At 37.5% G+C, this 288,358-nt stretch overlaps 1 protein-coding gene across 1 annotated transcript; it reads right to left on the bottom strand.

The window, feature by feature from the left end:
* Positions 1–12,582: 12,582 nt before the first annotated feature.
* Positions 12,583–217,381, bottom strand: SPON1 (spondin 1). Its single transcript, XM_075048177.1, has 16 exons — positions 216,968–217,381; positions 209,092–209,198; positions 175,278–175,411; positions 151,109–151,182; positions 150,348–150,470; positions 145,230–145,378; positions 49,225–49,289; positions 23,285–23,486; positions 22,086–22,226; positions 21,665–21,740; positions 21,056–21,238; positions 20,547–20,717; positions 20,270–20,437; positions 19,222–19,386; positions 17,234–17,497; positions 12,583–16,371 (listed from the first exon to the last, which is right to left on the bottom strand). Exons 1-16 carry the CDS (start codon positions 217,188–217,190, stop codon positions 16,208–16,210), a joined length of 2,409 nt encoding a protein of 802 aa, XP_074904278.1. The 5' UTR covers positions 217,191–217,381; the 3' UTR covers positions 12,583–16,207.
* Positions 217,382–288,358: the final 70,977 nt, after the last annotated feature.

A 288,358-nucleotide genomic window follows, 5' to 3' on the forward strand; every position in this document is an offset into this window, starting at 1 on the left:
GATTCAACAAATACTTATTAATAAATATAATGCTTATTGATGTGTTTTCCTGTGAACCTGCCTACTGTAGTAACACAGAGCTAGTGCTAAGCATCACAAGGCTGTTAGTTTTTCAGCTGTTACATAAAATAATGAGCCTAGGAAAGACAAGTAGCATTAATAATATGTACAGAAATAATAATGACCCCTTGGGATAGAAAGAGGAATAGACCAACCCCTCTTATATTTGCATGGAATATTATTGGCTTCCATGTCCTCCAGCCACCATTTGTTGAAGGGGTTTCCAAATGCCTATTAACATAGGTCCCTTGAATGGGACCTAATTCTGCCCCCCCCCCCCCCCCCCCCCCCCTTCTTTTTTGTAGCCACTAAAACCACTCATGGTATACAAGCGGTTTATAGTAAATCATACTGTTGCCGTTAAAACTGTTAGGTCTCTGTAAGATCAGCAAGGCTCGACACTTCTGTTTTTCTGTTTGTGTGTAAAGTTAAACCATCGCTGTATGAAGTGTGTACCCAACGTAACGAAACAAAGGATCTCTAGAAAAATAAAATCAAGTCAGATTTGTGAGTAACAGCTTGGGTTTTAAAAACTTTTGAAAATATCTGATTCATCCTTGGTTTTGCCTGTCAAATTACTGGCACATGGGGGATGTTAATGATTATATTTATTATGCATTTGCTCTATTTTCTCCAGCTGTTTAATTTGTTTTGTCACTTCTTTGGCTTTTGTTACATTTTATCTCCTTTATTGTTTCTTTCCAACTTTGTGGCCAACGAAAACATTAGATTATTACTGTGGAGATCTAGCACAGATGGTTCAAATCCTGGGCTCAGCACAGGGCTGGAAGGCATGTAGAGAGGGCTGAGCTGAGGAAGTCTCGCTCTTGGGCGACAGAGCATTTGCTGAGCCGCTCCGTGGAAGGTTTGTCCTCCCTCCATCTGGTCTTATGTCGTCCCAGCCCTTTTCCTCAGTCCTGGGGAGAGCAGGATGGGAAGCTGAGCCTCCTCGACTGTGTTTTTCTCTTCTGGGATATGCTGTCTCTTCGCTTTTGCCAGGACAATGTGCAATGTCTCTCACACCCTTCTACAAGGGAACTTCACTGGTTCTGATGAGAAGAACTGCTTAATGTCAGGGGAAGGGATGGGGACTGTATTTCTGTATCTCTTACTACTATTAAATGCTTGCAGGTTCAGCCTTCTGGCAGGGGAAGATACCTGTGCCTTTAGATACCACCTTTTCTAGCACATACGAGGCAAGGTGTCCATTCAAGGCTGCAAGGAGAACTGTACACAGGGCACTTGCATTTCATAAAAAAACATTTGTGTTTTATGATGTGGACTTAAAAAAAAACCAACCAACCCTCACATACCTTAGTTTGAAATCACAGGATTCATACTGCTTTTTGTGCTGGGAAGGTTGTTTATTTTGTGAAGCAAGCCACTGAAATAGAGTCATGGTGAGCAGGGGAGGAAAGATGTTTGCTTTTTTGCTGCAATTTTGCCTGCTGTTCTCGGTTATTATCTGCAAAGTTGTGAAATTCAGTTAAATCATTTTAGTCATCTCTTGGCTGCAGGAAATGTGTAACTAGGAGATATAAAGAATTAGGAATCTCTTGAGGAGTTAAGTATCAGCCATGTGAATGTTATGTTTTTATACAATTTCTGCTGGCTTTATTGCAGCCAGAGATGCACTCAGTTTTATAGGCCTCCCAGAGAGATCGATTAATATTTCTTTAAATATTAAATCAAAGAATGCAAGAGGGTACTGAGGAGTTTCTAAAAGAGCAAAAAAGCTCCAAGAAATGCTGTTCAAATTATTTCCTCTTTGACACACTGAAATCTTGTTGAAATCACTGGGTTGTTTGTCTTCTATAGACTCATGCAGGAAATGTACTGAACTAGGTTCTGAACATATTCCCAAGTTTTGCCTGAGAAAACACCAAAATTAGCTTGAAAGCACCCACCCATTATTTTTCTTGGTAAGATTTTTGGAGGAAATATTTTTCCAGTTCTGAACAGACAAGTTCTTTATTTTAAAAGGGGTTTTTTGGAGGGCGGGGTAGGTGTAGGCTCTTCTGCTCACCACATGGCCGAGCTAGCCGCAGTTATAAAATGCCAATACGTGGCACCGTCTTTTGCCAGTAAGCTGTTTGGAAAAAATTAACAGGAAATATTCTCTGTCAGGAAAAACAAATGAAGCAAAATGCAGCTGTGTAAAACATTATAATGCCTCAGAATTTGAATATGAGGTAAAAATCCTGCTCCTGTCCTTGCATTGTTCAAATGGTATTGTTATTACAGATGCCGGAGTAAATGAAGCAAACAGCTATGGGTGTTTGTTAGTATGTAAGCTATATTTGGTATTTATGTAATTCTTATTTGGCCTCTTGGGTGCTCTCTATCATGTGTCTGTTGAAGACGTAACAAAGTGTCCCGTGACAATGTCAGTCTAAGGCTATTTTTACTGCCTGCAGTTTGTCTCTGTCCCAGTGCAGTAGCATGCAGCCCCTCAGTTTCTGCTTTCCTTTTAAGCCAAGGTGGTACCCTGAGCACAGTTCAGTCCCACAAATAGTTGTACTGGCACAACTGGGGGTGTGGACCAGTAGTTAGTCCAAGACAAGCAGGGAGGAAGGCACTTTTCACTTTTTTTCAGCCATTAAGCCTTTTTTGCTACCCAGCATTTCATGGTATGAAACAACCACCCGAGGAAACTATAATCGTGTTAATCATTAATGATATTCACAGTTGCATTTAATCCAAAATGAAGTCCATGCCATGTATAAATCCCACTTGAAGGGCAGACATAGATCTTGAGCAGCTCAGAGCCTTTTGCTGGCCTCCCGTGTCTAGATGAACTGCAGCACTGGCAGCAGCCAAAAGAGATGGTTCGCATACGGCAGTAAATCAGTCAGCAATGATTCAGTCAATAACCTTTTGAGAAAATACTGCAGGACAAAAATATGTAGTTTCAGTAAATGGCATCACACAAATATCCACTATCCATATATTACACAGGTTTACCAGCTGGTATTTAGAGGACTGCAGCTGAATTTAGTCTGACCTGTAGACAATAAATTCTATTCTTTTAGTGGGTTGGATAATAGTACAACAGGGAAAATCTCCTTTAATGGTAAGTGTATGTTCAGTCTCGTACATGTAAAAAGTATTGTATACATCTGGAAAGCATTAAATCAGAAGTACTCTGAAAGTATATGGTTGTCAAAGAGTAAGACTGAAATGTGAACTTCCAGCAACTTTTTCTTAAATACTGAGAACATTTTTCCTCTTTTGTTCTTCTTTCCCTTTTGGTGATTTTTAATGCTTCCATGAATTTCAGATGAAGTCTGCTTAAGTGGTGGACAGGTGTAACTTATCAGGGGACAAATGGGGAATAGCACAATCATTAATCACAAAGCAGAAGCCCTGGGCATGGAGTCAAAGTGCATTGTCTGCCAAACAGTTTTCTACAGATTACTTGATAACGATATTAAGATTGATCACACACTACTGATCTTTTAGGTGATGTGAGCTGACCTACTTTTAAAGGGGGTTAATTTGTAATTTCGCTGTAGCAAATAGAGATGTTGGCTTGAGTAATGTAATTTACTAATAGGATTCAAAACAGGCACAACCTTAACCCTATTTTAGGAAGAAAGTATGATCAATTCACTTTGTCAGTCCTTTTTTCTACAGGGAAGAATCGTTTTTGCAGAGATCAGGTTTTCAGACATTATTATTACTCCACTGAAGAAATATATAGTGAACGAGAAAGGTGTAAGGACCCATTACACTAAACAACATACAATAAAACAATGTCTGATCTAACCCACTCCCCAATCTAAATAGGCGAAAAAGTTGGAGAAGAAATTGTTATCAGTCCTTCTATACAAATGAAGCGTGGAGGTATAGAGAGCTAGTCCCACAGACTAGTTTCGGCTCTGCAGCCCAACTTTTGCCTGGCCTCCCAGAATGCGTGGGGAGAGCTGGGCGCTGTAGTTAGAAGTAAGTGACTCTGTGGGACACACTGCACCGGCAACAGCCCTGTGGTGGCATCGCGTTCGTCAGCTAGAGCCTGTTGGTGTACACTGAGGTTCGTTATAAAACTGCCTAGTTTATCCATATGTGGTTCTTTGGGAAGATGGAAAGATGAGCATCTTCCTCTCTCTCACTAACAATAAGAAGACATCCTCCTTGCCAAATCATAAGTCCCTGCTACAATACATGGTGGGCTGTAAAAATTAACTGTGGGCAAAGCACTACATGTTCTCTTAAATGAATTCTTGAAATATCTGAACAATTTTAGCATACATTAAATCAGAAACATATATGGAAAATTTTAGATTAAGATTCAAAGTATGTTATATGATTAAACCCTAGATTTTTAAGAAAGACAGTGTTAAGGAGAAGATGTTGATGTTAATTTATAGTAGTCATAGCAACCTAGTTCTTGCTTTTGTAACATTCTGGTCTTTGGGGATTTGAGGGGAGGGAAGAGGGAACAGGTTTTGTTGTATCACAAGCAAAGTTTGCTCTGCTGAGATTGTGCTTTGTTCCAGCTGCTCTGTAGTCATATCACCCAGTATCCAGTTACGTTAACATAATCACTTCATGCCAGCAGGAGTAGCTCAGGGAAGACAATAGACCTAAAGGAGCAGTTTGAAAATGGGGGGTTGAGCAATCATTTCCCTGCTGTTATTTATGGGATCAATTCTGAGGGGCCTGGCTCTTCCAAAACATTCAGTGAGAGATTTCAGATGCCTAAATTATTGTATGTTCTGTGGGCCACGTACCTCAAGCTTAAGCATGACAACGTTGATGATTTGAACAGAGTTCTTTTTTGGATCTACGCCGAAGTGATTTTGCTCCAAAGTACTGTCTTAATGAAAAGAGAAATCTCGCTTTCAAGAGATGGTGATATTTTAGAGCGTGTAAGGAGTGTGTTCTGAGTTGGAGCTATGTTCAGTAGGTGCCTGAAGAACTGACGTGACGTCCTAGAGCCCCTTCAGATTGCAGCAGCCCGTCCTCTTTTACAGGCGTAGTCTGACCCACTCGCCGTTGTCTGTTGGTGCTTGGCGGGTCTGGATTTGTGCGGGTGAGCCAGATAGCATTTTGCAGCAGCCCGTCTAGCTTCATAGCTCTCTCGAGTCGAAAGCGCTCTGCTGATTTACGGGAAGCTCTGCTTGCTCCTGTTCATCACCCTGCTCCCTCGCCCAGCTCTGTGCCGGAGCTGCTTGCTGGGGCTCGGGTGGCTTGGGAAGAGCAAAGCCACCGTGTTTGATACCCGTTCTGCACCGTGCCGCCTGCCGACACGCTGGAGGGGTCTCGGATGGAGACTCCAGCCTGGTCTGGATGTGGAGGTTACAGGTTTTCTTTCTGCACGTTTCTTTCTTTTGGAAATAGCTTCAAGTGATTAATTGAAGGAACTCAAGAAATTAATTGAAATTAATTTTCCTGGAATTAATGAAACACAAAAATAAACACCCTTTGCCTCAGTTAGAGGTGTGTTCTGTACAATCAGCTCTGTTTTCTTTTTTTTGTAATTTTTCTTTTTAACTACAAATAGAAAACAAAGATCACTGCAGCAGGACAGAAATAACTGAATTGTCCCCAGTTAGAGAAGCTAGTCTGGCTTTGGTCACCATAGAAATGCAAAGCTCTAAAAAATGCATCTGAGAGCAAACTATTTCAGGAAAGCAAACTATTAATTGCGAATGTATTTAAACATATTAAACGGATATACAGAAGATAGGCATACCAAGCCCCAGACGTAATTTTCTATACTACTTTAGAAAAAATGCTGCACTTCAGCGTCTAGCAATACAAAAAAGGGCAAAACCCGTTCCCCACCTGTCCTGTTAGCCCTGTGGTCGAAGAAGACTGCGTGGAAGTACAGCTCTGCTCATGAATTACTCCTCCAACAACTTTTCCCTTCTTGAAATGTTGCAGGCAGGATGCTCTGTATGCTAGTGCATACCATAAATTTTCACCTAATGGTCCAAATATAAACAGAAAAGAGAAACCTCAGTAAGAAATCCAATACTTTAAAGGAATATTAAGTTGGCTGGTAGTTACATTTTACATTTAAATTCTAAATTGAGTAAATAAGCTCTTTTTATCATTCATATAATAAAAAATGTTAGGAGTATTCTTTGTGTATTATGTATTCTAATCACCAATATAATATTTGTACCTTAATTAGTAGAGCAGCGCCTACTGTAAATGAGAATTAATTTGGTAACTTTTACTTGGAATAATATGCATATGTGTATTTCTTATTGATAATTGAAACTTTTATTTTTTTTTCCTAATTGGCAAAAATAGAAAAAATAACATTTAATAATTTATTTTTTTTATAAAGAATTTTAAATGTTCTGCTTTTTTAGGTGACTCACGCTAAAAACATTTTCCAAATTACATCAAAATAGACAAGGAAGGCCACTGTTTTCTTGACTTATAAGACTGTTTTAATTTTAGAATGTACTTTAATGTGAAAAAGGATAAAAAGCTGTTTTGAAACAGTTAGCTCATGTGAAACTAAACAATACATTTAAAATATTTAACTTCAACTGCAGTGAAAATGTTCCTAAATTGGTACTTGTATGTGAAGTTTTTAAAGTTATGTTTAATCCCCAAAAGATTAATTTTTCAGGTTTGTTTTCCCTTTTCCGATTCTGAGTCAAAAAACTTTATGTATTATACCCAACTAGTGGCATAAGCTAACATTTTAGTTTGTTTTTCCAAGAAAGACATAAAGCATTTTGAACCTGGGCCTCCTTGTTCCTGACACCCAAAATCTGAAAGGCGTATTTCCGTCATCGACGTCTTTTAGATGACCCAGCAAATGGCTTTACGTGATCTGACTTTGAAGAAAAAAAGGGCAAACCTAGCGCTGTCCCTACCTTGGTACATTTGTCCTGCTGCTCCCGCCCGAGCCGGCCAGCCCTCCGGCTGTGACACCGTGCCGGTGGGCGCCCGCCGTACCCTTTCTGCTCCCGGCTCGTCATGAGCGCGGTCGACGTTTCTCCAGGTTTCTCGCCAGGAGAGCAGTGTGGGACTGAAAAGGTCTGGGGGTTGTGTACCGAGTGGTACCTGGCAGCATGAAGCTGGACTTAAAACTTGTACAAAATAAGTATTACTGATTTTCTTTTTTTTTTTTGCATTATTTATGTTAAATGGTAAGGAGTACTTTGCCGTTTGTTAATGGTGTGTGGGTTGTTGTACATGACACAGTAATTCTTGGATGGCTTTTCACAAAGACAATGCTTTCTAAATGCTTTTTGAGAAGAGAAAAGCTTTCCAGTCCTGTAAGCTATGCTTTATAGGAGCACAGAAGAGATTTTATGTAGGTAGGAGTACTATGTGGTGTAGCTGCCCATTGCACGCAAATCAACTAGGTGAAGGCTGCGGCTGCTTTTCTGTGCACAGGCTGTGAAAGTCATTCAGACTTCTTAACGGTTCTAAACCATTTTCACCCCAAAAGTGCTTATCTTTACACAATAGTGGTGAATAAAATAATGCCACCACAACAGGCGCTTTACTGTCTTGAGTACAGAAAACCTTACCCAAGAAGAACCTCGGCACCAAAATGACTCTTGAGTCACATCAGCCTCAAAACCCGATGCCTGGTTCTAACTCTGGCTTCAGCCAACATGTTTTCCTCCGTGCCAGCCCTGTGGGCGCCTCGGGAAGCCCGGCTACAGCCCCGGGCTCAGCTCGGTCGCCAGCCCCTGTGCCCCAGCGGGAGCACTCGGGGAGGTTGGCTTTAAACCTCGAATCCTTTGCCCTCCTCCGCAGGACTGTCTGAAGCCCTAGGCCTCCTGCCTCCTAGCCCAGTGGTTTATTGCCTGGACTGTAGGATTTCTGCAGGGTAACTGCTTCTGAAGATTCAAAAAAATGCTTTTTCGCTGGGGGAAGGTATGGGTGCCTCACTGGAAGAGCAGTCCACAGGGGTCTGTGTCTTCATGGGTGGAAAATAGATTGTTAGCTCATTTCACTACCTCCCTCTCGCCCCCTTCCCATACAATTTGCATCCACTAGCATTTCTGCAGCTAATTAAAGACGGTTAGGACAAGATTCATGCCTCCCTGAGAGGTACCTGGCACGTCTGCAGTGGTAAGGCTGTCGGTGTCAGCAGTCGTGAGCTGGCAGATACAGAGAGAAAAATGCTGACTTACACCCTGTGCGGATCCTTGCGATCAGTGGCACTGTGCATGTAGACTCTATTGCTTAGCTGGGGTTTTAGCATTTTGTTTTTTAAACTCGCAGCTGTCTGTGTTGGCTTCCAGTGCCATCTAGTGGGCTGTGATTTTATTTTTTGGTAGGGTTCCAATAAAGACATTTCAAGCCTGTGTATGTACATACATTGAGATCAATATTCCTTTCTGTACACCGCTGTGTACTTCAGGAATGATCTATTTACAGATATTTATGCTCATTCCCGATATTTACGGTAGATATAAACTAGAAGTTGAAACATGTCAAAGAAAAGGAAGCAGAACTATATGTTTGCAAGTACACAGTATGACAAATACTTGCCTCTTCCTTTGATGGAGACTTCTGGGATAGAGCGTAAATGTTTTAACCTTTCTAAATAATATAGCTGCTTGTTTGCACTTGTACAAATACAGGAATAGTACTTCTGTCTTGTTCTCCACATCTTTTTTTTTTATGTAAGTGGTATAAAAATTGTATTCTCCTATTCATAACACTATGCATTTTGAACTCATTATATAGACACTTTCACATTTTAAAATTATAATCTAGACCCCTTCTTTTCTTTTCTAGACATTGGTTTGGTTCCCTCAAGTGGGCTAAAGGATTCTGTAAGTAAAAACCTCCTTTTTTGTCGTTGTTAAGTTCTGACTTATGTTGATAAAGTATTCTGGGAAAATAATATGTAATATCTCAAGGTTTATGGGTGAAGTGTGGGATCTATTATCTACATTTTTTTCAGCTGTTGGCCCAGGTCTCTTGGCTCAGTGCTTATATTGAAACACAAAAGTATAAATCCTAACCCTAACCTTGTTAGTCCTGTCTGGGGGCGGTTACTTAAGGAGACTTTGTGGATACACCACTGGCTACTCTTATGTGTTGTCTTCACTCTACCTCTCCAGGAGCTGGATGATGCTTTTGGCACCCCTCATTCTGCTGGCCCGAGCATTAAGCTATTCAGATGCAGGGATGAGCCACTGGCTCTCCCCATGTGGTGCTCATCACCTCCCCAAAGCTGGACGCTGCTGCAAGTCAGCCAGCTCTGGGACTTCTTTATTCTTCTAACTCTAGCTCTAGTCCTGTCCAATCTAGTTTTACAGGCAGTATTGGCAGAGCAACTGTGACAGAGGTAGTGGTGCTTTCTGTATAGACTCAATCATACCTCCTTCTCTGTGCTAGCCCCAGCCGCTACAGGCACAGGGAGGGGACGGCTTTTTTCAGCATCATCCAGCTCTTGGGGTGGAAGAGAGGGCATTGCTTGGAAAGATTCTGTGATTTAGTCATGTGTCCTGTTTCTTTTTCTTTATATGCATGTGCACTCGCTATCTTTTTACAGATAAAAGGCAGTTTAGGTAAAGGTGGTTTGGTACACACCATAATGCTCTGGAGTCCTTTCTGCATTTGGGCCTTGGGTAGGCGAGTGTTTACGGCCCTTGGTTACTCCCAGCGTGAATGGGTGAGCACCAAGAGTGTGATCGTTCCCCACATCTGGGGATTCACAGTGTGCCTAAACCTGCCTGGTGTGCCTAAACCCAGAACTTCTGATACGCCCTAAAATGCAGGTGTTGTACTGTGCCCTCGGCCTTTCCCTGTGGAGCGTTGTCTCTTGGCATGTCCAAGCTCCATGGAGAGGCTGTTGAGTTGGCGCTGTCTTGACTGTGGTGATTGGGACAGCTTTTAGGCTGAGCCCACGAAGTACACTGAGGTGGTGGCTGGCACAATGGAGGCGACATGCAGGGGTTTTTGGCCTTTCAAAGACGGCGGGCAATTTTCCAAATGCTGCTACAGAATCGTGATAGAGTCCCTAAGAGACGTCTGTCCGAGTCACACTTAGGCCTTTGCTTGCAATGCCACTGCTGGTTCAAACAGTGCAGTGAGAGGGGTGGTGGGAAATGCTTACTGTGTTTGGAAGCAACCTCTGATCTCTCTTTGAAACTTACATCACATGTATATTTTTAAGACCTATTTCAAAGTACCCTGCCATTTGCTGATGAAAAGGAAGCAAATTGGGAGTTCTGAGAGGCTTCATTTCTTCCACTTGTGGAAATGTGATAAGTAAGCAGAAAGGGAGGACTTCCCTGTCTCAGCGTTTGCAAGTTTATTACTGATGGTGGAGTAAATGATGTCCCCTAGGACTTTTATGAAGAAGATGAGAAGAATGTAGAGCTCCAAGTGTTAGCATTTTAGATGCATTAAGGCCACATGTGAAAAATGTCATTGCCTACTGAGCAGTTAATGTGCCCATCAGTTATGGCACAAACTGTTCTGTCTTTTGGAAACCAGAGGATACAGAACTCAATATCATTCAGGTGGCCTGTAATTGCTTTGTTTTGCACAACACTGCATGAAGTGACTGAGTCCTAAAGTTTAAAGCGTTGCAATAAAGATCTTAAATGGGTTTGCATGTGGAGCAAAGAACACCAAGTGCCTGAAACTTGGTACCAAGAGATGTTTAAGCACATTTCAATTTACTGGTAAAGGTTGGGTTTTTTTTCCCCTAGTAGTTAGTATGCTGCTTCCTAAGTGGAAATAAAACATGAAAAAATTGTGTATGTATGCACTGTATACCATATATATATTTATACACACACGCACGTGCACACGTATACACTATAGTTTGCTTTGCAGTTAAGAGCGTAGCCATGTGACAATCTGTTGTGGCATTAATAATTATATCAGAAATGGAAATGATAGTTGTTAAATAGTCTGCAGTGATAGGCTTCAGATTTTAGCTGAGCTGTGCATAATTTCAGTTTTGCTAGTTTTTTTCCCACCCCAGAAACTCAGTATCTGTGGCCCTGAGAATGGCAGATACCTCTAGAAGGAGAGTTAATTGATTTACTCATATTACAAATCATGGTTGAGGACCTGCGCTACCCATCATCTTTCTGCTATGCTGGTGATGGCTTAGGTGTGTCGTTCATGCAAAGGAGAGCATCCTAAGTTAGGGCAGGCGTACTGTCAAGTAGGTCCCAAGCAGTCACTTGGATGGCTAGCATTTAAAGAGGCCGTATGTTCACTGCTGACTTAGGCGCTCTGTGACCCCTTCCGAGGAAAAGCTGGTCTGATACAACTTTATGGGCCATAAGATCATGATTGCTGTTCCAGATGTCTCGCCATTCACTGCGCCAGAACATTTAATTGCTCCATAAATTCACTTAGCTTCTCATTGTCAGTGGAGAAAGAGTTGGGTCACTTGGATACTGTAAAGTGTCCTTCAGAAAAGTCTGTCTCCGTTGGTTATACGTGATGTGACGGTGCCCAGCTGACTTGTCCTGCTAAGCCAGGCTGCTGTGACTCTGGCACTGCAATGGCTACTCTGCTCAAGCTAGGCAGGGTCAGTGCTGTTGGTCTTATTTGAAGACAAAAGGATTAGCAATTTTTGCTGAAACTCCCCTATTTGCCAACAAACACAAGGAGGGAGGTGAGTTAATCTGCCTTTGTGCTTTGAAAAACGGCATGATGCTACGGCAGAGTATCTGAAGAGAGGGGCTTGGCAGCAGAGACGTGGTCCCTCCGAGCCGCCCAGCGCCGCTGGAGCAGAGATGCTCTGTCAGTAGACAGCTCTTTGCAGGCGAGCAGCACTGCTGGGGTGCCTCATGCTGCTGTTGTACACACTGACAAACCTGCCTCCAGACAGCTGCTTGGAAACACCGAGCATTTTTCTAGTGAGAGCAAACAGCTAAACGCCAGGGGAGTTTTAATGGACAAGACGCTGCCCTCAGTTCTCAGTAAGCAGCTCCTAGCTTGTCATCTCCAGGCATCCACCCCTAGGTCCACCTCAGCTTTGTTACGCTTTAGTTTTAGAGTTTTTTCACGACCACACTGGTCACTTTAGCTGGCTGCAGGGTGTTACTTATAGTTGCATTTCTACAGCAGCAGCTTTGCTGAGCGGCTCCCCCAAAGTCCTGTACTTTTCTGTGTAATTACCAGTGCTGTACTCATGCTCACAGCATACCTAAATCATCTAGTCGCACAAAATGTGAGTTGAAAGTTTCACAAAATCTCAGACTTTTTCAAAGTTCCCTTAATAATTTTTCCATTCACCAGGCTTTAAAATGTGTTCTTTTAAATAGTTTCTCTTTTATTAAAAACCAACAACAGCAACAAAACCTACATGAGAGTAATACAGGGTAATTTGAGCAACGATCCTAAGTTAGCCTGTGACTTCTAAAGAAAAAGAAACTATCTGACAAAAACCTCGGTGTAAATGACTTCTGATTGGAAAGAATGACTGGCTCTAGTAAAATCCAGCTCACTCCAGATATCCTGTTAGCTTGAACAGAAGTGAAATGTAAATAAGAGCACAACTTGACTCCTTATATTGATAAGTGCGTGGGTTGAACAGAATCTCATACAAGTGTAAAATTCATAGTAAAGATGTCTTTATTCCAAAATAATAATAATAATAATGTGTTAGCCAGACAGCTACAAAACATCTACACAAGACTTTGGTAAGAAATATTTATGGTAGCTTTTTCATAATTCCACAGCAAACAAAAACAACGAAGGAATTCTAAAAATGCAATCAAATAAAATTTTGTTTAAATTGTATGCTGCACACACAGAGTCCTACTGTACATTTGTTAAGCCCCTAGCTTTTCTTTTTTATTATGTGTAAAGCTTCTACAGTTTGTATGTTAGGAAAAAAACCATACACACAATGCTAAAATCTGATAGTTGAGCTCTACAAAACTGGAGTGATATCTGTGCTTTGAGTTTAGCAGTATTATTCAGGAGATAAGTGAGATAACAGGTCTCATTTTTATTGACTGATAATCAGTGGCTATTACACTACTAGAAAGTTTACAGTAACAATGCAATACTTCTACATATTGTGTATCAGAGCTTTTTTTTCTGAATAGAAAATCAACCTCATTTTTTCTTCATTTGTTTTTGTTTGTGTTTTTTTTTTTTTACAAAATGTAACAAGCTTAAATATTTTTTTTTTTGTATCAAGTTAGAAGAAAGACAAGTGACTTGTAAAATGTTTCAACAGAAAAAGTGTGAAAAAGCTGAACCTAGGCAGGAATGATCACGTGCTTCTGACCCAGTGCAATCTATGTTGTCATTGCATGTATTAACAAGGTGGGGGGAAAAAATATTCCAACGTTCATAACTTTAATGAGCCTAAGAGAAATGACTGGAAATCACACCGAACAGCCTCCTAGGAGGAAAAAAAAAAGTGTATGGAGAATCAAATTAGTAAGAACCACAGTGAAAGGAATGCCAGATTATTTTAATGGACAATTTTGTGGGCACATTCAGAAATATGTTATGTATTTCCTACATACCTAAAGGTGTATTTGGACTATGTAGCCTTTGGCAAAAGGAGTAATTAAAAGACAAAATGGCTTGATTAACTGGAACAAACATGAAATTGTAAATAACATTGTTTTTAATTGATTATTTGCAGAAACAGGCAGAGTTTTGCAAGATTAGCTTGAACAAGTGGTAAGGGTTGATGAGATAAAATACAGTCCACAAACTCACAGCATTTATTTTCCCATTCAGGAAAAACTTTCTTCTGCTGCTCCCTCTGCTCCAAGCTCCCATGGATCCAAGCCTGCAAAAACTACTCTGTCACACATTTCTTAGTCAAAGGTTATTTTTTTGAATGATTAGCCTCAGCTGGGATAGCCTCTGGTCAGGCTTAGCAAAGCAGCTCACAAAGGTAGGTGGTGTGTGAGTCTTGATTGCATATGAAGCTCTGCCCTGGCTGAGTGCCTGGCATTAATCTCTGTAGCCCTTCCCTGCAGCCATCTGTCTCTTCACCTGAAATATGCTCAGTTGGTAACGCCTCCAGTATCTATACCATTCCACTGTTTTTTAGTTGGTTTGGTTTTTTGGGGTTTTTTTTGGTCATAAAAGGGTAATATGCAAGGTAACATCATAAATACATTACTTAGGGACAGTCTTGCTGCTACACTGTAATGACAGTGCTATAGAGACCTAAACTGCAGAATTTTTCAACAGGCACAAGGAGGCAAACTATCTGAATTAATATTATTAAATGAGCCAAGCTGTGCAAAATGTAACATGTTTGGTTCTAGCATTAAACCTTGTTGTATTCTTTTTTCTCCTGGTTTGGTTCACTATGGGCTTGCACCCATTTCATGTAGCAGTGGCAGGAGAGGCTTAACATTGCGGTTGGTTCCATTATTTCCCTGGCCCTCCCTTCATTCCAGATCTAAAAAAAGTAGTAAAATGCCTTGAGGGGGTGGGATGCAACCGCTGTGGAAGTCCTGAGCAGCCCTTGCAGTGTTCAGTGGAGAAATGATGATGAAAAGCCCTACAGTGTAATGCAACCAGCCCGTCCAGCCCGTTCAGGTACACGGAGGTAACAAGAGGATTCATTCCCAGGGTAACGATGGGGCAGTTGAACAACTTCAGTGGGTTGTGGTTCACTTCAAATGCAGACACTTAAAACCTGGGTGTCAGGTTCTCAGGATTGTGACCGAGTATTAAGGAAGTGAGTAAATTACTTAAGGCTGGTTTAAAGAGACTATAAAATAAATTTTTCTCCATTCATTTCTCTCAAGCTTGTTTTAAGTCAGCATCAACAGTCTTTATTTTCAGTGCATTGTTATTACTTATGTAGAGACATAGCTGTATGCTGCCTTTCCTAGACCAAAAGACAACCCATCACCTTCACCTCTCATCTTTAATGTTATATTGTTAAACTTATGGGACAGAATTATATTCCAATAGCAAGTGAAGCCCAAGTTCTTGCTGGTCCTACACCTGATTTTGTGTAGGGATGAGAGCTAAACGCTGCAGGAGACTGTGTAAAATAGCAATTAGAATGGTGAGGAGCTATCTTCTAATCTCTGGCAGTCTGTTGATCACTCAAGAGGTCAGGGAAGATATTTATCCTGGCTAATATATCTACAAATGAGTAATTCTCTCAAATCTAGTAACTCTTAGATCCTCCTATACTCTGAGTAAAAACACATCAGTGACACTGTTGTAAATCTATTCTTGTGTCAATCTGTAATTAATATTTTAAGAGGCTGTCATTGTTTCATTTCAGAGGCTCAGTTCCCTTTGTTTGTTACAAGGGATGCATGAGAACCTGGCCCACCTTTTCTCTACCATTTTTATTATATTATAAACCTCTTTCTCTCTTTGCCTGTGATTAACATCCTCACGAAACTGAATCTAATTTTTTTAGTGTCTCTCATGTGGAAGTCTTTCCATGACACAGCTGTTGTGACTCTGTGTTTGGACCAATTTCTGTTAGTTATGTATCCTTTTTGAGAGACAGTGGATACACCCAATATATGAATATGGCATCTAGATATAGCATGCCATTCACGTGTTTTCTTTGTGTGCTGTTTTGACTGTGACTATGTAGTGGGCAGACATCACTATTGAGCTGCAAAAATTATTTCCTTTTTAAGTTTTAAAGAAACAAAGATCATTTTGCATGGACCATAGCATCCATGTGAGGAGAAGTATATAGGATAATTATTATAACTATCAGCTTAACCCAATAGTGTAAAAATATAAACATGCACCTTTAATATTATTGAACCAGCATTACTGAAATTACTCCTTGGCATAGTTGTGTAATCACATAGGCACTGCTTTGGATTTTCAAAATCAAATCGAGAGAGAAATCCTCCCACATATGAAACATGTTACTTTAACTTAGTTATGTTAATATGCATGCATCCCATGTCTTTACAAGTAGTATTTCTATATGGCTATTCCATGTCCACAGATATATCTGTATTTTAGTTAAATGACTCATAATGACTTTCTATTTTTATGCATTAAGGGCTGGCTGGAGTACCAAAGATTTACTCTCAGCATAAATCTGTGAGGAAATATTTATAAAATATATTTCTTGCACCAGCAAGACTAAAAAGCAAACCACACTGCAAAAATGAAAACTAATATACACTTTATATTTTTTTGTTTTAAAAACCAAACCAAGGTTGACTTTCCATTTAGCTCAGAGTGCATCACTTGGAAACCTTGTGTTTTGTTAACAAGGATGAACATTACATGCTCTTAGCTCCTTTTTGTCTTTGCAACTAGTAAACTGGGTACTTTTGGACCTCTTCTTTACCATCATGTAGCGTTCCTGAATTCCACCTCCACAGAGTGTAGAACATTCTGTCCAAGCAGTCCATGGTTTCAGCCTACAAGCTGAAAAAATAAGAAATTTGATTAAGTTTTTAGTATTTCAGTCTAGCCTACATATCTCAATATGTATACCACTATGCAAGTGTGCACACTTGCATCTTTTGAATCTAAGAAAGCATATTGCCTGGTTTATTTCAGCAGGAATTAAGAAACCCCAGTTAAGTATAATTAAGGTGCATTCATCAAACACTGGAAAAAATGTATCAAAGAAGAAATTTACTGTCTACATTATAAAAGACAGATAAAATTAAGAAACTGTTTAATGTTGTACAAGCGTGAACCACAACTTAGCAGTAATTCATATCCAGATAACGTAAACTATACCACAAGTTGTTATGTTTTATTGATTTGAGGCATCAGTGCTTGGTAATACTGTCCCTGATTGAAAAAGCAGTCTGAGCAGATCTCTTAGAGCAGTCTGAGTCTGAATCAGATTATTGAGGTGGAAATCAATTCAGTTTTGAAATTTAGCATTGGATCCAGGAACAAATATTTTCAAAGTTCAAAGGTAGCTGAATGCAAAGATTATCACCCAGGTCTGCAGAAATTGCAATCAGTCCTTTGCTAGGTCTAAATTCTAGATTTTTTTCACATTCCACATTTTGTAGTGAAGCAGCTAAAATATTTTCAGCGATAGAACATGGACAGATGTGAGCCTTTCTCCATTGTGCCCTAAACTTAGGTCATGCGTTTTTGGTGACAGGCAAACATCAAAAGTGGGTATGCTTTACTTTATTGCTAAAACTTTCCCTAGACTGAAGTGCTGAAAATGTTCTTGCAGCATGAAGTGGAGCTGTGCACCAACTCCTGATATGCAGAAAAGACAGAGAGACATGAGCATACTAAAAAATGGTTTCATGCTCACCTGGATATTGCTCACTATCTACATTTTTTTTTGCTTGTTCACTTCTCCTTTTCTCCCGGGCCTCTTTCCAGCGCCTTTTTTCCATACCTGGGCCTCTCAGGCATTTCCTTACTCGACATTTTGTACGTTGGACAGTTTCTGGGCATGCTGTTCCTCCAAACTGTGGTTCTATTTTAATCATTCTTGTTCTGATCATATGGCCCTTTCCACATGAGGTATTGCATTCGGACCACTGAGACCACTCTGTTAGTTCACAGTCAATGGCTGCAAAGAATGAGAAATATTACATGAAAGCCACGAGATCTAAACATAAGGTTGAGAAGAAACACACAGATGTGCCTAATGAGTTTTTACACCCTAAATACATGAACACAACTTAAGCCTCCAGTCTTTTCAGCAAATGTGAGGCTACACATCAATTTTCTGAGTCCATTTCTAGCAGAAATATTATTTGACACTTTCCTCAATTTCTTTTTCAAGACTGGTACTCGCAGATCACTAAAATTACAAAGAACATATAAATAATTCTCCTGTGCCTTCTTCAATTTTCCCACCCATATGTGTGTTTTATAATGAAAAGCTGTTAAAAATTGAGTTATATTTATAAAGCATCTGATATGTCTGAGATCTAAGCCTTGCTTTACTGGTAATGTTATGTGATAAGCAAAATTCACTAAAAGAATCATAGAATGGTTTGGGTTGGAAGGGACCTTAAAGACCATCTAGTTCCACCCCCCTGCCATGGGCAGGGACACCTTCCACTAGACCAGGTTGCTCAAAGCCCCATCCAACCTGGCCTTGAACACTGCCAGGGATGGGGCATCCACAACCTCTCTGGGCAACCTGCTCCAGTGCCTCACCACCCTCACAGTCAAGAATTTCTTCCTTACATCTCATCTAAATCTACCCTCTTTCAGTTTAAAGCCATTGCCCCTTGTCCTATCACTACATGCCCTTGTAAAAAGTCCTTCTCTGGCTTTCTTGGAAGCCCCCTTTATGTACTGAAAGGCTGCAGTAAGGTCTCCCTGGAGCCTTCTCTTCTCCAGACTGAACAACCCCAACTCTCTCAGCCTGTCTTCATAGGAGAGGTGTGTTAAGACGCAATACCATTATGTCCTAAAAGTTTTCATCTTCCAACACTGCTTAAAACTTACAACCCCAGTGAATAATAATCAAAATGATATTTCATGTTATTTAAGAAAAGCTGAATTAGCAAATTACAGTGTAAAAGCCTTTTTAACCAATAATTTATGTGAAAAATAATGTAATTAGTTATAAAGCCTCATAAACTAGCTGGCAACAGGAAACTAAAAGCAATCATATCTTATTCATTCAGCAGCACCTTAGGCTATCACATTTCACAAAGACTGCAAAGCAAGTAGAAATTTGCACCACCCAAGAAAGAGGGGATTTTGGTGGAGTAAGGTAAAAAATCAATGAAGCTTTCTCCACGCCATCTGCTGGCTTATATGATACTCCAGGTTGAAAAGGGATGTAGATCAGTAAAAAGTCTACAGTACAGTTCAGAGATGTATCAAAAATGGAGCGAGCCTCATCTGTGCTCTTTCTGTGAGCTAAAAAAAATCACACGGGTGACTTTAATCTTTCCTTCCTTCCTTCCTAGCACACATTCTGTATTGGAGTAAAAAATAGGTTTTATAATTCTGACTTATTTGCTACTGGGAAGTGCACAAATGGTTGCCTGAAGTTGTAGTGTGTTAAATATGCAGAAACTGTATACCCAAAGCAATACTGGTCTTCAGTGTAGGGTTAAGTAAGGCAAGCTGAAATTAAGACATGGTCATATTCCAGCTCTCAATAGCTGAAAGTGCACAATAATAATAATAATATAAAAAATTTAAAAAAAAATCCATAGTTGATATCACTCCTATCTAAGAAGTGATGCTAAAAACCCATGAGGAGTTTTGACCCATAGACTGTGACACTCATAATTAGCCTCCTCTTTCCAGAGAGTTTCCCACACTTACGGCATTCAGGCAGCATGCATTTTTCTGCTTGTTCCAGCTCTTCATTGCAGTCCCCAAGCTCAGCAGCAGATTTCAGCATCCTTTGCCGGGTTCGCATTCCTTTCCCACATGTTACACTGCAGTCACTCCATTCAGACCAAGGAGAGAGTAGACAGGGGATGGTATCTAATACAAAAATAAAAAGGTAACGAATTCTTGTTATACATAAATTATGAAGGTATAAATTTTGAAAATAATACAGGTGGAAAATGTACTATGTTTTATATGTCATCAACCAGTTATACTTTGTTGTCACTTTGGACAAAACGAATCACAAGCTGAATGATGTTGCTGAAGAAGCTCAGAAAACACTATATTAAATGGAAAGGTTTGCTTGGTTTTAATACCTTTTCTTTGCTATTTTTCCCTATAGCTTGTTCATATCTGCAGAGTCCCAGTGATTCCAGGGAATAAATAGTTTAAGAAGGTATGTTCAATCATAACTCCTGTAAAAAACCTGGATTGTTGCAGTGGACAGAACTGGAAGTCAAATTGATATAGTCTAAAATGTGATACTTCCACATTTTATCTACCAAAAATCTCTTTAAACTTAATTCTTTCTGTCTTTGATGAAAATCTTAACAGTTCTTGAGAAATTAAAAACAATAGTCACAGTAAGGGTGAGACTGGCTGACTGCACAAAAGGAACACCTCAATTTCTGAACTGTTCATGGGCTAAAAGGAGAGGGCACTGTTTTATTCTAGCCTTACAATTAAATAAATATACCTCATATTCCATAAATTAGAGTTGCTTAGGTACAGCTTGCTAATATACACATCACTGTATGGGTAATACAGTAATTGGATAGCACTGAATATTTTTTACTGATACTCTCATCCTGATGGTGAATGTGGTACTTAATGCACATTCCCTAAGGGATCTAATTTTAAGGAGAACAAGAAAAAGCAGGATTGCTTCTGATTTAGCTATATTCTTTGTGTGATGGAGCAATGGGTGAGAAATTATGCCTCTCTCTATAGCAGAGAAGTTAAACTCAGGGACACTTACGGCATTCAGGCATCATGCATTTCTCTGCCTCTGTAGTTTCTGCCTTGCACATGGATCCATCAGCAGGAGTCATCTTGATCATTCTGTGTCGTCTCTTCATCCCTGTGCCGCAGCTGGCACTGCATTCATCCCACTCTCCCCATTCAGTGACAAGGCAGCTGCTAGGGGCTATTCAAAATGGACAGAGAAAATCATTCACTAGTAGAGCTCAGAAAAAAATGGTTTGGGCAGTGCTGCTGCTATTGGCTGGATTTACAAAGCTAAATAAAATACTTACAACACTCCTCATTTACAATACATTTCTCAGTCTCTTCAGTAGGCACTTTGCACATAGAGCCGTCTTCAGGGAATTGTTTTACGTATCTTTCTCTAGAGCGTGTTCCCATTCCACAGGAAACACTACAGGGGGACCATGTAATCCAGTCAGACATCATGCAAGTGGAACCATCTAAAACACAGAGAGCCATTTTAATTGCTAATATTAACAGAGTTGCTGACAAATCTGTAGCTGCCCATTTGTGTGTAGTACCACTTTTATGCCGCCTTTTACGTTCTGACCTCTCCACTATTGCTTACTTTACTCCTTTCCTTTATACTTCTGTGTACTTCATGCACCGACTCAGATGAACTGCAGAATTGACCAGAGACAGCTTCAATTTGTATTCTTCAGCAACTATTCCTGTTTGCCATAACCCAAATCACACTACAGCAACCAACAGCTTTAAGAACTTTAAAGGAAGAGTAAACCCTACAAGGTTTTCTTCTCCACCCTTTCCTCTTGATTACCTTCATCGCTGCAGCCTGGACCCATGCATGGCTGAAAATCTTGGGTATCTGGACAGGGTACACTGAGGTCCAGCTGAGCTTTAAGCATTCTCTGCCTCATCCTCTTGCCCTTTTCACAGGTAGAAGAGCTGCAGGCTGACCATGGGGACCAGTTTGAATATATGCAGGTCTCAGGGGTATCATCTAAAAAGCAAGAAAAGGCAGTGAATGTTAAAAATAGTCTTCCGTTTGCTTCTCTTTGGTGGTTACTTTAGATGCTAATAGGATACATTCTTTCCTCCTGCATTCTATCTTCTAAGTTATAACCCAAAAGAAAAAAAAAAAGACCAATTGCCAACTTTCATTTAAAAAAAAAATAAAATTTGAACCCCAAAAGGCTTCTCTTTTTTATTGCTTGTATTGTTATTGTCATCTTCCAGGTATACATGCAATTTCTTTGCTGTATAAGGGAAGGCTAATAGTAGATACCAGAAAAGATGAAACCCTAAATCACTTTTTGTCACTGAGTGGGACTTTTGCTCCTAAGTCAGTTTTGTACTTATCTAGAAATAACAGTGGAGAAGTGAACAAAATATAAATTAGTACAGCACAAACTGATTCAAAATGTACCTTCTTCTTTTTCCTCTGGTGCTAGATCTGCCACAATATCATCTATGTTATCAGGTACGATATTGCATTGCTCCCCCTGCAAAGAAATTATTGTGGAGATTGGATACAGGAAACTCATACGTGTATGCAGCGAGAGGGGCTAAAACAGTATACTGTGAGGCACTATTGCATCTGCAGCACTTTTTTCTCTTCTAATTCCTATGCATACTTAAAAACAAACCCCAATTAAGCAGATACAGTAATTACCAGAAGTAGGAGAAATAATACCTCCAAGACAGTTTTAGTTCTTTTCTGTTCTTATCTTTGTTGTGGGTAGGTTAAGGAGTGTGGATTTGAGGGGAGGGGAAAGGAAGGATTGTTTTTTTGGTTTATGAAGTGGGTTGTTTTGCTTGCTTGACAATTTTAGATATATATATTATACCTTGCGTGCAATTCTCTCAATGACAACTCTGGCTACCAGCTTGATAGATCCTCCTTCTGGATCATAAAATGGACTTTGAGGATGATCTAAGCTTGTAAGTGGTCTGATCTTCTCCTGAGGCACTGTAGGTTTGTTAGGAGACTGCAATCAAAAAGAAAAAAAAAGTTAAAAAAAGAAACTAATGATTATTATTAATAATACAAATAATCTGCAGAAATTAAAACTTCTCCAAAATGCTAAATGGGGAAATTCCAATATAAGATGAACTCAGTACATTCACACTTAATGGTAAGGTGGTGTTTTGGGTTTCTTTGGCAGGAAGCACTTCACTAACACTTTGGGATTCAACCCTGAAGCTGGGTTCACAATAAGATGTATGCCTTGTTGTGTGGTTAGATAACTACATTAATAAAAAACATTATTCAGTATGCCTCCAGAGCTGCATTATAACTGGAGAAATTCCTTAGGTTCTAAAGAGACCAGGTCTGAAAGAAGAAAACAACCATCTTCTGTCATCTGAAAAAGGAATATGCGTGGTATTTGAGGATGTGACTAATCTTGTCTAATTTCAGCTGTCTATACTGTCTGTATAGACACATGGTGTAGGTATGCTTGTCACCTATGGAAACCTAACTAGTTCATTAACTTGACATAACTCATTTGGTCAAAACCAGGACTTTACCTGAGGATGATGTGAATCTCTTCCTAGACTGAGAGAGTGATGGAGACAGAGAAAATGGATGATTTTAGAGTCTCATGGTGATGACAAGTCCAGAGTTTCACTCCCTGCTATAAGGAATAGTTAAGTTTTCTGTGCCAAGCAGAATACTTGGCATTGGGTTGAACCAGTAGAAAACCCAAGTTGGTGTGGCTGCTGATGGCACACAGATCTGTATCAAAGGGGTTGGACACCTTAATGCTTAGTTTTGAGCAAACTAAGTCCTCTGTTTATATTTAATAATACCCCAGGCGAATGTAATATTATCCCATTAATAATAATCCTCAGGGAATTCAGACACAATGACTGACAGTAACTGTAGCTAGCATCTGTCTAAATGACTTTTAATTCATTATAAGCAAAATTTTTAGTAGAGTAGTGTGAAGGCATATATGGCATTACCATGGATCAAACAGCTTTCATTCTTCACTGCTTTAAGGTAAACTTTATGTTTTGAAGATATTACAAATAGTCCACATACTTCATAGGTAACGCCACTGTCTGTGCCAGCATCCCAGGGTATTAAATCCTGAACGACTTTCTGAACCCAGCCGCAGTCCTTGGTACAGAGGTCTTCGGCAGACAGACCCACGTTCCAGTCCGGGCTGGGGCCCAGCATGGTGAGGAAGGACATCAGGTGCCGGTGCCGATCGACAGAAAATTCAGCAGAGGGAGCAGCTCTCCTGCAAATTAGCCATAGGAAGACTATTAACAACTAAATTCAAGTTTGCTGCTAGAGGGAAATGAAACTGGTGCTTCAAACTGGGAAATACTGACCACTGGTATGGCACTGTGTCTGGTATGTCGAGACAGAGAAGTAGGACAGGGAGAGGACTGCTGCTCAGCACTCTCTAGTTTTAGTCTCCGTGTACCATCTGAGAAACAGCTTTGGCATCGTTCAAGGAGATTTAGAGTTTAATGGGGGAGAGATATGCAGCAATAACGAGCTGCATCGGCATGCTTATGTCTGTTGTATAATAATAATAGTAAAAAAATCTGTCACGACACTTACAAAAATTTGAAGTAAAATAGCAGAGAAATAACCTGATGTTTTGATTGCTGGGATACTTTTCACCCCCCAAAAGAGAATAAAAATACTAATGCCAAAAGTGCTTGGAAGTGCTACTGTGTTTATGTGCGCAGAAAAGCGCTCATTAATAGAGTTTTAGTGCTCACGTAAGTGAGAGATTAATGGCTATTGCCAGCCCTAGAGAGTTCAGCCAAGACTCTTGCAGGTTTCTGCCAGTGTATGTGAAAACGCCTCTATTCATCCAGCCTTTGTCAGCCAGTCCCTTAGGAAGAAATTGTGCTGAATCATGCAGTGCTCTGCGATGCTGACGAGCAACTATCACATTCCTATGCAAATGGAGAATAAAATCAGGCCTGAACTGGAGGTTTCTGTTCACAGATGAAAAGCTGGACCTCTTCATGGCATCTTTCTTAGGAGCAACAAGAAATACAGAGTTATTTAAAATACGACTTTGGCAATTCTGCTCTACCAAATACTGGTCTGATATCAATCCAAGTTTTCTTTGGTTACAGGACTTGGGTCAATACAGAGTCAAGCTGGTGTTTTTTTTTTCAATTTTTATGCAAAACCACACTGCTTTATGAGCATCTAAAGTCCATGTTTATTTTTAATGTAAGTTTTTTTACAGTGTTATTCATCTTCCCTTTTTGAGTCAGGTAGCTGTGTATATATATATATAATGCACATACACTGTTCCCTAGTCACAAGGAGTTTATTCTTCCCACAAATGCTTGCATCCCTGTAAAAATGTGGCATTTCATTTGTGTATTTTTTCTGGCTCAAAGCACTCTCAGTACGTTAGAAAAAACAGAACAGCCCAAAGACAATGTTTTTGCATAGTTATCACACAGTTTCAAATGTAAGATGTCTAAAAGTTAGCGTAGCTAGTTCCCCTTCAAAAGGCAACTTGCAGAAGTAGGCATTTGTTAATAGGTAAAATGTTCTGGCCACTTCTGTTAGAAGTTGTTTCTCTACTGTGTAAATTATCTTACATTGACTCTGAGTAGAAGAGTTTCTAAGTGTTTGATTACATTAATCCTGCCTTTCCCAGAAAGAGATGAAAATGACTTTTTTTTTTTTTTATGACAGATAGAACACTCTGATTTCAATGGAACAATTTGTCTAATGTAAAGTAATAAAATAATGAATGACGGTATCAACGTTGCTCTGTGAATACAGTATCCTGATATATTTGTCAAGCAGTGATTAGTCTTAAAAAGCCTGCTGACTGACTTCAATTAACTAAAGGATTTACTGCATTATAGGGATTTCTAAGAATTCCCTAAAGGAATTTTATATTTAAAAAACAGTACACAGCAGAAGTCTAAATGGTACACAGTAAAGATAACAGAGAGAGATGTGTGTTTGTATACCTGATCTTTACATTAAGGATATGTCTAATATGGACATTGCAGGACAGAGACGCATGTCAGCTCTTGCAGGGGAAAAGCAAGGGCAGTGTGGAGACGCTCCCTACGGCATCTGGCACCTGAGCTGATACGAAGTGAGTTGGTATGTATTGCATGATATTACATGTCAATGTTCTGTGCACACATGCTCTCAGAAAAGACAAGAAAGGCAGACAGTCATAGAATCATAGAATCATTTAGGTTGGAAAAGACCTTTAAGATCATTGGGTCCAACCATCAACCATGCCCACTAAACCATGTTCTGGAGTGCCATGTCTACACGCTTTTTGAATACCTCCAGGGGTGGTGACTCAACCACTTCCCCGGGCAGCCTGTTCCAATGCTTGACAGCCCTTTCAGTAAAGAAATTTTTCCTAATATCCAATCTAAACCTCCCCTGCAGCAACTTGAGGCCGTTTACTCTCATCCTATCTCCAGCCACCTGACAGAAGAGACCAGCACCTGCCTCACTACAACCTCCTTTCAGGTAGTTGTAGAGAGGGATAAGGTCTCCCCTCAGCCTCCTTTTCTCCAGGCAAAACAACTCCAGTTCCCTCAGCTGCTCCTCATAAGACTTGTGCTCCAGCCCCCTCACCAACTTGGTTGCCCTTCTCTGGATACGCTCCAGCACCTCCATGTCTTTCCTGTAGTGAGACGCCCAAAACTGAACACAGGACTCGAGGTGCGGCCTCACCAGGGCCGAGTACAGGGGAACAACCACCTCCCTGCTCCTGCTGGCCACACTGTTTCTGATACAGGCCAGGATGCCGTTGGCCTTCTTGGCCACCTGGGCACACTGCTGGCTCATATTCAGCCGGCTGTCGACCAGCACCCCCAGGTCTTTCTCTGCCGGGCAGCTTTCCAGCCACTCTTCCCCAAGCCTGTAGCGCTGCGTGGGGTTGTTGTGACCCAGGTGCAGGACCTGGCACTTGCCCTTGCTGAACCTCGTAAAATTGGCCTCAGCCTGTCCAGATCCCTCTGCAGACCCTTCCTACCCTCCAGCAGATCAACCCTCCCTCCTAACTTGTGTCGTCTGCGAACTTGCTGAGGACGCACTCGATCTGCTCATCCAGATCATTGATATAGATATTAAACAGAACTGGCCCCAATACTGAGCCCTGGGGAACACCACTTGTGACCCGCTGCCAACTGGATTTAACTCCATTCACCACAACCCTCTGGGCTCGTCCATCCAGCCAGTTTTTTTACTCAGCGAAGAGTACACTTGTCCAAGCCATGAGCTGCCAGCTTCTCAAGGAATATGCCATGAGAGACAGTGTCAAAGGCCTTGCTGAAGTCCAGGTAGACAACATCCACAGCCTTTCCCTCATCCACTAGGCGGTCACCTGGTCATAGAAGTAGATCAGGTTGGTCAAGCAGGACCTGCCTTTCATAAACCCATGCTAGCTGGGCCTGATCCCCTGGTTGTCCTGCACATGCCTTGTGAGCACACTCAGGATGAACTGGTCCATGATCTTCCCCAGTACCAGGTCAGGCTGACAGGCCTGTAGTTCCCCAGATCCTCCCTCTGACCCTTCTTCTAAAGGAGCGTGACATTGGCAAGCAATAATCATAACATTTAAAGGCAGAGGATTGGAAATCACTTGATTAATTTAGACACATAGTAATGGGAAACTTTTGTCACCTGTTATTCTTGTGATAGGCATGTACAATTAAGGCTTTGAATGCTCTTTTAGAAAAGTAAATATTAATCATGTTATTAATATAAATCAGAATAAATTGTGTATTTAAATTATAGCTATATCAATATTGAAACTGTATAAAGGAACACTTCAGTAGGAGATACTCTTTGCCTACAAGCCTTTGCATGTGCTAAATTGTATCAGTAAACCTGAGCCTCCTATAATTTTCCAATTTCAGAGCACTTTGCAAAAAATTACCTATATCTTCTGCTCTTTCTTTAAGACAGATAGCTAGTTTCATGGCCATTGTACTGTATTTTATCCCATAACTGTTTAACACAGAAATGTGAAGATTAATAAATGACAAATGGAGGTAGGTTCTTCTCCTCTCTCTGCCTCCACTCTTGTACAGATGTACACAATGCACACACGCTTTGCAGTGCAGCACACCGTGCTAGGTTGGACATTTAAAAATTTTTTATATGCAGTGTTTAAGAAAGACTGATGTATTTAAAATATATATTATCATAAAATACATTTGTTGCACTTGCTATTTTTTATTCTATTAATTAATTTCTGTGTGGATACTTGTAAGCAGTATGAATATAAATTTGAACGAGTTGTATAATGTTGCCCAACATTCAGAGTTGCTGTAATTAAGGAGGATAAATGGGCTGAGCTAAGGCACAGTTGATGATTGATTGATAAGTACTACCTAGGTGTAAGGATAGGTATTGATTGGGCTTATACAATAGAGATCTTTGGTGGGTTTTGGGTTTGTTGTTTTTTTTTTTTTTTAATAAAATGACAAATTTCAAGTCTTCCCTGTATCCACATGAATGATGGATTTATGGAGTTGGCAGGAACCTAAATCCTTCCACGCCTATCTCAACAACACGTCTGGTTCAGTGTTCTAAGATTGGCCTATGAATCTCCCTGAAGGAAACCAGTGTAAAAATGTACTCAAGTGCGCCCTAAACCCCATCTCTTTTCAGTTTTGTATTGTCAATACACCTGATAAAATAGGAATGTAGATCATCTTTATATCTGCTTTCAATACAAGTATATATTGCCATTTTAAGGCTTTTAAATTTTAAGCAAGTGTTCTTCTGCAACAGGTTGAGCGTGTTTGGTAATGCCCACAGGAAAAGCCTAAAGTTTGTAACTAATTGAGGTGAATTTGCTGTGAGAAAGAGACAAATACTTCTCTTTTCCTTCCCCTACACGTGTATATGCATAAAACCAGTGGCAAATAAGAATTGCAAACCAAATCCCAAACATGAGGAAAGTTCCAGGTGACACCCTTGAGAGCCCCACAGGGTTGGGGAATCCTGCTGTCGCTGGCTGAAGCAGACAGTACTTTTCTGCCGTAAGCCTGATCAGCCTGCTGACAATTCCTGTCACACAGGACAGAGTGAAGCAAAGTACTAGATAGTGTCTTGCATCCTAATGTTTTCCCTTTTCTTTATTTTTGTTCTATTTTCTTTTTGTTAGCATGATTTGGATCTTTAGCTGTAGGGAATGCCATATACTGAGCAGCATAAGAAAATGCTTCCCCCCCCCTTTTTTTTTTTTCGTGTGTGTGGTTAGTGGGAGGTTTTTTGTTTGTGTGTGTTTGGGGTTTTTTTTTTTTTTAGGCTAAAAGAGCACAAACATGATTTTGCTTTACAAGTTTTTTTCCCTAAGTGACAATCTAGTTGCTATCACTGCTGGGGGCGGGGGGTTTAAGAAAGCCTTTGACAAAGCAACAGAAACCTTGGCTTGCTGCAAGATGTATTTTTGAGAGTTGAATCAATACCGTTGTCTTCTGCTGATATCCCCGTAAAAGGTAATAGAGCACACATGAGTTAAGGTAGTTGAGGGGAGTTACTGGATAGACACAGTGAAAATAATATTTTGCAGTCTAAAACTTCGAGGTTACTTTTGGTTTAATATTTGATTAGTATGCAAGTAAAAGAAGTAGAAAAAGGCAGCCTGAGCATATACTCTCTGTCTTTATGATACTAACTAGCTCAACAAATAAGACTATTTATAGGGTTGAGCTTGTACCGTTGGAATCAGTGTGAATTTTACTGCTGGATGCTATGTGTACTATATTTGTATAAGAAAGCCATTTGCCTCACCCATGCATAAAGAATTTTCCAGCAACACAAAAACCTATTGTATAAGGACAGATTTGAACATGAAGAGCATCAGAACTTCCACTGCAAAGTGCAGCGTAGTGCAGAGAATCTCTTTCTAGCTCTTAAACTCACCAGGTTGGCTACTAGAAGTGATTCTACTTTTAGCAGCACAAATGCAAATAATTTTTTCAAATAAATTAAAACCATGTATTAGATGCTTGTTATGCAGCAGTGGAGGAAAAGCCAGCAGCCTGAAACATCTTCAGAAATACTGAATTTGTGCAGTGCTTCACGGTTATCCAAGTTCTGACTTCAGTTGTGGATAAAAAATAATGTGATTAAGTGAGCATGTTAAAGAGAACAGGAGAGCATAAAATACTAATTGTTATGACAGCTGTTTGAAATAAAATTCTAATTCAGGTAGTCTTACATATTTTATGCTGGGGAAAAAAAGCTGATTAATTCCATGGATTTAATAACTATATAGAGCGTATGGTAGTTTGAAATAGCTTATACCTCTCCAAGTTTCTTCACAGAGCTGTATTAAGGTACCCTCGCCATAAGCCTAGTATTAGAATGTGGATACGAGATTCATTTGAGCATACTGGGATCTGATCTTGCTTGTGCTAAGGATAAAGCAACAGCCTTTTCACACAGGAAGAAAAAAGTGTAAACAAACACAAGAGAAGCCAGTCTAAGTCTGATGGCTGTCGGAGGTGGTAGGTAGTTGAGAGCACCGTGGACCACATTGCTACTGGTTTAGTGTCAGTTCTAGATGGTGCTGATGATGTGAAAACACTATTTTTTAAAGCCGGGAGTTTAGCTGATTACATAGACCATGAAAACTGTGTATTTTAGGTAAATAGTAAATGAATTGCCTATTAAACCTCTAGTCAGCAAAAGTGACATCATTCTTTTTTAGAGGCTTATACTACATCACATAAACACTTTCTAGGAGGAATACTCTGATTTATTAATCTTTAGAACTATTTGCTATTGATACAAATAACATTATAAGCATGAAACGTATTTTACAGCCTTGAACTTCCAACTCTGCACCTCCTGCCTACCAACAGCACCTATGCAACATCCAGTTTATTGAATAAACTTTAAAATCATAACATCCTGAAAAGTGGACTACCTTCAAAGAAAAGAAATGAAGAAAATTAAGATTTAAAGTTGAATGGAAAGTACTACTCTCTTAGAAGTCTGCAACTAACAGAACAAATTAGATGGCATATTTAGATTACATATATTATTAAGAAAACCATTTATGAAGTGATGCAAAAGCATTAGGACCATTACATGGACAACAAAGTTTTATGTGCAGGTATCAACACCTGAACATAAAAACAGAATTTCAGAGTTGTGCAGAAGGAGGGGGAGAATCCTTCTTAAGTTCTGCTTAAATGCAGGGCAGGTAAGCATTTAACCTAATTAATAATTTAAATATGTGCATGTCCCCCCAAAAAACAGGGAAAAGAAAACTACAACAAAATGAACACTGAGTCAGTGAAATTTGACTGACATCCATATAAAAAGTTGAACGGCACTTTAATGCCAAGCTGGTTTTGTCTCTGAGCACCAAATCAGAGGAGGTGACAGTAAGAGTTTGGCTATTTTATTTCTTAACAAAAGAATAAAGCAAGCCATATTTATATCATAACAAAAGAATAAAAAATTCTTATACATTTACCTTTTGGAGTACAAAAAAGGCCTGCATAACCACCTCTTACTTTGCTGTATGTAAGCTCTTAAAGTGGGAAAGTTGCCTATAACCAGCAAAAAGAGATGGATATGTAATTGCATACATAGCTAAGGGATTACATCATTACCACTGACATTAAAACCACTACTCAGAACAAATGCTGTTCTAAAATATCATTAAGCTAAGTATTTTTAAAAAGCATTACAAAAGGAAGGGACTTTGTGCAGCACATCTTTCAGATGTTTTCATATTGTCATCTAAACATACCTGGATTGCTACGTCAGATAATAATGATATATCATTCATTAATATACCAGCTATTTGATTTAATACCTTCAGAATGGGTATACCTTAATGATATGATTAACAAATGTGAACAGGCTTTCCTAACTGAAAAAATTCTCAGTTATCTCAAGTTAGGATTGCAGTTTCTGAAAACTGCTGATTTGTGTGCGTGTTCTTTGCAGGCTGTCACAAACCAGTTAGGTGTGGTTATCTGACATCGTGCTAGCAACATTTGCTCCTGTTTGTTTAGAATAACTTCATGTCACTTCTTAGACCACTTACTGTGCATTTACAATCAAACCATGTTTCAGGAATCTTTTTGCAATATATGGCATTACTGGGTTTTATCCAGGCCAGGCTGACTACAAAGCCAAAGGACTAACTGTACTAATTCAGGAAACTTTTGTCTTCTTCACTTCCTAGGAGCTTTGGGGCTGCAAATTGTCCGCCCAGAGTAATTACAGCTATATTGACAAAGGAAAGCCTATGGGAAGTTGTAAGAGCACTGTTGCTTTGCACCTCCTTTACACCTGGCTAATCTACAAAGCCCTGACTGTGCCCTGTTTGTCCTGGTTTGCTATGAATTTAATTTATTCTGAGAATTATATTGCAGCAAATATCTCCTTTTAACAAAAATTACTCTGAGGCTATTTATTGGAATATCTACAAAATGTAGATACTCCCTCAAATTCTTTTCAACGATTTTAAAACAGTGTTGTCATGCATTTCAAAACCATTTATTTCACAAGTGTCAAAAGCTTGGCATTGCATTTTACATTTCCCCAGTCCCAGTGTAATCTATGAAGATGTCCAACATCTCACTACTTTTATTAATAAAACACACGTGCCATTTCATTCAGCATCTATGTCCATCAAACCTATATATGCCTTTTGGTGTCTGGATATGTGAATTAGAGTAAATGTTTAATTATCATTACATTCATAACAATGCAAAAAGATAACAATTGAAAGTCTGAAATTTTGCATATAGAAATTTAAATAGCAAATCATTCCAGTTAGTGAGTATTTACACAAGAAAGAGGAGTTAGGTTTAGTAAGTAGACATATAATTGCATGAAAATAATGCATACATGATTACTCACAAAATTATAAAGGGAAATTATTTTGCCTCAAAGAAAGACAGCAGATGGTTGGGAAATAATCATAAAACAGTAACTACCAATGGGAGGAACATGTAAAGAAAACAAAAGGAAGGATAGAATGGGATGAGTAAGTTTGTTTTAATTGGATGGCCATTAATTTCCATGAACAATTAGTATAAAGTTCTTGCAGTGATTGTTCTTAGTTAAAGCTTTTCTATGTTTTAATACCCAACTTTTTTCCTTGCCTAGTGACATTTGAATTTTAAATAGAAAGTAAATGGGAAGAGATAGAAAATGGAACTGCCATATGTGCTTGCTCTGACAAAAAAAATGATCGACACTTTTTTTTTTCTTTTCCAACAAACACATATGTTCTTCCTTACTTTTTTTTGAGATTGAATTATGAATTTCTTAATGTGGGTGTCAGACCATCTGTCAAACAATGAAGTTTCCGTAAGTCTCAATAATACACATAACACTTAAGACATTAATTCTTTTTATAAGCATGATGTAGTTTTGTGATTAGGTTTTTTTAGTTGACACTTAATAAATGTATATAACTATAAATACAAATTCGCAGGTAAACACAGTACTTTACAATTGCATGTGACTTCATTTCTAAGGTAGAAATTTGCAGCCTTGTGCTGCTAGTATACAACCCAGCATTATTTAGTGCTGTTTTCTGTGAAAAATAAGAGACTATGTTCTTTTCTCATTTAAATGGAGCTCTGTAGAGCCATTAAAATAGAGTAACCAAGGTGTGAGGGCAGTGGATGGTGTTGGGTTTAGTCATTCTTATTAAGTTCCTAAAATATTAATAAAATGGAAATTCATATGATTAAAGCTTTTATTTTATATTGATTATGAACTCAATCACACCCAATCTCAAATTTAGATGAATTATAAAAATGATAAAAATGCCAGTTGTTTTATATGGCTTTTTAAAATTTGTTTTGTCTGAGTTTTACTTCAAGTAGTTCTTTTGATTTTGGTGAAACAAATATTTATGCTTTTTGGATAAAATTTAGAATTTATATTTAAAAAATCTAAAAACACTAGGAAGATTTTCTGTTTTCAATGTGAAACCATAAATTTACCATTTAGATCCAATTCTCATGTGAAAGCTTTCATTTTGAAGTAAAAGCCTTTTAACAAAAGTGTTTTGATTAGCTCTGCTGATGCATAAACTGCTCATTCAACATAAATTACTCCTGCATACAGCTGTCAGGAGTTTACTGATGCTTCTATGAAACTTCCAAAGCACTTCAAGTCATACAAGCGGGGATGACCTCATGGTTTAGGGAAAATGGTCATCCTTAAGATGGCACATCAACAGTGTGGAGGAATGATATACCGCAGGAAGGAAGGATATACCACAGGAAGGAAGGATATACCACAGGAAGTTTTCTGATCTAAAATATAGTTTAACCATTAGCCAAATGCAAAGCTGGAGCACTCAGAATTGCTTTGCAGCTCCAGAGAGATTTATGTGTTTGTCTTCATGTTATCAAAAGTCACAACTGACATTTTTCCCTATATATTTTTTTGTATATCAGATTGTCCTTTACGCATTACTTTTTCTGTTTAGATCAGGAGTTAGAATTCTTCTATTTTTGACAATATTAAACTTCACTGGATTAATCCCAGCTATCTATAAAATCCTAGAATCATAGAATGGTTTGGTACACAAAATCTCCAAACTTTGAAAATATTTCGTAGTACTATACTGTCATTTTGTGGAAGGAAACTTCATTTACATCTGGATTGACAGATACTGGCTTTCACCCCATTTTAGGATAGACAGCACAGTGTGATAGTGGGAGATAACAAGAGAGGTAAGGATTTGTGGGGAAAAAAAATCCTCCAGAGATTTGCAGAAATAAAAAGTCAAGACACACATGCTGTAGTGGCACTATTGAAATAAAATGCTTCCATGCAAGAATAAAAATATATACTTTATAGAACACTATATCTGGGGGTGGGGGCAAGCAACAGAAATCATCAGGCTATCATCATATTCTATTCCTGGGATGCATGTCATCAAACTACTTAAGTTAATATGATTTTTAACTGTAAGGCTCAAATAGTACATCCACGCTAGTAAAAGAAAGATTACACTTAAAAAAGCACAGAGCTACCAGAACATGGTATTTTCATTTCTTTTTATGGCTATATCTCTTTGCAGTAGTAGATACCGTAGAATGCCTAGAAAGTTCTACAAGAATTTATCGTAACCACCACAGCTTATGACTAACTAGATTTTTTAAAAGTCTAAACCCAGAAATGTTAATTATTAAAATTACACTCCTGTTCCCTTGTGAGCAGTTGACCATGGAACCTGAGTTTTTTAAAGACAAAGCATTTTCATCGTCACCACATAACAAATAATCTGCAAGAAAGCAAGAGATCTCATCCAAAAATTTGAGTACATAAATCTGAACGAGATACTTACTTTAATTGACGTGCTTGCATTTCTTATACAGGTATTTTCTAAGGTATTTTCTTATACAGGTAATTTCTAAGAAAATATATTGGAATTTGGCCATTTCTTAGTTTTAGGACTTAAAGATAATTTTTTTACTTGTAATTAATGTAAGGAAAATATCACTTATTGTGGAATCTCTAAAGAATGAGCATTTTACATTTACATCTGTCTGTGTTATATAAATTCAGGTCCTGATTACTTCTTGCAAGAGTAATACTGTTGGCCATGATATAGTGTGCAAATGCCAATTCATATGTGCTGCTTTCCTCCACTTCTTCCTGCAGTTTCACCAAAATGTCTCACTCTTAACTATTAGAAATTGTTTTGCATTCCAAAAGGCTTCAATCCAAAAATGTTCCCACCACCAGTCGGAGCTCTGCATTCTGATTTTGTTCTCACTGCATTTCACTGCTTCCACCATGGCTTTCACAAAATTTTTGTTCATCCTTTTATGCTTTACATGGCATCTCAAGTAAGGTCAGTTTCTGAAGAAATAATGAGCTACCAGATGTTAACAAGTGATCATAGGAATACTGAGATCTCTGTACATTCATTAAACTTGGTCAGATGTGGATGAGTTTTTCAACTCATTGATTATCAAGTCATTTTTCCAAAAGATGGCAATACAAGACCTTCATAGTTAAACAGCTATTATAACATTCTAACCACAAGTAAAACATTGCATGAAAATCTCAATCTGAATACTTAGCATGCAGTGAAATTAACCCAATTGAAAACAAGGTATTGTAATCAGTATCCTGCAAGGTGAACTGTAATCGATACGTAACATTTCCCCCATTTTGCACTTGTTAAAAAAATGAATCCATTGATCAAATTCACGCAGACAAGAAAATGATTGAGCATGCTGCTTCCCTCTGTTCAGGCAAATCCTGAAATCACGTTCTACTATTCTATGCCAGCAAATAATTGTAACGTGTGATGACACTGTGCAGCATCCCCTAAGAGCACAGAAGGACACGTATATACGGGTGTTTTAGTTGAGACCAGCGGTGCACTTCTGAGCTGGATTTCCCATTGTGCTTTGGTTCATATCCCGGAGCAATCTCCAAGCGCAGACCTGATTTCTTTCTGATCAGTCTAGCCTGGAGCTTTTTCCCTGCAGTCCCGCTGCTGGCAGGCAGCCACGCTCCATGCGACCAGCGTGATGGCCACCCAAAGCAATCTTCCATCCCCAAAATTTGTCACTTCCTCAGCACTGTTTCATTCTACAGATCTGCTCCTGTTGCAGCATATTTCTTACAGATGTAGATAGCTTAGGTAGCTATCATTATGAAGAGTGTTTGTGGATATAAATACATAGTCTATAGAGACTGTAATGCCTTCACCATAGAATTAAAATAGGGTTTTAAATTTAGACAAGACATACCTCACAGAAAATCTTCTTAAAATACTCCCAGAGTGCCTATTTAAGGCAAAATATGGGCCATACAATACAACATTACAACTTTTATTCTTATAAAAGTACATCTGTAGTTGTTGAGAGCCACTTAGGGATTTAAAAAATACTTTCAAGCATCTCAAAATTTAAATCAACTCATCTGTCAGGAGAAAAGCACATCATAATTCTTCAGAAAAAAACTCATATATTTTCTTTTAGGATAACATAGATCCAGTGAGATGGCAAATATAACCACATTTCACTCATCCCACTTCATTACAATGGCAAGTCACTGAGAATAAATTTGTAACTCAGACAGTTCATCAGCCTATTCCTTGGTTCAATTCTTCATGCTTTAGCTACTGGCAATTTTATATCCTTTTATTTTCAGTTGTTCATGATGACCTGTTATCAATGAGACAGGCTTGTATGAACTTAATTATTTCTTTGCTGGAAGTTTTATTTTCCTGGATGCAGCTGTTATTGACTGAAATCATGTTATTGTGAAGTCAGTGTACTTCAGGTACAGTGAGGTTGCTGTTGTAATGGCAATGACTAGTTTGGTTTTTATGGTCGACTTCCCAACCATGTGTTAGCCAAGTAATGTTCACACTACTGTGGTCAAAGATATGTTGATATTGTAAGGTATTAAATACAGTTAACAACATAACATAAGCTATTTCCGCCCCCACCAAGAATCCCTAAAATGGTCTTTAAGGTTTGCTTCAGGCAACATTTGACACTTAGTTATTTAAGCTTCGTTTTTAATCAGTTTTTCTTTTTGAACTCTTTGTGCTATCCACTTTACTGTATGGAGAGAGGCTGTACTCTCACAAGTCCTATTTATGTAACTACTTACATGAGGAAAGTCAAATGTATGAAATTGTCCCATATGCTAAATGAATAGTTACACACCAATGAAATTATTTTCACCTTAGCTTTGGAGTAAATCAACTAACATTAATGGCATTACCGTGCACACTGACAGAAGAATTTATCTGTACTATAGATATTAATTGATTTTTTTTTTTTTTAAGAAAACACTCTAAAATTGAAGGAATATTGAACTTTGTGAGTAAAGATCATGTCTCCATGGAGCCTTACAGTACTGTTTTGCTGCTTCTGTGTTAGTACTGCTATTAATTTTATAATGCATTCTATATAATGATTCAATATGTAATATATTCTGCAGGGGCCATACTATTCACAGTTCTGCTACTGTATTAAAGGAGAGAAAATGTCTTTCAAAAATCTATTTTAACATCAAAACATTATTGGTGTCCAAAATAGCATGGGTTTTTTTAGAACAGGGCTGTGAGCTGCTCTGTGTGTGCCTTTCACACCTCAGCTCCCTAAACGCAGAGCCACCGAAGTTCCACTCTCACAAACGCTCTGAAGTCACCAGAGTTACACCCACAGTATAACAAATAGTTGCTCATGTGACCTACATTACATTATTTTCTTTTCATTAAAGTAATGTCCCAGTCTTTCAGATGTCTTCACCCTTTCCTCACTAAGAGATTGAACAGCTTCTTGGCTTTATAGTACACTTTTCTTTTATAAGAAGAGAGTTAACTACACTCACTTTTCTCTGTTAAAAGAAACTTAAAGGTAATGCAACCACATGCACGTCATAAGGGGTTCAATGGGTTAAAGGCAGCTATGGAAGGATACATAAACTTATAAAGCAAGAAAATATCTGAACCTTACTTTCTTAAAAGTACAGAGGAAGTGGAAGATAAATGCAGCATTCAACCAATTAGGAGAAAATGTCTAACAAGTATGCAAGAAAAATGAGCATTGTAAGGAATACAAGGAGTAGCAATAAATAATAGGCTTCCTTATTTCTATATAACCCTCTGCTGACTCTTAGTCACACTAGGTGAAATTATACATGCATGATTTATTTTTCAAATCATTAGGTGGAACTGTGTTTATAAGCAATTTGTATAATCAAATGTTAATGATATACAGTGGATAGATGATTAAAGGACTATGATATGAGGTTTTCTTATCACTTTGGAGAAAACAACAAATAAAATCTAAACTATGCCCATTACAGCTGGTTAATTGCAGTTAATGGCAGTATTTTGCCATTCAGAATGCCAGTTAAACCCAAATACAAGTATGCGTGCAAACATCTTTTTTTAATTCTCAGCTGGGTAGTCTGAGGACTTGATTAATTAAGCAATGGAATAATTTACTCATTTCTAATGTATATTTTTATAAATTACATTCTGATAGCAATATCAGCTATTTATGGGCAGTGCATTGCATAGCAGGACAGGAAATCATTTCAGCATTCTTAATGGGATGGCAAAAGAGTTACATCAACTGAAAATGGGCAACTAATCTCAAGATTTACTCACCTAGACATCACACAAAACAAAACTTTTGTGATTACATAATATTTTAAAAGAACTACAGGTACAATTTCATTGCATATGAAATATTTTAAGTGGCTGGATAGGAACTGGAATGACGGCAAAATTCAAAACCCCATCTTCTTTACTGAAGTTGATTAAAGAAAGTTAGTACGTACTTTTCAATGAACTTTAGTTTGTATGCTATGAGGAGTTTGGTGTGGTACTTGTGACTAATTCTATCAACCCTTAATAAGATGCTCTAGGAAGACTAATTCACAGAATTAACTTACAGATGTTGTCAGGTCTCTAGTCTCCAGGGCTCTGGGCATTTAATTATTTTTTATCTAAAGCCTCTCTGTTATCAAAGCTGAAAGGTGCATTGATTTGAATCTTCCCCTCTCAATGCTGATTAATATAGATTTAGTAGAGAACAGCATTTGGCACTGCCATTGGCATTCTGAGTTAGACACAGCAAACGCCTGGCTCCAGGGGAAAACAGAAAGCGAGGATTTCTGTTCGGGTTTGGTGCATCGGTGGCTCCACGCTGACCCAGGTGATGGCAGCAAGTTAACGAGACACGTGGCACATCCTCTTGCTGGCACAGAGCAGCCTGGGAGAACGGCTGTGCAAACAGGTGAGATAATTTCATAATGACATGACTAAATGGACCATATTTTCCTTACGTGGATTTCCTAAACAGTTAAACAAACACAACCAGCTCTGAACAAGTCATGTACTTTCTGGCCCTACAAAAAGTGTAGCATTCCCTACAGAATTAAAAATAATAATAAAAAAAAAGCATTTCTGTAGGAAGGTCATTTAAGGTGCAATTATAGCATGTAGGTGGTTGAGGTGGTTTTATTTTGGTGCATTCAAGCAGCAGCTGATGCAAGATTTGGCAGCAAAGGTGTTGGTGTGAGTTTGTGCCAGGGACTGAACGCATGTCGGGGGGTAGCCTTGTCTGAAGGCTGCACAGCTGCACATTCTCTGCTCTTTTTGTTCTCGCTGGCTCAGACCTGTGCTGCTGTCACACGTGATTTCAGCACATACCAACCCTATCTATCTGAAATGCCTGAAAAATGTAGCTGGCATAAACTGCTTCATTACTTTAACCTTAATATTTACAATAATTAACTGCAGTGAACCATCTCAAAATTAAAGCATGACATAAGGGAATAAGCAAGTTGTTGACACTAGCTTGGTTTTACCAAAATCAGAGGCAACAAGTAAACAGGGAGAAACAAAAATCTTTTTTTTCCTCTAGTAAGATCACTGATCGAGGCCATGAAGCTACTCTGCACATCTGTTTCTTTTTCCATCAACAGTCTCCACATTAAGCTCTCCAAAACAAATTACTCCAAATGTAGGTAGCACAACAAGGTACTGATTTTGAATATAGCCTATAAATATTTTGTAATATAGGTCTTTCTTATTAAAGGAAAAATGCCAGCTTTAGTTGTGGCACATGTCCACATATGCAGTTTAGAATAGATTAGATAATTCAAATAGATGAATAGGTAAATTAATTTCTCAAACTCTCCAAATAGATAGGCATAAAGATCAATTACATAAATCCTAAAAAAGATTACTTCTGAAAGACTTTCAGAAAATCTTAGATTCCTCAAATAACATATTTATTTTATAGGAAAACACAAAAGGAAATGTCTACTTGAAGTCTTCATTCTAAAACACTACTCCTTTTATTATGAATGTAATGCAAATGTATGTAATTTTGTCCTATTTCTAGCACAGAGAAACTTAGCAAGTAATGGAAAATCAATTTCAAGTAGACCTAAGCAAATTATCATTTACTTTTAAAATGCATTTTGGGGTGAACAGAAACATTGTTTCTTAAGTTGAATTCAGTAAATATCAGTCAATAAAGAAGACAAATCTAAGTGTTTAATTTTCAAAAATCACCTAATTCATGCATCCTATTTTAGGTAATGTGAAGGTGTTTTAAAAAAAAAAAAAAAAAGGCTAAAAACCTGGAAATAGAACAAAATATTTTTGTTGGCCAGGAACAGTTTCTCTTCCAAGGCAGCCAGGGAACTGAAAAAGCTATTGTCATTGCATAGGTGCCACAAAGTAGTGTCAGAGTGATTTCTGACTAATGAGAGCATGCAACTGATGTGTACTTATTCCACACTTACCCCTTCCCCATCTTCCAAAGCTGGTTAACTCAGTCTTTACCAAACATTTTAGAGATTAATCTCTTTCAGAGAACTCTTCTGTCTCTCCTCCCTTTTCTGGAGGGAAAAATCCTAGTGATTGCTTTCTTTCTCTGGTCAATAAATATTTAATTATTCCATGCAAAATATCAAGGCTTGAGCTAGAAGAACATGATATGTGACAGTAAAGGGCTCTCACTGTGTAGATTGCTGGTTTGAATTTTACATTCAGAGGTAGGCGTTACCATTCAAATCTCGTCAGGAGGAAAAGAGAATTAAACCTAGATCTTCCAAGTACCAGGAAAGTCTTCTCCACCTTTATTTTGCTGACCACATGGGTGTGTGGCTGACTTACTTAAAAGTTTTACATGAAGATCAGTCCCTTACTGATAAAACAGGCAGGGCAACAACTAAATTATGGAAGTTAATATGGTTTAGTTGTGATCTGTTGCCTAATAGAGGTCCTCTTACCCTTGTGAAAATGTAGTGAGCTTTGGGAACTCTGAACTTTGGTTGTATTTTTATGCAATTAGTAATGTTACTAATAGCTATTTAAGTATGTAAACACTTCGGGAACAGAAGGTTTGAGAATTAGGTGTTTACAGCAAATGGTTGCCTAAATGCCTTTCAATGTCCTTTTGCAAATTAGCCTCTCTGTGAAGTTCACAAAAGTTGCAACATGTGAGAATGTCAACAGAGAGGTTCAGCAACACATCATGTTTACATGGATAATGCTTATGTTTCAGCTCTCTGCCATCGGATGGAACTGATTAGATAATATTGGTAACATTAATGTAGTTACAAATTGTTATTAAAGCTGTTTTCACTGCTGAAGACTTCTTTTAAGTATACAACTGTATACATAACCTTTTACACAAGGTTGTTTATCAGTGAGACACCACCACATTAAGGCTGTGTGAGCTGTAAAGAGTAGAATATCGGACACAATAAATTAAAGTCTTTCCCAGTGAAGCATAAGATGAGGAGAGGGAGTTATTTTATTACATTTCAGAAGACAGTGAAGAGTTCCATTTCTGACTTAAGTGGTTGTCCATCTAACAACATCTAAGTAATCATTCAATGATCTAAGTATAGAGGCTACTTTAAGGAAGAGAAGTTTTGTGGGCACAAGAATAGCAGAAGATTACAGGAAAGTAAAAAAACCCAAAAAGTAAAAAATGTAAGTAAAAAAGAAGTAAAATGAAAACCAAACAAACACTGAAACACCAAACAGATGAAACTCCCTACTCCTCTGTGGCTTGGCTTTCAATTCCCAAATGCTGTAATGAAGACTCATTAATCATAGCAAATTCACTGCAGGATCAAAACATTCAACAAACATTTTTTGCTCAAATTGTGGCAAAAGAATTCTGGAAGAAAGCAAAGATTGAAAGAGCTTTCACTCAAGAATAAAGGAAGGAAAATGCAAAAGAGTATGTCAGCATTTTTTTCTCCAGCTAGTATGATCCATCAACTCAGACGTATTTTGGATCAGAGCATTTTTCATTTCCCATCACCTTTCTATAGAATCCTCTTCGTCTGATTTCTGGAACAGTCTACTTTGTTGCCCAGTTTAGTCATTTTATCTGTCTCAATGCTGAAAACCATACTTGGGAACATCCTGTTGCATTTTATGATATCCCCCTTGCAAGCCAGGAAAACCAGCCCTAATATCTTTGTAGTCAGAGAAAAGATATCAAAGATACGTAAAACTTGAAATGGACAGGTATTGATGGGATAATTTGTAGGGGATGATGAGGTAACCATACTAACTTACAAACTGTTTGGACTAAATTGTTCTGTTCATCTGAAGTATAAAAGAATAGGCCTCCTTTTCTGCTAAGCTTCACTTTCGAGTGCTTACTGGAGTGTTTTCAGGTAATCTCCAAATAAATGGGGAAGAGCTGCTTAAGTGGATGAGGAAAAGACTAAGCTCTGCACACAGTCAAGAGGCACAGCAAAACCACAGGACCATGACTACTCGCACAAACAACATGGAGAAATGAAATGGAAACAGGAGAGACATAAGGAGAGGATAATTTTCCAAACTTCAAATAGTTCAGAATTATAATTAAAAAAATGTTTATCACTTCAATGTGCACTGGTTGTAACTGAGAATGGACTGAGGAGGTAAAAAGGTTGGAAAGCAGTGGTGTTTTTGCATAAAAGAAAAAAACAAATGAGAGAGGAGTATGAAAAGTAACGCCGGTGAATATTTCAGAAAATAACTAACCTTTGAATGTCAGGTACTCTGACTATGCTATTTTCCTAGGTAAAATATCTTCAATTTTTGCATTGAAATACATTGCCTATAGGTTGACCTACTAATCTAAGATAATTCAAAAAACTGAAAAAAATAATAATTAGAAAACACATGAGGTTCTTAGTAATAATTACAATCATACTGCTGGAGACCCCTATCCAAACATATTCTTTCTCCTAACTAGGGCTGCAGACTGAAACTTTGGCAGGAAAGGAATGGGAAATAAGCAGCTAATTTATGCAGGGAGGTGACGTCATCTTACCAGTTTTTTAGAATCTGAAAGGTTTTAGGACAGAAAGTTAAAGATACTTTTTCAATGTTTGGGTTTTTTGGGTTTTTTTTTGGATTGTGGTTGGTTTTTTTTTTTTCCAAATTAAGATTGCCTTTTTATGTATCAGGAAAAGCCAGAATGAACACATGAAAATACCTGGAAAGGCACACTATCTGTACCAGTATTTAATAATCTATAAGGTCTGAGTGTTTAATAATGGAATACATGACATACTGCAGAATAATTTCCATCCTACATCTGATCCATGTTTGCATTTATCAGTGTTAAGCTATATGTACATGTAAGTCCATATTCTGCACTATTGCATAGGGCTGAATGCCTTCCTGGTTTACAGGAACTACAAAAAATTGATTAGACAAAACAATGACCATTCAAATACTCCTCCCTTTGCTGATATTAAGAAAGAACCATATACTTATACAGGACATGTTTTTGAAATGTCAGAAACGACCCAGAGAGATATCTATTAATGTGTGACTCCTGTCCAACTATCCATTTTCAATTCCATTCTTTTTTTTCAGAGAGCTGAGAACTATATGGTGAAATGATATTCCTTGTTCTGATGTGGTATCTCGGCTTGGAGGTCCTGCCATTTTGGAAAATCAGAGATCCACCTGAAGAATTTGCTTTCTCCTACTCCCCAACCATCACCCCAACCATACTGTTATATAAAAGAAAGTTACATGTATGATAATGCCTTTCCCTGATGGTAAGGAATCACAGAGGACATAGTGACCATGAAAAAACAGCCAGTGCCCTGACAACACTACATGGCTTGGATTTCAGCACATTAAAGACAATCCGGCTCATGCCAAGATGTGGAACTGACAGCTTCTCCTGTGGCCGACAACTGACTCTCCCCCACACCTCCCCAAAGGGTCCCATTTTTCTTCTGGTAACTGACTCTGTAACTCACATTACGGAGTGGGACTAAGTGATCAGGATTTGTGCTTATTTTTTTCTGGTGGATTATCCCGGGAAGCTCTTATTTAGATTAAAGTGCTTGTTGAGTGAAAAAGTGGGATATCACAATAAAGGTGTCGGGATTAGAAATAAAGGGATAATGAATACAGACCTCCCCTTCCCCCCCTCCAACCCATATATTTTAGGGAAGAGAATTCAAGGCAAGGTTTTTAAAGGTATTAGTTCCTGTGGAACTTGGTGCATACTATTTTTAAAAGTCTTGCCTTCTTTCTCCCCAAATTATTCTGTCATGGCTTGATTATTTTACAAGTGCCAGATATGCAGATTTGGATACCAGTTGTACTATCTGTATTTGCTGTATTTTATCCTCCATACTGCCAAAGGCCACTGATTTGCAGCTGAGTATGAAAGTAAAATTTGATTCTGCCTGAAACACGGCTGAGAGGAAGGGAGCAATGAGCTGTGCTCTTGTTTATAGAAGTAAGGTAAGAAAAACTACTTTCATTTGACAGCATGCTGTATACTGATATCATTACGCTCAAGGAAGAAAATTCCCTGCGAGTACTTTAAAGTCAGAATTTCAGACATGCAACTTGGTAATACAAGCATAAGCAACAGCAAAATGTTTTATTACTTGGTCTGGCACCCCTTCTCATGCTACCAATATTGTGCTCTTGGTTAGGCAACCATAGAACTAGTTCACAAAGATCACCCAAAACTGTCACCTGCACGCAACAACTCAGGAGAGTTTTTTGCATGCCGGTGCCATGGATAAGAAACTGATTGGAGGATAATGAATATGAGTGATATGAAAGGGAAAAAAAAAAAAAAAAAGACAGACAGTGACAAAGAGCAGGCACATATAGGAACTGAGGAGAGGGATGATCTTGAAGGTCTTTTCCAACCTAAACAATTCTATGATTCTATTCTATGATTCTATAATAAAAAACAGACAGTGAAGTATGGCAGGATATAGTTTCCACAGCATTATATTGTTCTGGTAGATGACAGTATGTTAAAGTATATTAGCGTTAAATGTAATTAACAGAAAGCGTTTCAGAAAATTACTTAGTGTCGTTGTATCCTTCCCTGCTCAGGGCTAGCAGCTTGTCTCTGCCCCTACTCTAACTTATTGTATCTGAACTTATGGCTGAAACCAAAGAACTCTCCCTGGGGAGGCACTTTGTGCCCACTGGATCTGTACTGAGAAGTCTCTATTTTCTTCTCCCTAAGCAGAAGAAAAGCTCCCAGTTATATTTCCCGTCTTATCTCTGGTGTCATGAACCAAAGGCTTTTGGCATCACCGTCAGATTTAGAGACAGACTTACACACTTCATGCCCTCAGTCTACACAGAGCTTGAAACATTACTTAATGAGGTACGACTGGCCTCAGGAGTCACAGCCTCATTGACCAGCACTGACAGAGTAGAAGAAAAGCCATTTAACTCCATGATGAATCCACGAGAGGTGCCCGGCCAAGACCATCCTCCCACTCGTTACTAGGGGTGACGAGAGTGGAAACGCAAGGGCTCAAGATGTGGGCAAGAATTAGCAGCTTGCCTTGCTGCGGCCTTTGTAAGGAGAGGAGATGCTGCAATCTCCCTCGCTGTTTTGGAAAGACGGGAGAGGACCCGGCAGCCACGGGGGCAGGCACAGCGCCCACCCTGGCTGGTGCTTGCCCTGCGTGGGCAGCGGGGCTGGTGCCTGGGGCTGCGCTGAGCCTCGCTGCAGGCTCCCATCTGGTTTCTTTTCTCTCGGGTTTCCCCTGAAAGGGGTGAGTCTGACTGAGCTGGTGCCTGCGATGAGCAAATACCGAGCCTGTAAGTCTCCCCTCCGTGACAGCGTCTGCCACCACCTATGTGAATGTCCCTTGCACTCCATCCAGCCCCATTAACTGTGCGTCGTTACTCTCAGATACCACACTGACCTGGGTAGCAGCCTGGTGTCCGTGGTGCCTCATCCTGGCTTCTCCACAACAGCTTGAAAATCGATTAATACTCTTACAGCCCTCTCACAAGTTTTGGAGGTAAATGTTCTCCTGCTCCCTCTGATTTTAAGTGTAATCGCTGTAACTAACTTGGTACTGTAACTTGGATAGGGTTAGCAATAAAAATCACTATATGGAATGGGGAGGTAAACTTTGAAGTGAGAACAGGCTGAATTTGCCAACTTTTGACACTTCAGGCCTCCAAAGATCGGCTCACTAGTATTATGCATTTTATAATTGTTGTAAAACACATTTAGGAAGGTTTTTAGGCTGTGCTTATTGTGACACATTGTAATGCCACTTTGGCACCACTATCACACCGTATTATACATTAGATATATAACTAATGATTATGCAAAAGAAGATTATTCATGACTTTTAGTCAATTCTTGATTAGTAAGATTGCTATGTTATGCATAATAATAGATCAAATGTTTATCTTGAGGAGTCATTATCCAGTACTTGCACAATTCTAATCTAAATTCCAAGGAGGACCATCCATAACAGCAAATGGGAAATTAACACCAGAAGTTAATAGCTGTTGAAAATTTTGTCTTCCTTTGAAACTTAGCTCATATTTCTAAATGGAATAAAAAAGAAGGACATCACGGCAAAATATAATAAAAAATTATTTAAGAAGCCAAAAATCTAACACTACCCGTAAAGTGAAGGAACACAAAATCATAGAATCATAGAATGGGTTGGGTTGGAAGGGAAATTAAAGACCATCTAGTTCCACCGCCCTGCCATGGGCGGGGACACCTTCCACTAGACCAGGTTGCTCAAAGCCCCATCCAACCTGGCCTTGAACACTGCCGGGGATGGGGCATCCACAACCTCTCTGGGCAACCTGCTCCAGTGCCTCACCACCCTCACAGTCAAGAATTTCTTCCTTACATCTCATCTAAATCTACCCTCTTTCAGTTTAAAGCCATTACCCCTTGTCCTATCACTACATGCCCTTGTAAAAAGTCCTTCTCTGGCTTTCTTGGAAGCCCCCTTTATGTACTGAAAGGCTGCAGTAAGGTCTCCCTGGAGCCTTCTCTTCTCCAGGCTGAACAACCCCAACTCTCTCAGCCTGTCCTCATAGGAGAGGTGCTCCAGCCCTCTGATCGTCTTCGTGGCCCTCCTCTGGACTTGCTCCAGCGTTTGTTAGGGGAACCCTTGCAAGGCATTTGAAAGCACAGATACCAAGATTTATTCCTTTTGATGTTACTGAAAGGTGAGAATTACCATATAGAAAAGGTAAGAATTGACTGGAAGAACATCTGGAGGATGTTGCAAAAGCATTTGCAGGCATGTATGTGAAAGAATATGCCTAGAAAGTATCTGAAGTTGTTCACTCTCAACTTTTTTGTGAAGTTTCTCAGTGCTGTATTAAACTAGCTATCATGACCAGGGGCAACATAGTTTAATTAGCTTTGATTTTTGTCATGTAATATATTCAGTGTATTTGAAAGACAATGGATTGAGACTCTGGAGCAGGAGATCCTCTCTCCATCTTTCTGTGAACAAAGTACAAACCCGCTCTCCTATCAATGCCAAAGCCTTCCAAGCACCCAGAGCAGTCAATTCCCAGTAAAATTGTTCACTTTGATATAGAAACATCATACACAAATGTTGCTTTAGGAAAGTAACTGAAATTGGAATGAAAAAATAAATGCCTTGTTTCAGAGACCTCACTGTAGTAGAACAGAGAAGTGGACAAAAGTGTCCATTTTGAAGTGTTAATTTGGAGTGAATAGAAAGAAGATAGCAAGGAAAAAACGCTATCCACAACTACTACATAGCAAACACTACCAAATCCAAACACTGAAAATTCCAAGGGAATAAGACCATAAATAAAGAATTCCATTACTGTCACCGTGACTGACCGCTTGCATAACACCAGCCAAAAAAAGCCAAACCCACAATTCCTGTGCAGAGCCTACAACTCTGTCTCAGGGTTAAAATATATTCAAGTGATGGAAAATCCATCTCATGTTCAGATAAGCTGCTCTGAAGGTTAGTCACACTGTTAAAGCCTTTTCCCATACTTTAGTGAGAATTTCCATGTCACAAATTTCCTTAGCTTCCATGCTACGAGGGATTTCATAGGGTGTTTTTTTTCTAGATTAAAGAGGGATCAGCTATCAGAAATCTTTTCACTATTTAAGCTGTGCTCACCTCCTAACCTTTTTTTTTTTTTTTTTTTTTGTGGGGCAGGGGAAGGGATAAACTGAACAGCTTATGTCCTAAGCTGCTTAAGAGTTTCTAAGCCTCTTATGGTAGGGGATGTTTTCTGAAAACGGAACTCTTCTGCAGCTTTTTTCTGACTAACATCCAAATTTTCACATACTTTCAGAAATACCGACGACAAAACCAGACGCAGTGTTCCACCAACTGCTTCCCTTATGCTTTTTACAGACAAAACAGCACTACCTGGTCCCTACGATCTTGCAGTAGGCTGATTGCCCAGCTTCTCCGAGGACTTAATTTGACTCGCAGCTAACGGGGTGGCACCTTATACGGGGTTCTCATCTTTAGTCAATTCTTGTAAGTCTCACTCATTTGGGCTTGGATAATTAGTATGAACTTTGGGCCAAGCACAGGTAAGTTATGCAGGAACCCCCCCTCTCCACTCCCCTCAAAAGGCAACCAGTAAATTCAAGAGTATCCTGAAAGAAGAGTTTGGTCCTGTTTTCTGCTGAGTGCCAGAGAGCCCAGAGTTAGGATCCTGGGAAGCGAGCTTGCTATCTCACTTGGTAATCAACCATGATTATACTACCATCAGGATCACTATCATAGAGTGTTTCAGGCAAGTATTTTAAAGAATTAGTCCTTTAAGAGTTTTTTTGTTGGTGGATTGAGGATTTGATGTATTGACACAGTGCGTGACACAGGATGCTAAAAAATACTACATGTAGAATAGTACAACATATATTTGAGCAGGCATTGAATAAACATCATTGTTCAGTGAAGGCACAAACTCCATGGGATAATCCTTCTGCTGTAACAGTTAGTGAACCAAAGCATGTGAAAAATGAAGAGATGCTAAAGAGGAAAGAAAGAGAGAAGCAGTTGAGCAGTTGTTAGGAAAAAAAAAGAAAAAAAAAGATGAAAAACTCATCTATCAAAATATTTTTAGATTATTTCTTTACAAGAGTGAATGATTATATGAGACAATGAGTTTAGAGCGGCCCATTAGCCAACACTCAACACAAGGCTATTGAGACATAGTATTCCCTACTTACACATTTAGAGGTTGCCAGGCAGGCCACTGTGCTTTTGCCTTGATGACTGTTAAAACCTCATCGCTCTGTGAAAAGAGACAAAAGAAGAAAGTGATTGGGACAATTTTGCAATGAGAGTAATATGATTTACAGCAAAAAAGTAAGAGGTACCAGATAAAACTGTGCCTCCAAATTCAATGAGAAATATGCTTTGTCGTCTTTGTTATCTGGGCACCTCGTGTCCTCAGCTGCACAGGGTTCATCAAGGAGCCTTTATGAATGCAGGAGGCAAGAGTAGCAAAGGCAGTCAGACCTTGGGCACAGTCTCTTTTCTTCTGCAGGAACTGAAGTGAGCTTAAAACACCACCAGCAGTTTGCAGACTAGGTTATTTTTTGCATCTTGAGCTAAAGGCGAAACTTTCAGAGTGATGCACAGTGATGACAGGTATAAATAAGGTGAAGAATTTTGCATTGGGGAAATACCCCAAAACAATATGACTAAACTGAGTTTGTTCTGGTAACACTATCACAGAAAGATAACTGTGCTGTATCCTGGGCTGTTAGTCCACACATAGTAGTTTATTGGCAAAAAGTCTATCCTGGGCTGTTGATTTTGTGACTCTGACAATCCTTGTGACCAGAGGAATTTACCAGGTTAAAAAAAGCAAGAACAGAAAAATTGCTCTTAATAGGTTACAGATCTACGGGCCAATAGGCAGACAAAAAATAGAGGCTGCTGCTCTAGGCAATCTAACACACCCTGTGAGCACGTATGATATATTATTTATTATCCTCATATATGTAAGGATGTAAAGAGTCCATGGTGGATGCATTGCAATCTCCTCCAAGTAGAGCCATTGACAGCACTTTCTCTTTGCTCTCCATTTACGCATGTGAAAATTATAGGGTGAAATATAGCAGCCACCTGTGGAAGCCCACAGTGCGGCAAAGCACTGTACAAAGACTATTTCTTAAAGTCTGTAAGAATTCCTGCATCAGCAGTTTTAAAATTTATATGGGTACAATAAACTGAGGACAAAGGCAAGAGACCGTTAACAAGGCTCTGATGCCCAGAAGACATCTATCACACTTTTTTAGAAGCGTTTTCCCCATCTCCCTTAGGAATCCACCCCAGTAATTCACCTAGAGGAACACAAAGTTCACAACTCACTCACATGATTTCTGCTGTCTTTTAAAAATATTTCCCAATTAGACTAAGAAACCCACCTCATACGTTACCAGTAATTGGCACTTCCAACAGAGCTGACCTTTCAGTTTAGTGATAATAGTGCCATTTCCTGCTTGATAGCAATAGCTCTGATACCCCAAACTAGCTCTAGTCCATACACACCCTTGTTTACAGAAAACAATTTTCACTGGTTGTTTCTACCACTCTCAGTATTTTCTGACTCCCTCTTTTTGCCAAAGGAAGGTAATTACAGCGCTGAGGGGCCCTCTCTGCAACACACGAGGTCTTCCGTCTCAGGAATACAGATGTGACATGACCTCTCCCTCAACCTGAGTGGATGGATAAGCCATTTCTTGAAAATCCTTTTTATAAATACAGATGCTTGGCCAACGGCTATACTACATTAAATGTCCTGAGCTAAGATAGCTGGAAGTCTGACTCTAGAAAGGCAAGTAAGTATGTAAAGATTTAATCAAACTCCCATACTGCTAATATAGTTGGAATAAAGAGAACTTTATGATGAAAGGGAGCAGTCAAACAGCCCGCAGCAGAGCTATGTGGATTCGCTGGGGCAGGCACTGGGTGAGTAGCAGCAGGCTGAGCCACCAGCCCAGCCCTCGCCCAGCATCCCTGCTGGGCTGGGCTGGGCTGGGCCGAACCGAACCGAGCAAAGGTACGCTCCATGCAGGAGAGAGGCATCACATCCAGGTTCATCTATGGCAACCTTCTTCTCACCTCCATGCCTTCAAAAGTGGAAGAGACAGCTTTCCCCTCAAAGTGATTTAAAAGGAAACTGATTAAATGAATGAAATTAAAAGTCTGAAGTTAAAAGACATTTCTTGCCTTTCTCTGTCAATGGAATTTGCCCTAATTTTTACTTTTCCTTATTTCAACCTCCTGAGATTCTCCAGTCAGGCGTATCTTCATTTACTTGCCTTGAGAACACATTTGCATTCAAAATTATTAACTGCGTATTGTACATCCCAAATAAAGTCTGTTATGAGCATAGATGGTTGTGTTTATTAAAATAATACACTGCTTATCTAATAGAAGCCAGTAATTATGTCAGTAACATCCAAATCAGTCACGTCTGAAAACATTTTAACGTGTGCTATTCAATTAAAAATGCATACTAAGACTGGATGAACTATGATTAATAGCTTAGTAGTAAGTGCAGAGGGAAGGAAATAAGGAACAGAGCATGGTGCATTCAGACTTCCCCAAACTTTTAAGGGAGGTGAAAATTCAGATGCAAGAGCTGAATTCATGGCCACTCCCTGAGCAGTAACCAAAATCAAAAGATGCAGAATCCAGCATTCTGTTGTGCCTGGAACGAAAATACACATTTTTGGTACCTAGAGCTTCTTGACAATTACACAGGATTAAGCTGCAACTTGAATTAAATCATTGTTATTCCAGTCTGATATTCTAATTATGCAGTCATCTCTATCATGCAGATTTGTAATATTTCTAATTTAAAAAAAAAAATTTAAAATGTAACACCTACGCTGTTATTAATGCCGGTGTATATTTACTTCTACATGCACTGATAGACAGACAGATACCCGAGTAGATATTTTGTACACTAAAGAGTTTTCCTTGGTTGAGTGTTTATGTCAAGAAGATGAAATCCTGGAAGACAGTAGAGTAAATTCTGCTTGCTGCCTTCTTGGGTCTGTGAGGCTGCCGCCATGCGAGGTCTGGCTGCCAGGCACCGTGTCAGCCTGGGGAACCCAGCTCCACTCGCCACTCGTGGTGCCACCAGCCTGTGTCTCTCCAACCTCCTGCAGGGAGCAGGCTCGGGGAGTTCCTCTGGAAAAGCAGTGACCTTCCTCTGCCTCCAGCCTCTCCAGCTGACCACCGCATATTTAAGGGGATGTGATAAACTTAAGCAGCCCAGGCAAAGAGACGTTATCCACCACACAAGTTCACAGCCTTGTGAACAATCTATAGATAGGGACAAGCTATAGAAAAGATACCGTGCTTTGATTTGTGGGCCAGTCTCTTTAGCTATAATTTATTGGCAGATGGTGGAAACTGAGAGGATATGAAATGCTTGAAGAGAAACCCACAAATTAATAATATACAACTAGTTGATATAACCCAACTGCCTTGAATAACCCAATTGCACAGACTTTACAATAGAGGCATAAAACACCACATAAGTTTTAGAAATTTTAGCTACCATTTTCTTAGGGCTTGCTGTATTACATTTGTACCCATTTTTCTCTCCTCTTCATATTCCCAAAGTTTTGCTTTGATTTTTGAAGTAAACAAACTCTCAAATTCACGTCAAAATATGGCAAAAAGAACTAGGATGTTTCACTGTTGTATGTTGCAAGTTGTCTTGTCATCATTTATGTACTTGGCTGGGAAGCAAGGATTCCCACATAATGAAACTCTTAGGTTTTGAAAAAGAAAACTAAATCATTTGCAAAATGATGGAGTGTCAAAACATTACAATGTCAGAACAAGTTAATGGAAAGGGCACCAACGCTCTTGCTTGGAGCTGCTGAAAATCCTTTTGGTAAAGTCTGATACACACCTCTTCCAACAAAAAAAAGGAAAAGGGGGGGGGCAGGAGAAATTTGTCAAGCTATACTATGCCTCTGTGCATGTGGAAGTTGTCAAGAAGCGAATTTGGGATTACCTGTCGGTTTTTACAGAGATATACAGGAGGGAAGCTGCTACCCTCTTTCCTCTTCCCATTTAAGGAGGTTTCCTCCTTGAGTATAAATCATGGAACTGATACTTGGGAATTTGTGATAGAGTTTTTGCTCAGCTTCTTTTGGGCATACCAGTGTGACGCAATGGAGTACAGGTATGAAATTCTCGCGTGAGGGGAGTGAGGGCGGGCGGCACCACGCGGCACCGTGCTGCACCGCTGCTCAGCCCCGGCACACCGCAGTCGCGCGTGGGCAGTTCTCACGGGATCAACGCGCCCTGTTCCTCGGCAGCTTGCCTGCACGGCCGCGTCTGTGCCTCTGTTTGCTGTGAGAACGTGCTACCACTGATGCAGCTTCTCTGCTACTCCTATAAGTAGGAAGTCACGATTTAATAATTAAATTAGTATAGGCTTTCAGGAGTCTTCATGGTAAATCACTCTGAAAAGTGTGTTTAGGCATAATCACTTACAAAACTTAGTATAAAATCTTTGTAGAGCCTACTGAAACCTCTTCTCCAACTTCAGTTATTAATTCAATGATATGATTCTAGTTTCCAGTTGAAATAGAATGATCCCTTCTCTACATGCTTAAAGCTTGCTCAAAAAGCCCAGTGGAGCTAAAGTAGTTTCTAGATTGACTTCAATATATTTTGGATTGTGGCCTAAATTAAAACATGCAAAAATAGCAAACAATTATCCTTTTCTCCAGATCCATGTTCTACATTTGTGTTTCAAGCTGGGCGTGGGTGGTTGACTCAATAGCGGTTCCCTATGAAAGTGCTGTCTTCCAAAAAGCCCTAATGGCATGATTTGAAAAAGTTGATAATGTCATTCTAATACAGACAACCTTACTGACAATCTGAAGTTGGTAAAAATTAATAATTTACTTTATATCCATTTGTCCCTGCAATGTACAAATGAACACGCACGCAGAATAAAGTCATTAAATGGCAACAAATAGAACCCTGTGGTATGAAACCACTGCTAAATTAGATCGTTCAGCTGTGCATTTTACAAAAGATTAAAAACATTTCCTCATCTTCAAGAACAGAAAGTGGGACAAAGCTCAAAAAAGCAGCATGGAAGATAGAATTTGATATAAAGTCTTTCTCAACCAAGGGGATTTAAACCACCTTGGTTAAAGGGTAACATCCATTAAAATGTAATGAAAGCTTTCAGCAAAAGTGTTAAGTACCATCTGAATACCTTTAGAATAAAAGAGATTAGTAGGATCTGGAAAGCCATGTAAACTATTTCATGTGCTCCTGCTGCTTTTTGGTAACCGACGTGATTAGTATCTTTTCTGTACTGGAAGTTATTTTTATGAGTAATTTTTATTACTCTTTTTATGTGTGCCAAATAACATCAGAAAATGTTACTGTGCTGATCACTTAGCACTTCGTAATAATGATTTGATTTGGTTCAGCTAAACAAATGACAGTATGTTATCTGACATCAAAATCAGAGTCAGATTGAATGAACTGTGGGAATGAAAAACACCTGTTTTGAGCCAGAGCTTAATTTCACCCATTTCACACCACCACCGCTTGGCATTCATTCGATTGTTTTAGAACAGAGAACATTTAATTCCTTTCACAACACATCCTCATAATATGTGAATGCCTTTCTATCCACAGTGGACTCATTTTCACAAGTTTCTTAGAAAGCAGAAAAAGCAACATTATCCTCAATTCACAGATGATGAATCAAATGTCTTCTGGAAACAAACCTGCATATCTGAGTTTTAAGATAGCATCTCCACTGCAGGATCATCCTTTCCCTCAAAAATTAATTTGTTATAGAAGGAGCAAGAGATAAGGTGAGAATGAAAAAGTATAGTATAATGCACAGTATGTCTTCCGTGGGAAATCAAATGCTATGAAAATGAGAATAATATAGTGCTTTAGAGGGATAGTTGGCTGCTCTTAAAAGCCAATCAGTCTTCTATGATTAGTATAAATTGACCTTATTCCACCTCCACCATGTGCAGGCACACAGAAATCACTTCAGGATGTGAAAAGTGTGTGTTTATTATCCCTGAGACTTCTTCAGTACATGAAAATAGTTTCAGGCTAACAGAAGTCTTCAAAACCTCAAATTTTGGCTCCTTGTTGCTACATACCCTGAAGAGTTAGATGTCTTGTTACACAGTGGCGTTAGAAGGAGATATTTAAGAGATGATATGAGCATCTGCTTGCACGCTCTGAGCAGCCAGGTAGTCTACAAGGAAGCCTGAAGACTCAGCACTGAAGACAAAAGGATGCTATAGCTATTCCTCTTGTGGGCTTAGGGACCTCACTCATTGCTGAAAGGACCTGTTTACTTGGGACTGACAGCATGAAGATCCCTTCTGGAAGCAGACACCCTTCTTCTAAACTAGGAATGGTGATAGTGTTTGCTATAATGCTTTACTAGTGTTTATACAGGTAGAATTTTCTATCGAGGGGTTTACAACGGTCTTGCAGCTGTCCCCGCTGCTGAGTGAAAGACTACCTAGATGACATTGCTATCTAGCCTACTGATGAAACTACCACAGCCTGAAAAAAGGTTTCAGTTCTGGGGCTGGAGCGCAGGACTCATGATTAGGCTGCTTGCTGGAGAAGGAAGAGTTCTGAGCTCTGGACTATGACTTTTTATCTAATAACCACTTAATGCTAGAAAGATGTTATCAGATAAGAGGGAAGTGACTGTAATTTTAAGTACATGTACTAAATTCTACTTAAGAGTGAGGTGTACCTTCTTTGATGTTATAGAATTGTTATGATTCAATACCATAGCTTTCAGTAGAAGTTGAATTGCATGATATTCATTTATGAAGAATTCCGCTGCAGCGATAGATGTGCCAGAAGGTACATTACAAGACCGCAGAAAAAGGAAAAAGGTACTATTTTACCCCAATGCACACTTTCTTTCCAGGTTGAGAGAAAAATAGAGACCAATCTTGTCTTTAAAGTATTAACTAACATAAAATACCTGGTTAATTAATGCTCAACACATTATGGATCTCCATGGATATTAGTTAAAATAAATATGGCATGTTTTGTCTTGGTTGACATCTTGCCTACTTCAGTTTTACAGATGTATTTGAATAAAAAGGGGACACTGATGTAGGCACATTACTGAAATTTGTAAAAACTTTAAAAGAAAAGGGAAGTAGTTGTCTGCTCTGTGGCAATAAAATATTTCTGGGATAAAAGCAGCTACATACAGCTTTATTTGCTCTGGAGTTCATCTTCACGTAAATATACACATTGGCTTTCTAGTAACTGTGAATGTGATCTCCTGTAATGCACTCTGAATGAGCATGTTTTATTAACTCCATAAGCAATCAGCCTGCTTTGAGTCTGCCCAGGTTTCTGAGGATTTTTTGTTTATGTGGAAGTTTCTCATAGCTATTAGCATAGTCATTACAAAATCTTACTTGCAAGGCTACTATTGTGAGCTGGCAATACACCACCCAATGCATCTATTTTCCTGTGGGTGCGGGCAAGGATGTTGCTGAAGTTGACCGAAGCCTCAGTGCTGAGATGCAGTTCTTTTTAACATGCAGAGATTTTTTATGAAAAAATGTGCAGAAGCTGTTTTTTTCCAGTTCATAAAAAAGACCATTTTTGTAAATATTAAGCTTTTAGTCACAAATTACTTCATTTGGAAGGAAAAAAAAAATCCCATCATTAAAGTAAAAGACTTATTTCTACCATTTGATGACAACTAAATTCTGTTTAATTCTATGACTGACTTAGATTCAAGCAGATTATACTTAAAGCCAGTAGCACAGATTTGGAGTTACTTTAAGCAACAGCAAAAATACATTTCAGTCAGTGGAATTATACCAGGATTGTGTTTGTCCATTTTACTTTGACTTCCCTATGTTTATGATAGCTATTTTGTGGCAGCTGAGAAAACCACACATATTATAAGATATATAAACATGCCTGAATGGAATTCATTAGCTGATCATAGTACCTACAAATTCAATATTTCCCTGTACAAATAGCTATTCTTTAATTAAAGAATCTTATTACTTTTCTTCAAAAATTAGGTAATGACATTTCAGGGAATATAAAATCTGTTTTTCAGTTCACCAAATATGAAAGTCTGAGGGAATTTCCAGGCTTTTAATAATATCCACTCAATTACAAAAGCACAGTTTTGGGGCTGAGATAGATAAAGAAATACTATTGGGGTGCAACTGAAGAAAAATGGAAGGAAAGATGAGCGTTTAAATCCAATCCTGAATTGTTACGGTCGGAATAGGTCTCATTTCAGGAGAGCAGGTAACCCAGCACTTCAGACAGTCCCAGCTTAACTGCTGCTCTGCAAAGGAAAGCTTTCCTTAATTGGATACTTAGCAATTTTGTATTCACTTTTACACAGAAAAAGCTCTCTGTTAGATAATCAGGCTGAGAATTTTCCCAACATGTGGATATTGTCCATATTTTCCAGCAAATATGGAAATATGCATTAAAGCTACAATTTCAGGATAGTGACTGCACAGATGCTAGCTGAAAATGCACATTTAAAAAAAAGCTTTTAAGAGGGAATTATAGGAAATATAATTCCTGATTGTGTTAAAAATTACTAGGATGGGATGCAAAAAGAATTATGTTCATTGTTACTCTTAGTATACATCCCAAAAGCACTGATTCACTTTGCATTAACAACCTTCTGCATTACCTGTCCCACAGGGTTTTCTTTCAATGAAGTGGTTGTTTCAGGAGGGGAATGTAGGCTGAAATTAATAACAGAACTGTTGCTAATGGCAACACTGAAAATCATATGCTCTATTTTATTTCCATTAAGGTGCAGTTACATAATCTAGGGTCTCCCAATAAAGCAATACTTTATTTTTTGCATAGTATACAGCTTAGCAGTGTGTGTTAATGAGCCCTAGGTATGCTCTGAGTAGCTAAGCTCTCATTTTCTGTGGCTGAGCAGATTCTGTAGAAAAAGGGCCTCCCTTGTGAATCCACTTCTTGATTGCACACTGATTTTCTACTGCACGTTTTGCTTCACTCTACCTACATAGAATGCTTTGCTGTCTTTAGGACTACAGAAACATTTTGGGATCCTAAATGACTTTGCCAAAACCAAGGGAAGATCTTTTTACTACACTTAGGAATGGCTACTTTTTAAAGTAGGGAATTAAACTAGATTTTGAAGCTGACCGTTAAGAGGTGTAACTCCCATGCCCTGCTTAATAGGTTTATCCAATACATACCCTTTTGTCCTCCTTCTGTCTTAACTTTCCCAATTTCATCAGTCCTTTAGACTAGACTAGCCTTTAAACCTACATCTAAGTGCTATAAAGCTACTGTTATTTTAAACTCACAAATGATTTGGAAATGGTGAGCACACCAGAAAAGAAACAGGGGGAAAAAAACCCGAAACAAAACCTATCCAACATGCCAAGGCATTCTGTGTACAATAAAGCAGATGTATCCAACTGAATGGCAACCTGCAAACAGCAAGACAAAACCTGCATTCACCGGAGATAATCATAAAAGTGTTTTAAAGCACTAGGCTCACTGATCAGTTTCATATTCGGGTAACTACAGTATTTTTTTCTGAGACTCCTTCAAATAGTTTCAAAACAGTCCAGGATGAAATCATTGAGACAGGTTCTTGGGCATGCTCTGAATAAGTGAGTTTCAATTGCCTAGATATCAGCAGGAAACCTCAGGAGAAGGCTGGATCTGCTCTGAGAAACAGCCCAGAGAACAGGGACAGAGAACGATTTTGTCTTCTGGTAAATGCTGGCAGTGAGACTCCAGGTATCACAATTATTCATCCTGCTGCTTCTCAGACATTAGCCAAATGTAGTAGCTTGAACAGAGGAGATATAATTATTTGGATAATAGCAAGTGATTTTTAGATAAGACTAGCAAATTAGCTCAGGAGGTGAGCTTTCCTGACCCTTGATAGCATTTTAACAAATCAATGTGGTTGGTTTTTCTTCATTCAGAATATACAATATAAATATTCTAAATGTGCTTTAACTGCTGTACAGAGGCAATCACAACAGCTTAATGTCCCTTCAGTAAAGATGTTGTGTCTAAGCCACCCTTTACCATTCCTTCCTTCCAAAAAAAACCCACCACAAAAACAAACACCAAAAAACCCAATCAAAAATGTAGCCTTCAAACAAGTTAAGGAATTGAGGGTCCCATCATGAATTATATTTTCTGTGATGTGGAAAGGAGTATTCTTTTAGAGAAATCAATTTCACATCTCTTCCTCCTCCCATACGCTTTCAGCTATTGCTGTGACAAACAGGTTGCTGCCCTTGTGGGCCGTTTCTCTGGCACTGTGTAGTCCCGTGGTTTATGCTTTGACATTAACCTGTCTCAGAATTTAATGACCAAAACACATTTGTCTCAGATTTTGAATAAAGTCGTCTCAATCTCTGACAGGACTTACAAGAGCAGAGTTTTGAGAGGAATGTCAGAGATTTCTCCAAGGAGTGGAGATGTTGCCATTTTTCCCATCAGGAGCTGCCTTTACCACCCTCTTTCCTTGCAACTCTCTCCCCCTCGGAAACCAACTCAGTCTACACTGTGTGACTCAAAGGACTATCTACATAGTTCTCCACAGATAGCGGCTCCAGTCTGATATCCCTGATTCTGCTTGTGTACTTTAATTTTGCCTCATCTTTGCTTCTGTGCTCCTGTAAATAAGTCAGGACAGACAGACAGACAGAGAAGGAAACTGCCTGCACTACCCATCCTGAGGGCAGGATTAGCTTTTACAGGAGTGGATAGCTTTTGTTTTTCTCAGACAAGGAACTCTCCTGTCCTGTTCCCCAGTGTGGATTTGAATACATTGAGAAAGATCTTGTTCAGGTAGGTGTTACATGGAGGCAAATCCAGAAACTGAGACTGTCTCAGAAAAGTTTCCTTCCTACTCAGAAATTTCAGGGGCCTGAGCTAGGTAACATTGTCTCCCATCTCTGATGGTTCGCTCTGGCTCTCCAGCAGTTAGACAGCTGGGAAATAGTATTATAATATATTTTTTTGTAAGCTATTTAGCACTAACTGCTCCCTCAGAACCTCAGATGAAGGTTATCTCCGTACCTAGTGCCCACATTACTTGTCGCTTAAAGAGCTTCAGGTATCTTTAGATCAGTTAATACAGCTGTAGTTTACATGTGCCGTTGAGCAGAATTAATATTAGAAGAGGAATTATATAAGACTTACAGCTTTAAAAACAGTAGGAGCTGCTATTAGAGTGACATCTGCAATTAATGTAATTAACATACTAGGGAAGAGCTATTAATTCCACTGTAGAAAGTACTGTTGCTTACTTAGAACAGCAAAGACAGAACAGAAAAATAAGAACTAAACCCTGTAGCCACAATGCTGTATGTCATCTTAGAGTAATCAGAGATAAATGGGTGATACTGTCTCTGTAATAAGCCAGACATGAAGAAACGTGTTTTTCTTAAGGAACGTCTCTAAAGTACTCTGGAATATCCCTCGGACATCAAATTGCTGAGTGTAGCATTCACACAGTTATTTTATGATCAGAATAGCTCTAAATTAAGGAACATAAACAGAGGCTTGCACTCTAAAAGAAGGTATTCACCATATTGCACTGTACTCGCATGCCACAATATTAATTCTAAAAATAAGAAAATAGTGAGAAACAATCACTGCAGTGAGGTCAGGATAAATGTAAGTATTTTCATTTTAGCTGTAAAATACCACTAACTGGTAGGGACACACCTTAAGGCTGTGTACCTAAGTGTACCGCCAAAAATGCTTATTGTGATGTACATCCCTTGCCATTTCCCATCCCTGTTTTGAAGTTCTATGTACGCTGACGTATTTATAAGCTTATCTCTAAAGCTCATGTGAAGTTAGATTTAAATTTCAGAGTTTAGCTGTTAGTCATGTTATCATGAAATGACACAATGCATTATTATGCCATGAAACAGGCGTTTTGAATATTCCATGACATGTTCAGAGCCAAAAAAAGCACACTTCTCATTCCAGTAGTTAAGCACATATTTCTGTTGTGATCATCTCATTTGTATTCCTTTAGGCATCTAATAAAGTCTGTCTTTTCTAGTAACTCTGTAATCAGAATTGTATGGTATTCTCATTTCTTTTAAATCACGGATACTGTGTACAGATATTTATTTTCCTTCATCCTTTTTTTTCCTCTCCCATCTCATACCAGACTCCTGCTGGGAGATTTCCAGAAGAACACTGAACACAAACATGATTCCCTTCTTTATTTGTACAAAAGCAGCAGGCCAGACTGGTCTGCACCTATTTCCAGGTGTTAAGACACTATATTAAAATCATTTACTACCCCTTAAAATAAAATTAGGTTGTTTTCTTTTTACTAATCTCTAAAGAGATCAGAACTGCTCTGTTATTGCAGGGCAAACTTCCAAAGTGGTTAATAATCAGAGCAGCAAAGCATGGCAAATGCCACGTCTCATTATGAAGCCAGTGCTTAGACTCTATTCACTGGAGTAACTTTAAAGATATGTCATCCTTTGGGTAATCAGGATGAATGTTTTTAGCGTTCATGTTTCTAATGCAAAAGCATGCCAAATTCACAGGGTTGTTCCATCTTGTCTTCTCCCGGCACTGCAATTGTACACTGAAAGAAACTGATGGAAATGTTTGCTTACAACAGAATTGCCAAGTTGTTGCACCACAGTAACTACTGAAAGACTATTAAATATGCAATTACTGTGGCATTCTGTAAAGTCTGATGAGCCAATTAATAGCACTTTGTATTTTCATGGCACCTTGCCTCAAGGAATTTAAAGATGCTTTTAAACAATAATTAAGTTCTAGAGCTCTCCTGTAAATCATTTGCACCATTGTACAGACACAGAAACTACAGCAGACCATATAAACCCCTTGCAGTTCAGAAAGTTTTTTTCCAAGCATGTTTACTGACTTCCAGCACTATGATGATACAACAACATGCCTTGCAAGAAATAAGACTGACAATCATACTGCCACTGGTCATTTCTATAACTCTGAAGAAGTGACACCTGCTAATCCACAAGCAAAGGTGGGGACACCAAGGTTTCTCTACGATAGTGAATGACTCGATCCACCTTCTGATAGTCTAAGTAATTACACACAAACATGGCACCATCTACAGTCTGGACTGTCAAGTTGATTTTGTGGTTAAAACATCAATTAATCCAGTAAGCATGATCAAGCTGTCTGTGAAATACATTAACTACATTAACTTTGTATTAACTAACAAACAGATAAAGGTAATTTATGGCTCAAACAACATGTTTCACAAAACCAAAACCCATGTAAAAGCAACCTAAAAGGCATGCTATAAACCAGGCCCTTAGTGGGCATGCAATTGGCTTTGAAGAACAAATGTGTGTCTTTCCAATATGCACCTAACTATAATGGGCTTATAAAGGAGGACACTTGTCTAAGGAAGATAGAAGAGAATGTTGAACAATTCCTTTCCCCAATATCACCCACACAGCTGGAAGCTTCTTATATTTCATCCTATTCTAGAATCATTGCACTATAATCTAAGCTTGAAAAAAAAAAATGTCACCCCTCAAAAAAATTCTCTCAAACTACTAATTTGGCCTCATCCGTCTCTACCCCAGCCAGAAAACAAATGACCTTTTGCCACTGCATCCAGTCTTGACAATTTTAATATCAAAACTAAGTTTTCTGTGCACCAACAGACTTTGTACAGTGCTACTTGCTGTGCCAAAAATCAAACAAAATCATAACATTTCATAGGAACTATGCAAATTAAATAAAAAATAAAATATATTATGCCCTAGAAGGAAATCACACAGTCAAGAAAAAGCGAAATCCAATCTCTGGGAAGATGCATTCTGATGGTCAGGAAAACCTACAAAATATTTTTAAAGCCTGGGAACTCAGATCCAGTACCCTCTGCTTATGAACAGTTCCTGCTGTCTTACATGCTCTTTCTCCTCCCCACCACCCGCCTGACTACTTAATTAAACATAGTCAATGTTCAAACTTTAGAATTACCTTAAATTTTGAGCATTACCTCTTCCTGTAAACTTTCCTCCTGTCAGACAAACATTTGTGAAAACTCTGGGAACAAAAGCCAGTACTACTGAGCCACGGTTTAACCACCCAGCTTCAATTTCTCCAAATGTTCTGCTCATTTTACAGATGGAAACAAACCTCTTTCTCATACTAAGATCTGAAAAGATCCCAATTGCTCATAGGCTTACACCTTACCAATTATTCATTTTCTGAGTCAGATTTGCTCTATACAACAGGCAAGAACATTTGCAAGTGCGGATATTATTCACAAGTAATGTTAGTTTAGTTCTCAAATAACAGAATTATACAAAAGTGAGGACTGTTTCTGAAGGAAGGTACTACTTACTATAACCGTGGCCAGGTGTATCTGAATTTAACACTTTATAAGATATGATCAGACTACTGAAGTAATTAGGATATTTTTTTTCTTTCCACCTGTTTTACATATAGTTCTTTGTACCTTTCTCAGATAGAGGGATTTCTGAACTGCTCTGAATACCTCTCTCTTCCTGATCAGGAATACAGTCCTGATTGTATCAGCCCTTTTCAAAGACTGTTCTCTTAATCACTACTTCCTACGGCTCCACAAGAACTTACAAAAAGCCTTAAACATTCACAGTTTCTTTTTTCTGCTTTCAGGTCCACGTTTCTACTGATTTGTTCTGCACATTTCTTCTACAATAAATCATCCAGCATTATTGGTCCCATGTGGCTGCATGCCTTTCATTTTTGTGAACTAAAATCCAACCATCTTATGACTGCAGCTGCTTTTAAATACACTTTGGTGTCAGCAGTGATTTACTTTTTAATTACATTATTTTATTTTCGATGAGTGGTCCTATTGTTTTCTTAACAGCTGCTTTAAAGGCAGTGCTCAAATAAATGAAACCTCACCATCTGAGCAAGGAAAACAAGTCAATTCACAATTCCTTAACAAAAGAATTTCCTACGATAACATTCTTGATGAAAATATCGTGACACTTCCCAAATCTTTTACATTTTAATGTGATGATTAAGGGGGTCATTTCCTTGGAGTATGTACTAGCTGAGCATTCTTGGGACATTCTTGCTAAGAAGACCAGCAGGGACAGTACAAAGATAAGATTATTTCTGTCTCCTCCAAAAGCCTGAGACACTGTTTTACCAGTTTTCTATTTCTGCTGCAAAGACAAGTTCTGAATCCAATGCTCACCAAAATTAAAGACTAGGGATTTGATCTTAGTAGAAGGTCCATTTTTGTCCTCTGATATGTGTATGTAATTTCTTTTTTCTGCAGGTGATAGCATATTTCCATACATTCTGTATGATATGTCTAAATATTTTGATGGTTTTAATATTTTGTACCAGCTGTGGAAACTGTTTTGCTGCTAGGTGACTGTAAAAGTGAGAATTGGTAAATAATTATCAGAAATCTTATACTAACACTATGATTGAAACAATAGACAAAAGTAGAGCCAAGCAATTAGCTAGTAGAGGTAATTACTCATAAGTTTTGCAGTTCTTTGCTCTTATGACTAGATGTTCCTGTACGCTAGATGAGAACAATGTTGAGACTGACCACATGTGATTGAAGCTGCGTTAAGCTTCAAGATCAAAGAACAAGGACAAGAATAAAGACTTCAAGAACAGCCGACAAGAACTTCAAATGGGTCGGTGGTCACAAAAGCAGCCCTTCGACTCAAATGGATCCTTCATTGCACATGATCGGATGTAGGCAGTACTAAGATAGTTGCAATTATTTTTATGTATATGTATACTAATCTGATTAATATGCAATTAGTTATTCTATATAACCTGTTAGTGCTAAAGCTGTGGCATGCATGCTAGGTGGAACTATCCCCCGTGCATCCAGCACTGCAACAAAGAATGCCTGCTTTCTAAAACTCCAGAATGAGTCTTAGAGAGTTTCTTCAACCGGCTTTTCGGTATCACAGGAGCACATTTATGCTGTGTCTGGGGCAAAATTGAGCATATAGGTAAGCTGGTATTGTTCCAGGGAGAGATTATAATCAGTAAAAACAAAAACATCCCAATCCATTGCAAAAATGTACTCTCTGCAATGGAAACGCGAAGCAAGAAAACATTTGTGAATGTGGAAGGTACAAGTTTATCCATGTTCTGTTGAGCTGATTTTAACCAATATTTCTTGAAAAAATGTTCTGGGAATGCACTGTATATTGGGTTTTTTTGACACATGCATGAAGTATCAGATATTAAAAAAATTTATGTAGTCTTCTCAAATATTTGATGCACTTTCATTACACTGAAACATTATGACCAAAAATGGTAAACGTTCACTGGTTTCAGATCAGGTAATTGCTTTCGATTTCTACACCGCTGGCAACTGTTAATTTGGTCACTATTAATCTGGCTGAATGAAGGACAGGGAATTGTACATTTTTGTAGCAATATTTTTGTATAGGATATGAAGAATTGAAAAGTAGCCAAAATAACATGTGGCCCACAATTCCTTCCGATTCTATGTATCTGCCAAGAAACGCCCAGTGCAGTGCAAGGGTAACTTTATAGTGGGGTGTGATTTTTTTCCTATTTTTTTCTAGTTACCTTTATCCCTCTGAAGGTCTTTTTCTGTTCCTTGCAGCAATCATCTTCAAAAGAACAGAGAGGAGGGGAGAAAGGGAAGTAGCAGATGTTTTAGGCTAATGAGCAAATAACAACAAAGTAGTTGCCGTGGGGGTCTTAACATTGCTTTGAATCTGGGCCTTGTTTATTCAGTACTAGAAATGTGTTTGGTTGCTGAAAAATATGGAATAATTTTTCAAGGAGCGGTTTGCAACCCTTGTCCTCCCACGCCACTGAACTCTGAAGGAGCAGGTCCAGGAAGAAGCCAAAGTGGGAAGCCCTGTGAGAGCACCCCCAGAAAGCATTAACCAGAGACAACTCCAGTTGAAACTGAGTTGTGCCAGTCATCTCCTGACTCTTCTGGAGATGTTCGAACTGTAGGTGCCCTCCTGCTCTCCCTGTAGCCACGTTCAGAACAGCAATGATCTGGTTTTAAATGTTTTCTGACCGCTTTCAAAGGGCACACTTACACCAAAAGTAGAAAAAAAGCCACAGATAAATGCTAAACATGTGGTCAATTCAGTTTTGGGTCTAAACTCTTCCTTTCGGATATAAATATTTATCTGCTAAAACTGAAAGCTTTACAAGCATTTCTGAGGATAGAATCTAACTTTTGTTATTAAAACCAAGAGGTTAAACATTTGTTCCTACTGCGAACTCTTGCTAGTGTTAGAGCAGGGAGCTCTTACAGTATTCATTAGCTCTGCGTGTTTTGTTTTTTCGTCTGTTTGCTTAACTGGGCAAAGAAGGGAAGATATATTTAGGAGCTCCATCATTCTGCAGCCCACTGAAGGCTTCATGAATACACAATGCCAACATTTCAGAATCTATACCCTCTATATACCACTTAATTCCATTACCTTTACTGCAACATAAGCTCTGATGTGTCACAGAAGTCTCTAGGGCCTAGAAACGACTTAGGAATTAATTGCCCAAAGCATAATCATTAAGAAAATAAATTTAAACATAATGATTTCACATTCTGTTTCATTAATGTTCTAGGACAAAAAAAGGAACATTCAGCAAGTTTTCATGTCCATGTGCACCGATTTTTATGCCAGAACAACACACTGAAGGTGAAAAAAGAGCTTTGTGGGGATTTCGGTGAATACTGAATTTCAGTCACATGGATTTCTGTTGGGCACCATAGTACCTGGTTCTATGAAGTGAGACAAACTCACAAAGAAAATGTTACGGAATTTTTGTTAGTAATGACACAAAGTCAAAGACAGGAGCCGTCTCTGTGTTTGGAGAGCACTTGGAGTAGTTTGGCCTCTAAGCCTAATAAAAGAAAATGGATGCGTTCAGCAGCTCAGGGTGTTTGCAGCTTTTGAGTCTTTAGATGGTCAGATGCCACATGATAGTTACTCACATATTTGAAGTGCAAAGAACTACCTGGCCAGATGCATGAAATTTAGTTATATTTGCAATCATCATGGTTAGAAGAACTATGACAGATTCTTCAAGATTGTATCCTCTTCTCCCGTTTATTATGCTACATCTGGATGTACTGAACCACTTCTAAAACTATTTTGCCTTGATTCATTTGGAGACAAAAAGAAGAAAAAGGAAACAAGATTCAGAGAAGTATTACAGTTATTGCTGGCATCTGTCTCAGATATCATCATTTACCTCAAAGTGAAACCTGTGAAATATATTGCTAAGGGCTTCCATGAGTCAAAGACGACCATTCTAGAGAGAGATTGGGAAAAAGGCATAATAATCTTCAGCCTCACAACTGGAGAGCCAGTTGCAGTGGGACTTGCTGTCAGTTTGTACCAAAGATGGAGAAACCTATTAGTTTAACTTCCAGGTCTCAAAGACATGGAAATTCCCAGAAGAGACATCTAATAGGAATCACTTAGAACACACTGTTATATCTGTTTAGAAATTTATGTTTGTTTGTATTCTAACGTAAGGCCCCTTGGATGAATCTGCACTCTCTTGAGAAGGAACTTGGGCTTTTATTCCAGGCTGTGAAACTAAAAAGCTTTACAAGGAATTTAGCCTTGGAAAATCTAGTTCTTAAAATCACCACAAGCTATTGTTATTATTAAGGTGTGATTGAAGAAAGCCCAAGAAAGTCCAGTTATTAGCTTGCAATGCTGGAAGATGGGATTTTCCATTTTAGGTGGAGATAGCTTTCCTTAAAATAACTTAAGTGAAAATAATCAATTGCTTATTCACCTTTGAAGCATAATTTCTTCTGGAATAGAGTATAACTTAAGGACTTATTGTTAAACAAATGCCTGAAATAATTCCCCTACCACATTCATTATACTGATTTTGGTCTGTATCATCAGGCAGCTGATGTCTGGGTGTCTGTAGAACAATCTCTTCTCAACACTGTCAACTGATCAATTAGCATGAAACCGGTCAACACTTTTTCCAGTCTTATCCATGCATTTCTTTTTTAATAACTGTCTGAGAGGTGATCTGTATTTTATCTCATGGTGGTAGAGGACTTATTCTCATCAATGTATGTAGGATTGGAGAACTAAAATTCAGCTTCATAAGAGCTTCTGTATCAAAATGTTTGATATTTCTAGGCTGTTTTGTAAGTGAGGGTCCCACTATAATAAGAAATATAATATTGTTATCTGGTAGGAATTATTCATTTATTCATTATACATCTGTATTTATAGGCAAAGTTCTTGTCATAAAGTTCTCATTGTCTGATGAATGGAGAACTGACTCTTGAATTAGAGCTAATCTTGTGCAGACTAATGTAGAATATAGTATTTATAATACATTGCCTTAAAAAGAAAATAATCATGCCAATAGCTTGACAAATTATTTTACAAGAACCAGACCTCTATTTATTGAAATAATATAGTGCTATCCATTAACAGTATTTAAAAGTTGGCATTAGTGTTACAATTCTGCTAATTTATATAAAACATAAAATCAGCTTTTCAATAATACGTTTCAGCTTGCAGCTAAAGTGCTGTAATTTCTTACATACATCCAGCCAATATACTGTATACCTTAAATGCTTAAGTTTATGGCACAGCAATTACAGCACATGTCAGAACTTTTATTATTTTGTTTGTATAAATAGGATTCTGAAACCCTCTGATTACACATAAATGGTGGTATTTTAAACAATAATGAATGGGAAATTATTGGTCTCTTTTCTACCGTACCTCACATGAGTGCAGTATAAATGTCTTCATTCAAGTATTTGCCTTTCTTATTCAATGTAGTAAGTTTTTGTTACAAACTGAACTTTAGTAAGTGATGGCTCCTTTTACCATGGGAATGTGGAAGACAAAGATTTGGACACAGCATGCATGAAAACTGGAAGATCTAGTCAATGTGGGGTAGGTTTGATTTTTAAAGAAATAGAAAGATATTAATTCAATGAACACATTAATTCAGTGAACATCAAAATTATTTGCTGATATAAGCTATAAAGATGGAGCTTGCATATATACACTTAAAATCTGCAGGTTCTAATCTAGTTTCTAACATATCCTAAATCCACAGATAACCTGTGCATGAAAGAGAACGCAAAGTTATATTCAAACTAGGCACAAGACTGCTAACTGACGCTTAAAACCAGACTCTTATCTCTCTTGATAGCATTTTTCTGGGTTGACAGTCTAAGACTGCAGTGATTCAACCCACTGATTGTCTTGACCCATCTATGGTTGCACTGCCATGATGCCCAGGCTCAGATACCTTCCCAGTGCTCCCAGTAAAGGCCAGTGTCACTGACTGAGCTGTGAAAACATTACAAGAAAAAGGAAGACAAAGAAGAAACATTAATATGGAATTATATTAATTAAATAAATAAGAAGCAAAGATTAAAATCAATATTCCAGTGCTCTAAGGCAGAATAAGAACGGAAGTTTACAGGATGCAGATTTCTTTCTATTGCTGATCACAGACAATTGAAACATGGATTTCCAGGAGAAGTGGATTTGACCCAGGAGGCTTGTATAAGCATGAGACCTGTAGTGGTTATCAAAACATTAATTGTTAGCTGAAATTAACCCTGCTAAATTACACTACCTTCATCTGTGGAGCCTCATTTCAAGCAGTCATGTCAGCAGTGCTTTCAGCTTTGAATATGTGCTGTGATGCAGAATAAAATGTGACTTGCTTTTTGTTTTAGATACTTTCAATAGCATTAAAAATGCTATGTCTGCTACCTTGCCTCAGCTAATTAATATCACAAAACATGATGAAAGCACACCAGTGTTGATTCACTAACAAGATGGTATTTGGTGGGTCTATAGTGACCTGTTGTATGCCTGTTGCACGAACAAGCAAGTCTTTTGTTAATGAACACGTTCACATCATAAGCACTAAAATCACTGCTTTATCCTATAATGCTGCAGTGATTAATATTAATTAATTTTCATACATGGTATAGGAGAAACAGTAATGCAACTTCATCTTCCTGTTTCAGTGTTACTTCTTCTGGTCTACTGCTTCATGTGCAGTTTCAGCGATCTTGCTAGTCTCCTTTTCTCCCCATATATTTTTAACATTCTCTTGTCTTTTGACTTGATAGCTGCCTAGGGCATGGATTATCTCTATCCCACATACCTATAAAAATATAACACATCTATGCCTAGAGGCATTGGTCAGGTCTTTAAGGCACTGCTGCAGCAGCAAAAATCAATAATACTTGGTATAGCAGAAATGAATGAAGGTTGTTATACGTGAAACCATTTAGGAATTAATAGCTTTGTAGGTATGGCAACAGAGTTCCTTCCCAGTTCCCTCCCCTTGTCCTTGTTGATTGTCCAAAAGGGGGACACTGAGGGATGGGTGATGGTTTCTCGCTGAAGGGTAAATTTGTGCAGATCTCTTTGTTGCCATAGCTAGGCTAGTTTAAAGCTAATTCAAGTATTTCTGCACTACGTTACAATCACTGACCATGGGGTAGACACACATAGGTTTGCTTCATAGTACTTGTCTTTGGAGGGTACTTAGTCCCTGTCTATCTGGTTAAACTCCTGTTGGCTTGGAGTCATCTTAGGTCATTGCAGGCTGATCACAGTGTGCCCAAAGCCACTACGCTTTCAGAGGAAGCATCCCGAGTGCCTTATTCCCACACATTCCTTACAGTTACTGGTCAGCACTACGATACGTGGTTAGAAGGACTTTGCCTGTCTAATCCATCAAAGCTGCTTTTGTGCTGTTAAAGACCAGAAGTTGCAACTAGCAGGAAGGACAAGTAATTTGCACAAGAAACACAAGATTTTGCCATCTCATCTAAAGCCACAACCATATGCTGCTGTCAAGAAGTAACAAGTTCTTATCCCAGGATGACACACATGGAGAGAAAGAGGAGGAGAAAGATAGAGGAGGGGGAAGAAGAGATGGTATTTTGATTAAGGCAATACGTTAAAGCACAAAATTAAGGCAATATGTTGTATGTTACCCTCTTGTTAGGGCAACCTATTATACCTTCTTAAGTGGTATTCACTGCAGAACAGGAAGGTTGTTCTGAAATGTGCAAGACTATGTAAATCAAGAGTTAATATTATTACAGCTGGATGACAATTTTTCAGTGAAACAACGCTAATTTGCTGAGGTAGAAAGAGACTGTACAAATACATATTTGTTTTGATGAATTCCTTCAAAGTTTGGGCAGCTTTCTGCTGGAAATACACTTGGTTTCCTATCTAGCAAGCTGCTTGGGAGCCTGGGATCTCATTTAGCTTGCTCATGACCGGTACTTAAAAGTCTCACAGATCCAGGAGCACACTGGGTATGTTTCTAAAGGGGACTCGGCTCTTTGCTCAAGCCATGACTTTTAGGTTTTTTTGGCTCCCTGCCATGGAGTTGAAATGAGGCTGATTCTCCTTGCTGCACCTCTGGGTTTCCAAACTGCTTGCTATGTGTGCTGCCTGTTGGCCGCGGCAGCTGCCCAGATGAGCGAGCTGGGCAATCATAGGCTTCTTGCAATGCTGGGAGCCTTGCCTGAATTTAAGGCTCTTCCATAACGCTGGCCAATTTTCTGAGTTGAAGACAGCCAGTACTGTCTCACTTTTGGAAAACAAACATACAAACAAAAAACCCCAACACAAAACAGCCAAACAGAACTAGAAAAAATATTCCAGTTCACTGGAAAAGCAAATATTGTGCTACTGAACAGCTATGAACAGCTTAGGTAGCTGTCTTAGGCTGCATGTTTATTTTAGACCACTCTTTGGGTTCAGTTGCTATTCCGATCACCCACGGACGTCAAAGTGAGTCGGACTTTTTGACTGGATGAACTGAAATACTTGAGATGCTGGAAGAACATCTTAAAATGCTTCATACTTGTTATAAAATCATGTATGAGTACTTAGGAATGTCCCTTTTAAAAACACTACCATGTCTCTATATTTCCATAGCCTATTACTGTTGATTAGGAGATAAACATGCAGAAAGAAATTTTATCAAGAAGAAAAAGTAGTTCTGTTCCATCCTTAAGCAAATTAGCATCCTAAACTGGATTTCTAAGTATATTTTAAAGAGCAACAGCTGTTATTAAGTCACTAGATATTTTGGCTTAAAATGGACAAAAAAAGTAGGCAATAGACTCATTTAAACAGGATGCAAAAATGATGTGGGAGGCAGGATTATTATCTACATTATGCGTGTCTGAGAAGTAAGCTCCAATTCTGCCTCCTTGCACATCTAAACTCCATCCTGTGGAGAGGCACTGTCAGAAAGAGGTGCAAGAAGAATGTGTGAGAGTGGTCTGGGTTTGGATCCTCTGTGGGCTTTTTGAGCAGAATGTGGGTCTATCTCGCATGAAGAGTGCATCCTGCCAACAAACCCCCCAGCAAAACTTCACGTGTAAAGATCTAAGTGACACCAACTTACTTGAGCCAACCACTTTTCTGACTGAAGTTTTTGAGAATCCCCTACTTGTCAAAAGGAGTTCAATTGTTCTTGTCTTCTGCTGGTGTAAAATAATACTTTCAGTACTTAAACCCACATATTTAATTTTCTTAATGTAAGTTTGCAGTTGTGGGGATTTTAGGTACATCTAAATAATATTATTTGTATGGTCAGCTTATATATACACATATGGAAGTCTATCTGAGAATCTGGCCTTCAGAGTATGTACTAGCTAAATAAAAAGATATGTGCACTGCACTTGGGAACACAGATTTCCTATGAGTAAAAAATTACTGTAAATGATAGTTCACAATTTTCATTTTGGAAAAGATTGCAATGCATCGCTCTTCTGTGAATGAATAAGGCATTTTTACCCTGTCGGCCCAAACACTATGGTTTGTCACGTTTAGGCACAAAACTATCTCAAGAGTAAAAATCAGGTTGAATGCTGAACAGCAAATGAGTTACATTTATAGATTCTAACAAGTGTATACATGCTTAGAGATGTGTTTTGCTGGCAGTCCTTAAATATTTAATTCCCTCATTTGACCCAAAATCATTCTGCTCTCTGAAGAAAGAGAAAAATCTTAGCTTGCAACTCTCTCAGTCTGAGGAAGAAAAATTGAACTCTCCAGCTCAATACTCCCTTACTTTGACCTTTTGTAAATCCACTGAAAACTCAATTTTTCACAGTGGTCATTCACTGAGTAACATAACACAACCTCCTCTTTGTTCTGCACTGTGACTTATTAGATTGTACACTGCTCATGAAAATGAACATTGATTATTGCTGTGCACTTTGCTTATGAACATGCTTTTACTGCTAAGCTTACTGTACCTATCATCCGTGTGTATACTAATTTATAACGTTGCAAATGGATTCAGTGAAGATGTGACTGTAAATGGGTAAATGTGAGTGCTACTCGTACATGGAGATATTCACAAATGAGATGCATGTGCTTGAACCGAACTGTCAATTAAAATATCTTGGATGCTTTTCCCTTGGCAAAGAGCTATACACAGTAACGTGTTTATAAACAGATTTACATAGCTTTTAATATTCTATTTTTCCCGGATGATGCAGTAAACATTAAAATACATTAGTGATGAGCCATACATATAAACAAAATAAAATCACAATTAAAAAAAAGTAGAAAAACAAACATAAAAAAACAATTGAGTGGAAAAAATAAACCATCAGCCATATGCTGACTTAGAATATATCAGATTCACTGGCAGCTTCTGTGACTTTGTACAAGTCATCTGACCGTAACTCAGTGGAGGGGCATTTATGCCACCAGCTTGAGCCCTGGCAGATCTGAGACTGCACAAGTGCAAATATCCCCCAAAGTCCCCTTTCTAACATTTATTGTCATTTTTGTGTTGAATGTGCTTTGCCTACATATTCAGAACAAGCCCTAAAACAAAATACTGACGGAGTAGGAAGGTTTTGAGGTTGATTTGAATTTTATTTAACCTTAAATAGGTTTTAAGGAGTTTTTTAGATTATTTTAGTGACCTTCTTCACTTCTGGACATTTTTCTTCACAATTGCCAATGACCCCAAAATTCAGTTATTGCTAGGTTTAATTGCATTAGCCACTTAGCCATAATGATGATTATTATAGTGTTTATTAGATTGTTACATTATGTTATATTAGATTGTTATATTACAGTCCCTTAACATTTGTTATAGCATTTACAAAACACCACAATGAACTAAGGTTCCTCTTCAACAGTGAAAGTACTGAAGGAAGATGCTGTGCATTAATATGTAGCTATACTGGAATAAGATACCACTTACAGACAACACTTTGTGAAAAACTTATGAATTGAAGTGATGGCAAAGATTTTGGTAGCCTTTGTAGAAAAGCTGACTGATGTAAGAGGTTTTTCTGTTATTCTGTTCTGCAGGCGGCACCATGTTATTTGTTAAAATCTAGGGATTGCTATATTCTCATAAGCCCCCGCATGGCTCTTTCCATTCTAAGGGTGCCAGAGCTTTTTAAGCAACTTCAAGAAGTGAACAGGTTTGACAGTTTTTGCCTGAAGTTATTCCTTATCTCTCAGGTCTTTGTCAGTAACAAACACTTCCATTAATTCACCTCAGAAATGTTCATCTCTTCAATGCTGAAGAGATGGGGTAATTGGGCTTCAGGGATTTTGATGGCTTTTTTTTTTTTTAATTGTACTGACCTATAGAGTATATTCTAGCTACAACAAGATGAGCACAATATTTTCAAGGAGCAGATGGGTCAAAGCTCGCTTTTATCTCATATAATGACATAACAGGAGTGCACAAAGCTTCTATGTGCAGTTGTATACAACACAGCTATTTACAGGTGGAGGAGCTTTTTAATGGACCCCTTCTGAAATCAGCTGCTGAATATATCTATTGAAAGTGCCCTCCCTGGTTCCTTAAGCCAGAAAAGAACACGAGTCAGTTTGAAATAGCTTTTTTATAAATGCAGGCTATGCTCATGTATGACCACCCTCTCTCTTTCCAGGAAATAAGGAGTATTTTCCTTTATAAATGCAATCACGTTTGTGTGTCTCTCTTCTTGGAATGCACCATAAACAAGAATATTCTCTTTTTGATACTCTGGAGAGTGTGAGATGAAAATGGAAGAATAAAAACAAATCAAAAAGTACCCCCTCTACTACAAGGAATTCAAAATCTCTCACCTGATATGCTTTCAGTCTGATAAGTGCTTTCATGTGTCTAAATACAAATATTTTGCATGGCTTTTGAGTTCTGAGGTACTAGCAATCTAAGACATTATGAAAAATAGGGCAGTCAAGACTAAAGCTATGACATCTTAGTGAAGGAAGATGTAGTTGAGAGTTAATTCTGAAACTGAGCTATAGAATTCAGTTCCTTGCCAGAACATCCCTTTGCTCAAACTATAGCAGTATTTATAAAGGTATTTAGATGCTTTACTCCCATCACAACTAGTTTCTAAGAAGTAAGGATAATCCTTTTCTATCTTGTAGAAATCTTTTGTATGCAAGTACTGTAAGGATATTACGTGCTTGGAAAATATAATTCTGAGAGATGTATGAGTGAATGGCACATTCCTGCTCTTACACAGTTGGCAGGACTGGGCGGTACACCACATGGGTGTGCTGCCATTCAGAGGGTCCTTGGCAGGCTGGAGAAATGGGCCAACAGGAACTTTATGAAGTTCAACAAAGGGAAATACAAAGTCCTGCACCTGAGGAGAAACAATCCCATGTACCAGAACAGACTGTGTGGGCTGCCTGGCTGAAAAGGTGTTTTGCGGAAAAGGCCCCAAGGGTCCTGGTGGACACCAAGTTCACCGTGACCTAGAAACATGCTCTTGTGGCAAAGACAGCCAACAGCCTCCAGGCCTGCACGAGGCAGAGTACTGCCAGCAGGTCGAAGGAGGTGATTCTTCCCCTCTCCTCATCACTGGTCAGGCACTTTTGGGGTTGTGAGTCGAGCCTTGCCTCCCCAGTACAAGAGAGATATGGACACAGCTGAGTGGGTCCAGCGAGGGTCACGAAGATGACTAAGGGACTGGAGCATCTGTCATGCGAGGAGAGGCTGAGAGAGCTGGGACTGTTCAGCCTGGAGAAGAGAAGGCTCAGAGGGGTTAAAGATGGAGCCAGGCTCTTCTCAGTGGTGCCCAGTGACAGGAAGAGAGGTAATGAGCACAAATATGAAATTCCATCTAAAAATATGAAAGGTTGAGGGGGGACTTTTTGTTTGCTTCTTTTGGTTTCCTGCGAGGGTGGTCAAACACTGACACCACTTGCTCAGAGACATTGTGGAGTCTCTGTCTTTGGAGACGCTCCAAACCTGACTGGACAAGTCCCCGAGCAATCTGCTTTGATTGACCCTGCTTTGAGTGGGGGGCATGGGGGGGTAGATGATCCCCAAGGTCCCTTCCAATCTCAACAGCGTTGTGATTCTGCCAGGACTCTCACAGAAGAGCCCTCTCTGCACTTGTATTTCAAACCCTGTAGGTGACCTGTTTCTGTTTACTGACACAGGAGAAATAATGGAAAACATTTCTCAGAAGTCTAGCAAATCTCATCCAGTTTCATTCAAAAGTTGAATATGAAGTTGTGCTGATGAAAACCAGAGGACACTCAAAGGCTTTAAATTCAGTCTTCAGCAACACAATTCATTTTCTCATCAAAGATGGAAAAAGTGGTATCAACCCAGCTGAAAAAAGGTTTTAGACAGAGTTGTTGTCTTATGCTCATAATTAAATATTTCATTTACAGGTATTATCAAATGTCAACTAGACTATGTTTCTGTCAGCCTTCTCTAGGATTCCATTTAGTACACAAAACTTGTCATCTAAAAATCTATCGCCGTTCCATTGAAGATAATATTTTGCCTCATATATAACTGAAAGTAATTCTCCTGGTACATTTAGATCTAATGTTTCTCAATTTCTTTTTCCCACACCACATGGATATGCAGAATTAATACAAAGCACAAGTAGCCTGACTATTATTATTTATGGTATGGTTACAATAAGGCAACTTTATACTTCTGTGACAGTACAAAGAGATCTTTATTTGATCTCAGTAATGATGCATTGAGGAACTTGCACACAACAAACTATATTAACTTCTATTAAAAGTTAAGAATATTTTCAATATATTGAACATCTGCAAACAAACTGTATTCCCCTGCTTCTTCAGACTACTGAAATACAACAGCTGGCTGGAAAAATCAGTCAAGTGTAACTCATTTCTTACATATTTTTAACCAGAATTCACTGTTTTTCTAACTACAGGTAAAAGTTTGCATGGAAAAAGGTATGTCTTTTTAACACGGAAAACTTAAAACCCACAGTGGTTTTTACTGGTATGAATTCCAGAAGATTCAAGAATGACTGTTGTCAACTGGCTCTTATCTGATTTTATTTACCTTGAGAAAACTTAAGGATCAAATATTTCTAGCCAACTAAAGTAAATTATATAGCAATTTGTTGTTTTGTGGCTCTATGAATGAAACATGAATTGTAGGTACCCCAGGACAGCTGTTTCAATTCATCTAAATTTAACACAAATATACAGGCTTTGTTTCATAATGAGGCTTTTTGAGGTGACATTTTATTGCAGTTACTTAAGAGTTTTTATTTCAATTAAATATATATTTGGGCTTATATACAAATTATAAGTAGAAGAGTATTAATTATGCCTAACAAATTACATGTCTAATAGGCCAGAAAACTCATCGAAATGAAACTAGAACTGAATAGACCTGAGCCCAGGTCAATAAAATATTTGGCATTTTTCATTTTACTTCAGTAAAATCTCTGTTATAACTCCACATAAAACTCTGCTTGAAATGTAAAGTTTGATGTGAAGGACTACCCAAAATATATGTCTCAGAAAAGCCTTATCTTAGATTCCAAAATCAAAGAGCTATAAAGTACAATTCTGTACTGATACAGAGTAACATAAAAAAATGTACTTCCAAACTGGAGCACAGCTGCAGTACCATAAAGAAATGTATACATATGTGAAATTCATAATTAGTTTTCATGTAGCCAGATACATTTAAAGGCCACCATCAGAATCTCTTGTACATTTAAAGGTCTGTTATTAAAGTGGAGACAGTCAAGGTAACATATGCTTAAAGTCTAGCTCAGATTTTGAATCTCCAGATAATGGAACATTATTTGAATCTCACATGGGCTCATCCAAAAAAATTCTAGTACTGCATTCATCCTTTAGAGAATATCCTGTGTGGATGAAAAACTACTGACAATAGTGAGGTACTGAGTAGAGACATGGTGTAGGTGTTCCTCCGTGACAGGAAATCCTAAAACAGAATCTAGAGAGTTGTTTTGAGTATGTTGCCCAAAATATCTTAGCACACCTAGCAGATTTCTTCTGAGAAATGTTAACTATCCTGTTAAAATTCCTATTAGTTTGTTTTCATGTGCTTTTATCACTGCTGTTAGAAAGTAGATAATTCTAAAAAATATAGCAAATGGGAAGCCACTTTCAGGCATTTCACCAGAGTGATACTAATAAACTTCCTAAGTATGAACATATTGTTTGTATTCATTATTCTTTGTGCCAGATGGTAGTTTTTAGGTAGGTTATTGCACAGCACAATGGTTATAGAGTACCAATAATTAATACATATTTTTACTCTAATTTTTTTTTTCCCCCAACACGCAGCCATGTTCTCTACAGGCTTTGCAATGTTTCCTTAGATAAGGTACGTAGGTATTCTCCATTCTTCCATTACAGAAGACCTGAGAAGATATCACAGAAGATATTTGGTTGTCAAAGGAAAATGACAAGTTTTTACAACTGACCACTCATGCTATGATTAGCTGTTGTGGATTCTGCTCACAGTTTAAAAACTTCCCCTAGAAAAAATTCATATTGACAAATATACTGCTGACATAAATCAAAATAATTTTGTTGGCTGAAAAGAAACTATAAAAGCTCAGAAATTAGTGTAATCTGTGGGGTTTTTTTGTGTTGGTTGCTTTGTTTTGTCCTACTAGTCTATATTCAATCTTTACCTCCTCCTTAACAATGAAGTGTTGATACGCATGGGCAATAAAAAATAAAAATCAGTGCTATCAATTTACCTGCAGACAGAATATATTTCTCACAAATGTTCTGCCAGTAGGTGACTATAAGACAACAATAAGGAGATAAAAAAGATTTTTCTTTTCTTAAACTTTTGTTAGTGAACTCCATCTCCACTGTAGGCTGATGGTCACAGGCACTGAGTTTTTCTAAGCCATCAACAAGCTGGAGAACATGAAAAGGCAGCATCATTTTCTAGTACTCTCTACATCATCAGCCTGGTCCTGGCAGCCCCATTCAGAGCAAAGGAGTAATTCATTCCCCAATGCCAAGGTAGTCTTTGCAGTCCCAGAAAGCTGAACAGAAAAGACAAGAGATTTTGTGTTGTGCATACTTGACTATTTAAAAATGGGTTGACATCAACAGCTCATTTTAGCCCAACTTGTGAATAGTTACAGTTCCTGATAGTTGCCCATTTGGCTTCTGTTGCGTTGGGACCCGTGAGCTTCAGTATTCTGAGGACAGGACTAACCTCAGTAACCTTACTTCCTCTCAGTTACTAACAATTATATATATTTATAGAGAGTCATGGGCTTAAACTTGAAAAGAAGAAGATATGACGAACTAGTGAGAACCTTGATCTTGGCCCTTGACTTTCTGTTTATTTTCTTGATAAAGTGTGTTTCTTTCAACAAATATAAGTTCACACAGCTTTGCCTGTTTTATATCGCCATTGTGCCAGGAATTGGTAAAAGGGTAAATTTGTACTGTTCGTCACCCAGCATCTTCAGCTGTTCACTCGGAGCTCATATGTAGGCTGAAGAGACTGACATACTACAGAAACACTACATTCATGGGACAGGTCAGCGGGTCACGGTCAGGGTGGAGGCTGTTAATGGACAGGTTGACTCTATACTTAATGTTTAGAAGTACCAAGCAGTTGCAGCTCCCATTCAAGTCAAAGGCAGATATTTTTATTAAAAAATTAATGAGGCAAAAGTTCAATTAATGTTGTAATTATCTCTCTCCTGTTTTCTCAGAATGTGCGTATGTGTCTTAATGATTTAACAGCAGAAACAGCACAGGTGGCCACGGGGCAGGGGAAAGGGGTGACTGTGACTGTTACTCCAGAGAAATCAGAGTTGTAAGAGAAAGAAATGTGTGCTTAGGAAAAAAAGAGAGAGAATCTGGAAAGCCAGTGGGGCAAAAGGGATATAAAGCCTCTTTCCAACTGAATTGGCAGAAAGTCAAGGCCTGTCAAAGCAATAACTGCAGTAAAACTGAAATTGTCAGGCACTGTTAGTCACTGTGTTCATATGCTAGTGCTACTGGAAGCATTTAAAGGAGGTGCCAACCACTGCTATTTAAAAATATAACCCCTGCTCTACCCACCCTCAGCCCACTCCAACCACAACATGACTTTTAAAAAAATAATCATGCTACCCTATTTGCACTTTCGTCCTGTGGCTGTCAAGCAGGGTTAGGAGGGAGATGGCTCAGGTTGTCTTTTGTGAAAGAGATGCAGAACGATGATCCTATGGCATGATTACATACACACTGGAGATGGCAGTACTAAAGAAAAGAATTATTTAAAGTCTACACAGGAATTTATCCATTATTTTGGAGGTGGATATCTAAAACATTTTTTTGATCATTCTTATTTTCTAGCCTTTCTGATACTGGATAATTTATTTCTAAGTTACAGTATTCTTCCCAAACACCCCATGACCTCACTGATAGAGACACCTCTGAAATATGTATGGGAAAACAAAAAGAGTTTTGAGATGCCACCCATGCCTGGAGCTACCACTTATTAAGGATCACATGCTACCACCTCTACTTCAGTGGCAGTACAAAACATGTGCTATGTGCCACCACTGAAATATTTACCTAGCTAATAAAGTAGGGATAATGGTACTTTCCTAATAACAAAAGACTATGGCAATTCATTAAAAAATTGATGTGAGAGATACTTGAATACTATAATGATAAGCACTTTAGAAGATTATAAATAATATGTAGTGTCTTTGATCACACAATTATTAAAATTCATAAATAAAAATTATGTATTCTCAAACTCAATACTATGAAAGAATGTAGATTTGCCTACTCAGATAGCATGCTCTGTTCCGCAGATTTCCTCCTTCTCACAGAAATTTCAAAACATAACAGGAAATCATCAACTGTGGAGTCCTATTTTGAGGGTACCACAAGAATGTGTCTTCAGCACACAGCTATGTATAACCCTAGCAGTAATTTGGAAAAAAATATATGGAACCCTTGCTAACAATATTTCATAAGATGCAAAATCTGGCAACGTGTTGCAGAAAGTTAAGAACAGGTCAACTGTACTGCACAGATCACTTGGTAAGTTAGATTAATTCACTGCATAGGTTTATAAATACATTAAATATAATACCTGAAGTTTAGGAACAAAGCATATAGAATATATAATCAAAGGAACAGGTTCTTACAAAACTAATTCTGTAAATGGCCTAGGAAACTGTGGCTAATCAAGTAAGATGAACCATGAAGAATATTAATTCAGATTTTTATGTATAATCAGGTAAATAACAAGAAGGAGATGGTAAGTTACAGTATTTGTCACCACATTATGTGGACGAATACTAGTACTGGCTTCCACACAGAGAAAAATAAATCAAAACAAACAAAAAAATGAGGGAGGGAGAAAAGTTATTTTCAAAATACAGAAATATCCAGATACAGAAAGAGACACTTAGGACATTTGATCTATTAAACTTCTTTACAGAACTGTTAAGGAATGACTTGATTCCTGTCTTTTACACCTTCACTGTGAAAATACTTCAGATAGTACCTAGTTCTCAAATCTGGTATGCAAAAAAATTCAAATGGATCCAAATGGCTTGTTAGAAAACCCAAACATTATCCTTGCCGTTCTGAAACAACCTCTCTGCCTCTACCCTTTGTAAATAAATTAGAAATGTAACTTTCTCATTTGCACTCCTTTAGATTAGGAATAGCCTTATGAATCAACCAAGGAACTTCTCAGTTAAGTTATGACAAAAAGTAAGAGGATATTTCAGGGAATGCCAGAAACATTGATGAATTTGTCATCAATTTTTTAATTAGGCACTAAGGCATGATGGTGCATGAATTATTATGACATACATCTCATTTGGGAGCAGTTACTTACAAATAAAAAAGCATGATAGAATGGTTTTTTGGTAATGATAAAGTATGAAAGATAAATATTAGCACATGGTTTGCTTACAGGATTATATTTAAAACAGCTGCAAAGGACGAGATGGTCTCTGCTGTGTACCTTTCAGCAGAGTAAATTAAAAAAAAGGTGTGTGGAAATCTATGAGAGAGGCCATGTAAATGTTTAAAAGTATGGAGGTGAGAGCTCCTTTAAGACAGTAACTTTTCCAAAGAAATGGCTACCAAAGCTGACACTGGTTCAGCCTTTGTTACTGCCTTTTGGCAAAAAAGTCATCTCATTCAATCAACAGGATTTATAATATACTCAAAGGTAAAGCACAGTTTTCAGGAACAGAAGCAATGCAACACACATGTACAGGAACTGAATGCTAGAATGTAGAAAGGACATAGAAAAATAGTCTTTTAAAGCCTCTGTAGGGATGTGTAAGCAGCTACTTAGGTCTAAGTGGGCAGTCTGCAAGTTTCTGACCTGACCTTTTGGTCTGTAAAGTCAATAAACCATTTGACCGGATATTCTGTGTCGCCCCCCCCCAAACTGACCAGATGCCCTTGTGAGTCAGAGATGCCTGTATCCTTTTCACAAAACTGCTTTTCAGAGTTCAATGCCATTTGTTATTTTAAACACTTTAGGCATTTGAGTATGCTTCTTTTCCAAATCACTTAATTTTACATCCCACTGTGTCTACTTACATGACTAATGTGAGTAAAGTTTAGAGCACAGAATTGTTGAGAGTCTGACATGAATTTAGGCATGTTGATTAGCAGAGGAAAATAAACTAATACTCTTTAAACAGAAGCAAGTAAACCGGGAGAATCCCCCTCCAAACCACCATCCTGTAAGGCTTGCGGGAAACATGGACATAAAGTTTCATGGGAGCAGATTAGTGCAGCAGTCATATACTAAGCCCGTTAACTCTGGTCAGTGGAGGGAAATCATCTTCTCTAAGAATTAAGGGTCATAAACCAAAGCTCAGGGTGTTCAGATTCAAAACTGACAGAAAGAAGTGATGTGTCACCTGAAGGACATTAAAAATGTGTGGCTAGTGTCACAGGACATCACAGGACCCGCTAGATCGTTCAAGGGGAGAGGACAAGTTTATGGAGATGTAATTAATGGGGGACAACTAACTAATGAGAAACCATACGTAGCTTGGGAAGTCATTGAGCTGAAAATACTTGGAGGCTGGGAGAGTATCAGAAGGAGGAATCCCAGCTGTACCCAGTTGTCCTGCGGCACTGGGAGTCACTATTTGTGACTGTTCCTCTCCACGCAGGCCAAGCCTATTGCTGGAGAGGGGACAGTGGGGACACTGCCACAGGTGGACCTTTCGTCTCCCCCAGTGTAGCTGTCTTGGGGTGCTCGGAGCCCACTGGCTGTGGCCCGTCACTGTCACCACCCTCAAATCAACTTGTCCACTATTCTGTGGAAATGCAACGACTATTCTGGATGTTAAGACTCCAAGAATGGTCCTTCACCAAGCATTGCTAAACGCGAGCTTTTCAGTAGAAATAATGTGATGAAACCTGCATATTTTGCAAGTAAATAGAGTGCGGGTTTTTCAGGGGCAGCTTTAGCACACACATTATGGCACAGGCAATGCGTGGGCAAAAATACAAACACAGAAAGTTCCCAAACACCTTGTGCATCACTAAAATATCAGCGAACTCTACTTGGTATGTGGAAAGCAAGGCAGAATGCTTTTTAATGAGGTATCCTGCACATAATCCTCCATGCTTCATCCTAAAACTATCTCTTGGAAAGGCTGAACTAAACTTTTCTTTCACCCAAGGTTTTGCATACACTTGAATGAGAGCAGGAATTGTATCTTTTTCTGGTTTTAGTTATATGCCTGCTCAGTGTCCAACGTTTATGCCTGATTCTTACACACATTAGGTATTCAGCAATGTTGCAATAAGGCATGTTTTAAAAGACATACGTATTTTGATTTTCAAAACAAAGGAATAACTGCAGTTGCTCTTGACTGATGGTGTACCTTATCTAACAGCATCTTTGAAAGTGATGACCATCCAATTGCTCTGCTCTCTCCCTGTGCAAGTTACACTGTACGTTGTTTTTCTGGGGGCCAAATGCAAAAATTGGCCTCTCCAGTGAAATAGATATGTTCTCTGAATCCTTTTAAAAGACAATACCTATCTGAAAAAATCATGTAACCAAGAGGAGTACAGTGAAATGAAAGCAGCTGGCTATACTACTACACTGTTTTTTTTCTTGGACAACTGTTAACAGAATTAATTACCTTGCTGCTGAGTTAATTAGGTAATATTAGTACATAAATACCCCAATTAATTATCCTAAGCTAATAAAAAGACAACTGCCATCAAACGTGTTTGACACAACCATATATGTTGAATGTAAATTTCCCCTTTCCTTCCCAATCCGATTTTAATTAAAACATTATAAATATAAGTCATTCTCATAAATGAGTTTTATAGCATCACAAGCTAATCACTCCAGAAAAATAAATGAAGATACAATAATCCCTTGCATAATTATACTGCCAGTTAGAAAGCGTCTTTAATAAATAGCTCATCAATTTCAGAATTTTAAAGTAAAATGTTCCCAACCAAATGAATGTACCTGCGGCCTAATTGCCTGAAAATGAGCCCAAGATATGAAGAAAATATATTTTTTCATTGGTCTTGTAATTCCCCAGTTCAGCAACTTTGCTGTTTTCCCAGGAACCATTTCTATAGCATTAGTTATTAATGAAGACAAATGTTATTAATGAAGCCGAATCTTGATTGCTGTCATCTCTTTCTGAGCTCCTCGATACTGTCTAGTATTTTAGTTTATTGTTTTAAAAGTGAAGACTCAGTTTTATTAGTATCAAGTGTTGTTGTTTAATAACAGTGTGATTTATAAGAGGAAAATCAACAGGTTTAGGCCAATACTGGTCAATATTCAGGAGTAAATATACCAGCTAAAAGCTTAGAAAATGGATAAGAGCTGATAACAAAAGCTTGATAAAAATTCATAAAGTGGTTTTTAATGCTTTATAGGGGTTTTCTGACAGTCATAAGTTCATAGCCAAGGGCATTAAAAACTCTTCTTTCTTTTTGGAAAATATTTTGGAAGTTTGCAAACAGAACAAGGTAATTTTTCTTTTATTAAGATCTTAAGTCTATTTCAAAGGCCAGACACATTCTCTGGTTGCCACTGATATCAACAAAAATAGGATTTAATTTTTTTGCCAGTATCGCTGTACTTTTCAACTTGTGACCTACTCCAGCAGTTCTCGTACAATCAAATCATTACAGAAATAATTCTGGGCTATGCAAACCTAAGTCACCAGAACACAAATTCCTAAATTTCACACTCCTCTTTCGATCTAAGTTTGGCCTGAAAGTTTTATTCAGCTTTTAAAGAATGTGGCCCTGTTAGCAGGTTGCAATACATCCCTTCTTCTCAGATCCCCAATTGTTCGAAACCTTATCACAAGCCCATCTTCATGTGCATTTTAAGCAAGTATATTATTTGCATGTTAAGAATCTGAAGATGGGCAAATATGCCTTTGTGCCATGCTATCTTCTATAGCAGGGGGTCAGGCAGACTACTGATGATGGCAATACCTTTAACTAAGACAGCAAGTTTTAACTGTAAAACATTACACTCGCATTAGTACACCAAAAACAATAAATAAGGGAGATTACATGTCTCAGAGTCTACTCATGTTGGAGTCATGCCTATTTATTGTCCTATGGAGACAAGGAAGTGTCCCACTTACTACTTATGTACTAAACAAGGCAAGTTGTATGTCATCTCTTGATTAAGCCAAAAACATCCCAAATTTTGGTTATATGTTGTAAAGAATTATCCACAAAGCTGCCACTTGACCCAATTTTATTTGAAAAGTGCGCAAATAATATATCTTCTCAAGAAGTATGCCTTTTTTTACTTTCTTCATTAATTTGCTTGAAGATAGCATCTGAACAAGTAACTTTTTGAAAGTAACTTGAAAGTAACTTCTAAGCAAACAGATGACAAGCAGACCAAAATCAGTATGTCCCAGTCTTTGCAGTGACTATCTTTCAAATCCCCAAAATATTATCTGACATGAAGACCTGTGTTTGAGTTTTACAGAGAGATGCCTGACCAGTGACATTGTAGGATTTTGGAACATGAGTTCTTGTCTTTTTCCAGTTATTAAAGGGCTAAGAACAAAGAATTATCTCCTCCAAATTTTCCTTATAAATGCTGGTTTATCACCCCAAGTATTTTTAACTCTCCAAAGGGGCTTTTGCTCCTTCTATCTCTTCAAAAAAGGGAGAGAACAAAAAAGAGAAAAGGAAGGAATGGAAGGAGAGGAGGAAAGAAAAGCTGTTGCCCTTGCAGAAAGAGTGTTTCAAAAAGAGATAGGTGTTCATCATTTCTAGGTCTCCAGAGAAAAGAATAAGATTAAGACTCAAATGAATACCACACTCACATGACTTGGTTAAGGATCATTTTTCCTTGTCAAACAGAAGCTAAGAAAGGAGAACAAAAATCCCAAAGCTTCCTACCTAGGTGGAAGGAAAATGTCAGCTGCTGCTTTCAAAGATTCAGAGATCCATAACCACATGGATTCACCTAAGTACAGGGCTCCAGGCATGCACCTGTGGTAGGACTTATCTGTCTCTTCTGCTTCTCAGTCATGTCTCTGGGGAGCAGGGAGGACACTCTTGTAGAGGAGATTACCTCTTCAAAATAACGTAACAGGGAAGTTGTGGGTGGCCTTCGTACAGCAGGGGACAAGCCCATTTCTCCCTATCTGGACTTTACTGCACAGAAGTCAGGCATGACCTTGCTCCAAGTTACATGGATAAACTTGTTCAAGAAAGTCAAAATGGTTATTCACCCTGTGACATTTTCTGCGGAAGTATTTCTTTCTAGTAACAGATTTCTAATTCTCAGGCTTTTTCCCCCCATAACCTTACTCCTTCGCTGTTTTTCGACATTCACTTTAGTTTAACTTCATGTAAACCTGTTTAGACCCGTAATATATTAAGCTGGACATGCAAGTACCCTGAATACTGAACCTCATAGCAGGGATGGGAAAGTAGAGGGAATAAAAAGTTTATGTTTATTTATCAGTTTTTAAGCACAACCAAATGTACTGTATCACATCATTATTCTGATAATAGGATTTGCCACAGACCACTGCCATATTTCTTTATGAAACATGATAGTAACTGAGAAATATAGACTGTTTTCAAACTGTTGCAGACAGTGTGCTCCTCATATTATTCCGAGTTTACAGCAGTAAAAAAATGTAGCAGGAGATAAAGGTCCCCAGTGTGTGGCAGTACCAGACTTAATGGCATGTCACTACCACTCACTTTCACTATGATTATCTCAAACAGGCAGAGATGGGGAGCCAAACTGGGAATCCGTTTTCACTGAGCAGATATCAGTACAACATCTGCCCCATCATGTATTTATGAAAATCTCCCTGCTGTTCCAGGAATCACTTGAGCATGAAATAGCTGAGTTCCGATAAGTTAGAATTTCTGGCATAACTGATGCTACAGTAAAACACTTCTGCAGAAACTTGGTAAAGATTATTCTAGCATAGAGGAAGTGAGCAAAATCAGTAGCTTTCTTTTTGTGCTACTTCTCACATAGCTTAAATGTGCCCAGGAGTATATCTGAGAAATCCATAAACTATTTCTTAAATGATTTTATGTTTTCTAGATACACACAAGTCCTGAATATATTTTTCTAAAAATCTTGCACTTTCACTTAGGTAATTCAAAGTCTAAATCAAGACTGCTGCCCTATTTAATCACTGGCATGAAAGAAAAGAAGGACCTAAAATACTTTTCCTTGCTAGATTGCCTAAAGTTGATATCACCTTGAAACTCAATTCTGATAGTTTATATATCACCTTATTTACCAGGCAGCAAGAATGCATGGGGCACTTCTAACTGAAGAGATTCAATTAGTAGGGCCTACAAAGTATACTTTTTGTCTTAATGCATGGTTTTATACAACTAATACAAACTAAAATATTAGTCGGTTTTCTATACTACATCTGTTCAGTAGTACCAAGTAGAAAACACTATTTTCTCATTAGCATTCTTCTTTCTAAATACATGAGGTCTACAGGGATTCAAATTGAGCTTTTTCTTTGAGAATGATAACTTTCCACAGAAAACTCATTTATTTATTTTTTGAGCTAAAAATAATCTTCTGAACTTGATAACACTGGATGTAATAGTTTGATTGTCCTAATCCTCCAAGAAATTCAGATCAAATACAAGCGTGCTAAATAGTTTTGACCAGAAAATGGAAAGGAGGAGCAGAGGGTCCCATTCTCAGCTGTTTCCAGCAGCCAAAAGTCCAACAGGACTGCGGCCACCTGCAGTCCCAGCGACACCCTGCCTCCTCCCTTGACCCTCCTGGAGCAGCTCAGGAATGGCTGAGATCCAGCACCAGCAAAGACCTGCTTTCCTCTCTCGCAGGTTTTTCTGCCAAACCCTGAACAAGTCACTGCCCTTCTGGCTCATTCACCTGCATGATGTTGGCCTTGATACCTCTGTCCCCACCAAGACACGTTACCTCTTCGACAAGAGAGATATTTGAAAAATTTGAGGAGGAACTGGAAACTATAAGCCCTTACCACCAACAGAGACAGGATTGGCAGGAGTCCTCTTCTTTATGCAAGAAGTGTGTTTGGGCACATTTGGGTCTGTGCCAAGAAACAAATCCTGTCTTTCTGGCAGAGGCGATTCCTGTTTTTATAACAGCACTGGTACGCCTGTTCCCAGCAGATGCCTAAGCACAAAGCCTCTGGAGTCACCCTCAGGCTCTTGTCTGATTCAATAAAAGGAGCAGCACTGCAGCAGGAGATCGCTGGAGACCTCCAATACTTTATACATTCCTGACAAATGGAACAGTTTCCTCAGAAGTGGAAGTGATTAGTTTAACGTATCTGAATCGCACAGATAGTGGGTTTGTGGACACGCAAAAAAGTCCAAAAACGTTGCTTATCCAATCTGGCAAGGAAAGCCCTAAGAATATCCGATCTCTGAAAGCTGTTGTTGGAGAAATCCAACTCTGAATTAAGATGCAAATTTCTAGCAGGAAGGCTATTAAACATGAGAATTTCTCTTATCTGGCAGTTTTATTGGGACTTGAAGTATTTAGGGTTAGATTATGTATAGTTCAAAAAAGGTACATTTAACATTGAGGGTTTGGTAAAATTCTATGGGCTGTGCAGACAGATATCAAATTGGAAAATAGTTTTGCTCCTTTCTGGTCATAGCCTCTGAATGAATATCAAATGTTGCATTATTTAGTCTAGTTATTTGGTATGGTAGAAACCGTGCCATGAAGGGCTTCTGGTGAGATAAGAACAACAGATGTGGAACTAGAGCCTCCTACTCCACTGTTAGATTATTTCAGCTGTATTTATTCCATGTATTTAGAACTCCCTTGCATCAAACCTTCTGTTGTCATCCATGTGCCAAAAAGCTCTAAGCCTTTTGCTCTACTGAGCTTTGGAAAAAACAGAGGCAGAATTCTGGCTCCAGAAACTGTTCACTATACAGATCCAATTTACTGACATTTCTAGACCTAAATATAAAACACATTCAACAGCTATTATATTATATTATTATATTTATTATATTATATTAGTTTTTCGCATGTGAAAGATGGGGACTTTCCAGTCCTAAAATTTGATTCTCGCTGTTCCTCTGCCACTAAATTCATTCTCAGAGGATGGCCAGCTGAGCTAGGGATTCTTTGTTTCTCGTATGCAATCCAGCTTTTCCATCTTAAATTTTAAGTAGCGGGATCACTTTTTACAAAGGAGAGAATAGTGTATCACCAGCATCTTTACAAACACTGGCATCTTTTCTGAAGTGCTACCACAGGCATTAGTTGTAAAGCTGTGGAGATGACTTAGGAATTTGAGGATGCAAAACTTGTTTCTCAAATAGCTATCATCTCCCATTTGATGATGTACCATTTCCCAGCACTGCTGCCTTGGCTGAATTCCAGCTGGAACTATGCCTATCAGTAGTGTTTTCTGTTTTATTCCAGTCTCCTGAGATATCCATCACCCTAATAACAGATTTGTCATTTAATTAGAGGTCACATGTTGCAGTATTTTGTGTAACTTCTGTATGCTTTACACATGTTATTTATATACTCTTTATGGAAATAAAATTTTATGGCAAAACAGTTCATTAAGATAATTTAATACAGACAAATCTAAAAATTCTATAGAAAGTAAATCTCCCTACAGGATAACTTGCAAATATTTGCATTGCCATCTCACCACAAATAGGCAGCGAAGGCTTGGCATGCAGGCAGGAAATATCTACCTCATTTCCATTTCTATACCTTATTCTGCAATGGCAATGGTGTTTCTCTACTTTGCAAATAAGAACACAAACATGTAGAACATCTGGATGTTTAATGGGATGAAAGAGACAGTGGTTTGAAATTGTTCACTAAGTGAATGTTATTCCATATGCCACAAATAATATGACAGGTCCCCTTGAAACATAATTTCAATTATATATGCCTCTGCTTTCAAAAACTACACTGTAAACATTAGACAGCTTCACTCAGTGGGCCTGGTTCCCTGTGGTGCGTATAGCCCAATTTTCTGATTGAAGAATTAAGAATGCATTTTGCTCATCATTTCTGTTATTTCAGTTAAAGTGATCTGAGGAGACTTGTGTATATTTGTTTCTTATTAACAGGAATGTTCACAAATTTCTTGTTAGATACTGAGTGCAGCCAAACCAACAAGGGGTTTAGACCGATAAAATCAGGGCCATAATTTAGAAAAAATCAGATTGCTTGGTGTCAGGGGTAGTCTTATTAATACAGGAGAATATAGGTGTTTAAGACCTGTGAGATTGCATGCAAACTACAGGTAGAGCAAATGGAAACAAGGACCTTTTGTCTACAGTCAACACATACTAAATACAGAAACCACCGAATGAGAATGAGTCCAGAACTCCACAAGCCTGCATTTCAGAACATGACTGCATTTTAAAGGAAATTTCTTTTATAAAACCTTGCATAGCGGATAGGTGGCAAACTCAAAAGACTGAAAACTACCAATATATCTGTGAAAACTACTTGCTATAGCCATATATTATGCGAACTATGAATTTCTGATACTTCTCTATACCTTAACTATCTTTTAAGAGAAGTTTTCTTATCTAGATACATTTCCTATATTTACTGCTCTCATAGAAGCTTTGGTTCCTGAGTATGGCATGCTATTTCTAAACTCCCTTTCCTCGTGCTTTAGAACGTTTCTGAGGTCCGTTGAAATTTTCCACTGATATCCATTGAAATTTTCTCACAACTTACACTGCAAATGAAGTATATAGGGCTTTATAAAGGCTGCTTTCAGAATACATGAAGAATGAATTCACTTGCAAGAGATATGGTTAAGACTTACACAAGAAAAACAGAAATCTTCAGCAGTGAACCTTTCTCCAAAGGCTGAAACAGCTTCTTTAAGGAATAGGTTAGCACAAGCACTCTTCAGGTAAGGAACTCTGCTGACTAAGTACAGTGAAAATATTCATTATAGCACAATTGTCTAAAAATGAATAGAAATAATACTAGGTACAATCATTCCCTGAGGCGGTTTTGGCTGTGCACTGAAATTGGCCCAGCATTAGGTCATTTAGATCACATAGTTTAGGACCTAAAAACTGTGGTGGGGAGGGCGGGGGGATGGAATGAAGCCAATTCAGCAGACATTTCTTCCTAACCTAGCTTTTGTTCCTGTCGTCAAGAAGAGGTCGTTTGAGTCCTAGTCTGTTTACTCAGCAGTGAGGCAGGTTGCTTAGTGCTGCTTGCTACAAAATGCAATTCAATGCTCTACATTTCTGGCATTGGGACCACGCTCCTCCTTCATTCCACCCAGAGCTACATTAAAAATGTATAGTAAGTTCAAGATTGCCATTGCCCCTGCAGTTAAGCATAGGTGTCAGGTAGAAAACTATCACTTACAGTTCAGCAGCCCAAACGGTATTGGATGAGTCCTGAGAGGTGCTTCCCAGAACCGGTGGAAGAGGCTTGCGCTGTGCTGGTGGCTTTTTGCTCAGCTTGGAGAACGGGGACATAACAGCAGTCTCTGCCCTTGGCTCCCCGTGGGCTCGCAGGGTGCAGGATCCCTGGGGCTGAGGGTGCTGCTTTTCCCCATGCCTCCCGCCAGTGCCTGAGCAGATCTCCTTCAAATGGCTCTCAGCTCTCCTCTGCCTCCTCTCAGCTTGTATATGGGGTGAATTAACTTTAGTTAGAGGGAGAATTAGTTTCCCTAGATCAGGAGGTCTCTGCGTGCCTGGAGACCTTAGTGTTTCAACTGTTTGAACCAGAAGGAAATTAAAGCTCAAAACCAGACTCCAGGTCAGGCTTCATGCGTCATACAAACACACCAAATTGTGATGTTACAAGTTTAAAAGAACAACTCTTGACATCTTTACTCAGTTTTCAAATGACTCTTTAGTCCACCAAATCTTCCAGAAGTTTGCTTAATAAGGACAGGATGGGTGAGGGTCCTAGGTCAATGACCTTCCTCCTAACTGTTTTTCTCACTAGCTTTATTAGAAACATAAATTTCTTGTCTGTAACAGCTATGCAAATTTGGTAGCACTGCAGGACAGACAGTTCATGACACACCCGGAGACAAAGCTGCTTTTAGATTTCATGGCTCTAGCTTATTTTTACATGCAATAGGTGACACAAAAAGCAAAGAGAAAGTGCCTTTTGTATCAGCATCCTCAAGCATCATGGACGCAAAGTTGTAGACTCCCTAGAAATGCCTGAAAAGGCCAGTATGGACTACGTGCTTATGTAGATCTGGTGATATGACATTGGAGCTGTGATGATATAGACTATCCAAAGAAAAGCTTGTTTACAGAGCCACTGTGCTGAGACCGTACACTCAATTCACAGCAACAGGGAACAACTCATGTGGCTCTAGTAGTTCTCGTACATGTTTGTCACGAAATAACAAGTCCCAGATTAATAAGCCACAAATACGGTTACGGAAAGTTTTGTCAGGAGGTCCTAATGGAACATTTGCAAATGAACAGTAAATTCTGTGAATTAGTAATGGAACCATAATGCAGTCTTCTTCTCAGGGGTGTTATGGTGGTGTATGTTTTATCTTCTACCCATGCATATTTGATCAAGGTGCAAATACAGGCATTTTTAGTCTACATACAAGATATCGCCATGCTCTATAACGGCCGTAAGCACAACAGCATCCTTCTGACACCTGTGAATCATTTTTTGGTACCCTCCTTCCGCTGCACACAAGTGCTCTGCCAGTGTTTCTTGGTTTTGAGTTTCCCTCACCCCTGTTCTGCTTCCTTTTGGACCACTCCTTAGTAAAGGCATCTGTTCTGTTGCTGCTAAAAACTTGGAGAGGAGAACTGTCAAGGTTTCATTTTTCCTCCTCCTTGGTACTATTTTTACCCTTCCTGTATGTGCAACCTGCGGAAGGGAAGCTGGGCTCTTCCCTCTGACTCTCCTTACTAGCTCCATTACATCCTCCTCTGCCACAAAAGACAACATGTATTGTTTGTCATCTATTAAGCTGCCTTGCAAAGTAGAAGTGGGAAGCACGAAGGCTGTACTACACACATGCATTTTTCTGGCAGAGAATGGTCTTTATCCTCCTTCTATCAGAGTCTCAAAGTTGAAGTGTTATCTCTTGCCTTCCCTCTCTATAATCAGTGCATTATTTATGGACAGGTGTAGCTTCTTACAGGAAGTAAAAAAGCTGAAAAAAAATCCCAAATTTTTGCACTAGCCATTTTTGAGGGCTGCCTATAATTACACCCACACATATTTTTCCATAGAAACAATCCTGTAGCTGCTAAAAGAAGTTATGCAATCATAAATATAGGGGAAATGACATGTGGGCTCAGAGACAAGTGGAAAGGGGTTTATAAATTCAGGCAGAACGGCAGAGATAAGTCATAAACCAGCCTTTTTTGTGGTCCCCCTTCCACTTAAGATGAAGTCCATGAAATGGATAAGACTGCTTATGGATTGGCTGCTAATGGATTGCTACGGATCTAGAGAAATTAATAAGGAAAACCTTCCCATGTAAAATGAAGAACATATATATAAGACCAACCACTTGTGTGAGTTAATTACCAATGTAATACTGTTAATTGGTACCAAGGTACCAATTCTTTTATAGCACAGCCATAAAACCAAAATGCTATTTTTACATGTAGAGAATCTACCAACTGTCCTCTTTCTACCTCGTGAAAGGTACACACAGCTTACTGAAAATCACTTGAAGGAATTTAAAAGCAGAATAATAACAAAACTGCTAGAGGGAAGAACAGGAGAAAGTCTGCTGTAAACATAAGAATATAATGAAAAGAGAGCATAAGAAATAATGTAAAACTACTTTCACCTGGTTCTTTGAAAATTCATGCATGGCCTAAAGCTAGTAATGGTAGCAACAGGAAGAAAAAAATTAATCCTTTGTCATCTTTCATTATGACAGAGAAAAAACATTTGTTTTTCCTGCTATTAGAGAAGGCTTATCTATGTGTGCGCAAAGCATCATTTCAAATTGCTGTACTTCAGCAAGCAACCAAAAAGCTATTTGCAGGGTCTGTTTGTTGCTGTTATGTCTCAGCACTGTAGGAATGCTCTTTGAGTTGTAACTCAGAGGCAAGTAGGTCGGTTTTAAATACCAACCTGAGCAAAACAAGAAAATTAGATATTTGGGAATCACAAGACTGTTTTTGAGGAAATCATTGGAGAAGCCAAAGTAAACATGTTGTGATATTCACTAGTTACTGCACACCAATACTTGGAAGTTAAACAACCAGGTTGTTGAGTATAGTTACTCCACTTCATAACACAGAAAGTAAATGTCCAGATTCTCCATCCACTTTGCCAGTTTGGCTCTCACAGTCTCCCAGAATCCGTTCTTGGGCAAATAAGATTTCTAGCTCCATTTTTTTTCTCACACTGTCCTATCTCTTTCAAAGACAGGCTTAAAGAGTTACAATAACTCAGGAGTATCTTCTTTAGAGATGTTGCAGAAAAAGGGGAGAAGAGAATGGATAAGTTGCTGAATTGATACTTTCCCTCCTGCATACTTTTGGGGTTGTGGGACAGAAAGGCCAAAGAAGTTTTACAGGCTTGCTTATAGTTCTTTCTTTCTGTTGCTATTGGAAGCAAACTTCACTCTCATTCCCTGACCCTCTGCCAGAAACAACCTCATACTACCAGGAATGCCACATGAATACTGTCAGCCAGGTACGTGCTGAGGACTCAGATGCAGGTATGACTGAGGTGAAGCTCTGCCCTACCACTGAGAAAGGGTCTGGTTCCCCAGACCATGTAAATTTATTGGGAACAAACAACACAACGGAGCAGGTACATTAGGGAGAAGTCAGGGAATCATACTAGACCCAGAAGTTATATATTTCCACAATTTCTGTAACTTGTTTGAATTCCCTATCTAAATTTTATGAAGTAATTTGGCTGCTATCTTTTGTCTAATTAGAACTAAATGTAGACTGTACTTTAACTCTACTAATTCCCTTAATGTCATTATCTCGAGTTTGCAGAGGTATTCAGTAATGTCTACCCTGGTGCCCTTTACATAAGGTTCACTCCTTTCCCAAGTAATAACACAGGCTGAGGATTCAAGGGGTGATTTAGTTAGAGCTAAATAAGAATGACGTGAATTGAAAGAGAGGGAAGAGACTTCTTAATTTGCACTGTAATTTTTTTTTTTCTTTTGTGTTATCATTGCTTTTCCATCTCTCCTTTAATAAGATGTCTCTCCCTCCTCCCTGGTATCTGTCTACTTGCAAGGACCTTTGCATCTATCTTTTTCTTGTCGTCCTATTTTTAGTGCACATCTGTTCCTGTTTTGACCTCAATTCTCTCTCATCTGGGGCTTCATTTTTCTGTGTCTCCCTACTGCCAGATCTTCTCACAGCTGTCAGATCCCTTCTCTCTAGCAGATCCATAATCTTTCTGTTGGTGGTCAATGCCTGGACTCCGTCCCTTGACATGCTGCCTGCTAGGAGAAAGGGAAGGAGCAGCTCTCCGGGAAGTCCCTGCTCAGCTGTGCCACCTCCTGCACCCAACTCCTTACTTCCAAATACAGCCAGTGTGCGCAAGTTACAAAGGTTGTAACTTGCTCTCTGTTTTCTCCCTGCACTTCTTTTATATTTTTCTAATACCTTAACATTTTCCCAACAACTGCGAATTAAACTTGTTGGCCTTTACAAGCATGGCAATAAATGCTACTTTCGTTTGTTTCATAGGCCGTATTTCAATTTTCTTTAGATCAGTAATTATGAAATTTGTTTTGTTCCACCTCATTTCTTCCCTCTGGTGTCACATCTTCATTCACTGGTACGGTTATTATTTTCATTACTGCATTCTCTCTTTTGCTAGGTTTTCCTTTTCTCCCTTTCAGGTTTCTTTGTGCGCGCGTGCGCAGTTAACAGTTTTGCTATCCCTCAACGTCCTGCCACCGTCTTCTCTGGAGACCTCAGTCTGAGAGGTCAGATTAAATGGGGGGCATTAAAGAGCTGTTGCTTTCAAGGTGGCCTCTGGATCTGGGAAGCGGCTGGCTGCTCTGGCTGACTGCTTAGCTCTCCCTGAGGCATCGGGGACGGATATGCTCCAGGCAGTGCCTGGGTCGGACTCCACATCCAAACCCCACCTGGCAGTGGCATTAGGAGCATGAACAAGGAGATGGATGAGGGTCTTTACTGCTTTACTCTCAGCCACAGGAATATGTCTGTAGCAAAAGAGTTTGTCCTCTGCTCAGGTGCACCTACTAGCACCCAAGTGCTGCTCTAAATCACAGGAGTGCCAACATAAGCATTGGTGGATGCTGGCAGGCAATGATGCCTCCTGGCACTTAGCCCTACCAGCACGCTCCAGTGACTGTGAGTAAAGCAAACAAAGCCCTTTGCCTCCTCTCGTTGTCATTACCGAGATCCCTAATGCTGTTACCCTCTTCGTAAAAAAAGATCTAAAAAAAAAGCGCGTCATGGTTGTGCGAACAAGGATCAGCTAACATAAATATTTTCCCTGTTTAGCTGATGTGTGCTATACTTTTGTTCCAGTCAAGTATCTGTGTAGTTTCAGTGTTATAAAACAGTGTTGTGGTAATAGAATATATTAACATTTAAAGAAGACACTCAGGATAATATTTTTTAAAATTTAATTTTAAAAAATTACTCTGTACCAGATGCATATTATCCAAAGGCCACATATACCTTTAGCAAATTCAGATTAGATAGTGAACATGTCAATGCTAGAAATTTCTACTTCTAATTGCACGTAATATTGTAGGAAAGAGATATGTGCACTGCAAACAGTGCTCGACTGAAACGTAAAAAATTATCCCTTCTGCTTTTCCTCCCTCTTAGAGCACAAAGAGAATCTAATTAACATGCTTAGTGTCTCTCCAAAATTCAATTCAAACACAAAGTATGCTATCAAAGGCTTGAACATCAGACAGAAAAGTAATTTGGGATGACGGAGCTATCTCTACAAATACATTAATTTTAACTCTAATGGGTCCATATGAAAATTGATACTGAATGCAGTTAAAAGGACTTTACCTGCTTTTAAGAGAGAATAATAAAGTTGTTATTATTATTTCTTTAAGCTTAAAGCTGTCCTGCAATTGTTGAGTATGATTGTGTAACTTGATAAAGGCAGCAAATCACACAGTACCTTGTGAGTAGACTTGCACGTGACATTTTTCTCTTCAGTGATCTTTTCTCAGTGAAGAGAGTTTCCTCTCTTACAGAGACAGAATCTTTCAGGATCTGCAATTTCTCAGGTTCCCTCAAATTTCACACAAGGGTGTCATTTACAGGCTTTGCATTCTTTTATCCTTTTTTTTTTTCCCCCAGAAATTGCTATACATTAGATTTCAAGCTACGCTGATAGCATTTCACATCCAAGTCATTTTTCTGCTGCAGTATTCTGCATCTGTATGTTGCAGATGATAAACCAGGTTTCAGTATTGTTTATCATGTGCCAGAGCCGGTATGTCATTTCAGTAAATGCAGAATGGTAATCAGCTAAATCATAAAGAAGAAGAAAAGAAACATAAATAGCTGTTTCTTTCAAAATCTCTTTATGGATTGGAATAAAGCAGACCCTCCAATATTCAACACAGTAAATTAATAGCTCACTATCACCCATCAACTTTTCTGTTTTTCTATAGATGCACTATTCTGAGCACATTAAAGCAATGTTGATAAGAGAAAAATGGTTTATTTTTTTAGGTTAGATTTCAAAGAAATGTTCTTAAGAAGGAAGGTATGTCTAAGGAGCAGTGCCTTATCACAGCACTCTTATTAGCATTTCTTCAAAGATGCCTTCTACTTGGTCCCAGCTACAAAGACAAAATCTGCATTTGAATACAAATATTCAAAATGAAGTTGAAAATTGTCAGTCTTATGGAAAAGATGGACATAAGCCATAAAACTGAATTGTAGCAAAAGGAAAAAGATAGTAAGTGTGCACAGATAAGCAGCTCTTGTTTGTTAGATAAGGCGTCAGAAAAAGAAAAAACTGGCTACATTTCAGAAGCTTCATGCTGATTACAAAAAATCAAATGCAAATTTCAGTCGTTTGACTTGTCACCAATTACCACTAGTGCTAATGACAAAATGGTCCCTTACTTTGAGAAACTATGAAGTCTTTCAGTGTCTCGAAGCAATTACTGCCAAGATCATTGAAATATAGGTTCAAATATATCCAGACATGTGTGCTGAGATCCTGTTCCTTCACAAAAATATGTAACAAACCCAGGAAGGATAATTATACAGTCTCTATGAGATGATTTTTCTTCATAAACCCAGTCAATTAGGGTTCAAATCTCAGTATCCTTATTTTATTCTATACAGTTTAGTTGTGCCAAATGTGTATATAAAAATAAATATTAATCACACCTTTTGAAATAATTGTTTATAATAAGACTTAGAAAGGGTCATAACAATGAATTCCATAGCCAAAACTACACTGAATAAACACTACTTCCTACGCATTTTGTATTTTAAGACTTTTAATTTAATCCATTATTCATATATTCTGAGAAAAAAGTAAGTAGGAACTCATGAATAACATTTATACACTATTCTTTATTTTATATTCCCCACAGAAAAAACATTTAAGAGGCGTTTAAGGTCAAAAGACCCTAACAGTAGCTGAAGGCTAAAAAAGGACTATAAGAAACTAACTACTGCCAAAATAGATTATAAAAATATTAGGACCTTCAGTGCTACAGTTAAATTTAAAAGAAATTGAAGTTTTGCCAGAGATCTGGTTTTCCTTTTAGCCACATGAAGGTATAATATAGTGAAGTTGAATTATTTTTTTGACCTTATTCAGACCAAAGCACCAAGATGTTTTACTTGGTGCCTATAGTTTGTACAGAAAGCAAACTCATTCATTCACTCCTGAAAGACTTTTAAAAATTGTACTTTACTGATTTTTTTTTTCACAGTATGTGGATGTGTAACTGCCTTAGGTTTTTTTGAACAGACACCCAAATTAATGAAGTGAGTTTTGTTTAATATGACATTCTGATATTATGAGTATTATTATCCACCCTACAAAATAGTAGAATGTATCTTAATATCTTAGCCCTCTCTTTTGACTATCTGTAATTTCATGGATCTGTATACAACTCAAATGCTTTCTTATGTGTTTCCTATGAATTTGAAGCCATAAAATTTTCATCAGTAGTTCAAGTTTCCTCTCTTACTGTTACCTCTCAGATTTTTATAGGGCATGTATCGTGAAACTTTGCCTGAAACAGAAAACCTCTGACTATGATCTGTCTATCTCTCATAGTGCTGATGCTTCTGTGTTACAATCTGAATTGGGTTTTCACTGCAAAAATATGATGTTTGCATAAGCCCCATGACTTATTTTTAACATTTCTTGGAGGCTTCCCTAGATATTACTTATTAACATATTAACTACTCAAATTAACAAAAAAAAAAAAAAAAGTGTTATGTTATGTATAAATGTGACCATTTCAGTGTTTATCTTCCAGAAAGATAACTGATTTCAATGACAGCTCATACCATTCTGTTAGCATCCTTGTGACTTCATTCATAACCTTCCTCAGTTATAAATGACTATAATCAGGAATGATAACTTATTGTAATTTAGACGTATCAATCAGCCTAATCTCTCCAGGACATGATACTTAATATATCGAGGTTCCACTTAAAATACTTGCAAAGAATACACATCAGATAGCTATTTTCATCTTGCCTGTAGTGAAAACCAATGAAGAAATTTGGTTCCCTTACTGTTTAGCTGTCTAGTAATATTCAGAGGTTTCTTTTACAGAAACATATATTTACCTTTTATTTTTCCCCCACAGTGCTTTACTTGTTCGTAAAATTCCCTTGTTAGTCCCCCTAATTTGTTGCACATTTCATTTGCCTCAGTTAATGTTTCCACGGACAGCCATTTCTTTTTTCTTTTTGTTTTTCTTTTTTAAAGATTTCATTTTGGTTCACTTAAACTCTTTAAGAACTGCATGTCATTATTTAACCAAACTTGTCTTCCTGGCCTTTTTTTTCCTTTCTGCCAAGGGTAAACTTAGTTCATGTTGAAAGAAAACATTAGAGTTCAAACATATGTTTTCAAAATGACTTTGGAAAAAAACCTTTCAGATAGACTATGAAAAAATTAGATGTTACAACCAAATGTTCCAAATTTAATCTGTTGAAATATTAGCAGGAATTTAGTGGAGAATTCTAAATAGCTTTAAATAAAATCTGACACTGTAAGTTAAAGTATCATTTATGTCTGATCTTGAAACTATAACTGAGCATGTTCATGACTTATCAGGTCTGATTTACTAATACTGTCAAGCATTGCAGTGTTTTTAGGTGTAGTTCTTTCAGGAGTCTTGGAGAAACCTGCTCACATTTCTAAAAGTCTATCAGTGATTAATCACTAAAGCAACCTACCAAGGAACAGAGTGGGTTCTCCATGCCTTGTCTCCAAGTTAAGCCTGGACTTCTTCCCAGAAGGTCAGACTTTGTCAGAGAGATTATGTTTTAGTCAAGCAGAAGTTACTGATCTCAGTGTAAAAGTTGGTGAATGTAGTGACTCATACAGTGGAAGGATCTATTGATCCCACAAGTCTCAACCCTACCATGAATCTGTTATGGAATATGGACAGGCATTTTCCCCTTTTTATTGGTCACTTCTTTATAGGTGAACCCATTTTCATTCTATGTTTATCACTCAAAATTGTCATATAATTGGCAGTTTAGTCATGTAAGATTTGCATAACATGGTCCTTGTTAGTACGCAGCTGCTACAGAAGACATACTTTTCCTGAATCTTCCTATAAACAATCAAATCTTTAAAGATACCTCCCTTGGAATAAGCCAATAAGGAATAAAACAAACCCTACCCTTTTTTAAAAAAAAAAAAAAACAAAAAAAAAGTGTATACTTATTTAACAGATGGTAGCTGCTCACTACCTAAGTACCTGGTTAGTTTCTAATTACAATGCTGATGGAAGTCTCACACATCATTACACATCACTCAGTGTAAAAAAAAAAAAAAAAGTCTTCATAAAAGACAGCCCAACATCCATACCGAATTCAGGCTTTAGTCTGCAACAGTTAAATATGAATGGGTCAGTTTTAATTGGAATAGCACAGAATTGCACATCAGTTAAGAAATGGAGACCAGAAATTCAATGACTGAGATAAAGATATGTTGTTCTAATAAACATGGCAGGAATTATCTTTGTCATATACCACCAGCTTACACTTTCTTCTTTTAAGCAGGTTGGGTTTGCTCACAGAGATCTTAATTCAAAATATGTAACTCTGAACATGCTCAGGAGGTAACAGGCTTCATCACAAATAAAGGAAACAAATGTAGTGAGGTTTTATTATATAGGGAGTATAATATTAAAATACGTCCAGTCAGAGAAACAGCATCACTAGTAAAGTTCTCAGCCTCTACATAGTCCTGCATGAGCCAAACCATTGGTCTGCTTATTGCAAGTCATTAACATTATCTTAATATTTGTATTATGGCTTTTTATGAGCTGCAGGGACAAATGATAAAACTGCACTAATACAAAAGATTTTTCACAACAAACTGTAACTGTCATCACTTCTTCGTCCTTATATGCTAAGAATTACTAACTCCATCAAACTTTGTACAACGTCTGCTCTACGCAATTACAGAAAAACAAGAATAAAGAACAGAGGGAAAAGCCACAATTTATCTCATGACTTTTCCTTTTGTGGCTTAATATGATGGTTACCATGCTACCTTGTCAAGCTGGAGATAAATGGAACGGTTGGAACGTAAGCCTAAAACAGTTTCAAGCCTAGCTGTGCTTATACATTAAGAGATGACTGGAAGCAGCCACAGCTCAAGGAGAACAGAGTGCTTTGAGAAAGGTGATTATTCCAGAAAAACAGTACACTCTTCAGCTATTCTTTCTTTCTTTTCTTTTTTTTTTCTCCTGTTGTTGCTGAAATATTAGAATCAGTTTGTACCCTTCCTGCTCCCCATCTGCCAACATTTCAGTAAAACACTGACCATTCTGACGAGAAAGGTGAATAAAACCATCACGTTCAAACAGAAAGTTGTGTAAAAGTTCATGTGTGATTCAGTATCCTGCAGGTCTTTTTAGTCTATTGCATAAGCCTCTACAGCTCAAATGTAATAGAGAGAAAAATAGTGCAGGAAAATGAGTCCTAAAACTTTAAAGACCACATTTTACCCTTGTTATTCACACAGAGCAGTACCTAACCCGCTGCCTTCAATATGAATAAAAACCACCTATTTTCAAAATAAGCAACAGGGAAAACTTGAGTACTTTATGAATACAAGTATTTTTAATATGTATGATGGCTGGCAATATTATAACTTTGACACCAAAGTTTTTCATCTCCTATATGTTACAATTCTAAATGTAGAAGAATTGAATATACTTATACTTGGGTTTATAAGAGAATGGCCACCCAGCTCAACTCTCAAACTTACAATTCTGACTGCAGTGCTGCCAGACCAGCCCAGGCATCGAGCAGACTTCATCTGGGCATTTCTGCAGTGGATCAAGGTACCTTCTCCACAACAGGTCAGGAAAGACCTCTTCAGTTCAGTGCAGAAGGGGCTCCAACCTGTAGCACCTTGTCCCAAATCCAAGACCCTAATGGTCTCTGTGCCACTCACAGCCTTTCTCCGCCCCTCTCTTGCTGAGCGGGTTGACATAACCCCGCAGGCAGCATTGCTGTCACAGCCCAAGAGGTGGAAAACAGCTTGTTTGAGGATGCTGGAGGGCTGAAGAACACTTTGAGCCTATGTTCCTGATCAGAAACTGGCATAGGTTCCAATCTTGCAAAAGGATGACTGCTCCAACTAAATGGAAAATAAAATTTGCAATCTCAATTCCTCTTTGTATGTAAACTTAAGACAAAAATCCCAAAGCAAAAAAACCCAACAAATTTTAAATTGGGAAAAAACTAAAACCAGAATATTTTAGAAACAAAAGGCATCACAATCAGAAATGGCTCGAAATTGTCTGATTTTCAGTGACAAGTTTGCTGAAATATTGTCTTTGCTCAGCAAGTACTTTGCAGCTCTCCCACTTAACATCCTATGTCTATTAATGCAATATATTTACAAATTTTTAATATTTTTTAATGATTTCCAGAAGAACTGGGGCAGTATGTGTTAACATTGATCCAAAAGTTTTAATCATAAATGGGTGACAGCAGAAAGGAATGAAGAGAACTGATTTTCTTTTGTGTGGAAACTAGCAGCTGGTAGGTAACTTGGAGCTGGCTAGTAAGGCAATTTATTTAAAAAAAAAAAAAGTTTGCAGAACAGTAGCAGATTCTCAATTTTCTTTTATTTTCAGGCAATAAAAGCCTTTACTATGCCATCTTTGGCTACTGGAAACTGCAGAATTGTTTTAAAACCAAATAAAAGCTAACTGGTGAGCTTTTTTGGCATCTGTCCTGCTAAGTATCAAACTGCAATATTAAATGTTTATATAGGTGTTTGCATGTGTGTTGGGTGGCTATATAGCTAACCTATGCAGAAAAGTAAAAAAAGAACATTAAAAGGTCTAAGAAAGAAGGCACAACATTTTTCTTCTCAGCTGACACAAGACAATTTAATACCTTAAGAGCTTTCCTCACAGAAAAGCCATAGTCCTCCATTTTTCATGATGTGTCTTGTACTTTCTTATGAAGAAAGAAAAACATTCTAACTGTAAATTTCCTCAGTCTGTCATTTCCCCTTTAAAATATTAATTAATCCTGTGGAGATGCCTGTTATCTAATGGTATTGTACAGGGCATCAGAAATGTCTCTCCAACCTTAGGTGTCTTAGCAATGTGCTTAAAATTGGGCAGAAATAATATGGACCCAATTAAGAAAAATTTATTGATTATGTCCTTCAGAAGTCCGAGAGCCTTAAAAAATCCTCTCTCACTCTTAACGTTTCCCCTCTACAGTCTGAAGAAATGCATTAAACAGAAATGAAGCCACTTTTCTGAGCTGCACTAAGAGTATTTAAAGCTTATTTTCAAGTTACATGAAATGTCTTCCTGCTTGCAGTCTACAATACATTTTGGTTTTTTCCAAACCACAATGAATGTTCTTAAAACCAGAGGTTAATGCTAAACTAGCATAGTACGGCTAGTTGCTATACAAGATAGCTCCACACCGCTGCTCTAGTTGTTTCCAGTATCAGCCCTGAATAGAGGCTGCCAATCTGGTCAAAAGGCAGCTGGTTTGATAACTCCTCAAGGCTAAGACCACTTCAGGTTTGAACGAGATTTTGGGCTTGTGGCTCTGGAGGGAAAAGTTCAATGAAATATTACACAAATAGCTACCGCAGTGGGAGCTACTCTCGAGTAAAGATACTTGGTTCTCCAGTTTTGACTGTGGTAAAGCAAGGCACATGTCTGCAGAGGACCTTTAGGCCTCTTCTGAACTCCTGTATACTGTCAACATTTAAGTCAATTAATTAAAACACCTCAAAAAGAAAAAAAAAATCTTTTAAGTTATTTCTACATAGCATACTTACACGTGCAAAACCTGCTGCTTGCCTGAATGTATACAATTTCAGAAAAAGGGAAGATACGCAACGCTACTTGCAGTTGTATGTAAAATAAGAGAAAAACAAAAAGAAAAAATACTCTTGTAAAGACTCTACGAATGGCTGCCTCCACTGGGTAGCAGTTTGGTTATGAAGAACTACTTTAAGCTGTTAGTATTTGATCAATAGCTTATCTCCTTAGAACAGTCGCACGTGTTTTGGAGTGAGTATCAAGGGCTGGTGCATTGCCAGAGATGCTCACTCTGTTTTCAGATGTGTAAACTGACTTCCACTCCAGGTGCATGAGAAGAGTACACGCAGTTAGTGTGAAGGCACCTGGCAGAGGAAAATTCCACCCAAGAAGAGGTGCTGGACATTAACTTATGTGGACAAGCTCCTTAGTTCTGCAAAAGAGCGATTTTGTAGTCCCACCTCATTGACAGGTATCGCAGGCGCTCACACATTTCATGCAACACTAATTAAAGGATTCCTTTCTCTGGTTCGCCAGTATTTTACTTCTGTGCTGCTGAGCATCCCCATGTTGAGAGTTTATTTCTCTGACTAATTTTAAGCACGCGGGCAACTTTTCCTGTAATTAGGCAAGAAACATATGGCTGTTAGACTGTACCTGTCACAAGTTGCCATGTTGATTTTGAAAAGATATCACATGAATTCTGCAGGGAACATTCAGTGGATCTCCTGCAGCGCTTGTGCTTATTGTTTAATTGCCACGCGACCGAGGACATGTGCGCAGCGTGTCAGATCACATTAACAGCCTGCTGTCCATCCACCTCCCAGCAGACCCACGCCTGACTCCGTCTGGTGAGAACCGGCCGCCGCTCACTGCGGTACGGAGCGATACAGCGGTGTGCGCTCTCCCAGGCCCCAGCAGCTGGCGGCACAGACTTTTTTCCCTATCTAAACCAAAAGCCGGGCTTAAAACTGCCCACCTCCTGTTTGCTCCAGACCTGACCCTAGTTTCACACAGTTTCAGAATGGAAAAGTTGAAACTGGATAGAGGCCAGAAGGTCTGAAATGCCCACCCTATTCCCCCACTCCCCTTTTAATTCCTTGGTCCCAATCCAGAACGGATTGGAAATTCAAAAAGACATATCTAGCATGAAAGAATCCAAGGGATAACATTAGTATTTCTGTAGATAATCTCAGATAAATCATAGCATCTGCTACTTATCTGAGATTTGCTTGATGGATCTAATAGGACAATTTTTACTCTTAATGCGTATCTGTTTCTAGACAGGCAATGTGATTACCCAACGTTGGATTTCCACTGTAAAATTAAACTTGCTTTCCCATATGGCAGTAATTGCAGTACAGGATCTCAGTAGGCGTATAAAACAGAGAGTACAAGAAAGATATATAGCAGAAGCAAACTATGCCAATTCTGAAAACATTTTTATGCAAATTGAAAGCTAAACCCAGCATTTTTAACTAAACAGCGTAAGTGTATTTTCAGGTTTGGGAATCAAAATAGATTTAGGTATTTAGTTTAGGTCTATAGGTATATAGACCAATTATTTCATTGTTTATTTTAAGAGAATGACATGTAACACAGATTTAAAATAAAGCAAGCTTATGCAAATCTTAATAAATGTTAAAGGAAACACCCCTAACTCTGTGAAGACATTTGATATTCCAATAGGTTTTTTTTCATTCCTTAATTTGAATCTTTGTCACTAACAGTGAATCAGTAAAGTAGGACTCAAAGAATACTTGAAAGATTTAAACAAGTAGGAAAAAAAAAAGATTACTGCAGTAGATTTTCCTCTTTTGAAGCCTTTATGTCAAGAAATAGAAGAGCAGTTGAGAGGGTACTTATTGACTCTAGAATGATCAAAAAGTTAAGGTTTTACTAGGAAACACTAAGGGCTACATGAGCCAATATAACTTTTTTATGTGTAGTTATGATGAGAATTTTTTTATCTATATAAAAGAGGCCCATTTTTCATTTGCAGTTCTACTGGGTGTGTTCAGAGAGGTATTTGTGCAATAAACTACTTTTTATTGCTTCTCCTTGCTGTTAAGACTGCAAAGCTACTTTAGAAAATGAGATTTTACTTTATCTCACATATCAATACAATTTTTAGTAAAGTCCACTATTGCTGCCATTTTGCACATGATGACACTAAGTGATGATATTAACAGTCTGAATAGGCCTCAGCTGATTTTTTGGGCTTCGAGTTTTCAAAGAAGTTTAAAAAACTGTGTGTGTGCATGTGTTTCTAGGTGGATGTATATGTATTTGCTAATAAAAGAAGTGTGCCCGCTATACAACCCACTTAGTTTTTCATCCAGTTTCATTACCAGGTATTTAATTCTTCAAAGGTAAAGACAAGATTTTAGAATTCTATTTTGATAATATTTTCCATAGTGTTTCTATATATCATATTCCATAAATCTCTGAAAAATAATTTTGCATCCAAAATTATAGTCATAAACCATGGAAAAAAAAAACACCATACATTTTTTCCTCTAAATCTTGTTGTAAAAAGATTTAGTACTCCTTTAACTCAGCCTCTTATCTACCACAGGAAGTTCTTGGTTTATTCCAAAATACTTTCAAAACCTTACTAAATCACTATTAGGTTTGCTCACTAGAGACTGATGTTTCCTCTATCAACTGCAACATGCAACATGGAAAGTCTGCCAGACATGAGATACTGCTCAGAAATGAGATACTGTTGCTTAAATGAGTAAAACTGATCCACAAGTAGATTCCAACTTTCAATTCATGAACATAATTTCTTAGTAAACACTGTATTACTTTCTATTTCCCCTTAAAGATGGTTGGGATAGAGATTTATTACCTAAATAACATAATTTAAGTTTAAAAAAAAAAAGCTTTGTTTTATAAGATCAAAACCTATTTTCTCTAACCCTAAAAATATAGCTGTAGGGAAAGCCTAATTTAAAGGAGCATACTTCTGAATTAAAAAGAAATAAAAGATTATTACAATTTTTTTCCTGCTTATTTCAAACTTTCCAATATTGGAAAAAATGATCAGTAAAGCACTACATTTTTAGTTCTTTACAGTATAAACTAGTTCAGCTGTTCCATCAAACTCGTTGCTAAGAGCTAGGAGTTCTCCATCCAAACATTATATAAATACAACTTAGTGTGCTATGAAGTAAGAAAGTAGTAAATCACAGTGTCTCCACATTTGTAATTAGGAAGCCATAAATTCCAACCAAATGAGAGGTTATTTGCTTCTCATATATGTATGTGTATATGCATGTTCATATAGATGCAGACCTGTTTCTACTGTGCTGTAAGAAAATCCTGCAGCATAGTGAAATCTGCCTCCATGGGGGAGCTACGATGGGCTGTTTGTTGTAACAGACTTTGTTTATTTAGGGACCACAGAAATTCTTCTCTGGCTCCGAGAGAACTGTCTGGTTACAGTAAGCTCATTTTATATTGGCACTGTTAAACTCGTTTATTGAAATAGCTCCAGGCTCAACATGCAGAACCCCTCCCTGATCCCCGCCCCCCCAAACATAACCTAAATAACTACAAGTGCACAGCAAGGATAAGATGTGCTTGGAAATAATAGCTCGTTAGGCAAGCAACTATTTAAAATATTAGCAAATCAGCATGTGGCCATGACAAGACAAGACAAGACATGTAAATTCTCTCCCCTTCTCCTCCTCGTTTTTTATTGTTCTTTCAGAGGAATGAAGCAAACTGAGTCAATCACAGCATTTGTTTAGGAATAGGTAAAGGCCTTAGTTTAACTGAGAGCTTGGGGAAATCTCAAGCACAGGACAGATCACTCGCGAATTTGGTTGGACGCAAGAAAAAGCTAAATTTATCAATCTGGCACCTTCTGGAGAAGCCTTTTTTTTTTTTTTAAGCAATAAATGTAAACAAGCTTGCAAAGTGAATTCTGAAATCTCAAGAAACCCCATTATGACTTGATACATTCCTATAAAAGATGTCATATTTCCATCTTCCTAATAAGTTTATGTACAATACTTTAGGCAATGCACACACCACACATAAATTGTTTATACTGTTCTGCAAATCATTTAAGGAGTTACATATAGTAAAAGAGTAATATACATCCAATTAGATTGTAAAAGGCAAAGCACATATAGGATAAATAGAACAGCAATGCAGAAAAATAAGCCTATTAGTACTGTACTCCCATTTACAAGTACTTTAATTAACACTAGTCCTTGAATGCTTGTGGTAACTGAAACAAAGGAACCGATTATTAAGAGGTGCCAATGTTTTTCACCCTAATAATCCCTCCCATGATTATTTATAATGTTTTAATTGTCTGTGAGGAGAAATCACTGCTTTTGATTTTACTACACCCTTAATTTGTTCATGCCTTTCCAAATATTATTTCAACAGCAATGCTGGTAACGGTCCAGCCTTGAGAAAAGCACAACTACTAAGGCTAGCTTAGCAGAACTGAGTGCTGTACCAGCCAGAGTAGGTGATGATCAGCAGTCAGATATGAAATAGAGCCAGGCTGCACAAAACATCCCGAGGGCAAAAGATCAGACAGAAAAATTCTCCCTGGCTTCTTCCTTCAAAAAGAATGCTTTTATACTCTGTGCTGAAGTAATTAAGAAACATTTTTTTTTACTAATAGCTTTTTCCATCTCTTTGTGACTGATACTCTGTGTAGTAACTCCTAACAACATAAATTTCTTCAAATCTCTCATGGTCCTATTTCCTAAACATGGCTCTACAATCAAGTTAGCAACAAGCTTTCTTCGCAGTAAATAGAAAATCTATTTTGATAACTGAGTGTTGTGCATCAGTTTAATTTTTACACTGCATGTACAAATACTCATTTCCAACACAGGCCCTGCACATTACATCATACTTCCTCCATAGTAAAGTTTACATAGATGTCTACACATTTGCATCTCTCATAAGCCAAGCTCTAGCACTAAGTAGCAATTTAAGCAGAAAATGCATAATTCAACAGCTCCCCAAACTTCCTTATTCACAGCCACATTACATATGTTTCTGCTTCAATTCAACACCACAAGGATCTTTGATAGACAAGCGTGTTACTCCTGCAAACTTACACATACATACAGATCTTTTAGACATTTTCAGCACTCACTTTTCTTAGGATGTTGGTATTTGCATGATCTGTTCTTACCACTCGCAGTTCTGAACTCCCAGCTACTCTTACACTGAATCAATATTGAAACAAGCTGGTCTTTCCCCAGTACCAGAAGCTGTGTTATGTGAAAGAAGGATCTGCCTGAACAACTTGGTTCTCCTAAAATGTACCCTCACTTCTATCCCTGGAGGGAAAGCTCAAAATTCCATCTGCGGTTACTGTTGATGTACCTAGAAGAAACTGGTTAGTGCAGAGAAGTAGCGGAGGAGAAGCAGGCAGAAGGGACAGCAAGCTCCTTTAGTCCATGGCTGCTGGGACCCATTTTTCCCACCGTGTTCCCTCCCAAATAATGCACATCATGGGGGAACAGGAAAGGAAAAATTCCTACGATTCCCTCTGAAGGGCATCAGTGTCGATTCCAGCTCTCAACACCACCTCTCTTCTAGTTTCTACACTCCTGGTCTTTTCCCAAGTTTGCGTCCCCACTCGGCACCCGGGTGTTTCCGCCCGTGTTGCAGCCACCAGCTCTGCAGAAGGTCGCTCTCCACGAGCCACTCTGCAAGGCGGCTCCTTTTCCTCTCCGAGAGCTGCCTGGAGACAGGATTTCTGGGCAGCATCCCAGTGTTAGGCGGGCAGCAGGTATATTGCACTTTGTCACATTGACTGGAGGTTTTGAGTTGGTGGATAGAGTTAAAGAAACAGTAGATAATTCTCTTAAGTTGAAAAGAGAAAATGGGAAACAAGGGAAACTCTTCTGAGTCTCAGTGAAAACTCGGACCTGAGGGAAGTTGTCTTGATTCTTTCACATGCCCAGCTTATCAGCATGTCAGAGATAGTGCGGTAATGCAACTCAAATTTTTGAAACAAGATCAGCAACTGGAATAAACACCAGGTCTAAGAAATGGGAGCCATGCCCTGAGGATTTCCTCTGTTTAACAGAATGGTCACAACTACTCTTCTACATGGGGCATTTCTTATTAAATACCAAGTGGAACAGTATTCAGTGCATCCAATTCTGCTGAGCCACCCAGACAAAACTCAGACTATTTCTGTGAGATCACAGGTCAAGTCTATAATATTTTTCTTTTATTCTTTTCAGGAGACAGAGATTACATAAAATCCATCTATTCTGTTAGCACTGTCAGACCTCTGCAATACGCAGGTGCTTGATGTATGGTATTAGCTTTCCAGATGTTTTGATACCCTGTCATTCCAATAAGCTATTGAGATTGAAAAGTGAATTGAGAAGAGAGAAGGAAAATGCCTCGACTCCTCTGACAGCCAAGAAGAATTTCACAAATGCTCTATTCCCCCCGAGGTATCACCAGATAAGCACGAGCTCTATTCCCATTCAGCTGGAACTTGCTCTGTAATACTGCTGGCTGTCACAGGAATGAAGACATGCTACCTTCTAAAGAACAACACAAGAAAATGTGACAAATCATAAAGGGTCATCAAGAAAATCTGCATTAACCTCTGTGACTGTAAAACTCTCCGCTTCTGCAGCTGGTGGTAAGAGCCACAAGGTAGTGCAAAAAAATGGCTTTGGACAGAGCTATAGCAGCATGTAGCACTTTCAAAGAGTTTCAGATCTGGGCATTTGGGCTCAGTAATTATACCTAGTGGACTAGACGTCATTGGGAAACTTTGTTCCCTTGCAAACCTGTGCTGTTTTGTTTGAATGTTTTACATGGTTTGCTTATATAAAGTTGTACAGAACTGTTCCGCAAGATTGCCCTATTAAAAAGAATGAGCAAATATATACTTGCAAAGCTCATTAGAAGATGGATGCATCAATGGGTCATCTCTAACTGCAGTTACCAAGCAAGAGCTTTGGGTGGGCAGATCCACACACAAAACACACACAGAAGAAAGCCCAATGGGCCTCTGAGAAGAGGGAGCTTTGCAGTACGGCTCGCTGAAGTGTCTTCAGTGCCATCTGCAACCTGGCATAGGGTACCTCAAATTAACACTGCCTTCTGAAATGAGCAGAGCTCAAAGAACCTGTCACACAGAAACATCAGATTTTCTTTCTTTCTTGTGATTCCTGGTTAACTTATGTCCTCAAGGTTTGGGCTTGAGCAGAAATCCATCATGACAGAATAAAACCACTAGATTTTTTCCACCCACAAGGATAAAATATAAGATTTTGCTTTATACTCTTTTTTTTTTTGATGCAAGAGGAGGAGAGGAAAGGCAGCAATAGGCAATGTTCCCTGGATCCATTCTACACAGGATCTCAAGGTGGAACATTTTACTGTGCGTCCACCCATTCTCCTCCACAGTTTTCAACTCCTCTAGATATGGATGAAACTCCACCCACTCGCTCATCCACATTCCCCTGTGCTCCTTGTGAGAGCTGCTGTATGCCACTCGCAAAGCTCTCCTAAAATCTCCTAAAATAAATCACAAGGGGTTTTTTATTTCGGGTAGGGAAAGGGAAATCTGTGTGCTCCCTATGTGAGCTAATTTCAGAGACCAATCACCAGAAAAAATTACTTGTGGAGGAAAAGGTGAAGAAGAGTGGACATAATTTTAGGTTACATGAAGCTGCAGGGCAGGTCAAACCACGCATGGGCAGGATGACCCAGCACTCATACCTCTGCTCAGAGTCCTTCTGAATCAACCTTCTCTTTTTGTAAATGGTGAATTCGCTTTGCTATTCAACTCTACTGATTTTCCCTTACTCCTTGTAGGTGCACACTTGGGGTTACATCTACCCAAGCAATTGCTATTTTATACCATTTTGGTCCCATTTGTCCTCTTTCCTTATGTTCCCTCTGCGGTAATCCTCATTAGGCAGACGTGCCAGATCTGCCTCCCTCCTAACCCCGAGTGGAACATTAGCAATCTCCTCGCTGAGCTGTGGTAGGAAGAGAGGTGGTGTGCTCAAAAGTAGATAGGAGGATTACCGGGAATGAAAATTAATTGCTAAGATTTTGGGATGCAGAATTGACTGAGATGAGAACGGACTAGGGAAGAGGTATGGGAATCTCACGGAATGAGCTATCAGACTCTAGGCAGTGCAGAAGCCCCCAAACTGCTATATAGGGATACCATATTTTCATTATTATGCAGGGTTTAAAATGTCTTTGTTCTGTCAAAATGTGTTAGGCGCATTTGGGCTGCTCCATGCCACTGCTGCCATTTTTCTTCATGGAAATTCAGAGAAGCTTCCTTGGTGCTAATACACAATAATAGGATACAGTAGAAAAATAACTGTTCTGTTAAGATTTCTCTGATGGCATAAAGCTCTTCAACTAAGCTTCCTGCACTCAGGCTAAAGAAAAATCTTCTTTACCTCAAGGATTAGAGCTATCATTCACCGAAAGGAAGCTGTTGAAGAATCAGACATTGTTGAACAATTCATAAAACTCTCCCTGTTACGAGCTGAAAATGTACTTTTCGCCTAGTTATGAACAGACCTATTGGTCACTGGGCTGGTTTTTGCTTTTAAAAATATGAAACCGTACTTTTATTAAAACTCAAAGACTAAGTAATTCTTTGAATAAAACAGTAAAATTAAAGGGGTTTGTCCTTCTTATGAGCATGTCTCTGATACGTTATAGTAAGTATGTACATTTGCTTTGATGTGTTTTTAATAATTTAAAAATTTCAATTGCATAGTAAGATGAAATGGACTAGAATGTCAGATCTACCACTGCAAGATTCTTCTCTCAAACTCATCAGATTTTCATTTTTCCTTTTCATTAAACTCTTCATGATATTTAAAAATATTAGATTCAATTTGAAGAATAATGAAAATGTGTCCCTCAGTTATTTTTGCTTCAGCCCTAAAATAATTTGTCACTGATACTAACATAATAAAACACCAGCTTTACAACATATTGCACATAGAGGACTAAGCAGCTCTGCTATTAGAAATTCGGTTGCTCATTATATTACACATAGGGTTCATCTTATGCTTGTAAAATTTTACCAGGATTTCCTTCTTTATAATATATAAAGAAATCAATTTCTAGGTTGCCTAGTATATTCCCTGACAGATGCTATAAAATGTTATTAATTCCATGTTTATTGTTTGGTAATAACAGCACAGTTAAGTCTCTGAGTTGTAAAAATGTAATTAATTCTAGTTTATTCAATGGTTTTAAATTCTTCTAAATTACCACACCAAATATTTGACATCTTCAAGTTTTTCCACTTACATATATTAATTCTTTTATCAGAAAGCCTGATTTATCAGTAGCATCCAACTATATTATTTTCCTAATATTTGGTTAAGGATATTTTACACACAGTATTTTTTCTGATCAATGGATTCTCCAGCCTGTAATAGGTATCCCCAAACCAGAATTATTAGCAGCTTTTTCCTCCCAGCTTATTGCAATTAAAGCTTTATATTTTATTCAGCTGGAGAGCTCTATGGACTCATGTTTTTAGAAATATAATTTGGTTCAGCCTTAATAGAGTTTTGGCTTTTTTTTTTCCCCCTACAATTATTTAATTGACTAGATTGATTAATGAAAAATGAAGAAACACAAGACTGCATGGTTGGATTCAATCTTAAAGGTTTTTTTCCAACCTAAATGATTCTATGATTGTATGATCCTACATGCAGCATGACAATTTTTCATGCTACATTTGCAATAGAAAGAAGAAATCCTACAAAAATTCTTACTATGCCTAATTTATGACATTGCAACTTCTACACTGGTTTGACTATATCTTGCCATGAAAATAAGAACTCCTATGGCTGCAATAATACCATATATGACTTCATTAAGATCTTCAATGACTTAATCTGCATGATTTCTATGGTCACCAGCTTACAGCATGGAATCAATCCAGGGAACTAAATTATTTGGCCACAACATAAAGTAGAGAAAGTAAACTTGGGTTTCTAACTTAGTACTGGTCTCCCACGTACTCTTCCACACCCCCAGTGTGTCAGCTCATCCTTGTCTTTTTAGATCCACTGTTCAGACCTGCTTGAAAGAAACTGAGAAAGAAAGGCAGGCTACAAATATTTATTTTCATAAGTAGTTTTGCAGGAAGCCTGAATAAAACTGTGTAGTATGCTCAATGCACTGAACATCAGTCTTGCAGTCCACAGCACCCAAAGCAAAAGACAAGTAATTTTTGGCATTCAGGTGAATCCTATTAGGGTCATTCAAATAAAAAAATAATTAGACTAGGATACAAAAAGTACGGATATTACATAAGTGTTATGGAAAGGTATAAATACACGTATCAACTGCAAGGCAAAGCAGAATTTAAAGGTAGCTGATAATTTTATGACATGAAGACTGTGCTCTCTTTTCTAGAGAAATATGATGACTCCCACTTTCAGTAAAGCATTTATAGAAAAAACACCTTTATTCTGGTAGATAAGGCAGCATGTATTTATAGTCTTAGATAAAATTAAGCATGGTATTATTGCCATATGTAGATATAGATCATGGGATGTATGCCAAAAGAAGAATTATGAACAGTACTACACAATACAACTTTTGTCAATTACTTCATAAAGAATTAAAGCTTCAGTGCAATATAGAACAAAATAGAACAATTTGTATAAAGCACAATAGATAAAAACAGGAACAAGATAGTTAATATTCCTATTAACACTGGGGTAGGTAAAAGAATGAAGAAGAAAACAATATTTGTGAAAGGACAGAATGTGAAAATAAATAGGATTGATAGAGACCTTATCGATATTAAACACTGCACTGGGAAATCTGATGTTTGAATGTGTCATGGACTCTCTAGGGGATGACTAGGCTATGAAATAACTATTTTAAAACAGTGTTTTAAAGCCTGTACAAGGTGATAATGCTAGGAAAATAAAATATTTTATACATATTCTCAAATAATTCCTGCTTCAAATGATGGCAATAAGGATAGGAAGGTAAGATTGATCATACATGAAGAGGAAAAGACCCAATACCAGGAGTGACATAACTTTAGACATGCTTAGCATACAGAATAGAACACAGTAGTGAACCTGAGGATCTACGTTAACTTTAACGACAAAGAAAGAAAAATTAAGAAAGCTGAGAATATGAAATTATAATACATACAGAAATTAAAAGGCCTAATTTTATCTACCATCAAAATTTTAAGTTTAAGCACCGAAGCAAATCCTGAGCTGGTTTAAATCAGCATTACTTCAGAAACTCACTGTAGTTATACTTTTGTACTGACTGAAAATATGACTCAACCATCTAGAGGACAAACACAATAGAGCCGCTGGAGGAACTTAAATCTTGACAAATAATACTGATGTATCTGAGAATTATAAGATGACCTGAACATGCCAACTAAAGAAATTGAAAGCTCTTACCTGAAGCACAAGAAACATACTAAAATGCTGAGCTATGAAATGAACATCCAGCCTCTGTAATTTTGCCATTCTGCATTGTTGGAGATAAATAGCAATGTTCTGTAATTCTTCAGAAGGTGCAAGGAAAATAGGAAAACTTTTGTTGGTGTCCAAACTGATGCGTGGACAATTAATGAGATCAGATGCTCACTGATCTGCCTTATTGGTTTTGAGGCAGTTGACAAATCCATATGTCAATCTAACAGGCTATCTGCCATAAACCTGACAATACTTGTTTGGTGAGATGGTAATATCATCTGAAGCAGGCCTGCCCTTCAATAAAGTTTAAGTATTTTCTGTTAAGAGATTCAGGTTTTCTTACCTGAATAAAAGCCTGAGACCCCTTCAGTTAAGTTGGGAGATGAATTTATTTTAGCTCAGTCACACTTCCCAAAACCACCGATTGCATGATGGGGATTCATCCCAAGCTCGCAGACCTCTGACTGCTCTCCAACCCAGAGTACACCACCATGGACACCCTGCGAGGACACCGTTGCACCCCCTACGTTGGTGAAAGCTACAGTCGGAGACAGTCTCAGGAGAAGGTACTGTTAAACTGCCGTATTCTCACAGCGTTCACAGCCCGGGGCAAGGGAAGCTGTGCAGGAAGGACGGCGGTAATGCCGTTTCTGTATTTTAGCAAAGGTCAAAATGAGATCCTACCTTCATTTTGTACAGCAAATTGAGAGCGGTGGAAGATGCTCACATTGCTCAAGCTCCACCTAGACGTGTGAGGTGAAAAAGCAGGAATCTTTCATTGGCACTTCAGGGAAGTTTTTTACTTTGGTCTGATGGGAAATATTAACCTAGTAAGTGTCTGAGGATGACTACAGGAAGAAGGCAAGTCTGAAGTTTGCTTAGTTGCTCTGCACTAAGCACAGAGATCCTGAAAGGGAGCATCCGCCTGCATCGTGCCTGCCCGCCCTTCTCTCAGAGGAAGATATTCATCTGCATCTTTCCTCTCTAACCTCCTGACAATTTTCCCTAATTATCTTCTAACACAAATTCATTTTCAGCTTCTACCCTTTGTTCAGGTTTGCTCAGTAGTTTTCAGATCTATAGCTGACAGATGAACAGCACAATCGCATAAACTTCGGTTTCTTAGGAAACCAACCTAAAAAATGAATTTCTATGCTTTTCATATATTTTAACCACAAAGTTACAGTTCAAGATCCACGTTAAAGAAGCATGTGACTAAAAGAAAAGCAAGCACTTAAGTCCTTTGAGAAGCTGAGGTCTCATTTACGTTCACACGCCCTAGCTTCTATGACTTATATATGCAAAACACAGTAGTATACACGCTGCAGGGAATATAAAATTGAACAAATATAAGGAAGGGACCACAGTGCACTGAAGGCAGCCAGCAGGAGGCAAGCTGCTTTCTACTCATATTTTACCCTAAAATACTTTGTGATGAACACAGGCATTAGTCTTGGTTTTAGAGACTCATTTAGAGAGTAAAGAAGGGTGTAAAGTATGGACAGATGGAAGGTTATATGCAGTTGAAAATCTTGCCGTTTTATCAAAACTATTACAACATTCAAGGTTTTACTTAAAACCTCAAGAAGTCTGGTGACTTTTAAAATTTTCTTTTTTTAAAACAATTCCAGTTCTTGTAGTTGTAGCATAATAATTGGAAATATAACCAAAAAAGAGCATATAAATCACTTACAGAAAGAAGATTCCAGTTCTTCTAAATCTCATTTTTCCCAGTTCTCATAAATTGATTTTAAAACCACTTTCATTAAACTGAGTGTTTTAATCATGGTATTGGAACATCTTAGCCTGGTAATACGGAGAAGTAAAATGGTATTCAAAATGATCTTTTAATCTCATGCCTGGGTTCTTAAAATTGGAAGGTCAACTCTGATCTGAGCAGAGAGCACTCCAGAGGAAGACCTCATGGGGAAGCAGCATCCCAGCAGGAGGAGAGCTGGAATCACAGTGCCCACCACTGCATATCATTTGCCTTTCTCTTCTGTTTTATGATGGTACACACGGACTCTCTTAGAGGGAAAGCCATCAAAAGTGCAGGACCAGCTTCACGATCACTCTTGCAGCTCTGTGCCTCCCCAGAGGCCAGGCACAACACAACCCCTGCCTTAATGCCCAGGTAATCTCCACTGGGGAGCTCCCAGTCTGAACTGCCCAAGGAGGAAAGGTGATCCAGCTAGCACCAGATCTGACCCCACACCAAGGAGAATTTAACACCACCAATGAGCTGCTGGAAGTTGTCGGTGCAGGTGCTAATTCAGTACCAAGCGGCAGGATTTTGTGGAAGCAAAAATCAGCAGTGACTGTAGCATTTCTGTACGTTCAAAGCACAGCAAAGTCTGTAAATACTAAGTGCCAGCAACAATAGATAGCATTTTTCTCACAAAAACACACTCATGCTCAGCACTTTCTGTAACATAGCACCTGGCCAGGGACATATATTTACTAATCTTCACAGAAAAGTGGCTCTTAAAATTAAAACTTTTTAAGTTGAAAATCTCATTGGTTTTGGTTTTTTTCTTCTTCTTTTTTTCCTCCAGCTAAAACCATATTATCCTATTAAAACTGTATATTTAAGGGAAAATACTAGTTTGTTTTGAAGTATACAAAGTAATAAATAAGTTTGGAAGTTAGTCAAATGATGAAAATAGAGTTAAGGCATTTGACAACCATAATGAAAAATCTATTTATTCCAAACATTTCTATTCCAAACCATTATCATTATTCCTGTTATACATGATCAGATAAAAAGAGATACAAAATCCTACAAGGATTAAAGATAATAAAAGAATTACAATAAAGGTGTCATATTTCTAAATTGCATGGTGCATTGAAATTCCACGACTGGTGACTTTTCATTGTTTCTCTACAAATTACTCTGAAGAAGTATTTTAAGTTTAAAATTTAAAAAGTGTGAAGGTTTCTAAAGAAAAAGCAACATGATTATACATGCAAATATATTTTTCAAATTGTATGGAAACTGCACACTATTTATATATTCACATTAGGTAGCCAACGATTTCCACAATTAACAAGCTACCTCACCTGTATTCAAATATCTTTGTTTTACATGCGATCCTAAGACTTGCCTGCTAAATATCTGGATATGAATTTTATACTCCCATTAGAAAATCAAGTTAGATATAAGAAACATCTGATTATAAATTATTTAACTGAAATAGATTTTTTTTAATTTACTTTTCACAATAAACCATTATTTTACACTTGTCTGTAAAAAACACTTGTAAAATAAAAGTGATTTTTTTTTTTTAATGAGATGTACTCCAACATGAGCGCTCATGTTTCACGTCATAGTCAACGTTAATGGCTATGTTGCGATTTTCTGAAACACAGGGTCACTGATAGAAAAACAAACAACATTAATTCTATCTGTAACAGCAAAAAAAAAAAAAGGATAATGTAAAAAAACCTGAGAACTACTTCTGAAATACAAGACGCAGCTCTTGAGAAAAATATAAGGCAAGAGGCATTTCCCTGAATAGTGCTGATAATACTCCCATTCAAGCTACAATATGTGAATTTCAAGTGCTATCAAGCAGCAGATTCCTATAGCTACTTTTCTTTTAAACTATCTTAATGGATTTAAATGGATTTTGATAAATCAGGAAGAACTACTTATAACAGTTTTATTATACTGTGCTAGGTTTTTCTTGTAATTGCCACTTTTTTCACTTTTTCATAAAACTAATAAATATCAAGGTTTACCTAAGACATTATTTCAATCTTGCTACAATTACTATAATCTGTTAATACAGAAAGAAGCATAACATGACAAGAATATAATTTCTTGATAGTTATTCACTCTCAGTCAATTTTACAATTGTCTCTGGCAAATTATTGCATTTACTGCACTTCCCACCATTCAAACATGAAATCAGTGCAAAAGCTGATATACACCAATAGGTCCCATTTGGAAAACCAGTGTGGCCCTTAACATGTGCAAATGCCTTAAGTCAGTCTCACGCATTTCAAATTCATCCATACATGATCCTGACACACCCAAAGCTCTATAAGACCTACCTATTACTCTCTCTTATTTAGCTATTTTAGCCATGAAACAGAAGTTATGCTGAATATTAGTAATACAAAACGCTGCATTTCTGCACAAACAATATACCTCCACTGCTGCATCAAGGCATGCTTTATTTTGAGATAATGTGGGAGTTCAGAAGAAATGGGTGATTAAACTTCAGTCTAATTGATCATTATTTTTACATTCAAAATAATAATTGTTTCAAAAAGAAGATGGCTAAAGCAAAGTCTAAAGAAAAGTCCGGAGTTATAGACAGTATAAATACATTAGCTTCGCAATTATAGTATTTTTATGGCTCAGACTTTTTATGGTTCAGACTGTTTCCTGGGAAACACATTTGGAAAAATATTCAACAACAATTAGGTCCACACATTTATGTACATCTAGAATTTTCCTGTCAAGTGGGAAGATAAGGTATTTGGAGTACTGATAGGTTCTAGCAGCCAGACAGAATGGGGACTGATAAAGGCACAAAAATTTGCTGAAGCCTTTTAAAATTTAGTAATTCCTCACACAGTCCTATTAAAGTCATACTGCTGCTAGTCTGCTGTGTCAGCAAACACCTTAATGACTCAGAAGGTCACAGACAATCTACTTTAACTCTAAAGGTACCATTAAACCTATTAAATTTATTCCCACTTTACTGATACAATTTTGCATTTGAAAGCAGGTACCAATGACATTAAACCACTCACATGTTATTAACTTTTAAACAAAAGTCTAGTTTCACAGGAAACCAGAGCTTCTGAGGGTCAAAATCAGTGCCACTATGGAGGCCTATACACACTAATAACTCTTCCATGGAAAAATAAAATACTCTTCTGGCCACAATATGAGATGATACAGGTCTAAAACCAGGCTGACACGTTGCACTTACAGCTCTATATGCTTAGATCCCTGTAGTGATCCGAGCTGTACAGGCTGTGAGGCAGCAGTCAGCCAAGGATGTATCTGCATAACTATTATACACGTTTTCCTCTGATGCCAAGAAAAGCAGGGCGCAGCACTGGCCTCACCTGTTTGGTTGACAATGGGTGGCAGGAGTGGCACAATTACAAGGTCAACATAAAAGCTAAAAAAAATGATGATGGGGGCAAAAACATGTACAGAAAAATTCACTGTGCAAAAATTACAGCTAAGCACAGTAATATTCTTTCAACCCAAGAAATAATAATAATAATAATTAAAAAACCCTATATAAATGTAAGAATTTTATTTTTTTTACTGGCTCAAAATTGGCAAAGAACATCAGGTCTGAAACACTCTCATGGGAGATTTGAACAAAAATCAATTGATATTTTCAAAGATCTTAGTCTAAAATTGTGTCTGGCACTGTAGAAGTTGTTTCTTTTCTGAAACAAAAGAAAAGCATTTGACTAACCAAGTTTCTCTTTGTTTATGAGACTTTTTGCTCTGTTTTCTCCTGGGTTTCAAACTGTGATTTGGAAAGAATGTGTGCACTGGAAGAAGAAGGGACGAAGGGCTTCCAAGGTAAGAGAGAAATGATCTTCTATTAAGCTTTGATTTGGGAGCATCAGCGCTGTTGGCAGAGGCTGTGATTCAGGATATTGCTTGGGGGAATCCTGCCTATCAAGACTCAAAATGAGTTCCCTCTGCAAAGATGGGAAATATGCTGTTTGCCAGTATAATTTTGTTTTTCATTAATATGACATGATTCTAGTAGTATGCTTCTTCAGCAGAAACAGACTTGTCCTTAACTGTCTTCCCTCATCTGTCAGAGGGAGTTCTTCTTCCTCAATATAGATTTTGTTCTAGTAGCTAAATTGTTTTTGTTCCTCTTCTATCTCATATTAACTGTTTGGATTCCCAATGTTGGTTATAAAGGGTGGGCATGACATTTTTCATTCATATTCCTTCTGTTGGTCATTTCAATGTAGGAAATAGATTTTCTAGTCCCATTGCAATAAAAATGTTGGCTTAGCCAAAAATTTAGGAAGAAAATAAGAACCTTTTTGAATTGTATTTCAAATTTTTAAAATAAAATATTTATGTTCTTAATTTGAGGTGGGTTTTTTGTTTGTTTGAAGTGACTGACTGTATATATTACTTCATCACATAGGAGTCATGCTACATTTTCAGATGCTCCTTTGATAACCATACAATATAATGTATTACAATATAATACAATGTAACAGAAAAAAAAAAAACTTTAAAAAACACACAAAAAAGCAACATATTTTACCAAAATGAAATCTTCTGAATACCCTAAGACAAGTCAGCTTAAGAATTTTTCTGCACATAAAATTGCAGAATTTTAAGATTTTGCTCAAATTCATTAAAATCACAGATTATTTTTTTCTTTTAACAAAACTGCTTGCTTTGCACTGCAAATCTCCACAGAAAGTACCAGAAAGAAGTTATGACACAATATTGGCTTTGTGAATCTAAACTCAAGAGATGAAAAAACAATACTGCAGGATGCACACATTTCTAATTTCTTCAAATTAAATAGCACCATATTTGCATAACTCCAGCAGGGCAGGAATAGCTCAATTCAACTATATTCTTTTAAATGTTTTCTTTCCAGAACACAAAGACATTCTAAAAGAAGGAAGGAAAAAAGTAATTGACATCTGTGTACAAGGAAGAGGGGAAAATAAAAACAAGAAAAAAAAGGTAGTAAAAAAAAAAACCCAAATCAATGAGATATAAAAAAAAAACAAGGGAAATTTACTCCTCCGGAGGGAGTCAAGAAGGAGAAAAAGAAGAGACAAATAAGGTAGAGATGGAGTTACAACTGCACAGGGCAGGAACTAAGGCCTCCAGCCAAGGAGTCTGGGCTTTTACTGCCTTTTACACTGCACATTCAAATTCTCAAAGGTAGCCTTAGATAGCAAGCAATGGAGTCATTTTCTGTTCCACCAAAGACTTCCCACATGGCCTTTCAGTAAACCACCTTATCTGTGCCCAATTCTTCTTATATACACTGGGGATAAAAGCAAGTCCTAGCCTTCAAGATATGTCGTAAGATAAAAGAGGTTGTAAGCCAAGTCTTCAGATAACAGCAGTAGCAGTGGTCATCAAATAAATCCTGCAGGTAATATATGGATATTAAAAGAAACTAAGCAATTAAGGAGACAGGCTTGAATTCCTCTCTCCTGTGCCCAAGTCCTAAGTAATTACAATGGGAGAGCAGAACCATATCAAAGAGCTATGGTGTGCTGTGACGCAAATATAACAATTAGGAATCAAGGAATTAATAAAGACTTCATTTGTGTCAGATCTGAAATATCTAACCAATATAACTGGCTTTAATTTGGCATTCCTTTCCAGGGCATATGACAGAATTTTAATTAAATCAATATATTTCTCCTCAATGTTAACTATTCCTTTTTTTTTTCATATCTATACTTGCTTCTTGACCATTATTAAACTCAGTAACTCAAGTCAAGTAAATGTGAAAACTTAAAGGAAATGCCTATGATAAGTAGCCAGTTATGTACAAAGGAATTTTTTTTCTTTTTTTTAAATAGTATTTTTATTTCAGAGGAGAAAACTTTAATAGCTCCAACTTCTAGAGCTATACATTAAGAAGAAGGATATTCAGGAATAAATAATTCTGGAAGTAACCTACAAATGGATGACTAATTCATCGAAAGTTTTCTGAGAAATACTTTGTCATGTTTGCAAAATTTACAGGTACAATTTGTGAAGATGTGTATAAGACCTGAACTGCTACCAGGTGAAGGTTTTGATAGACATATTAGAAACTTTCTCTGAATTTTGGACAGCAATTATAATCCTACATGACTATGAAAGTGTTTCTTTGTGGGAAAATGTCTCTTAAAACAGTTATTTTTTGATAAATACCCTTGAAGAGAGAAAGTCTTTAATTTAGTACTGAGAGGACTAGCATACTCTTTTTTGGTTCTGCGGACTCAGTGAAAGCGTACTTGAGAGTCAACACTCAAATAGCCACATCTGCAAAAGTCACAGCAATGCACCATGATTCTCATTCTAAGATCTTGCTCTGTATAAGCTGAACCCCTAGAAAAGGGAAAAGAAAGGGAACAACAGCTGTACTCCTTACTCAGAAGAGAAAGAAACAAGATGGGCTCCTTATTGCTACACTAGGGGAAAGTATAAAATCTCATTGGAAAGGGAAACAAAAGCTGGAGTACTAAACTTCCACCCTCACAAGTACAAAACTGAATGTATGGATGCAAAAGCAGGAGGTTCCCTTCTACCAGCAACCAAACCAGCTGTAGACAAGTTTATGATCAGTGTTTTTATCAGACAGAATGTTGGATTAAGTTCTTGTAAGACCACGGTATTCTTGAGTTTGGGGATATTGCCTTTTTCTAACCATTTTATCTCTAAATTCATTTTAATTCTACAACCAGCTTGTAAGAATCTCCCACAGGTATTAGTCTATGCTTTAATGTGAAAAGGCTCAACCTACCTATTCCTTAGCAACCAGTTTACTGTGTGTATAAAGCGGCACTATTTCTAGCATCAAAACTGATTGCAGTGATCTATGTTGTTCCTGATGAGAACTTAAGATTTTTCTTGTCATTTGCAAAATAACTTTTTGCCAGCTTTGCATTTCCCAAGTGCAGCATAAAGAAGAATGCTTTTTTTCCCTGTGTATTTCTACCCAGTCCCATCAGCCTTTTTGCTTAGAAAGAGATTTTTTTTTTTCATTTGCTATTGAATCCTAAAACAAGCTAAAACAAGTATAAAAGGCATTCTTGAAAAAACAGTCTTCTGCATTCTTCACTAATTTAAATAGGTCAGTTGAACCAAGCCATCTCAATAAGAACAAGATTAAGAGAATAGCCAGGCTGAATTATGCTTTTAAGTTTAAAAGTGATCATTGTGTTTACCTCCAGAGAGCATTCTGAGATAAATGGCTGCTATTAAAGTGATGATCTCATCAACACATGGCAGCTTTTCTCTTCTCATACACTGTGAAGAAAATAGAATTATCCCACTGCTTGGAACCCATCTTATTTTCTCATGCCTCACAAACTGAGAGAAATGAAGGCAGTATCATCAAGTCCTAGCTATCATACAAAGAACAGGTCAAATTCCTTCCATCCACCCTTGCAGAAGGGCAAAATTGTTAAAAGGATTCTAATTCCTACAGAATCTCCTATTCCTCCTCAAATGATGATCAGATGATTTATCTTTTACCTTAGAAACATTCAAATGATCCAGTCCTTCCCATGTCTCCTTCACTGTCAGCCTCCTCCTGCATGGGGTTGTGGTATTAAGAGTAATGGCACAAATGTTCCCTTTCTTGAAAATCAAAAGCACTTCACAATATTTTACAAGTGCTTTACAAAAGCATGTACAATATTAACTGTTACAACATATACATGTTCTGCCTAACATTACAGTCAATTCACAGACTGACTGTCTGTCAGAGGAATCAATAGATAGGCTGAAGTGCCCAGTATTCTGGGATGCAATAGCACTACCAGAGCCAAGGAATCCCAACTGCTAGTTTTCTGCTTTAGACAGTCATCAAGCCACTTTTTTGTGACCTAATAAAAAAAGGTAACAAATTATATTCTACATTACCCATCCTATCTGACTAGTTAATACTCACACTAACTCTTAAGCATCAAGTTCCTGTGCAAATTAAGATTTGAATACAGCTCTTTCAGCATCACCTCCTAATTAAAGAGTTTAGTTTGAAACAACCCTGAAAGTCATACACAGTCACAATCACTATTCAAAGGCACTGGCCAAAGAAAAGACCCTTTGACTTAGCTTTTGTTCTGAACTGGAACACAGTCTTCCTCTTTCACAATTCAGTCTAGAGATAACACACAGCGGAGGGACATCAGCATAAAAATACTTACTAATGGAGATTATGAAGAATTTCTACATAGCAACCAGGAAAAGCTTTACAAATATATTTGTTCTTAAAATCGGTCCAAAAGTTAAATCCCAGTTTAGTCACTGATTTATAACATATGCAAGGCACTTAACCACTCTACACTGATAAAAAACTCTTTATCCAACTTGTCTGAGTATTAGGAAGTTTCTTTTATTAAATATTTTTAAAGTGCTCTGAAACCATTAGATGAACCTTCTGTGAACTGAAAATATTACTGGACATCACTGTGGCAAAAGAATTCTTGTCTTAATGACGACATTGAGGAATTAGTTAAGTAAAATGTATAAATGTATAAAAACAAAATTGTAAGCCAGTCCCTCCCCTGCATTTTTATACGCTTCACCAACATGTACTAAAAGAATATATTTTAATTTATTCTCCTAACACCATAATGAGAAAAAACAGTACCAATAACCTCTTTTTTCCAAAAGGTATATAAGATTCAGTGGACATAAGTGACTATCCCAAGGAAAAAGCAATGTCAAGCGCAGTGGTGACTCACTCAGGTGCAAGCATAGTGCCTTATCCCAAACTGGTCGTCATTCTTTTCTCTTTATTTTTCTATATTTTTAGCTCTTTTTCTAAATCCTTTAAAGCAATTTGGGTCTACACTAGGTCTAATGGAAAAGTAGCAAGCTCCTCTAAGAGGAAAACAACAGGTAGCAATCAGGCCTACCATCTAGCTCACATAACCACAAGAATTTATGTTATTACATGCCAGTAACAGAAGGTTAGAAAACCAAAAAGATCTTCAGCTATAAACATTCAGATTAGAAGGCTATTTCTCCTCTCAATCATCCATATTCCAGAGATTTCTCTCTTAGGTTGAAGTCTGACTGTGGGTGCTTCAAGCACAAAGGGAGCCCTGTATTAGGTGGACAAGGCCCAACCTCTTCTGCTACTAAAAATTAAAGTTTTACAGGATCACAAAGCTCTAATGTTTTCTGTAAAGGGCAAGATATTTTTCCTGCTTTATCAAACAGATAACAGATCTATGGCATACAGATATGAAAAGCAATTCATTTAACTCTTATTTGTTGGGGTTTTTTGTATTGCTATTTTTGTTTCTCTTTAAAGTCATTTAAAGGAATGGAAAGGTTAGGAGGTTTTTGTTAATACCTGGACAGTCAAAACACGTTAGGTGTATATAGGAATTTGTATGATTTACTTGTAAATTTAACAATACTTCACAGTAGGGTTTTTTTAGCATATACTGGCCAAAACAATACTGGAACTGAAACAAATCCTGGTCTTCCTGAAACAGATGTTAAGACGACATGAAGGCAGAAATAAAAACTGACAAGGGAGTTACAGGCTAGTTTATCATACTTTCCACAGAAAAAAAAAGAGGGTGAAAAATTTTCTCACGTAACATTATGGATGAATAAATGGCCTGCAACCAAATTCCTTCACTTAATTTGAACAGCTATTTAAGGAAAAGAATATATACCCTATAAACTCTGGAAAGCCCTAAAATTAAGTACAGAAGAATTGACCAAATAATGGCATACAATCTGGGAGAGGGTGAAACATAGGTGTTCTTTAAGAGAAGCCTGGAAAACAACTTCAGAAAAAATTGATATACATTTACTAAAATGCTTTTCAGTGCAATTACAGGAAGATTAGAAGGAAAGACGAGATGCAAAGCAAAGGCAAGACCGAACATGTAAGGAACTAATTTCCTCTACTTTGCACAACAAATACATTAGAAACAGCACTGCTATTGTGCTGAGTATAGGCTGGCAGAAAACACTTACAGATGAGTGTCAAAGGATTGAGTTATCTTGATTATTTATTGCTAATTTAAGCCAAGCCCTTGTCTGCAGTGAGCTCCACTGAGGCGATCAAGGGTACTCACTGCAGCTCCGTCAGAGCCTTTGGTTAGGAGGGGAGGCAGGGGCACAGACGCAGGCTTAGGTCAGGTAGATGTAATTGTCCAACACCATAAATGACAGTGGGACCCACTCAAGGAGTCCAGCAGAGAGTGAGAAGAAGGGCTTCCAGGATACGGAAAGTGGCACTGGAGGAGCATCTTCCGAGTAACCTGCCTTCTTCTGAAGATTCTTCTACAACATTGCGAGAGTGACACATATCCAATCATGCTGCTAAGTGAAGCACAAGTAATCAGCTAATTACCTGCTTTACATAATGAGTGAGGGACGTGTCAGTAAGAATGTTTTCACCCAAGGAAAACCGATAAAAAGAAGAAATAACATTTCCTATAAGCATCACAGGGGCTGTGTTCCCAGTCAAATGACAAGGCACACCAAACTTCAGAGAGATTTGTCAAAACAGCGAGTCAAGTAGAAAAGAGCTCCTTCCTTCCTTCCCAGCCGGGGAGAAGGCAGCAGTGCTGAGATCAGATCAGCACCTGAACTGAACTGCTAGTGTGGGCGGCTGCCCCAGCCCCGGAGATCAGGGGCACTCAGGAAGGTATCTGCAGCTAACAAAGCTAAAGCACTGCTGAAAGGAAGTGGTGGCTTTGATGCCAAAGAATTGTTACCTTAAAGGCTAAGTTTCTGACTTAAAAAAATGAAAGCCTTAATCTAACTAACCAAACACAAACTTGGTATTAAAATAAGGTATCTTACAATATCTGCTGACTATAATTTCAGTTTATAAAACCAAAATGACCATTTTCTTTAATCTTTCTATGAACTGTTTACTAAAAACTAGCTCTTTTTAAAAATGGATGAAATATCATGTCATTTTGCTAATTCCTGTAAATATAAAATCATAGAACGCCATTATAGCACATCAGACTTTGTGCGAAAAAAGGCTTTTCCCTTGGAAGACCTTAAGTGTTCCAGAAATTAGAAACTTCATTTAAAAAAACTAGTAAAATAAACATAAGCTAGAATATCCCAAAGCTTATCATTACAATTCTGAATGATAGCCAAATCTTAAACGGTTTCAGTAATATCAGGGCAGACAGAAAAATGCCCCTGAACCAAGCACTGATGGAGAGGTCTCACTGTCAGTAACAACCAAAACTACTGAATATTGATACTTCTCTGGTTGTCTGTCAACACTGTGACTTTGGAGCCATGACAGCATTTATAAAGAACTAATCAATAAAATACATCTGACTACAATTGCTCCTGATAAAATTGATCAGTCATTAATACCATATTTCTTTTGCAAAGTTTATCTAGTTTGTTGGATAGTAAACATGACCATTACTGGCAAGAACAGCTTTGTGCAGTTATGCTGCTGTATATATTTTACGTATTTTATATCTGTTAATACTCAATCATAAAATAGACTAGAAGGGTCCCCTGTGTTCTCTGATACCTTTTGAAAATTACTTTCAAGATTTGAAACATTCTGTTCTTCTCCCTTAGAAGAAAAGAACAGTGGAGAAAAGTAATGAGGGACTATAGTGAAGAAGCAAAACACACACTACTCTGCAAGTCTAAATTTCTAAGAATAAAATTTTGGGTTTCTTTCATGATTGACCACCTGCCTGCAAATGCAATTTAGGCTTGCACACTGAAAATCGGATTATTTCATATCTTTACAAACTCACATCCTCCACTGTTATTTGAACAAGAAATATATACAGAATATGATCTTTGACACTTTAATTAAAACCCATTAAAAAGTCTATAGTAAGTAATGAAGTACAAATTGTCTCCCTAATTTTAACCTGTATTGCAACTGTGTCATGAATTCAGATAACCATGGATAAAAATCTTTCACAGCTAAGAGCATGAGCTGAGCAAAAAATTCTGGGGTTGACACCTAATTAAGATATACTTCCCCCCAATGAAGAAAGTTCTTCATCTATTACTGTGTGTTAGTGGTTCAGGGCTATATTTAAAAGGCCATTAAAAACGTACCTGAAGGCAAAGTTAATCTTTATATTTGACAGATAATAGCAGCTTTTTTCAGTAAGTAGTGAAGTGAATGTTTTATTTCTTTATGATCTAATGACCATTCTGTTTAATCTTAATGGAGTAAAGACGAACAAGAAAATACGCTTAGGGGATATACTAATACATCAATTATGGAGAGTGGGAAAGTACTTTAAAAAAGTAGCAGTAATCTATAGTAAATGAACATCTCAATAAGCACTCCTAGCCACAGGGAGAGCTAAAAAAGATGCATTAAAAATCTATTCAGATTCTGCTCATTATAGATATGTTCTTCTCAGCTCTTAAGTAATACAGCAATCACGTAATTAACTTTTGAAAAGGGAAGCATTTAAAACAACCATGTAACTATGGAAGGCTTTCTCCTTGTTTTGTTTAGTGAAAATGATTTTTTCCATCTACCTTCCTTAATATTGTTGCAGAAGTGCTGAGACTGAGTGGCATTTCTTCTGAAGGTATTGCAAAAGTATAAATGCGATTCCACAAGCAAAATAGACACTGATTTTTGGTCAAAGGAACAAGAGAAGTAAAGGAAGACATATAAACTCTGCTCCTGCTTAACTACAAACACATTATCTACCCCATATAAAAGCAGGCCCTTGTTTCCCCTGGAATTCCACTCTGAAATGCAGATCTGCGTTTTTCATAGGAAGGTTTTTTCTTTTTAAATAATTTTTATTTTGATTTAGACCTCTGTCCTGTGAGGTCACATGAGATGACGCACCTCAAGAGATCTGTATGCCCCAAACCCACACATCAACTCCAAGAAGAAAGTGTACAGAATTTCCCTAGTGAAATCACTGGGACTACAACCAAGAACTCCAGCTGTGAGGATGTGAAGTCCCATTAAAGTAATGAGGAGACTTTCAATTGAATCTCATGAACATTGATACTATATGCAGTAATTTCAAGGAAAGATGTCTCTACTCAATATCTCTCAGGACAGGACACTCTGGATTCTTACCTTCTCATAGATATGCCCTTGTAACTTTGAATTTGCCTATAAAAGCCTCAACGAGCTACTGTAGAACACATCACCTATGAGGACTGTTACTCTGCGCTAAGATTCTTTTGTGCAGTTTTCTTCCTTTGTTTAGCTGTCTTTCAGTGTGTTGGAACATTAGTAAGCTAAAATGCAAGAAAGCCACCCCTCCAGAACAAGTCTCCACCTGGGGAGTTAACACAGCATACCTATTGTCTGTTAAACTCAAACCATTCCTTACATCCAGAAGCTGACCGAGGCAGATGAGTCCCAAGTGTGCAAAAATGCACTGACTTTCACATAGGCAGGATTCTGGCTGAATTAAGAAACATCAATATTTTTGATATTATAAGAATAATCAAGGAGTAACCTGTCTTTCACATTCTTAACATTGCTAAACTGATGTAAAATTCAGAACAAACTGAGTATATTTACCTACAAGACACTCATGTGCACACATAGAAAATATAAGAAGTAACCTGTAAAAAAGCCCACTTCAAAAGGACGCCTACAAAAACTCAGGTCTTGGGTTTTCTGCACTCATTGCATTGCTTGTGTCTGATCAAAACCATTCTGAACATCATATACAGCTTTGGGGCAACACCGCTGCTACTGGCAGCAAAAGCGCTGAAGCTCTGTTGGTGACAGAGCTATCTAAAACCAGGAGGGAATACAGGGCTGACAATGACAACACACCGGCAAATGCACATCACATATTGATGCAGTGAAAGAGAGCCTTCTACATTGCAAGTTATGTAAATTAAATCAATTAAAGATGCTTGGGTAAATGCTGTTAGATGATAATCTAGTATTTAACACTTCTGTAATAAAAGCGATGAAGGCTGTCTGTACTTTCCTGAGTCCCTCTTCCTCCTTCATCTATAAGCATATATGAAAAGGACAGAGCAAAAGAGAGGAAGGGAGAAAAAAGACAGCACAATTGTGTGTGTACCAATTCTACCCAATCTTTTGTGTAAAAAACCCCAAACCAAACAAAAAAAAAACAACCAAACCAGGAAATATCCAAAGTGACAGTTGACAGATAATTTACCGACAGCTTTTGTATCTTAGGTGTCTGCTGTGGGTATTTCTTTGCCTAAATAACTCAAATGAAACATTTTTATTTGACTAATGACATAGCAAATTTTTAAACCTTAATTTTAGGAGGTGATTATTAAAGTGAATTTACATGGGTTGTAGAAAAATGGCATTTCTGTTTGCAAAATGAAAAGAAAAACTTCTGTACCACATTTCTAAGAAGGTCTCTGTGTGAGATTCAAACTCCTATGCTTAAAAAGAAATGCATTTTCAATTTGCCATCAACACAAGTTGTTTTGTGAGTATTACAGCACATATTCTTGTCATATAGTTTAAATAACCAAGAGATTTCATTTATTTGCAGTATTTTAGCTTTTTGAAGCCAAGGAGAAATGAAGAGATAGCAACAGACTTTGGCTGCAAATTATTTCTAAGAACTTCTGGATGCCTTTCTTAATCTAAAGATTGGGGAGATGCATGCATCTTGTGTTTTAAGAAAACAGAATGTTATTATTTGTGGCTATATATTAGTCAATGACAACTTAGCCCCTTGATAAAATGTCTCAAGAGGAAAAGCTAGTGATGCTCAAGCAGATTTTAGACAGTGGATATATCTCTTGTTACATATGCATGGCTAGCTACAGACTTTTGAAGTAGTTTACACGGATAAGAAAATTATTATCAACAGCCTTCTCGTATCTAAACATTAAACTATATATATGTCTTTGTATATTATACACATTTTTATACACACACAGGTTCCTCTTTGTATATATTGCTTTAAAACTAATGATGACCAAGATCTATTTATTCATTTGGGTTTTATTTCAAAAAAAAAGAAAAGTCACATAGTGAAGTTTTCAGCAGAATGCACCACGCAGTTACGGAAAACTGCTTTTCGAGGCCCATTCTCAGCTGTAAGAGGAATGCAAGCAAAAAATCATACATGTAACAAACTATGTTCTGAAAATTATTGTGAGAAATTGAAGCTGTGAGCATGGAATAACAGGGATGATTCAGCTGAGTATTTGAACTGACCCAATTGGTTTGGAAGAACACTAAAAGCAAATGCTACATTTTGATGTTTTGGAGCATGAATATAGAGAACAAGCCCACTGAAAAGAGTCCATAGTTATTTTAATTAGTATTGTATTAGGTTCATATGTGACTAGCTATATATACAAAAGTTTAGATAGAATGTACATTGCTCATGTTAGTGTCTTTAACCTCCTGCACAGCCCCAAAACACAACTTCTTCCTCTTAGCAACCTGAACACAAGTAATAAACCATCATTTTGTAGACCCCACCTCCATGACTACAAAGCCAAATGAAGATTACATTCACTATAAATAAAAAAAATGAACAATTATAACTTCTTCCTCTCTGGGCAAAACCACTGGCTCTTCATTTCCCCTCTCTTCGTTCCGCTTACTCTCATATTAAGAATCCTCTCTCAAACTTAAAAAAAGTAGGTGCAGTTAATAGATTAATAAGCATATTTGAAAAGTTGCAGTTCTGATTTACGTATGCTGAAAACGCTAGTCTTCAAGAAATAATACATCCTCTTCCGGTATCACTCCACTGTCAACTAATATAGCAATTTATATCCAAATAGGAGCAATAAATCCCATCTCATATCGTGCAATTTAAAATGACATAAAACACAAATGCACTCACACTTACTTAATCCTTGCTTGGTTTATAGGCTGTCCTGGTTTTGGCTGGGATAGAGTTAATTTTCTTCCTAGTAGCTGGTACAGTGCTGTGGTTTGGATTTAGTGTGAGAACAATGTTGATAAGGCACTGATGTTTTAGTTGTTGCTAAGTAGCTCTTCTCCTAAGTCAAGGATTTTTCAGTTTCCCATGCTCTGCCAGCAAGCAGGTGTACAAGAAGCTGGGAGGGAGCACAGCCAGGACGGCTGACCCGACCTAGCCAAGGGGATATCCCATACCATAGAATGTCAAGCTCAGTATGTAAACTGGGGCAGTTGGCCAGGAGGGGCAGATCACTGCTCGGGCATCGGTCAGCGGGTGGAGAGAAACTGCATTGTGCATCACTTGTCTTTTCTTGGGTTTTATTTCTCTCTTCTTTTTGTTATCTTCCTTTTCATTACTATTGTTATAATATTATTATTATATTTTAATTTTTATTTCAATTATTAAACTGTTCTTATCTCAACCCATGAGTTTTACTTGTTTTCAATTCTCCTCCCCATCCCACTGGGGGTGGGGAGGAGTGAGTGAGTGGCTACATGATGCTAGTTGCTGGCTGGGGTTAAACCACAACATAGGCATGTCTGTCTGTCAGATATTCAATAACCAATCCCCAAACCTGCAACTAATATCAATAATTTGTCTGGTTTGTGTAGCAAAATAACTTCATGAACTATGTAGTCCAAGTGTATTTTCAGTCTATAATAAAAACATGCTTAATAAACTCTTTCTCCTTTCCATATTTTAATGAAATTTAAAAATAGAGGCTATTTTAGAGTTCCGTTTTCTATGTTGATATTTATTCTTAAGTAAGATACTTTTAAAGTATTGCCTGTACTAAAAGTATTCAAAAAGTCAGTTGTAAAAGAACGGGAGAGGGGCAAAAATCACTGCATCCTCAACATCTAAATTAGTATTACCAACTTATAATGAACATACCACAGATAATAATTTTAAGATGCATTCCATTTCTGTAAATAAAATAACTTATCTAGCCACTTAGCTCATTTTTTTCCTTTCCCAAGAGTGACTAGTATTGTATAAACCAAAATATGATAAGAGGAATAAACTCCAAATTAGATGACTTACAATATAGGTAAGGTATACAGTATTTAAGCACCTCATAGACCACTCCAGGTACATTTCTGGCCTCTTTTTACCCATAAAGAAGAAAATAAGTATTTGAGGTACTCAAGTGTTTATCCTGGCAAAGCATTGACTTACATGTTGTGATACAGGTTACTATCTCACATAAATTTCCAAATTATTATTTGAAAACACATTTTCTATAGAATATTTTTAATCATCAATATACCTACTTTTGAGCCCAATATTTTATATCATATTCTACAACATTGTCATCAAATATTGGTGAATGTCAATGAAGGTAACAAGTATTCCACTCTACTCTTGATTGTCCCCTTACCAATAACTTCTGTACAGCTTTTTTCCACAGAATGTTCTTGGAATAGCAGAATATGGCCCATGATATAAGTAATAATACTTATCTGAAGATATTACTGACTGAAGAAAGAATATAATGAATGAGTTGAGCTATGGTTAAAGGAAAGAACTTTCTCTTTTGGCAGAGAATCCAATAACATCTTTTTAAAAAGAATCCAGAGAGTTTGTAACCAGAAATTAATGACAGTAACAGACATTTTCATCTGCGCCCTGTGTTAACTCTTGAATCTGTTTCAGGTCACAGCATATGTTACAGTTCCTAAATTCATTCATGTATTATTTTATGTCAGTGTTTGACTGGTGAACTTCAAAGAAACGTACAATCTGCAAAAGCATGTCATTCTTTCCTGAGCTGAAGACGAGTCAACAGCATTAACTTTCCCCCACTTAAAAATAAGTAGTTCTGCTTTTGTTTTTGACTGAAGTAAAATACAACACACTAGAGTCCTTTCAGATTCAGACTGGAAAAGCAATCTTAGAAAACAAAGTTAAAAGTCGAAATAAAGCCTGATGAATTACCTCCCTTTTCAGTGTCTTGGGCCAGTTGATTCATTATATATTAACGCATATGTAACATAATACCTGAATATGCCTATTCATTGTGCATAAAATGCAATAAGTAGATTCTGAAATCAGTATCTGTGATCTAGATATTTAATGGAGACGAGCTGTCTTAGAAAATGACACAGGCCGAGTAACATTCATGTATTTGCATCTATATTTGTTTTTGAAATATGTACGATATTTGTATGTGGTATTTTTCTGAGTGTTCTGCTAGAATTTAGGTGGAAATAAGCATTTGATATAATCACAGTAACAGAGTTCTGAACTGAAGTTCCTAAACAAACACATTCCCCCCCCCCCAAAAGCTAATGCCAGAATAATGAACTTGATATTGGGGGGGGGGGGGGAGAGATGGGGGGGGTGTCCTTAGTTTTTAAGTTGAAAATTTATCTGAATAATTAAGAATTTGCAAGTCAAATGAGCTAGTAGGACTCTTCAGCTTCAGCTGTTATATCATGCTGTTCCTTTGAACAATATTTACAATGCAACAAGAGAGAAAACAAGGGAAGATCCTGTGGTTCCTGACAAATACTGCTAATGAGAGTTCAGGCATTTCTTTAACGTTTGCAGCACCTCCTTAATAGGCAGCTGAATGCCACTGGCTATGCAGCCACTGCATTTTAATCACAGGTTAAGCCACTGCAGATGAAAGTATTCAGAGAGAAGTAAACTATTCCCTAATTTAATTTTTAGTGGTACTCTGACCCTTAAAAAACAGACTTTGCTAAAGTCAACAGGAGTTTAGGCAGTGTCTCCCAGGGGAGGAGGAGCCTAAGCATCTGCTGTACACGCCTGTCAAACACTTTGACATTATTGGTGTTAGCTCTTCTACAGTTTACATTACTTAACATTCTGCTTGTGCTGCTGTAAGACAGTTCCTGAGTGCCCTAGAGTCGCTCCTCAAATGAATCTGTTGTGCCTTGTTAGGATTTAGAGCTGTCATTCCAAAACAGAGCATTTGCAAATCCTGATCAGATTGATTTCTCTGACCAAAGTGTGGTGTTATGAGTGCTGAACTTCTATCAGATGGAGTTTGTCCCTCAGTATTAGCAGCACAGGAAGAATCCATGCATCTGAAATGTCCATATTTTAGAAATACTACAGTGGTAGACTGAAAGAAAATAATTTGAAAGTCATTTCATCGCATCTTTCCAGTGGGTGAATCTGCTACAAGGTAGTAGTAATTTTGTGACAGCAGAACAGTATGATAAAATCTCACTGCAGGAAATGAAAAGGCAAGACATTTTAGAAGACTTTAAAATTAGCAAATAATGTCTAGCAATCCAATTGTATTGTCTTGAATAGACGACATTTCCTAGTGACTTTTATGTCCATGTACTGGAGAGCTGAAATTATTGCATACTGTCCCAATGAACAAATCTACCAGAAGCAACAGTTTCCCTCCTCTAGCATTGCTTCACTGCAATCCAGGCAATTATCAAAGAGGCAGAGAAAACCTTTATAAGCTTTGATGGGCCTCTCAACTATTACAGACATTAAAAAAGGGTGGGAATTTTTGTTGGTCCAATTTCTGCAAGATTTAGCATCAGAATTCACTGAGGAAAGACTAGTCTTTGAGTTAAACCTAATTTTTTTTCTTGAAGGGTCTGTTTTCTGCAAAAAGAATTCTACCTTGTTTGAAGGTTTTTTATCAAATTGAAGCCAGTTACTGGCTTTTACTGAAAAGTTGTATTTCTTCCTGTTTTATATTAGAAATGGAGGGTCTGTAATAATTGGAAGAAAATAAGCATCAAGGCAAATTAAGGTAAATGAAAGGGAAACTAACTGCTGAACTAACTGATAAAACCGTAAGTCATTGTTTGGTTATGCAAACTGTTTCATTACAATAACTGAGTAATTATTCAGACAGCAAAACTTCAAAGACTGGAATACAAGTTAGAGGTGTGAAACCTCTGGAATTGATTAAACAAGATGAGAACTCACAACCTGGGATTTTAAAAATCAAGCTGCCTTATTTATTATCAAATAGTGACTGCTGTTAAAAGCCCCAAAAATAAAAAGAATTATGAAGATTACCCCCCCCCATATCATCTCTACTTGTCTATTACCAAAACAAACAGCAGTCCTTAGCTGACAAGGTATGAGGGAAGATAGGAGATTGTGAGTAACTTCTGAGGAAAGGGGTTAAGAAAGAAGGCTTTAGCCAACAACGTCCTGCAGCTTCTCCCAGAGGCAGGCAGAGAGATGCCCGGCTCTCCTTATAACAGCCATTGACTCCTGGGAATGCTGAGAAGGGTACCAGTGTCCTTGACATTGACAGAATATCGCTCCTTAAAATTAGTTGGTGTTTTAGAATGGAAACGTTGGACTGAAGGCCAGTTTAACCAGGGGGAGAAATTCCACGTTTCTGAGCAGACTGGAGATCAGGTCATGGACAGAGCACAGCCCAGGTGTTCAATGTCGGGAGGGAGAAGAGCTTTTGATGCTACATTTGCATAGCGCAGCTACGTGCAGTGTGCGCAAGTCAACATGAGGTTATTGTGTATGAAAACAATGTCCTAACAGGAGGCTGGTCAGTGCTGACAAGTTTGAAAAACATTTTCTAATTTTAAGTAGATGAAGAAATTTCCTGCAATGCATCATACACCCCAGTATATTGAGACAGACCTTTCGAAACAATAGCACAAGCCTGGTGTCTTCTCTGTGGTATGACTGCACCAGTCACGTTAAATCGCAAAGGCTGTTTCTCCCAAGGGAAACATCCATCCATCACAGAACAAAACTACAGTGGTTTAACAGTTTCTAGATCACGAGTGCAAAAGTTCTCCGTCTGATTTTCACAGATCTTTAACAGCAGAAAGGACCTTCATTTCTCTATGACAATAAGGCACCTGGCCTAGCTCTGCACATAACTAATACAAGGGGATTAAAGATGTACCACAAATCCAAATGAGCAATAGTAACCAGAATGTTGCACTAAGATTTACGACTCAACTGACAGAATGAGTTTCCAGTAATTTTACAGCATTTTCCTGTTCTTGTTGCTAAACCTGGCAAAAAGCAACTTGGAAGAACTTGAAACAGCACTGTTAACCAAACCACTATTTTGCTGAAGTTTTGACCCAAGGCTAAATACAATTTCAAAACGATATTTTGCCTGGTGTTCTAAACCAGGGAGATGACCACAATCATAAAAAGAACGTTTTGCACAAAATGCGTTCAATATCTGCGAGCTCTCACAATCCTCCAAATAGAAGAACCACACATGCAGTAACTGTGGCATAAGGACTGTGCTCTAATGATTAAGAGCTCATCCATAGCACAATGATATATTCAGAGTACTCAAATAACCACAAATCTTCCTATTCATTTTTATTGGCTGACTGCATGAACTATTAAAAGTATGTTGAATCTTTCATGTTTGGGCCCAGGAAATAATACACCACTTAATATTTATTCATCAGAGCTTGATTTTGTAAAAGAGTGATTAGCTTCAGTAGCTTTGAGACTAACTGGAGGTGCTTTGTACTATTCAGAATTAGTAAAAATGATACATATTTTCCAGCATTTACAGGGACTACTTTCACCAACAAAACAATAGTTTTTCTGACTGAAATGGAAGTGAAGCTTTTACTAAAAAAAGGCATGACTTTTTTTTTTTATGTTCATAGCTGAACATTTCTTTTCTTTTTGGTATCTCAAAGTGAACATTCCACATGTTTAGTTATTTTAAAAGCCAAAACGTGTTTACTTAACAGTTGCACAAACAATCAAAACTTATGCAAAGTAATTCCAGTTAGAGACTATAGTAACTAATGAAACAAAATACTAGCTTACTGATGGGAACATACAGTGACTATGTTGTTTATATAAGCCTACAAAAATAAAACTCAGTGAAGAAATTTAAATTTGGAGTTTTCCACACTTTCTTCAGAAGAATAGGGATTTGTAGAAACACTATTTATTTATTACTATGTCAGAAAAAGTTGATTTTCTCTTTCTGGCTTTGCTTTTAAAGTAAGTGACCTCTAAGTATCTGCCTTGTAAGACACTAGTAAGATATAAAAGAACATTAAATATTATTTTTAAACAGGTTTTTTTGTATTCCAATAGTTGTCAGAAAAAAAAGGCACCTTTTAAACATGTGTCTTTTCAAAATGAATGCTGTACTTTGACCTATGTTAGTATCATTCTTACAGCAATTAATCATATGGCCACAAAGAGCAAAATAGCACAGCATTCAACATCAGCTTTATTTCTTATTAGAGAAGCATGTCTTTATTATTATCAAGTACTAAAAAAAGAATGCAATTGTGATGAACAGTTTTTGTTTGTTTTTTAAATACAGTTTCCAACAGAAGTTCATTAAAAGATGAAAGCCATCCTAGAAGAGGTGTTCTGAACTGTGTTGCATGAATTATTCACTGGTAGATAAAGCTTCCCTTTATGACATAAATAGACAATTTCTTTTTGGCAGAAATTTAGCATAGTAAACAGGCATTTCAAAACTTCTAATTACCAACATGTCAGAGATTTTGAAATATTATATAAGGTGTATCTTCCAAAAGGAAAGGATGGAAAATCTACCACTTAACATTTTCAAAAGGCATAAAAAGTACCACAATTCACAACAGAGATGTATGCACAGAGCGATAGAGGAGTCTAACCGAGCAAACAAAAGCCTAGATACAAATTTACAATCAAGCAGCTCGATCTGTCCAGAATTAGATCAGAGACAGTATTAAAAACATGCAGTCAAGCTGTAACTAAAGTAGAAATTATGCTGGGACAGAGTTTACTATTTCACTGGTAGGCCAAGTCCAAAAATCTACTGAAATTTTCTGTGGGCTTTACACAGAAACCTAGAGAGCTTTTGGACTATTTGTAAGAACAGTGACTGTACTTTTCATATTAGACTTTATGGCCATACTAATATTTCCTAAGTGTTCCTGTCTTTTCAACAGAGAGAGGCTGGTGCCTCTGAAAACTGGCTGGGAACTCAAATCCCCTCCCGGGGACTGAGGAGAAAGGGGACCCTGAGGGTATGTTGATGCCATTCACTGAAGGTTTGGTTAAGCAAAGGTAGACATCCCAGTTGGCCAATTTCTTCCATTTTCCATGAATAACAATAGTAGCAGAAATATCAATAGTAATACATGGCAAAATAATCTAAGATCCTGTGCATGTTTTAATCTCCACCTGAAACACAGGCCAAGCCATCATGTTTTCACTGATTTTTTTTTTTAGCTACTTTAAACAAGCACAGACTAAACTACTTCTGCAGCAATCATAGCTTTCAAGTGCAAAGCAGTCTTATTCTCAAACATTTTGAGGGCTATCATGGTCTCTGAAGCTTAAGTGTTCAGGGAGAAATTTTAGCTGTTCTGTTAAGCACAAGTGCAACTCAGTTGAACCACCCTGGTTGGTTAGCTAATTTTTACTTCTATAAGTACACAATAACAGATAATTCAAAAAGCAAAATTTTGAGCCTGTTTCAGTAAACACGGTAATAATTTGCCTAGCACTATAACAAAAAGTAATCAATATACTGCAGATTCCTCTTTGTAATTCAGGTGATTTACCAGCTTCAGTCAGAAAAATCTAATGACCTCATTTTTCTATGGAAGAACATAGTGCTGTGTTACAAAACAGGTGATGAAATGGTAACCATTCAACTGAAATACTGAAATTACATTTCTCAAAAATATCAATCAATCAGGATCATTCCAACAATGAAATTACTTTAACCTTGACTCCCTTTTCTTTTTTTGTTATTACATGGATATATTTTAAAAAATCCAAACCAGAATTATTTTGTAAAAATAAACATTTGGATAGAGTCATAACAATTACATATTTCATTCTGTAGAAAGTTTTGCATATTTCAGGTTTCATCTTCAATTAATAAATTGTCTTCACAGAACTTAAATTATCATGTGTCAAAAAATTTACATGCATCTTACTGGAAAGCAGAACTTGCTCTTCTCAAAGATCTGGAGGTACAGTCAGCTCTAATGTGAGGCCACTGAAGACCATGTAAAAAGTCATCCTACTTATTTACATTTCAGAGAGCATTAAGCCAAAACTGTAAGAATGTCATCTATGTGTCCATAGGGAATAAGCAGAGAGTACAAACTGCATTTCCCAGAGATAGTGGCAAGGTACAGAATATTACTTATCCTGGTTTTAAAAAAAATTGGTGGCAAAATTACTTAGTATTTATCCTAAAATAATTAGGCAAAACCCAATGAGTTCTCTTAAGGTGTGAGACATTTAAATCAAAGAGGAATGACCATGTCTCTATTTTAATCTTGTTTCATCTGCCTAGGATATGACATTTAGCATTACACTTTATTCTTTTTGATTCATGTTTTAACCATCTTGTTTGTTTGTTTGTTTAAACAGAGCAATCACAATATTCAGATTTCCCCTGTCAAATTCTGTATCTGTTTCTGTCCAGGCAGTTTATCAAATAACAGATTCCGGACACCTCAGACTTTCTGAAAACAGAGTGAAAGAGTGAATATATTTCAGAGATACATGAGGTCAGTGAACATTCTTTTTCTCACATAATTCCTTTTCCATCCTTTGTTTGTTCATTTATAACCCCTGAAGTGTAACGCATGAGTTATCCTATTGTACGCATCGACCACTTGACAGATTGTTTTAGTAAAACTCTTATGTGCTGTGGCTTTCCTTCCAGGCTGCCAGGAAAAGTTTAACAAAAATGCTGATTAGTTCCTTTAAGTCCTCTGAGATAAACAAACTACAAAGGAAATTTACAGTACCCAAGACCATCCATGCAAAAATATCACACAGGCTCTTTACAGTAACAACACAGAGCATTGGAAGGTGCTCAGTCAAGAAGAAAAGCTGCTGATGATTCAGCAGTCTGTCAAATGGGGAGCAGAAATGTTCACGCTTGAGAATCTTTAGCTAACGACATATAATTGTTAGGACACTTCTTAATAAAGCCGTGTTTAAAGAAAGCCTTTTTTTCTTCATTTCATACATGGATGGTAAATTTTTAATAATTCATAAAAATCCTTAGGTAGATTTTTCTTTTTCTTAATAAGACCTTAGATAATGTCAATGACACAGATGCCAGCTACATAAATATATGTCTATGTATTCACCTAAGAAACTGCACACAAAACACAGCAGACACACACAGCAGATTTCCAAATCCAGGTCTGGCCTTGTAAGAAGTGCATTACCCGCTGTGGGCATGCTGCAGGCGAGGGCTGCAGAGGCCTGGGAACAGGAACTGTCCTGCTTTTAGTTTTGTTAACTTCATATTCAGAAGTATGAAATATAGGAAAGATCCACACAAAGGTAGCAAAAACGATTGTAAGTACGGAGGGTTTCTTGCATGTGCTCAAAATTAAGGAATAGAATATTTTCCCTGAAAAACATATAATTAAGGAAAGCAAGCTTATGATACATAAAAAATAATTAATAGGGAAAGATATTTTTGTTCATTACTGAAATGTAAAGTATTATTTTCCAGTCTCACAATATTTACTTTGATTTTATTGCTAAAATTTGTGCCTTATAAGAAGTATGGGCATTGAATGATTGAAACACAAATAATTCTATAAAATTCCAGCTGTTTTGAAATCTTTAATTCTCAGTACATTTGGCAGAAGCAGAAAGTGTCCCAGGAATACATTAAAAATATTGCATATCAATTAAATACTAAGTCACGCCTCTTACGGCATGCTAAAAGCTGGCATAGCAAAGCCAGCACGTGAAATTCCCCAAAAAGCCCTTTGGCTCCCATTTTGCTGTCCCCTGCAGTGTGTCCCACTACCCCACCTGACTATGCTACCTCGGACTAGACCTCCTCTTCACTTGTATCGCTTCATCAATTTGGGGGGAAAGTCAGGAAAGCAGAATCTGACAGCGACTCCAGTAAACCAGATCTGTCTAACTTTTCTGCCTTTAAGTGTTCTTACTGAATGCTGTTTCCCTTCTGCTCCTGTCTTGTCTGTACAAGGTGATAAGCTGTTGGGGCAATTTCTGCCTTCTCTCACATGTGGAACAATCAGAACTATATATTATTTATGCACTTACCCACACACATATATCTACATAAAATTGTATGTATTGCTGTACTGTATGTAATATTTACATTCTTTCTGTCTTATAACAGAGCTCGGTTTTCAGTGAGTCCTTAAATTTCGTGGAGGTAGACATCCAAATAATACTCATCACTGTGTCCTGGTATATTTTATTTGGTTGCTTGTTACTTGATGTAACAAAATGAAAATCATCTATAAACTATTTGAAAGAATGATTTCTGTTCTGCTCAATCAGTCGCCTGTAAGATGATACACTATAAAGGCTCTTTTGCCCTGAAACCATAATCCTGATTAATCAAATTTTATTAGCACAATTATGTAAAGTTTTCCTGCTCAGCAACAAAAATCACCTCACTCTCCTGTAAGAGCATTTCTAACTTGAATGAATCTGCAGAAAATTGGAAATAAGGTGCGTAGAGAAAAAGAAATAAATACTACAATATACTATAAACCAAAAATGACCACTTCAATACAGAATAAGGCATACTGCTTGCCGTCTTCATGGTATTCCTTCAACAAACTCTTAGTGTCTTCATGATTAAGCCCCGAAAGATGAATTTTGCTTTTCTACCTCTGATTTATGCCTTGCACGACACATAGATTTTTCTAAGTTCAGAATACTGCAACTTACTTGTCCTCTCACAGACAAAAACTTTTGCCAGAGTAAGAACGAGTCTAGAAAGACGGGCAGATCTCCTAATCTGCTTAACTGAAAATTAGCCAGCAAAAGGACATTCACAGACATTGTCAATGACAAATCATTCACAGGCCAAGGTAGGACGCATTTTTTAAAGTATGGACTAAATTACACCTACTTGCTGTCGAATTTCTTCTTCCATCTTTACTGGGGACCCCAACTCTGCGACTTGTTTGACACCTTCGCTAGCATATCCTCCATACTCCCAAAGGATGTAGTTCTTTGAGTGAGAACTACCAATGATCGCGGACCAGTGGTTGGTGCGTCCTTTCATGGGGGAAAAAACAAAACAAAACAAAACAACCACCATCAAGACAGCCTCAAAGCATAGTTCCTAATTTTTTATTCAAGTGAAAGGTTTGAAGTGCCCAGTCTTCACCAGTACCAAGCTTTTGCATGTGTTGCATGCTGTCAGTTCTCACTACATCGATACACCATATCTTTAGAGTAATAAGAACAAGCCAGTGAACTACAGAAATATAGCATAAAGTGTCAGTAATTATTGGATATAACAACACAGGCAGAAAAGGTGAGAAAGATAGTATTCTGGCTAATCAAGCATCCCCTCCGAACAGATAGGCTTAGTATATATTTTTCTTCACTGAAAACCACTTCTTCAGGGAGTTCAAGAATCCTTTAATTTTAGGTTTCCATGTAAAATATTTTTGAGGATGAAACCTGAAAGGGATGACTTTGGTGGTCACTCGAAGATTTAACAGCAAGTAATTTCCTTACTGAGAGATACTGGTTTCTAACAGTCTACTAGATTTGTGTTTGAGTGGTGACAGCAAATTGCCAGCAAAAGGTGTACGTATAAGTGTGATTACACTATCATTAAATGTTATAGATTTTTCTTTATACCTTTGTGCCCAAACATTATCAGGCACAGAGCTATAAAGGGCTTACAGCCAGAAACCTTCCCGAGCAGCTTGCTGCTGAAACAGAGGCAAAACATTCGCTTTCTATGGGCAAATGATGTCCAACACTTCTTCCAGAAAACTTCTGAAATACTGGTAAAGAACTGCTGTTATTGGCACCGACATAGCTGTTTTTTCTGCTTCTGCACACTTAAATTATAAATGTACCATGTTTCCTCCCCCACCCTCACCCCAACCATTATTAGGGGTTCCCTTTCATTTAGGAAGGGAGCAAAGAAGTGAATTTTAGTGCTTCTACATTCACTGAGTTTGCTTGCTGAAATTTCTCATAGTTTAAGAGTTGTAGAGCTAGGCAAAAGGATTCCTCTTCTTGTTTCTTGTCTTGTTGAACAGAAAAAGAAAAAAATGTAGAAGTTTAAAGAGAAAATGTTAGAGAAGTCTGATGGAATTGAAAAGAGAATCGAGCAGAAATAAGGAGTCATAGAAGTCCCACAGTACTGGAAATAAAAATGAATTCACTTAAGTCAAATAACACTCTGCAAAAATATGGGCTTAAAGGAAAAGGATGAGAAAATGAACTGCTCACATAAGCAGTCTGGTAACAATGCAAAGACTGTAGGAGATAATGGAGGCAGAATGATGGAGTGAGACAATACTTAACATTTTTCTTTGCAATGCAAAAGGTAGAGAGCAGCAGTAAAAACAGCTGAAAACCAGAATAAAAGAAATGAAAAATGAATAATGAAGTAAACAAAAGGAATGCAAATTTAAGATGTGAAAGGTAGGACAATGAAATTGAAAAAGACAGTTTAGAGAATTGAATAAAGTCAGATGCAGGAACGTAATCACAGGAGAAGACAAAATAGAATAGAAATAAAAAAATGAACACCAATGGTAGGGGGAAAAAAAGCTAGAAAACCATAGCAAGCAGAATAGATGAGGGAGATGGCCTAGCAACACAGCAAACAGTACCTCCACAGTTTCCTTAACGCTAAACTTGGACTAATGATATCTGAATTGTAGCAGGCTTGATGTTTTCAGAATTGATTAAAGCTAATCAGTAATTGAGCCCCAAATGAAGAAGAAACAAAACTAAACCTCCCCTCCCCCAGAGGTAATAGCTGAAGAGACTACAGTGTCAGAACATGGTTTCTTGATCTAAGATCTAGTAATTGGTCCTTAAATATACACTGGCACCTTGTCAAACCACAGAGATACTGTCATTCAGCTCCAGCAATGGGACCACCAGTTTTGCCCATTCTTTCTTCCTAGCACACAGGTCTAACTATCTCACAAGTAGATAGCAGATTTCCCTGAAACAGAGTATGTGACACTTAGTGAAACTTATTGAAAGAGAAGGTTCCACATAGTCCCCTACAAAAGAAAAATGTATCACTATAGAGAGGAACCAGCGTGCCTTTAAGTTTTTAGTAAAATGGATAATTAATTGTTCCATGTGCTGCAAAGCTTCTCACACTCCCTATCCTAAACAGGACAAGAACATCTAATGTCTTTGTAATCAGAGTGCCCTAAAGATACTGGCTCTGCAGAGAAAGCACCTGGCCTACCTACTTGCCCAAATGAGCTGTTCAAAGTATACCACATCTACTCTCAACTTTTCACAAAACCTGTGCAACATTTGCAAATATTTCACTTCTCACCTTGAGCCTCCCATTTTTTATGAGAACAAAGAGGCAACTCAATATTTCTTATGCCTTTTCCTCTAAACAAAAGAAACTTCTCTACATGAAACAGTCTGAGCAGTACAAGGCCAGAGCTATTTTGCATCACCAGTCCAATGTCACTATCCAATTCTTAAGACAGCAAACAGAATACAGACAGCTTTCCAATGGTGTTATTTCACTACCTTTTTGTATGAGTAGTTTCTCAATTTACACTTAGATGTGTATTTTTGCATAAAGATCAAGGTGTCATCACAACATGAGGCTGTATCCTCTGACATACTTCATAGATGTGCCATACGAAATCATGATGGAGAGCATATATATTGCTGTTATCATATATGGGTAATACCCAAAGAGAATAAATGCTTTTAAGTCACAGGGCATATGTGAATACAAATCTTTGAGTGGCAAAATGTGTTAGGAAATTTAATAGATCCCCTTGAACCAGATTTAATAACAAATTAAATACTCAGCTTCCACTAGTCCTATTATCAGGAGTTGAGATAACTTGCAAAAATTACCTGAAAGGCGTGCTCGCTTTTGTAAGCTTCAGTTTGCAAATCAGAAAAAAAAAAATATTTTTTTCAGTCTGAGATCCATGAAAGCAAAATTATTTTGAGAATTAGTTTTTGAACCCTTTCTACAGCTGTGGTACACCTCTCTCCGTTCACTCTATGTTGGCACACTCAGAACAACATTGTGTTGCAGTGGTTTCATTCTAAGCAGTGCCTTATAGAGTAGGTGCATCTGGTAACTCCTAAACAAACAATATGCTTTTAAATTTAATGGAACAGACGTATTTTAATTGCACTGGTATAATAAACGTAATATTATTCCTCCTTCATGGAATCTGTGAAAACCTCAAAATAGTTTCCCAGAATTAAAAGTTTTGCACTGTACCTTCCAGAAACATTTCTGCGTAATAGCAAAAGAAAATACTTTACTTGGCAAAAGCAGTTCTTTGGAGAAAAGCTAAGCAACAAAGTACATATTATTTAGTGGTTTTTAAAGCAAGTCAGAGAGTAAGTTAAAGAAAAGATACAAAATATAAGTTTTATGATCTGCTTTCGATTTCAGCCATACTGGTGCTGTAAGAGTAGAGCCGAATTTTTTATGTGATGGCTTGGCAAATAATCAGTGATTTACCATAGTCCATCATGCATAACATTTTGTTTTAATGTAATTACTGCACAAGTTCAATATTTTGAAGAATAATGTTGATGATGAGTTTTCATTTTTAATATCACTACATCTGGATGAGACCTTTTTCTGAACTTTCGGAAATTTCAATGTAAAATATTAGTAGCTGTTATTACAGGGCTTAATACTGCTAGTATTATACAGTTATCTTTTCACTTTTCCAGTTTAAGTAGAAGATTAATATAATTCACCAGTTTGTAGACTGCTCTTTCCCCAGTTACAGAGTCCACTATTGTGGCAAACTATTGCAACTTGCTTACTTTTAGTCATGCACACATGCTCTTCATGTGTTCACTGACTTGAATTTAAAAGAAAAGGCCATTTATCCCCAATATTACATCATTAAGTCACAGTAACTTTATAGTTTTCAATCATTTTCTCATACCCTATTTCTAACCACCAGCTGAATCCACACAAATAATGCATAAAAAGTGTCACACTCAGCGATATATAAATCATCCAATAGCCTAAAAGAGCATTCCTGCAATTATTGGTTTTGGCTTATTTTATCTCCCATGTATTATGCTGACAAATAATATTTAAACAATGCTACATTCAATTTAAAATTGCAATATTGCTTAGGCTGTTAAAACTATGAGCTGATTGACACACAAACCATATTTGAGTTATATGATGATATTCCGACACTGTGACAATAACAGCGATAAAATTTTAAAAAATCTACATATAAAGTCTACATAATAAACATCAGCCACAGACAACATAACAAAGTTGAAAGACCAGTAAATGTGATTCACGTTCTCAAATAATTTCCTAGCCTTTATTGCCACAGACTGTGGAATCAGTAATGAAAGAACAAATGCATAATACACATATTTTTGTAACTTTAGGTTTTTACCGTTACTTGGGTTATTGCAACAAGAATACTGATTCTGTAGTTCAGAAACTTTAAAAATCCAGACAGGCAAAGCTCAGAATGTGTATTTTATCTGTCTATTCAACCAACAAAGACAAAGAAGACAGAATACTCTAAGGTCTATATATTTCATTAACGTCCTTGGGCAGCAAGATTCAGGGCTCACCAAAACTAACCAGAATCTTTCAAAAGACTTTGAAGGAAAACATACAGACTAGATTGGCATGGTTGTAAATCAAAACATTAGTGTGTTGCCCATCCTTTGTGGCATTTTTCTTAAAATCTCATTTCCTAGCTTTACATTATAAGCAGGTCTAAGCTTAAAAAAGTAACCTTTCTCACCACAAAGAAATCTTGAAAATGTGATCTCATACACACCTCAGTGCAAACTGTCAGGCAAATCAATAGAATTTATTTGTAATGTATAGCATTCACAGAAAGATCCATGGATTTTCAATACTGAACATTAGCAGTGTTCCATATATGTCATAATTTACACTACTGAGCTGTAAATAAGTACTGTTGTGTCATACAATAAGCTCCAACATCTTCACAGTCTCCATATGATACAACAATAGTAGAAGAATGATACTCACGTGGAAAATCTTTGGGGTGTGTTTTTTCTGACCAGTTTCCATAAAAAGTTAGCCTGTATTTGGCCGTTCCACAGGCACAACAATCTAGAATTGGTTTGTCAGTCACACCTTCTGAGGCTGAGTCTGGAAAAGCAGCAAGGCACCCATTGAAAACAGTTACAACTCAAAATCAACAGATGACAGCAAAGTTGCCATAATAAATATTCCAGTAACTAAATCTGACTTAAACACGTATTTTTTTAAGTTGGGCTACACTAGACTAAACTAGAACCTTGAAATACCTGGGTCATATTTATAAGTGGATGTAATGATTTAAAACTACTTTTTTAAATAAGAAGACAGTACTATTTCAGTTGTCGTCAGATTCAAACTGGATTTGTTTCTGGTTCTTATCTGATATAGACAAAACCGCACTTTATCTCAAAACACAATAGGCTTGAAATTTCTGGACAGCCAAAGCATATAAATTCTCCAGTGGGATGCAATAACCAATTGCAATGCTTAGGTTTAGGAAAGGATGAAATAGCCCAGGATTCAATAAACTAAGTGCCCTGGAGACAAACGGCTTTCACATGAAGACCAGGTAAAAAGTTGCAAAAATCACATTTAGAGGAAGGAAGGATGGACATAATTGAATGGAAGATCCCGAATTTGAACCTGGATGAAACTGTTCCAGGCCTCAAAATTTTAGTTTGATATAAAAGGTTAAGAGAAATATGTAGAACATTACAAGGTCAGAAGGATGTTTTACTTTACCTTACCTTGTTCACAAATTTTTTTGGTGAGAGAACCCTCATCTTGAAAATAAATTATGCGCTTCTGCACAATACTGGCTCTATAAAGTAAAAAAAAAAAGTTTCAAATATATTTGTTCCTTAAAGGAAGAAGAAAAAGCATGATAAAGTAGCAAAAGGACAGAACGGGACTGCTCAGACCTAGGCATATTTCCCTCTTCTGACAGTATATATACACAATACAAGACTAGAAATAGGATATTTTTATGTCAACTTGCACTTGAATTTCATCACATTTTACAGAAACTTGGAATGTTATTACCTTTAAAGAAGTTATCATAGTCACATGGTGAGGATCTGCACTCTTGAACCACATGACGGTCAACTGAATATTCGATATTTCAATCAAATCTTATATTAAAATACAGAAATTATATTTGATTTCAGAAAAATAGCACAGCTAAAGCAAGCAGCTGTTTGTAGGAAATTACATGGCATTCTGAAGAGATAAATACTTCTGACATATGACAGCAATTCGGTGCAATTATCATGTAAAACAGAAGTCAGAAAAAGAGTTAGCATAAGCTAAAGTCTTTAAAAGCAATTCAAAGCTTCCAAAAGACAAACCATTTTAAAATTAATTAAATCTAATATATTTTATAAAGGCTTATAATTCAAACAAAATGTAAGTTTATAAGCCTCAGTTTGGGGTGGGGCAGGGAGGTTGAATCTGGAAGCGATACAGGGAAAACCAGACTTACTATGCAATTTTATTTTTTACAGCTGGAATTGTACAGCTGAAATTTAGCTGATTTTTAGCCTTCCATCTGAGAGACCATAAATTGAATTTTGCATCAAAGATCTTCAAGTCAGCAAAGCACCAAGCCCAAGTTCTTGTTGCAGACTGGTATCATAACTACCATATGGTAAATGTCAAAAACAATAATCAACTGGAAAATATGTTCAAATGGCTCAGGTGACCCTTTCTAGTCCTAAATAAACTTAACTAGCTTCTTTGACCATTTTTTAACTATAAAAATTTAATTCACATGTAAGTTTTATCTTCTTTCTATAAGAAAACAGAATTTGGTTAAATTCAAAGACATTCTTTGGACAGAGAGTTTTCTGGGGAGAACATGCTTTGGGAGCCGGCACTCTTCTTTGTTTACCAGTAAGGGAGCACATTCTTCTAGCAACATTTTTTTTACCATCACTTGTATTTAAAACTCTAAATAGCAAGGGCCAGATTCTTGTCTTACCTCAACTTTACGGTTAAATTATTATCTTGATCTCTCAAGAGTTACTCCTCACTCATACCCATTGAAATGAGAAGAAAAATAAGACTGTATATGCTTAGAATTGTTACTGTAGTCATGCAAACCTTTTTCTGACAATGTCCCACCCCATAAAATTATCAAAAATAAGATGCAGTTTTACTGTGCTTTCTTTGCCAAGATACAAGGTCAGAGTAGGAGAGGAAGGAATCCTTCACTTCACATTATAAAGCACCCAGGAGAGTAACTGGGGTTTGTAAACCTCTTTAAGCTAGATCAAACTGGAAAGGGTACAGAAACTACAGCTTGCTCTCATCCTCAATAGGGCTGGCATCTTCTAAAGGAAGATGTGGTAAAGGACAATACAGGCAACCAACCAAGGCTGTGAAAAAACAGCATGAAACAGAAGAGCAAGACCGAATTTTACAAAAAGCAAGGAAATGATCTGCCAGTACTTGGTGAAGGGGAACTCCTAGGCCTCATCCTCATAAGGGAATGTTCACACTTGGGGTAAATATGAGCCTGTAACAAATAATAGAAAGTGAATGAAACCTAGAGTTACTTAAATCTGTTTTTTATTAATATGAGAACTGACACGGGACAATTTAAATGGTGCCAGAAGAGACTGACCAAGTATACGAGAAGCAGAATGAAAGCTTTCTGAGAAATCTTTTTCAGGGTTTCTAACAAGAAACAAGGGGAAAAAATAAAAAAAACAAAACCACCAAAACAACTACTATCAAGAATATGAGCCCAATGGCCAGCCTGTGACAGCGGCATGCTACCTTAGTTTTTCCAGCCTTCACATTGAAAATAAGGACACCGTTAAAGACTTTTTTGGATGCTACACTGCAATTGAGAACTAATACTTTCACACAGACTCAATGAAACACATAAAATTTTTGATACGACATCAGTCATGGTTTTTCAAACACTGTACCATAAAACTGGAAAACAGTTGTATAGGATAATTAATAAAATGCAAAGTAACAGCAACCTGAGCTGAAACGTATATGCCTTGTCACAACTCACATATTGTGAAGATGCTTTAATTTCTTATACACTGGCCAGTCACCAGCAGCCATCTTCCAGGATTGATACTAGGGCCAATAGCATCTTCACTGATGTCCTGGATGAAGGGGCGGAATGCAACCTCAACAAGTTTGCAGATGATGCTAAATTGGGGGAGCCGTTGACATGCTGGAGGGTAAGGCTACTATTTAGACAGGCAGATCCCAACAGGCATGAGAAATAGGTTAGCACGAACCCCATGAAAAGTCAAAGGCAAAGTCTTGCACATAGGACGGAACAATGCAGTTACAACAGTAGAGTACAGGGCACCTGCTAGCCAGAGAGCAGCTTTGCAGAAAAGACTTTGGGGGTCCTGGTGGACAAGCTGACCATGAGCCAGCAGCATGCCATTGCCACCAAGGCAGCCACCAGCCTCCTTGGTGGTTTCAAGCAAAAGTGTAGCAACCTGGTCAAGGAACGTGATTTCTTCCTCTCCATTTGGTACATGTGAGACCACATTTGGAGTATTAATCACAGCCAGTTTGGGGCTGCCCAGTTAAACAAAGACATCACATTACTAGAGAAAGTCCAGTAAAGGTACATCAAGATGATTAGAGGAATTGAGCCCCTGATGTCTGAGGAGAGGCTGAGAGAACTGAGTTCGCTCAGTCTAAAGAAGAAAATACAAAGGAAGGATCTTACTGCTTGTCGTCTTCAACTACCTATCGGAAGGATACAGAATAGGTAGAACCAGATGCTTCTCAGAAGTGCATGGTGGTAGGATGCAAGGCAACAGACAAGTGGGGACACAAGAAATGCCATGCAGATACAAGGAAAATCTCTCTCACCACAAGGATGGCCAAAGTGATTAAACACTGGAATAGGCTGCCTAGACAGGTTGTGCAATCTGCACCCCGGGAGATATTCAGAACTTGATCAGACACATACCTGAGCAGCCTACTCAACCTACCCAATGTAATAACACCTACTTCAAGCAGGCAGGTGGACTAAATGATTTCCAAAGGTCACTTACAACCTAAACTATGATCCTGTGCTTTAAATATCATTTTAAAGAACAGGTTTTCCAAGGCTTACTCAAAAAAAAAAAAAAAACCACACAAAAAAAAACCCAACCACCCCCCCAAAACCACTTAGAATATCATAACAAACAAGAAACCAGCTGCTTGATAAAGGCGCTCTCAAATCTACAGGTAACAAAGATATGAGTATTTAATTTCAGAAGCAGTTATTTTGGAAATAAAATGTAGAAAGATTGTTTGAAGCCTGAAGTGTACTTATATTATTCTTTGTGCTGCAGTTAGCTTGTCACTCTGAAATGTCAAGGGAACAGTTCCTTTTCTAACAGCAAAAGCTTCACAGCTTTCTGAGTCATTGTCTCTTCAGCTGTGTTTGAAATTATGTGTGGAGCCAATAATCTAAATGGGATTTTTGTTACTGATTCCAAGTGGAACAGGATTGGTATATTAGACAGCTGCATAAATACCAAAAGCAGGCACACAACTTTACAAATACTCAGAAACATGTTAATTTAATTTTAAAATATTCATTGTTTTAATAATCAGCTTCTAGATTGAAGACAGACCAAAGTATCTCATCAGTGTATTTGCCTAGTTTTTATCACTACCTTTTGTTCTCATTCTCTCTCTCTTTTTTTTTTTTCCTCAACATGTTTTATTCCTCTATAAAAGTTCTGATTTGGACCAAGGATTCTTTCCTTTGGATTTGAGGCTTACAAAAACGCCTGAAAAATAGAATGGCTAACTTTCACAGAGAGGTAAGAAAGCTTTTAAGAATTTATACAAGATACACATCTGCTTAGTCTGCATAAATCCTTCCCACCAGTGCCAATATCCAGTGCTGTCTGGACTTTATGGGAAGGGGAGATCCAACTACTTTCCCCTACATGTTAACAGATTTAAGTGAATCTTTAATTGACTTATTTCTCTCTTTGGCTGTTAGCATACCATGGAATAAAAAAGAAAAAGGAAACAAACATGACTCAAAAAATCTGTTTGGTTCCCATTATCTTCCAAGTGATGCTTCTGGGTTTGAGTTAAAGCTTTTCCATCACCAAATAAGGAGCAAAACCTTATGTTACAGGCATATATACAGCTAGCAGCACCTGGTTCTGTTTTAAAAAAAAAAAATCTAAAAATGCTACTCATTATTTCTGGTTTGTAGTTCTCTCAGCAAGATCAAGGAATATCTGGTAGCTTCTGTAATATCTGTTTTGGCAATACTACTTCAGAATGTTGTAGGTTTGATACAAGCAGGTCAGAGTCTCTGTCCTGTCTCAGTTTGGTCAGACCACATCTGAGCACGAGGGGAGTTGAGACCTGCCCTGAAAGAATTCCTTGGAATAAGAAGGTCCCTTTCCAGCACAGTTCCACAATGGCTGTACCATCCTGCTGTGAAAATCTCTACCAAAGTCACATAAGTTGCATTTGGGATATTAACAAACAGGAAATGTCATAAAGCATAAAAATTCAGAGCAGCCTTGGGAATGCTCCAAGTCATACCAGAAAGAGAGGGGGGTGGGTTTTATTTTTATTTTCTTTCTTCCATAGAAACAGCTTTAGATCATCTTCCTTTTTGTCAAATCCTAGCATCAACATAAATACTCTTATTTTAAATTGCCTCTGTGGGTGTCATGATGTGACAAAAGAATTAAGGAAGAGGATCTATAGGAATTGTTCCTATGACATTTTTTAAGCTTACATCAAAACCATTAAGTACAATATTAGAGTTGCATTTTAATAAAATACTTTTTGCCAGAGCTGGTGAGGATACCCTAAGTTTCACCTGGATATTGAAAAATAATCATAAACTACTGGACTGCAGATAAGAAACTTTTTCTGCTCTATATTACTTATAAGTTAACCTTGCCTTGCCCTTCCAGCCATCAAAATTTTAATTATTCCATGCCTTACTGGTTTAATTACATTATTATAAGTTATTTCTCACCCCAGAAAGGTACCGAGAAAAATTATACCTAACAGGATGTTAAGTTCGTTTGCTTTTTTGGTTTTGTCTTCTGGAGAGAAAGAATTTCTAAATGTATCATTTACCGTAGCACTAGAAAGTGAGGTGAAAACCACATATTTACATCTACTGTAATTTTGTTGGTGTTAGCAGATTTTGTGATTCTAATGCATTATTTAGGACTTTCTCATTTTATTTCCTTCTGTGTTGTCTTATAAAAAACCAACCCTATATTTCTGTCAAGCATTTACAAGGTCAGGAAATGTGCAAACTCCCAGAAGTTTACCAACAGCATTTACATCTCTTTCCAATATTTAGGAGACTCCAATATAAAAATAAATTAAAATTCCTCTGAAAGCATATACAACCCTTTAGACATTAGATGCCCATCAAGTTTTACACTGCTAAGGTATTTGATAACTACATTCTTCAAAATAATTTTCAACTAGGAAACTGTAGTGTCTCACCACTGAACAAGCTCCCTCTACACCAGAACCTAATTTTTTCGTCAGCTATCATTGACAAGGGTCAGGAATATTAAAAACTTAACATGAAATTATTTCTTTCTTGATGCCTAACTCGGGAGCTAACACAGATGATGCGAGGTTTTTTGTTGTCATTTTGTTCATTTGGTTGGTTTTAAGTATGTTGTTAATACAGTTTGAGCAAACCAACCAGACCTGATATTTGATGCTGGATAAAACACAGTAATATTCATGTGAAGTTTATCAATGTTGCCATAATTCAACATTTACATCCCTGCACAGGATGAGTGCCTTTTCTCTAATAGATTAGTCAGATGAAAAACAATAAAAGCTGCTCACTTCTAAAAATTTCAGTGCTTAGGTATACACGAGAATATCCTTCTTTTTCAACATTTCCCCCATACTGTCAGAAAATATAATTGAGAGAAACCCCACAGCAAGAGCAATGTACTCTAAATTTGTCTTACAAATTTGCTCTTGCTTCAAAATCCTTTTGGTTGTCCTTCATATCATACTCGGGTCTACCATCACATGCATACATAGGAGCTCACTGACTTGAGGACTGATTTGACCATCATATATAATACAACAAAAAAACCTCTAAGGGAAAACACAATTATATATGCTGCTATCTTGTATTTGTCCTCAGAAAATCTCTCTGTTCTTTGCTTGAATGGCCACAAAACATAAATAATAAATCTAAAATCTTCAGGAAAAAAACTCATACTGACAAAATCATTTCTGACATGTATGCTACACCTACTACATGCAAAAAAAAACCCCAAAAAACAAATCCCACCAAAGGCAAAAAAGATGAAAGAATGAGTTTGTCTAGGACTCTTGAGAAAATTTCACATTGCTTAATACCCATTGCTATTTGTGGGCTGTATCTACACCAGGTATTTTGCTAGCCACCATTTTTTTATAGCAAGTACCATCTCCTTGAATTTCAAGACTAAGCATTATAAATTATACTGTAAAGAAAAGTCAGAAAAGATTGGATAGGACTGAATGGTTGGAGGATATATTTATTTTGTTATTCTAAGTACTGGTTTCGTATAGTAGATGGAAACAATCTATCAAAGGTGGGAATATAGTTTTTATCAAGCTAGTGAGCCCAAAGTCATATTACCTGATAGCTATATTCATTGAGCTAACGTGATAAGAACTGATGCAAAGCACTTGTGTATTAACTAACAAATCCTAAAATCAAAATGAAAAATGAAAAAAACCAACACAAAAACTTATCAAACATTGGTTTATTTCTGTTTAAAAGGTCTACGCAACCTGTATGACACCCACTTGCACAGGGAACTCAAAGACCTGACTCCTCTGGGTGTTCAAGAGAAGCAAGAAAAGACAGAGGCAACCATGCCCCCATTTTCAGTCTGTAGGCTGCTTTACTTGCTATGCCAGGACATGGCAGAAAATAAACCACACAGGCAAAGATTACATTTCAAACCCTCCCACGTACGCTGCTCTTCACCAGTCCTCAAGTTCCTTGCTGTCACTACTTGACCTCTGTTCATTTTGCCATTATTGCCCAGCAAGCATGGACAGCTGTGACACAATAAAAAGCATATTTGCCCCTTTACAATATTTCTTTTAATCTTTATATCCTACACATACTCCCTTGTCCTCTTGAGCCACCTTCCCTCACTCCAGGTTGGGGGGATAAAACCCCCATTTTTTTTATACATTGTATTAAAAAGCAAAATAAGTTAAACATCAGCATGAGTGCCCAGTTAATGAAGCTTGAAAAAATTCCCCCAAACTTTAGAAATATTATTCTAAATCTTTAATATTCTTAAGGGATTCAGGAGGGAAGGAAGGAAGAGAATTTGTAGATAAAAACAAAAATATCAGAGCTCTCATTCTCCAACTATTGTTATGGAAGAGGTGTCAACTAGCAATATACTGAAGTTATATTTTAATGAGTAAATTATTTGCTTGTACAGACAAAAATCATATGTCAAGAGTGACATCTTAACCAGGTCCACCCACTTGTAAAATACTGATTACTGGGTAATCAGTAGCGGAAATCCAAATTGGAATAAAGTATTTGATGTTTTCAAATCCAGAAAAATCATCACCTCATTTCAGTTCACAGGAGCCTGAAGGTTAAAAGCACCACAATTAACAGAACAAAATAACACCCACTGAAACTAAGCTAACTTGATTTGATATTAAAATGCTTAATACTACTTCTTAAAAGAGGTCTTAATATTATGAATGTATTTGCCTAGAGAAGTTTAATTTTGATGCAGTACCTTTAGTACTTGAGGATAAGTCTGACACTACAAATCCATGGGAACTGGATCTGGAACCATCAGAAGAGACTTGCCATTTTCTTAGTGCAGCTGAGACACATGTTTCAGCTTTCAAGAATTAATACCTGTAACAACTGAATCTCTTCTACCTGGGCTTTTCTAAGAGCTTTTGCTGACAGCTGAGACTGCAGCCTACTGAACATTCAGACAGCTAGTGCCAGGAGATACTGGTTGTTTACACTGAAAGATACAAGTGCAGAGAAATGAAAGAGAAGAAAAGACCAATAAAGATAAAAGTGTTCAGATCTATAACTTTTCCACTTTCCTCATTCTGAAGGGACAGTATTTGGGAATGGTATTTGAGAAACAGCTGAAAGACCACCCTACTCATGCAACACATAGTTATCTAAGAACGATCAATTAATCCATGAAATTATTCTACATCATTAGAGAGGTTTTCACCAAGCTTCTCCTCTTACTCTTTCTTCAACATCTGCTGCAACAAGTTTGTGGCTGAGGACAGTGTTAGGGTAGTGTCTCTAGTTCATACAGTTGTTCTGGTTGCAAAAACTAGTTGCAGTATGGATTTGTAGCAAATATTATTGCAAAATTTTGGTACACAGATTTTTGGAGAATGCAATGGCAAGGAACCTGTACAGCACGGTATTTGCTCTTCCTGCTTCAGCCCTAAAAATGTCAAATCCAATACAACCTTCTCGTGTCTGATTAGCTGCCACACCAGTAGCACTGGTAGCAGTTTTGCTACAACAGATAAAAAAGCAAGCTGGCCTCAGTAACCTATGAATACATAAAAATATCCATACAAGAGCTGTGCTCTTCAGTCTATGTTTGGGAATGCTTAGTAGCTCCTTGGACAATACAAAAATGAAATAGTCACATGTACTGCCACTCTCATGACGCAAATAAGACGTCTCCTTTAAATTATACTCTGCCAGGATCGTTGACGGGAAGCACAGAGCTTCCAATACTTCTACTGCTCTGTAGATATTAATATTGAAGAACCACAGATCAGCCTCAGAAACTTTCAGTAACCTGATTTCTTTTACTGTGCCCTAATCAATATGGGAACAGAAGGTCAATGCCCAATCATCTACAAACAACACCTACACATGGGATTGAGGAAGATTTTGAAGGATTTCAGTGCAAAGTTACTGCACAAATAGCCTTTGGTTCACTGGTGGAATTTCAAAGTATACTGATGGAAATGGTGCCCAGGGCATAAGCGCCTTGAACCTGAATGGAACAACATACAAGGAACACTCTAAGCAGGTCAGCCCAGCAAACAGACTTCAGTAATCCTTGAAGTTTAAAGACAACAAAAGGCTGGGTCAATTGTCATTTTACCTGATTCAGATTATTGTGTGAAGGGAACATCATACTGTATCTTTGAATAGGTTAGGAGAAGGTAAAGGCTGGGTGAGAGCACTATTTTTTAATAAGGACTGGTGCAGAAGAGATTTATAAGCGTGGGAATTGCCATGGGGATCAGTTATGAATTAGATATCTGAAGGCTCAAAGGTGTAAGAATCAGGAAGCTGAACGAGACTGATAAGGGAGATTCAGCAGCTAAATCAGCAGCAGACCTGGGACACATGAAGTCAACAGTAATGGTGGTTACTAGAGCACAGCAGAAACAAAACGACCAAGAAAGCAAATAGAGAAAGAGTTGCTAAAGATGCTACATGAAAATCGGAAAAATACTCTCAGGGTTAAGGAAATAGCAATATTGAAATGTACAGAAACAGGTGTTAGGAAAGGAACATAGGAAAGGCAAGAACAAAGTCTAGTCATATCTCTTTGCTGCAGCAGTGGGTTGTCAGACTGTGGATGTGATTACATAGAGATTATATATATTACCTCCCCAAAACAGTCCGGGGTAATGAAACTCCTTGGAAGTGACTGATTCCTTCTCAAGGTGGTTTGAAGCCTTTTCTACAAAACAACATACAGCAACAGGGAAAGGAAAAAAAACCCAACAGTAACAAGAAGCCTTTTGCCTCTGTGGGGCTCCTGAAGTCTTGTTGACGCAGATAAAGGTCATCATTTCATGGAGGAAGTGATTACAACTATGCTTAAAGGACCAGGGATTAAGCAAAAGCTACACAGTCTGTATCTCCTTCAATCATCAGGACAAGGGGAGCACATGAATAGAACTATTAAAGGAGCATTGTGAACAGTAGTAAGTAGTAATGGAAAGGATTAAGATGATAAATTACTGTTCATGTTAGCAGCTTTGAGAAGCAGGCATAGACTAAGAGCTGGAATCCAGCCCTACCAAGTTTTATTTGGGAAAAAAGTGCAGTTAATTAGATGCTTAACTTCATTAAAACTCCGAGAGGGAGATGTTTTAACATGGATAATTGAGATATACCAAGTGCCATTAGAGATGCAGGAGGAAATAGAGCAAGGGATCAGACATTGTAAAGACAAGCAGGGGTGCTCCTTCAGGTATGTGTATGGGAAATAGGTGAATCGATTATGTTTTTGAGATTGACAGCCAAGCAGTGCAATTTAAACTTTTCCAATGGTTGGTTTAGATTCTGAAACTGAAGCAACAAGGAAAACAAATCTCCTGACCTTCGAGACAAAAACAGGGGTATACCTGTCTGACTTTGGTTTTTTATAGCAGGCAGTCATTTGCTCTCACCAAACAGTTACACAGGAAAAAAAGACAGAAAAAATACATGCTTTGATAATTAAACACATACAATTACCAGATACACTGATGTTGAGGGTGTTTTGAAAATCTAGGTGTGACCTGCAATGTTATGCTGCTGTTGATTGTGAGATGACACTGTTGAGAACTGACTGACCTTCTACTGAAATCAATTACCAACTTCAGTTTCACTTAATCAGAAGAGAATCACAGCCTGAATTTCTTCTGATGCATGAGTAGCCACTGGAAAACTAGAAAATTATAAGGACAGCACTTAAAACTTAATTCTTGGTGAGCCAAGTGGCTTACTGAAAAAGACAATGCAGAAAACACATATCTGAATATCTGTGAAATTTGCCTCACCTTCATGAGTTTAGATTTATTTTATTTACTTGCCAGAACATATTTAGTACTTTTTGAGTAGAACTGTGTGTGCAGAAATACAGACCACTGCTATATAACTAGGAAGAATGAAGAGCTATTTGTGTTTCTTCACTATATTGAAGACAAAGTTTTGCCCACGATTTATTCAGAGAAATTAGATGAATGCCTATTCATTAGTATTTGTTATATAAATAAACTCTGATGAACAAGACAATTTCTTTATGAACCATCATGAAACGGTGGTACCTTAATACATAGCGTTATCTCTGCACTGTGCAATGTTTTTCTATTCTGTATACAAGTTCCTTGTCTCATCGTATATCTACTTCAGCAAACAACTGCAAGGCAATTGCATCATGGGAGAGCGCACCTTTTTTTCTGTGTACAGAACAAGTGTGTATTCCATTTTCAGAGAAATCTATGGGAAGAAACATTATGATAGATAATCTGTAGAACTTAAATGAGTTGTTGGTACATATTAAGGGTATCACCAGGCTACATACACTGTCTGTGCAGGGAGCGAGTGTCAAACTCATTATCCTCCTAATGAACAGAGATGATTCCTTCTCTAGACACAGGCCACTATCTGCAAGCCTATCCTTTCTGCAGCAAATGAAAACCCAGAAACCATTAAAGAAATCAAGTGTGCTTTCTGGTGCATTTCAAGACTTTAAACTACATTCTGCTGAAGCAGTGAAGTGACTGAGCAACAAATCCATTTCTACAGGAAAGCAGTGCAAAAAGCATTCAGACTGCTACTGTTCAGATAGCAAAGATACTTAATGCATGTCTAATGAAGTAGAAAAGATAGAAAAAGTGGGTACCTAATTACTGCAAGGAAAAGAAAGGAATGGCCCACACAATTATTGAATTTAATATTTCAAACCTTTCACAAATCCCTTTACTTATCCCAGATAAGTAGAAAGACAACAAGAATCAATTCAACAGTCAATTTACACAGAGAACAATTCCTTTCCTAGGTGACTTTTTCCTTTCATACTTTCTAAAGAATTGCAGTAATACATGTAGCTGCCTCTTTAAGGAAACAACTCAGAATTGATTTTGTGGTGCTTCATAGGAAAAAAAGAATCAAGATAAATACCGTGTTCAGGTTCTGAGACCCTTAATTATATAATATGTCACTCTTAGAGAGTCTTCAGTTAATATATTTAAATCCACATGAGACTTTAAATACTATTCAATATAAGTAAGGATGGCAGAATCTGACACTTTGTTAATTCAGCCATTTGCCTCTCATACTGAAATATAGCTGTGCTTGAAATTTTAACTGTAAAATGTGCTATGCAGAGGTGTTCTAGATTTTTTTGGGCATGCAGACAGTTCAACAAATATTGAACTCTGCATGCTAGAAAAATTTTGCTACAGAAAATTTCATACAAAACAGCACACCCAATATAGCTTCTTAAATTTAACTGCAGATTTACTTATATACCCTCATAGAAATACATAATCTTGAAATACCTGAACAGATTGCATTATGAAGAAGCAAATGACCAGTAAGATATGCCATCTTTATGACTAATTTAAATGAGACTCTAACATCTAAGAATTGCCAAAGTGTTATAGGATTGAGACCATACACTGCCAATTTCAACTCTCGGCTGGGTCTATAGACATTTTGAATAACGGAGGATCTTGCCAAGATATTCTAACAGCACATTTTATTAAAGCCTCCTAGCCACCGGGCACATACTGGATAAAAATCACTGGTTACTAAAATTAAAAATGAACCACATTATGTTACTTAGCTTTTTCATTAGCTCATTTCGTCATTACTGGACCCAATTTGTCCTTCACTTTTTTGATGTGAAATGAGAGTACTATTATACTACCATAAACATTATGTTTGTATGACAGCGGTGCCCTGGTTTTAATATAGAGACAAAAATCTCTTTATCTGTAAACTGTAGAAATAGTATGACATTTTTATTCACAAATAAAATACATATTTTAAAAATTTAGCATACTACATTAAAATAATGCCTTCAGTTCCTAACATAAGACAAATCACTTCCTCAACATGAGTAACCATGTATTGAGAAAGCTTGATTTCAGTTCATGCAGTTATTAAAAAAACGATTTAAAACATTCAGTAATAAAAATTGAAAACTTTTGATGTCATCAATAGTGACTCTGCTTTATGTTACGAAAGGAAATCAAATTATGACTATCATGATTATTTCTATTCCTTTCCTCTCTTTGTTTCCTCTCAAAAATTGACAATGGCATTGAAGTCAAATTAAACATCTGTTTGTAAAATAAACTGAGAGTGCTACTGACAGCTGCTGCCGAATGGCAAATGTTCTACAGCTGTCAGGCTCCTAAATTAACAATGATTTTCATTTACAAACAACAAACAAAAAGAAAATCATGGAGTCATCTTTTTTTTCATCCCACTACTTGAAATCTATGAAAATACAGGCTTTACTAGAGATTTAGCCAGAAAGAAATCAGAGTTTACTGTTTTATTTCCCTATTTACTGGGAGCAAAATTCAGATGAAATCAGGTTTCAGTGCAAGATACTTCAGGGAACTTCCCTCCTTACATGTCTTAAATCCTTTTGCATTTCCTCCCAGAATATGTAAACAGATGTAATAGTTCTTTAAGGATTTATCTCTAACACAAATTTTGTCAATAAAAAATATTATTGAATAAAAACATTTTCTTGATTCTTCATACATCTCTAGATTTGTAAATACACAGATACTTCAAACTAGCAGATTTTTTTCAAAATTTTGTTTAAAATGCTTACATATTAATTACATCAGAATTAGATGGCAGAAATTTTTAGACAGCAATGTTCATATGTTTAAAACGAATGAATTTGCTTTTTCATATATTTAGAACTCAGCTGGAACTCACTGAAGAGTTTCAAGTTCACTGCAGTTATGCATACATCAGTATTTTCATTAATAACTTGAATGATGGAAGAGAGAACAAGTTATTGACTGCAGACAGTATCAAGCTGTAATTAAATAATGTTAAACACAAAGTCCTAGTTTTAGATAAGAGTTATTATTTGCAGAAAGACAGAAAGGAAAAAGCCAATGAGAGAAGTATTTGATAGCAGAAGGAAGTCTAGTGGATCAGAAGTTTAACACAAGTAAATACTATTCTCTTATGAAAAACAAACAACACTACAGTGGAAGCACTTTCTCTATGACCCTGTGGAGTCACGTCAGGCATCTGTAGGATTATAACGTCCAGTTTGGGGTACCACAATTCAAGGATATGGATCATTTGGTGAAAGTTCAGATAAGACTAATGAGAAGAATCAGATACCTAGAAGGGGAAGAAGATTAGAAGCAGTTGGGGTTGAGTAGCCTAGAGGAAAGAAGACTGAAGGAAGGCATGGGTTGAAAAGAGGGTTACAGCACCTGAGAACAAGGGGCATCAGAGGAATCATTTTAGCAAAACAGACAGTAGCAACGACAGGTAAGTATTGGCACCACTTCCTTATGGGGACTTCCAAGGCTCCACTTTTAAGAACAACAGAGGTGGACAGGGGCAACTCAATCATAGTTCATCCTATTGTCATACTGTTGTCAGACAGTAAGACTTGGGTATTTCACCGAAGTCCTAACATAATTTGCTATGGCTTCCCTATTTATCTTCAAGTTTTGTATCAGAAATTAGAATTACTAGAAAGCACTCTACCTGACTTGCTACTTCATATGATTTTTCCAAGTACACAATTTAAACACATAAGTATCCTTAGAACAGTGCTGAGAATCTAGAAGGACCAAGAAATTTGGCACGTATAATTGTTAAGAAATAAAAATGAAAGTCTTAAATATCCCATGTGTCTTTGCTAAAGTACCAAATGACAATGCAGTTAACTTCTGATCAGTTCTGTGTTTGAGTTTGTGTCAACTATTAACCTTAAAGATTAATCTTAATTGCAGTATTTCCCCAGAAAGTCTCAAGAAAATGCAATGATGATCAAAAAGAGAACAGAGATCAGTGTCTTATCATAAAATGTTGTACTTTTCTAATGCCTGCATTCATACCCTACTGCACAAAGGACACAATTTTTAATTTTTTTGTAAACCACCTTGTTTTACAAAAATACAAGTATTTGTGCAAAATAATAGCCATATGGACCAATGAGAGTAATTGTACGTTGCTTCCATTTACAGCAAAATGTGCCATAACACTGATTATTTTTTTTTAATATGAAATTATCATAGGCATTTCCAAGGTACAGTGTGAAACAGTTAAAAATATTATCTTTCATAATAAAGCCATAACTACATTCCCCCTACAACCAGGGGAAAGACCATCATCCTCTCCTTACTCTTTTTTCTCCCACATTGTTTTTCTATTGCTTTGCACTCCTCAAAGAATAAACCTCTCTTTCAGTAGCAAAACCATTAAGCTACTTTGCCACACTATGCCTTTGCAGGCAAAACAGCATATGAATGAATCTAGCTAGATTTTATAGGATTACTATATTAATTGTGCTGTAAAAAAGATTATTTAGAAAAACACAAAATTATAAGACAATCCATTTACAACACTTTCCAAATTCATGTGCTCCCATTGTGAAGTTAAAGAAATAATATTAAATCTGTGAGAAAATGAAAGTGAAATGGATTTTTGTTTTAAATGTAGATGTGTTTAGTCAGTAGATCCAGGGGGCTGCTACTGTATATATTAAAATGCAAATATGCATTTTTACAATCTAATATTAGAGTTGCTATAAATATAGAAGCTATATAGAAATGCAGAAGGTTATTCTTCCTTCCTAATACAAGTAAGCTCTCTGTGGGTGTTTAGCTTAAAAAATGAAATACAGGGCAGTATGTTAGTTACATTGCAAAGTTTAAATTTTTGTCCTATTTGTTTAAAAAAAAAGTAAAAAATACCTAGATGAAGAAAACATTTAAATTATTTTTAAAGAATTACAATAGTGCAATACTAACATAAAATGTTCTATCTTGCAGTGTTTTATAAAGAGTCACTGGCCTCTAGTTGCTTTTGAGGAAACAGAAGCATTGAAAAACATGTTGAGCTGTATATGATAACCCACTGTGAAAGATAGGAATGGACCCAAACCTACTCAATTCCAATCTATGTCCCTAGCCATTTAAAACTGTGCACATTTCTGTTACATCAGCTCCTAAAAGTGAAGAATGGGAAAAAATGAAAGCAGGCCAAAAGAATCACATATGGAAAATCAGTACATTTTCTATGTATCAGAGATTGTGTTTGTTCTAAGGGCTGTTAGGATGCATAGAGATATCCAAGATTGCTATCTTAATTGTGTAGAAAGACATAAAGTGTCTACACAAAATATATTATTTAAGCTATGCACAAAGAAATATTAAGCTATGCTGCTATTATCTCTATCAAAAATGAAGTTCAGAAGCTACTGCTGTTGTCATGTGGTCGTTAACTGGAAGATATAGATTTTTTTTTTTAACTATTAGTATAGGAATTTTGATCATTTGTCTGCATGCAGAAGACTCATTAATTCTACTGGGAAAAATCAATATAGCTATTTATAATACAAGAACTGTTATCTTCTATTGTTCCATAAACAGCATATAATTGTTACCGAGAGCTCTTGCTAGGCAAGGAAGGCAGATTGTTCTCTATTTTTCCTTGGCCATTATATTTAGTCATAATGGAAAGCTTTCAGTAAATGCTTTGTAACTGTGCTCAACTGTTCCAGTATTAGTATTCTAATAAAGAGTCAGGTAAAATTGTTGACATCTAAGTATCTGGACAATCACACAGGAAGACTGAAAGGATAAATGGAAAAGACTGAATAACAAGCTTAATATCCAATTCAAAAAGGCGGTGTATGTGTGTGTGTGTGTTTGTCTTTACACTTTGAATATTTGGAGGCATAATTTTACAGTGAACTCCTCATAGCTCTTCAACTATGTACTAGTAGCTCATCTGCTTCAAAATAAACAGGGTGATTTTTCAATAATTACAAATCCATGAATCACCTTTTCAAGAAATAAAACCCTCACATATTCAGGAATCCTAAAATAGCATGCAAAATCTCATCATATTTCACATTTTGTAACAAATAGGATGCATTTAAAGAATATAAAGAATATAAAGAATGTAAAGCATTTAAAGAAACACCCAATTAAGCACATGGAAAAAAACTTGAGCTATATATTACTCAGGTAAGTATCCCCCAAAAAAATCAAGGAAAATTGCACATATTGGGGTAAGTACAGCCTAGCAAAGAAAAGAAAATGTTTTAGTGGTGGGTGAGAGCATCAGGGAGGAGCAAAGAATCTACTTATACTGCTTAACCACCTTAGTCTAGTAACCTGAATAACTTAAAACCTTGCCCCACTTCTCCTCCTTCTGCAGCCTCATAAGTACTAACGAGGAGCATGGCACAAGCCTGAAAAGTAACACAGAAATTTGTCAGCTCTAACTGTACATCATTCTTTTTACTTTATTGGTTTTTAAGTTCAATTCTGTGATCATCTGTCAAATGTTCCTTTTATATGACCGGCAATAATTTCAGAAGCAGCACTGTAGCTTCCACCCATTTAAAGCAGTCTGACTGATGCAGACCCACTCTGTAGCTCATTGACAACTGGAACTTCTTTCTGGTAGGAGCAAATTTGTGCAACTTGTTTTTGTGACAGAGAATCATATCATCAACACTTTTAGTAAGAGAGATTAGTTCTGAAATGCATTTCATTCTGACCATTTCAATTTGGCATTTCTGATAAACATTTTTCTTAACGCAGTATTATTGAGTTGGTCATATATTAATTTACACACCGGAGAAGCTGCTCTTGTGTTTTGTGGGTTTTGTTATCCAGATGCCTTGTGCTCTGTTTCTGGCCCAAGGACTCTGGTTGGATGTCATCATGAGTTTTGAATGTAGGCAAGAGATTTGGCTGCATATCAAGACAGTTTCAGTATGTATATGTAGTTATGAACTCATGGGGTTTTGTGACATTTGGTTCCTTTGCGTTTGGTTCTTCTTTTAGTCTTTCCAACATCACATTTTAGTGTAGTGTTTACTCAGAGTGAGATGCCAAGTGACCTGAATGAATATAATGCTTGAAGTTACAAGACATTAAAAAGTACATGTTCAAAAAGCTCTAGCTGGAGTTCATTTGCCCTCAGAACTTTGCAGGCTCAAGAGCAAGAGGACTGCCAGAATCCACACGGAGGTTTGAAACTGAGTATTGTATCCAAGGTGTAGACCCATGGACTAGAACTGAAGTTGTCCTCGTAGGTATGATAGCTTTGCTACAATAGCACAACTACCTAAAAGATTTTGCCAATACATACTTGATGTACTAAGTATATCATAGTTTTTATTTGGAAGACTGCAATTCTTTAGAATTTCTCTACTCTCTGACTACATACAGGCAAAACCCAATCTAATTAAAATAATGAAGAGAATTACATATGCAGAAAAACAATAAGTTTCACACTTTTCCACGAAAATTATAAAACATTTCCCTGGAGATGGCTCAGAAAACGTTTCCAGAAACAAACTGCAGAGACGTTATGACAAAGACAGTGGATTTCTGCAAGTAGTAATGGTAATAAACACTATTTACAGATACCAGATTTTAATTTGTTGGTTGTTTAAACATGATATGTATAGCAGAAATAAATAACTTGTCAGCAAGAACTTTTGTTACATCTACTATACAAGTCATATCCATTGCCTGAGAACTCAATTATTCAATGAGCCAATCAGAGAACTGTGGTTTCTTTTCCAAAGGGTAAATTGAATATAACTTATCTGTATTTGGCCATCATTTACTACATTAACAATTAATCTCAGACTCAGCGAAAATCACCAAATGCTAAAGGAGGAAAAGATAATTACAATCTAGCAATACTTGACTCTTAGATCTACACCAGCTGACAGATATAATCAATTCGGATATTAACAGGATTCTCCCTACCATAAAATTTTAATATGTGACAAGCTAAGACAATTTACAAAATTTTCTTCACTCTTGTTTTATATTACAGAATTCTAGAAGTACTTGCAGAAAACTATTTGTTCTGTATTTTCCATCAATTGCACAGGTCAGACCTTTACCCACCTGTTCAGTACCACACTGAACAGAGACACTTTACCTTGAGGAATACAACTAACCAGTCAGAATCTAGAAATTGAGGGCTAACAGTGGCCTAAAAGAGGTACTTGCCCATCACTACTAAGAAACTTTTAATAAACGCTTATAGTCTTTTTTTTATCAGTGGAATAAATCACTAATTGAAATCCATATTTAAGACTTTCCTTGTTAAACTAGATAAATCTCCATCAGCTGTTTTTTTCTTTTTTTTACAGAATTAAACATTCTCCAAATATTAGCTGTCAGATATAAAACCAAAAAAATGTAGGTGTGCTGTTCTACTTTTGCTGAAAAGTAGAACATGCTAAACCAAGCATGACAGTCTACATGCAGAAAATGGTTTAAAAAAAGTTAAAAGAGTTTTTAGACTCACTTATTATGAGACACACAAAATATTAAAACAGATTGACCAAGTCAGGGTTTAAACCCCTGAAAATTTCTCCACTTCCATGTGATAGTACAAATACCACCAGACGCTACCACTGGTCAATTGTCTTTATAATTAGTTTTTATATAAATTGCACATAACAAAAATAATTATAAATTTCTCTCAAGAAAGTTTTAACAGTAGGTTTTCAAAGATGCTAGAAAGCAAATGCATTCTGAAGAGCCCAGAAAGCTAGTAACTAAGCTTTAGAACAGAATCTTTTATCAGATGAAGAAAATGACCTGGTCCTCCCATATTGCTGCATGGCACCTTAGTGTCCAATCAATCACAAGAAACAAGGGAAAGTAAATAGGGATAGAAAGATTAGATGTTGCATTGTGAACATGAAAACAAGTAGACTGCACACAGCATGACAGCTCAGAATGGTCCAAATAGATATCTTTAACCACAGAAGCAAGAAAGATATTGTAAGCACTTTCCTGCTTATGGTGGTATTTGGGTAGCTTCTGAAGCTAACACAGATGCTGAGGCAGCCAAGTGAATCCTTATTGCCAAGTAAGGTCTGAGTGCATTCTGTTGATTTATCTTTTTATAACAACTTTGTTCCACATAGCAAAACTTTCTATTCAAGTACCTAGTGCAGTGATGAGGCTGACTACACGATGCACTCTGACAGCCAACAATACACTCCATTTTCATTAGGTCATTCTAAAAATCAAGGTGTTTAAAATTGTCTTGCAGTGTCTGGGGCCAACCCCAAAGTGATATGCTGTTTCTCCATTCCACCCATCGGCAGAAATAATTTTAAGAGCTGGTATGCTAGAGTCTGTGTACCTTCCTATAATTGGATTTAGCTGCGCAATGTTCCTAGCATACATCAGGCAAGTGGAAAGAGGGCTTAAATCTTGAGGGTCTCCCAAGCAGTGTGTAATATCTAAGCAGAGTTCTGTCTTGTGCCTTCAGTGAGACTCAAGCATAGGCTTAAACATTTGGACAAATAGAGCCTCACTTATTGTTTGCATCCCAGAAGTACATTCAGTCCACTGGCAGTTTCAATAAAGAGTCTGGAAGGATTCAAACCTTTAGGCTATTTCGCTGTCATCACTTAGTGGGAATGAAGAGAATGGATGAATTGTTCTTGACTAAGCAATTACAATGCAACATCATCTGTTAATCCTTACCCCTCTTGTTTTTCCCCCCAATTCTAAGTTTTCACACAGAAAGAGTTGTTTTAGAAAGCAAAGCAATGATAAGTCAAATTCAAATGTATGTTTATTCTCCTAAACTTTGTATTTTGCAAGCACCCAGAAAGCTAGCATTACACACATATATGCTCATGCCAAAAGTTTTAGCATCCCTTACTGAACCCTAGAACTACAGATTACCATTTGCTTGTGTCATTTTACACTTGTCACAACCAAACTGATCACATGCACTATGCCTAGAAAGCATTGAGAAGACTACTAGCCAAATGTGGGCAATCAGGTGTTTCTATCAAATGTATCAGACCATGAAAAAAAAAAAAGTGTTCCCAAACCTCAGTACTAGTCCATGAAAAACTTCCTGGAAGCCCCTATACTTAATTATTGTAACCATTGTAAATTTAGAAAACCCCAATATTTGGCACTAAAACCATAATAAGTTTTTATGGATCAGCTATGTTTAACTTGTGACTACATTTAACTTTTCTATTTAATGAAGTCAGTAGACCAGGGCATAGTGAAAAGGAAAAAGTATATCCTTATGATTCAGAACAGTCTCCAAAATGCTGCCATTCTGTTTTGGAAATGATAAAACAAAATGATCAGATAGTCTCCAAGGACTGAAACAGATGTGTATTGATAGTAAAAAACTACTTGCACTCCATCACACAGAGAAGAAAGAAAAATAGAGGGCTTTTGTTTCCTCTAAAGTTCAAGGTTTCAGAATTTTTCCATGATGAGTATGGACTTAACTATTTAAAATAATAACTGCTTTTAGACTTTTGTTTTTATTGTATCATTAAAGCTCTCACAAATGACAGAATAATTTTGAAAACTGCATCCAACAGTTCTATGTATTCTATGGGCCCTGACCATAAAGAAGGTTTATGAAGACTGCTGACTGTAAACTCCAATTCAGATGTGGTCAAAGCTTTACATACAAAAGAAAAAAGGTAAATGTTGTTAATGCCAAAACCACATCAGTGATTGCTATGTAGGATGCCATGGAGGACTGCACTGCAGTGCAAACAAATGCTACATTATGATGTTAATTTCTGGCATCAGCAACTCCTAATAATGGTGACTGTTTCATTCTTTCTTTGAACCATCCTTGGGAATGGAGCAGTTGCTTACCTTCTGAGGTCAATAAAGCAACCATTGGGAGCAAGCTTGTATTTTTCACATAATTTTTACTGGAAAGTACCTAACAACTTCCTTTCACTTTCACCAGCACACACATGTAAGATACCCGCAAGGCACTGTAAATAGGTGGTCATAACACCAAAAATTTTTCCATTCCCCATGAACTTCAATTTCTAAGACGTTCTTTTAGCTGCCCAAACAGATTATGGGAACTGGTGCCAGTCAGCTAATCTAACTCTATATTGCCACTTTATTGTTTTGTTGGCCCGACTGATGTACATCCAGCAGTCTGAGAAGGTTGTATGCCACTGATTTACTCTGTACGTTCTTTAAGGCAGTGACAATTTCATATTTTTGCATGTATAACATCAGAACTGCAGTTCTGACTGTGTTAATTTCTGGAGCATCTCTGGAGTTTTCTGCAATAATGTGAGTACTTCACAGTGTAAAAACCAGAGTGTGGAACATCCAGCATGACTTGACCAGCAGAGAGGAGAGAGAATAAACATTTATCAAGGTTCCTGCAGTTGGTGGTACTTTACTACATTGCTTTGCTGACAAGGCCTAGGCAGGCCCCTTCAGTCCAACTTCAGTCACAGATGTTTTAGTTTCAGTGAGAATAGTATAGGTCTTGGTTCTTTATTTTTGGTAATGGCAATCCTACTTCAGACAGTAATAAAAAAAAAAAAAATCTATCAACTTGTGTTGTTGCATATCATTATTGGATTAAAGTTTAAATCTTGTATCTCTAAAAGGATGTATAAAACATCATCACCTTATTATTACACTACTGAAGTAGTAAGTGCCTCAAGCAATATTTGTTATGCAACTAAGAGGGAGGCAGTCCGAAGGGCAAAAGCAAATAGCTTTACTGATAAACAGCTCAGCAACACTGAAAGAGTCTTCTTGATCACTGAAGGAAATCTCAAAAAATTCCATATGTAGACTTTAACACACAACCTGTCTCGCCATCCAGCAAGCAGCAGGTTTCACAGTTTTACTGCAGTAGGATATACACTTGCCCGTCCTGAGCTTAAGAAAAGACTGTATTCTTCAACTGCTTCAGTGCACGTTAAAATAGACGATCTTAAACAGAATTATTTTACTGATACCAAGAGACAGCAGGTAGAAGTGCACTGCCAAAGATTTGAGGCTGTTCCACACCCAGTGTCAGGTTTGGGGCTAGACCACCCTCACAGATGTGGAAGAGAAGAGTGTTTATCTCTTGCACCAACCAGCAAAAGGAGAAGGAAGTGAAGCACAGGGTGAGAGGAGAGTAGCCATGGACCAGTTTTGCTGGTGGCAATTTTGCAGCCTGTTCAGAAATCAGTTGCAATTTTAATAACGCATTTTCCTGAATTGGCCTGAACTATCTTCAGCACAACCTTTGTGTTAGCATCTCCTTAGAAGGCTAGAGGTGTTTGGTGGCTGTAAAGGCATCCCTACTACTGATAAGACTCTTTGAAATTCTTTGGTCTACTGCAGAGCACATCTTAGCAATCGCAAAGTCTTATCCCAGACATAGATTCAAAGTAAGCAAAGAAATCCCAATGGTTCATGCATATTTGACCAATCTGTCCTACTAAATATGACAAGCAAAACCTTATGAGACAGGACTGTTTCTCTGGCAGTTTCCTCTGACAGTCTTCATAGTAAGAAATGACTTAAGGTTTCTACAGACAAATGAGTGGCCATAAAGCAAAGTGCACCTACAGAGCGGTACCTTTGTCTGTTGCTTGAAAAGCATGAATACAAACGCTTTAGAAATAGGCTGTAGAAATAATAGGATTGTTTACATCAGTAAATGATCACCACCTCTAAAATGAAAGCATTCACCTCTAAACAAATAGATCTGTTTTTACTGATAAAGGTCCATTTAGAAAATCCTGACTTACAGAAAGTTCCTATTATTCATCTCAACTAAGATCATGGTTTTTACCCAAATCTCAACCAGATGGATGCAATTTTGATCTTAAAGGTTCAGGATTTTTAGGTGGAAAAATGGCTGAAAGCCTACCAAGTTCAGTTAGGGTTACCAATTCTGTGGTTACTGAAGGCTTGGAGTAACTTTTGAAGACTTGGGCTTTAAGTTGCTAATATTTACCTGTGCGAGTAGAACCATCCTTGGTCAAGGGTGTCAAATGAGAAAAAAGCATCTAAGAACTCCACTAGTTCTTAATCTAATAAATATTAGATTTATTAACTGAATTTTACTTTAATGATTAATTTAATATGCCTTACAATACTTACTTCAGAATTACACAGCCTGTACCGGTAGGAGGAGCTGTCCAAAACACTTGAATGCGTGTCCTTCTCCTAGGTGTGCTCTCAGTAACAGCAACAGGACAATTACTCATGAACTGTGTTTCTTCTTCATCTATGATCTAAGGAAATATAAAGAGAAGAATGTGAAAAGATAAGGACGTACATAGCCGATGTCTCTCCAATATGTTTTGTCAGTTCATGTTTTCCTTCAGTAGGATTATTTGTAATACTCTCTGCTTAGCTCAGCACTACTTTGGTAAATTTATTTATAACATGGAGATCACTCACTGAAATGAAAACAAAAAGCCCACAAAATAAAGACAGAGGAATAATTCAGTTCTAGATGAACAGAAGTTAGTCCTTTCTGAGCATGGCTGCAAATAACCTTTTTTGTACATCCTGATTACTGGAGCTTCCTGTAAATGTTAATGAACTGTACATAATAAAAGATGCATAATTTCAATTTTTTTTATATTATGGCAACTGGTTAGGAAAGGTGAAACATGCTAGAGAAGAAGGCATTTCAGTTTGTTTGATTTTTGTTTGCTTTTTAACCTAACCTTTGTTTAAACAGTATTATTCTTAAGGTATCAAAAGAATCTCCAGGTCAAAGGAGGTAATATGTGAATCAATCACCCATAATTCAGAGACCATTATGTAGTCCAATCTGCACACATTTTTCCTTTTTTTGATTGATTGATGTTTAACAGAAAGGTTTAAGTGGTATAAGTCAACACAAAACCAGAGAGGCTGATTTGGAACTGGTGTTGTTCTAAGGATTTTACTCAAAGGTGTCTGTGACAAAATAGCTTTCTCACTACATATGTACTTCATGATTGTACTTTAAGCCTTCTGTTCATCAGATCTCAAAGAAAATTCATCAGAAGCTGCCAAGTTTTATTTGGAAGCAGGCAATGCTATGATATTGCAAAATTTCTCTTCAGAATTACTCAGTGGTCAACTTTCATTCAATGAAGCCACAATTCACACTACATTGGGTCAAGACTCAGGCAACGAATTATAAACCTTACCATTTTGAGAAAGAACCTGTATTTATCAATTTATAACAAGACTCAAGTCTGAAGGACCTTTTTCAGAATTCTGGTACTAACACCACACACACTTTTAGAGATTACAATTTAAAAAAAAAATCTTCTGGCAGTAAACATAAATTTAAACAAGTATTTTGACAAAAGAGTACTATTTTACATCGGGAAAAAGTGGCAATATCTATAGTTTGACTAGATCTGCTTTAGTGGGCAGGCATCCATGTTGTCTCACCCGGTGATACTGCCAGCATTCCCAAACATTTTTAGCTGAGCCAACAAGCATTTCTAGTTTTCCATGGCAGAATGAAGGGCCACTGGCCCAGAGGAGTGCTAAGAAACTCTGTTTAGCTGGTCAATAGGCTAACGGTTAATGAGTTTTAAAACTAAAGCCATTAATATTCTTCAACTTCTTTAATGCTTCGTAGAATCTGTGTAACTACACACAAAGTGTACAGCTACTACTTTGCTAGATTTTAATTAACATAAAGCATTGGATCTAGTGTAGGCTTAAGCTGGCCCTGCACATTTTCTGCTTCCACTTGATACAATTTAATGCACTTAACTCAAGCATCAAGAAAATTCCTAATCTACAATTCTGTCGTGGCCATCAACTGTATTTTTTCTGTCTATCTTATTCCTGCAACAGTAAAATAAAGAAATAAAACTCTTTACTTATCTCTCGGAAAGGTTGTCTCCATTATTCGGGTCCATCTCAATTGACCTTTTATCCTTATCTCACAATAATACATTCTCAATCAAAACCCCATTTTGGTGGAAGCTCTGAGTGAAGAATGGGTGATTTTATACCACCTCATACAAAATAAAATACTATTGTATACCATATAAAAGCAGTATAATTCCCATTGAAAGGGTGCTTTGGAGGTCACGTGGAAGTTCTTAAAAAGGACAGCTTTTCTAGAAAATCAGAAGTATTGCAAATTACTGTACAAGTTACACTAGCTCCATATTCTCTGGTCAGATGCAAACTGCTGGTGTAGTATAACTCACATTCTCAGATATAAGCTTTAAAAAAATGTTCAATTCAGGTCAAGAAAGATTAAGTAGTTATAGGTAAGTGTAAACACTTTACTACTGACCAGATAAAAGCTATTCAACAATGATCGATGAACCTTTCACATATGTTGATTTTTCCAAATCTAGTTTAGCTCGTCTAACACACACTTCATCAATGAATGTTTCTTGAGAAGCCCAACTGAAATCAACCCATGTTCTCAAAGTATAAAGTTGTTATTTTCAGTTAACAAGAATTTATCTGCTCTCATATCTCTAAATATCATTCTTCCAGCAGTCATCTTTGTGATGCATTTGCATGTTAAGTAAATTCTTGTCTCTAAGCAAGTCAATCCTGCTTTTTCCCCCAACAATGAATGGAATCAGAAGGAACACCAAAACCAAATCCAACAACTAATACTTAAGGAAGGAGTTGTGAGCGACTGCGAGTCGTTATTACAAGTCAATTTTCTGGCTGCTACAGAACCTGAAATATTTGTTTGAATTCTAGATAGTCATTAGGTTGGAGCACTTCCATGCCTTTTTCCAGTAGCAACAAATGAACACAGAAATGCAGACATATTTTGCACTTCTACAGCCTACCCAATTCCTGCAACATAGCAAGTTACAAATTTTCTCAAGGAATACAGATGCCTATCATGAAATAATTTAAAAGTTCTGGTTGCATTTTAGAACACAATCCTGGAAGAACAGGAAGTGGTTGAACCTCAAGGCTTCGTCACAATTTCCTGCGTCAGTAACCATCAAAGCAAGAAAACTTACGCAATAAGTGTCTACTGGGAAAACCTGACCATAAAAGAATAAGGTCCTCCAAAAAGAGTTCCTTTAAATTAGACAGAAGCTTTCTTAATAAGGACTCCTAATGTTGACAGAATACAGTAAAGAACTCCTAAACTAGTTGGAAAAGCTCAAATGTCAGTCGATCTGAGAGGATTAAAGACAAAGTTATTTTAAGATATTTTTGAAAACTCAGAAGAATTACCCAGATTCTAGGACTTCAGAGAAATATAAACCAGTCTCAAATATATTTAGAAAGGTGGGGTTTTTTCCATGTCCATGGAGGCTTGATTCTTTATAAATAGGGCGATACAGAAAGGGTTCATTACTTATACAACAGGATTCCAAATGACATGATATTTTAGGGTGGTGGATCATATTATTGCACTCACATAACACAGAGAAAGCAACAGTATCTTGGCCAACTATGGGCGGGTGGGAGGGATGGAAATGTAATCTCTGAAAATAATACAATCCTGACTTTCCTTCTGGAAAGAAGTCAGACCACATAGGCATGAAAGAAAGAATTGGCAGGAAAAAGGCATGCAGATTAAAATGTATAATTTGCAAAATTATAGCTTCTAAACGCCCAGGTTATCTGTAATGCAAAGCCATACATTTTTAGGAACGGGCCAGCAAATTAACTACATGTTGGACAAAAATCCTAAAAAACTAAAATAAACACTTGGCCGAAGAATCTGAGGTCTCAGAGGAGGGATCTCTATGTGACTAATTCTTTCAAATCTACAAACGCCATGACATTAAGTCTTAATGTTCTATTTAAGTTTTGGTGTGTTCTGGTTTTTTGGTTGGTTCTGGGTTTTCTTCCCCCATTATGATTGTAATATTATTGGACCAATTTATTCCTTCAGGGAAACTAGTGTAAATCCTGAATAAGACTCTTGGAGTTAACCTGGATTTGAATGCGTATCACAAAGTAGAACTTGGCTGAACTTAGGTAAATCTACAAACATGGAAGTAAGGATATTAACAGGGTGAATTTACCAGCTCTGGGCCCAGTCTTGCATTCTTTGCATATTCCAAACATTGATGAGGTCAAGAAAGAGTTTTGGGTGTTCCTGAAAAGCAGGACTGGATAACTGCTTAGCTGTTAAACAGATGAATGAGTGGTTTTCTTTTCTCAGAATTGGAACATTTCATGCTGAGTGATAGAGCTTGCTATCTGTTTCCGATTTCTATAGACTGTTAGTCAAATAAATGAAACCAGGCAGTTGTCCTCTCCATTGTTAAATTTATATCAGTATTTAAAAAAAAAAAAAAGTCAAAATGCTACACACGACAAAGAAAGGAATTAGTATCAAGTACAAAGGGAGATGAAGTTACATAAATCCTCGACTGGCTTGTGTCCACCTCCTTAGTCTAAACCACTGGCTAGGATGTTCAGCACCATTTCTTGTTCTGTGGACACATCATCACTTTCCACCCACTGAAACAGCTGCATTCTACTGAAACAACTAAGTTAAAAAAAACAAACAAACAAACAAAAAAACCACAAGACAGACAAAGTTCACAAGATAAGCATTTTTGTGGGCAGTTTTCTTCTTTGGAAGAGCTAATATGGAGTCTGACTTCCAGAATGTTGCAAAACTATCTTCTCCTGGAGGAAACTTTCCCATTATAAAAAGAACATTGGGTCTACATAATGGTAATAATATTTGGCCTTTAGGGATTAATCTAGAATAGAGCTTATTATATGGAATGGGAAACTAATGATGTACAAAGTCAGTTTAAAAAAAAAAACTACCTCGAAGATATGCTTCACATAACCAATTTCTCCAACTAAGAGACACAGTATTTCCTTCTGAGTCTGTGCTTAGAATCAGAACTGGGACTTTTTATGGAGTATCAGTAATCAATCTTGATGCGAACTATGATTCAAAGCTGTATAGCACCACCGAGCACTGCTGGGCTCTCAGTAAGTTTTGCCATCTTTAGCACTGCACCAGAAGATTGGACTTGTCTGATAACTAGCCACGCCTTGGACCACTGCAGAAAAGCGTACAAATCTAGCAAAGAAAGGCATTGCTAAAATATACTTGTAGATTACCACTACGCTCTGGTAACTTCTAGCAGAAACTTTACATAGATATCCTACGATGTTGTAATTGGAAATCAGATTTAGTTCTTAAATCATTACCTGTGCACAGACTTTATCAAGTAAAGATGAAATGTGTTAGATGACATGATGGTAAGTTCCGTGAAAGCAGTATCAGCACAAGTTATATGCCTCTGCACCTACCCACCTCCGTGTGTCTCCTTCTACCTGCTCATTTTTTATCCCAGACTCAAGGTACATGGGGAGGGAAAAAAAGGACCCTTCCAGTTCTACAAATAAGCATGATACCAGACAGTCAGATCAAGTCTTTGATGTATATTAGCAAAAGGAGAGGAAAAAATAAAGTATTTATAAATCATCTTCCAAGAAATTAAAAAAAAAAAATTAAAACAAACAAACCCACACCATAGACCAAATATTTGTGTGAGAGACATTCTAAGGAAAAGTATTTGAATTCTGTCCAACTGTCCTTCTCTTCTTTAAAACAAACAATTTGAATAATGTGTTCATTGCAAAAAAAGGCTGTGTTAGTTGATCAAAAGGAAAAACAAGCTACTGAGAGAATCCTGTATGAGAATCTTATGCATTAAAATGTCCAAAAAATTTTTGTTCTGAACAATCTTATAGTCATACCGTACTGCGTGTTGTTCTTCAGTCTAAACAAACCTAAGACCTATATTACACCTCTTGTAGGGCAGTAGGGTCTATTCTAAAGTGCAATTCAAACTAAAGGAGGAAAAAAGCAGTTAATGTGATGAGAATCTGAAGTACATTAAAGATAAAGCACTACACTGTCAGCTTTTACACTAAACAGCCTTTCCTGCCTCAGAGACTATGTATGGACCACTTAACAAAACAGCAATTTCTTCTTTACATAATTCAATGTATATGAAAAGAGAAGATGTATACTGAAAGACACAGGTAACAATAATTTGACAGCATTTCCTAAATGTAAAATGTTACATTGTATATTTTTTTGGAGTTTGAACCACTCAGTAAACTTAATCAATGTTGCAACATAAGGCTTATGCTGAAGGCTTACACTTGTAAAATAAAAATGGCCAATTAAGTAAAAGCTGTCCATGAAACTCAAGAGATAGATGAACATAGATTGTTGTGAACTGAGACAGTTTTCATCTATGTAGTCACTCAGAGTGGACTTAAGGTCCAAAGTTTAATCTTTGTTTCCTATGAATTTTTCTCCTTGACTGTAACAGTAACAGTTCTACGAAAACAGTTGGGTAAATTGATTTAACCTTCTTTAACAGACTATATTACTAGTATTTTTGACAGATAATCCAGCTTTTCTCAGATAACATATTACGTTTATAATCTCTAACAGAGAAACTATACTAGGCACAGAAATCTGTCATTATTCTCATAGCTATAAATCTCATTGAGTTCCACCTATAACTTTCTTTAAAAAATAGCTAGTCTGGCTAAGAAAAATCCTCTCATTTCATGTTTAAAAGGCTGTTAGTAAATACTAAGTTCCAGCGGGGAAAGGGCAAAATCTTTTTAAATACTATCACCTTATGAAATCCCTTTAAAGATTCTAGTTTCTTAACACATCCAATACTACCTAACAATCCTCATCAGAAATGGGAAATTATTTTGAGGACTGAACTTGCTTTTCACACCTTGGCACATAAAGATTCAAAGTGCACCAGTTGACTCTTGCCCAAGAGAGTGCCCTGGCATAAGCATTAGAGCATACAAATTAGTCGCAGCATTAGGGACATCAGCACAAGTAAATTGTGTAAAAGGAACTTCTTGTGACATTTTGTACAAAAGCAATGAGTCGCTCTGTGCCTTGCATGACAAATGGCTTAACTTTATTCTCCATGCTTTGTGTTCAGTCTACACAGCTCCTTTTACAACATTTGAAATTATGTATGAGGATTCTGGGCAAGATTAAAAATTTTAGTTTCAAAGAAATAGGACTTTTGGCTCACCTTGATGTATAATTTAATCAAGTTAGACCTAAATCCAGAGTAAATTTACTGAGGTCAGACTCTATGCTGAACAATTCAAACACATTAACTTGTGGGTTTCATTTTTTTTTTCATTACATTTAGGCAGTAGCTAAAAGACTGAACTTGCTTTTCAGTGAAATCAGGGTTCATTTATGGTCTAAATATAGTTTACATTTGGAAGCATGAAACAAGCAGATGAAAAAAGGCTAAATTTTATGAACACTTAGTCAAATGAAAATGAAAAAATATTACTTTCAAAACTCTGTTCCAAGGATTAGGAAGAACTGTCCTATTGCAGTCCTACGACAGAATAATAACCAGCGAGTATGATGGGGACACCGAGCAAGACTATACTGTGGCAACCCTTTGCTGGCCACCCCCTGGGAACAGAGTCAGCATTAATCAGAGCAGTCCTCTAGCTGCAGTTCCCTTCACCTGAGCCAAGGCCAACCCAAAATAGCAGCTGTAGAAAATAAAATCCAATATTAAAAAAAAATAAAAATAAAAAAAATACAGCACAAGGACTTAGGCTTCTCACTGACAAATGAGTTCAAATGGTTCTTCCAAGATTACAAAACTAACATACTCATTTCAGATAAGACTATAACCACAATAAACTTCAATAAAGATACATGAAGGATTCATTGTGTAATACTTTTGCAGAGGGATTATTTATACTCAATATTATGTTGTCAAACTATTTCAGTATGAACGTTATTTATTGGGCAAAAAATAACCACTATTTCAATCTGATAAGAAATCCTCACAGGGAAAAAATGACTTTTGATAGGTGGTGTCTCAAGTGCTTTGAGCTTGGGAGAAATGTTGCTTGCTGAAGGGGGTGTTATATAAAAATCAACCTAACAAAATCAAGGACTTTTAGGTAACAATCACCTGAAAGCAGTAAAAGCTTAAGGATTTTGTATATTTCTTGTGCAGTCACTACAGTTAGGACCTTTTAATTTAAGCTTATAATACACACATTCCTTTAGTAAGAGGAAAAACTGTTGCATCTCTCCTAAATATATTTGCTACCATTTTAATTATATATAATGCAACTAGCTACCTCATATTTAAAAGCCCATTTTAATTTGATTTTCTAGATGGATAAAAGGCATGGAAGGTTGTGTAAAGAAAGAAATGTTTTCATAGCCTCATAAAAGAAAGTGATATAAAATAAGGCAATGTGGATACAACACTTGACTGGAAGAGAGACGTGACTTTTATTGCTGAGCAACCTTTCCCAAATCACTTTAGTGTAGTCCGTTTCCAATTGCGAAAGGGGGATATAGACGTTGAGCTCCTTTTTCAAAACAATATATTAAATGTTCTATAAAAACATACTTATTATTACCCTTAACAGCTTGTTATACCTCAAACTAGTGTCATACTTCATAAACAGGAGTTCCTTGGGAGGAGATTAAATATGAGATGCCAGATCTTCAGCCTGCTTTGTGATGTGCCAATAGTTCAAATTAGATGGAAAAGTGGCTTAGAGAATCACCCAGGAATTCAAGTCAGGAAAATCCATGGAAGCCATAAAGTTGGGGTCGTCCCCTGTGTACAAACCTTTTGTCTCACTTTCGTAAAAAGAACAGCCAAATTCTGTCAAAGATCTCCCAGCTTGGTGCACTGATGCCCACAGAACCCAGGAAGCAGAACAAAACCAAATCTGGCAGAGCTCCAGCTTGACAATTGCATCTTTTACACATGAGAGTGCATTTTCAGCATATCAAGACATTGTAGCACAATAAATTTAAAATGGAAATTTAAATATTGCTAAAAAATAAGAACCTTGCTTTGCAAAAAATGTTTATATTTTCATTTGGCTGCACACTGGGATTAGAAGACAAACCTTATTTACTTCTTGATCTTGCAAAAGCTGAGAGATGTTCTAGTAGAGTATGCTCTGGGAACAGCACTGAAGACTCTACTTCTGATATGGAAGATGCCGATTCATATATTCATTCTGAATCAGGCAGTTCAGTGTCAGCGTGAGCTTTTACAAAATGAGAAGACTTCAGCCAGTCTTTTTTATGATCCACTCTACCTCACCTATATACTCACTGAACCAAGGAGAAAAAACTGGCTTGACAGTCAGGTAATGAAAGCACTGATGTGTCTTCAAATCTCTGCTCTGTTTATTTTGATGACTTCCCCTCCAAGTTGCAAAGCCAGTCTCTTCCCTGCTGGCCTAGTGAAGTGTTTTACTAGTTTTGCAAAGCAGAGGGATCCAAGAGGAAGAGACTATGAGAAATCAATCCCCAAATAGTCTGTTGCTGCATGGAGAAGCACTCTTTAGGGCTGCAAAACTCCCTGGTGCAATTCCTGTTCTAATGACACAGACACTTGAACCTTCTCTCCATCCAGATTGAAAGCCTTATGTGGCTTGTGATGGACCTCTTCTTCTGAATGGAAATTATATCTGAATGAAAAGTTTTCCTAACAAAAAAATTGTGAAAATTGATATATTCCATTTAAAGGATCAATACACTGGTGTTTCATTTTGAAGAGACAAGAGACTGAAACACTTCCCCAAAACATTGAGAATCCATTCTAGCATCAGTTTGCTAGTCCAGGATGGAGACAGATCAGTTCTAAGAGTGATAACATAGAACTCTTTAAAATGTTCAATTAAAAACAAATAACAAAACTCCTGCATTTATTTCTCATCCTCACAAACACACACCCTTCTTTGAAAAGGGACAAAACAGAACTCCAAGCTTCCTCCCCAGACTTAGCCTTAGGTGTCATCTTGAACCAGAACTCATCAAAGATGTGTATAGCACATCTCTGTCAGGAGTTTATGTTTAAGTCAGCACGAGCACTTTGGCCATGTTACTGCAGCTTTTTAAATCTATACATACACACATACATATATATATGTGTGTGTATATACATATATATATACACACACACACGGTGCTGCATCTGGCAGCACCAAAAATTCACAAACAACTTTCAGGGAATAAAAGAGCAATCACTGGTTGACACAGTGGTCCATTCATGCATGCAGAGGAACACGCACATAAACCAAACTCAAACAATACATTAAAAAGTATTTTTTTTTTTTCCCCCCACATTTTCCAAATCCATGTGTGGTGGGTTGACCCTGGCTGGACACCAGGTGCCCACCAAAGACACTCTATCACTCCCCCTCCTCAGCTGGACAGGGGAGAGAAAATATAATGAAAGACTCATGGGTTGAGATAAGGACAGGGAGAGATCACTCACCAATTACCATCATGGGCAAAACAGACTCGACTTGAGAAAATTAGCTTAATTTGTTACCAGTCAAATCAGAGTAGGATAATGAGAAATAAAAACTAACTCTTAAAACACCTTCCCCGCACCTGTCCCTTCTTCAGGGGCTCAACTTTACTCCCACTTTCTCTACCTTCTCCCTGCTCGGTGGCACAGGGGGACAGGGAATGGGGGTTGGGGTCAGTTCATCACATGTTGTTTCTGCCACTCCTTCCTCCTCAGGGGCAGGACTCCTCACACTCTTCCCCTGCTCCAGCGTGGGGTCCCTCCCACAGGAGACAGTCCTTCACGAACTTCCCCAATGTGGGTCCCTTCCACAGGCTGCAGTCCTTCGGGCACAGCCTGCTCCAGCGTGGGTCCCCCGCGGGGTCACAAGTCCTGCCAGCAAACCTGCTCCAGCCTGGGCTCCTCTCTCCATGGGGCAACAGGTCCTGCCAGGAGCCTGCTCCAGCGCGGGCTTCCCACGGGGTCACAGCCTCCTTCGGGCATCCCCCTGCTCTGGCGTGGGGTCCTCCCCGGGCTGCAGGTGGAGATCTGCTCCCCCGTGGACCTCCCTGGGCTGCAGGGGGACAGCCTGCCTCACCGTGGTCTTCCTCACGGGCTGCAGGGGAATCTCTGCTCCGGCGCCTGGAGCACCTCCTGCCCTCCTTCTGCACTGACCTGGGGGTCTGCAGGGCTGTTTCTTTTACATGTTCTCATTCCTCGCTTCTCTAGCTGCAGTTGCTGTTGCGCAGGGTTTGGGTTTTTTTTAAAATACTTTCTCCCAGAGGCACTACCACCGTCGCTGATAGGCTCGGCCTTGCCCCCCCAGCGGCGGGTCCATCTTGGAGCCGGCTGGCATTGGCTCTGTTGGACACGGGGGAAGCTTCCAGCAGCTTCTCACAGAAGCCACCCCTGTAGCTCCCCCACTACCAAAACCTTGCCATGCAAACCCAATACACCATATGGTAAAGAATTTATTCAGATTCTTTCTGTCTCAACACAAAATGAAGATTTATAAACATGCACCTAAACTAACTTCCAGGTCTTACGGTAAGCATGCAATTTAAGGTCATTAAAAAGTCAGAGGCATAGTGCTCAGGACCTTGCAGGGCCGAATCCAGGATACATTGGAATTATGTTTATGGACATGCTTGTGGAAAGCTGAAGGATATCTGACTGCTGTGAGCACATTTTTAAGTTAAAAATCAGCATTTACATTTCTGCTATATGTAATTGAAAATCTTGTCAGCACATTCTTAATTTGTCAAAATTACCAGAAACTTTTCACACTAGTACTAGGATTTTCCTCAATTTCTGCAGCAACTGTCTTTACCTGCCTGAGCCCATGTGCCTTTGCTCCAGTCAACGCACATGTCGTGGTTTAACCCCAGCCAGCAACTAAGCACCATGCAGGTGCTCGCTCACTCCCCACCCACCCAGTGGGATGGGAGAGAAAATCAGGAAAAGAAGTAAAACTCCTGGGTTGAGATAAGAACAGTTTAATAGAACAGAAAAGAAGAAACTAATAATGATAATGATAACACTAACAAAATGACAGCAGTAGTAATAAAAGGATTGAAATGTACAAATGATGCGCAGGGCAATTGCTCACCACCCGCCGACCGACACCCAGCCAGTCCCCGAGTGGCGCAACCCTGCCCCCCCCCCCTTCCCAGTTCCTAAACTAGATGGGACGTCACATGGTATGGAATACACCGTTGGCCAGTTTGGGTCAGGTGCCCTGGCTGGGCACGAGAAGCTGAAAAATCCTTGACTATAGTCTAAACACTACTGAGCAACAACTGAAAACATCAGTGTTATCAGCATTCTTCACATACTGAACTCAAAACATAGCACTGTACCAGCTACTAGGAAGACAGTTAATTCTATCCCAGCTGAAACCAGGACAGCACATAATTCTTTGCACAAAAATACCATTTATAAATGCTTGAAAGGATACGTTTTCACTGTGACTAATAGATATTTCATTAGTAAGGACCTCTAGTCACCATTCAAGTCCAGTCAATAACATTTTAAATTCAGTGGTCCAGAACTACTGTTCACATTAAAAATAAGCTTTAAGCACTCAAACTGTTGTGGTATGTAAATAACCAAACCCCTGACATCCTGATGTTCATAATGAAACAATACTTGAGAGACAAAGCACAATCTAGTCCTAAATCCACCATTCTTATCAGTTCTAGAAAGCCTAACTAAAAGCAGTCAAGAAAATCTCACCTTCCTATCAGAACAAACCACATGGACTGGGTGAGAGTCATTACCTACTAATTACTGCCTTTCAGTAGTTTGGTAAGGTTGGTGTTAATTGATACTACTGAGGCATAGCTCTTCCTTTTGAAATTACATGATTATCTTTTGATAAGATTATCACTGTTCATGTACTGTTGCCACAATTGTATATTGCCAATATCTTTAGCACCATAATGAGCAAGCAGAAGTAATGTGAGTGCCATAGAAATATTTGCTGTGGACCGACACAGAAGACATGGACCTTATCTTCTGCTCACACAGACACTTCTCATTTACATTTCTGTGGCAAAGAACTTCAGGTTCATTGTCAATTCAATTTAAAACTCAGGAACTGCCATTTTTATTTCAGAAGCAACCTCCCAGATAAGAACACTGTTGCAAGACCAGTCAATCAAAGGAAAAGGAATGTTAAATTTGAGGAGACACATCAGATAAGGAAGAAATCTTATAGTGGGTGGTCGAATGACATCTATAGCTCTTCTACTGAAGCCACCTTTCTGTGTCTCAGGTTCTCCCTGCAGAGTGATGATAACAGCCTACCTTCCTCCTCAACCTTTCTCTCTCTTGCATTTGTCAGAGCATTAGTTGTCAGCCAAAGGAACCTTTTCTAACTACAACTTTGTGGAGTATAAAGTACAACATGGGCTTAAACCTAGATGGGGCTTCCTTACTAATATAATCAATAATAATACTGTTGTAGGGGTGACACTTGTCTATGATACAATATAACATAGGATAGTAAAATATAAAGGAAATGCTGCTTCTGTTATTAGGTACACCAGAATGGATGAAAGTCATTTGAAATACATAATAAAATGTGAGTCTGCACATTTTACTGAATCAGCATTTCTCAGTTGCTTAGTTTGCTCAGGCTTTTCACTTATCCTTCATTTTAGAAAGTGTTACGCTACTCAGCATTATGAATATACTGCCAAGAATAGCTACCTCACTTGGAGCTCCTCATTTAAGTTAAGAAGGGATTTAAGGATTACAGAAAATACATATTTTTTAACAGCATTACTGTCCTGCTTGGTGTTGGACCTTTGAAGCTTTGGCAGCTCTGGCACATGTGCTATTTCCGTTCCTCATTAATGTCTCAATGCCAAAAATATACATCCCAACCTAGTCCAAGTAGATTCCACGCAAATTCCTGTAGCCTTCAGATGATTGTATACAGAACATAATCTATTTCAGAGAAACTTAATCCACTGCTAAAACCATCCTTAGAACAAAAATACTGGTGATCTGGAACTACAGGCTATACAGATAAATTTAAGAAGGCATTTACCTCCTTAAAAGAGCTCTCAAATATTTTGGTTAACAATTCACATCAACTGTCAGATCAGGAATACTGTTCATACAGAAGAGCTGCAGAATGTCAGGAAGGGTTTATGGCAGCACTGACAGTAGTTGTGAGCAATTATAAAGCCACCAAATTCTTTGCGTATGTATGAGTGTGTGCCTGTACATTAGGCAGAGTCAAGAGATAATAATCCAGGCTACAGCTCCTCTTACTTTTGATATGCTGATGAACTACTAATGCACAGATTCTCAGATTCTTTCCTTACTTAGAGGGCATCACAGATTATACAGTCTATTCATGAACAATTCCCCTGCCTGCCTCTGTACCCAAGGTTTTCTATAAAGCCTAATTTCACATTACCTAGAGTACCCTTCTGGCAGATTAAACCTGCTGGCTGAGAGTTTCAAGGAAATCAAAAAATTATGCTTTCTCCCTTCCAGTATGAGAGGATTCTGCTTCAGAAAGACACACTGCAGTCAGTCAGCAGTGAAGCCCTAGTTTGGCAAAAAGGAGAGTCTTGTGGGCAGACTTCAGATTTCTTTTCAAGAGTTTCGTAGGCTCTCTTCAAATGCTGACTCAAGTCCAAGTGGGTTAAGTGCTGTGACTAAACAAAAACCTCACAACACTAAATATTAAAACTGCATCTGTATTAAAACATGGTTTGGACACTTTTTCTGTCTTGCACAAAATGTTCATTATGGGAACAAAACAATGACGTGAGTATCAGGAAAGAAAAGTAATCTAAAGCTTCAGGGGTTGTGTGTGGTTTTGGTTCTTTGGTTTGGTTGGTTTGGGGTTTTGTTTTGTTTTAAAAAGTTCTATATTCTCTTGAATATAGCAGTATATTTCATCATAGTATAAGATGTCTGCTACAGAGTCGTACAATCTTCTTAAAGGAAATAAACATGCAGAAAGGGATTCTGAAAAAATAAAACAACAAAGAATTTTGGTAAAGGTTTATAATAAAATTCTTCATAACTCTGTAAATTGAAGCACTCTAAAAAATGAGCTGTAAACTGAAATGGAACTGTATTAAACTGTACTTAGAATCACAGAATAGAATCATAGAATCATTTAGGTTGGAAAAGACCTTCAAGATCATGAAGTCCAACCATTAACCATGCCCACTAAAACCAGGTCCTGAAGTACCCTGTCCACTCACTTTTTTAATATCTCCAGGGATGGTGACTCCACCACTTCCCTGGGCAGGCCATTCCAATGCCTGACAACCCTCTCAGTAAAAAAATTTTTCCTAACATCTAACCTAAATCTCCCTTGCCTCAACTTGAGGCCATTTCTTCTCGTCCTATCTCCAGCCACCTGGCAGAAGAGACTGACACCCACCTCACTACGACCTCCTTTCAGGTAGTTGTAGAGAGCGATAAGGTCTCCCCTCAGCCTCCTCTTCTCCAGGCTAAACAGCCCCAGTTCCCTCAGCCGCTCCTCAGGAGACTTGTGCTCCAGACCCTTCACCAACTTGGTTGCCCTTCTTTGGATACGCTCCAGCACCTCAGTGTCTTGCAGTGAGGGGCCCAACACTGAACACGGGACTCGAGGTGCAGCCTCACCAGTGCCCAGTACAGGGGGACAACCACCTCCCTGCTCCTGCTGGCCACACTATTTCTGACACAGGCCAGGATGCCGTTGGCCTTCTTGGCCACCTGGGCACACTGCTGGCTCATATTCAGCCGGCTGTCGACCAGCACCCCCAGGTCTTTCTCTGCCGGGCAGCTTTCCAGCCACTCTTCCCCAAGCCTGTAGCGCTGCATGGGGTTGCCGTGACCGAAGTGCAGGACCCGGCACTTGGCCTTATTGAACTTCATACAATTGGCCTCAGCCCATTGATCCAGCCTGCCCAGATCTCTCTGTAGAGCCATACATTGAACTTGTACATAGATGAACACTATAAGGACTAATAACTTTTGCCAAGTTAAAAAAAAATATATATACACACATATATAGTGGTATCTTGCTTTCATATTAATTCCAAGCAGGGTACAGTGGTAAAGATGTCATTTGTTCAGTGGAACTCTCACTCACTAAGCCTGGCATGACAATCAGAAGCCTCAATGAAGAAGCCTCCTCCTATGCAGGAGGTTGAAGAAGTTTTACACTATTATGATTAGAGAAATAAAGCTAACAAAATAAGTGGCATCTTCTCATGCAGACATCACTGTCTATTTAGTTTTAAAAAGCTACAAAACGTTTCTAAAAAGTAAAGAACTCCAACTCTGTTGTTGCATTAGGGCCTAAAATAGTACTCCCCCCTCACACTAGTACAGTAGCTCTTCCTAATCCTCAGTGGATTCACTTAAAGTGATATATTGAATAAAACGTTCACTTAGTTGTACTTCTGTATTAACACATGGACCATGAATTTTGTCAAATACTTGGCACACAACATTTTTTTTAAACCAAATTATTAAAGGCAGTGATTTTGATAAATCTGCCTCTGAAATCATTTGTACATTCTAAGTGCATTTCCAAGAAAACCGCATAGGGGACAGCAAATTTCTGAAGGACAGAAACCCAGTAAGACCGAGATGAGGAGGGCACGCGTGAAACCAGCTCCTGCCAAAAGGGCGCCAGAGAGGAGCCCAGACACTTGCCCGCTGTGTGCCACAGCCACTGCAGCTGCTCTCGCTGCCGCTGCCCAGGGCTGGCAGTTCTGCCCGGCTCCCCTGCAGAAGGAGCAGGAGGAGCAATAAGGAGCGTGAGGAAGAAAGTGGGACACAACCTGCCTCCATCTCTTGCCTTGACACTGCCAAGCTGCGTGCAAAATCAACATCTCAGTTCTACGGCGCTGTCACAGAAGAGCTAAAGCTGCAAGCAGATTTCAGAGCAACCCTATATATATGCATTAGGCTAAGTTTTCATCTCCTGATGGTTTGACATGTTTTGTTTTGAAATATAAGCTTGCTTTATGCCTGCCAACTTTATGGCTGTAAATAGACTTCCAATTAAAAATTTGTATTCCCTTCTTACCCATACATGCAGATGACAACACAATACCTTTAGTAAAAACACAAATTTATCTCAATCTCAAAGGGATTTAATTCCAATGAATATGTATTTCAAGACTATAAAGCTGTTTCATTTGAAATTTCATTAGGGCAAGTAGAAATTCAATATATGCAGTTGTAGACCAAGAGGGAGGTAGGTAAGTACATTTTCTTTGAGGGAAAACAACAGCTTTTTGTGCTATTCATCAAGAAACTAGAAAATTCATTTCCAAATCAATTTGACACATAAGCAAGAAAAATTTTAAATTGCTGATTTCTAACATCAACAACCTCTTTAGTAATATTCCATCACTGCAAAACAGGCAAATGTATATGGAATCAAGAACACGAAGAATGGAATAAATTATGATGTGAATTAAATTAGCAAAAACTATATTTATGCTGGCTCTATTTCCATTGCTTTCCTTCATGCTCTAAGCAAACCCACTTCAAATACAATAGATTAAAAAAAAAACCCAACCCCCAGACATTCCATTATTTCAAAAGGTATATTTTAAAATAAACTAAGTTTCTAATTGACTTGGTAGTATTTCTTGCTACACTGAAATTTAGGCTTTAGAACTCCTACCACTACTAACTACAAGTAGCTGGGAAAAATGTTTTGAAACTGGAAATCATGTAAAATAACATAATTTTATCAAAATAAATTTTTCTTCTGGATATATGCCATTTTATTGAAATATCATTTTAAAGCATTTAGAAAAGTGTAAATGCATTTAAACCAATCCATTTTGAAATTACATGTTTTGATTTTTCAACTTCTCAAGTATTGTTGCTTCAATATTGTATTATTTACTTATTGTAAATAATGTAATAAAAAGAATAGTATACTTCAGTTTTATCTGCATATAAAGTGCTAATGACCTTTCTATTGGAAATTTCTAAATTATTTAGTTTAACTAGTTAGCACTAAAACATATTTTGACAGAGGAAATTTCTCATTTCAGTCAGTTTGGGGTTTTTTTATGTTGTTCAAAGACCCCTCTGTGTAGCCCTTTTTACTACTAGCCCTAATTGGAGAAAATAAATAGTCCTTCTGTATTGTTTGGGTGTACCTTTCATATAGTAGCAACAGAAGAAAACAGTAATATTAATTACAAAGCAGGCAAAATTGCCTGCACTTTCTGCTGCTGATCAAAACTGTCTTCAGTACACTCAAAGTACTATTGTTCATGTATTACTGATAGTCAGATAGTCACAAGATACACACCTATTTATCTGTAGATTGATATTACACATGATTCTGAGAAATCTTGAAACCTTATTCTTTGCATTCAGCTCCCACGTTATCCTGGTCATTCAAATATGGACAGCAATAGAGTTATGAGGCAAAAGACAGCAGCAAAGGTGTTATGCACAAAGCATAAAATATTCACTTTCCTTTTGGCAAACAATCAGTATTCCATGGAATAAAAGAGATCATGCCCTTCTACTGCACTTCTAAGAGCCATCTGAAAAGGTTGACAAAACTGAGGTCCCAAGCAGCTAGAATTCACCTATATGTGCTCTCATTCATGCTTTTCAAAGAGATTTTTAAAGATTCAGATACTTCCACAGCAATGGACACAGAAGAATAGTGACTCTACAGAGAATTTAAATGGCAAATGTAAACATTTGCAGAACATGAGCATGGAAGCAATAGAAATAACAGATTTTCACTGCAGAAGCTAAATATTGTCCAGCAGGTCATATCTAATTCACGAGAACGCTCATGCCGTCTTTCACTTCTTAAGCTGAATTTTGGTGATACAGGAAATCTACCTCAGTCGTTATGGGCAACCAGTCACACCAGTGTTTATTCAGAGACTTACATTTGGTAGTTTCAATGTTATTCTGAATTATTCTCGACAAATTTCAATTAAAAGCTGTATAAAGCTCGAAGTCATCACTCTGGATCAGTTATTTTTCTGTGCTTTTACATCTTTTGCAGACTAATCTTACAGATTTTGCATAGGTACTTGAGAAAACAATCCTAGGAAGTATGTGGTTGTAAAACAACTTTAACAAAGCAGCATGGAAAAAAAAAAACTGGCCCCCAAAAAAAGGAAAAAACTTCTGATGGTCAGAAATTCAACCACATATAAAGGAAAAATTGATTTGCAGGAGATACCAACACTTGATAAATGACAGCTTATCTCCAGAATATGAACCATGTAATTAAAGAGGTATTAAAATTAAAGGCCAGGAATCATATTTAATAGATGAGACGCTTATTACTTCTGGAATTATTTTAACTTTTTTTTTTTAAATACACAATAATTCCATATCATGCAGAGCTCAGTAGGCATTACACCATTCAGTTTACTAATCCAAAATACATGTTAATGCTGCTGTTTCTGATTCTGTGCCAGCAACAGGAAGAACTAAAACATAATATGGATCCAAACCCATTTATTGGTTTAAGTGACTAAGCCTAGAGAGTATTTGGAGGGTGAGGGGTGTCACTTCAATCCTGTTGTAGGAAGGACTTCCTTATCTTTCTGATAATACCAGCACAACAGCTACTGTTACTGGAATTGGTTTTAGGGACCCCACCCTATAGACAGAATTTGACTGTGTTCCCGTATTTTAAAATCCCTGTGTTATATTTTACACTCGTGGTTGGAATGTTATACGTTTTACAAACATTTGTTATTTTATGCATGGGCAGTATTTACATGCAAGAAAACAGCTGACTATTTAAACATTCCTGACTTGGGAGGTAAACATTGTATGTGAAGGGCAGAACTCCTGAAGTTTAATTGTGGCTCAAGCGTTATATGTGATCTTGAGTAACTTTCTTCAACGTTTACTCTTCTGTAAAGTGGATATAATAAATCCACATTCTACAAAAATGTTTATGGTATTTAATTCACGCAAAAACTTTGAAATCTTTGGCAGAAAGGCAATATAAAAACACATTTGAAAGCTGTATTACATCCATAAATGTAAAGGCAAATCTGGTAGCACTGACAACAGAAGATCATTAGGACAAGATTCAGTAAATATGATTGGAAAAAGAATTTAGTCATGATTTCTCTAAATTCATACAAGAGGTACGTATCAAGAGTCAAGTATCTTCATAGCAGTGAGTTCAGCATTTTATCCTGCCTTTATATGTTTACCATATTTTTAAACTTGCAATGTTTCTTCCCATATTTATGTCATTCTGGCTTATTTGGCTCAGGCATAAACTAAGGGATTTTTTTGTACATGATGCATATGGATATAAAAATATGAACAGATATAGTCATACTCTAAGACCAGCTTTCACATAGGTTGTATCAGGTTTGTTACTCCCGAAAAGAAATGCCAAATCTCTTTCATAGTCAGCAGTTGGAGGCAAACGGGTTTAGAAACCTAAGAACACATTGTGATGTACACTATGTTCTTTCTGTGGAAGCTGGCAGTTGCATAACATCTGCACCACATACAAAGCTGGCTGTTTATTACGTGGGTTTAATACATTTTGCAACTAATATAATCAGATGAACTAAAAGAAAAAAAGGAGATGAATATACAGAGAGTTTTGAGTAGGTGGCATACAGGTCTTTCATCCTTTATAGAAATCCTATGCAACCTCTAAGAAAAAAAAAATCAAATTATTGTTTGGAACACACTGTATTTGAAGCTAAGGCTATTATATAATCCCACTGTCTAAATATATCATAACCCAATTTTAATTCATATAAGTACTTTGTATAACCTTTATAGATAATAAAACTAGGTTACTGAAAGATCTCAAAGGGAGCCAAGAAACTTTGCATAGCTAAAACACTCACTGGTCCTATACATGCAGCAAATACAGAAAACATTTATGATTATCTTAATACTACTAGGATTTATCACAATGTGTGGGCAGATTTTCTTAACAGGCAGGATTAGTGTGGGGGGTAATTTACTAACTGCAGGTTCTTGATTTATTCCGACATCTGGGATTCCCACACTACCATGTACAGTGAAGCCAGAGCAAAAGGACCACCAATAAGAGGCAAACTGCTGCCTAAACAACCATTTAAAATACCTCTCTGAAGCTCCCAGAAAGCATTCTTCTATTAATGATATAAAACAGGTAGATTATTTTCCTATGAAAGTGACCTATTGCTCAAGAGAGGTTGCAGTATGAAGTATTTCTCCATTTTCAGCATTTGTTTGCTACTTTATGTCCCCCTTCTCCCCTTCTGTGTTTTCCTCCTCTTTAAAAAGCAGTAGGTTAGCTAAAATAAGTTTGTGACAAACAGGCTAAAATGAGCAACACCAAGTATAATTAAGCCTCCCATACAAGCAGAGCCAGCTTTACTCATACAATTGGAATAAAAAAAAAAAATAAAAATTAAATGAGTTCCAAGAGAGCAAAACCCTGATGTGTGCCTGACAAATCATGAATAAACAGTGGCAATGCCCTAAGGAACTTCTACTGCACTACTGACTGTATAGAGATATATAATCATTAAAGTTACAGAACAGTAAGTACTAAAACTACTTCTTACATACTCATTCTTTTAAATGTTTCTTTTGAAAAGAAATACAGGTTCAAATGAGCTATGCCCACCCACAAGGAAAAAAAAAAAAAGAGGCAAGAGCAACAACAGTGCCTCAATTCACATAGATGAGAATAATTGGAGCCCAGTTCAATCTGTGAAGTAAACAGAAGCAGGATGAAGGCTTTTCAATTTACACCTACAGCCTACAAATTAGTAAGCAGTCTGGTAGGATGAGCTTGCCAGAGATTGCATAATAACCCTACCCACAGTGACAATGCAGGGCATGAGGAACAAAATGGTAGCTCTATACCAGCAGGGAATTTCCCTTTCTAATTACTGAGTACTATGAAAAGCATTCCCAAGAGCCCAACATTAGCTTTTGTGCAAGTGGATCAGGAATTTCTTCACTATTCTTGATTTATTTTCATGTGAAAATTAATTTTAATAAGCTGTTTCAATAATCAAAAGTACCTATGCATAAAAAAAATACAAAATACTGTCCAGCAAATATTGCTTGGGAATTTATTTGGTAAAATAATATTTTTTTATAGAAAGTTCAACAGGTTACCAGTAATAACGGCTTCTTGAAATGTCTTGCCTATATAGGTATTCATTATATACTCACTTGCCTATATCAGTTGAAATCAAAAGTACCTACACCAGAAAATTCTGCTTTCACAGTACGTGCAGGATACATTCGTATCCTGCCTTTTACACAGCCATGAGAAAAGTAAAGTGGAACACATGATCTTCAGTTTTTCTCACAGCAACTGAAAAGGGAGACAAAACAGAGCAAGATGGGAGATGGTTAGAGATAAATAGTTTAAAAAAAAAAATGCAACCCACCTCTGAGGAACATAATTACTCACAAGCAACTTTTTTGTCTCCTTTCAGTGATTGTTGATACGTAGACTACCACCATGGGTGATTCCCAGCAATGGGTCCTTCCACAAGCACAAAGACTTGGAGTAGGAATCAAGAATCATTTCAGAAAAAACAAAAAAAACCTGCATAACTATACTGGCAAGTGGTGCATTATTTCTAGACATATCCTTTAATTTTTAGTGCTTGATTAGTAAGTCAAGCTCCTGTAAATCAGTCCTATAAGTAAGTAGCTGCCCTGATGCTATCTAGGATGGAAACACCCATACAATGGCTTGAGAAATAACTTGACTCAGAAGTGGTCTGTGGTGGGACTGTATCTACTTAGGGCTGCTCTCTGCTGTCTCCCTGCTAGACACACACAAAAATGAGAGGTTGAGCAAAGGACCTGGCTCAGGCAATGTAGAAAGCAAGAGCTCTCCTTATGCTAAGGAAGCTCTTGGAACTAAAGGAGCAAGTCAGGGAAGGGGGGAGGCAGAGATAACCTTAACTCCTGCTTGAAGTGAAAGCCAGATCTCCTGGCTTTGTCTGCTGATTAAGATCATAGTCCTGCACAGGTACCATAGCAATTCTGTCAGAGAACAATTTAGCAGATGTGAAACCATCCGTAAAAGCATTACTTTTATAGCAGTGATGCCCACAGTCAGGAAATCCACACAGATGGAGATGCAGGGGGCAGGCTGGGATCAGTGCGAGTAGTTAACAGAAAGGTCGCAGGAGAACAAACAGGACTGAATCGAGTCTCACCGGTGGGACTGCTCACCGGGGCAGTGCCTCAGGAGGCCTTGGAAAAATTAGTTATGTAGCAGATGAGCAATGAGAACCCCTCTGGCAGGGCTTTACATTAATGAAGGGGATACCATTCAGGTGATTGTTAAACAGAGGCTGAGGTGGATAGCAAGCAATTGGAGAAAATTGGGATGTGGGTGACAGACCAGGAGAAGTTCTGATGACTGAACTTTGTCCATATGCCTGAAAACATTCTTCTGTATAAGTACTTTCAGCTAGTGATGTCCTTATAACCCCAGACTTCACAAACCAGGGATGAACAAGGTCACTTTACATTGAAGCACTCCAGCGTCATGCTAGATGAGACAAGTTCCTGGAGTTCTGCAAGAGTAGGTGTGAGAGGAAAAGCAACGTTATATGGCTTTTGGGTCTGGGACTCCAAATAACCGCAACTAGGCCAGGAAAAGAAGACTTCTTAAAGCTACATCCTAGCCTTATCTTGCAGTTTTCAGAGAAAATAGACAAAAGAAAACCAAGCATCCTAATCAGAAACATGTCTGCAAAGTCTCTTGAGTAAAGAGTAGCGTTGAAGCAAAACATCTGATGTGTTCAGGATGAGAAGGTATATTTTTCAGTTGTATGAGTCCTTGCGTATCATTCTGAGGACATCATTATGGATTTCCATTCATGACTGCATGAAGTGAAATGACAAAAATATCTATGAAGGTATATTAGGATAAAGCACCAAAAGGCAAATATGTTGAATGAACTAGAATCAAGAGATATGGTCATTTCCCTGAACAGGTCTTGCATCATTCTGATGTAGGATAAATACACTGTGATCAGAAGACTAATGATCCTGGGTTGTTAGGTCATGAGAAAGAGCTATCACAGCAAAGAGAATAATCAATTACAGCTGTTCAGGACAGCAATGGAAGTTGAAACAGTATCCCTTTGCAAAACACTGAGCAGTCCCTACCATCATCAGAAAGAGAACAGTGGTAAACAAGGACGACTGTCAGGCTGGACTGCATCTAGCTCAGAGAAGGGTACACACACAGTCTAGAATAATGAAAGCTAAATATATTGTCATTTTGGTAATGCAAAATTGCCTTCTGAATTCAGAAAGTAGTTCTCAAGACAACTGACATAGCAAGCAGTACATTTAGTACATCTGATAGCAATTAATTCAGCAATGAGTTGTGTTGAGAACTGACTTGCCTCACTTGACTGTGAAGCCTGGAGGAAGGATTTTCCCTGCAACAACTATCGATGAAGGAGTCAGGCAAGTAAATTCCTGAATTTAAAAGAGCCATTCCCTAAGTCACCAGACATAATTTGAAGACATGGGGGGGGGGGGGGGGGGGATGAAAGAAAAAAGGCCATTTAAATTCAATTGGGAGACTTTCTACTGGCATATGTGTACCTTCCTCAAAAGTCCAGAGGACTGACAGCAGGATTTTCTTAAAGTAGTAGAATAGTCCATACAGCCTGGAGAAACTGTCAAGTGGAGCCTCAGCCTTCATCACCACCTTCCCCCACCCCCAAATCACTTCAAGGGAAAAAGCAGCACATTATGAGAAAAGACTTTCAAGTACTGACATAATTCTGTACTTCTATAGTCTAGTCATTGTAGTCTGGTAGCTGGCAGTGCTTATTTGGAGACAAGTGTCAGAATAAGCATGTTTCCCCAGAATAATTCTTCCTTTTAAAGTCCTGTGTCATTATAGGGGTAACATGGTTGTCCAGATCCATACCTATGGTAGTGCACATTACAGGCAGTGATAGCTAAGAAGTCAAGATCAGTAGGGAATACCCAATAAAAACTTTGTAACCTGATGTAAAGTGGAAGTGCAAAGAACAAACTCTTGCTCTAAGGTCCCATTGATTGGAACTGACACACTGAAGGTTTTCTGATGCTGCAGAATGGCAAACTACATCAGAAGTAATTCTTGAAGCATTAAAGAAAGATAATAGGAGCTAATGAGTGAAGAATGCTGATCTTTCTCAGTAGAGACACAAAAAAAAAAAATCTAGAGTAATTGACGAGTGCCTTAGATGAAGCTGGTAAATAATGAGGAGACCAAAAGGGAAATCTAGGAAGGAAAGCCTGATGGCAACATTATGAATGAAGAAAGAGATGCTGAATAGACATTTCAGTGAACCTGGAGCCTACATACATGTAGAGTTATAACCCATGACAGTTACCTAATGGTAACTGTAAAGCATCTGGCTGTTGCCAGAGGGTTAAACGTCTTTCCTAAAATTTCACATGGCCCATCTGAAGAAAGACTATCTAACACCAGAATAACAATGAGTTAGGTAGATTACCTTGACTAGAGAAAAAGGATATTTGAAATGCATCCCTTTAGAGACACTGAGATAGATATGTCCTCTTAAATACTGCCCAGAGGAAGAACATGCAGCTTCTACTGATTGACAAAAGAGAGTTAGTGGGATCTGCACTCCCAGAACCAGACTTTGGCTCCGAATGAAATAATTGCAAATGCAAAACTGGCCTCAAGTCTGGAAGCAAGCCCTGAACAGAGAACCCTTGTAAGGCATCAAAAGGTCCCAAGTCCCAAAAGGCCCAGAAGCAGACTCCCAGTGCTGATGTGCCTGAAGAGCAGACTGGAGTGTCCAAGGCAGAAGGGGATGGTGCTTCCAGTGTCATTTCCTCTCTTTACTTCTTCCGACAGCGAAGCTAATTTGTTAAGTGTCAGTGTCAAATTCTATAAAACAATTCTCTAATAAGCCTCTTTGAAGCAGAAAGTCTTGCAGTTTAGTGCTAATCCTAGGAACAGAATAAACTAGTATTTTTTTTTAACAGGAGATTTAATTAGGCAATTCTGATATCTTACCATGATGTACTCTGACACTGCATAGGTAGGATGCATGCACTGGCAGACTGCAAGGCAGAAGTTAGATTTGAGATAACCTGACTCTGATAAGCCTTGGATCTGAAGAGGACTCTGGAGTTTTAGCTAACATATAAGCAAGAGGCATGCTTCCTGGTTTTGGTGGGTTTTAGGAGGGTTTTTTGTTTGGGTTTGGGGTTTTCTGTTTGTTTGTTTTGGGGGGGAGTGGTTGGTTGGTTGTTTTTTAAAGCAGAACTTGAAACGTCAAGAAATAAAATATTTGTTTAGGTATAACCATTTTCAAAAAACATAAGCTCTTACTGTGACACAACCACCATTTGAAGTCATTCTCAAGAAACAGCATTTCCCCAGCAGACAAAAAAAACCCAGATATAAAGAAAAGAGAATAAATAAAATTAGATTAAATTAAGAAAGAGGACTAAAAACTACATGGCCAAAAACTAGATGATCTTTTCCATAGCCAAGCAGAGAGACAGAAAAAGGGTGAATAAAGAAAAAAAATGGCAGAAGAGAAACTAAAGCCAAATAAATATAATAAAAAAAGAATTTAAATTTTTAAAAGTGATGACAGTTACATAGCAAGAAAACCCTTACAAAAGGCACTCCAGCATATTTAAAATTAAGCTGGTTGAGAGGAAGTCAGGGTTAAGCTGTCAATCTTCCATCAGCATGAGTATGTCCTATCAAAGTGGGGCTGGGGGAAAGAAGTCTCCGGTTTGAGTGCTCAGGTTATTAATATTTAGCACAAAGGTATATATAGGCAAGTTTTTCAATATTACATCAATGGTTATGAACTCGTTCAGATTGATTCAAATACCCATGTAAAAGAATGTTGTACACATCTTGCACTACAGACTGAATGTAACTATACTGGACTGTGTATGTACTAGAGACTGGGTATTGTATGTGTTGGCATCTGTTCATAACTCCAATGATCAAAATACATTACTAGAAATACAAATACTTGTATCCGGGCAAGTTTTCAAAACCTCCAAGTGAAGACTACATAGCCTTATCTGGGCAATCCCTGCCACTGCCTGACTGCCCTTGTAGAGACAAAGTTCTTCCTTATATCTAGTCTTACCCTGCCTTGTTTGAGCTTGTACCTGTTGACTCTCATCCTCCCAGCAACCGTGGTGGAAGAGTCTGGGCCACATAAATCTCAGAGGTCTGTCACAGAAAGCCTCTTAGCTCTTGCCCCACTATCAGCCCCTGGTAATAAACCAGGAAGCTACGTGAAAAACTCACGGAGTTGAGATAAGCAAGTTGTCAACACAAGTAAGAGCCTAGGCTAAGAAACTGAAACCCATTTTCATTCAGTAGTGAAGTTACACTGCAAGTACAATTTACAATTTATTTCCTCTTCGTAAATGTGTGTTAGCTAGTACTTCAAAGATCCACTATAATAAAATACACAACAAAGCAGTATTCAGAAATTTCTTATGTTTTCTGATTTTGAATGTGCAATTTTATGGTTTCAATAATTAATTCTGAAAGACACAGTAACTATGTATACAATGATTTGACGGAGTTCCCAAGATATAACAAGCCACCATTTAGTATATGCAAAAAGTGGGAAATGTTACAATGTAAAAAATTTTGCCTCATTCACAGCAAGCCCAAACCAGAACAAACAAATAGATGTAAAGGTAGGATGCAAAAACCCCTACATGGTCAGAATCTACTTTGTTTTTTCTACAGCCTCATCAGTAGCAAATAATCACTATTGCAGAGCTGTTTCTCTTCTGTGAGTTTCTGGTGCTCATCACTCTTTTAAATAGTTATCTTTTACTGTTTGAAGCAAGATGTATCTCCTGAGACAATTTTTAACCAAAACCTTGCCAATAAGTGGTTCAGGTTAAGGTTTCTCCAGTGTACTGGAGATTTTTATATTTAATCTCATTCAAAGTGTTCACATTTTCCAATCAATGCTAGGACTGGCTGTGGCAGATACCTTTTTTCTTTTTTTTTTTTTTTTAAGCTCATATTTAATCCCTAAGTATCACAATATGGAAGTTGGAGAGTTCTAGAAAAATGTGTGAAAGTTTTCATTATTAAGGACAATCAATTCCACCCTGCAGGAAAAGTGAATTAGAGCTTGTTTTACCGTTATAAAATAATTTCTTTTTTCTGTCTAGAATAATATATGCAATGATTCTCACAGAAAGAAAATTCAGGAATACTCTTGCAAATGCAAAAGACCAGGAGACTTAAATTTTACAGACTCAGAATTTATCTCTACCTTCTCAGTCTCCAAATCATATACCTGGCATATTCTGATTCTTTCATATTTAACATACTCCTGTAATGTTAAATTTGGATCTTGAGCTTTGGATCATGAATTTAATGACTGTGTACAGCTATTTCACATTGATTTATCTCCTGCTGATAGAAGAACTGCTGATCAATACTTCAGGAAGAGAATTTTCATTTAGGGGTTTGGATGCAATTGCATTCCCCCCCTTTTGAGGGGTACAGCATCTGTCTCTCTTTGAAACCAACCTAGACAGCTTTGTATTCTTTTCCATTTGATAAATGGAAAGTAGGCATACAACGACATGGCCACATAATTACTAGGTTTAAAGGCAAAAGTAAACAGTGTCCATTCTTTCTCCCCCACCCCCCTCACATCACATGTCACTTGAAGTTTATGTTTCCTACTTGTAATGTCTGAGCCCTCTTTCATGAAAACCCTGAAGAATTTTTTAAATTTGAAAGTTTAATTAGAAACATTGTTTTCATTCACTAGTGTGAGGCAGCTTTACTAAGAAACCTAAACTGTGTTGTTTCACAATGAAGTGGAAATTCATCCTCCTTGATCTGCAAATCATTGTTGATTTTGAACATTTCACATCAAATCAGAATAAAAATACATTACTTCCATATGCTTTAAGCAGTAAGGTGACAGACTCAGTTTCAGTGAAAAGATGCTTGGAAAGGGAATGTAGAGAACGCAAACATGAGCAAAATACTTCAAAGTTCTGCACACTTGTTAAACAAAACTACATCATTTCATACATCTCAGAATAAGCCATTTATTAAGTAGCCTAATGTGCTTATATTAGGAGACAAGGTTAAAAAAACATGCAAGTTGAGTGCAACATCAAGATTACATAAGCACAGCTTAATTTTTATATTAAAAAGCTTAATAAATAATTGTAGTCATTAATTTTTTAAAAACTATAAACAAACTGCTTATAAATACAAGGACTAATAAATCATGAGACACGGCTAAAAGCCTTTTAAGACTGCTTCTTTCAAAATGCAGTATATCAGCTGCTTAAAAAGATGTAAGATTCCTATAAAATGCTGGAACAGAGCAATCGAGCAACTGCTTTTCTAAGAGCTTGTAAAAATACCTTTATAATCTAAAAGCTTTGGTAAACACATCAGTCAGCTAAACAGCATCAAAAGAACTGGTCATCAGTCAGCGTGTCTTCAAAAACAAAGGCAATGGTTGGGGCTATTCTTTCAGAATAAACCTAGAGAAGAAGGGCTTAGAATAAAGGACCACTTACCTTACTTAGCTCACTACTACTCCAATTTTCCTTAAATGTTTTCTTCTACAGCACACGTCCCTAGCTTTTATAAATGCCATACTTATAATGAAACCTTCACTCTTGCTACTGCTGTCGCTGCTTATGTTCTTACATTGGTTTTGCATTAGTGGGTCATTAAATTCAGTGACCTAAACTGAGAATGTGTTGATTCACTCTAGAGCAAAGAAAGTCAAAAAGACACCTCCAGAAACACTACTATGATGAATGCATTTAACACTAAACTATCACAAAAATAGTGGACATAAGAATCTAACAGCTGATTATGCCAAAACAATACAGAGAAGTGTCTAATTTTGAGTCTTTACAACTCAGTTTATCACTGTGCATGAGAAAAGCAGGTCACATTTGCACACAATATACTATATTGACTGTTTAGTTGTGAAGCATATAGTTATAAAGTCCACAAATAACACCAACTTTTGGAGGAATGGTGAGCACTTTGAAAGATAGGATTGTAGTTCAGAAATTTATTGATAAATTGAATAAAGCTCTACACTTAGAGGAAACAAAGTGCACAGACAGAAAATGAGGAATCACAATGTAGGCAGCAGTACATGCAGGAAAGGATTTAGGACTTTATCATAGATCTCCTCTACAATGCTGAGATGTTCCTGCAATAAAGGCAAGTTGCATACACTTAGAGGATTCTGCATGAAGACAAGGGAAGCAATTAGGATACTCTGAAGGATTATTGCATCTAAATTCCATATGCTTTTATGCTGAGGGTCCAGATTGACTATTGTGTATAACTCTGAGGAATACAAATAAGACTGAACTCTCAATTTGACTGCAGAAATAGCAAAATTGAAAAAAAAGATGCCCTACAATGAAAATATGAGAATTTTAATGAAAAACAGGTGGAGAGTGTGTGGAACTGAAGAGACAATAAGGGAAACTTCAGAATAACTGTCTCTTAAGATATCAAGAAAATTCTTAATTTAAGAAGATAATCTGATAAAACAGCAATTTAACCACTATTAGTGAAGACTCAGTTTTGATGTTAGTAAAAGCTCTATAAAGTTTTCTTTACATTTTCTATAAAATGTAATATATTGAAGTGTTTGAACAGGCCACTCGGACAGATTAATTTTTTGCTGTTGTTGAATACTTCTTCCGAACAGATTCAGAAAACATCCACTAAGAATCTTCTTGGAATATATATTCTTCCTCAGAGAACAAGGAAGATAGATGAGGTTCAGCACTAAATTTCTATTATTCTACATTATTTACCAGACTAAATCTATTACATTGCAGACATATGTTGATTAAAATGGCCTGTATAGATACTGTTCTAGAGTCAATCAGTGCTTGATTGTTGCCCTCGAGTATAATTTGCCTTCCAACAATTTGCAGACTGTTGCTAAACATTACAAAAGAGAAAGATCAGCAGTCTGCATGACAACAGTTGGGAATGGCTTGTGTAAAGAGGCCAATGGGACACGATATCCAAAGCTTTCAGAGAGCAGCACTGCACCCCAGAGTTGTACAATTACCACTGGCATAAGTAAGAGCTGTATTATTATATCCCCAAACTTCTATGACTGAATTTGGCATCTTTAATTCCCCAACCATATTTAATTCAGCTATTTAACATATGTTTGCGTGTTTGTGGGAGACAATGCGATTTGTTTATTTTAAAGCCAAACTGTGCCCTGGGTGTGCTACAAGGACAAAGAAAAAGAAGTTTGGCTGTATTAAATAAACAAACAACAGTAAAATCAGATTTAAAAGTCTCAATTTTCTCAGAGGAATTTAGAATGGTGGAGTCCAAACTACACTTCTCAAAGTCTCTACTCCATGGCAAGTATAAAGGTTACCAAAAAAAGTACAGAAAAACAATACCTGTCCGACCGAGAATTTTAACAGCTGTGCTATTTATAGGATCAAGACCCTGCAGCTTAATGATTAATGAAGATTGACCGTACCTGCTGACTTGCAGAGTCAGGCAAGAGTAAATGAGCCATGAGGAGGTTGTAAAAGAGCAAAGCCCCTGCAGGGCCAACTCCTGGCAACTGCTTACTGCACGTTCATCCTTTGCAACGGGCTGCAGCACTCAACTTGCTGCAGCATGACCGTGACCACCGAAAACAATGTTTTTCCAGCCTCAGTTACCATGTCTGAGATATTAGACCTTATTTAACACCTTGCTACCGTAGCACATGCCCCTTTACAGTACTTTGAGGCATTACACCTGTTGATCAGTTTAACACTCAATAGCTGTGCAAAACAAGGCACAGCCCCAATGGGATCTTGACCTGAGTACAGAGCGTGGGTTCTGGTTTTCCCCATGAAAGATATTGCAACCCATACTTCATGATTTGAAAGTGCCACTCACAGGCTTGAAAAAATGGTGTTTTACAGTCTCTGAGGCATGGGGGGAAGCATATGTCTTATTTGGTCAACTTTCATTTCTTTCTATCCTGGTCATACTGCAAAGTCTTGCTAATATGAATGAAGCACTTTGCTTCAGGCAGTGCATTCATGTGCTTTGTTTTGACTATTATTTGAACAAGTATATGTGTCTCCTCATGGGGGCAGAGGCTTATGCCAGTAGACCAGAAGTAGCATTTAGTCTCTTGCCACTATTAAGGAATTTTCACTGAGTTCTGTTCTACTAGGTAATTCACGGAATAACATATTCTCCATGTGCGCACAGGAAATACGTAACTGCAAGGGACATGGAAGTTACTGTACACACAGTTTTTTCTTACTCTGCACAGCTGTTTAGACACCATTAGGATCTTGACATGATAATAAAAACACAGTGCAAACCCTTGAACTAAACATCTCTTTTCCTCTTCTAGTTACTAGCACCTAGCAATGATACAAGAGACATTGGTCTTTATCACTGTAAGCATTCATTGGATACAGATTTAAGATTCTTATGTAAGTATCAACACAGGCAGAACTGGCAGGCACTATCCGAATGAACTTCAGTTAATTGTGCTAATGTGGGCTGACCACAGTGAGTACTGCTTGTGCCACAGAAATACAAGTTTAGTTATGCATAAAATTTGAAACTCTCATCTGCCAATTAGAATACTGATTTTAGATTGCAATCCATAAAATAAAGCTAATTAAACAATCTTCCCTCCACTGAGATCCATTGGGCTTTTTTTTTTTTTAATCTATATAGAATTTCCATTTGCATCCCTCTCTGCTGACTTCAAAATTCCTCTGTACTTCAGCAAAGCTTAGTGAGTTTCTCACTACATTATGAGCTAGACATACGCCTGGCCATAAAGGCAAAACTCAGGTCAAATCTTTCCCATTAGCCACAACTATAGAGACATTAACAGCTGAAATACAGAAATGAACATTAACAAGTCTCTTAAAATAGATGAAGCACTGCCGTTTCTACTTCTTAACAGTAGCTGATGCTTCAATGCTAGCTTATTCTTAAAAAAAAAAAAAACAAAACACAAAACTATCCATATTAAACAGATTTCTCCCAAATAATATTAGGAAATTGTTTAATTTTAAGGAAGATGGAGTTATTCCAACATCAAATAAGTTCTTTCTTACTCTAGATCTTTTTCTAAAATGTATGAAAATCAGAAAGAGGCCTCTAGGCAAACTCAACAGGAAAACAGGGCAAATACGTATTGAGTTTGCACATATTTGCTATATACAAAAACCAGAAGATGCTTCAGGAAGAGATGCTAGGATTAAGTTGATTTCTGTCTCCTTGTAGATCACTGAAATTAGAAATTTTGAGTATTTCCCTTGAAAACACAGAAATGCTTCTTTGACGCAAGTGAAATCTTCTATCTATAGATCATTATTAAAATTAGTATCGATATTATTAACCATCCTACAAATTATAAATCAATATCATTCAACAATATTTCTAAGTTTGGAAAGTCAAATAGCAATCAATACCCCATCTGAGTATCAACAAACCTACATAATTTCTACCTACTTTCATAAATATGATGTGTATTCTCAATTTCCAGCATTCCTTTCATGCAATGTGATCTTGAAATAGCTGGAAATACTATTTTGTGAATCATCGCTCTGGATTCTGATCCTTTTAATAATGATAAACAACATTTCACCCCACTGAATATGTTCGTTAAGTACTACTGAGCATCAATAAAACAGCAGAATCTATTTTATGACTGATAAAACAGTCATTACAGCTGTAGCAAACACTTCTCAGTCATAATCTACATCTGAATGGACAAAAATATCTAGGCAAAAAATACAAAATGCAAAATGTGAATAAAACAATTTTGATATTCACTTTGGATAACAAATTCAGGTGTTCTAGACTCTAGTTCAAATAATTGATGCTCATGTTTAACTGTAAGAATGTGGGAAGGCAAGCTGAAGTCATGGTACAAAAGCCTTGACCTCTTGAAGAGGTTGCGTGGAATATAAAATACACTATGTCGCTCTCGAATCAACATCCACAAATATTTATGCTTACTTAAACATAATCTTCATTCTGCTGTGCATATAAAATCTCCCTTTGAGCCAAGCATACAGCAAGGAAGTCTAGCGGTACAGGTCAGGGAAAGTTCTCTCACCTGAAAAGTTCCTGCATGGTCTTCTTCTTTGTCACCTTCTTTTCCTTCCTTGAGAGCGATCAGTGTGAATCCTCGAAAGTAAGCAGGAGTGGCAGCAGAAAGTGTCACTGAGATATAAATAGAGAAATAATGAAAACATAATATTAACTGTGAAATCAGCCACTTGCATATCATTTCACAGTTCAACCCGAACGGTGTGTGTTTTAAGTTGGTATTAACAAAAGCTAGAACACTAATAACATGGAGCAGAACCAGCCAGAATACAAAAATATTCAGTCCAAGTTTCCACATAAACTGAAAAACACTGGCATGATGTGAAATACCACCCCCCCCCCTTTTTTTTTTTTTTTTTTTTTTTTTAAGAACAGATTGCTAATCTGCTCAGATCTACAGGAGGGATATTTTGGTGGTGGTAGTTTGGGGGTGGGGACACAGGTACTTGGGGTTTTTTTTCCCTTGGTTTTTTTTGAGTGTGTTTGGGGGGGGGGGGGGGTGTTGCTGTCATTTTGTTTGGTTGGTTGTTGTTTTTTTAAATGTGAGGGAACATCCCCTAAATATTTGGCTTTGGCTTTTCTTCTGCTCTAAGCATAGACAAGCGTCTAACCATTTTAGTACACCAAAAGTTTCTTTAACTGTAAAGCAAGATAACCTTATTGCCTGCTCCAGCTCAGCGACACTCAACACAGTACTCCAGCTGGAGACGGTGGCTCTAAAAGCATCCTTCCTTTCCCTTAACCTCAGGACAGAACAGGACACAAAGTTAAACTCACAGCTAAAGCTGACCTCTAAAGATTGTGCTGCCAGCTCTGATTGCCAAAGCATTCTATGCATCAGCAAAACACCCTTCTTCACACACCAGTCTTGACCAGGACAGTGTCATTGGATCCACCAGCAGAGAACAAATAACATAATGCTGACTAATCTGATTTTACCATGCTCAGCATCAGGATTACATCCCTCACTTTCTGCTAGTGCAAAATACCTTTGCGTGATTTTTCCATTTGCCACCATCAGTACCTAAGCACCACTCAGCAACATGCAAGTTACGTCAGCTCTGGCTCTTTTGAACGCTATCAGAAAGATAGAATGAGGCAGAGCTTTGAGGCAGGACTTTTAGGGGAGCATTAAAATTACTGAGCCCTTTTCAACACCTTATAGGAATCCTTTTCTGAAACAGAGGTACATTTTAGGGAAAAAATAATTTTGGATGAAAGTAAAAGACAGAAAACTAGATTACTAATACTTTTAAGTAGCTTTTACTTTAAGCATAATGTGGGCAGCATTGCTTGTAGTACACTATTGTCACACTCTCAAACCCTAACTGGCACAATAAAAACTGAAGACCACCCAGAGTTTTCATGAGCAAACTGCAACTACCAATGCTGCTTCATAGAAGAGTATTCACAAGAGACTCCCTCTCACACAAATAGGCCGTGAGGGGTTGAATCACATTACAAAAAATGACAGAATGCCCTGAAAAGATACAGATTTCAAAATATGCCCAGAGTTCATCTGGAACATATGGAGAGCTCTTTGATCTAGAAATTCAGTAACAGAAAAAAAATAAAATAGGCTATTTAAAAATTTCTAGCATTATGCAGCTGTATTTGGGTCTAAAACCCATGTTGCTTGTAAAAATACATAACTTCATCTAACTATATGTGAAAAAGGAGGATTGGAGAGGTACACAAAAAGGTTAAAAATTGAAATTATACTACCTTGTTTAGACCTGTACACCTGCAAACACCTGTACAAATGTAGAGTAGTGATGGACATAACAGCAAGTCCCCCAACCCTCAAGATTTTCAGCATGTTTTTCATTCCATGGAACCTTATTGCAAGGTTAAACCTCATCATTTTCAGGGAAAGAAACTCTCACATTTTATACAGAATCATAGAATTGTTTAGGTTGGACAAAGATCATCGAGTCCAACCATCAACCATGCCCACTAAACCATGTCCTGAAGTGCCTTGTCTACTCGCTTTTTGAATATCTCCAGGGATGGTGACTCCACCACTTCCCTGGGCAGCCTGTTCCAATGCCTGACAACCCTCTCAGTAAAAAAATTTTTTTCTAATATCCAACATAAACCTCTCCTGTTGCAACTTGAGGCCATTTCCTCTCGTCCTATCTCCAGCCATCTGACAGAAGAGACCAGCACCCACCTCGCTACAACCTCCTTTCAGGCAGTTAGAGAGAGCAATGTGGTCTCCCCTCAGCCTCCTTTTCTCCAGGCTAAACAGCCCCAGCTCCCTCAGCCGCTCCTCATGAGACTTGTGCTCCAGACCCTTCACCAACTTGGTTGCCCTTCTTTGGATGCGCTCCAGCACCTCAGTGTCTTGCAGTGAGGGGCCCAACACTGAACACGGGACTCGAGGTGCGGCCTCACCAGTGCCCAGTACAGGGGGAGAACCACCTCCCTGCTCCTGCTGGCCACACTATTTCTGATACAGGCCAGGATGCCGTTGGCCTTCTTGGCCACCTGAGCACACTGCTGGCTCATATTCAGCCGGCTGTCGACCAGCACCCCCAGGTCTTTCTCTGCCGGGCAGCTTTCCAGCCACTCTTCCCCAAGCCTGTAGCGCTGCGTGGGGTTGTTGTGACCCAAGTGCAGGACCCGGCACTTGCCCTTGCTGAACCTCATAAAATTGGCCTCAGCCTGTCCAGATCCCTCTGCAGACCCTTCCTACCCTCCAGCAGATCAACCCTCCCTCCCAACTTGGTGTCGTCTGCGAATTTGCTTAGGACGCACTTGATCCCCTCATCCAAATTCATTGATATAGATATTAAACGGAACTGGCCCCAATACTGAGCCCTGGGGAACACCACTTGTGTATACAGGAACTAAGTAGTAGCATAATAGCATTGCAATTTCTGACCACATTTATAAGTATTGCTCCAATTGTTTAATTTATTATCTGCCCAATAATTAGTATTATTAGTCCAATTTTGCAAACTTTTGCAGCTCTAGCTAAATGAAAATCCACAGCCAGCCTCTCGCAGTTACAGTAACTGGGAACAACACACTGCTGAACTCAACAAGGATGAACACATTACACTTGCTTGAACACTGATTCTTCGAAACTAATTGCCATAAAGGTCTTTTACATGGAACAATTTTTTCCATATATTACATGTAATTCAAAACTCTGAATCAGTATGAGTAAAAGGTTACACCAGAAATACTTAAATACTTATGCAAGCAAACAGAGAATCCAGCTGTGAATTGACTCAACAGTTTTCATCATTTTCCTCACAGATTTACAAATCAAACCAAACAGTTTTCAAAATTCTAAACACCTACCTATAAAATAAAGGACATCTGAAATGCTACAAAAGCCATTGGTGGGGGAGGGGGGAAAGGAGGTAATTCCAAAGCCTGACTCATAGTTTTTGAATGCCTGGGGTTAGCAGTACTCATGCTGTGGTTGCGCAGTCATTTTAACCCAGAATAAATCCATGTTTCCTCCAACAGGAGTGATCCCGCCCGGCACTTGCTCACACAGCAGCCGCGTTCACGCAGCTGTGCTGCCAGCTGACCTAGGGAACATATCCAGCTGAAAAGTAAAACGACCCCCAAAACCCCTAACCCAGGAGTTCAGCTGGGTGCAGTCCCTGAGCGGCTGCGCCGTGCAGCCCCAGGAGCGCTTCTGCCAGCGGTGGGGACGCCCCAAGACGAGCGAGGAGCCGGGAGGGCGACGGCCCGCAGGAGCAGAGTGGACTCGTGTGGAATTTGAGTGTCCGTGCAACCTCAGCTTAAGGCTACCAAGATGAACGTGTGCTTTGGTCACCCCTGAGCTAGGCCAGCGCAAACGTTAACACCTGAGCTGAAAAGATTTCTGTCAGTTCTCTGAACTATCCAGTGTGCTAAGGGAACATAGCAGTGCAAGGCTTTATTTGAAGCACTCCCAAATACAGAGAGCCTTGTTATGGTGAGGGTTCTGTAGTCACTGGCTCTGAACTGATTGTTTCAGCACAGAAGGAGGCTTGCGTTGCACAGGCAGCAGTGGGAAGCTGTCAGACTACATCTGGTTTTCACCAGAGATAGCGGCTCCTGGTTGCATAAGAGTTGAGAGTTCTCCTTCTTGGGCTAAACTCTGCCATTTTAAAGAACAGCTGAGCATTGCTCACACTGTGTTCACGTTAATTAACATTCATTGAACAATATGAACTTCCTGTAAAGATCAGTTAAATCTCAGTGCAAGCCTCAAAGTTAAAGGTTTTGCTTTAAAGGGAAGATTACATATCAACAGTTACTTTTGTCTGTTTCCATCCCCTCCAGCAAATCTCTAATTACCCAAGTTGCACTTTGGCACACACCTTCAATGAACTCCTCTTTCCCCAGTGTCCCCAGCTAAAGGTGGGGTGATCAAAGCAACTGCTCCTTTGGTTTCAGGCAGGAAATCTGAGTTTCCACATCCTACGCTACAGCACATCCTGTGTTGTACATCGCACAAGTACCAGCAAATACACTTTTAATATCTACTTCTATCCACAATTTATGAAACTTGAAAATTGCTAAAACATTTACAGAATGAGGGTTTGTTTGCAAAGTACAGAAATGAGTGTTTGCATGTTGGAAGGAAGAAAGAAATGGAAAGAAAAGATTCAACACTCCTTAGGAGACAAGTCCCCAAACCAATGCAAGGGAGGGTATAACACTAAATGAGCTTTTCCGTGAAAACTGAGAAGGTGAACAGACCCACAATTCTATTAAAAATGGAAGCAGCATTCACACAGAAAGTATATCTAAGGACTATGCTAGTCAATTAGTCAAATCTTCCTTTTCTTCATCAGCATAACAATTTCATGATATTATGGAAGAAACTACATCTATTGCATGGTAGCATGCAAAATGGACATACTACTGCCTTTTCTCTAGAAGTAGTTTCATTTATATTTTTAATACGATGAAACTTACCTTATTTTCCATGCAATCATTAATCTAACTCTACAGATCAATAAAGCTAGGACTGAGTACTTTCAAGGATCATTACCCCATAACACCATCTAAACTTAAGGCTCATTTGGGCCCTTTGAATGCAATGGGGACTTTGACCTTCAGTGGAAGCATGAGCAGCTACATCAAAGTCTAATTTTACCAGCGGGTAGGAGAGGACCTTGATCCCAGGATGGTGTGCCCACAAACCTGGTGCTATGGGAAAACCTGCCCACCACATGCATTTGGCTGCCTGCTCCACAAGGGGAGAGGCAACAGTATGGCAGCCTCAGAGACCAGACAGATGAAGGCCACTTGCAGGCTACAGCATCAGAAGTCCCAAATAAGATGTTAGAAATCAGCCATATCGCCTCCCCCGTGGGACACCACAAAGCCCATAGCCATTGTTGCTTTGTTAGACATGAGAGAGGGAAGGAGGATGGCTCCTCAGCCCTGCTGCTACTTCTTTTTTAATTATCTGAGGCAGGAGAATGTGTCCTTATTTACTGCTACCAGTGTTTGCAGACCAGAGGAGGTGCATACCCATTCAAATAGGTTATTCAGTGCTCGGGGCCATTTTCCTCTATCACAGCTCCAGAGAGATGGAAAACCAAGGCTTCCATACACAGAGATCTACCCAAGATTTCCCCTTAGGGCAAATAGATTCTGGTTGGTCTAAAGGTGAGTAACTGCAGGAAAGCCATAAAAATTTTCCCAAAGACGAATGGCAGCTGTGAACTGCAGTCTTCTGATTCCCACACTGCAAGAGTGCTGCAATGTTTCCTCCAGCCATTGCAGCTTGAGGGTCTTACGTGTGTCACATCAACCAACGATCAAGAGAGTCACAAACATAAATGGATGCCTCTGTGCTGTCAATTTGGTGGAGTACAGCATTTACATGTACAGTTAATTCCTGTATTATCCACCTTGCATAAATACTAGTTTATTCCAGGAGCCTGCTAGGGAACATGCCAAGGCTCCAGATTGCATTAAGTCAAGCAGGGGCCATGGAAACAGGCACATTTGGCTCCAACACAATGGAGGTTATGCAAGTCTTCTGTGGTGTTGTACATCTAGTAATTTACAGATAAAAAAACCCCACAGACCTGCCATAATCCCACACTTTTTTTATCATTGGTTGGATTTTCTACCCTTTATATAAAACAGTAATAAAGTTCCAGTTGTACTACAGAAATGCCTTTGAAAATGAGCTCTTGAAACTTTCTGTAATGCTGCTAGCTTTAACTATTGCCATAGATATGTTACGGTAACATTTACTTATGTTCTTCCAGTCATTCAGAAAGTGCCCTTATAGGACTATCTAGGTAAGCTTATGTGCCACTTGAATACTTCAATCTTAAGTACTGAAAACTTGGGCACATATTTGTGGTCTACATTTTAACTTTTTACTATCAGCTGTAATTTTCTCACTTCCAAGGAGCTACAATATACTAATGTGATTTTATTAATTGAGTTCCTAATGCCAAGACCTAATATCTCCAGAAAATTAGTTCTGCTAATTCATCTGGGAGTTTCTTTCCCCCTGCATTTCCATGCAATAGAAACTTCTTTGGTAGATGACTGAAAATATCCAATAATGGTTTTACAGAAGCAAATTCCAAAACTTTTTAAGAAGATTCACATTTGTCACTGTCAAAGAACTTGACACATCTCTATCCTGCTTACTAGATGTATCAAACTGACACGCAACATGAAATCTTTCAGACTCAAGGTAGTAATCCTAATGTCTGGAATAGTTAACCAATTTGCGGGAAACATGGATTTCCTCACACCAAATTAAAATCAATTAATTCTTGAGAAAAAAAATCAAGCAAAAATCATGCAAAAAAAATCGTCACAGGCTGATGTTCAAAACAGGGTAATCACAGCTGCAGATGTATTTTTCAACCTTGAAGAGAACATGACTATTATGCTATGTGCATGCTTTTTTCTCCTTATCTATACTAAAATTCCCATGTTCATGCAATGGGAAAGCATTGCTCTTTACACTGAATCTAAGGAAGATCGGGACAAACACTTAGACGAAACTCTCAAAATTTGTTTTCCAAAGTGATGCCTATAAAGTACCTTAGTTATGGTACCTAAAAATGTCCAAATTCTTTTCAAAGTGCTTTTACAACGCAAAGTGAGCAGCATACTCCATGAAGGTTTGTTTCCAAAGGCAAGGAAAAGTGACCAAAACCTGCCTTTGCCTATGAATCAGAAAAATACACTGAAATGTGCTCTGGAAGTTAATTTCAAGGATTGTACGTGAAATGCTCAGCGAGGAACGAATGCCTCCATCTCTTAGTTACAGTGGTCATTGGCACCGTCTCTGCCTCTTTCCTGTTTGAACCATCTGTTCATTTCCCCAGAAAAAACCGGGGGGTGGGATAAACATAAGTGGAAAATGTGGGAAGTTGGCAGCGTGCTGCATCACTGTTTGCCCATATGCTAACTCATTATATTGACATTCATATTTCAGGGCAAGAACAATTAGCTCCGAGTTTCCTCTCCTTCCTGCTGAATGTTAAAGCTTCTCCCGTTCACTGGGTTACATTTAAAGGGATAGGAAGAAATCCTGTAGAAGTAGGTAAACGGGGGAAGAGCGTGTGTTTTGTATCACATCAACTTGTGATCTTGCGCTAGGTAGGGCTGAGCCGGCAGAGAGGATTCATAAAAGAAAGGAAATTCCTCTTAACACTGAGTGAATGTTTGGGAGTAAAGCGATACTGTGAAATCCAACTCCCTCTCGCTTGTCATGAAAGCATCCCCAATAAAGTAATGCGTGGGAGTATATTACCCCGTCTCAACCCACACAGTCACACACACGCCAAAAGGGATCCAGAGATGACAGGCAGAGACACGTTCTAGTTTCAGAGGCACTTGTCCCGACCATTATCGTTAGCATGGGAAGTAGAGGATGGCCAACTTACCCCGGTAACTGTTTCCAGGCTTGTAAAATTCGGGATCGCCCTCCACCCTGAGGCTAAATTCATTGTACCCTTCCCTCCTGGTGCCTTGGGCTCGCAGGATCCGACTGCAATATCCCTCGGATTTCGCGGCTTTCTCCAAGGTTTCGTCAGAAAACCCCTTGGCCACCAAGGGGAAAGTCAACGCCAGAAGCCGCAGGGCTAGAGGCTGCAGATGCGCTCCCATCCTCGGAGCTCCGCACAACTTTTTCGCGGCGGGGCGGCGGCGGTGCCTGGGAGCCCGGCGGCGGCAACGGCGGGGGGGCGGCGGGCAGGGCGGGCAGCGCGGCCCCGGGCAGGGCGGCACGGGCAGGGCGGCCTCGGTCAGCCCCGGCCGGCAGCGGCCCCCAGCATGAGGCTGCCAGGTCGGAGGGACCGGCTCAGCCGCTGCCGGGGAGAGGGAGGGGAAAAGCAGGGAGGGGGCAGAGAGGGAGGGGAGGGGAGAGAGAGGGAGGGAGGGAGAAGGGGAGGGAGGGAAGTCTGATCTTGCCCAGAGCCCGAAGTGAAGTGCTGTTTTGTTTCAGAGCGTGTGATTAGCAGCTCGGTAATGTTTATTTAGCCGAGCTGAATTCGCAGGGCTCGGGCAAAGAGCGGAGCACGGGGGACGCTGCTGTCGCCTAGACAGCCAGCGCAGCGGCGGGGAGAGCGGCTGCCGCTCGGGCTAAGCCCACAGACCTGAAATTAATCACCCGCATTCCTGCCAAAGTCTATAGTTACTGTAGGGATAACAAGGCTCAAAGAATTTCCCGACCCCCTTCCGCTCCCCCATCTTTCTCCAAACCAGCAGCCGTGGTAAACATTATCCGCTAAATCGGCGCAGATGGACCAAGACAGCCGCTTGCTCTCCGCACGCTTGACAAGCGAGGAGCACGGGCTGCGGCTTCGCGGGTGGAAATATCTCGAGTACCACAGAAGAGAGATGCACAGAGGTGGATGTGCCAGAAACACAAGATTCATTCCTATGTGAGTGAACCTGCAGCTGTGCGTATCCGAGATGCAGGCTGTGTAAGCGTACGTACAAGCACACCACACACACACGACAGCTGTGAGCACAGTTCACCTAAGTGAGCATGGGAGGTCTGCTCCGACACCCAGAAAAATCCAAGCAGATGCAAACAGGAGAAAGCAAAGAGAGCAGGTCTTATTATTTTGCCTATATACACTGAGGTGCAATGGCACTGAATGACTTCTCTAAATCCACAAAAGAAGTTTACAGCAGTGAGGAAAAAAGGGAACCTAGCCCCCTGGGGTCCCTAACTCCAGTGTTTTGATCCCCAAATGCTGCTCTTCTCTCCCTCCCTCCACTGCTTTGTAAGTGGAGGAGAAAGTCAGAAAGGTATGTCCTTGATCAGGACCTGAATTCTTTCAGGATGCCAGATGTACAAGAGGGCGCAAAACTCTTTCCAATCACTTTCTCTGGGACAAGACTAGCAGATTGATGAACGCAACTGCATTTAAGCACAACTTCCAAGGAAGTATGGCAAACAGCAAGCAGCTTGAAACCTTTGTGGTACCTACTAAGGCGTTTGCTAGTATCAGATTTGCAAATTTTTGTGTTCCAAACTTACCTTTGGAAGTTTTTTAGCAGCAACCTAATGTTGCGTGCCAAATAAAGGTGTTTCTTCAAGGTGTCTGTGAGGATGCCACACCTTTTACTTTCTGCAAGGTTACTTGGCAAAAGCTTTGCTACTGTAAGCTTGTCTATATTTTAGTCTCTAAATTACACGTTTATAAAGAATGTAAACCAGCACAGCCTCAAAATACATGTTCACTAAAGTTAGCGTTAACAGCTGGTTGATATTTTAAGCTTTTATTGCAAACAAGGAGTTATTGACAATGTCCATCCATATGCTTGTGAAGACGTGGCAGTAAAGGTTTTGCAACCACACTGAACGGTATCATCCAATTCTTAAGCACACACACCTGCTTAGGCACCTGCAACAGTGGCTGCGGTACCATCTACATTGCTTCTGCCAGACCACTTGGAGAGCCAGGCTGGCTATAGAGACTTCCACTACTCAGAAAAGGGTTTGACTATGGGAGGATAAATGGTCTTTCCTGGACAAGTTGCTTTTTCTGTTCCTCTCACCCTGCTGAATGAGGCAGCAAGAGCAATCCTGACTTTCCAGTGTCATCTGCCAGGTCATCTGCCTCCTCTCAATCCACTCTTTTCACTGTTCCCCTCACATCCAACCTGCCAGCGTGAGGGCAGCTTGATCCATTGTCATTAGGACAACAATATTTAGTCAGCTTTTGCTACTGAAGCTTTGAGTTGGCTTGGTTATGCCTGTTCTGAAGACCCATGTTCATTTAGGTAGTTAAGTGACTACTGTTCAGCATTATCATAGACTCTCAAGTATCATTTAACCACTACGTTCACCTCATTCATTTTATGAGAACAAGGTTCACTTTATCCAGGTTTTCAGTCAGATTTATCAATGAAGAAAAGCAAACCAATACACAACTGAAAATGACAAGATGACTATAATCATACTGGAACAAGATGCCTGTGAATTCGCTTCATTCTCCATACTTGAGTTCTCATTTCTTTTGCTGAGATTGATTGAAAAGCAATTACCTGACTGAAGCGTTCACGGTGGGAACTACACATGCTTCTACACAATCCACCTTTGTTCTGAGCCAGAGTTCTGGGTTCTAACTCAACACTCCTCTGAGGATTTCATTTCAAGTCCTCTTCACAATTTGGGTGTTTTTTTTTTTATGGTACCAAACTAATTAAAAGTTAACTAATTTATCAGCATCTATTGAATCTTTAAACTTACAATAGATTCTACATCTCTTATTTTATCCCTGAATTGGTCTGGCCTGTTACTTCTAGTTTCTATTTTGTTTAAAACCCAAAGTGTTAGAAAGTTTCCTAGAAAGGTATAATATAGTGTGTCTTGTTAAAAGTGAATGCTTCAACTTAGCAACTGATACAGATAAATTAACTTGCACTGCCTACAGCCATGAAATAAGTAATTTGTCGTAGAGATGGTTTAGAATATGGGCAATGTCATTACGCATGGGCATCCTCAGGGTTTTCTATTTGTTCTACTAATTAGTGTGTGTTTGCCTAAAGCATTCAGCATGATGTATCAGTCAAAGATGCATGCAAACTGATGAATCCAACCATCCATGGCAAATTTAACAGAGAAAGCTTCGTATCTTAGCGACTGCAGTGCTGCTTTTCTTTGTGTACTTGCTAGGATGAATAAAGTTGCTGTCCATGACTATTAGGCATAACAATCATTACTGGGGTAATATTGCATTTGATGGAGCTGTAACAGTTGGAGGAAACTCTCTCTCCCCTCACCCTTGCCCCCACAAAATGGGCTTTCCTGACAAACAAAAGCATTTCACAAGATCTGCGGGTCTGTCTTACTTTTTGCTTTTCTGCTAAGGAGCTCATTTTTAAATGGCATTTTAGATGACTGCACTTATTACTGCGGAATATCCCTGCGTTGACTGGAAGATATCGTAGGTGGCATTTTAAACTTTTTCTTTCCTTCCGCTTCTATGATTTCAAACAGCTATTTGAAGTCTTAGGATTTATCTTCAAGGCAACATGTGCAATGCAATGGCTATGCAACACCTGATTTTAATGCCCCTAGCCCTCAAAGTAAACCAGTACATCAGATAAATGTTTAAACTGATTACAAGATTATTAGACCCCTTAGAAGAGTCAGTTCAGAGAGCAGAGGCCAACAAAACAAGCCAACAGAAGAAACATCAAGTTGACAAGTGCCCTAAATCTCATGGCCATCAGGTGCTTGATAACTTTACTGGGCTGTAGGATTCACCTTCCCAAACCCAGGAGCTGGAAGCTTAAGCCCAGCTTTAATATATTATATAAATAAATACAGTAATACTAACAGGGGAATACATCTCTCTCAAAAAATGACCGGCAAGGATGAAGCCTACTCTTTTATACAAGAACTGGTGATTAAAATATTCATTTAGGATGTCAGAAAGACATGGGTTTAAATTCCTTGCTTGGTTTGCAAGTGTTCAAATCCTCATCTTGCACTTCTCAGGAAGCTTCTAACTATGAAGCTCTAAGTCTCTGGAAGCACCCTCAGCCCTTCATGGAAACGTTAGACTTCTAAAACTGAGCCTAATCTCAAAAGAATAGCCAGAGAGAAAGGAAAGTGAGGGTGCTCCATCAATTAGAATGCATTTTCTGAAGACTGAGATCTACATTGCCTTCCTCAGAAGACATCAATTGTATTGGGATCAATAGCTATACAGGGTTCAGGTGATCAACTAACATTGGAAGTTTGCAATAAGTGCATTCCGAGTACCACTACCAAATTAAGAGACATAGGTTGAGGAAAGTCCCCAGAAGTTCTTTCCTTCATATAAATATTTAGTTGTTTATCTCAGCCAAATCAAAGAATACTGCTGTTCAGGCAAAGGAAGAGTTCATCAGATGACTGGCAAATAACATTGCAAAACAATCTGCAATAAAACTTCTGGTGACTGGAAGGGTAAGCAGGGAATTTGAGGATTGCACTTTCAAATATGCCTATCCCATTTTTAGACCTTTATGTCTTATTATAGATCTAGCTATTTGCCTAATTTGCACCTCTATCTCCTTTCCCACCTCCCCAGCAGTCACAGTCAGTTTTTCTTAAACAAGATTGAAACTTTGTCTATTGATTTAGATGGAATAAGGATCCCATTGCTACTAAAATTCCCTTCTATCTACAGTAAGAATAAGGCTTTTCTAATACAGATTGGTCCATGCTGTCTTTGAAACCTGTTTAACAAAAGATCTGGAGATATCTGTTGTCCTATTAGACAAAGGAAAGGGCTTGGGAGGCACTTAAGATGATTTCTTATGACTCTGTAGCACTGTTCTCAACTTCCTTTCTCTTAGGAATCTAAGTAGTGAAGAGTAATGACAGTAAATGTTTGCAGAGGTCTGTTCACCATTTATACTACTGTCAGTCAATACAATGCATCTCCAATATTAAACTTCCAGTAGCTCAATTACATTTGCCTGTTCAGCCATGCATATCTTTAGCATATTTTTTACACTGACAATACAGAGAGTTTTCATTTCTAATACATTTTATAGAAATATTTGGTTCCTGACACGATGAGAATAGCATCATACATATTATTGCAGAGAAATACTGCAATGCTGAGAGAAACAGAAGGAGAGAGAGAAGCTCTGTTGGGCTTAATTGGAGCAAAAACTGAATGAAGCTGGAAAACCATGGGACTAGATGAATGTCTGAAACAGCACAGAGGCTGCAAAAGATCTAGAAAAGTCTTACCAGCACCCTGGGTAACACAGGCAGAATGGGATTTAAACTAAAGCTGCTCTTGAATGGATCTTTCAAGATTAAATGTTGACAGAAACTCATCTTCCACACTCAGTCTATTTTGGGGAGGAGGTTTACTAAGGAAAACCCCAGGCTTCTTGGAATATTTAAACTCAGGATTCCTTCCAATACCAGAAAGTAAATATGTTCTTAAAAAAAATCTCTCCCTTTATCCCACACAACGACTCAAGAGCTATCTTGGGAATCCCTGAAAGCTCCCAAGAGTAGATTAAACAGAACCAGTTTCTCCAAGCCCAGCATGAGGCTTCATTTACCCCTAAGGAAATTCATTGCCGCAAACCTGGAGCACCAGCAATTTCTAGGTCACGGCTCCTCCAATTACACCTGACTGTCTCCCTCACTAGTTCCTGCCTTTAGGGACTTCCCAATTTCCATGGCAGGGGAGGAGGGAATGTGTTGTGCTTGTGCCAGCCCCCTACTGCACCTCGCCCAGGTGCCTACCACCACCGCCTTGCCATGGCCCCACCACCACTGTGTCCCTGGTCACCTCAGCCATAACCTTTTATTACAGAGTAGAAGTTCAGCTATAAAATAAAATAAAAAAAACCCCACACCACAAAAAAAAAAACCCTTATTAAGTTCATCTACGCTCCTTCCAAACTAAGCCATACAACAATAAGTCTGCAAGGGTTCGTGTTAATTTAAAACCTTAATCCCAACCCAAAATTCAGCATCTTGGTAATTTATTTAATCACTTCTCACTGATTTTACATGTTTGCTGGTTCTCTTGCATTGGCCTTGACCTCAGTGCCTCTAACTTGACCAAATATTGGTAAAATACTGATGAACAATAATCAAATGGAATTCATCTTTTCAGCATCTTTGCTATTTAGAGTTAGCTATTCAGTGTTTTCTTATCACCGTATCTTAGTTCTTGAATTGCTCAACACCTGTAGATTGCTTATTACTTTGACTTGCTCACCCTACATTTTTATTCTTCTAAGACATACAATACATGATAAAGCTCCTGTTTTTTCAGTATGTGAACTCTGAAAGTTGTAAGGACCTTTCAAGAAGAGCCAGGATAAAAATTCAGGACAAACATTAATATAAATTCAATTTTGCATACAGAAGAATTCCTTTTTTTTTTTTAACCTATTCCCAGGCTGGATGTTTTTCCAGGAAGAACATAAAAGAATTTATGCAAAGAAAATGATTGGTTTATATCTGGACAAATCATTTATAAAAACATTCACCAAGCTCTATAAACACCTGTTATTTATTCAGTCAATTCATCCTCTTTTTTAAAGAGCATTTTTATAGTGATATAGTAATTAAAGCTTCAATCAACTTTGATAAGAATAGGACTTCATTACATAAATACCTGCCCAGATTACAGTAGCAATTAAATTGTAAACGTGGAAGGAAAATGCTCCTTGTGAAGTAATACATCCTATCAACACAAAAGACTCAAACCCAAGTATTACATTGTCTTCAAAGACAAAAAAAAAACCCAACCCAAACCCTCAAACCAACAAAAAACCACAACCAAACAGGTAGGCAGAGGATGAAAAATTCTTTGAGATTTCTGGCACTGACCATGAAATCAAGACAGAAACAAAAGAAGAAAACATAAATGTAAGGTGATGCCATCGGTGAACTCCCTGATACATTTGCAAACTATGACTCTAATTCAAGCACACTGATGTGTGCAAAACAGAATCATCTCCCAAAGCAAGCTTTTTACAACAACATCCTGCTACATGTTATTAATTTATTTTGTCCAAGTTCTCCTGTTGGATTCAGTAGCCCTTCTTCCTTTTAAAGAAAATATTTACTGTAATATGTTGGACTGATGCATCTTTTTTTCATATATCAGTAGATGGCAGATGGTTTATTTGAACCTCAGACAGTCAACCACAGCAATTCTGTAGTTTACAGACTGTTGACGCTTCCATTACAAGACCCATTGTCCCTGGGAATCTTAATCAGCTACTTTTATCTTCAACCCAATGCAAATTAAATATTTGGAAGTACAGTGAATTCCAAAGGGAGTGTGTGCAGTGGTGTGTGTGTGTTCATCTGACATCAGCAATATACTACTGAGGAGAGCGCATGTCCAAGTTGAGAGTGCAGGACTAAGAAGAGACTTGCATTTCAGAATTCTTTCTGCCATTGAACAGCTGGGCTGAATCTGAGCTCACAACGTCTCTCTGTAGCTCAGCTCCCTATCAGACAGCAGAATATCTTTGTAAAGCACCAAGATCTACAGATAAAAAACCCCCATAACCTAAGAATAGCTAATACCTACGTATTATTACTGCATGCAATGGTTAAAGCTCTACAAGTACTAGAACATTGTTTCAAAGCAGTTTTGGGGCACTGAAAGACTTTTAGAAAGTATTCTTTCAGTGTATTTGTGCAATTCACAGTTATGCCAAATATTGCTAGATATTCATGTGGGTCACTAGGAACGCAGATGAAGAACAGATAGTCACTATCCACAGAATCTCTGCAGAGGGATTCTGCAGTTGGGGATATCAGAAAAAAAAATCAATAGCTATCCAAAGTTTCTTAAATCTCAGATTTCCAGTTCAAATATTAATGGAGCTTTGGGAAATCTTTCAAAGATTTACAGATCCATTTCTTTTTCATATCAAAGGAAGTTTTGTGGCTGCAATTTAGAAAGGAACTTAAACTATCTGACAGCAAACGAGTAAAAAATACATATATGAAAAACTTTCAAATATGTATATTCTTACACATGGGAAAACACATATTAAAAGTTAATATTTCTTGCTTGATAAACAGATGGAAGATCAAATAGGCAAAGGTACTATGCTAACGATGTACCTCATTGCAAGTTCTGTGGATATGTCATCTTATTTTAATTGTCATCAGCATATGAAGTTAAAACTGCAGGCTGGTAATGCAAAACAGGGTTTGTGGGAAGAGGAAATATCTTTTCCCAGACCAGCTGGTATAGTTGAAAAAAAAAAAAATAAACGGACAAGCTCTCAAACACACCAGCCCTTCTGCAGGTCTGAAAAAGAGCTATTATACAAAGCTAAATGCATGTTCACAACAATTTCTTAGTTTAGTTAGCTACACATACATTAGACTAGCTCTGTGAAGAAAGGTAATTGGTACCTATAGAGTAAAGAAAATGTTAAAGGGAAGGATGGAGGGAGGTGTCAGAGAGAAAGGAGGAGGGTGATAAGTAGGTGAAAAGACTTATTTTATAGCCTACAGAATAAACAGAACTTAGTGTGGGAGAGGAATACTAGAGTGTGCCATAAACCGATGTCTCGCTCTACTGAGCTCCTAGGTTTTGGTGTCCCATATTGTGCTACATTTTAGTTTGCAGGCTCAACTTTGGAGAATGTTTTGCAAGTTTATCTTAATGATAAGTACAGGGATATTAGAGACAGAGAGCATTTTCTGGTAAATGTTGGGAAATAGCAGCTGGGTGTCTCATCCTTTATAGATCTCCCCAAAGAGCTTCACTTTGTGTACTGGGAGAGAATGTCACTTTGAGATGCAATCCATTAGTAACTACAAGCACAATGATGGCTGGCAATTTGCCAATAAATTAGTATATTTTTAGTATCAGTTTCACAGGTCACATCTTTTGCCTGAGCAGACAATGAAGTCTGACAGCATCCAGACTTTAGTTCTGTAAGCTGACAATGATTCATTTGGAGTATTTCTAGATGAATCAGAAGAATTATGAAGAGAAATCCCTGACACTGAAATATGTAGGCTACTCTAACCCCACCCTCAAAAAGCCTAGAATCCAATACATTTATGAAATATATGTCTGACTGTTTTTTTTTTTTTTTTAATTAAATCACAGGAGCAGGGAAGTGGAATAGATTTCTTGAACTACCAAGTGTCCTGCCTTCTCCTGTCCAAAGGAAATATATCACGTAATACCATGATTTTTTCGTCATTACTTTGCACTGCCAAATATGAAAATCAAGTGTAGATCACAAATGTCAAAACATAGTTTTATACCAATACCCTTATTTTCTACGTACACATCAAACTTTAAAACCTACATTATTCAATATTGCTAAAAATTACTTGCAATACTGACTGCAAATTAACAAAGGTCTTTAAGATTAGATGTAGCATTTTCACAGTCACACAGAGAAAAGCACCAAAATTCTTGAAAGAGCTACAAAAGGCAGGCAGTGTTAGTGGTTTTTAGTCAATTAAATAACCTGTTCTGATGTATATCACAGTCCAAGCTGTATCAAGGTACAGATAAAAATAAATAAATGAAGTTAGTGGAGTTTAGATAATTATGGTAATTATTTACATCCAGTAATTCTTAGACAACTGATGAAGTACCATATTAGTCACTCTTGTACTAACACAACAATGTAAAAAAATACATTTGATAATATACATAGATTATACATATATATCATTCATATTACAAAAAACCTGACACAGTAGATAGCATTCTTGTCTTTGGATTTGTTTCTTTCGGGACAAACATTGAGAAAATTATTTTTTCAACTTATATTGCTTGTATCCCCACAACACCTAGAGCTAAACTGTTTTTCACACTCCTAACATGAATATATTTCTTTCAGTCTAGCATAACTATATATAATAGTTAGAACATTTGTAAGAGTCCATGAAAGATATGTACCCCAATATTTTAGTGTGAAAGGAAGACAATCCTGTACAAGGGTTTGTTGTTTTGTCTAGTTGGTTTGGTTTTTTTTAATGGGACTGTTATGCAATTCCACCACTATCAGTTAGAGGTACTGGTACTTGGTACGTAATAGAAATGCAAATATTAACTTGTCAGTGACTCTGAAGGTTTCTCTTTTCCTAAAATAAAGTAAAATAAAATATACACACACAGCTAATTGACCCTGCTATGCTACTGTAGAAACTATTCAAAACCAAATATTTTTTTTTTTGTTAACACAGTCTCAGGAATAGCTTTTACAGAAATAGTATTATGGCACTACAAAATATCACCACAAAATTTAAGCCAAATTATACTTTTAAATTTTTTTCTTCGATTCCTAAACATAACTAATTGACTGGGAATTTCTTGTAATCATAATGAAATCAGGTACACAGGTATGTTCGTAACAGTCTAGATTCAGTGAAAGATCTTGCTTGTCCACAACAGAACATCTGGGAAGCTTAGAATTCCACTGTCACAATTGCCTTCCTAGACACCTTGCTTGGCTGGGCTTTTTAAAGCCTCCTGTATAGGCACTCTGAGTCCTGTGACAGACCCAGATACTGCACCAGTCTTGCTTAGTTACTGGCTGGGGTTAAACTACGACATCAAGACTAAACAGATCCTCACAAAGATCGTGGGCTCTGCATCTAGACCTGAGCACATCTAGAGTTTGGAAATGAGATATTTCTTCACCCCAGTTGCCGTTTGGGATCTGAGCTAGTAGGCATTCACACACATTGTGTTCTCATTTTTCCCAAATGCAATTGGGATCATTATTGTCTTTTAAGATATTTTTAGAGCACTAGAAAAGTTGAAAATTGTACAAATAAAACCCAAAAACATAAGAAAGGAACCAAAAAATGACTATATGAAGATGCATGTGATAAAGAATATGAGATTGAACAGAGAAAGACTTGGAGAAAGAACTCTACAGAGGATAGTTCTAGGTGCTGCAAGTAGGAACAGCAGAATGTGCTATGTAGGCCATAGTGATCTCAACAGACTAATAGTACAGAAAGGAGTTTTGTGATGATTTTCATAAATACAAAATAGAAAAAGTGCTTGAGATGAAGCCTTGATGACTGCAATGCATGAGCTGGAAAGAGCACAGGAACACAAAGGTGTCTGGAGACACTAGCGTACCCTTGGAAAAGTTCCAGTCCCCACAAGAAAACTCAAAACATGACTGATTAAGCTTTTGAATTGGCTATACACTCCAGAACTTCAGGAATACTTGAGGAAATCAGTCTTCATTTCCTTGACAAAAAATAATTAATGCCGCAGACTGTGAATAATGCAAAGCCATAAACTTGATGAGCTGTGCCAGGAAAAGGACATATAGCTAGAGAGAATTACTTGATCATTAAGTTCAATCCCCTCTAATTTTAGGTAAAAAGGCAATAGATGCTTTTAGCCCCAAACAGCTCAAAAAATTCTATTACATCACTTAGAACAAACATCAGAAGCCAAAAAATATTCTCTGATATTTGGAGAGAAACTTTAAAACTAGAGTACCCTGCAGCTCCTGTCAATCTGACCTGGAGCATACTTCTTCCTGATCAAAATTTTTTCATCAGTTTAATTCATAACGCAGAGACAAACATAATACTTTTGAGACACTTTAAAGATGAACATGCCATTTGAAATAATAGCACAAATAAGTAAGGCATATGGGGTAAGGAGGACAAGAAGTTTGGTTTACTGACCTGTTGCAGTCATGCAATGGGTACTTTATGAAAGTGCATTTGTAGTACAAAGAAGAGTTTATATCACTTTTAAAATAAAACATTGGAAAGCATTGAAAACAGGCCTGAAAGGGTCTTTGAAATACACCAAAGCAGGATCATTGTTTTCAAAACTATTCCTGATCAATTCATATCCTTACATGCAGGAAAGTGTCTGCTACTTTGCAATTAGTTAATTTTTTTTCTTGAGTTCATATTTATGTTCATTATACCCATCTTGTCATCCTTCAACAGTACTGCAGCCTTGCTAGTCATTCCCCACATTTTACTTGTACAGTTAATTCTTCCCATCTGTTGCATGCTCCGTTCACCCTTACAAATTTACATTCTACTTACTTCATATCATTTCTCCAATTTATTTGGATAATATAAGTCTTCTGATACAAGTTTTACTTTTCACTACTGCTGTGCTTGCAAACCCTGCTATTCTTATCTCTAAAAAGTGTAAGTTTGTCATTTTAGATGTTATTGTAAAAGTAATTAATGCTTATTCTTGAAGAATGTAATGTTGACTTACAAGACCTCCAGTTGATAAAATCTTGCACTGGGACAGAAAGCAATGGGATATATAAACCAAAACACAGTAAAGGACTGTAAAATTGAGAAATGTTTGTGTCAAGGTTATCTTATGTCTCCATAACACAAGAAAAGAAAGCATAGAAGATCATACACAGAATTTGTGAGGTAACAGACTTTACAGTAACATAAAAGTAAACATATGAACTCATTGTACTAGCTGCAGCTAGTCACTTAGAATGTGTTCAGTCCTTTCAAAAAAGTCTTCAAAAACTATGGAACTATGATGACCAGAAACAAAGGAAAAACCCACAGTCAATAAAAATCAAAGTTGCCCATGTCTAAACATCAGTAGCCAAAATCAGTACATTTGTATTAAAAAGTTTAATATATTCAGCAAGTAGATAAAATATAGTAAAAAGAAAGTTCTTAGAAAAATGTCATTTACAACTTCCAATGACCTTTGAGTCCAAAAAGTTAAATTTACAAAGTACTGCATATTATTGTGAAAGCTGGACACATAAGAAGCACATGGAGATGAATCAGATTGCTCGAACCGCTAAAGGAGAGTATCATGAAATAGCTGAATAACCCAAACTGCAACAGAATAAACATTGACAGACAGAATGAATTTAGGCCTGAACAGTGGACCAATTTACACTGGGATGGCTGGAAAAATTACTGCCTCCTTGTACCTAGCCCTCACAGATGGTGACTACTACACCCTTCCCCTCACCACCCTGCTTGTTGTCCTATGGCATAGGACATAGCATTCAATGAGTAAGAAAGGAAATAACTCTAAATCCTAGAGCCAATAAGCCTAGCTGAGAGAAGGGAAGCCTGGGTTCTTTTCTCTACTCCTATGATTATTTTCACGTTTTATTAAAGGGCATTCATTTTGCCTCCTGTCATCTTCTCAAAATTTATTTTGAGGCATTTAACTCTCCCGATGTACTATATTTCTACACCAAGCTTGGGATTTAACATGAGACTCTGAGTTTCTACCCTATATTGGCCAATTGTACATTAACACAGCTTTCCTAAAGAACAATCATAAAACTATGACCAATAAATGTTTGCAATTGAATATGCTCAAACTGATACATTAACAATCACCTTCTCTTTGTCCAAGGGGAATATTCCCACCCTGAATATAAAGTGTTTCAAAATAATGCAGTTCCCCTAGGGCTTTTCCTTTTGTTGTTCTGTGAAAAAATAGGCATATGATGCTGTCAGGCCACTTAGCCAAGCTAGCTGGGAACCAGTTTCTGTCTTGCAGAAACCTACTTTATAGTCTAAATACTTGTCCCAGCTAAGATCTAGATTTGGAAGTGGGCAGACACTAATTCACAGAAAAAAATCTAATCTAGGAATGGTCTGATATTTTGCTTTATTTGCTGCTTATTTTTCAAAATATTCTGTATCATTTTATTTCTAATCTCTTAAATAATGTCAATGGATACACCTAATTTACATACTATTAGTAAAGTGTGTGGAAAAAAAGTAATTTTCACACTGAAGAGTTTAATTTGTTATCTTTTAACAGCACAGAGGTATATAAACACATCTTTATTCCTACTTCCGTGTCCACTCAAATTTGTTAGGTCCACTGTTAAGAATTCATGATTAGCTTCTGCTTCTTACATAAACCATGAATGACTTGAGACTTTAATCTAGAAGCTGTAAAGTGAAGTTCTTAGTATTTTGCAATAAGGAAGTCTTTATGTTCTTTCACTTAGTGAAATACAGCACATTACTACTCACTTAGTTCCACAGTGGACCACATCCATGAAAAATAGTCACAATACAACTATTGACAAATGTGCTCTTTATGACTGTGATTTAATCACTGAAACAAGCCTATGAAGCTTTATAGCAAAGAATGCACTGCGTAGGCCACAAAAATTCCAACAGATTTTTTTAAAAGTGTTAAGGTATGTAATGACATGGACAGAAGTACCTCTGTTGGTTTGTCACTAACTAAATCCCGACCACCTTAGTGCTACATTGTCTTCTACAGTTTGATAAGGAAAAAAAATGTGTATAGTCTGGTTTGAGAACGTAAGTTCTAGATAGACAGGCAAGAACTTTTGAAAACTATACAGCAATTGGAAAATAAAATATTTTTTAGCTTGTCCTCAAAAATTATTTGAAATTTGCAACTGTCTAAAAAAAAAGCAAGATATTTCTGTAGATGTGTACACAACGGTAATGGCATCAAATGTGATTTAAAATTGCAACTATGGAAACAGCATATCTTTGTAAAAGGCCATAGCCTGATCTCATTGAAATCAAGAGAAAAATAACCTTCTAATGAAATGAGCTATCTTCTTACCCGAAGATATTTTTTTTTTTTTTTTTTTTAGTACCTGAACATTTTATCAAAGGACAAGTGTCACCATATATGAAGTCTATCCATAACCAATCCCCAGTAAAGTACAAAGACCCAAGGTTGGAAAAATCTTTGAAGCAAAAACTAACCTACATCTTGCAAAGCGCTCTGCTATGGGAGAGCCTTTTGGAAGTCAAAATGCTTTCTGACTTAGCTTTCCAGGCACTCAGTTCCACTTTCCTCAAATTTCAGATGAAGGGTCAGAGCCAACCATACTATGCAAATTCAATACCTTAATCTGAGCTTCTTTATACATACTGGGAAGTGAAAAGATTGATAAAAGGACCCCGCGATTTGTTTGATTGGGCCTGTTCTACCCTAATTGAAAGTATGATGATGCTCCTGCATCTTATGTATTCTCCCACTGTAACAGGAAAGCTGTCTTTAAAAAGACAACACATTATTGAAGCAGAAATATATTGTGCACTGGGAAAACCTAAATAATATTTGATGTGGGATGACATTTTTGAAAAATGATTGTGAATCAGAAGAATCTTTGTTCAAAGACGTTGTCCATGAGGCATTTTGTAAAGCTAGGTGTCTTGTATCATGGGGAACAGCTGGAGACAAAAATGGGTCAGTTATAAATGGTTTTCTGTAAGAAAATTAGACATAAAATTACAGCCTGGAGTGGAAATTTCTTAAAATATTCCTTTGCTGCACTGATTGCAGGAATTTATGATCACGTACAAGTCCTTGCAATTTAGTTAATTTATGCAACGTATGAGGGCACATAGGAAACACTTAGAAAATATGCTGGTGAATTACAGCTACTGAAACATACTGAGGAAAAGAGAAATACAAGTAGATTTTTCCAGATTCAGAGAAAATCAGAACTTCACAATTTCTAGAGGAATAGCTGATCAAAAATAAGTAACTGTAAACTAAGAGTAACTACCTCACATCTGTGTATGTAGTGTTTCCAAAAAGTGAAGTAGGGTTCAAAAATACCTTTAAAATTCCATTTAAAAAAGCTTTTCAAAGCTGAATTACAGATAATGCTTAAGGAAGTAGAACCTACAAAAAAAAAAAAAAAAAAAAAAAGGAAAGCGAATTCTTATACAGACTGTCCACAGTAGCATCGCGAAAGGTAACAGGATAACAATTGAGTGCCTAAAGCTGCAAACACATCAGTAGCATCTCCTGAAAAAATTAAGAACCTAGCTGCACTTTTTTTTTCTAATCTCACTTTTCAGTGTTTCCTTTGTGTAATCTGACACAGATGCTGAATTATGCACTCTTACACCCGCAAAGTCTTAACACTTCTGTGAAAACATACAACGTAATTTTACATTCCCTTTGTAAAGACATCAGCATTTACTATAGCAAGTGCAGGACATCAGAGTAGCTGGTCACTAACATCTAAGTGGTAATTTAATTACCAAATCAGTAAATTTAGCATTTAGAAATAGTTTGAATGTTTTTGTTTTGTCATTTCAATTTTTTTCCTAAAGGCAGAAATAATATCATATGCTGTATGACTTTACCAACAAGTAACATGTTAATTAACAAAGGGTGGTACTACCACAGTTGCAAACTAACCATTTAAAAATTCAAAAACATCAGAAAAATACCCTAGAAAAAACTAAAAACCCTTAGGAGCTGGGCAAATACATTCCCTAAGCAGTAACTTATTACTATGTGATTTCTTAAGAAAGCTGGTAAACACAGAGGTCAAGAGCTTGATGCAACACTGTTGTGGTTTCAGCCCAGCTGGTAACAAAGCACCACACAGCCACTTGCTCGCTCTCCCCTGCCCCGGCCACAGTGGGATGAGGAGAAAATATAAAGGCCGGCTCGTGGGTCGAGATAAGGACAGGGAGGGATCACTCCCCACTTACAGTCACGGGCAAAAGACAGGCTCAACTTGGGGAAGAAACAAAACCAATTTAGTTTACTACAAATCAAAACAAAACAAGGATATTAGGAAGTAAAACCAAACCTTAGAACACCTTCCCCCCCACCCCTCCCTCCTTCCTGGCCTTTAATTTAGTCCTGATTTTCTCTACCTCCTTCCCCCGCGCAGCACAGGGGGAATGGGGGTTGGGGTCAGTTCCTCACACCTTGTCTCTGCCGCTCCTTCCTCCTCCGGGGTAGACACTCCTCACACTCTTCCCCTGCTCCAGCGTGGGGTCCCTCCCATGGGAGACAGTCCTCCACAAACTTCTCCGACGTGACTCCTTTCCGCAGGCTGCAGTTCCTCACAAACTTCCCTGGCGTGAGTCCTTTCCACGGGCCGATCTTCAGTCACAGACTACCCCAGCACGGGCTTTGCCGTAGAGCCACGGCCATCCTGGGGGGCCTCCGCTCCCCCGTTCCCCTCCATGGGCTGGGGGGGGACAGCCTGCCGTCTCACCACGGGCTGCGGGGGCATCCACCTCCTCTGGCACACCTCCTCCCCCTCCTTCCTCACTGACCCCGGTGTCTGCAGAGGGGTTCCTCTCACATTCCAAAACCCCCCTACTCGCTGCCGGTTCCCCTTCTTAAATCTGTTCTCTCAGAGGCGCTACCACCATCACCGGTGGGCTCGGCCTGGGCCAGCGGTGGGTCTGACTTGGAACCAGGGAAGCTTCCAGTAGCTTCTCACAGGAGCTGGCCCTGCAGCCCCTCCCCTGCTACCAAAAACAAACCCATGCCACACAAACCCATAACAAACATATTTATAACTGACCTCCGAGCCAAATAAAGTGAAGTGTAGATTGAACAGAGGAGGAACCAATGACAAGGCAAATAAACAAAAAAGTATAGTAGCCCTGAATATTTAGTTCCAGGACTCATTTGCAATATACGTGTTTCTGATAGTCTTTTTGGTCAGTTATAGTCAAAATAAAGGAAGACACTGTTGTAAGCAAACCCCTGCTTGCTCCAGAAAGAGACAAAAGGAATACAAGATCAAGCTCCAGGGACTAGAGGTATGGAGATAAAAGTGTCTCGGAAAAGAGTGAGCTCTTGGGTCAGAGTTACTTTGTCAAAAGTTTTAGGTCATCATGGTCTCAAAGCTGCTACACCCCTCAGAGACAGAATAGATTAAAAACATAAAATAATCTGAAAAGTATGGAGAAAGAGTGCTTTTAGGAGTGCCAGATCTCTGACTGGGATATGTCCTGGGGTGGGAAGTGGAACAACCAGAGATGGTTCCTAAGATTATGGCCAAACTGTCTTCATATGAATATAGCGTATCTCATTCCATTCTTGTAGCTTAAAGGCTGAAGTTAAGGCTTTTTTTTCATAAAGCTTTTGTTTGACCAGGAAGCTTGTATGGCAATGGAAGTAAGGTAAAACACCCCAGTTTAACTCATCTCCACAAAGGCAGTGAATCCACGTCAAGCAAAATGTACTTGGGACATTTTAACAAGCTTTATTTAGGAGCTTGGGTTTGTGGAGAAGTGGAAGTTAAGGAATGATCTGCAAAAGCATTTACACACCAGATGTAGAACACCACAACCCCCCCTTTAAAGGGCAGACATCCTGTTGCTCTGGCTAAAATTTCCTTGTTGTTGGTTACTCCTTACATTCTGGAAGAAAACTTAAAGCCTTGCAAAGTGATAAGCATCTATATTTGGAAACACAGAATTATAATTAAATTTAAGTAGTCTGCAGACATAGGTCATGGGAATCAAAATAAGCCCAGTAGAAATTCCATCTTCACTTTTAAAAAGGTTGTGATGTTTCAACTGTTCCAGAATTGCATATTTCTGGGCTACAAACCTATCTTATGCTACTGACTGTTCCTAAATCTAAGGAAAATAATTTTTCAGAAAAGACGAAAGCTAAAGGGCAGAAAACAACTTTGACTCAGTAGAGCTGGTGGAGTAAGAGACCAGTCTCCACATCATCACTCCTTACATATTATCAGCATTCTTCTAATTTTTATGTAACTGATTGCAGTAAACAGAATGACAATAATACAAATGTAAAAAAGACATTTGTAGTCTGTGTTAAAGAAACCTCAGTCAGCCTGACCTAATTAAGGATATTTTTCAAGAGAACTTCCTCATAATGAAAATATGAGGCTTCCCCTGAAATGCTGCCAGGGAAAGCTTCCTCTGGGATTACAATTGTCTAAAGCAGAAGTGAATTAGACTAACCGGTGCCCCAAGTGGTTTTTTATTAATGGACTGTGTTTCTTTGTTTTACTTCTTGTTTAGATTTCTTTAGGTCTTTGCCATTGTCCCTCCCACAAAACACACGTGCTGCCAAACATGGATGAAGCTTTATTTTGGATTGTAATGGCAGGCAAATCCTACATTACATAAATTAGTTCTTAAAATGATTAGTCTTATTGCAAAGAGAACTTGAAGTGCACACTGAATGTTTAATGTATACCAAATGTGAAAAACAACACTAAATGTTGTAGAAGTGGTAAGTCAACAGAATTTTGGAAAGGACAAGATATTTTTGTTCCAAAAGGTATGTGCAAGAGACTAATAAAACTATTTATACTAAACTACAGACTAGAAGTATTGTACGTAGCTAGACTAAGAAGGGATTTCCTCAGCATTTCAAGTCTCCTTTGTGCCAAACTAACATGTGGGCTCAGAGCTGTCCATCACTTCAGCCAAAGGCATCTCCTTTCTGGTTTGCAAAAATAATAGGTCTCTCTACTCGTCTTTGTGACGGACTGAAACACAACTAAATATACAGATAGACACCCAAAACCAAAACAGCAAGTTAACTGTCCCATTGCACTACATTGCAGTTAGCTGAATGCAGGGCTTTCCACACCTAATGAGAGCAGTGACTGGCCTGTTCAAATGTAGTCACTCTTGTAAGACATGATTGAAGAGTGTAGAAAGTATTACAAGGCATTAGTCAAAGCTTAGAGTTATGATGACCATGGCACCTGGAAGAGAGAGTTATCAAAGCATCAAGGCAGATCCTCTTAAATGGTCTGCCAAGTTCTTCAACAGTAAGCAGTGTCTGACTAACCAGAGAATGCTGAACTAGACCCAAACATCTCTAGTCCAAGGAGAAATAATAACTGTCAATAGATTAAGAGGAGTTTTATCTATTCATTCAAAAAAGTCTACCCTTTATCATCAGACTTTTAAAAACACTAGCTAAGTATATCCTTTGGAAGGTGTACATTAGGTGATACCTAAGTAGAAATAATGCATATGCTTTTGTGAGACAATCTCTAATTTCATGATTACACATTTTTAGATGGCTCCGTCTCATTTGATAAACAGAAGAATGATGCATACTAACTGGAGGCATAACTTTTTTTCCTTCTGTTGTAATGTACAGCTTTGTACATTATTTATGGGCCCTGTCACTTTAGGCTCTTATACAAAACCAGTGCTAAATCCACAAGGTAACTTTGGTGCCAAAAATACATAGAATCTTAAAATCCTCAGTCAATGCCACCCACCCATCAGATGCTTAAAGATGTCTAGTTTATTAAAGATGTCTAGTTATCAGAAACAACACAGAATAATAAACAACCTTAATATCACAACATATCCTTAAAACAGTACAAATTCCAGGAGGAATTAATGCAGAAAAGCTCCTAATCAAAAAGGCTACCACTTGTTTCCTTTTCAAGCAACCCAGAACATGTATGCTCCAGGTTTTGCACAATTATTAAATACTAGGAATATCTCAGTTTCATCAAAATATATTTCTGTTTAATGTTTTTAAGCACATATGGCAGCAGCCTCCTAACTGGATGGTGAATATATAGGAACTTACTATAGTTAAAGCAGTCCAGTCTGGGGAGGGACGATTACAAGCATCATCAGTTGACTAACACAGCACAATATGTTGGTTTTGTACTCCTATGAATCTTTATTACACATTGGTTTTACGGAAGAGCATGAACATGGTTAAAAATTGTCTCCACCAAGATGTTTTGCTGATAATACAAATTGTTTTTAAAATGGAAGTATACATACTTTTATATTGATTATAAGTATGTGCTCCATATAAAAACACTAATGCAAAATCTCTGCATTTTGCTCTGTTTTCCTTTCACTTCTTCATAAATCCTCCTACAAAATTTTATTTCCAGGCAAAGTTGGGAGATCCTGAAAGTAACACTATTTAGCACAGTAATGAAATCTTGACGCTAACTCCCCAGCCTTCATTGAGTTTTGGACCCCCAAATGCCTCAGTCAGTCACTTTAGAAAAAGTAACCACCAATTTCATTTCTCACCCTCCACCCCCCCAAGAAAAAACACGTTTCATAAAACATCATTTAGAAATTGTGTTTCAGCTCCAGAATTCACCTTATTTTAGTGTGTCTCCTTATAAGATACCACAGGCTTAAATCCGTGATCTCTTTTGGGGCAGAAAAACAAATTTTAGTTCTGCAGCTCAAAGGAGGACTCAGGTAAGTCCAGTTATGGGCTATCTTGATGGGATTTTCTCTCATTTTGTTGGAGATCATGCTTTGTGCGACAAACAAGAGATTTAAGGCACTACTTTAATTTCAAGGCACCAGAATAAACTTTCTATCTAATGTTCAATCCGACCAGAGGAAGGTGTTCATTATTACTTAAATTATTAATTTTGCAAAGTGACTGCCTGTATTGCCTGTATACTTACTTAGGCTATATAAAGGTATTTTAAGCTCCTACCCAGAACACTATATTACTCTTTTCTGAGATATCAGTTTAAGCATGGACAGGTTACTTGAACTTCTTTGTGTTCCAGTTCTTTCAACAGTAGGATGGGATAATGTTAAGTAGCTCATTTATATACAGTAGTTTAGAAATACTTTATGACAATTTTATTATATATTTGTCTCAGAAGAAAATATTTCTACAAAAAATTGTGGGCATAACTTTAAATAAATGAGGTGTTATAACCATAATAATTCTTTTTTGCACTTTTATTGTTACTTTTAATTGCATTTATTCTCAATGACAGAATTTGTAGTTTTATGATGTTATGAGAACAATATAATTTACTTTTTCCTGATCAGTAAATATACTTCGACAGTCATAACCCACTTCAAGTATTAACTGTATGCATGAAAATTTAAATCAAGGGCAAAAATACTCAATTGCCAGATTATCACCATAGTCTTTTTACTTTGATCTGATTCCGTTTATCACGAAAGGGAGAACTAGGAATCCCTTTGCACTGATTCACCTAGCACAGAAATCTGTTCGATGAAATGGTAGCAGCAGCATGGTGTTTAAGGATATCTGTGCTCAGAGTAAGATGGCAGAGAAGAGCATTACTTGGCTCATTCAGATTATGAATATAAAACATATTAAGTAGGTAGATAACATTATGGAAGAACGCCAAGAAAGAGAAAGAGTGACATGCAATAAAGAACACTTCTCTAGCTCATCTGACCCTCCAGTCTGTAAAATTAACTACACTGTTTGTGCAAATATGCTTTTATATAATCCTAATTTTTGTTCAGGACCATAACACCTAAAAGATCAACTTCTTTCACAGCAGAGCATTTTAGAATTTGTACTTTCAATCACAGGTAGGTAATGTAGAAATAATCAGGAAAAAGCAACAGTTATTCAATTTTCAGAATACAGATCAGTCTTTTAGACAAGCTTACTCCAGCTTCAATGCCCACTCTTACTCCTGCTGGGGTCAATGAATATTATTCCACAGACACTAGTGAAATTAGGGTGGGGTTTTTTTTCTTTAAACCCTTATCATTGCTTGTTCTCCCTCCAAAGTTGCTTTAATGCAAGAAGAGACATTCAGTGACACTCAGAATTCTGCACAGTTCTACAGTGTTCATTCCAAACTTTTATGTGCTTTGGTTGACAAGGAAAGTAATAGCAATGTCTATTCTGTATCAGTTATTCAAATCTAGTATTTCACAACAATTTTTAGAAATGAGATCAATGTTTAAAAGAAACTATTCCTGCAAACCAGAGATAGAACACTGTTAAAAATCTGAATGAGTAATGGTATAATAAGCTATCTGGGTTCAAATAAACCCCAGACCAAGAGATTAATACATGCTGTAATGTTGAGTAATGCTAGGCTGTATTGATTTCCAATTTTTGCTCATAGTACATACTGTTCCTGCTTTATACATAGGTACATTAAATAGAAACTGGGATCACAGACCCAAGGACGGAAAATATCAACCAAGTACCACGTAAAAAAGTACTTTTGAAAGTGGAGAACAGACAGACTAAATATCTTGTGTATTTGAAATAAATCTAACAATGTTATATATAGTCAACTATGCTGTAAAGATCAACTGAACCATTTTATCTATAAAATACACTAAAGCAACATTTTGTCAGAGTTTGTCCAAATAAGTTGTATTCTCTGAAAACACCATTTATCATCTTTAATTCTTTTTTTCTTGCCATGCATTTGCCTGAAATATTTAGATATAGATGGGATCTGACTCCATTCAAAGAGTTGTCCACAATTTTTGACATAATGGAACAGGATTCTTTCATTGATCCTAAGGAAAGTAGAGCTCAGTTCATATTGCCAAAGACCACATAGCTTAAGCTGGAGAAATGAGATCCTGCACTGGTACTGGAGAAAGACTAAATTCTGTAGGGTTTTTTTTTTTCACATAAATCTCTGCTAGACTGAACCAGAGAACTTGACCAACTGTCAGGAAAGGAATAGAGTTATAAACATAGCAGGATTTTAAAATTAAAATACATGTTTTCAACAATGTGGCAAGATTCACTTTAAGATGAGGAATCGTGTTTGCTATTGGAAGACTCACACACCTCTACAAGTTTTTACTCGCTGAAGTGTTAATAGCATATTCACAGTGAATGATCTTCACTGCTGTATTGCCAGAGTATCTAGTAATGATTAATGGTATTATATGAATAATGTAATTTCTTATGGTTAGTAAATCTTCTACCTAATAATCACTTCCAGTTATTGGGAATTTGTGTTCTACAGACCATCAATCAGAAAATAATAGAACAAATGCTTTAGTTCAATCTAAGCAAAAAGTAGTCAACTCTTCCCAAGTCTACAGTATTTTCCATGCACATTTCAATGAAGTATATAGGTGCCAGGTATTAAATAAGTTATAATAAATCCAGTTCAATCCTGGATTGATTACTTCAATGTTATGCCACATTGTGAGAAAATTGTCAAACAAAATATTTTGGGGGAGTTGTTACTCAAAGAGTTCAAGATCTCTTTATGTCATCAATCGTATTACTAATATTTTGATTGTCAAAGTAATACTGAAAGAACAAGGGACAAATACTACTTTATTATGTTTAACTTTTAACTATTCTTCTTTCAATTGGTGAACAAGGAAGAATCTAACTGAATTTGCGATAAATTGCCTACTGGTTTAGACTTAACTTCTTTGAGTTTCCCAATTCCTAGTAAGGGCATTTATTCAGAAGGTGATTAAGTAATTTTTCCTTAATTTTTATATCAAAACAGTAAAACACAAGAACTAAGCATCAGTTTATTTACATACCAAAAGCTGGAGGCTGGTCTGTTGAAAAGTTTGTTAAATCTCCCAATGCTTCCAGCAAAGCCTAGGCTGTAGCTTGAAAAATGTGTGAATATATTTAGCACTTTAAGAGGAAAGCATAAGCAGCAAAGTAACTAAGGAAAACGTTTGGATTTCAACTTCCAGTCTTTGGGTTTGCACAGAACTTATTCCAGAGACCAAGTGCATCTCTAGATCACAAATGTTCTTCAAGTATTTAAATGCTGCATTTTGTTTAGACTTCCGAAATTAAAATCTAAGCTCAAATTTAAACTTGCAAATATTGAACACAATCAAAGAATTTAATTGTTTGAAGTTTAATTCTCTGAAGTAATTTCATAGCTTTAGAGATATATGTTAATTCTAATTGCATCTTAAAAACAAACAAAACCAGACACACACACCCCCCCAAAACAACTTTTAATGAAAAAATTACTCAGACTGAATGAAAGTTTCAGCAACTAGACCTCAATATATATGGAAGCCTAACACAATGTAATCTTAGCTAATAACCTGTGGAGTAGGATGTAGCAGGTAGTCTTCATCTGCGTTTTTAGGCAAATGTCACAGAAGGTATTTTATGAACAATTAGTGCTAGTGCCTGCAGTTTCCAAGAGGTTTATGAAGCATCAAAACAGTTCTTTTCCTCTGTCCCAGGGCAGAGAGATGATCGTCATCATTAAGACTTCTTCAGTGATAATTAAAGGTTCTCCAGGGAGCATGGAAAATCCAGAAATTCCAATTCAGACATTCAGGACAGGAATAAATTTAATACTTCCTTCAGACTGACTTAGAAAAATTGTCATTGTGAATTGAGGAACTGGGATAGAAAAATGTTACTGAAGTATGAAAACAACAACATTTAAGCAAGTACCAGTAAGTCACGCTCACACACACACGATTCTGACAGAATACTTGCATATTTCTATTTCAATCACAGCACAAAGATGTTGAGGCATATCGGAGATATCAACTTGTTACCACTTTTTTTCCTCAGCCCCATAGCCATATCTACCATTATTTGACCTGACTTCATTTAATCTGATCTTCATCTGATTTCAGACTTTGTTTTTAATATTTTTCTTTTTAAAAATTTAGAATGGACCAAAAAAAAAAAAAAAAAAGAAAAATACTACCTCTAGAGACTCACCAGGTTAATCAGTTAGGACCTGACAGAATACAAAAAGGATTCTCAAGTTTTAAGATGTTAGCTGTATTGTAAAGTGGAGTCACTTCTACCAGCCTCAAATCTGTTGAAAGAGATGAAGCCCACTAATGCTACTGCTTGAGGGATTCAGTGCTTCCAAAACAAATCTTTATTTCAGGCCAGACAATTGTGTGCCAGAACCTGACAGTCTCTAGAGGCTCAAACTTTCTGTTTAACAGAGATAAACAGTTATCTATTACGCAAAAGGGAAAGGAATCCACTGTACATAAAAATATTTTAGTGATGTAACAACCAGGAATCAGTTACTTGCACTTGGAATTTTTCCAACTTCAATGTCTTAACACATTGTACCTATGAAATCAGATAATTGAGCAACTCAATGGGAACCATTCCAACAAATCTGCCCATAAAATACTGAAAGCTGAATTACAATTCAGGTACAGTATTTGGAAATGGAATATTTTAAAAAGTCTATCATACTAACATTCAAGGTTAAAAATGCAGAATATTAATATTATCATGATTTCAAATTCCCACTTATAAGTCATCTTGCTTTCAAATAGTTTGACTACCATTTTCATCCTTTGCCTCCAGTTCTGGAGCTGTTTTAAAAATATCAATTAATGGTTATGACACATTTCTGAGAGGCAGATAAAACAATTCAGATTAAAAAAAATCCAGAATTAGTTTACAACTAATTGTAATGCATTTGGGAAACTTACTAAAAATTTCCACATCCATATCAAACAACAATATAAATAATTAATTCCTTGGTATTTCTAAAGTATATAAATTAAGCATCAAACAGAAGACAGTGTTTTGTGTTTTTCACACAAGACCTTCAAAAAGAAGGTCAGGAGACCTGTAACATGATGAAAGTTCTCAGTAATTTGTAAGAAAAACCTAAAACTATTTTTGCCAAAATTTTTTTCAGTCACTTCTTGGATTAAAGCATATTATGTCTGTATTCTAGATGAGATGTTTATCAGTCTTACACTGAAAATCAATCTTATCCTTATTACCTTCCTGGATCTGGAATTTCTTACCAGCATTAGTGGAAAATTCTAAATTATCATGACAGGACTTTGTCCTGTGGTAAACATCTTGTAGCAATGGGCTATAGAAGCAAACCCTAAACTGTAAAATGCTTTAAAGAGAAGCATCCTTAAAAAAATTTTCAACAGGAGTCAACCTGTGTTTGTCCACACACAAAAGAATAAAGCTTTCCACAGGAGACAACCTATTCTCACAGATTACACCATTCAGCTTTATTGGCTATCACGACAGGAATGGATAGCACGTAATCAAATCGGTTCTCTTTATTGCTGAAGCCCTCCATTAAAGCCAAAGAGAACCTCCCCTGTGCAAGGACAATTCCAGAGGTATCTAACTCTTATTTCCAATATATTAATTGGGTGCATGACTATCTTTGAGGGTCTGAAACTTCAGGTTTCTACCTGTCATCCTAACACTTATTTATGTAAAATATTACAACAGTTTCCTATTCCTTAAGCAATGTCACTAACCCAGAAGCTACACATAACATTAACAAGTAACCATTTAAAAGTCCTCACCATCAACTTAATTGGTAGGGATCTGACAAGACCAGCTTTTGAATCCGTATCAACTAAAAAAGTGGATAACTTAAAGAAAAAAGAGGAAGATATATTAAATAGTAAGAGCCCATAACCAAAGCTATTATTATTGTTATTTAGTTAGCTAATAAACCAGGGAGGTCTGGTAATTACATTCACATGGTTAGAACACACAGATTGCATTGTAATTTATAGGTCCGATTTGGATTGGTAATGATGTATTTTAGTCAGTAGATGGTGCTGCTTCTTTCTAGCCCTCTCCATCAATATAAGTAGTATACGATTAGTTACATAGCGTTACATTTTCATACATTTGGGGAAAGAGGGTGTCTGTATTACCTGCATCTCCCTACTTGGCCAAATAAGCAACAAAAAGTCAAGCTGCCTTTCTATATCAGTACAGCTAATATAAACCTGTTTGTAAAGCGTATTTATCAGGGAATAAAAGAGTGGGAGAGACATGCTCAGACTCCGATTTTCCGCCTCTGGAAATGTAAGATTTAAATACCTAATGGATACCATATCGTTTCCTATCCCCAAGCTACTTTGCATATAGAAAAAACTAATTAACTAATCACAAAATCAGAAAAGTTACTCCTCCATTTATGTGTGTGGCTTGCATCCCTCAAAACCTCCTACCACTAGTCCTTGGATTTCATCAATTTATCATTCAGATAGAGATGAATGAGAAAATGCTGCAGAAAATTACTTTCTCCTTGAACCAAATCAGTGCCTCTGCATCATCCATGGGTAAAAGCATGCTGAAGGCGCTATCTTTGCATGACTGGTAAAACCAGAGGCCCTAAACTGCTGCTAACGCTGGCCCAATTCAATGCAGGTCAGCAGGTTCCTGCCTACTCCTAACCTATCCCACTTTCAAACACAGCCTTTCATGTTCTAGCCTCTCGTTTTCTATCCTCAACACTACTTCTGTTGCTCTATGTTGTTAAGAGTTTCCTGGTTTTCAGCTCAAAAAGACACTTAGACTTCAGATAAAATTTCAGGTGGTGTGAGCAAGACTCACAACAACATTCAAGTATATAAATGTGTATAAAAGGATGTACTTCAATTAAACCCTTACTGGAATTCAGTAGTAGTCAGTTACTTAATCCATCTTATAAGATTTCATGAATTCTAGCAAATGTGAGTATAACCCCGTGTACTATCCGAGTCCATGCTACTTGCTTGACTATTGTCAGAAGATTTCCATTGCTAAAGAAGGAGTACGAATTATCTTGAAAAATCCTAGCATACTCCTAGTTCTTTTGATACATTACTATGTTTCTGATCTGCAGATATAACAAATCACAAGAATGATCTGGTATGAAAAATCTTGCAAAAGTTTTACCATTATGTGTTAGGACTGGTCTGCTGGCCTCAAGCCACACAGGAAGAAATATAAGGTATACCAGACAGTTTCATGTTCCTTATGACTTTTTGATTCATTGGTGAATTTAGTCCGGATGTTCTAGTCATATAAACAGCACACAACACTTCAGATCCTTACTTCAAATTTTCTATACAAAAGACCTTGGATCTTGACAAGAATAGGACCCAAGAGATTTCTTGGTCTTTCCAATTGAAGGGGGGGGGGGGGGAGGTAAGATAATCCTCTCACTTTGTTTTGATCCTGACAGCTATAACTGAAATCTGAAAATAGAATTGTACCAAAAAATAAAAATCAATGAAAAAAATTCTAAATGGTCTACAAGCTCTACAGTTAGTTTATTCACAATAGATGCTTAGTAAATAAGTGATTTCTTTCTCATTTTGTCCATATGTGTTCATCCAGATAATTTACTCTGAGCAATACGTGTCTTCTGTGACACAGAGAGATTTTATTTTTTTAAATCACCTTTAAAGGAGCAAAGCTTTACTCACACAGTCTTATTACAGTAATGATGATAATAAAAACCAACGCCAATTATAGTCACTTGGTCATAAAAAAAATTGCAGTTGACATGTATAGCTTATAGCTTTAGCTTGCACTAAAACCATACAAATTATGCTAGTGTCTGTTATTTGGTTTGTTTGACATATTCTATAAGAAGAAAGCATTAACTCTGGACAGTATGTTAAACAACTCTTATGAACGTTTCTATATAATAGCCCAGTGTATTGTCATGGTTTAACCCCAATCGACAACAAAGCCCCACACAGCCATTCGCTCATTCCCCCCACAGTGGGATGGGGGAGAGAAGAGTAAAAGAAAACACGAGTTGAGTTGAAGACAGTGTAGTAGGTAAAGCAAAAGCCACACACGCAAGCAAAGCAAAACAAGGAATTCATTCACCACTTCCCATCGGCAGGCCAGTGTTCAGCCATCTCCAAGAAGGCAGGGCTCCATCACACATAACAGTTACTTGGGAAGACAAACGCCATCACTCTGAACATACCCCCCCCCCCTTCCTCCTTCTTCCCCCAGCTTTATATGCTGGGGGTCTTTATATGATGTCATACAGTCTTGAATATCCCCTTGGGTCAGTTGGGGTCAGCTGTCCCAGCTGTGTCCCCTCCCAACTTCTTGTGCACCCCCAGATAAGGCCTTGACTCTGTGTTATCAACAAGTCCAAAACTTAGAGAAAATTAACTCTATCCCAGCCCAAACCAGCACATGTATAAATACACACGAAGGGTCAAAGAGTTATGCAGCCTAGAAAAGGAAGTTGCAAAAGAAAGGTCATTATATAATTTTATTCTAAGGACACCCTATCAACAAGCATAGTTTTCCTTTTAAAAAAAAAAAACAACAAAATATAACAACAACAAAAAAAAAGGTTTTAAAATACATTCTTCACAAAGTAATGTCTGTGTCTGGAAGAAAAATATCTAGGAAAAACTGGACAGTAAGTGTTAGCATTTCCCTAATAATGATCTTGAGTCATTTGAAAAGTTGTCTTCCAGGGGAAAGAATGCATTTTCCAGTATTTGCTTGTGTGGAAGATACAGCAATAAGCTCTTTTTTAAAAGGACAGAAAAAGGTATTTTGCACAAAAACAAGCACCTATTGAACTAAGGGGAAGCCTCTGGTTATTATTCTATTCCAGTGGTTAAGAATTGAAAAAGGTGCTTGTAAATGGCAATTGCCAAGTTTTGATAGCATTCCAATGCCCTTTCCTTTAAAGTTTCTGTCTGAAGTTGTTCTACAAATGCTTATATACATCCTTGTTACCATAATACTCCAGAAGGACAGCAGAGTTCTCAGCATGATTGCTTTACTGCTGTAGCAACACATCCTCAGTCCCCCACCTTTCATCAGTATGTATGCACCAGCGCTACTAGTAGTTCATTGCTCTCTTCAAATATTGGTACAGACCTATAGGAAGCACCGGAAGTGACAAAGTCTAAATACTTATAGGGAAAAAAAACAAAATTACCGTGAAGACACACAGTCTATAAACCCTCGGATTCTACATTTTCCTGCACCACCTAAAAAACCTGAAGTCATGCTTACTAATTTGAGTTTAAAGATTTGAATTACTTTTTCTGTGCCCCACATCACTTTATCTGCCTGTTCACACTGCAGGTGTGTTCAAAGTGTATATCCTGCACTGCCCCAGAATAACACAGCAAACAATAATATATCATAACATTGAGAACTACATTATGAACCCCTTTTTAGGAATTGCTATACTGACATCCAAGTGTACACCGCAGGTTTGGTTTTAACAGCACAGAGCTCAGTGGGTTTATATTAATCCTGAAAGACTTCTTTTCAGTCCTGCATCTTTTAAAAGACCTTCTAATTTTCAGCTGAACATGACAGTGGCTTGATAAAAGCCTCGAAAGGCTGGGAAATGGTTCAGAAGTCAAATAAACTAATAGAATTCATAATATCTGCTGACATTTGCTTATAACTAATCATAGCCTCCACTCAGGGGATTCTCATTTACCTTTTTGGAGAGGTTGTTGCTAGCAGTAAATAAGATGATGCAAAAAAAATATTACAGAGCAAAAAGAATAAAGTTCTTTTCTTTCCTTTTGAATTTTTATCTAGTGTCTTCTCAGTGAGACAAAAAAAATTGCAACAGAGAATAAAGCCTAAATTAACTAAACTGAAGGATGGGGCTTTGAGCAACCCGATTAGTGAAAGAGGTGCCTGCCCATGGCAGGGCAGTTGGACTAGATCTTTAAAGGTCCCTTCCAACCAAATCATTCTATGATTCTATGACTAGTATTTGAGGAAGTGATTAAAATATATATATGTACGCATAGAACAAGTCAGTGGGAGCAGCAAGGCAGTGCTGCAGGTCCACCAGTACCTCTCTACATGCATGGACTTGAAAAGGCTGTAGGATGAATAGCATAGGAAAGCCATACCGGTTGAGGCCAGACACCCACCTATCTCAGTATTTAACAGTGGATACCTCAGAGCAGAACAAGAAAAAATGGATATATTAGTACTACTTCAGCATTACATTCTCCAAACAAACTCTGGCTCAGATTTTTCCTTCAGTTTTTCATCATATGGATTTGTGCAGTCACATCTTGAACTCCTGTAAAATTTAACAGCCACTAAATTTAACAGCCACTACAATCCTTGGAATGAACTTCCACAGTTTAACACTGTACAAGGAAGTACAGCAAGATCTTTGGAACCAAATTGTCTTTTTAGTTATTGTTGGTGGTGGTTTTTTAAGTGAAATGGGAAACAATGGTAGCAAATTGTATTAGACTTTTGCTAAACAACATTCTGAACATTCTGCAGAGTTTTTACACCTTGAATAGAAAAAATAACAGGTAATAATGATGAAATAATAAAGAGTCTGGGAAACAAACTAGTTGCAATTATAGATGTCAGAGGGCTTTACAAAAGCTATGGATGTATGTTGTGTACTATTGCTATAGCACCATAGAAGAAAAAAATTCCACTATCGACAAGAGATGCACATGTTGGTATTTTCCATGTCTTCAAATTATTATTCTGTTACATTTCTAAACAGCTTGGTTTTCTCATTGCCGAAAAGCATCTCCAGGGTAATGATGTCATCATTCTAAATAGGAATAAATACTGCTGTGTGTAAAGGAGTTCCTGGTGGCACATGAATATTTACAGATCCACCAACCTTTTCTGCTTCCTTTTGAAATCCATCTCTATCCTTTTATATTTTCTGAGTACTTGAAGTACAGTATGCAAAATGAAAGTGAAAAATGTCAACATTAAAATTTGGATGTGAAAGTCTGTAAGTTGCATTACATTTCCATAAAGCTTAATGAAAAGCAGCATTCACATATGGAAAATACATTAATGTTCTGATTTTCATTATATAGTTCAGCAATGCAAATAATTAAGAGTCTGAGGAGGAAAAAAAAAATCAATTGCAGTTCTTAAATATATACCTACTGTCACAGCTTGCTAATGGGAAGAAAGCTATTCTAGATCATAAACTGCAAATCCCAAAGCTGTAAGATTGAAAGTGTAGAAGCTGGGGTATTACTGACCACCTGACCAGGAGAAAGCTGTTGCATACTGACTACTGAAGGAAGTGAGGCTATTTCAATATAGTGGTGGTTACTGTGATGATATAGACTGGAAACAGGCAGTATCCAGGCACTATGGCTAAAACCAATTTCTTTGCATTTTAAATGATGTAAGCAATGCTCAAGTATGTTAAATGTACACAGAAGGAAAGGCTGTTCTGACATGATCTTGAATGATACAGAAGAACTGGTTAAATGAAGGAACTGTAATGAGACCCACAGAACTGAGTGCAGAATAACTGATTGTAACATACACAAGAGAACACCCCAAACCCCTTTAATAGTATGAAAAGAAGTTGTAGGAAAGACTGAAGGAACCATTTGCTGAAATTCATGCATAAAACCTATGGCAGAAAGGAAAATTAGTCCAAATATAAGTACAAAGTTATTCAATCATACTTAAAAAATTGAAAATCTGCACAGAGGAAGTTGACAATCAGAAAATTATGGCAGTTAAACAGTAAAGCAAAACTGTCAACAGAAGGTGAGGAACACATAGCTAAATAGAAACATTATTTAATCATATCACAGGAAGGATACGTAGATGAACTAGATGCACTGCTAGACTATTCCAGAATGAAAACAAAAACCAATATGCACAAAAAACATTCAAAACTCAACTTTCATCTTTGAGACCACAATTACCTTTTACATTAATTTTCTTAAGCATTTGAACTCAAACAACCCAGTTATTCAACTACTCATATGAAGCAAAAATTATATTAGTTAGCCAAAATAATCCATTTAATTTTAAAAACCCCCATTTTTCCTGTTTTACTCTTTTTACTCATCCAAATAGAAAAAAATTTTAAAGCTTAACTGACAGTCACCACACTTTTTCAGCAAATACTAGAACCTTCCATATCTGCTTCCGAATTACTCAACTCTGAAGGTCACTGTAATTTTATGTTAAAACTAATCTGTTGACTAGCCTGCTGTGAGATTTCAGATAAAGCAGGCGTATTTTGCTCATCTCGCCTTAGTTCTCTGGAACAATGTTTATAAACAGTATGAATGTGATATCCTGAATTCTTGTATTTCTCTTAAATTGGAGTTTCCAATTTAGCTAACCTTTGTACAAAAAGAATAAATTGGCAGAGATTTAAAAAAAAAAAAAGAATCACCACTCAAAACCACAACAACAGAATTATAAAAAACACAACCCTAAATTACATCCTACCACAAATAGATCATAAGTAGTCATGTAAGTACTCATTACCATTCCTGAATTTTATGGTGAAACATAACCACTATATTGTTTAAAGGGAACAAATATCATGTGTTTCCACACACGTATTCATTCCATATAGGTAGAATAACTGCATACTTGTTACTGTAAAGAAAACTGTAAACAGTTTTCATCCCACCAACTGCAAAGATAATTTGATACTAGAAAATAATCTTTATCAAACTTCCTGATAATCAGGTTCTCTATAATTAAGTCATATTTTTACATGTAGTCTACAGCAAAATTCCATTCACACATATTCTACAGCAAACATACCATCTATTATGCTGAATTATTCCAAATTAATTGATACAGGCTTCAACATTAATGTTTTTTTCCCGTCCCTAACAATTTCATCCTCAATCTCTGTGAACTGCATAAAGTATAATCTAATTCTTTTAATGGACTGGAATTTACTTTTCATTGAAAGATTCCATCTAGTGTTTACTCCACACAAACCAGTATGTCTGTTTATGAAATATTCAGTCTTAAGAGAAAGCCTTTGCAATAATATAACAATAACAGTAACTATCTTCTTCACCTCAGAACACTGCACAAAATATTGTAACTGCAAGTAACAAGTTTGATAAACTTGGCAAAATTAAAAAAACACACAACAAAACAAACCACCAAACATACAAAAAAAACCAAACCGAAACTTTTTTACAACTTCTTATAATTATTAGAAAACACATAACATTACACCAGAGGCACCATATCCTTGTTGACTGGAAAGTCATAATTTCTGTTCTCCAGAAGGTTAACATTCTTGAGGAAAAAAAAAAATTTATAACAAATCAGAAAGTTACAGGGGAAAAAAAAAATATCCAGAAGAAGGAAAGCTTACTTTGAAGTAACCAACCAAATTATTTAAAAAAATTCAAAAGACAAAAAAACCCTGGAAGCTCAAATTTAAAAGTTTCCAAGACTTAAATTTCCTAAGAAACTAGAGGAGTTAGAAACCTTGGAAACCATAGAAACATTTCAAGAGAGCTCTCCCAGACTAACATTTGTACAATAGGGAAAAAAAAGTTTCTTGAAACACTAGACTCACATAAATATTTTGTGTTTGGTAAATTCATAACAGAGACCTGATGCTGCATCCTGCATATCAGTCTTGAATTAGAAGAAAATTTTATAGTCACTATCAGGGCATTTCTACATTAAAAAAACCCCAAAGAACTAAGTCTTTCATCACAGTGAAGAATGGAACGGTTCTACTAACCTTCAAATCTATTGTGGAATTTTTTTTTTTTCTTTTCCTTCTTACAGCCTTTAATATAATTGTTTTTCCAAAGCATATAGGGGACATAGAGAATCAGTTTAATTCAGCATTTGCTTTTGAAGCTCCTTCAACTGATACCAATCTACCTCTACTTCCAAGGTAACGGAGCTCAGCTAGATCTACTGCAAAGTAGCAAGAGAAAAATAATAACAAAGGTGAAAAATAATAACAAAGGCATAAAATCAGCGGGGGAAATGAGATAAAGTGATTTTTGCAAAAGACATTTGCATTGGGAACAGTAATTCACTACAACATGTATGCAAACATGTTTGTTACCATAAGCATGTATTTGGTTTTCTTTTTACCTGTGGAACCGCTCATTTCTTTGAATTCATGTTTATTTAAAGCTTAAGTCCTTTTGTTAGGTAGGGTCTTTGATCTTCACCTGTACAGGCTGTAAAGAATCTTTTTACCATCTTTTCCTTAACTTAGGAGATGAGCCAGTATTTCACCTATATAAAGAAAGGTATCTACACCTTGTTTGCAGGATGAGATGGGTAGTTTTGTTTTCTGCTGAACTTTAATTACAAGATCATTGATCTGTTAAGATAGCCTTTGAATACATATATTTTCAGCTCTGAATCTGGGTGGGGAAGTCATAGTTGTTTATATTGTTAAGAAACAGAATAAATATGGGAGAATTACTGAAGGGTTTTGGAGGTGATTTTTTGTTTGTTTTGGGGTTCTTTGTTGTTGGTTTATTGGGTTTGGGGGGTGGGTTGTTTTTTTTTTTGCAGTTTTATTTGTTTTAATTCTGAAAATGATTTTGCTATTGCTCTATAGTTGAATAGTTAACAATGTTCACAATCCGGATCTTAGAATGAACAAAGTCAATGGCAAGACTCCCAGTGGTTTTAATGGGATCAGTCTTTGGTGCTTTAAAACAACTGGCCTCTCTCCTCCTCACCCCCATGAGAAATGTGTCATTCATTACATGGCATTAAAACTGTGGGTGGTATAATGCCTGTTCTCTGCATGCGTGTAAACTGTAACTTAACATCATACTATAAAACAATTCACATATAGTAAAGTTTCCTGGGGAGGAGCTGCAATATGAAGGAATTAAAATTTTACACTGATGGTAATTATTTTCATATGACAACCTACACAATTACAGCAAGGTTTGCCTTCTAAACACTGAATAAGCAATTCTGTAAGAGTGCAAAAAGCAACTTTGCAACTAGAGGCATAGTCTTAATGTGTTCAGTGTGGAAATATTTTGTAGCATGTTTATGATTACTACACGCCCCATGTTTCTCTCTTTCCTGTAAAGAGGCAAATGCTACTACTCTTAATAGATGGCAAACAAAGAAACATGACACATTTGCACTTCCCTGTGTCACCTATGGGTGAACAAACTAGAAGGACTGAACAGGACGATTCCCTGTAATTGAAGTACATTTTAGAGATAGGACTGGACATCCTAGCAACCAAGGTTAAAATTTAACAACTCCTTTATGTTATTTATTAGTTCTTTTCTGGAAGTAGTAGAAATCTACTTTTAAGAAGCGTAGGGGAGAAAAGGGGGAGCAAGCTGTCTTGCCTGCCTTGTCTCTACAGAACATGCCTGGAAACAAGCACTCAGAGGAGATTGCCTTGATCGGCAAAAATTTTACCTTTCTACATTCCAAATGCTGAATAAATATTGTTGCTTTAGAAAAGCTACACCTTAGCTATAAGTCACAGTTAGCTGACTTTAAAAAAAGTTAGGTCTCTGCTTAGAGCTGGTTTAGTTTTACAAACAAGAGAGGGAAACATGTTTGCTACCATTTACCTGTTTTCAGAAGAACCTTCATATAAAGGTTACACCAACATTTATGCAGGAATATTTTTAGCTAAAAGTCAGATGATCCCTCACATAGGATATATAGTTTAATCTTTGTATTTCAACAACCTTAACAGTAAATTAGGTATAGAGAATGCCATGAAAGAAAAAAGATAATGAGAATTTTATTACTTTCACATCCTTCAAATATAGGGCAACCTCATTCTTCCAATCTCTTGCTTCTAAATCTGATCCTGTTCAGATTTAAAAAAAAATACATTTATTTTGGAACAAAGCCACATGTCCATGTAACCCCTCAGTCAGAAATCATAGAGAAAGCCTTAATGTTTATATGTATTGACTACGAGGGGAAACAAGTTTTCAAGGGGACACTTTCAAATATTCTAAATAATTCAGACAGAAAACAGATTGTTTACATACAGCAGATTGAGAAAAGGCTTTGTGTGGATGGACCATCCAAAAGGAGCCACAGAATCCAAAACTCAAATGCTTAATATGGACACAGTGATTATTTAATATTTAAGATGCTTGTGTAGAGTATACTTTATCAAGGGCTCCTTCTAACAAGATATGTATAGTAACAACTATATAGCAACTGGAAATAGTTTCCTGTAGTTGTATTCACAATCTGTGTGGGAAGCTCAGTTTTAAAGGAAAAATCTCTAAGATTTCCAAGTACTAAATGCAGAGAAAAGTTTACTGTTGTGGAAAGTTTCCATACACACTAGAATATTTGAACATTATAGAGTTAAGTTCAAACCCCAAATACAGTCAAAACTTTGCAAATAAAGAAGCAGTTAATGATGCTAAAGTGTTAAAGGAAGATATGCTATTCATATAGGACCCTGAAGATTATGTTTATTCAAAAGAAAATATACAGTTCATAGGAGAGAAATCACTTTCTTCTTTTACTGTGAGCAACACTGAATCTGGGAGAAAGAGGGGAAAAAATAATCACAGTAATCCACAGCCTTCTCCACATTTCCACTTTCATGCCCCTTCTTGCTTTAATTAAGTGCAAAAATACTAATGAAGACTGAGATGCAAAGCTGCAAGATCTCAAAGGCTCAAGAATCCGCAAAAACACTGACTGGACACATTGCAGAGCTTTTCTTGTATATTTTATTACATGCCTTTAGCAGTATAATCATTCTTAATTCATAACTAACAACAGAAAGAAGAAGAGAAAAGAGTACCTAGAAAAATTAAGACTAGGATCATAAACTACGGGTGGTGCTGGCTTTTCAGAACAGATGTCCATGCTGGAAGAGCTCACATCTTCATGTACGAGATTCTATGTCAAACATAAATCTTTTGCTGCCTCTTTCTGAATGTTTTCAGCAGCAGCATCTTCCTCAGTTCAACTGACATCAATCAGTCAAGACTGAATGGTGGAAAAAAAATGGGGTAGCAGTTGTGCTGAAGACAAGCAGTTGAACTCTCACTATTGAAGTGAATGGTCTGTTCTGAAAAGCCCTCTCCCCTCTGTTTGATGACCTTGGCGATCCCTCAAGTTCCATGGCAAACAGTATCCATTTCTAAAGCAAAAAGTTTTATTTTCTGTAGTTTGTATAAATCTTATGTAACAATCAAATAATTTCCAGGACAGAAATAAAGTATTTAGTGTCTTTCTGGCTACCTCTAGGTATTTCCTCTGTCACTGAGCAGTATTTCCCCCCTGCCCACTGCCTTTGAGGCCCTTATCACTTTCCACATGCTGCACAGAAAAGCCTGCTGATTTTTTTTCTATTCCTTTCAATAAGCACAGAGCCAGAAATTAGACAATACACTGCCAAATACTGTAGGTGTCTTCCGTTACAGCACCTAGTGTTACATCACTTGAGATATTCTTAAAGAGATATACACAGTGATCCAGCAACATTTATATGTGAACTTTGCACTGAGACAGTAAAATCTACCCAAAGATGGTTGTATTCAAAGTTGCTACCCTCTGATAGGCCTAAGAGTTTGAGGGAAATAATCTAAAACCACCAGCTAATTCCACAGGTCTCACCTGCAAGCACTGAACAATCACTTTATCCACTGACATCACTGTACCAGTTCTCAGGCCAGGTGAAACAGCCTTTTTCACAAAGCAGTAAAGTCACAAGAATCTTTGTTACAAGCCAGCTTTGCTGGCAATTATTGTCTGAAGTATATTTGCTATCAAATTTAACATACAACATTTTTAATACAATATTGGAAAGTATGCAAAGGATTTCATATTGGCAAGAGAGAACTAGAAGAGCCAAACAAAGGAGGAAGAAAAGAACTGTATAGATACTAGGAGTAAACTCCCTGATAGTTTTTTGGTGGATGCAAGTGAAATTCTTTACTATAAAACACAAATTTTACTGCCTTTCTGAACATAAAAATGTAAGTTCTGTATGTTCCTGGCAACGTCACCAATCTGTAACTATTCTATAGCTAATGGTCTGTTTAAATAGCTTGTTATATTACCTGGCCAGACAACAAATTGCTCTCCCAGGATATTTGGTAAGGAGATATGGGATCAGAAAATACACTGAGCTTCACAAGTTATTGAACAAACTTTCCACCTCTTCCCTCCACCCCAAGCAAGGATAAATGTAGAAAATACTAAATAACCAGTTATAAAAGGGATCTCACAGAGAACAATACATATTTATCATTTTTTACTTGAATAACCAATACAAATGAAAAAAAAATCAACTCAGATACATTCCCATAGTTCTGGATATTTGGTCAAAACAGATTTCCACCTAAGCAGCCTGATTTTACTCTTTAAGGTTTACCTTCTGCTAAGCTTAACCTGTCTTTCAGCATACATTCCAGGAGTCTGTAGGAAAACATCCATCAACTTTGGGATTTTCGAGACACCAGAATCAGTTTCACTACAGTCAGCCTAACCTGGGAAGCACTGAAATCAAGAATTTTATCAGACAGAATAAACCCCAGCACTCACCACTTCTATGTTCATTAGCCATGGGCTGAAACCCCCTCTTCTCGGGGAGTAACGAGAAGCAGCTCAGCTCAGAGTAGCAAGACTGAGTGTTTTAACCCCCCTCACAGCTGAGCTGAAATGGGCTCCTGGGTTCTTGGGGGTGGGGAGGACCCAGGTGAGGCTCATCAGGACCATTAAGGCTTATTAGTGCCATCTGGCCTCCCCTCCCAGCCAGGTGTGTCCTCCCATGTCTCACGACCCGGGGCTTCCTCAGGAGGAGGTGGTGTAGGGGATATTCCAACAGACATAGAGGCACCAAACTGGAAAAGGAACATGGCATAGAAAACCGGCCCAGGGCCAGTCAGGTGCTCAGGAGGTGTCACAGGGGCCAGTCAATGGCCTCAGAACACAGTTTTTGTCAGAGAAGTAGAGTGCATCATCTTAGATTAAGATGCTAATTTAAAACTTCGTCATGCAGCTTTGTTTTCCTGCTTTCAGATACATTTTCAGATAAACCTTTCCAGGTTTCAACTATGCTGGAACACTTGAATTTAGCTCTTTTTTTTTTTTTTTTTAATTTGCTACTCCTACAGAATAAAAACACTAACGTTCTTTTCATGTTACATTTCAGGAATGCTTACTCAAAATAGTGACCTTTTCCTCTGGCAACCTGATTGTTTTTAATCTAAATTTTAAGTCAGAACCATTTTTTTATCCAATTGTTTTACAGATAGATTGTCTCTAACAAAGTAATGAATTTGAAGGAATATTTAATCTTACAAATCACCAAATGAATCTGTCTGATGAAGAGCAGGGCATTAAAATGTCACGCCCTCTGGAAAGGGTTACAATCTAAAATTAATTTTTTGATGACCTGTTGCTTTTAATTTTATTTGCAATTACATACTCTTCAGAGTGACATTAGCATGGCAGCAGTTGCTGTATATTGACACACACTTTTAAACCATAGGAAAAGAAAAGATTGAGAATGCTTTGATTGCAGATTTTTTTAAAAATCAGGCTTTGTTACTAAGAAATCAAGTAAAATTTAGGAAAACCCAAGCTGTACATCTCAAACAAAACTTACCCATGTTAGTAGGAAGTATGCTATAAAATCCCAATGAACGTAGCCTTTTAAAAAAACCTTCAACTGCAAATAGATGTTGCATGGCTTTGTTTTTCGAACACATTAAAACACAGTATGTTCATTAAAAAACATCTGTTCTTATTACAACACATTATAATAACTGTTAAGGACAACATTCTATATTTTTTATAATTATTAGCAGATGTAGCATGCTTAGAAATATTTCTTTGAACCTGTAACTTCTGCAAAGGTGACTAATTAATTATTATGACTAGTTTCATTCTTTAACCAAGGCAGCGCAAGCACCAACGGCAGCGAATCTGTGGCCACACCACTTCAGCGTATATTGTACAACTACATGCAAAAGTCACAGAATTCAGCCTCAACAGAAATCTGAGCTGCTTTAACTTCCTTTAAAAGCTTCCTTTAAAGTGGACTAAAAATACATCTGCATTTTGCTTTCTGAACATTTGTTTTAATTTTTACTGTCACCTAACTTCTGCTTTTGATGTCCCTATTAGCCTGGGCTATTCTGGGCTGATAAAGGAATGGCAATGATCCAGAATCACTAACCCTAGTAGCCATCTATCCAAATGGAATCACCACAGAGAAAGTGCGCTTGTTTCAGTCCAGGACCATGGGGAATAAATGTTCCCAATTTGGACTGGGGACTGGCCATACAAGCAGCAAATCGTATGCAGTGGATCTGAAGCCAAACAAGAAGGCCACCTAATGTGTAGCTGGGCCTTCCCTTTTTTGAGAGGTTGGTGTTTTTAGAAGAGATGAGAGCCTGAAGACGAGACTGGGGAGGTAAAGAAGGAGAGAAGGGAGTAGTCCCAGAAATGGAATGGCAGAAACCCAAAGGCTTCTCTGAATGACATGGACAGTAAAGGGACGGTTTTGCACGCCCGTGTTCATTGTTCTTCACTTTCTTTTCTGTGCATCTGTTGTGCTTTGACAAAAATTAAACGCGACTTCTTTATGAAATGTTTGTAATGTCTGTGTGCCCTGAATTTCAGGGTCTGCAAGACAGTGATGATCTAGAGGGTCCAGATCTTCTTTCAGGAAGACTAGTTAGAAGACACACCTTAGCATTATACCTCAGAGCACATAGTTTGAGATACAGCTGATTTCTCTCTCCATTGGCCTCAGTAGTAAGTAACATCCAAAGGCTGGACACAGTTCTTCAGCTGAAGGAATATACGTCCACAAGGTTTCTAACACAGACTATGACAAGCTACAGAACAGATTTTATCCTTGTGCACAGTCAGCCATATCTCATCTTAAATGACAAACCCCCAAATATAGTTGTTGCAGATAAGGGAAAGAAAATTGTTTTATTTTCCTTCTTGGGCATCACCAAAACAGCTGTCCAATGAATTCTGGTCAGCTATACTTCTGCAAGCCCAGCAGCATAATTTCTCTTGCAGAACTTCTCCTGCATCAGTGAAAGTGGACAAAAAAGGACAAAACCCATGCAACTCTTACAATCTAGCCTGAGTTTTCAGATATGGGATTTATCAAGTAATGTTTTCAACAGTAAATATACTTGACATTTAGTTGCTGAAGTAAAGTAAATATAGGACCCAATAGTGTCATTTTTATGGAGTAGAACCACACTTTAGAGTATATGTCAAAAGCGAAATTCATTTAACTAAACAGAAAAGAACCATCTAAAACTGACAAGGGATATGAAAAAGGTTGATACAAAAGATTTCAAAGATTCCTTTACAAGGTATCCCTGAGGAGGAGAAACTGTTAGGCCATCAAAGAGCATTATCATTCTACCTACAGAGACTCTTTGTGTAAGACATTAAATTTATGCTGCAGAGACTTCACTGTCCATTAGAATCATTTTGATATTACATTGTTTCTCCTATGATATTACACTCTTCATACTTGCTCATTAAGTACCAATACTTGTTCGTCAAGAACATGTCAAGCCAACAACAAATCTGGAGTTCAAATTTAGACAATGCATATGATCAAGGAAAAAAAACATCATTGAATTGTCTCTCCTGGTGTGAACTCATTACTGTGTATTTACATAATGTTGTTTTGAAAGCCAGTGAAATGACACTCTCTTATTGAACCTCAATGGTTTTCCTACATAAAATCCAGCAATTATGCTTACCAGGTAAATCAAGTAACCAGTAAGTGAGACAATCCAGCCCAATGAGTACGATAACATTTTCAGTGCCTCATAAATGTCTCTGAAGAGTGTCGTCTTTTTTTTTTTTGAATGCTTTTTGTAGAAATTTCTTTTGGTAGCAGAAGTATCTCATTCATATCCAAATACTTCTGTTTTTTTATATGCAAATAAATCTGTTTTCATGCAATTTCACAGCTGTTAAGCTTAAAGTTATTCAGAGCCTTGTGTCACAGTTCATCCCCCCTCTAGAACCTATGGCATCGAGTGCAGATTTGAAGTTTACTTTTTTTGATATGAATAATGACTCCCCAGTAAGTGAGCAGAATTCATTATGTGGTTTTTATTCCACAGAGCAACACCTTCTAAAAGAGAAAATTTCCATTCCAGACATTTTAACACAACTTGCAATCAAGTATTTAGCACTTTACACAAAATACAATGAAATCTAAAAACTATTCCAAAAAAATTCTTCGCTATGCTTCAGATAAAGGTGTGGCAGCCATTCATTTTGAATTAATTGTGAATGCAAGTCAAATTCAGTATATGCTTCACACACATAAGCCATATAAGGGTCATGGAAATAATAGGACCTAAATCTCTGATGAAATTTCAGAAGCAAGGAATCCCCAATACCTCATTCCACACAAGCCACAGAAGAAAACAGTAAATCACATATATCTTTGGCAGACAGTGCGACACAATGCAAAAAGCACCAAGCTAGCCTCAACGTCCCCTTCCCATGCTCTTGTGCATTCCTGATCTGAAGCTGCCCTATGGCACATCACTGCTGGTGCAATTCTGAAACTCACAGAGTGCCATCAGGGTACTCACACCTGTGATGAATCCAGACCAAAGGGGAGCAAAAATGAAGATTCTGATCTTTTAACATAAAAAGGACCACCTGTATCTAGATGATTCCTGTAGGAAACATCAGATTAATATCTTCATAAACAAGGTCTGCAGGAAGTCAGAACACAAGCCAAAAAAAGCTATTTCATGTTGTTGGGTAGAGGAAAAAGTTTATTTGCTTCTTCCAACAGTGGTCTAACAAGAGATGTTGTCTCTGTGCACCAAGCCTTACCAGATATCCTGCTACAATATTCTAATACTAAAACCCATATTCAGCAATAATAGATATCTTTTCAAATCAGTTTGTACTTAAAGTATCATTGAACAAGTTAAACTAAAAGCAAGTACCATGATTTAGACATATTCCAAACAATCCTGGCAAACATCTCAAACAACACTCCCCACCCCCCACTCCCCAAAAAATCTAAACTGAGTATTTATTCTAGAACTAGACTGCCAATCAAAAGAATCCTGTTTAAAGACGACAGCTTCTAAGATCATTTTAGAAAACTGCTTTAGCTGTTACAGTATCATTATTTGCATCTAATAAGTGCAAGCATAATGAAATTGTCTGGAGATACAATGCATGTATCTTTATTCCTATTCTCACTAGAAAATAAAAACATTTCAGTAGGAAAAAGAATCCATTTCTTTGTCCTTTTCATATCTGTATGTATTCTATTAAGATATAAATTTGGAGTTGTCACTAAAGCTATTCTTAAACTGAATTATTCTTTCTGGGCTAAATTTACAAAGAAATTTAACTTGAATTCCCATCTTTTCACTTCTCACTTTCCTTTTTAGATGAGCTTTCTAAGTTGAAAATTCTGGGCTAACAACTGCTTTAATTTTTATTTAGAATGGTAAATGAAACCATCTGGAACATTTGGGACTTGAACAATATTTTGTTAAAGTTCTGTGGACTACCCCAAGACTCTACCCCGTTTTATTTACGTATAACTGAAGGAAAAACAAAACATAAAAAGAGAGAATTTGGTGGTTATTTTCACTGCCATCTTCCTGGAGAGATGCTTTCATCCAGCTTGTGTTCAATTCACACTGCAGTCCATAAGCATCCTGTGTTAACATGGGAAAGTCATTTTATTTCCCTTTCATTCACCTCCTTATCAGAGAAATAGGGATATAATTATGTACAGTGGAGTCCTAACCTTGGCGGGGGTGATAAGAACCAACTATGAACCCAGTGTCAGATTAAAAAAAAAAGAAGAGAAAAAAATAAAAAGAAAGATACAGAGGTAGGCTTTAACATGTATTTACATCCCCAAAAGCCACCTCTTCTAAGGATAATATGCATGCTTACGTTAAGCATATGACATCCCCAAAAGCCACCTCTTCTAAGGATAATATGCATGCTTACGTTAAGCATATGTTTCAGTGATTTATGCACTACTCTTTGAGACTTTTTAATCATTCCAAACTGAAACTAAAATCTCTACTTATATATGTGCATACATTATACAGCCTTAAATGCTTTAGGAGAATGAATTAAAAGCACTTGGATTTGATTTTCTTGTTTGGAATTTGTTTCAACACTTTGAAGCACTCTGTGGTGCTTCCAGAAAATCCTTCTGATGGTGAAAACTACCAGATTTCTCACACTTTAGTAAAGTAGCTTCCTTTTCCTACTGAAAGGATTACTAACACGGTACCTCAAGTGATATACAAATAGAATTAGGTAGTTGGCATATGGCAAGAGAGAAGTTAATATTCTTAAAAAATTCTGCTTCATACCCCATGCAATGTGTCTTCTTTTGCCCAGCTGAATTCCACCATTCAACCACTGAATATCTTTTCCTTACAGTAAGTGGTGCTTTTGCTGGTAGGCTACAGAGCATCTTTGTCCCAATTCCTGCAATCAGGCTGACTTCCACCTTTAGAAGCCCAAAGAAATCAGAACTACTTTATTATGTATGAACTTTTAGAAGGAGAAATTGCTTACATGTAAACATTCACAAGCAAGCCATGCAATAAGCTATCAGAATTTAATTATATTCAATATAATGTCTTACTGCAGGAAAATAATTAATCTTGTACTCAAAATGATTACAGACGACTTGAAATACTTTGTTGAGGAAGCCAAGTTTTCAAAAGCCTTTGCAATCAGCTCTGTAACTAAAAAGAAAAAAAAGAGCTAGAAAAGGAATTCACACCTGTGCTTCCTAGATTATAGCTGTTCAAAATAACTGAATAAACAAAGCTGTGCATGTCAGGTCAGATCATCTACTTTAAAAACAATTTCTAAAATAAATTCAGTCCCCATTATGAGGTTCATTAATTGGTACACATTATTATCTCATTTAATTCATCATTTATTGTCATTTTCTCTTGCTGGATACCTGGGGGTCAGAACCATAGTTCTCCACACAAGCTGGTGTCATTTTCAGTTCTTTCTTCCTCTTCCTTTTCTCTTTTTTATGTTTTTTTTGAAGTTCTGTAGCTCTCATTCTTTCTTTTTCCTGTATATTGCTGTCAACGACATACTCGGCTCTCTCCATCATCCTTACTGTCTATGGGAGTTTCCACAGGGTGGGCAGACTATGGTGGCTCATAACTGGTACTTCAAGCGAGCAGGAAGCCAGGAGGGCCTGGACAGAGTAGTCCTGAGCCCAGGTTATCATGCCGTGACCTCATCAAGGTTTGGCATCTCCACCTCTGCCAAATGTCAACCATGCGGTTGTCCCACCAGAGCATCAGGCTTGCCTTAGTCTTACTGTCCCACTCTTCTGAATTTGCTTTGAATTACTTCAGCTTCTACTTTGACCAGCTCCTAAACAATTTCATGTGTGACCTATCTGCTCCTACACTCTCACTGTCACAGATCTCAAAGTCACTTTCCATGACTTTTGCTCATCATAGGTGGTTCATTGTATGTCTCAGCCACCTTTCGCCTGCTCCACTCCCCTGATGAGTTTATGTGTCATTCCATAGTTCGTGTGGTCCTTTTTTTTTCCACTCTTTTGCCCCCAGTATCTTATCTATCAACCACTGAATGTCTCTCCCCAACAATATCTGCTACTTTTGCTGTTATGCTGCAATGCATCTTTGTCCCAATTCCTGCTGTCCAGCTGGCTTCACCCTTTAGACATCTGCTCTCTTCTCTGTTTCTGTTGTATTTCTGGCTGAGCAGCTATACTTCACCTAATTTAAACTGACTCCCCACAGCCATAAGCACTCTTCTAAGACCACCTCTTCAAGTGCACCCTCCACTTATCACCCTGCAAAGGATTTTGCACATTTCTTCCAGACATGAATCGATTAAATATATTAACTGTTTCCTTCACTTCCACTCAGCTTCTGTCCCCCTTCTTCTCCCACATTTTTTCTTCCACCATATAACACACAGAAAGATTTCTCATCTGCTCTCCTTCCCTAATCCTTGCACTTGCCCGGTGATATTAGTCCTACTTATATGGATTTCTCTTCCACTCGCTCTCAGTTTCTCTGTCTTTAGGAATAAAGACTTTGTTCTGTCTGTACAGCATGTAACACAATGCCTGGCCTATGATTAGACGTCATTACAGCTATGAAAATAATATCTCAAAACTATTAGCTTTGTTTAGGAGAGAAATCTTTACTTTCTCTGAAACAGAGAAGAGCTGGATTTGATTACTGTCTAAATCTCCTATAAAAATACTACAGAAAGCCAAGACAAACTAGGGTGGTTTGTTACATGAATTTCTTGGAAATGTTTAACATAAGCTTTTGCAATTAGAAGTCTCACAGAATGCTACAAAGAAATAATTAATAACAACCACTCATTTTCTTTTAAATGACTGCATTATATAAAGGATTGTCTTTCTGTGATTTTTAAAGACTGTTCTTTTTAAAGTCTTGCTAAAAGAATCTGTCATGTTTTGTTTAGACAAAAAACAGATCTACCTTTGTATCAATTTGTGAGTAATACGCCTGGAAAATTACCATGTTAAAAAAATGTGTCGCCAATAAATACCTTAAAATCTGCCTTAAAAACACTTTGTATTTAAAAAAGCAACCAAATGCACTTAATGCAAAAACCAGTGGGACTACCAGCTGAGCTCTAATGACCTTGACCATTTAGAGATCTTCAATAAGCTCAAAGGTTGCCTTAGTAACTCATCTATGACAAGAACAGAACTATCACACAGCAAGGCAGCCAAAACCGGTTTGTCTTCCAAACTCACCCTAAGTCACCTTAGGGGTCTGCTCTGTCTCCTCTGGATCTAATTGCTATACAGCTAGTAAATTCCAACATACACTATCTCAAATATTCCTCTCATTATTATAATTTTTTTTTCAGAAACATCCAAGACACACAGGTGGATCTGGAAATCCACCAATTAATGTAATCAATTAAAAAGCTATTTTCCCTTGAAAATCTTGATTTACAGTATTCCAAAACAGACAAAATAATTATTGTTTCAAGATAACCAGCTATGCCTATCTAGAATTCCAGCTACAGTCCAGGAAGAAAGAATTAAATTGATATGTGGCATGAAAATTCACTCCAATTATGTTATGTGGTTCACACAATGACTTATCTAACAGAACAATTTCAGAGTATTTACACTGCCAAACACTAAGCATTTCCTAATTCTAGTATAATATTTTCTGCTCATTCATAATCAGACTTTTTTTTATTCCTCAAGAAATAGAAGGTGGTGCACAAGAAGCACTCAAACCAAAAGCTAACTTTAAGAAAGGATCATCATGTTATACATGTTCAATTTGTGATTGTCATTGGAAAGTACCTTTGATGCAGGTTTGTTTGATAAATGCATACTGAGCTGTTTCCCCCTTTTCTCCAGATTCTTTCTTTCTGTCTGTTTAGGCATTAAAATGCTGTCAAGTACGTGCAGAGAATATCTGGTCCAAAGGGACCATGATTTTATTAGGGGATGGTAGAACTATTTTAATATAAGCACCTATTTCCCCCCATCTCCACCCCCTCCCCCAGGGTATAAAAATGGTGGTAAAAAGACCTCTTTCCCACAGAACACACTTGCTTTTTTAATACAGAAATTTGCTAAGCTCTATTATCATTTCATGTGCTAAACTTCCTCTCCAACACCTATTTATTAATTCTTTCATCAGTTATTTATATACCTCAAACTAACCCTGGCCCAACACTTAATTAGCATCTCAGAATTGCACATCTCCCTCTTCTCCAGGCAGTACTTTTAGGATGTTCACTGCAGTCTACGGAACTGCAAGAAGCATTTTATTTCGGAGAAGAAAACCATTCCCAGGGCTCCTTCCAAGCACCTGGCATTGTATTACCCCACCAGAAGTCAACAGCTGATGGACATGCAGGTGCTTTTCTTTGCCTCAAGGCAAAGATCGCTCGCTGTTATTGCTTGCTCTTTGTCATGTATGTTTGTGTCTCTGCACAATGACAAATAACTGTTTGTAAAACTTTGCCTACCACTGTATCTCAGACACTTAAAATGACTATATAGATGCAATTCATTTTAATGATTGGTTCTGTTCTCTCATACTTGCAACATATTTTTCAGTAAATTAACTTTGCCTCTCTTCCCTTTCAAAAGAATGCCATGAACAGCCTTTCACACCACAGAATATGTAATTGATTATTTTTCTTTGACTGCTGTATTTCCATGAGGTGCTGTTTCGCTCTTCTTGTATGGTCTATTAATTAACAGATAGTCCTAGGAGTGCAAAATATTCAAATATGTAGGAGAAATAGGAATCTCTGTGTCCATAATGAGGTATATGGAGTGGGGTTCCAATTTTAATGCAACTGAGAATCAAAGATGCTATAAGAAAAGTGACCTGAAATAAAAAGACATGGAGAATTTAGAGCCAAAATCTAGCAAAACCACCCCCTGAACGGCACTCATTACAACAAGCAGTCCAAGTCAGGACACCGCTCCATATTGAAGAAAGGAATAAGAAACAGGATCAGTTTCACGGATTCCAGCACTGCTGTAGCTCATGCAATGTAGAAAAAGCTAATACAGGTTTTTCATGAAGGTGATAAACTAAGTTGTGGCAGAAAGATGAACTGTCATCAAAACAACTATGATAAAAGATAAACACTTGCAATTGGGAATGTGTTTCTAGGAACCGTTTATAATCTCCATCACCTAAAATAAAGTCAGTGGAAGGTAAAGGACTAAAATGGAGGACTCCTGGCAATGTCTAAGTGAACAGACAAGTGAAAAAAAAACCCAAACCAGTTTACAGTAATACCAGGGAAGGCAAAATACCAATCACCAAGTTTAATCTGTCAGGCCCTTGGTTTCACTGGGAAGATGCATATGCTGAACAGGGAGACCGCAGAGGCATTCTCAGAGTACAGGACAGAAATGAGAGTGAGTTGACAAGATGTTTGCAATCAAAACTGAAAGATGGTTGAAAAATATCAGGATGGAGGCTTCTCCAATGTTTATAGAAAAGATAGATGTTTCATCTGTAAGCCACATGGATATTTGCAGTAGGAATAAGCAGCATCTCACCTAGACATTTTCCTTTTGTCTGTGGAGACCCACTATAGCTTTTTCCATTGACATAGTCTTGAACCATGCAGCTGTGTAAACTACAAAATCCATCCAAGGCGAATACTAAGCACAACTTTTTAATTTCTTTGATTACAATTTGATACTTTAGACAAGAACATAACTTCTATCACCCTTTTCTTTCTCTCAGTTTCTGTCTCTCAAAAATAATTTAGTGATTTTTTTCTACACAGTTTTACATTATTTGAGAAAGAGTATGTGTAAATATATGGGACATGAAAATAGCAGGCTGATCGGAATAATTTGGTAAAACTGTATATGAATAAAAGATGTGAAAACATACTGTTATAAATGTCTTCATCCATTAAGTTTTAGTACCAAGTATATTTTCAGCCATACAGGACTGATGTCCACATCTTCCTTTCTCTACAGAAGTCACAGTTCAAATTTGGAACATTCTATGTGCTTCATAATTGAAAGAAAATACTATCAACTCTCAAAATTGCCCCCAACTTAGTAAGTCAAAAGAATTTAATTCCTCTGGCATCAAAATATTTATTTCCTGCATGAACAATGGAAACTATTAAAATGTACATTTCCAGAGTTATTGGAGCCTCTGTACATCATTAAATAAGCCTGTTATAATTATAAACTTCCTTTATCTAGTCATGTCATTACTATATGGCTAGATATATCACATTCATAATTAGGATTCCATGACTTGATACCTTACAACATACATGATAGACATTGTTTCAGATATAATTTACTGTATAGTCATGCAAACAGTGAATTATTTCAATTTAAACTCATAATTTAATCTTATTGTAGTGTATAATTTAATCACTAGAACAGCCTGAGAATGAGGAAAATTGAAAATTCAAATATGAAAAAAAAATGCAAAGATATTTGGTCATAGATATTCTTTCTGAGGTACTGGATTCAGCCAAAAACCAGTAATATTCAACATTTGCTAACCCTGAAGTTAAGTTTTATCTGTCACTGAAAGATGGGGTTCTGTGTCTGCTTTCTCTCTCTTTAAAACAGAGTAAATTGGTGATCTTTAACTTTTCTGAAAACTACTCAATTCTATTTGCAAAACTGAACTCAGGAACAGTTCAGGTTCTGCCTCCCTTTAATCAGCCATCATAGAACCTCGAAGTAGTTCACCTTTAATTTGAGACACCCTCTCCCTCTGATTCAGGACCTACCATACAAAGGAAACCAAATCCCATTCTTAAGTGATACTCAAAAATACAAAGATAGCTAAGTCTTCACAGCTGGTGACAGTTTTTATTTCACAGCAATGACAGTTTCAAACACTTCAAAACCTAAAAGTATGCATTTATAAAATATCAGCAAGACTTTACTAATGCAGGTAAATCTACAATCAAATGGCCATATTGCCAAAAAGCAGGGCCAAAGATGAACAGTGAAAGGCATTTTATTCACTCTTAGCCGTTTTCCAATGTTTTTGACACACAGCTAGCGTGTCCAGAGTTTGCTTAGGAGCACTCTACCTCTTGTAACAATGACGATAGCCTGTGAGATGGCTGATGAATGCGTCCAGAATGATGAAAAAGCACAGCTATATTGTATATAACCACTTTTACATGCACTGGTATGAGCTATCCTGAGTATTAGAGGACAGATAACAACAGATAAATAGCAGTAAGACATTACATTGGTCTCCGTCAGAGAAAAACATGAGAGTTTAGAGATTGTTCGCAAGCTACATGAGAACAAGAGGTTTCTCCCTACACATTTTACTCATCAGAGAGAAAGTAAGCTGCAACACTGAAAAGTGTGCTTATGTCCATGTGACAGATCTGCGGGGTTGGGAGAGGTGCTTTTATGGTACAGGCAAGAGCATACAAAATTATTGCATTTGCTGCTGCCAGTTTCTACCTTTTTTTGTGCTAAAAGCAAGATCTGTGCATTTACTGTGTTATATGGAATTATGAACCATGTATAAACTCATTTTATAAATTTTAAAACATTAGCATCTTCCGAATATCTCTTTTAGACAAATGGCCCAGGTACAAAAACTGTGTCCTAACTGGAATCCAAATCCAGTTTTACCAATCCAGGTCCTTCTTCACAACAACAAAGCAGCCATCACAGGTTATATAAAATTTTCATGCAGAACTAAGGATTGGGAAATGCAGAAGGAGGAGTTTAGATGACATGAAAATCAAAACATCCAACCTACTCCCTAAAATATCTGCATATCATGCTCCCAAGCCCTGCTACTTTGATTTCAGAAAACTAAAAAATAATTGCCTACATGCACTTTTGTGCTCCTTTGAATTACCTGATCTGCTACAAAAATAAGATACTGTCTGTCACTACTTTGGAATTTCTCACTAGAGATTGTTGTATTGAATATTTCAGAGGATTTTCTAAAAGTTCATCACCACAGTGTTTCTGTTAATGATATAGGCAGCAAAAGAAGTCTAGTTTTCTAATCCATTATGGTGTAGACTACTGCCTAAACTAATTATTTTAAGGAGTGCATAGTTATGCTCCAAGCATAAAACTTTAAAGAAATAAAAGTTATAATCAACTGGGAACCACAGCATTATAAAATATTCCCAACAATAAGGAATATAGCCAAAAGAATCTTTTTTTGTTTTCTAATTTACCGCCTTCAACCTCCATGAAAGACCTACAAGCCACTCGCTGCCTTTCTAAGATTAATGTTAGTTTAGGGAAGATCAATGATTCCTTAGCCACCAGCTAAGGGAAAAAATCTTTCATTTTTATATCCCACTTGCCAGTTTGTCACAGGTAAGAGTGAGCATGCATTTGGGTCTGATAGGCTCATAAATAAAACAAATAGTGACTAGAGCAATATACTGGGAACTGCTAAAAATGTTTTATTTTTATGCCTGCTTCTTCCATCGTTCCAACCTCAAAAATACCTCCATAGGATCTATAAATTTCAAAGAGAAGATGTGCAAGACCTCCTGCAAGATGATGTCTTTCAGTTGTCATCCCTTGACACAGATTAACCTGGTACACAGCTTCCAAAATTTTTTGGTGGATTTTAGCAGAGCTGAATAATTATTATTTTCTATCATTTGCCTTTGAAGAGGCTAATTTACTGAGTTTACCTGGCTGTTCCTCACATAAGGAATGAGAAACTTTTTCATTCATTACAGAGTGGTAATATGGGCAACCCATAGATTTACTTTTAAATAATATTTCACAATAATTATACCAGAAGTTTTTTGTGGCTTTTAAATATTTAAAGTCTGATGTTGTCTGATGACAGACAACAATTTCTAACAGTCACTTATTCATAAAAATAATCACCAAGGAAAAGACAAGAAGAAACACACAAGAAAAAAAAAAAAAGAAAGAAAAATATTAAAAAAGAGAGATACGTGGATAATGTGTAGGGACAGAGAGCTCATCGATGACAGTTGAACAGGACAGTTTTTCAGTCAACCAAGATGGTTGTTAGGGAGCAGACAGCTACTTGAAGGGAGGGAGAAAGAGAACAAAGGTGAGAGAGGTCCTGATATGATTTGTATGATTAATTACTCCCTTAAAAATGCACATGTGCTTTCCATGCTACATTTTAGCATCCAGCAAAAAAAGGCTTTGATGTTAAATAATAGTTTTAAATAAATGAAGCTTTTGCAGTAAAAATTTTTCCCACAAAAAGCACCAGAAAAAAAGAACAAGTTTTCTACATAAAATTGAATTTTTGAGAAAGTCCATTTGAAAAAAATAAATAAAGCTAGATCTCATTTCCAGAGAAGCTGCTAGAAATATCAATTGAAAGGTTTCCTACATTAGCAAATCTATATTTCTACATTTCTAAATTTTCTGTGTCTACCTTACTCAACTGTAATCCTGCAGAACTTTTTGCTAAGATTTAATTGTTTATTCCACAACTTCGGTGTATCACAGCATGTAACTTGCTAAAATGTTGGAGTGCCTTGTGTCTGTATAGTTTTATTTCAATTTGAGAAACAAGCAAAAAAACCCCAACAAACCAAAAAAACAAATGAATTAGTTCTTTTAATGCAACACAAAGAGCCAATATAGAAGATTTAATTAGATTATTCATAACAGTCAAACATTCAGGAAAATTCATTAGGGCACTGCATTGTTTTTGCACTTTATTTCCAAGTAATTATCTCTGACTATAAGTCCTTTAAAGACCACTGATTAATAGAAGTTCTGACTCTGCATTCTTGAAATCTACAGCAATCATTACAAAGACTTGAGAAAGGACTGGAAAATAGAGGCAATTTCCTTCTAGTTGCCATTCTAATTCACTTTCAACTGCAGAAAAACATTAGAAAGCCACTAGAAATCAATGTCTAAACCACACACTTCTCAACAGATTCCACAGATTAAGCTCAGTCCAAATAAAACATATAAGCCAACTTCTGAACAACACAAGGCTGGAAATGTATGGATTTTGTTTCCCATGTACCATTGTACAAGCAATGTCTTTATATACAATTTTAATAGTTTCTTTGCTTTGGTTCCGCGTCTTACTGGAAGTTATCAAATGTGCATTGTTACATACTAAATGAAGAAATGGGATACTAGATCCTGAGCAAATATAATCCTTCTGAAAAATGATAGGTGCTGAAACCAATTAGGTACTGAGTTCAAGGATTTCAAACAGTAACATTTTTCTCCTTTCCAAAAGCTTGTTGCTTTATTAGTTTGGGTAGTACTGCCTTAGGTGTCAAGCTGCTACACTCCTTGAACTTTACCCCTAGTGTAAAAGAAAAATAATGACAAAAGTGAGCTCTAAAGCTTTCCTAAATACATTGCATAGTAAGCAAGAAGCCATTTCTTCTCTTTTGGTACATAATTTCCTATACACTAAAGTGAAAACATGTCACGTGAAAATAATGTTTCAGTAATGAGAACAGAAGGCTTCTGAATGCGTCTGAAATGTCATTGAAAAGTCAGCACCTACCCCATGGGCAGGGATTTATTGTCCTTGAGCAAGTCCACTTAACCTTCTAGCCTTTTCAGTCATGTACAGAGGAAAACATGCCCTGCCCTTCTTTCCCCTCAAAAAAGTAGCTTTAACATCATTATTTCTTTCTTATCTTAGAACAAAAGTAATTTAGGGGTTTTGATTTGATGCATCACCTGTGTACTTCATATACTCACCCATATGATTTAATATTTTTTTTTTTTAATAGGAAAACTTGAGGAAATTAGTTGTAAAAGAGACACCTGCAAATGGATAAGAAAATATCAAAGGAGATTTCATGAGACCTTGAAAGGAATGTTATAAAACCAAATGGACATGAAAGAGATCCAGGAAAGAGTCTTCTTAGATGCAGATGAACTATTGATAAAAAACAATGTTTGAGAAACAAAGGTATTAGTTTACAAGTGATTCTGAACAAATACCAATAAATCAATGAGAGTGAAAGCATACACCAACTTGAATAGGGCTTTTCAAATTGGAAAATGGCCACTTAGTTAAAACAACTGGGACAGCACTTTATGTGTTTAAAGGTCAGTGGTTCTGATATACTAATAAATAAGCTTACTTCTACCAGAGTCATCCATGACATTCGCATGGCAGCAAGTAAACATCATATGTTTTCAAGTGCGTGCATTCAACTTAGAAAGCGTCCCAGCTAAATCCTAAAGTCTTTGCAAAAAAATAAATCCTAAAAAACCAGAAAAGCTAAGCAGCTTCATATAGACATTCTAGAACCATTTCTGAAAGTAGAATGGCAGAAGGTGGCAGTTACCTGGAATGGCCAAGGAGGAGGATTAGGAGTGAACTATGAAGCCTGAAGAGCTACTGTAGTCTGAGGTTGTTTCTCATTTCTGTTAGTTCCACTGAACTCAAAGACAAAAGGAAACAGTGGCTGACCTGAAAACAAAGGTCACTAACATTTAAGTTATACTGGCTTTTTTGCTTGCATATTCAATCTTCAATTTTCAAAGATGCAATATTTTCAGATATAAAATAAAATAGAAACTTAACTGAAACCTAGCTAATTTATTATGTATTTTTATAATAGGGTTTAATCTGAAACAGCCATAAACATAATGAAATCTTAAGAAGCAGCACTGCAAATCTCACTCATTGCTATGTAGCTCATTAACCTAAGAACACGACATTTGTTAAGCATACATGTGGGCAGAACTTTATGACTGATGACATCTTGGATTATTTGCAAGTTGACTGGTTCCATTACCTTTGAAATTACTTCTTTCCACTAACAAAAACTTTGTGCTTTAATGTATTAAGAATTTCCTCTTTTTTGGTATTGATTTTTATAAATACTATGCTTCCATTAATGAAATAAGAAAAACTAAACCAAAGGAATAAACTCATCAGAATTATTTGTTTACAACTAAACTATTTATTTTATCTTTTTACTCTTCCATTATCCTTGCATCATGCATTATTGTCGTAGGCTGAACTAGAAATACCATGGAAATAGAAAACCTGTTTTCAAAACTTTACTATGTATATGTAATACCTCTTTACTATAGTAAATTTATAGAAACTTAGAGGAAGGTGGTTCAAAAAGAGGCTACAGACATTTTTACTTGCAAGAAGGGAAATAACAATTTAGTAATATGTTTGCTTTAGCAATAAGGAGGCAGACAGGAGTTGTTTGTTTAGAATGAAGTCTTACACTGTTATTCAATGCTAGCAAGAAAGATAGAGTAGATAAGCTGAGAACAAGGCTTAAACATGTTTAATGCTGATGACTGGACTTAAATGACTAGGATAAATCATTCCTAAACTGAACATTAAATCTCAAAACAATAGAATTTTGAGAAGGAATTGTAGGAAATACTTTCTTCACTGGTGTCAACAGATTTTCTTACAATTTTCAGTCAAGAAAGAATTTGACTCCTTGGATGCATTAATGGATAGTTGAATGCACAGTGTATGCTTTGAATTTTCTGTGTTTGGATGGTACACTATGGGATGCTAAGAAACACTTCATAGGCATAACATAGGTTGTATATCTGTTTAAAAAAAGGTTAACTGGTTAGGATTATTTCAAAGTTTTATTTCTTTCCATTCCATAAACAATAGACTTCACAGAATTCATATTTCAAGAACAGGAACAAGACATTTGATGGGAAATCTGAGTAAGCAATGAGTACTGTATAAAGATCACCAGAATTGTGGAATAAACATCACCAAATGGATTTATGCACCCATAAAAATATCATCTTTTTATGGGTCTGTACCGAACACACAGATTCAATAATGTAATGTATTCTTCCCACAATGCTTTCTGTGTAACTTTGGATTAAGAATGTAAGCTTTGTGCTTTACTTCTCATCAGAAAGAGAGATGTAATATTTTTCTCTCTTTTTGCCAATCTTAACTACACAAATGTGATGGGAGGCTGTATCTCCATGTGTGCAGGTATTGAACCTAAGAAAGTGAGTCTGTAATATCAACTGAAGGTTTAAACTCAAACAAACCAAGATAAATAATTATAACCAAGAAGAAAGCCCAAATTCACATCATATATACATTTCAAACCACCTTTTAAAAAAAAGACTCATGCTATACTATCACTTTTTCCATCAGGGTTTTTTAATGATTACAGTGTGTTTTGTAAGAAAATGTTTAAGGCAAAATAATTTTCACAAAATAATCCTATGTTTTTAAACTGAAAATGGGAATTCTGAGCTAACGCACCATAAAACATATTTCTGTAGAATAACTGCAGTGTAATACGTCATGGACTTCTGGGTGACAAGCATGGATACCTGAGGATTGTAACATAAGCAATAACTGTGAACTATAAATTTAAAATGTGACTAAAAATGCAGTATGTTCCAATACTCCTTAAAATTGAAAGTAAATTCCCCCTCTGGCTTCAGTGGGCTTTGGATCATACTTGGGTGTGTGGCACTCATTATTCTTTAGAGTATGCTTACAATAGATTTACCCAAAGGGAAGAATCAAGGATAAAGAATTTTAAGAATTAAATAATATAAACCCACATCAGAATTTAGAAAAGACAAGCAAATTACTGGAAGTATCAAGACAATTAATGAAGTGGAGAACATTCTCAGGAACCTGATGTCTCAGCATCATCCAAAGTAAAAAATCAGTGCTGAAATCTGTGGTTTCCTAGGTTGTTTTATGGAATTTTAAATGGCATTGCCCCTCAAGATTTATTTTAATTGCTTATGTATTTTATACCATGTACAGAAAAATGCATATAAAATCCACTATAGTTCTAGCTGAGTATTAATCATTGACAGGTTGTACTGTACTGTAAATGACTTACTGCCTGTACAGCACAGTTACTGAAAAGGGGGAAAAAAAGGCCATTAAAGAGCACATTAGCTTCCAGAAAGTGAGAAAATGTAAGACGATGCAGCATACCCGATGTTTGTCTACAGCTATACCTTAACTGGCAAGTAGTAAAATAAAACTGGAGCAGAACTGTAGAGCAAAATAATTAGTGCTGATGACCCGATGTCCACTTTACACGTGTTTTGAGACTTTTACTTTGGACAAGCTGGGGTCTGGTCCCAGGGGCTGAACACCTAGCAATTGGTTGGAGTGCATTAGACTTGTTCCTAGAATGTATTTTCCAGTCAACTTCATCCAAAAGTAATCCATGTCAAGCACTCTGAGCCTGCCTCATATTATGAACCAAAGCTCAGTAGAGTGGGGACAATTGGGAAATTCAAAAGCATACTCCTGATCAAAAATCGGTACAGGAATAAAAATCAAAGGTGGAAAAAAGAAAAAACAGGTCTTTAATTATGACGCCAAGAGATTCCAATAGAAAATGTGGAAGTACAAAATGGAAGTACTAAGTATGGCTTAGTACAAAAGAAAATAGTTCATCATTTAATCAAGAGAATTGATTGACAGTGATGGAAGAGATTAGAGCTACAATGATCATGTCATTTACTTCTAAAAAGCTCAAGGTCAAACCATTGAATACAAAGTTTCTTCTTTCAAACAAATTTGCACAGCCGGACATCAAGAGCAAAATGCTGCTAGATGTAATACAGAAACACTAAGGATGAGATGGAAAGGGAAATAGTTTTCCTGCCTTATGCAAACATCTGAGAAGTTAAATTAAAGTCAAGATGATATTTTAAGGGGTTTAGCCAAAAGCTGTTAAGAGAATGACCACCCACATTCTCAAAGCTGAGATAATTTTGTTTAGAGCACTCAGGAAACTGAGGTTTAAGAGCTTCAATTCGTGCTTAGAATAGGAAGAAGCAGGCTCTTGTACTGGAATATCCAAATCTCAGTGAACCATATTAGCCCCTAGCCTACTGTAAGTTTTGTGGGGTAAGGAAATGTAGTATGATACCTTCCCTTATTCTGATCTAAAATTCTGCCTTACAAGAATGAATGGCTGCAGTTATGCCAAACTTTTTGTTTGTTTGTTTGAAATGAATCAACAGCTTCCAGTCAAAACAGAAAATTCCTGTTCAGCTCCAGAGTCCATGATGTGACAATGAGAAGAAAAATTTCCAAATCAGAGCCTAATACAAACGCACTAGTCTGTTCCTCGGTGTTTAGTTATGGGTAATATCTGCTACTATTGCTAGACATTACACAAGCATGTGAAAAGACTTCTTTAGAAATCTGGAGGCAGAAAAGTATCATCCTGAACACCAGTAAGTTACCTAATTTAAAATATAAACATTAGTATAGAAACATATTCCTAACAGCTTCCCCCCAAAATGGAGTTATTTAGTAACAGATTTTGAAATGTAATGCCTTCAAATCAGACTCATCACTAGGCAATCAACTAAGCCGGTGCCTAGAATACAGCAATTGATTCAGAGTGCCTTCAAATATTCCCCAGTATTGAGCCAATCACACCCTTCTCACTAGCAAATCTACTCCAGTTTTTCAGACTGGAGCACAGCAGAGAAGGCACATACCCACTCTTCCTCTCCCTGGAGCACCAGCAACAGGGCACTGCACATGAGGGCTAACACAGGAGTGACAGACTCGCTGCAGGTCTACATCTTATACTTGAAATGTTGGCATTTTTAGCCCATCACTGTACCCACACACTCATATTATCAATTACCTCCAGCCACAGCTCTAAAGATAAGGCTGAATCACCACGTCATCAGCTTTACCACTAAGCACTGATCTATTTATAAATGTTTCTGAAAGACAATCTGTATAATGTGGATTCAGAACTATGTATTAGGGGAAAGAGTCAAGGAGTATAGTAATACATCTTAGATTTTCACTGAACATTTAAATATTAAACAGAAAAATCTTTTTATTGTGTTTTAGCTGTGCGACATTTTACCTTTTCAAAGCATCCACGCACATGAACAGCTATCTGAAAGCTGTCGAAGCATATGTTGTGTTCTTTCAAAAAAAGAACAAAAGCCTTACAAGCAGTGTTTTTATTCTTTTCTTTTTTGTTGTTTTTAAGATTTTTTAAAAAAGCTTTTGCTCTGTATCTCCACAAACGCATCAGTGTGCTTCATTTACAAAATAAACTGACTTGGTTTTACAACATCTTGGATCTCCTGTTTATGTGCAATGGTCATTGACTAAGTCCAAAAGATGCAAGTCGTAGTACATGTTCTGGAAAATGAGAACTGAACACATAGGTTAATGTCCAGGCAAGCAGACTTTTCAAAACTGAGAACACTTACCCATCTCAGGTGCAAAACCAGTAGCTCTTGGGAGCTGTGTAATTCAGAAGACATTTGCAGTGTTGAGCAACTTCTTTAATTGCCCAGATCAGTCTACAAAATACACGGAAGTATTCAATGTATATATTTGTACACCAAATGTATCAGCAGATAATACTTGTTACCTTACTGTACATGCCACGGTCATATAAAACCAATCATTTTACAAGATGACTAGAACTATCAGTTAAGGCCAAATATAAATTCTCAGGAGGCTGCATAAATTGCTATTGTTCCAAGTGGTTCCCCTTTGGTTACAATCTCGCTAGAGAGACACTATTCCTCTTCTGAAAGAAACTAAGCTAAAAAAATATCATGCATATCAATGTTTCAATAACATAAAAAGAAGAAAGTAGATGCAAAACTTGTAACATCTTAGATTTACTCCCATGATGTTCTCTAATGACTGTCGTACTAATGTACTGATATGATGATAAAGCACTTCTGTCCAAACTTCTGCATTATGACATAATGTGGCCAAAGATCCCTCTGGCTTGGCACCACGGAGCTCCAGCTGTGACTAAAAAAGAGACCCATGCAATATCAAAGAACAGGTCAAGTTTACACAGCATTCCTTCCTCAAAATGACACACACACACACACACACACACCAAATATAGGGGATTGGAAAAGTACCTTTGGATATGAGAAACTTTCTTGATCATTATGCTTTAATGTATGTATTGAAAACTAAAGATACCCACTGGATTTCTTTATGAAATGAAAATAGTTACAGTTGTAAAAATGGTGAGCTCTTTTTTTTGGTGTTTGATGCTTTAAACTGCATTTAGTTTACAGCTGAAGTTTTTCATCTCAGAAATTGGGACAATCTAATTTAAAAATACAGCTAAGGATCTCATCCAGCCATTATAGCCAACCCCTCCACTCAGGAACATTAATAAAATCAGTAAGAATCACAGAACCTGCACATGCAGACAGAAGGTATTTGCTCTATGCATATATTGAAGTCCCTCTCTACCGAAATCAGAGGGAAGAAATGGCCATGTTAACTGCCATGAGATATAATGGATGTGCCTCGGGTTAAATGTGACCTCAGGCACAATGGTGGTCTTGGAAGGTATTGATATACAACTTTGCACGCTTCACGAGTTGATTTTTTAATGAAGAAGCAAAAGCAAAAGCTCCCTTTGCCATAGCCCAGTTTATCTCATTCAAGACTTCTCTCCTTTTTACCCCAAGCCAGGGGAAAACTAAGAAACCTAGCTAGGCAAGTATTTTAATAGTAATGGGAAATAAAGCTAAGAGCCTTATATTGCCTTTCGAGTGCAATAGTGCAGGAAGCATATTTGCATATGCATACATAGGCAAAGGAATAAGCAAACAGATAGTCAAAAATCAAGCTAAAATAATCAGTCATGTGAACAATAAACAGGGAAGCACTATAGTACCAGAACAGGTGGACAGAGAAATTAAGTGTAGCTTATTCTTTGTAATAGATTATATATAGCATTATCTTTGCTAGGTTCCATTTTAAACAATGCTTATTAATAATGCATCATTTAATTTAACAATGCCCTTTAGTAAGAAAAGAAAGGTTAAGGATTAATAGATTTAGTGCTCCTAAAATGGCATGTAAGGAAAATGCTGAAATATTGTGTATAGCAAAATGCTGCAGCTATTAATATAATCTCTGAAGGGTTACAGATTCTGTCTTTTAAGCAAAAATATCAGTGACATTTGGAACTGTTTGTTTAAAACTGCAGACTGACAGAATGGGGACATAAAAACATACGGCTAAAGAGAATAGATGCAGTGATGGTATACACATCTACTTGCTATATGATATTTAAAATATATGCTTTGACATGCATATTTTTCTCTATTTTCACAAATTAATTTTCTGTAAAGTGCTTTCTGTAATTCAAAAAAATGATAACTGGACTTATTTTTAACATAAAAAATAAACCCTTTAATGTTTCCTCATAGTGTGGTGTTTTTTTCTTGTAAATTGTGAAGCTATCTGTCAGTTGTCAAAGGTACTTTAACGTATTTAAAAATTAAAAGTATTTAAAGTAATGAACCTAAGGTAGTTTAAGAGACTTTTACATTCCCAAATTTCATCCAATATGCACCAAACTAAGAACATTCTACTAGTGAACCAGCAGAAAAAAGATGGTCAAAATTAATAATTGTCTGTTACTGTGCAGGGAAATGGCTCAACACCTGCTATTTAGTAAGGTTAGCACTGTTCATATTACATAGATAGTTCCTGAAATATGAAGCGTGTGATGCCACAGAGGTGGACTGTATTATCACACCATTCCCCTTTCTTCCTAAAATCAAGAGTAGCTCAGTGAGATGTGAGGTTGTTGTAACCAGTGAATTAGACCCTCTCAAGCTACAGGCATTCACAAAGCAGCAGAAATGGACAAGTTAACTCTCTCATAAATCCAATTATTTGACATTTACTGTTTTCTCTCAGTTTGCTTGCCTCTGCTGAAACAAACGTAATGCTTCTACTTAGGAACAACAAATATCAGCATGTTGTAATTTCTACTTAACCATTAGGAAGAATAACTTATGAAATTTTAAGTCTTAAAACTAGGATCGAACCAAGGGCCTTCTTATTGTCACCAAACCTCAATCAAATGTAGACTTGAATGTAAACCTGCAGCTTGAGGCCCTCTTTCTTTTCTCCTGACGATCTTCTGCTTTATGATTACAGTCAATGGTCACATACTGCGCTCTCCCTTCACAGTACTGCATCGTTTCATGGCACCACCACTACAACAGATAGTCCCTTCAATCATTTAGGAAAAGTTTAAGATGTATTTTGCATTCATTTTTAGAATTCTTATTTTCTCTTTTTGGAGAGTTTGCTTTTTTCTTCTAAGAGCAATACCTCATAACTAAGCTCAGAAAACCCTTTACCACAGGTTATTTCTTTGAAACTTGTCAGGGAAACTGGAAGAATGAGAGGAATTGAGACAAAGAGAATGCAGCTAAGTACTATAATGCCATCTCACCCAAAGTAAACACAAGTAAAAGCCAAGACCAAGGATAAAATGCCAGTTCCAACTGTGTTAAAGACCTAAGGAAGAAGGGAGTTACAAGAAAGTAGTATAGAACTACTCAAATTCAAAAATTCTTGATTAAAATATTGAAGGGGCAAGCACAGGCTCCAAGCCATAAGACCAGTAAAAAGAGTCAAAGAATCATCCCTATTCTTCCCTTTGGAGACTTGCATTATTGTTTCAAGATGTGCTTATTCATAACGAAAATATAAGAACAGTTCTAGCTGTCAGGTACCCTCTTTAATAAAGAGCCTAGATTAAGGGGAAACTGGAATGTAACAGAAATATACATCAAAAGGCAATTGATATTACCTAGGCATATCTCATTCCATTTTTTGGCTGCTGCAGATACTTGACAGTAAACGCATCTTGATCCCTGCTATTCAGTGTGTTGTGCAAAGTAACATCTCCCAGATTAATTGGCTTAATTTACTTGTTTACTGAAATCTGCATCTGTAAGATGGGATATCTGGATGAAATGTAATGGACTGTGATAAGTCACATTAGATAAACCTAATGGTTCTTTCTGCTTTTGAAATATAAGAAGAGGAATAGTCTAATCATCACTATTTACAGGGCTTATTTAACAATACTTTGGCAGGACAGACATATTTCAGACTGCTAGCAAAGTGTATACCTGTATAATACAGGTATTAAAGTTAAAACATAAGCTAACAATAAAGAATACTGGAAGTTTAGAACTACAAATGAATCCTATACCCTTTCAAACAGGCAGCATAGATACTCGCAGAACTGCCATAATCGGAAATTAGGAAAACTTGTGTTTTGCTCATCGACCACTGTCTCTCCCCTTTCTCACAGCCTAACCAACACTTACATAAAACTTCTCTTTGGCACCTTTTTTTGTTTGAGTATTCTCAATTTTCTTTCAGATTTCCTCTGACTAACTGTCCTTAGCAGTCACTGGGGTATATATCGAACAGAATGTCATTTTTACTTTCCTCTTCACATCACCCCACCTGAAGAATTTCTCTCAGGCAGAGAATTTGTTTCTGCACATCCATAAAAGTGAGACAGACATGGTAAGGTTCTGCAATGATGTAAATAAGATAGTCAGCCTATGCCTCAATAATTTATTTAAAACAACAGCTAAATTTATTTTATCTCAGTGACTTTAACATCAAGATTAAAGCATTTAACTGGATATATACATATTCTATGAAGATACATATTCTTTAAACATCTACTTTAACTTTCTTACATTCGGTCATCATGTCTGAAACAACTATGTAATTATGAAAAGTTAGCATTTGGATTTACAGTATAACCAGTAAGAACAATTAATTGAAGAAAAAGTACAAGGCACTAATTAAGAACTACTTTTTTGAGGTAACTGACAGTACAAATGCTTCTCCTGAATTTCTGTGAGTCTGTTTAAAAATTCATCAAAGCACTTCCACATAAAGTTGGGCTTTGAAATAGATAATCAAACTCAGCATTAGTCTAGATCTCCCTGTCCATTTTTAGCCTGATTGCCTAAGGAAGCAAAGATAGTGCGACCACCCTGTATGCCAGCCTCCCTGTTTCAGCCCCTACACTTTCAAAACTGTTGACCAGTTTCCTTCGAAGACAGAAAAGTGTTAAAAGGCTCAAAAATAACACTATTTACTCAACTTTGAAAAACTGTTTTCCAGGTAGAAAGATAAATTAGTGGCTCTTCTGAGAGAAACCTGGACTTTATATACTCTGTTTAATCAGCAGCTGAGGAGACAATCGGCTTCCACAAAGCTGCAGCACACATTGCCACGTGTGCGGGTTTCTTAGAAGGATTAGAGGTACCCAGTGCTCTAGTTTAGAAAGACACACTTATTAGATCGACATCACTTAGCTCAACAGCTCAGGCAAAATCTTTTCTACTTATAAACACTACAGAGATGACTTTCAGTAAAAAGCCCAGGCCAAAACAGCTTAGAGCTTCAGCATTTGGTGAGAAACCCAGTGTTGAGTCAGGGTTTGAACTTTATAAAAGCCTCGGTTAATGCTGTAGACTAAATTACATCCTGAGATGCCAGTGTCTTTTATCTCTAGTTGTCTGTACCTGAAGTTCGTGGAGTAAGTCAATCTGTTTCTGCTATCTTCATATTTGTTTTGTTAGAAATTTAAGTGAAACCATAAATATGTACAGAAAAAAGAAGCAACTCACTTTACGCATGGCACTTCTGCAAAGACAGGCAACAAAACAAATTTTAGAACTGTCTCTTCTCTAGAAATAACCCTACATGAAAAAATTACTGAAAAAAATACTAAATTCTGCAGGACAAAAAAAATCCCTGTTTCCACATATCAATATAGTGTAAAAACTCGTCATCTTACAGATTAAACTCTTTCAAACCATGCAATTCAGCTACAACACATTGGATTTTCAGTGCATGAATACCCTGAAGCACACACTTGAAGGCAAGTACAGCTGCCTTCGATGTTTGATAAACAAGTTTTTTTAGCAGGACAGGGGGAAAGTTATATTTTAAATTGTAAGTGACAGTTGCTTTACTTTAGAGGGGTTCTCAAAATTTGGGCATCATCTTTCTAATTTTTGCAGAAAAGAGGACCAAATGATCTTTCAAAACCTTTTATTCCACTTTCCCAATAAGTCTACTGAAAACTCAACAGGAATAACCTGTGGCTCAAACTGAAAACCACCACAAAGAGGACTCTCCATTGTAATGGAGTGGAAGAACTGAAGATATTCCCATATTGTCCAACACTTAGCACAGCTGTAATACTTAATAAAACATTAATAGCTTGATGCAGTTAATTACATCCACATTTTCAGAATTAAACTCTTGACTGAGTTGAGGCACTTGGGTTCCACCTTAAATATTCACTCACTGCTAATTAAAAAAAATAAAAATCTAACCTGTAAAAACTTACAAATTAGTTTTTGGTAGAAAATTGCATTAGTTGGATTTTTATATAATTTGTGCTCCACAGAAGTTGGATTCCCAGAGAAGCTGCCTGAATCTATTTGCAAGGTGACTCATGTATCTGGTTTGGATTAGAATTGGTACATATCAGCTGCCTTAGCTGGTAAACAGATGAAGCAATGAAGAAGAAAGGCAAACGAAAGAGAGGTACAAAGGAGGAACTCCTTTGGTTCTGACATTCTTCCTTGAATTCCATACATTAAGGGACCAAATCTTATGAAAACAAAAAACACTGAATTCATAAAATCTGTCCACATTTAGCTTCAACTGACTACACAGCTGTGTCCATTGACATCCAGTAGACTACACAGTCTGGGACTTGTGGTCAGAGTGACAGTGCTACACAACAAAGCTTTTTTATCCAAACAAACAGAGATTTCCTCAGCACACTTGTTCGGTTAGGCATTGCCAATCAGTTCAGAAAAGTTTCTCCAGACATAGCACTGTTGACAAGAACATGGGAAAATTTTTCACCTTTGGGAACTTGCCTGTGACTGGCAGCTGATGAAAGACTTTGTGAGAATTACTGAAGCAATATGTACTCCACGTGGCAATCTGCCCCTTTCATGCTGTACTGAAATAAAACTACCACTCAGTACGTTTTCACAGAACTTACTATACTTTTTTTTTTTTTAAGCTTAGATCCTTTAGCTACAGGTTTATGCAACTTCCCTGTCAACAATCTTTCTAAAGTTAAAGAGTAATACACTTCCATGTCCAAAGTCTTGAAATGACAAGAAAATGATGTACTACTTTTTGTCACCTCCTCCTGAAAAGTATATGCTTTGACTTGGTAGAACAGCTGTAGCAAACTGTGATTGCTGATGTACAAAATAAGAGCATTTGTTCCACGAACAAAGGGAAAACAGAGAGCCCTGCAAGTTCCCTGCTCTGCTGAGCTATTCACTGGGTACAACACAGAAAACGTAACATGACTTTTCAGCAGCGTTTTAAATTAATAGTTTTTGTTTTAAATAATGTCATCTGTTTCTGTCAGTCATTTATGGTTTTCACAGCCAGCCTCAGGGTAGCTCCTGTTCTGAAGACCCTACTCAGGCAAAATAGGAATCTGTTTCAATAAGGACTTTATCTTCCACCCTGAAACACTAAGTCCCACTGCTACAGTCACTGTATATCGTTATTACATGAAGCATACATTCTACAGTACTAGACTGTCTTACTGTCTACTATGAGTAAAGCTGCAGGTCTAGACCACTTGTATTTTGCCTTGCCCTACTTCAAAAGATTTTGATCAGAACTTGAATATTGCCTTCTGATATGAACATGGAAAAATGTCTAAAGCTATCTGAATTAAATTTGGCACAAAACATTGCTCTGAAAGTATTAGTTAACTAGTTTTAGCCTACAGCAAGGTTTTACAGCCAAGCTATAAACTCCCTAATAATAAGATGCCTAATAAAAGTGCTGACAGACCATTCACAGCTTCAGCATTGCTCATTAAAATGCACTAGAATAGAACATTCTCAGGATGACGGATGCTCAGCACCAAGGAACACCTGACATCTTGATAAACATGTGCATTTCTCGGCATGTGCACTACATACTCACTTTTCCTCTCTGGACAGCATGTAATTACATTACTTTCTGCAAAAATAATAACTTTGGGACTGAATATTAATGACCTGTTTAGTAACATAAAATCATATCCTACCTCTGTGGAAGAACATGCAACCTTAACCAACATTTCCATAAAAATTAACTTCAAAGGAATACTTTTACTGAAGGATTTCATAATGGATTGCTTTGCCCCAGGGCTTTATTTTTTCTGGGTGTCGTAACTCTTCTTTTTTTCCTAAATCTCTTTAATTTTGAAAATATGCCCATGTGCTACAGGATTTCCTTTTAATCATACAATCTATTCCTATGAAATAGTGGGAAAGGACATAAGTATTGCTTTTTTGTCTAAAAGTCACATGTTCAAGCATTTGGCATACACAAAAGAACTTTGGTACTTGATCCCAGGAATAGCAGAAGAGCATCCAGACTTCAACTAGTAGTCTGCAAACATGAAGGCTGGGAGGATTTTAGTTCTTCTGGAGGGGATTCCCAAAAAGCAGCAAACAGAAAGCTCATAGATGTTTATGAGATTTATTGAATTATTATGAAATTATAAAATCATAGTATAATTTATGCTTTTGCTTAACCCAACCTCCTCCTCAGAGCAGGGCTAACTTCAAGGATAAGTCAGCTTGCTTAGGGCCTTGTCCCATTAAATTTTGAATGTCTCAAGGAAAGAGGTCCTACACCCTCCTTTGGGCAACTCTGTGGAAGATTCAGACCACAGGCCCAGCTCTCCTCCTTGCTCCAGTGCCTGCGAGCAGTTTGTATTACCTTACAATTTAATAAAATGCAAAAGAAACATTGGAGCAAGAACTGGAATCCCAACCTAACTCCTGGAATTAATGGCTGAAACACCACCCTCTGGAACCATACCTAATCCCTTCATACTGGTATTATTTTATTCAGAGCAGAACATAACAGAAAGGAAGTCCACTGACTCCTGAAATTCATTTCCTTCAGTCACAAATCCCTCCCATGTACTGATTACCTTAATATAGAAATGGAAGTTTGATACAAAGCCTTGGTGGCAGGGCACTGTTCAGAAAAGTGCTTCAATCCAATAACATGAAAGGTAGAAAGAACAAAACAAGAATATTGACCAAAGAGCACACACAGATAAGAATTTACAACTCAAATCTTAACAGAGTTAAATGAATTATTTAATTAAAATGTAAAAAAAAAAAGAAAGTTATAAATCTTTCCTGATTTCTAAAAAGCTTTTTTATTTTTTAATTGCCTATGAAGCATCTGTTTTCCAGCATGAAAACATAATTTGTCATACCAGTTATTGATCTCTACAGAGCCTCTAATGGGACTGGCAGTCACAGAACCACACAATTTTCAACATCCATAATGCAGCTGCAGGAAATAATTCTGCTTTTTGAAGGCACTCTAGCCTGAAGTAGCAGGTTATATGAAACATTATTTCTTAATGGGAAATAGGTATAACATATAAGGAATTGCAGTTGTCATCCACTTGCTTTTTTTTTTTTCTTGAAGAACCGAGCAACATGTACAAGCTTTTTTTAACCAAACGAGTCTTATTTGCTGCTCAGTGATGGCTTCTAGACCCATGGATCCACTACTGTCCAGTGCCCATGCTACCACCTTTCTGTAGATCAGCAAGCTCTCCATATGTTAATCACTCCTCCTTTATAGTGACCCATCTTTTTGTAGCCCTCTATTTAGTTAGACCACGTATCAGATGAGAAGAATTACAGAATAATTACAGAAAATTACAAAATGATATAAACAGATATGTTACAGAATAGTCAGAGAAATTACACCCCATACCACGTCACAAAATACAGTCCAAGAATGCCAGTGGTCTCAAAACAGATCTTCAGCCACTATTTTGGGTTTGCTTGCCTTACACATTTCTTCTCACAGTCTTAAGTTCTTGGATGTTTCTAAGAAGACCTACAGATGTCTTACGTAGCCTTGCCAGTGTCCAGGAAAGTATTTTATGTCCTTTCTCTGCTCTGTGATACAGTTCATGAATTCTCTCACATTTCTGACCATTTCTACAATTCTTTGTTAGAAACCAGAACAATTTTTCCTATGGAACACCAGGCACCCCAAGGATTTAGCCCCTTATTACCCTATTAATTACCCTATTACAGGATTTAGTTCCTGTTAGTATGTTTTATAAAAACCTTCCCACTATTTTCTCAGAGCTCCTTTGCTAGGAAAAAAATACAAGGCTTCTGCTGGACTGTCTGCTTTTTGCAGCCTGAGGTCTTAACCACAAGGGATTCAACATTCATCAGACTCAGCTACGTGCTATCAGGTGTCAATTGTTCTCTGGTCCCAGCAATTCTTACAGGTTTTACTCTGAACCAGAATCACCAATTCAAGATCTGAAATCTTTCTAACACAGCTTTGAAACACAGATGAAAAATATTCTGGGTGCACCTGAACACCACTACATAAACAGGAGTCTTAAGCCCTTTGGGAAAAAGGTGGATAAAGGAAACAAAACCTCAGGCTGCTTATTTATTCCATAAATAAAATGCATTAAAGTCTTAAACTCCCACCACTGAGGATCACCTCTGTAACTCACATTGATCAAAGTCTAACAATCGACTTATTTAAATATATTTGCCACTGCAGCTCCACCAGCTTTTTCTTTCATTATGCATTTTTGATCTTAACACACTTTTTAATGACAGAGACCAACCTCTTTTGTTAATAAATGAAAACAATAAGAAAACCAAAATCTGTGGCATACAGTGAGCCACAGGAAGCTGGAATTTTCCCCTTATCTGCATCAGACACGCTTTACCATGTGGCATGTTCACAAAGAGCAACTGCTCAATTTATCAGACAAATCTCAAATCAGCAAGAAAAAAAAAAAAAAAAAGCTACTGCAATTCAATTTCCAGTTGATGCAGCACTGTTCTATCTGACCCAGTGTTTCAGAGCATCAGATAATAAACCAAAGCCATAGCACAAAATCTCTTTATTGGTCTAGTAAAAAGGAGTTGTAAATTAGTATGCCTCAGGGACAGAT

This window comes from Buteo buteo, chromosome 16 (genome assembly GCF_964188355.1).
Source record: "Buteo buteo chromosome 16, bButBut1.hap1.1, whole genome shotgun sequence".
Classification (NCBI taxonomy): Eukaryota; Metazoa; Chordata; class Aves; order Accipitriformes; family Accipitridae; genus Buteo; species Buteo buteo.

What these genes read in the sequence shown, in the direction of transcription:
- SPON1 (XM_075048177.1), bottom strand. Translation starts at nt 217,190, where the DNA reads ATGGGAGCGCATCTGCAGCCTCTAGCCCTGCGGCTTCTGGCGTTGACT. An exon ending in AAGAAGAAATTCGACAGCAA is followed by an intron (nt 49,290 to 145,229) that starts GTAGGTGTAATT and finishes CTCTTTTCACAG; the next exon opens with AGCGATGAGGTTTTAACAGT. An exon ending in AGATAGTGAGCAATATCCAG is followed by an intron (nt 16,372 to 17,233) that starts GTGAGCATGAAA and finishes TTATTTTTTCAG; the next exon opens with CTTGTAGGCTGAAACCATGG.